General features: G+C 60.1%; 16 protein-coding genes and 2 long non-coding RNA genes across 28 annotated transcripts; 8 read left to right on the top strand and 10 right to left on the bottom strand.

The window, feature by feature from the left end:
• Nucleotides 1-30,681: 30,681 nt before the first annotated feature.
• LCN12 (lipocalin 12) lies at nt 30,682-33,954 on the bottom strand. The gene is made up of 6 exons (XM_058302940.2): nt 33,702-33,954; nt 33,262-33,398; nt 31,619-31,692; nt 31,399-31,515; nt 31,188-31,289; nt 30,682-30,845 (listed from the first exon to the last, which is right to left on the bottom strand). The coding sequence occupies exons 1-6, from the start codon at nt 33,843-33,845 to the stop codon at nt 30,817-30,819; spliced, it is 603 nt and encodes a 200-aa protein (XP_058158923.1). The 5' UTR covers nt 33,846-33,954; the 3' UTR covers nt 30,682-30,816.
• Nucleotides 33,955-42,204: 8,250 nt separating this feature from the next.
• Nucleotides 42,205-44,021, bottom strand: C8G (complement C8 gamma chain). The gene is made up of 7 exons (XM_058302939.2): nt 43,580-44,021; nt 43,380-43,516; nt 43,199-43,269; nt 43,016-43,123; nt 42,779-42,880; nt 42,656-42,694; nt 42,205-42,451 (listed from the first exon to the last, which is right to left on the bottom strand). The coding sequence occupies exons 1-7, from the start codon at nt 43,907-43,909 to the stop codon at nt 42,438-42,440; spliced, it is 801 nt and encodes a 266-aa protein (XP_058158922.1). The 5' UTR covers nt 43,910-44,021; the 3' UTR covers nt 42,205-42,437.
• A 274-nt stretch (nt 44,022-44,295) lies between these two features.
• On the top strand, nt 44,296-48,315 carry FBXW5 (F-box and WD repeat domain containing 5). The gene is made up of 9 exons (XM_058302752.2): nt 44,296-44,388; nt 45,097-45,311; nt 45,448-45,605; nt 45,834-46,008; nt 46,101-46,249; nt 46,338-46,761; nt 47,061-47,208; nt 47,279-47,491; nt 47,578-48,315. The coding sequence occupies exons 2-9, from the start codon at nt 45,119-45,121 to the stop codon at nt 47,813-47,815; spliced, it is 1,698 nt and encodes a 565-aa protein (XP_058158735.1). The 5' UTR covers nt 44,296-44,388; nt 45,097-45,118; the 3' UTR covers nt 47,816-48,315.
• Nucleotides 48,316-57,650: 9,335 nt separating this feature from the next.
• Nucleotides 57,651-90,012, bottom strand: TRAF2 (TNF receptor associated factor 2). The gene is made up of 11 exons (XM_058302753.2): nt 89,937-90,012; nt 83,287-83,489; nt 82,560-82,638; nt 82,191-82,289; nt 76,554-76,715; nt 66,101-66,175; nt 62,779-62,853; nt 60,959-61,285; nt 60,158-60,335; nt 59,203-59,351; nt 57,651-59,101 (listed from the first exon to the last, which is right to left on the bottom strand). The coding sequence occupies exons 2-11, from the start codon at nt 83,472-83,474 to the stop codon at nt 58,883-58,885; spliced, it is 1,551 nt and encodes a 516-aa protein (XP_058158736.1). The 5' UTR covers nt 83,475-83,489; nt 89,937-90,012; the 3' UTR covers nt 57,651-58,882.
• A 330-nt stretch (nt 90,013-90,342) lies between these two features.
• LOC139439531 (uncharacterized) lies at nt 90,343-95,465 on the top strand. Of its 4 annotated transcripts, none has more exons than XR_011649530.1 (4): nt 90,343-90,433; nt 91,861-92,057; nt 92,672-94,499; nt 94,574-95,465. It is a non-coding gene; the product is annotated as an uncharacterized lncRNA (long non-coding RNA). The 4 variants fall into 4 exon arrangements; XR_011649529.1 differs by having other exon boundaries at nt 92,672-94,690; nt 94,874-95,465; XR_011649527.1 differs by having other exon boundaries at nt 92,672-95,465.
• Nucleotides 95,466-112,025: 16,560 nt separating this feature from the next.
• EDF1 (endothelial differentiation related factor 1) lies at nt 112,026-115,224 on the top strand. The gene is made up of 5 exons (XM_058302751.1): nt 112,026-112,223; nt 113,680-113,731; nt 114,087-114,247; nt 114,424-114,517; nt 115,010-115,224. Exons 1-5 carry the CDS (start codon nt 112,041-112,043, stop codon nt 115,069-115,071), a joined length of 552 nt encoding a protein of 183 aa, XP_058158734.1. The 5' UTR covers nt 112,026-112,040; the 3' UTR covers nt 115,072-115,224.
• Nucleotides 115,225-115,880: 656 nt separating this feature from the next.
• Nucleotides 115,881-124,165, bottom strand: MAMDC4 (MAM domain containing 4). 5 transcript variants are annotated; one of them, XM_058302743.2, is made up of 29 exons: nt 122,882-124,165; nt 122,426-122,530; nt 122,187-122,360; nt 121,981-122,106; nt 121,741-121,871; nt 121,568-121,652; nt 121,355-121,480; nt 121,084-121,221; nt 120,882-120,970; nt 120,623-120,796; nt 120,449-120,533; nt 120,199-120,363; nt 119,988-120,110; nt 119,750-119,881; nt 119,546-119,670; nt 119,355-119,466; nt 119,155-119,271; nt 118,952-119,086; nt 118,724-118,860; nt 118,430-118,646; nt 118,224-118,361; nt 118,022-118,140; nt 117,842-117,932; nt 117,529-117,675; nt 117,255-117,389; nt 116,999-117,126; nt 116,795-116,903; nt 116,369-116,547; nt 115,881-116,232 (listed from the first exon to the last, which is right to left on the bottom strand). In XM_058302743.2, the coding sequence occupies exons 1-29, from the start codon at nt 123,087-123,089 to the stop codon at nt 116,191-116,193; spliced, it is 3,792 nt and encodes a 1,263-aa protein (XP_058158726.1). In that variant the 5' UTR covers nt 123,090-124,165; the 3' UTR covers nt 115,881-116,190. The 5 variants fall into 5 exon arrangements, 3 of the variants coding, with proteins under 3 accessions (XP_058158726.1, XP_058158728.1, XP_058158727.1); XM_058302745.2 differs by lacking the exon at nt 116,369-116,547; XR_009186974.2 differs by lacking the exon at nt 115,881-116,232 and having other exon boundaries at nt 116,524-116,547; nt 116,999-117,133.
• A 120-nt stretch (nt 124,166-124,285) lies between these two features.
• On the bottom strand, nt 124,286-125,764 carry PHPT1 (phosphohistidine phosphatase 1). The gene is made up of 3 exons (XM_071217121.1): nt 125,512-125,764; nt 124,989-125,113; nt 124,286-124,529 (listed from the first exon to the last, which is right to left on the bottom strand). Exons 1-3 carry the CDS (start codon nt 125,669-125,671, stop codon nt 124,437-124,439), a joined length of 378 nt encoding a protein of 125 aa, XP_071073222.1. The 5' UTR covers nt 125,672-125,764; the 3' UTR covers nt 124,286-124,436.
• A 1,563-nt stretch (nt 125,765-127,327) lies between these two features.
• AJM1 (apical junction component 1 homolog) lies at nt 127,328-131,444 on the bottom strand. Its single transcript, XM_058302750.2, has 2 exons — nt 130,491-131,444; nt 127,328-130,420 (listed from the first exon to the last, which is right to left on the bottom strand). The coding sequence occupies exon 2, from the start codon at nt 130,359-130,361 to the stop codon at nt 127,413-127,415; it is 2,949 nt and encodes a 982-aa protein (XP_058158733.1). The 5' UTR covers nt 130,362-130,420; nt 130,491-131,444; the 3' UTR covers nt 127,328-127,412.
• Nucleotides 131,445-133,330: 1,886 nt separating this feature from the next.
• RABL6 (RAB, member RAS oncogene family like 6) lies at nt 133,331-165,748 on the bottom strand. The gene is made up of 15 exons (XM_004465212.4): nt 165,374-165,748; nt 148,788-148,922; nt 148,388-148,435; nt 146,177-146,229; nt 144,803-144,894; nt 142,391-142,531; nt 141,668-141,773; nt 138,280-138,383; nt 137,197-137,507; nt 136,795-136,939; nt 135,980-136,195; nt 135,648-135,888; nt 134,912-135,083; nt 134,274-134,338; nt 133,331-134,190 (listed from the first exon to the last, which is right to left on the bottom strand). The coding sequence occupies exons 1-15, from the start codon at nt 165,501-165,503 to the stop codon at nt 134,011-134,013; spliced, it is 2,139 nt and encodes a 712-aa protein (XP_004465269.2). The 5' UTR covers nt 165,504-165,748; the 3' UTR covers nt 133,331-134,010.
• On the top strand, nt 164,595-191,886 carry LCN15 (lipocalin 15). 2 transcript variants are annotated; one of them, XM_071217120.1, is made up of 7 exons: nt 164,595-164,898; nt 187,992-188,131; nt 188,215-188,285; nt 188,465-188,575; nt 189,536-189,637; nt 189,799-189,864; nt 191,773-191,886. In XM_071217120.1, the coding sequence occupies exons 2-6, from the start codon at nt 188,019-188,021 to the stop codon at nt 189,831-189,833; spliced, it is 432 nt and encodes a 143-aa protein (XP_071073221.1). In that variant the 5' UTR covers nt 164,595-164,898; nt 187,992-188,018; the 3' UTR covers nt 189,834-189,864; nt 191,773-191,886. The 2 variants fall into 2 exon arrangements, with proteins under 2 accessions (XP_071073221.1, XP_058158725.1); XM_058302742.1 differs by lacking the exon at nt 164,595-164,898 and adding an exon at nt 186,703-187,596.
• Nucleotides 166,066-179,238, bottom strand: CCDC183 (coiled-coil domain containing 183). The gene is made up of 14 exons (XM_004465213.5): nt 179,079-179,238; nt 177,615-177,736; nt 177,187-177,264; nt 176,867-177,034; nt 176,652-176,756; nt 174,647-174,769; nt 173,111-173,236; nt 172,966-173,020; nt 172,627-172,727; nt 167,395-167,555; nt 167,065-167,233; nt 166,880-166,990; nt 166,692-166,788; nt 166,066-166,255 (listed from the first exon to the last, which is right to left on the bottom strand). Exons 1-14 carry the CDS (start codon nt 179,155-179,157, stop codon nt 166,137-166,139), a joined length of 1,614 nt encoding a protein of 537 aa, XP_004465270.2. The 5' UTR covers nt 179,158-179,238; the 3' UTR covers nt 166,066-166,136.
• Nucleotides 182,480-185,028, bottom strand: TMEM141 (transmembrane protein 141). The gene is made up of 5 exons (XM_058301392.2): nt 185,009-185,028; nt 183,585-183,991; nt 183,421-183,504; nt 183,091-183,198; nt 182,480-182,764 (listed from the first exon to the last, which is right to left on the bottom strand). Exons 1-5 carry the CDS (start codon nt 185,026-185,028, stop codon nt 182,751-182,753), a joined length of 633 nt encoding a protein of 210 aa, XP_058157375.1. The 3' UTR covers nt 182,480-182,750.
• On the bottom strand, nt 185,885-194,214 carry LOC131279547 (uncharacterized). The gene is made up of 4 exons (XR_009186973.1): nt 193,878-194,214; nt 193,477-193,658; nt 189,143-189,294; nt 185,885-186,213 (listed from the first exon to the last, which is right to left on the bottom strand). It is a non-coding gene; the product is annotated as an uncharacterized lncRNA (long non-coding RNA).
• A 13,823-nt stretch (nt 194,215-208,037) lies between these two features.
• LCN8 (lipocalin 8) lies at nt 208,038-210,673 on the top strand. Of its 3 annotated transcripts, XM_023590763.3 has the most exons (6): nt 208,038-209,235; nt 209,690-209,760; nt 209,970-210,074; nt 210,157-210,246; nt 210,327-210,352; nt 210,569-210,673. In XM_023590763.3, the coding sequence occupies exons 1-6, from the start codon at nt 208,733-208,735 to the stop codon at nt 210,578-210,580; spliced, it is 807 nt and encodes a 268-aa protein (XP_023446531.1). In that variant the 5' UTR covers nt 208,038-208,732; the 3' UTR covers nt 210,581-210,673. The 3 variants fall into 3 exon arrangements, with proteins under 3 accessions (XP_023446531.1, XP_023446529.1, XP_023446530.1); XM_023590761.3 differs by lacking the exon at nt 210,327-210,352 and having other exon boundaries at nt 210,569-210,668; XM_023590762.3 differs by having other exon boundaries at nt 210,327-210,666.
• Nucleotides 210,674-212,297: 1,624 nt separating this feature from the next.
• LOC139439396 (epididymal-specific lipocalin-5-like) lies at nt 212,298-231,368 on the top strand. The gene is made up of 6 exons (XM_071216550.1): nt 212,298-212,393; nt 212,552-212,688; nt 213,194-213,276; nt 213,885-213,989; nt 214,102-214,203; nt 231,181-231,368. The coding sequence occupies exons 1-6, from the start codon at nt 212,298-212,300 to the stop codon at nt 231,366-231,368; spliced, it is 711 nt and encodes a 236-aa protein (XP_071072651.1).
• A 1,842-nt stretch (nt 231,369-233,210) lies between these two features.
• Nucleotides 233,211-239,527, top strand: LCN6 (lipocalin 6). Its single transcript, XM_071216549.1, has 7 exons — nt 233,211-233,300; nt 233,439-233,578; nt 235,279-235,349; nt 236,864-236,974; nt 237,904-238,005; nt 238,158-238,183; nt 239,237-239,527. The coding sequence occupies exons 1-7, from the start codon at nt 233,211-233,213 to the stop codon at nt 239,525-239,527; spliced, it is 831 nt and encodes a 276-aa protein (XP_071072650.1).
• A 793-nt stretch (nt 239,528-240,320) lies between these two features.
• LCN10 (lipocalin 10) lies at nt 240,321-243,806 on the top strand. The gene is made up of 6 exons (XM_058301391.2): nt 240,321-240,499; nt 241,060-241,199; nt 241,586-241,656; nt 242,269-242,376; nt 242,953-243,057; nt 243,314-243,806. Exons 1-6 carry the CDS (start codon nt 240,389-240,391, stop codon nt 243,340-243,342), a joined length of 564 nt encoding a protein of 187 aa, XP_058157374.1. The 5' UTR covers nt 240,321-240,388; the 3' UTR covers nt 243,343-243,806.
• Nucleotides 243,807-254,705: the final 10,899 nt, after the last annotated feature.

Genomic DNA, 254,705 nt, shown 5'->3' with positions numbered 1-254,705 from the left:
AGTTAAACATAGAATTTGCATGTGCCCTGGCCACCTAACGCCCAGGTATATATGCACGTATGCATCAACCGAGAAGCAAGGCTCTGCCCGCCACCTGCTGTTTTCATGTACACTTGTACACAAGGGGAGTGCAGTGAGAAACTCACCCCTTGGGAAGCGGGGTGGGGTGGGGTGAACTCCAAAACGCTCTGGCTGGTGCATTCCACCAGGCGGGAAGGGTGAGGACCACCAGGCAGGAAAGCAAGTGCTCACCTGGCCCACCTAGCCCACCTGGCCACCTGGCTGCAGCCCAGGCTCCCTCCCATGTACAGGCCTCTGTGATAGGTCTGCTGAGGTCACCCACAGTCCAGCTCCCAGGAGGGTCCAGAGCCAAGCAGGGGCCCAGGCCTTTGCTTGGGACCACCCACTCTTTTACAGGTGGATCTGCTTCCTCGTGGCCATAGCTCCACCCCCCCCAAAGACCGGACCCCTCCCTCCCAGCCCTCCCATGTAACCAGGGTTTTGGTGGTGACACTCTGGCCCCCCCCGACCCCACAGCAGCTCGTGGCCCCACACACCCCTCCCTTGTCCAGGCCGCAGGCCAGGTGGGCTGAGGAGGCAGGGGCGGTGGTGGTGGAGGGGCTCCCTGGGAAACAGCAGGGGCCCAGCGACGAGCCGCTCTGGCGGGTGCGGAGGGGACACTCCGTGGAGCCCCGCCTGGCGAGGGTCAAGGGCTGAGCTGGAGCTGAGCTGCCAGGTGAGGAAGGGGCCGGTTCAAACCCTCCCTAAGAAGGCTTGGGGCTGGGAAGCAGATTTGACCCAAGGATAGGGCGTCTGCTTACCACATGGGGGGTCCAGGGTTCAAACCCAGGCCTCCTGACCTGTGTGGAGCTGGCCCATGTGCAGTGCTGCTGTGTGCAAGGAGTGCTGTGCCATGCAGGAGTGTCCCTGCATAGGGAAGCCCCACGCACAAGGAGTGCACCTGCAAGGGGAGCCGCCCCGCGTGGAAAAAGCGCAGCCGGCCCAGGAGTGGTGCCGCGCACACGGAGAGCTGACGCAGCAAGACGACGCAACAAAAAGAGACACAGATTCCTGGTGTTGCCGAGAATACAAGCAGAAACAGAAGAACACACAGTAAATGGACACAAGAGAGCAGACAATGGCGGGGGAGGGGGTGAGAAATAAATAAAAATAAATCTTAAAAAAAAAAAGAATGCTTGTGGCATTCTAGAGGGGGCAGCCGGCCCCTGCCCGGGGTGAGGGGGTGAGGGCTGGGGTCACAGGAGGCAAAGAGGCTGGTGGGACGGCCGGGCCCTCCCAGGGCCACCGAGGAGACAGTGAAAAAAAGCAGCAGAAGAGGAGAAAGTGGTGACGATGGAGGTTGGGTGGCTGTGCTGCAGGGGGGCACCTGCTGCCCCGAGCTGACGGCCAGCCAGGCCTGGCGTCGGGAAGGGCTGACCCAGAACCCTGGCCAGGACCTGCAGGACGCAGAGGGGGGTCCCAGGGGCCCCTGGGGGTGCGGACGGCTGGGAGGAGGGTCATGGGAGAAGAGGGAGACAGGAGGGCTGGGATCACAGACCCATGAGGCACATGTCCACGAGGAGCCCAGAGCGCAAGGCCGGTCCCGGGAGGTGCGGCCGGAACAGGGCCCGTGGGAGGGCGCAGGCCCCGCCCACTGCCGAACGGAGGCCCATCGCCCCCCAGCTGCCCCCCAGCACCTGGGACGGTGCATTCTGCCCCTTGACCTGGCCGTGGGGGGTGTGTGCCCACCTGCCCAGCCTCCAGGTGAGGCCGCAGGCCAAGGAGGGGCCAGGACACCGGGAGAGGGGCCGGGGCTGCCAGGCGGCAGGGCTGGGGTCTCACCACCCAGGCTGGGCCCGGGGACCCCCTGAGGGCCCCTGGGATTTGCCCAGCTCAGACCTGGGTCCAGGGCTCCATCCAGTGCCGCGCCGGCTGGTTCCTTGGCCCTGGGTCCCCGGGGGCCAGGCAGGGCCGCTCAGTGCTGGCTGCAGGTAGAGGGAGGCGTCTGGCTTCAGGCCAAAGGCCGTGTGTGATCGTCCAGGCCCGACCAGGCACTCCGCGGCTCTGCCCGCCGCGCGGCCCCCACTTTCCCCTCCCACCGCCCCTTCCCCTCCCCCAGCCCCAGTCCCCCGAATGGCAGGGGCTTTTGTTTGGGGTTCCGCGGGTGAGAGGAGATGCCCCGTCTGCGCTGGCACATCTGTGCCAGGACCGGCCTCGCTGGCTCTCCGAGGCTTCCCTGCCTTTGGCCTCTGGTCTGAAGTGGCCAGTCCACACCTGGCGGCTCTGCACGCGGGGGCCTGGCCGGATGGGGCCGTGCGGGGGCAGAGCCCACCTGGGCCAGTGGGCCGCCAGCCGGGGGGGGCTGCTCTCCGGCCCTGCCCGAGCGTGGCCAGCGGCCGGGGGAGGGGCTTTGGCTTAGAGGCTGGCCGCACATAAGGAGGGGGCCCCCGCGACAGGCCCAGTGCTGTCGGGCATGGGGCCGCTGGGTGCCCTGTGGGCGGCGCTGACCTGGCTGGGGGCTCTGGCCACCCGGGCCCAGCCAGACCCCAAGCGCCTGAATGGTCTCCGACCGCAGCCGGACTTCCAGGAGGGCCGGGTAGGCGGGTGCCCGGGAGGGCCAGGGCTGGGCTCCCAGAGGGCCCCGGGCAGCCGCTGGCGAGGGGCGCTGCCCGCGCGTGCCACCCAGGATGCGCCTGGAGTGGCCTGGTCCCTTGCCCCTTAGCCCTCCCTGGCTGGGCGGCCTCCGGCTCCCGGGACAGGGCGGGGGTGCCCAGTGCCAGGGCAGGGGGCCACGGGGACCTCCCTGGCTCTGCCCTGCCAGCCCTGCCCTCAGTTCCAGGGCACATGGAACGTCCTGGGCCTGGCGGGGACCTCCTTCAGGATGGAGGACAGGGGCCGGCTGCGGATGTCAGCGAGCACCTATGCGCTGGACGGGGACCGTGGCTACCAGGTCACCACCGCCATGCGCAGGTGAGGGGCGCCGGGGGTCTCCACCCCGGAGCCTGAGGTCCCCCCGGTGGTGGCAGAAAGGTGGGCAGTTGGGGGGGGGAAGGAAGGGTGGACACAGGCGCTGGGGCCCCCCATCCTCCCAGCCCCCCACGTGCTGCCCCCTCGGAGGGGCTCTGACAGCCCCCCACCCCCACCCATGCCCTCCCCTTCCCTGCACGGCCCCCCAACCCACCCCATGGTCCAGGGGCTTCTGCTGGCCCTCAGACCCCGGCCCCTGGACCCCCATCCTCTGTCCCCCCAAGCCCAGCCCCGGAGCCCACCTGCCTCCCCCCGTTCCCGCCCTGTCGCCTCCGGCTTCGGCTCGGACGTGCTTCCGGGCAGGCCCGGGTTCCAGCCAGCTTCCCAGGCCGCTGTCCCCCCTCACCCAGGGAAGAGGGCTGTGACACCTGGACCGTTCCTTGGATCCGGAAGCTTCTGCCTGGCCAGTACATCGTGGGCAACGTCAGGGGTGAGGCTATGGCGGGGAAGGGGCTGGGCCCCGGGACGTCCCCTGCCCGGGCTCTGACTGGCACTCCGGGGGCAGAGTTCGGCGCACACAACCTCGTGGCCACGGTGGTGGAGACGGACTACGCGCGCTGGGCCCTGGTGCTGCACCGGCAGGCGGAGGGCGGCACGCACACCTTCAAGGCCAGCGCGCTTGGTGGGCCCCTCCCCGCCAGCCAGCCACAGGGCCCCGGGACCCCCCCCCCGGCTCTGCCTAGGGTCCCACCGGTGGGTGGGGGGTGGGGGCCAGGACCGGGAGGAGGGGCTCCATCGGGGGGCTCAGGTGGGGGCTGCGTCACCCCAACCCAGGCAGGTCCAAGAAGCTGAGTCCTGACCAGAAACTGAGGTTCTTTCGCTTTGCCCAGTCCCTGGGCGTCCCTGGCAACCTTATCGTCCTGCTGCCCGAAACAGGTGACGGGACCCAGGGCTGGGGAGGGCCCTGTGGGCACCTGGGAAGGGGGCCCGAGCCTGGGGCCCCGGGTGGGGAGGGCCCAGCCGGGGCAGGGTCTTCTCCTGGGGGCAGTGCTGCCTGTGCCCACGGGGGCACGTTTCCATGGTGCCCCTCCCCTCCTTCTTGGCCCCTTTCCACACGTGCACACACACCTGCACGCACACCTGTAAGCCCACCTACGTGCACATTGCATGCACACCTGTACACACACCTGCATGCACACCTGTGTGCACACCTGTGTGCACACTGCATACACACCTGCATGCACACCTATATACACACCTGCATGCACACCTGTATGCCAACCTGTATGCACACCGCATGCCCACCTGTACACACACCTGCATGCACACCTGCATGCCCACCTGCATGCATAACTGCACGCACACCTGCATGCCCACCTGCATGTGGGACCTGCTCACCACCACTATCTCTTACAGAGGACTGTGCCGGCGCCTCCTGAGTCTGCTGTGAGTCTCGCAGCCCGTGGGGACCAGGCGGGGGCCGGGCAGGGGCTTCCCGAGGGCCTGGCCTTTAGTGCCCCCTCCTCCCGGCCCCCCCTCCTCTGGAACGGCTGCTGCTGCCCCCTCCCACCTGCCCGTCTCCTGAAGCTGCTCACCGGCCTCTGTTGGTCTCCCCTGGCTGAGCCCCAGCCCCAAGTCCCCCCCGTCCTCCCGCCAGACCTGCCCGATCAGGCGCCTGCCCCAGTGAAAGAGGAAGTGACAACCCCCCACCGGCCGGGCAGGGGCAATGTGGGGGGGTCCTCCCTGCCTCTGCTTCACCTCGGTTGGAGTCAGGGGCCTCCTTGCTTCATCTGTGCCCCCCCAAGTCCCCCAAATAAACTGTTCTCCCCGGAATCAGGACTCTGAGCTGCTCTGAGTGCAAATCCAGCTCGCAGGGGTGTCGTCGCCCCCGGCCCCGTGCCGAGCCCTCAGCCCTGCCTGAGGCCCCCCGCTGGCCCTGGGCTGAGCTGGCCCCCTGCCCTGCCCTCAGGGAGGCCCAGTGGCCATGGGGAAAGCCGAGGATGGCCTGCCGGTCCCCCCAGCGGCCCTCCCAAGTGGGGGCCTGAGGCCACCCCCACGGCGCCGCTTGGACCCCAAAGTGGCCGCGGGGCGAGGCTCATGCCAGTCTGGCTTGTGGGGGGCAGCGGCTTCACGAGCCCCCTGGCTAGTCCAGGTGTCTCTCATCCCCACCACAACTCGGCCCCCCGGGAAGTGTGGTTCTCGCCGGCCCCTCGCGGCCCCTCACGGTGGGGCAGGTGGGGCACGTGTGCAGGCACGTCTGCCCAGGCCCCTACTGCCCCCACCCCAGCTCTGAAAAGGCCTGAGGGGGGCTGGCACCCCACCCTTTATGTGGCTCAGGAACCCAGACCGGTGAGGGGGCAGGGCGCGCTCTCGCAGAGACCACCAGGTTGGAAGGAGACCCCCAGTGCTGGCCCAGCGCAGAGCCTTCCTGCCACCCGACAGGGTGGGTGCTGTGCCCACCGGGTCCCCAGGGGAGTGCCCAGCCAACCTCCCACGGGCGCGGCCCCTCGCTGCGGTCCCAGCTCCCGCCCCGAGAGCGGCTGAAGGTGCACGAGGGCCGCGTGGGAGCAGCTGTCCAGGCCACAGCTGGGGTCCGACTGGGTGGAAAACCCACTGCGGGTTTCCCCAGAGCAGGAGCCAACGGCCTCCCGCCCGCCCCCTGCTCCCGCCGGGCGGTGCTCTCAGATGCACAGACAAGCCGGGCAGAGCGGGGCGTGCAACGTGTACGGGTCGTGGGTTCGGGTGCGGGGGTGTCCTGGGGGTGGGCGTGGCTCTGCCCCCTCCCCCCAGGCCCAGACCCTCCTGCTGCCTCAGGACAGGGAGCCCATCCCCCCAGGCCATTCCCGGAGCCCTTCCCTGTCCTGGCTCAACGGCCCCCGCCCCAGCCCACCCCTGTTGCCAGCGTGCCCCTCCTGCCCGCCCTCCACCTCTCCCCACAGGCAGTGGGGTCTCAGCCTGCACCCCTTTGTCTGTGACTGCGTGGTCCTGGACGTGCCCCGCTGCCCCCGCAGGCCCCACCTCCTCCCTGTGCTCTGCACCCCTTTGTCTGTGACTGCGTGGTCCTGGACGTGCCCCGCTGCCCCCGCAGGCCCCACCTCCTCCCTGTGCTCTGGGGACCCGCGCGCACCCTCGCCTGGCGCCTGCGGCCCTCGTCCCCTGCCCCGCTTAGCCATGAGCCTCCTGAGTGCAGGGGCAGCATCTCTCGCACCCGCCGCTCCGTGGGGTACTCGGCCCGTGGCAGTGAATGCCAGCTCCTCTTGCTTTCATCCCCTCTTCCTCTTTGAGGAAGACACCCATGGTTTAGCAGGTTCATGGCCACTGGCAGAGGACCATGTCCCAGCCTTCCATGGAGTGTGACAAAGGTCTGGCCAAGGGGATGCAAGGGCTGGCGCAGCGGCAGCCTGCACGGGGCAGCTGGGAGGCCCCAGGGCCTTGGTGAGGGGCGCCTCCAGCTGGCCTGGGCTTTTCCGTGAGCGAGAAACAGGCTTCTCTATTGTGCGCTGCTGCTTCCGGGCCTCTTTAGTGCGCAGATGCGTATATCCCGCCTCGCCTGGGGGTGTCCCTTCCCGTGGCAGAACCTCCAGGATGGGAAGAGGCCGGCCGACCCAAGGGCCTCGAGGGGCCAGGTGAGCCCAGGAAGGTGCGCAGGGCCCGGACGCGGCCAGGTGCCGCTCACACAGACGTCAGTGCGCGCAGAGCCCAGGCGTGCCCGGCTCCCATGGGCTCCCCGCAGGGTCGCAAGGGGCGAGAGGGAGGGGTTCCCGGTGCAGCCGAGGCTCAAGGGGCCATCGGCCCCTCCCCAGAGCAGGCCGGGCAGGGGCCAGGCTTAGCGGGAAGGAGGTGGGCGGGCACGGGCCTCTGCCCCGCTGAGCCCTGCGAGGATTCCCGCCCTGTGGATGCCGAGATGGTGAGGAGGGAGGCCACGGCCGTGCGTGTGCACCTGCGCCTCCCTGCGCGCCCGCCTGCGGGGGCTTGAGGACAGAGGCCGCATGGCCAGGACAGTGGACAGAGCCCCCCGGCCGCCTGGCACAGGCAGGCTCGAGGCTCAGACACCCAGACTCTGGCTCAAGGCATTTATTTGGGGGAGGAGGACGGGGGTCCCAGGTGCGCGCAGGCAGGTCGCCGGCTCCACAGGGAGGGGGCCGGGGGCCACAGGCGCCGCACAGCGTCCTGGCACACTAGGAGCAGATCACGGAGGAGGGGCTGCGCTCTGAGGGCGGCTGGGATGCTGCGGGGAGGAAGACAGAGCAGGCGAGCGTGGGGGCCCAGGCGGGGGCCGGAAGGCCGAGAAATGGGGGAGAGGAGGAGCGGGGGTCCAGAGGGAGGACTAGGGAGAAGGCCGGCTGTCCCCCAGATGCCTGGGGAGAAGGGGGGCCCCTTCAGGATGGGGCGCTGGTGGGGGCAGGAGGAAGGAAAGGAGGGTGAGAATGGGAGAAGGGCCGACAGGGGGCTCGTGAGCAGTCACCCGTCCCAGGTGGGTGGCAGGGTCCAGGCCCTGAGCTGCTTCCCAGGACAGAGCCAGCCCCGGGGTCACTTGGCCCAGGGGGCCCAGGCCTCTCTGGGTGGGCAGCCGGGGCTACCCTGGCCAGGCCGCCTGAGGCCTGGGTCCCCGGCAAGATGAGTCCAAGGCCCTCGTGAACTGGGCTGGGGTGTGGGAGCTGGCGGCGCCGGACGGGCACCCCGGCTGAGAGCAGACTAGGAGAGCCTCACCCCAATGGACCCCCCCCCCCGGGAGGGACGCCCAGGGCCCGCTCCCTGCCCCCAGCCCCCTCCCTGCCCCCGGCCCCTTACTGTCTTGCAGGATGAAGGTGACGTTGCCATGGGGCAGGCCCAGAGCGCGGACGAACTGCAGGAACCTGTCCTTCAGCTCCGGCGTCAGCTGCTTTTCTCTCCCTGGGCGGGGCAGGGGCTCCGTGACCCGAGTGTCCCCGGCCACCCCGAGGCGCCCCGCCCTGCCCTCTGGAGGGCCGAGAACCTACCGTAGAGGGAGGCCATAGCCCTCTGCCCAGCGCCCCAGGTGCTGACGTGGGCCACCAGGGCGAAGCCGCGGTAGTCTGTCTCCACCACCCGCAGCTCGTACCGCCTCAGCCCCAGGCCTGGGGACGTAGCAGTCAGCTCCTCCTTCCCGGGACCCTGCAGGAGCCCCTGGACCCCCCGGCCTTTCCCAGGGGAGGGGCTGCGCCCAGGCCCCGGCGGGCTCACCCGAGAGGTTGTCCAGGGTGAACAGCCCCAGGTTCCCGTGCTGGACCAGGTTTCGGCTCCAGCTCTCACAGCTGGTGTTCCTGGGAGGAGGGGCACGGCCGGTCAGGAGCCCCCAGTCCTGGGGGCAGGCTGAGTGGGTAACCCCCAGGTGGCGAGCGCCAGGGAGCCCCCAGCTGCACCCCCAGCTGCAGCACACCCCCTCTTTCTGGGCCTCCTTGGCCTCCCTCTGAGCTCCATAAGGGGCCAGTGTGGCCCCAGGCCCCAGCCCGCAGCAGCGCCCTGACCCGGCGTCCTGGGGCAGCCCCCGCCCCGCCCCTCCCTCCTTGGGGGCACGCGCCCTGGTCCAGCCCCGCCAGCCCCCCTGCACCCCCAGCCTGCCCAGCTTGGTCCCCAGCCTGCCCCGACACCCCCTCCACTAACCCCTGGCCACCCCCCACCTGCCAGGGTGCCCCCCAGCACTGTACCCACGGCACCTGGGGGTCTCTGGCTGCACCTGGCTCACCTGTCTGCGTACCTGGCTCCTGCCCCAAACACGGGCTCCAAGAGCTGGCAGAGCTGGGCCATAAGCGTGAGCTTGGGTGTGCACACACACACACCTGCACTCACACACCCACGCTCACACACCTGTGCTCACACACCCCCACACTCACACACACCTGCACACATCTGTGCTCACACAACCCACGCTCACACACACCCACACACGCGCTCACACACACCTGCGCACACCATGCTCACTAATACACACCTGTGCCCATGTGTACTCACACACACCTGCGCTCACACATACCTGCACCCACCTGTGCTTACACATGCCCGTGCTCACACACACCTGTGCACACCCGCACTGTGCGTGGGACCTGGGCGGCGACAGGCCTGGGGCCTGGGCGCGGGGAGGGGGCGCCGGCCGGGCTCTGCGCGGGGCCTCACCTCTTCTGGAACGAGTACACTTTGAAGACGTGTTCTTTCACCAGCTTGAAGGAGATTGTGTAATACAGCACGGCGCCCCCCGAGCTGCTCGTCTCACTGAGGACGTACCACTTCCCCTGGAACTGCAGGGCAGGGCGGTGGGCCAGCCCTGGACCCCCTGCCCGCGCCCCACTGGCACCCTGGGCAGCCCAGCTGGCGCCAGGCACCCTTCATGGGACCGCCAGGCCGGGCAGGTACGTCAGGCAGGGACAGGCGGCCCCCCAGCCTCGGCTCCACGCCCGAGAGGCGGACGGCACGCCCGGGCCCCCCAGCTGCCAGGTGAGGCCCCTCCTCTGTCTCCTCATGATCCCCCCAGGGCCTCGGGGCCCTTACCTGCTTCTGCTGGAAGTCGGGCTGTGGGGGTGCCCTGAGCAGAAACGGGGCCCAGGTGGGCGCGGGGCCCCGGACCGGGGTCTGCAGAGCCCCCAGCAGGGCGAGGCTGAGGCACAGGGCACCCAGAGGCATGGTGCCGGCGGCCGAGGACGCGGGCGCGGGCGGCTGCTGGGCCCGGTGGGAGGCCAGAGGCACAGCGGGTGCGCCGGCCCCCAGGGGTGTTCTTGTGGCCGCCGGGTGGCAGGGTCATCGTGTGCCGGGCCCAGCAAGCGGGGAGCAAGGGCCGGCCCCGCCTGCCCACAGAGCCAGCCGGGGTCAGCCCCTCGGTGGGCGCGGCCCGAGGCAGGTGGGGTGCTGGGGGCCTGGGGTGGGCAGGGCAGGGCGGGCGGTTCAGCCAAGTGAAGGGTGAGGCCCCCTGCCAGCACCCCTGCGTCCACTCCTGCGTCCCGCCCAGGAGATGGGTGAGGAGAGGGCTGGGGTGGGGGCCCTGCTGGGAACACCGACCCCCTGGGAGGTCCCCGAGCCCGGCCTCTGGCTTCGAAAGCCCGGCTCTTTCCCGTGTGCCCCCAGCTCTGCCACCCTGCCTCCCCCCCAGGCTGTGTCACCTGCACCCCACGCCCGGGCATCGGGGACCCCTGGGCCCAGAGCCCCCGGAAGGAGTTCCTGCCACCGCGTCTGGGCAGGACCCAGACAGTGAGGGGACAATGCCACCTGCGTGGGCCACCGTGGGGAGGGGCCCAGCACCCCTTGTGCCGTGTGGGGGCCCTGACTGTCCCCAGGCCTGAGCCCCAGCCAGTCCCAGCAGTGTCCCCCGCGGCCTCCCGGAAGGACGTCCCGCCGCGGGGACCGCGAGGGGACAGGCTGGGACCCCTCCGGGGCCCCTCCACGGCGGCCTCCGCTGCTGCGACTGCATTCTCTCCTCCCAGAGCCAAGCTTGATTTTATGGACCCGCGTGGTGGCCGCCCACTCCTGGAGGATGTGATTCATCCTTTGCCAAATCTGGGGAGGGTGAGGCCATCACCTCCCGCCGCTGAGGCTGGAGGGGAGGGGTGGGTGGGTGCTGCAGGGGAAGGCCTGGGGGTCCGGCGCTGGGAAAGCTGGGCGTGCTCGCCTGCCCCCGCCAGCGTCCAAGAGGGCCCAGACGGAGCCCCCACCGCGTCCGAGAAAGGCTCCCGCCCTGGAAGGCTTGGCGCTGCTCTCCCAGGGGGCTGGGTGTGCCTGTCAGGGGCCGTCCTGGAGGACGTGGGGGTCCCGGGGTGGCAGAGCCCACGTGGCAGCCCCCAAAGATGAGGCAGACGCAGGCCTCCTCGGGGAGGGCCGCGGGGACACCCGGGCATCGGAGCACCGCAGCCCAGGGGGTTGTGGGCTGGGCTGACTGCCAAGCGGCTGGACTGGCGGGCAACAGATCTCGGGGGTCCCCAAGGCCCACTAGGCCTCGCAGGACCCCAAGGAGCTGCTCCACTCATGACAGGGAAACAGATGGGTTAAAGTCAGCAGAGGAGACGATGCCAGGATGGCCCAGGTGAGACCAGGTGAGACCAGGTGAGGCCAGGTGAGGCCAGGTGAGGCCAGGTCAGACCAGGTGAGGCCAGGTCAGACCAGGTGAGGTCAGGTCAGACCAGGTCAGACCAGGTGTGGGCTTGCACCTTCACTGCCGTGTGTCAGCGGACCTGGAGCACTGCCGGCTGAGGAAGCAGCCCCATGCCCCAACATCCGGGGTTTCACAGCAGTCGGCCCCGTGGCCCCCACTCTTCATGGGATGGCGTTCCAGGCACCTAGGGCTCGTGCCCCAGGAGCAGCCAGGGTCCAGGTCCCTCTGGGACATCCCAGACCTGCTGGGTTAACCCTTTCCTGTGGCTGGTCCCAGTTCCTGGCTGTGTGACTGCAGTATGGCATGGGGGCGGATATTACGGCAGGAAGGGCTAAGCCAAGCGCTGGGAACCCCGCCCTGCCAAGGTGGAGAACGAGAAGCAGGTGCGCTGACACTGAGCGCTCCCCACCTAACTCGCCCCTTTGGGGCAGCAGGCAGATGGGTTTGGAGGATGACCATGGACTGCCGTGAAGCGAATCAGGAGACTCCTGTGTCGCCCCAGACGCTGCGTCTCTCCTGGACCCTGCACCTGGTACGGGGCGGCTGACTCCGGCTGCATTTTTCTCCAGACCCATTGTCGAGGTGCCTTGGGTTGCCCCACGCGGCAGGTCCAACGCCACCACCGCCCCGGAAGCCCGGCTGGGGTGAGCGCAGTGCTTTGACTCATCTACAGGGACCCTCGAGGCTGCCCGTCTTGAGTGGGGACGACAGAGGGTGCTGCACAGCGTCCAGGCAGACGCGCATCCCTGCTCGGCCTGCGACCTGCAGGCCCAGGGGTCCCGAAGGGCCCGTGGAGAACGGGGCTGCTGCATGGAGGCCTCGGCAGGCACAGGTGGGAGAATCAACCCTCTGGTTGGGGAGCCTTCTTATGCCTTCTGTGGGCAACGCTTCTTGGAAGGAACAGCCTCTGGTTTGCCCCTGGGCATGGGACACTGGGCACCGTGTGGCCGGAGCTCCTGGCCCAACCCAGCAGGACCCTGTCGCCAGGTGGAAACCCCCACCGAGGCCCAGCCCGGGCGTGAGGAAGCGGCAGGGACGTGGCGTAAGCCGGTCTCAGGGCCGGCACCGCGGCCACCTCTCTGGTTGCCTCCTCCGCGCCGCCCCTGCCCGTGGCCTCCTGGGACTGGCGGTGGTTTTCTGTTTTTGTTCCTTTTTTTGGCCAGCCCTCTTAGGAAGAAGTCGAGCCTGGCTGGTGGGCTGGGGGCTCACGCTCTCCGGGCACCCACCTCCCCGGAGCCAGCTCCAAGCCCTGCGCAGGATGAAGCTGGAGGCGTGCTGAGGTGCGCCGAGGGCACCCCTGGGAGAGGCCGCCGGAAGCGTGGCTCTGTACGGCCTCGCGGGCGGCGGCCAAAGGCTGCTCCGGCCTGGGGGCCTGGCCCGGGCGTGTGCCTGGCCTCTTAGGCCAGCCCAGCTGGACAGCTATTTGTGTCTCGTGTCACTGCCCACAAAGCGGGGGCTCTTACCCAGGTGAGCAAAACGACCCTGCTGTGGGGGCAGGTGGACTCTTGTCCCCCCTCCCCAGTGCTGGCTCGAAGCCCCCGGATGAGGTAGCCGTGGGTTGGGGCTGGACACGGGCATGGGCTCCCCAGGAATGCCCCTTCCTGAGGCTGTCCTGGCGGCCACGGCCACCAGCCCCTCGCTGTCGGCAGGAGAGGTCCCGCGGCCCTTCCCCGCAGCTCGGGGACGTTAGCCCTCACCCGCTGAAGGGGGAGGGGCGGTCTCCCCTCCTGAACACGTTCTGGGGGGTCAGCGCCCCACTCGCCCTGCTGGAGTGCCCTGTCCACGTGCTGCCGTCACGCAGCCTTGCTTCTGAGGGAGGAACTTACCCCACTGCGAGAGCAGCCGCGGGCTCTCAGCCCTGGGGTTTACTGACTGACCGCTCAGGCCAGCCCTGGGAAGGGGGGTGGCTCCTGGAGATGCAGTCAGGGGCTGAGTCGGAGATCACTCTACGGTGCCGCGTCCCCACAGCCGGAGTCACCTGGGCACGCAGGTGTGAAGTGTGAGGGTGCTCTCACCAAGAAACCCAACGGCCCCTGTGCAGAGAGCTGACTTCCTGAACAGGTAGCCTCCAGCTCTGCTGCCAGGAGACAGCCAGGGGCAGCCAGGGCACAGCCAGGGACAGCCAGGGGCAGCCAGGGACAGCCAGGGACAGCCAGGGGGCAGCCAGGGGGCAGCCAGGGGACAGCCAGGGGGCAGCCAGGGACAGCCAGGGGCAGCCAGGGGCAGCCAGGGGGCAGCCAGGGGGCAGCCAGGGGGCAGCCAGGGTGCAGCCAGGGACAGCCAGAGGCAGCCAGGGACAGCCAGGGGGTAGCCAGGGGACAGCCAGGGGGCAGCCAGGGACAGCCAGGAGACAGCTAGGGGACAGCTAGGGGGATTCAGGGGGCAGCCAGGGACAGCCAGGGGGTAGCCAGGGGGCAGCTAGGGGACAGCTAGGGGGATCCAGGGGGCAGCCAGGGACAGCCAGGGGCAGCCAGGGGGCAGCTAGAGGACAGCTAGGGGGATCCAGGGGGCAGCCAGGGACAGCCAGGGGCAGCCAGGGGGCAGCTAGGGGACAGCTAGGGGGATCCAGGGGACAGCCAGGGACAGCCAGGGGCAGCCAGGGGGCAGCTAGGGGACAGCTAGGGGGATCCAGGGGACAGCCAGGGACAGCCAGGGGCAGCCAGGGGGCAGCTAGGGGACAGCTAGGGGGATCCAGGGGGCAGCCAGGGGGCAGCCGGGGGCAGCCAGGGACCCAGGGATGCCCTGGTGGCCTCCTGCCGCTTCCCTGCCCACAAGCAGATCCATAGGCGCGTGGGCTCCACCCGGAGCGAAGGCTGCTCCGAGGCACAGACCTTTTGGGAACGAAGGTCCGGGAGACCCCCTCGGGCTCACTTGGCTCTTCTTCTAACTTCTTGAGCTGGATAATTAACTCTCTTTGCTAAGACATGCATTTCCAGGCATGTCTTCACCACCAGGTCCTGCTTTAGGTATATTTCACACGTTTTAATGTGAAGTATTTTGGTTTTGTTTAGTTCAAAATATTTTCTAATTTGGCTCATCCACTGTTTAGAGGAGACTTTCTTAATTTCCAGATAGATGGGGATCTTCATTTAACATTTGATTTTTTTTTAAGATTTTTTCTCTCTCTCCTCAACGCCCCCACCCCCACCCCAGTTTTCTGCTCTCTGTGTCCATTCACTGTGTGTTTTTCTTTGTCCACTTGCATTCCTGTCAGTGGCACCAGGAATCTTTGTCTCTTTTTTGTTGCGTCATCTTGCTGCATCAGCTCTCCGTGTGTGCGGCGCCACTCCTGGGCAGGCTGTGCTTTCGCACGTGGCAGCTCTCCTTGTGGGGCGCACCCCTTGCATGTGGGGCTCCCTTACATGGGGACACCCCTGTGTGGCATGGCACTCCTTGCGCACATCAGCACTGCGCGTGGGCCAGCTCACCACATGCGTCAGGAGGCCCTGGGTTTGAATCCTGGACCTCCCATGTGGTAGGCGGACGCTCTATCCGTTGAGCCAAATCCGCTTCCCTGCATTTGATTTTTAATAGAGTTGTTTTGTGGTTAGAGAACATACTCTTTTTCATTTTAATCCTTCTATTTGTTGAGACTTCGTTTATGATCTAGTATTTGGTCAATTTTTGTAACTATCTGTGTGTGCTGGCTTTATTTGTAATGGCCAAAAACTGGAAATCACCAAAATGTCCATTAACAGGTGAAAGGAAGAAAAAAATTGCAGTATGTCCATACAGCAGATACTGGCTCAGGGCTTGGAGCCCTGAAGTCCAAGCGGCTAGACAGGTACATCGGGAGACCGTTGTTTCTGAGTGAAAAAAGCCAGACAAAAAAGCGTACACACGTGGGATTCCATGTACGGAAAGCAAGCTGCACCGTAGTGACAGGAGCACTGGGGTGGAGTGCGGGGAGTGGGACGATGGGGGGCACGGAAGCTTTAGGGCGGTGTACGTGTTTGCTCCCCAGTGGGTGCCGGTTCCAAGCACATGAGTAAACCAAAAGCTTTATTTTTTTATTTTTTATTTTTTTAAAGATTTATTTATTTTATTTATTTCTCTCCCCTTCCCCCCCTCCCCCAGTTGTCTGTTCTCTGTGTCTTTTGCTGCATTTTCTTCTTTGTCCACTTCTGTTGTTGTCAGTGGCACAGGAATCTGTGTTTCTTTTTGTTGCATCATCTTGTTGTGTCAGCTCTCCGTGTGTGTGGCGCCATTCCTGGGCAGGCTGCACTTTCTTTCCCACTGGGTGGCTCTCCTTACGGGGCGCACTCCTTGAGTGTGGGGCTCCCCTACACAGGGACACCCCTGCATGGCACAGAATTCCTTGCGCGCATCAGCACTGCACATGGGCCAGCTCCACACGGGTCAGGAGGCCCGGGGTTTGAACCGTGGACCTCCCATATGGTAGACGGACGCCCTAACCACTGGGCCAAAGTCCGTTTCCCTCAACCATACGCTTTAAATGTGTGCCGCTTACCGTATGTGCATTACGCCTCAGGAAAGCTGTCGACAAAGGCCCCTGCATGGGTCCTGCAGCCGCGCCGGGCAGCGCCCTCCCTGTGTCCTTACCCGCTAACCGCTCTTTATCCTCGTTGAGTTTTTTGGCTTGTATGTTATTTCCTGAAGTTGGTGTATAAAATTTTCCCACAGTAGTGGTAGATTTGTCAATTTCTCCTTGGGGTTCTGTTAATTTTTGCTTTCACTATTTTGAGGCCAAATTATTAGGTGCATACAAAGTGAAAGTTCTTGTATGTTCCTGGTGGGCTGGGAAGGGACCTTCATCTCTGGCAATCCTTCGCCAGTGGTTGCTAAAGCCCTTTTGGGTTGAAAGCTCACCCGGTGCACCTTTCCCTGCATTCAGCCCCCGATCTTGCTGTACCCCTTACTTTGTCTCTTGTAAACAGCATATAATAGACTTTTTTTTTTTTTAAAGATTTACTTATTTATTTCTCTCCCCTTCCCCCCCCACCCTGGTTGTCTGTTCTGTGTCTATTTGCTGTGTCTTCTTCTTTGTCCACTTCTGTTGTCAGCGGCACAGGAATCTGTGTTTCTTTTTGTAGCTTCATCTTGTTGTCAGCTCTCCGTGTGTGCGGTGCCATTCCTGGGCAGGCTGCACTTTCTTTCGCGCTGGGCGGCTCTCCTTAGGGGGTGCACTCCTTGCACGTGGGGCCCCCCTACGTGGGGGACACCCCTGCATGACAAGGCACTCCTTGTGAGCATCAGCACTGCGCATGGGCCAGCTCCACACGGGTCAAGGAGGCCCGGGGTTTGAACCGCAGACCTCCCATGTGGTAGACGGATGCCCTAACCACTGGGCCAAGTCCGCCGCTGATAATAGACTTTTTTAGGAAGTACTGGGTATTGAACCTGGGACCTTGTGCGTGGGAAGCAGGCGCTCAAACCACTGAGCCACATCCGCCCCCCAATATAATAGGTTTTTAAAATCCTGTCTTACCAGCTTTTTCTTTTAAGAGGTATATTTACTCAGTTTATTTAATGCTATATATAATACTTGAGGGTCTAAATATACCATTTTGTTTTGTGCATTTAATTTTGCCCGTCTGTTCTCTCCTCAACCTTTTTTTTTTTTTTTTAAGATTTATTTATTTATACGTGTCCATTCTTCTGTGTCTGCTTGTCTTCTCTTTAGGCAGCACCGGGAACTGATCCCAGGTCCTTCTGGAGTGGGAAAGAGGTGCTCAGTCTCTTGTGCCACCTAGCTCCCTGGTTTGCTAAGTCTCATATTGTCTCTCCTCTGTGTCTCTTTTTGTTGCATCCTCTTGCTGCACCAGCTCTCTGCGTGGGCCAGCTCGCCTTCACCAGGAGGCCCTGGGAATCGAACCCTGGCCCTCCCCTGTGGTAGACAGGAGCCCAATCGCTTTAGCCACATCCGCTTCCCTGGATTGACTCTTTTTCTTCATTTCATTATTTCCTTTCTACTAGTGGTGTGTAAATGTTTATCTCGTGTGTGTGTGTTTCTGTTCTCTTAGCGTCTGTTGTCGCCGTTACGAGGTGCAGCTCCAGCTGAGAGAGGCAGGCCCCTCTTCTCCCTCCTTCCAAGCAGCACAAGGACTTCGGCCCGAGCCCCCGTGGCCCATGTCCTTGGCCGTGCTTTAAAATCAGGTACTTTGGTCCCTTAAACGTTAGGGGACTGTTGTTTCGCACAGACACCAGTGGCCTAGAGTCGGCTGCCCTGCCCCTGCTCCTTCGCCCCCGTCCCCAGCGGCGACCTGGCCCTGCCCGGGGGTCTTCTCCCGCCTTTGGAATGTTACTTAGAGGGGGTGTCGTGGCAGTTGCTCGTGGCTTTTTGCTTCGTTTTGATTTTGGGCCTGACGATGCTTTTACTTGGTGCTCCTCGGTGAGAGGTTTCTTTGAATAGAGAACCCGGGCTGGGCTGTCACGTCTCCAGCAGCTTGAGGTGCCCTCCCTGCTCGGCCTCCACGGCCGTGGGGAGCCTGCCGGCCGGTCCGTTTCCTTAACAACCTGTTTGTGGACGTCTAACTTAGGTCAGCACAACGTGCAAACCAGATGTGATGGCTGCGTGAGGCCACCAGCTCCGGAGACAGACGGACGCCAGGTCCAAAGACAGACAGATGCCAGGTCCAGAGACAGACAGACGCCCAGGTACTGCCCTATCGTTTGATGCACGTTTGGGTTGTTTCCACTTTGGGGCGATGAAAATAACACAGCCGTGCGCCTCCAATCACAGGTGCACCCCTCTCCGCCAGCTGTACCCCGAGGGTGGCGCCGCTGGCCGCTGGGAAATCCGCATGTCCAGCTTTGGCGGACACTGCCCGGCCGTTGTCCCAGGGCTCGTTTCCGCTTACCTCGGCCGGCAGCGCGCACCCATTGCCGTTCCCTTGGTGGCGTGAGGCAGGAGCACACGCGTGTAGGTCGGGGTCTGGGGAGGGGGTGCTTATCCTCCTTGTGGCACCCAAGGATGAGACCGTGCTCCTTCGAGGACGAGCTTCTGAACCACAGTGTCCCTTCTGCGGAGATCCCAGCCGCCTGAACGCTGGGGGTGGAGCCTCGTCGGTGGGCACCGGGGGCTCCCGGGGGCTCTGCCAAGGCCAGGCTGCCCGGACGTCGCGGCCTTGCCGCGTGGGGCGTGGCGCGTCCTGGTGTGCTCTGGGTGCACCTCTCACTGCGGCCTTCTTTTCCCGCCTGCTCCGGCTTCCTCCCTCCTTCCTTTTTTTTTTTTTTTTTTTGATTTTTCTCCCCATTGCCCTCCCCCCAGTTGTCTGCTCTCTGTGTCCATTTGCTGTGTGTTCTTCTGTGACCACTTGTATTCTTGTCAGTGGCACCAGGAATCTGTGTCTCGTTTGTTGCGTCATCTTGCTGCATCAGCTCTCTGTGTATGTGCAGTGCCATTTCTGGGCAGGCTGCACTTTATTTCATGCTGGGCGGCTCTCCTTACAGGGCACCCTCCTTGCTCGTGGGGCTCCCCTACATGGGGGACACCCCTGCATGGCGCGGCACTCCCTGTGCGCATCAGCACTGCTCATGGGCCAGCTCCACATGGGTCAGGAGGCCCGGGGTTTGAACCGTGGACTCCCATGTGGTAGGCAGACGCTCTATCCGTTGAGCCAAATCTGCTTCCTCCTCCCTCTTTTCTTGCCTCCTTCTGGATTAATAATTTCTTGATGATATCCTTGTCCCTCTTTATTAGTTTAATCTTTTTACTCTCCTTTTAGTAGAGTAGAGAACCTGGGGGTTCCAAAGTCACCTCCGAATTCTCGGTGGCTAATACAAACGCGCTCTTTTCCCGTCTCCAGGGTGGGCCTAAAACCCTCCAGCTCTACTTCTGTCCTGGAGTCTGCTCGATTTTGGCCTGTGTTTTAATTCTAAGTATATTTTACACCCTGGTCTGGTCATACAATCCCAGGTGCTTAGGGCCCCGCCCCGACTTTCCTGGGTCCCTCGTTCCTTCCTGGGCCTCGGAGCTTCCACTGACACCACTTCCCTTCCGGCCGAAGGCGCCCTTTACCTGTTTTCTTTATGGAAAGCCTGATGATGACGAATTCCTACTGCTTTTGCTTGTCTGAGAAAAGTCTTTCACCTCCGTTTCTAAAACGTGCACTTCACTGCGTTTTATTACACTTTAAAATGCACACCATTTAACTGTGCGATTCCGAGAGTTTTGACCACTGTGTCCACCTGTGTAAACACAACCCTGATCAGGACGTAGAACATTCCACCGCCCAGAAGCCTCCTGCCGCCGTTTGTGCTCGCCGCACACCTCCCTTCGCCCCCTGCCGCCAGGCATCTGCTTCCGTCCGCCCTGGCGTGGTTTGGGTCGCTGTGGAGCTCGTGTACAAATCGCACGGCCGTGGCCTCCTGTGCCTGCTCCTTTCCCCAGCGCCCCCCCCCCGCAGGGACAGCTGCGCCCACCTCCTGGCCAGGCCACCTGCTCCGGTCAGGGCGTCCGCCCCGTGGCGGCAGGGCCTCCGGACCCCAGGCAGACAGCTCTGCTCTCACAGGCCGCGGCGCAGGCCCGGCTCTCGGTCGGCAGCTGGCCGGCATGGCGAGTGCTTTGCCGTGTGCCTCAGTTTCCTGGCCTGTACTCAGGGCTGTCCCTGGGGGATGGGAAGGCCGGGGGAGGCGGCTGGAAGGTGGCAGTGTGGGCAGTCAGGGCCGGGTGGACCGGCAGACCCCCGAGACCCTCGCACCATCCACGGTCAGCCAAGGGGGGCCCCTCGAGTTGGGGAGCAGGGAGGGGGCCGGGGCGGGGCACGATGAGGCCCGCACAGTCCCAGCCCTGGCGGGAACCCCTTACCCCCCACCATGCAGGCCGGCGGGTCCCAGGACAGCCGCGCAGGGCCAGGGGGCCTGAGGCCTGGGTGAGACGTGACCTGCCAGGCGCCGGCTCCCGCTGCACAGCCGGGCTCCCGACCCCACACAGCAGGGCAGTGCCTGCCCCATGGCCACGTGTAAGAAAGAAATCTTCTGGGAGAAAATAAAGCTCACCCGATCGTGGAGAAGAAAAGAATTTATTCTCAATCTTGCAATAAGTGGCGCACAACCAGAAAACATGGCTGGCACCCTGAACCAAGAAAAATGACACAATTTATCCCCCTAAGCCTAGCACGCAAGCCCTTCCTGTTTCTCCATAGATTGGATACTTCAGAGGTTACAGCCTATTTGATAAGATCTTACTTTCCTACGCAAAAGTTTGTGATTAGGGAAGCGGACTTGGCCCAGTGGTTAGGGTGTCCGTCTACCACATGGGAGGCCTCCTTGACCCGTGTGGAGCTGGCCCATGCACAGTGCTCATGTGCGCAAGGAGTGCCCTGCCACGCAGGGGTGTCCCCCGCATAGGGGAGCCCCACATGCAAGGAGTGCGCCTCGCAAGGAGAGCCGCCCGGCACGAAAGAAAGTGCAGCCTGCCCAGGAATGGTGCCACACACACAGAGAGCTGACACAGCAAGGTGACGCAACAAAAAGAAACACAGATTCCCGTGCCACTGACAAGAATGCAAGTGGTCACAGAAGAACACACAGAGACCAGACAATGGGGTGGGGAGAAAGAAATAAATAAAAAATAAATCTTTAAAAAATAAAAATAAAACAAATGGGGTTTATTATCTTGCGAGCTTAGTTTTGAGGCTGAGGCCCAGGAAAACGTCCAAATCGAGGCGTCAGCAGGTGAAGTTTCCTCCCTGAACGCCGACTGAGCCTCTCGGCACGTGGCGGCACTGCTGCTCGCCCCCTTCCCTTCCAGGTTTCCTTGCTCTCAGCTCTGGCTCCCGTGGCTCTCTCTTCTCTCCTCCTAAACTCATTCTCTTAGAAAGGACTCCACAAAGAGGAGTAAGGCCCACCCTGGGCCACCCGCAACGAAGTCACCTCATCTGAAGGTCCTGCTCACGGGTGCACCCACGGGGACGGATTAGCTCTAAGGTCGATTTTCTGGCCCACACACTTCACACTACCACAGGCTGTGTCCACTTTCTGGCTGTTGTGAACACGCTGCTATGGCCATTTGGATACAATGCTTCTTTTTGACCCAAAACCGGGGGTCCCCGAGGCCCACAAGCCCCTGAGGGCCCTTCCCGGCCCCTCCAGCCGGCACTCTCACGGCCGAGAAGGCCAGAGCCGACCGAGGCGGAGGTGGTGGGGAGCAGCACAGAGGGCGAGTGCGCGTGTGCGTGTGCGTGTGGGATTGAGAGTCCGTGTGCACATGTGGGACTGTGCGTACATCCACGTGAGTGTGCATGTGCACGTGTGAGTTCACGTGTGTGCACACAGGCGCAGGTGTGTGAGTACACGTGTGCATTGTGTGCGCATGCATACGTGTGGTGTGTGAGCACACATGTACACAACGTGCATGCAGGCATGTGTGCACACGTGTGCATCGTGGGCATTTCTTTGTGCGCACATGCAGGTGTGTGTGCTGTGAGCACACGTGTGCATCGGGTGTGTCTTTGTGTGTGCATGCACATGCAGGTATGTGTGCTGTGTGAGCACACGTGTGCATTGTGTGCGTGCATGCATACGCATGTGTGTGCATGTGTGAGCACATGTGCACATCATATGCATGTGTCTGTTGTTGGGGGCACAGGTCTAGGGCAGAGGAGAATGGAGACGTCCCAACCCCCTCCTCCCACCCTGCACCCCCTCACAGGGGAAGGGGCCCCGGTGCTGAGACACCGCCTCTTGCCCTGGGGGTGCTGTGGCCCCCCTCTCTGCCCCCAGCCCTGGCCTTTCCCGGCCACGGGTGTCCAGCCCCAGCTGGCTCAGACACAGACATCAGCCCCAAGGCCCGGCCACCTGTGACGCCCACCCCGGCTCTCAAGCCACCCAGCCACGGTGGGGCAGAGCCCTTGGCGCCGCCTCGGGGTCTGCTCCCCCCATCGGCTTGCACTGGTGTCCTCTCCACTGTTCTGGGGGCGGCCAGAGCCCACCCGGCTTGGCCCACAGGCATCCACCTGGCCCAGGTGTGACACACGTCCAAAGGGCAGACCCGTTGCTACCTGCAGTCCCTGGTCTGCAGGAGGGAACAAGCCGGCCAAGGCGGGCCAGGCCCCTCGAGGCCGCTCCCGAGAGGCCCAGGGCCGGCGGCTCAGAGCTGGGGCGGGGGCCTGGGCGTCAGCATCGAGGCTGGGCTGCACCAGGGGCAGCGCGACGCTGAGCCCTCAACACGCAGGACTGCCCTGGCGAGAGCGAGGCAGGAGGCCGTGCTTCCAGGCGGTCACCGACCCGTCCGAGGACAGGCCGTGCCCGTGCCCGCCGAGAGGACGGGGAGGGACGGGGAGCTGCTGGGCGCTGGCCCCGATCCTCTGACGCCCTGCGGGGCCGGGAAGCCCCCGGGGGCAGTGGCTCCGGCAGGTGGTGGGGGGCGTCCTGGGCCGCGGGCCGGCCAGCCAGCTGTCACAACACGGCCGGGACCAGCCCGGCTCTGCTCCCTCCACGAGGCTCTTGACTTTGGCCGGGGTTGAGCCACCTGGGGCTGCTGACTCAGGGGCCGCCCGCCCGGCTGGGAGGTGGGCTTCCCGCAGAGGGCCGAGGGTGGCAGGGCCGGAGCGCAGGGGCCACCCGCCGGCTGACACCGAGGGGCTCAGGGCCTCACGCTCTGGGAGGGCCCGGCCAGAGCACCCCCTCACGCCCCTGAGCAGGGGCAGGAGGGGCTCAGGCCGAGGGCTGCTGCGGGCGGATGCGCCTGCCCTGCGGGCTGGACCGCTCCTCGGCCGCACTGCGTGAGCCGCGCAGGGGCTGGGCCCGCTGCGACCTGGGATTTGGGGGCGCACAGACTGTGCCCTGGGGGACCGAGTCCCCTCTGCCCCCTGCCAGAGCGAGGGGCCGGCTGGCATGGAAGCCCCTGGAGGCTGCCTGGCCCTCTCCAGCCCGCACCCTGGCTCGCTTGGCCCCCGTCCCCCTGCTGGACGTGCGCCAGGCCCGGCAACCCCAGGGGCACTTGCCGCTGCCCGATGGCTTCCCGGCCCCGAGGTCTTAGACACGCCTCTCAGCTCAGAGCTCCAGGCACCTGCTCCCCAAATCCCCAAACAGCTGCCCCCCTGCTACCCGGGTCCCTGCCGCCACGTCCACCTGCCCAGAGCGGGTCCTGCTTCATCAGGTCCCACCTGCTCTTGCTACTATCTGGAAAGGCGGGAACCGAAGTAAGAGGCAGGGATCGTGCAATGGAGGCAAAACTACCGTGGTTTTAGGTAATATCTATAAACACCTCAATCTCAAAACAAAACGTTTTAACATGAGAAAGTCCAAAGAGGCGGCCCCTCTGCTTCTCACCGTCACTGAGCAGCAAGAACTGGACCTGTCCTTCTGCACAAGCAGCGAGGAAGCAGGACAAGAGACGGGGCCACCGCCGGGATCCCCGGGAGAAGACGCACACCCGGGCCGGCCGTGTGCTGGACGTGCTTCCCTGAGCGCAGGGCACAGCGCAGGGCAGAGCGCAGGGGCTCATGGAGGTACGGTGTGGAGGTCAGCGTTTGGGAAGGCCGAGGCGCTGGAAGCCGCGGGCAGCGTTCCCGGGAGAAGGAGCGGCACAGGAGGGGCCACGAGCACCCATTAGGCACCCACGCTCGATCCCCATGGGTGCGGCAGCTTGACCAGCACCGGCCGGGAGCCCGAAGTCTGCGGTCAGTCTCCCCGGGCAGACAGCCCCGCGTGGGCAGGGGCTGAGCTCCCTCTGCAGAGCTCCTTGCCCTCTCTGCTCTCCCAGCCTTCCTCCGCCCGGGGCCCCCTTCTCCAAAGCAAAGCCGTTGTGGAGCGCCTCGCCCGGTGCCCCGTGGCTGTGTTCCACGGCCAGACCCGGCCATATTTTTATTTTTATTTTTATTTAGACACGGCATTTAGAGCCCACCTGGCCAGCCACCCCCACAAGGGCACTTTCGCCATGTAAGGCCGAAGCCGCGAGGTCCAGGGACGAGGGCCTCAAGGCTCCAGGGGGGGATCATCTCTCAGGGGACCCCGGTCCCTGGCGGCTGAGAGCTGCGTGGCACATGCTTAGGGTGGACTCCACGCCTGGGGAGGCTCTCACGGGCGAGCCTCGGTCTGTGCCCGGTGGACGCTGCCCAGGGCCTCGTGGAGCAGCCTGGCTGCGGAGGCTCCGGCCTGAGTCCCTCCTGGAGATTCTGTGAGGCCCCCTTCCCCGGCGGGAGTGACCCAGGTCAGGGCTCCACGCTCACAGTCCTGGTGAATACAAGAGGCTGTTGAAAGAATTGGACGGAAGCCACGGCGCTCATCATCTGACACGGTGGAGAATCCTCGGAGGAGCCCACAGCCGAGGGGAGGCACGGCGGCTGGGAATCTCCTGAAAGTTCCAAGAGACCCTCTCATTTTAAAAGCAGATTTGCATGGCCCATAAATTCTCCGTGGCCTGCAGAGGCCGCAGCCTACCTCGGACCCTGTGGGGTAAGGAACCCTCTTCGTGGAAGCCCACTTTGTCCCCCCTGGGAAGTGGGGCCGTGGGAAGATGACCAGGACGCCCTCCGTGGGCGGGTGGCTTCCCAAGGGGCACTCCCCGGCAGGCTGGCCGCTGGCTTGGGAGCCAGAGAGAGTTGGTCTCTAAGGTTGGATGGGATTGCGTCAATTAGAGAAAGAATCTAGCATCAGCGAGTTTTCGATTGGATCCTTTATTTGCCTAAGCAACATGTACATTGTTTTTGTTTCATTTCCTGTTTTATCTCCAGCAGAAAAGAAAATAAGACCAAAACAAGGCCTCCGGCGGCGCTGAGATGAGAAGCGGTCACACTGGAAATCCCACCTGCCGGCCTGGCCCCACCGTGACCTCTGCCCTGGGGAGCCTTCCCAGCCTCCGGGCATGCTGGGGGCAGCTGCGAGAGGGCCTTGGCCTCGGAGGGGGTCTCCATGCTGCCTGGTGGCTCGGGCGGGGGTCTCTGCAGGGCAGGAAGACCCCTTCCCTCTTTTTTCCGGGTGCTCCTTCGCTCTGCTTGGAGGAGGGTGCAAGGAGCAGAAGCGTCTCCGAGAGACTGCGGCCGCAGAGGGGACCCTAGAGGCTTGTGGCCAGGTGGAGGGGCCGCCTGCGGGGAGAGGGGCTGGGAAGGGGCCCCCAGGAAAGCCAGGCCCAGCCCGCCTTGGACTCCACCCCCGCTCTGCCCTCGGGCTGCCTGCCGCAGCTCGGCCTGGATGGGCCGCCAGCTCCCTGGACCGGGCGCAGGAGGCCTGGGGAGGCTGAAGGCTGGCAGTGCTGGTGTGTATCCGGCCCAAGCAAGCTGCTCTTTTTTAAAGATTCATTTTATTTATTTCTCCCCTCCCCCCCAGTCTGCTCTCTCTGTCCCCTCGCTGTGTGTTCTTCTGTGTCTGCTTGTATTCTTGACAGCGGCACTGGGAATCTGTGTCCCTTTTTGTTGCGTCATCTTGTGGCAGCCCTCCGTGTGTGCGGCGCCACTTCTGGGCAGTGTGAGCACTTTTTTCACATGGGCGGCTCTCCTTGCAGGGAGCACTCCTTGCTTGTGGGGCTCCCCTACGTGGAGACACCCCCGCGTGGCAGGCACTCTGTGCGCATCAGCACTGCGCATGGGCCAGCTGCACACGGGTCAGGAGGCCGTGGTTTTGAACCCTGGACCTCCCATGTGGTAGACGGATGCTCTATCCGTTGAGCCACGTCCGCTTCCCAAGCAAGCTTCTCAAAGCACCAGAGCCTTCAAGCTGACCCTAAAATGCACATGGAAGTACAAAGGGCCTCAAGTGGCCAAAGCAGCCTCGTGACGTCTGTGTGGGGACTCCAGCTCCTGCTCCGAGGCGTCTCAGCCCAGTGGCCGCCACGTGGAGCTAGGGGAGGCTGGCTGCAGCCCACGGGGACGACGGGGAGTCCAGCAGCAAGTCCACTCCCATGGCCACGCGAGTCCTCACAGACGTGCCGAAGGATCACCTTCAACGAACGGTGCTGGGAGAACCGGAAATCACGTCCCCACGACCCCACCTCACACCAAGCACAAAAGAGCTGAGTGCTGGGAAATGGACGTGGCTCCACCAACTGGGCTCCCGTCTACCATACAGGAGGTCCAGGGTTCCATGCCCAGGGCCTCCTGGTGAGGGCAAGCTGGCCCACGCAGAGCGCCGGCTCACGCTGGAATGCAGCCCTATGCAGGAGCGCCGGCCGATGCGGAGAGCTGGTGCAGCAAGATGACGCAGCAAGAGACAGAGGAGAGAAAACAAGACGTAGCAGAACAGGGAGCTGAGGTGGCGCAAGAGAGTAATCGCCTCTCTCCCACTCCAGAAGTTCCCAGGATCAGAAGAACACAGTGAATAGACACAGAGAGCAGATGAAGGGAGCGAGTGGGATCAGGGGAGAAATAAATAAAATAAATCTTAAAAAAAAAAAAAGCTGAGCCCTGCCCTGATCAAGGCAGCGGGGAGCCCTCCAGGGCCCCGGAAGCTCTGAACAACCAGCAAGACACAGAAATCTTTCTCAAAGCTCCAGAAAGCAGCTGAAGGCCTGCACTGACAGGTGAGTGGCTCTGGAAACGGGCGCTCATGGCCCCTGGCTGGCACCCCCACCCCTCCCAGCCCGTGCTCCCAGGCGGGGCCCCTGGCTGTGGTTCTGGAGGGGGTGGTTCGTCCAGCCCACTCCGTCTGGGGGTGGTCTCGGGTTCTTGCGGCCCACTGCGCCGTCCTCCAGACACCTGTGCTGCCTAAGCCACCCCAGGGCTGTGCCCGCGGGGGTCTCCAGGGCCACACGCACACGCCCAAGACGAGGTGCGTGTGCGGAACGGGCCAGGGGCCCCGCCGGTGGAACGCTGCTGGGAGGGGCAGCCACAGGGGCAGGGGCTCAGGGGGGACGCCCAGAGCACGAACGGGGATGGGAGAATCGCAGCACGCCTGCCAGCTTACGTCACAGCTGAACTCCCCGAACGAGGCCACTGCGCTTCCGGCGGCTCGTAAGCAGCTATCTCCCGAAATGCACTGGGCAGTTTTACGTGCTCAAGGAGCACCAGGGGGAAGCAGACTTGGCCCAGTGGTCAGGGCGTCCGCCTACCACATGGGAGTCCACAGTTCAAACCCCCGGCCTCCTGACCCCTGTGGAGCTGGCCCATGTGCAGTGCTGATGCTCGCAAGGAGTGCCCTGCCATGCAGGGGTGTCCCCGTGTAGGGAAGCCCCACGCGCAAGGAGTGCACCCCGTAAGGAGAGCTGCCCAGCATGAAAGAAAGTGCAGCCTGCCCAGGAATGGTGCCGCACACACAGAGAGCTGATACAGGAAGATGACGCAACAAAAAGAAAAACAGATTCCCATGCTGCTGACAACAGAAGCGGACAAAGAAGAACACGCAGCAAACAGATACAGAGAACAGACAACCGGGGGTGGGGGGAGAGAAATAAATAAATAAATAAATAAATCTTTAAAAAATAAATAAAGGCCCTTTAAAAAGGGAGGGGAGAAGCGGCTGTGGCTCAATCAGCTGGGCTCCCGTCTACCATGTGGGAGGCCCTGGGTTCACGCCCCGGGGCCTCCTTGTGAAGGCAGGCTGGCCCGCACACCGCGGAGAGCCGCTGGCCTGGGCACCGCGGAGCGCCAACTCAGCAAGGTGACACAACAAAAAAGAAAGGAGACAAGTGAGAACACAGAAGAGCCCGCAGCAAATGGACACAGAGGACAGCACGCAAAAAGCCGCAAGCAGGGGGGATAAAAAAAGGGGGGGGAGGGGAGCTGAGACCCTGGACACCCACCCAAGGCCTTTCCGTGGGTCACTTCATCCGTCGCAGGCCCAGTGCCAGGGCAGGGCATCCTGGGGTGAAGCGGCCGGAACACCCCGGCTCTCATGGGCTTGGGGTCTGGGGGGCAGACGTGCCAAGGGGACGCACGGGCTGAGAGGGCCTCGGGGCTGAGTGCGGGCTCGGGGCAGGCTCAGGTGGCGGCGTGGGGGCGGGACGCGCACGGTGGAAAGCCGGGGTGGGGTCCGCGATGCAGAGCTGGCTGTGAGGGGCCGGGAGGGAGGGACAGGACAGGCGCCGTGGGTCCAGGCCGCTGGCACGTGGGGTACCTGGGAGGTGTTGGGGGCTGCAGGCAGGAGGCCCCTGCCTCCACCGCCCTCAGGACCCCGGGCCCTGCCGGCCCTGCCCTGCTCGGCGGCGGGCCCTGAAGCAGGCGGCAGCCGGGGAGTAGAGCCCCCTTCCTCCTGCCTGAGGAACAGCCGCGCGGCCACGCCATGGGCACGCCGGGGGTCCGCTCCGGGGCTGCTGCCCTGGGAGCAGCGGCCGGGCCAGGACGGGGCCCCGTGGACAGGGGCTGGCTGGAGGGGGCCTGCGGGCCTGGGCGAGGCCACGCCTGACCCGCCCACGCCCTCGCGCCCCACCGCCAGGACCCCACGAGGCCGCTCGCCACCTCCTGTGCCCAGGTCCAGGTGCACCAAGATGCAGGGACCCGCTGGCCTAGAGGGCGCGGGTCAGCTCAGGACGTGGCCCTCCCACCACGGCAGCTGGCACTAGAGGACGGGTGGGCAAGGGCCCAGGGCCAGCCCCCAGGCCACCTGCTCCTGCCCTGCCTCTGCTGGCCCTTCTCTCTGGGGGACTGGGGGTGCAGGGGGAGGGCTGGGGCCCGAGGGCTGGCTGCGCTCAGGGCCGGGGTCCAGGGGCCACTGTACTGCCGCCAGCTCGGCCTGCCTGGCACGGCCCCCGTCTGGGCCCTCTTCCCAGGGTGGGAGGACGTGCTTGGACCTGGCTTGACCACGCGTCCCTCTGCCATGGCCGTGGGAACGGGGACAGCGCAGGCTGCGGGGGTGAGGCCGCCGGATTGAGCTGCGGGAGGAGACCCGGGGCCTCGGGCCGCCTCCCCCCTAGGAGGCCAGTGGGTGCTCGTGGCTGTACAGAGGGCGGCCGGCGGGGGGGCCTGCCCAGCTCCTGGGGCCCCAGCACCCCACTGTGTGAGAGCCGGGTCCCCCGCAGATCCCCTGGGCTGCAGGCAGGGCTGCCTGGGTGCCTCCCCGAGCCGTGGTCCCTCCTCCATGCAGACTGAAGACCCTGCGCGGGGGTCCCCTGGCAGGTGTGGGGAGCAGGTGGGCCCGCGAAGCCCCTCAGGCAGGGATGGGCCCCAGGCCACGTCTCCCTCAGCCCCTCCCCCTTCTCTCCCTGGGTCTGGACCCCACCCAGTCACTGTCCCCTGCCTGGCTCAAGGCCCTCCTGGAGCCCCTCCAGAAGTCTAGCCTGGAAAGAACATTCCGTGGAGGCCCGTCCAGTCTGGTACTGAGGCTTCGAATGGGGCAGCAACTGGGCCAGTGGAAGAGAGGAGCGGGGCGCAAGCAGCACGAGGGAGGGGTCCCGTCCTTGGCGCAAGCAGGATGGACGACTGGGCACGACATGGCCATGACCCCCCAGCCGGGGACCGCTAACCTCCAGGCCGTGCCAGGGCAGGCCACAGGCTATGGCCAGCACTGAGCCCTGTCCTACCAGGTGCCCAGGGTCTCAGGGCTGAGGAACTGGCTGTGGCTGCACTGGACGGAGCCTGGACCCAGACCTGCAAACCCCAGGAGCCAGCCTGGGGGTCCCCGAGCCCAGCCGGGGCTGTGAGGCCCCGACCCTGCCACCTGGTGGCTCCAGCCCCTCCCCCACCTGTCCTGCCCCCGCCTCTGCCCCAGTCCTCCCCCAACCCGCCCATCACTGCCCTGCCCCTGGTCCCAGCATGCCCCATCGCAAGAACAGCTGGGCCAGTTCCTCCTGCTGTGGGGACAGTGAGGGTGGGAGGGGGCAGGCTGAGGCCCAGGGTCCTCACGTGCCAAGACAACTGGCTTCTGTCCAGGAGTGGGCAGAGCCTGATTCCGCCAGCCCACAGTCCACCAACCCACCCATCCGTCCATCCATCCGTCCATCCATCCGTCCATCCATCCACCCATCCATCCATCCATCCCTCCCTCCATTCACCCACCCACCCCTTCCTCCACCCATCCATCCCTCCCTCCATCCCTCCCTCCATCTGTCCATCCATCCACCCACCCATCCACTCATCCGTCCATCCATCCATCCATCCGCCCCTCCATCCACCCCTCCATCCATCCCTCCATCCATCCACCCACCCATCCATCCATCCACCCATCCATCCATCCATCCATCCCTCCATCCATCCACCCGTCCATCCATCCATCCACCCATCCATCCACCCACCCACCCATTCATCCATCCATCCCTCCACCCATCCCTCCCTCCACCCACCCATCCACCCACCCATCTACCCATCCACCATCCATCCCTCCATCCATCCACTCACCCACCACACCACCACCCATTTATCTTTGTATCCACTCTCCCACCTATCCACATGTCCCCCCACATAACCATCCATCCATCCCCCCACTCGACCCCCAGCCATCCCCTGGCTCAGCAGGCAGGCGTCCCCAGCCGCTGCCCCGCAGTCAGGCTCTTGTGTCCAGGCGACAGGCTGCTCCCCGGGAAGCTCGCAGGGCTGGGTGTGTCGACTGTGTGCTCCACACCCGCGCCCTGGAGGGCAGCCCCCGGGCTCTGGCCGGCAGAGAGCAGGCTCTGGTGTGCGCCACTGGGGGCGGGGCTGAGGGGGAGGGGCCTGCCCTGCGCCGGAACGACCCCGCACGACCTTCACCCTTCCCCGTCGCACCCCACCGCCCCTCACCACGCAGAGCGCGGGCATGGCGACGTGGCGGCGTGGCGGGCAGGTGCGGGAGCTCCCGGGGGAGCTGCTTGGTCCTGCCGGGGCCGCCACCACCCAAGGTCAAGCTGCCCAGGACACAAAGCCTTTATTTCAGGGTGAGAACCGGAGGGGGAGGCGGAGCTGGGGTCTGAGCGACGGGCAGGGAGGCGGCGGCCAGCACACACGCCTTCAGCAGGAGTTCGGAGCAGGAATCCAAACTGGTCAGAGGGAGAGATGTGGCCGGAGGACGGGGGAGAGACGGGGCGTGGGGGTGGGGGGGCCAAGATGGGAGTGAGGGAGGGGAGGGGGCCCAGGATGAGAGGGGAGGGGCGCAGGACGGGAGTAAGGGGAGGGGAGCGGGCCCAGGATGGGGAGGGAGGGGGCCCGGGACCCGGGGGGTGGGGGGCGGAAGACGGGGGCGCAGAGCCAGAGCCAGGGTCGCCCCGCCCAGCTCAGGCTGAGCTCCCGCCTCGGGCCGCTGGGGCTCTCGGGGGCCGCGCCACCCTGCGCCTGGGCCTTGGGCACCCACGCCCGCCGCCCGCGCCGCCCGCGCCGCGCACCGATCACTTCGGGAAAGACAATGTTGTCGTTGGACAGGTGGTGAGCTCTGGCCAGGCAGATGAACTTGTCCATCGCCTCCGGGCGCAGCGTCCACGTTCTGCCTGTGGCGCGGGACACACGTGGCCTCAGCGTGGCGCCGAGGGCAGAGGCCCGGCCGGGACCCTCCTCCTCCCGGCCCCAGGGGCCCGGCTGGCCGCGGGCGGGGCGCACCCAGCAGGCTGACCCTGAGGACCTCGCGGCCGTGGGACACCTTGCGGGAGAGCAGCACGGCAAAGGTGCGGTAGTCGCTGTCGAACACCAGGACGTCCTCGCGCTGGCCGCCGGTCCCTGGGTGTGCGGGCGGCCGTCAGTGTGCCCCCCCGGGCCTGCCCTCCCCCCGCCCGGGCTCTGGGGGGCCAGGCCAGGCCGTCGGCACGTGGAGGACACCTACCAGTGTCCACCGTGAAGTGGCCAGGCCGGCTGGACGCCAGCAGCCGGTACGACCAGGTGCGGCAGTTCGGGCCCCTGGTGAAGAGGTGGGAGAGCGGAGCAGAAGGTCCCCGAAGCCAGGAGCCCGGGGCCTTAGGAGACCCCTGCAGGTCGAGCCTGGGCAGGGACCCACCCACCCTTCCTGAAGCAAACCTCCTGGGGGTCCGACAGGGCGGCTTTGTGGGGTTTAGCTCAGGATCGCACCCCTCCAGGCAGCCCCGGGACCCTCCTAGACGAGCCAAGGCGCTCCCCAGCCCCCACCCCAACAGCTGGCCTGGAAAGGACCTGAGAACGCTCGAAGGACGCCACTGGGCAGGGCGTGTGCTCTGGCAGCAGCGTCGCCCTCCGGGGGCACTGGGCTGTGCTGAGTGCAGCAAGAGCAGAGGCCCTGGCTCGGGGCGCGTGGGTGCAGGCTCGGGGCCCGGCGCCGCCTGCCACGCAGTGCGCTGACCCTTCTCTCTGCCACCCACCCCCTGGATGTCTGGCCCGAGGGGGGGCTGCCTGGAGGACATCACGGCCAAGCTGCGCTCCTGCTGGATGCGCTGCCCCCACTGCGCCCCCCCAAGCATGAAGCCCCTGCCCCAAGCTGGGCAAGTTGGGTCTTCCCAGGAACCAGGTGTCCCCAGGGAGGGGGTTCTGGGCTTGGTCGAGCCTGCACCGGTGACTCCAGCAGGCGCAGGCGACTGTGCTCACCGCAGGTTTGCAAGAAGTACCCTGGAGGCCCTGCGCGGCCCCTTCCTCAAGCAGAGAGCGGGCGCCGCATCCGGGCTGGCGGATCAGAGGGCACCCCGAGCACGGGGACTCGTCCAGCAAGGGCACACGACGGAAGGGCCGCTCAGAGCCCATTCCCAGGCTTGCCCGGGCGCTCCCCGGCTCTGGCACGGGGCCCGGGGATGATGGGGGCGCAGGGTGCCCCTTGCTGTCTCGCGGCCACGAGGCGAGGGCCTGCCCGGACACAGCAGGGCCTGGGCCTGATCACAGCGGCCGAACCCCTGGGTCCAGCTGTGCCTGGAACCCCGCGGCCCTCAACCTCCGAAGCTGTGATCCAGCAGAGCCGGGCCCCGTTGCCTCCGGCTTCTGCGCATGCTGCTCGGAGCCTGGCTTGGGCACTGGCGGTCTGTGCGGGCTCTGTATCGGGAGGCCCCTGGGGGCCGCCGGCTCCTCGGGACACAGGCCCAGGGTCCTCTACCACTCAGAAGGGCTCGGATGGGAAACGGACTTTGGCCCAGTGGTTAGGGCGTCCGTCTACCATATGGGAGGTCCGCGGTTCAAACCCCGGGCCTCCTTGACCCGTGTGGAGCTGGCCATGCGCAGTGCTGATGCGCGCAAGGAGTGCCTTGCCACGCAAGGGTGTCCCCCGCGTGCGGGAGCCCCACGCGCAAGGAGTGCGCCCGTGAGGAGAGCTGCCCAGCGTGAAAAGAAAGTGCAGCCTGCCCAGGAATGGCGCCGCCCACACTTCCCGTGCCGCTGACGACAACAGAAGCGGACAAAGAAACAAGACGCAGCAAATAGACACCAAGAACAGACAGCCAGGGGAGGGGGGAAATTAAATAAATAAATAAATCTTTAAAAAAAAAAAAAAGAACGGCTCGGATGGCCACTCACCGGTTCATGGAGTATGATACTTGGAAACTGTTGTCGGGATTCAGCTCAAAAGTAGCAGTGTAGGGGTTCAGCAGCCTCCTGTCCTCCTTTCGGAAGGAGTTCCCGGCCAGGCCCAGCACGTACCACTCCCCCTGGAACTGCACGGGGAGGGGCCGCGACGCTACGTCCGCCCCAGGGCTCAGCCGGGAGCTGGAGGCCCCCCCGGGGGGTGGGGAGGACGCCCTGAGTCTGCAGGAAAGGGGGGGGACCTCCAGGTGGGCCCCCTTACGGGGAGGGTGAAGCTCCTTCCCCTTGCGGGAAGGGTGCGGCTGGCGGTGGGAGCGCGGTGGCAGGTGCTTCACAGCTGGGGGCCCTGCCCAGCGCCAGGGCCTGCGCCTCCGTGCTCCCCTCCCCCACCCCGCCTGCCGCCCTTCCCCCACAGGGCAGCCCCCCCCCAGTACCTGCTCTTGATGGAAGGCCACCAGCCAGGGCGTGACCCTGGTCCTGGCCCTGGTCACGTAGCTGACCGGGATGGGCCTCGGGGTCTGGCTCTGGAGGGCTCTGAGCAGGGCGAGCAGCACCCAGAGGGATCGCCAGGGCCCCATCGGAGCGGCTGCGGCCCGGCCCGGCCCGGACACTCTTCTTTATGGACACACCCCGCCCCCAGGGCAGTGCCCCTTTGCCCTCTGATTGGCAGGGCGGCACCAGAGCAGAGGGGGGCCTGGGCTCCTCGGGCTCCTCCCGGCAAGGATCAGGGCTTCTCACGCCCGCCCGCCCCCACTGGGGCCTCAAGGGTCCAGCACAAGGGCGGGGGAGGGAGGGAATGCGGGGGGTGGGGGGCACCTGCTGCAGCCACAGCTCCCTGGGAGGGCCCCAGCCTCGCCCTCGGACTCCCCCACCCCGGACTGAGGCGCTGCCGTGGCCCTGCCCCTCCCGGCCAGGTGGCGGGCAGAAGGCGCCGTCCCAGGCAGGGAGCGTGACCTCCCCTGCCCAAGGGTCCGGCGCAGAGCCCAGGCCTGCAGCTCCCAGGCCCCTCTCCAGGAGCCAACTGGGGCAGGAGGGGCGAGGCGGAGGGGAAAGGGAAGCAGAGGGGGGGACAGAACAGGGAGGGGGAGATTAGGCGGGTGCAGGGGAGCAGAGGGCAAGAGTTAGACGGGGTTTGGGGGGGACAGGAGGGGGTGCATCGGGCCAGCGGGAGGCACAGACCCACCCCTGGGTGACGGGGAGCCCCCAGGGACTGAGCAATGGGTGGGGGTGTGTGCAGCAGGGGGTGGCCAGGGACAGGGAGCGTGTAATGCGAGTGGGACCCCTTCTACCAGGGCAGTGGGTGCCAGAACAGGCAGAGGCGCAGGTGGGGGTGGCTCAGGCAGGCTTGGGGTTCCAGCCACCACGGGGGGGGGGGGGTGATCCCCCCTCCATCCCTGGCCCCGCTGATACTCCTCACTGGCCACTGGAGGGCGCGCGCTGGCCGCAGCGTGAGGAGGAGGCTGGGGAGGGAGGGACCAGCAGCCGGGGAGCCCCAGCACCCGGCCCTGCCGCCTCCTCCCTCATTCCAGTCCTGCTCACAAGGGACTCGGGGTCACCCAGGAGTGCCCTGGGTCTCCCCCTCCTGGAAGAGGGAAGCTGCCTGAGCCCTCCTCTGGGAATCCCGGGGCTGGGTGGAGCAGGCAGAGGGCAGCCCCCGTGGGTGGGCAGAGCGGGGGCCCAGGCTGGCCTCCGGGGTGGGGGTCCCTGAGCTCTGGCGCCTGCCCCCCGCTGGCGTCACCGCGCGCTGGCCGCCGGCACCAGAGGAGGTGAAGACAAACCAGATCCCCGATGCTGGAGCGGGGTGGGCCCCGGGCCGCCAGCGCCCGCCCCCGCCGAGACTGGGGGGGGGGTTGCGGGCGGGGCCTCCGGGTGGCCGCGGGCGCGGGGGCTGATAGGGAAGGGGCGCCCGCGTGCCTTTCCCAGCGAGGGCTTGAGCGGTGAGCGAGGGCCAAGGCCAGGGGAGTGGGCAGTGACCGTCCTGGCGCCCGGTGCCGGGGACTGCGCGGGGGCTGCGCGCCTGCGGCCCCGCCCTCACGGGGCCTCGGCCTACACTGTAAAGGGTCAGCTCTAGAAGCTTCCTGACCGGCGCGCAGAGCCGGGCCCAGGATTTCCTAGGAGCCGGCCAGGGGGCGCCCCTGGGGAGGGGGCTGCGGGGGGGCTGGGGGGCGGGTGGGGGCCTGGCGCGGGGAGGCTGTTCTAGGGGCCTGCAGGCTCCCGTGGGGGCAGGGGTGGGGGCCAGGGCTGCAGCCCGAGGGCAGGAGTCTCGGGACGGCTGTTGCCCTGAAGTGGGAAGACCCGGGGAGCAGGGGGCGCGTCGAGGGGCCGGGGCGAGGGGAGGCCGACTCAGAGGGGGGCGGTAGCTGCCCAGGGGCTGGGCGATGCCCTCGGCTGGGGCGCGGGGGGCGGCCAGGGGCGGGGTCTCCAGGAGGGGGCTGCTCCCCAGGAGCTGGGGAAGGCCTGGTGGGGAGGGGCCGGCAGCGTGTCCAGAGGGGGCACAGCCGTGGCCGGAGGTCCCCGGGGGACAGGGGCTCCGCGTCGCAGGGAGTCACGTGGTACAGTCCACCGTCCTAAAGGGCGTGGCCTGGCGAGGGCACCCACGGGTGGCGTGGAAGGGGCGGGGCTGCCTGGAGCCGGGGGGGGGGGGGTTGGGGGGCGGGGGGCGGGGCTGGAGGGCTGAGCGGCCTCGGGCGGCGCGGGGGTCCCGGCAGAGGAGGGTGGGGGCGGCATTTAGACCGGCCGCGGCGTGACTGGCCCGCGCGCGGCCTGGAGCGGCAGCGCCACGCCGGCCTCCCACGGCGACGCCCCGAGCACGCGCGTCCCTCGAAACCCCTCCCCGCGCCGTCGGGCCTGCCACTGAGACCCCCGCCCCTCCCAGCAACTCGCCCTTCTCCTTCCAGGGGCCCCCTCCCCAACCGAGTCTCCACCAGCGACGGTGCCCCCCAGGTCTCCGGAGACAACCCACCTCCACTCCCACCCCACACTCCACCCCCCACCGCACACACCCCGCCGAGAGCAACCCCCCCAGGAGCTGCTGACCTCGCTGACCCGGAGAAAACAAGCCCCTTCCGGTCCCCCACCCGCGCCCACCGCCCTGGGCGTCCCTCCCTGGGCTCACGGGAAAACTCCTGCCCCCTATCGAGGCCCCCAGTGGCCTGTGGGGCTGCCCCGTCCTGTCCCCTCCCTATGGGCCTCCACCTCAGCACCCCAGAACAGCAGAAAGCAAGAAAGAGTTGCGCCACGCCCCCCCCGGCCTGCTCAGCTGGGCCTGTCCTGCTCCCCCCGTCCCCCCACCTCGTCTCCTGGCCCCACGGCACCTGCAGTGTGTTCCGTGCCCCCCACCCCTGCACCCTGGAAGCTGTTTCCGGAGCCTCTGATCTGGGGCAAGGGGACCCCCCGGGGTGGGGGGCACATGGCCAGCTTAAGGGGAACGGTGCTGGGCTGGAGGCCGGGGCACGAGGGGGCGGCCGAGGCCACCGAGTGGGAAGGGGGCTGCGGAGGGCGGCCCTGTCCCCTCCGCCACCAGGTCCCCCGCCGGTGGCACAGCCTCGGGCATCACTGTCTCAGGACCGCGTTGTGGGTGTGGCCGCCCCGGGGCCACTCACTGTGTGTAGGGGGGAGCGGGATCCGGGACTCCTCAAATAGTGTCCTGCTGCCCTCGCGGCCGCCGGACCCCCACCGGGCCCCCGCCACCCGAGGGACTCTGGCAAGACTGCAAATTAAACCTTCCTTTTCACAGATTTTTAAAGCTGCTCTTTCCTTCTAAAATATTCAAAATAACCAAGTAGAATTAAAAGGCAAGTGTGTATATAACACTGAGTGTTTTAAGTAATTTATGTAAGTTGTGGTGAGATGCGCACAGCCTAATCATTTAGGCATTTTTTTTTAAGATTTATTTATTTCTCTCCCCTCCCTACCTCACCTTACCCCCCCCCCCCCGGTTGTCTGTTCTGTGTCCATTTGCTACATCTTCTTGGTCCGCTTCTGTTGTTGTCAGCGGCACGGGAATCTGTGTTTCTTTTTGTTGTGTCATCTTGCTGTGTCAGCTCTCCGTGTGTGCGGCACCATTCCTGGGCAGGCTGCACTTTCTTTCGCCCTGGGCAGCTCTCCTTATGGAGCGCACTCCTTGTGCGTGGGGCTCTCCTACGCGGGGGACACCCCTACGTGGCATGACACTCCTTGCATGCATCAGCGCTGCGCGTGGGCCAACTCCACACCGGTCAAGGAGGCCTGGGGTTTGAACCGCAGACCTCCCATGTGGTAGACGGACGCCCTAACCACTGGGCCAAGTCCACCGCCCTCATTTAGGCATTTTACTGGACAAGTCTTTGACTTGAAGCACATGGCAAGGCTCCCTGACTCACCACCTTTCCCACTGTTCTCATCACCCTAAAGCAGAATTCAGGCTTGGGGGATGTGATGTGGCTCAACTGATAGAGCATCCGCCTACCACATGGGAGGTCCAGGGTTCAAACCCAGGGCCTCCAGGCCTGTGTGAGGAGCTGGCATGCACAGTGCTGATGTGTTGAAAACTGAGGCACAGTGGTCTTGCAAGGAGAGACGTGCTGTCTCCATGGCTACGCTTGCAACAGAAGGAATGCAAAGGTTGAATGCTTGATGGCTATCAGGATGATGCCACAGGCAAAGAGAAAAATGAGCACATATATTTCTAGTAAATAGAACACTTTGGACTTTGCACCTTGAAATAAGATTTCTTTTTAAATTCCTTAGATCATGAGTAATGCTGATAGTTAACTGCATGTTGCTGCTTGTTCTCACATAGTCTGGGGTATACAGAGAGCCCCTTGTAAAAAATAAAGTTGTCTGATGCGTCTCTACTCGAAGACCCCCTGATCCCAACTCTCTCTTTCTCTTTCTTTCATTCTCCTTTTTCTCTTTCTTTCATTCCTGATACCCTTCGGGCCCAAATCGCCAACACTGATGCACGCAAGGAGTGCCCTGCCACGCAGGGGTGTCCCCCGTGTAGGGGAGCCCCACACGCAAGGAGTGTGCCCTGCAAGGAGAGCCGCCCTGCGCGAAAAAAAGCACAGCCCACCCAGGAGTGGTGCCGCACACACGGAGGGCTGACGCAGCAAGATGACACAATAAAAAAAAAAGAGAGACACAGTTTCCAGGTGCCGCTGACAAGAATACAAGCGGACACAGAAGAACACACAGCGAATGGACACAGAGAGCAGACAACTGTGGGGGGGGGGCGGGAAATAAACAAAAATAAATCTTGAAAAAAGAAGAATGCAGGTTCACCCGGAGCTCCGCTTCCCGGCCGGTTGCCACTATTCAGCTTTGTGTCTCTGGATTTGTCCACTCGAAGTCTTTAATGTAAGAGAGCCATACACAGGGGCCTTGTCTGGCTTCTTCACTCGACACGATGTCTCCGAGGTGCGCCGTAGCGTGTCCCAGCACCCCACTTCATCCTGCTGCGGAGTGTTTCTCCGTCACCTGCTGGACGGCGGGTGCACGGCAGGTGAACGGCGGGTGGCGCCTCCTCTTGGCTCCTGCGGATGATGCCGCTGGGAACGTTGGTGTGGAACTCCCTGTCTGAGTCCTGCTGCCACTTCTTTGGGGAATATGCCCAGGAGGGGCATTGCTGGGCATGTGGTCATTCTAGGTTTAGCCTGAGGAACCACCAAACTGTTTCCCCCAGCAAAGCACGAGGGTTCCTATTTCTCCACATCCTCATCATCACTGACTGACTTTTCTTTTCCGCTCTCTAATTTGCATTTCCCTAATGACTACTGATGTTGAGCATCTTTTCACACACTCACTGGCTGTTTGAATAGTCTTTGGAAGAATGTCTGTTCAAGTCTTTTGTCCATTTTTAAATTGGGTTTTCTTTTCGCTGTTGAGTTGTTCTTTATATATTCTGGATGTAAAATTCTTATCAGGTATATAATTTCCAAATATGTTCTTCCATTCTGTGGGTTGTATTTTCATTTTCTTGAATACTATTTTTAAATAAAATTATTCAAATAGCCTTACCTAATTTTTGAAAATTTATTTAGGTCTTATTAGTTCTTTTTATAAAAATCAAGTGCATTCCAATCCAGGCATCCCGTGTCACCTGGTCTCTGTATAAGAGCAAACTGGTGGGAAGCGGACTTGGCCCAGTGGATAGGGCATCCGTCTACCATATGCGAGCTCCGCGGTTCAAACCTCGGGCCTCCTTGATCCGTGTGGAGGTGGCCCACGTGCAGTGCTGATGCGCACAAGGAGTGCCATGCCATGCAGGGGTGTCCCCCGCGTAGGGGTGCCCCACGTGCAGGGAGTGCACCCTGTAAGGAGAGCCGCCCCGTGGGAAAGAAAGTGCAGCCTGCCCAGGAATGGTGCCGCATACACGGATAGCTGACACAAGATGATGCAACAAAAAGAAACACAGATTCCCGTGCCGCTGACAAGAACAGAAGCGGACAAAGAAGAACACGCAGCAAATAGACACAGAGAACAGACAACCGGGGTGGGGGTGGGGGTGGGGGTGGGGGGGATAAAATAAAATAAATAATAAATAAATCTTTTTTAAAAAAAAGCAAACTGGTGATCTAGTTCACACGCATTTCTCAAGAATGACAAGTCTGAGACTGGCTTATTTCTGCAACTGGCATGTGATTTCTCAGGCACCCTGGCGCTGTGCTGTGGACGCTTGCCCCCAGGAGGTAGTGCTCCCTCACCTCAACAGCCGAGTTCTGCCCCTGCACAGACCCCCCCCAGCTCCCCCCAGCACCCTCCCCAGCCCCCCCCCAGCACCCTCCCCAGCTCCCCCCCCAGCTCCCCCCAGCATCGCCCAGCATCCTTCACCATCCTGCCGCCAACATCCTGCCCCAACCTCCCCACCCCTGAGCTCAGGGATCTTGGGGTTCTCTTGTACTGACTGTGCCCATCACTTCACACCCTGGAGACGTTGGTGCCGATGCCAGCACTTCCTTTGGGGGCTGAGGCCCCCCACGCGGAGGAGACCTCTGGGGCCAGGGCGGTGCTGGCCGTGGGGGGGTGTCTGAGCCCAGCCCAGCACCCAGGAGCCTGCTGGTCTCTGTCGCTACGTTCTGAGGGTCTCTTGTCCCTGACTGGGGGTTAGGGTCCCGTCGAAGCCCCTGGAGCCTGGCCCCCGCCTTCCCCTCTCCCTGCTCCGCCCTATTTCACAGCCTACCCAGTGGAGACACTGAGCCGCCCGCGCGGCTGCTGGGCCCTCCTGGCAACCGCCCACCCCAAGCCGGTGACCCCTCTGCCCCTCCCGGCCCAGGGGGCGAGTGGGCGATGCAGCGGCAGAGGGACCAGGCCAGCCTAGCCTGTAACTCCCCGCAGTCCAGCTGGAGGCGGGAGGCAGCTCGGCAGCGTCCCCTGACTCACCCGTGGACCCCCAGCTATCTGCCCTCACCCACAGGGCTGCGCACCTTCACCCGTCCCTGGGGTGGCGCTCCCAGGGCCTGGCGCCTGCCCACCGCGTCCGCTGACTTACGAGGTGGACGTGGGAGGGCCGCAGGTCAGGCCCCGCGTGCCCTGTTCCTCCTTCCTCAGCCTGGCCCTGCCCCTCCCCAAGTCCTCCCATCCCTGGTTCCCCTGGGCGGCGCCAGCCCACCCCCCGCAGCACCCCTGGGGAACGGCCAGTGGGTCACACCAGCCAGGCCTGGCCAGAGACAAAGCGAGTGGGCGAGGTCCAGTGGCAGGAAGGAGGCCTGGGGAGGGGGCCTCGGAGAGAGGCTGGAGCGGCCCGAGGCACCCACCATTGCGGGGAGGCAGGTGTGTGTGGGTGAGGGGCACCCCTCAAAGCCCCTGCAGCAGCCACGTGGGTCCCTGGACCTCCAGCAAACGGAGAACAGCCTTGTGCTTGCGCAGTGGGGCAGGGTGTGGGGGCGTGGGGGGGAGCCTGCTCAGTGTGTGGGGGCTAGGCTCCCGGTGGGGGGCGGGGCGGTGCCTGCGGGGAGTGGGATCGCTGTGGGGGGTCGTGTTGTGGGAGCGGGCAGGGCCTGGGGGCTGGGCTTCTTGTGGGGGGGCGGGGCAGGGTCTGGGGGGCGTGGGCTCACCGTGGGGCCTGGGTCCAGAGCCTGCCACACAGAACCCCACTTGGCCCCGAGTTTGGGGTGGCCCCTGCCCTCCTGCCCGTCTGTCCCCCCCGCAGGCGCTGGAATCCGAGTCTCTGCCTGAGCGCCTCCGGCCCTGGACCAGCTGTCTCTCCACCCCTCAGCCTCCTTTTTGGCAGGTCTTCTCCACTGTCCCGTGACCCCTGGGGCCGGGTGGCAGCGGGGACCCCGATGTGTGGATGGGGGGGGCTGGCAGGGAGAACAGTGAACCCCCGATTCAGCCCAGAGCCGGCTCCCCCGCCCTCCCCGCTCCCCGCCCCTCCATGTGGGGTCCCGAGGGGCCGTCCAGGCCGGGTCAGGGGGCTCTGCTGCGTGTGTCTGGAAACCCTTGCTCACCCCAATCCCGGCGGCGAGGCGGCTGAGCTGGGCCCCCGGCCGGAGCTGCTACCCCCGCCACCCGCTCCTTCCTTGGTGCCGACACTCGACCACGCCCCTTCTCTCTGGGCACAGGCCCCACCAGCCCGGCACTGTCACCGGCCAGGCCAGCCTCCGGGATGCCAGAGAGCCGTCCCCAGGTCTGGGGACCGAGGAGGGGTCTCCGCCCCCCACCTGATCCGAGGTCACGTGTGCTTTGCCCCCGCAGGGAAGGAGGCGGGCCTCCGTCTCAGCCCGGCCCCGGAGCCCAGCGGGACCGCAGGGGGTGCTCAGGGGCAGGGGCAGAGCAGGGGGCAGAGGGGAAACCGAGGCCCGGGAGTGCAGGGCGCCCCGCGTCCCCACCCCCTCACGTAAGGGGCACACGCGCGTCCCCTCCGGTCCGCGCGGCGCAGCAGCTCTGTCCCAAGCGCCGGGAGCGACGAGGGCCGCCCGGGGAGGGCAGAGGCCCAGGCGGAAAGGAAGGAGTCGGGGCGCCGGAAGGACTTTTAATGAGAAGGGCCCCCCCGCCCCGGCCGGACGGCGCCCTGAAGCTCCGCGGAGGACGGACAGCTCGGGGTGGGGGCTCGGGCGGGGCAGTGCCCCCGGCGGGGGCGGCAGGAACCAGGTGCCCGCGTGCCTGAGCCGCGCGAGGGGTCCACGGGGCTCGCCGAGGGGCTTCTCTCCAGGGCACGCCCGCGCGGCCGCCTCCTGCCCGTCCCGGCGGCCTCAGCCCCTCGTCTCTGCGGCACAGACGCGCGCTCGCCCCGGCCCCGGCCCGCAGGCCGCCCCCACCGGAGGCCACCCCCGCCCCCCCCCTGGGCCCCGCAGACCTACCCCGCCCCCGCCCCAGGCCCCGCCCCGCAGGTGTCCCCCCCTCCACCCCGCAAGCCCCCTCCCGCCCCAGGCCCCGCCCCCCGGCCCCGCAGGGCCCCCCCCCCACCTACCGTCCAGGGTGTGGAACTGGTCGGCGGAGTCGCAGAAGCCTGGGGGCGCAGGGGCAGTCAGCGGGGTGGGCGCGGCCGTGGGCTCGGGCCGCGCGGGGGCCGCGCGGGGCGGGGCGCGCTCACCGTATTTGGGGAAGAACAGGACGTGGTCCTCGGTCAGGTTGGCCGCGTGGACCCGCCGCTCGAAGGCGCTCAGGGCCGAGTCAGTGACCGGGAGCGAGCGCGCTGCGGGGACAGGCCGGGCTGGGACGCGGGAGCCGAGGGCGGGGCCGCCGCCCCTCCTCCCCCGCCCCCGCCGCCCCTCCCCCGCCGCCCCCCGCCGCCCCCCGCCCCTCCACGCCGCGGCCGAGGGGCGCGCACCGTACAGCTTCACCGACAGCTGCCGCGCGCTCTGCAGGTGCAGGACGGCGAAGCCCCGGTAGTCCGTCTCGCCGACCACCACGTGCACGGGCCCCCGGGCGCCGCGGGCTGCGGGGGGGGGCCGCGTCAGCACCGCCGCCCGCGCCCCCGCGCCCCCCGCGCCCCCCGCCCCGCCCTCCTCACCTGGGAGCAGGAAGCGGCCCGCGGCCCCGGCGTGTTCGTAGAGCTGCCGCACCTGCCAGCAGACCCCGTCCCTGGAGCGGGGAGGGAGGGGAGCAAGCGCGCGGAGACCTCAGCCCCCGGGCGGCCCGGGCCGGGTGGGGGCGGGGGCTTGGGGGCGGGGGGCGCGGCCGCCGGGGCTCACAGCTTGAGGAGGGTGCTGGCGGTCCAGGCCGCGCCCCGGGGTTCCGCACGCAGCGCGGTGGCCTCGGCGCGGTGGCCCTGCTCCCGCAGGAAGCGGCACTCGGAGGCCACGGCCGCGAGGAGCCACGTCCCTGCGAACTGCGGGCGGCGGGTGAGGCTGGGGGCCGGGGGGCGCCCGCCCAGCGTCTGCCCAGCTGCTACCTGCTCGACGTCGAAGCGGGCCTGCGGGGCCACGGCGCTGATGGGGGACGGCCACCGCGGGGGGCCCCGCGCCCTCCAGCCCAGGGAGCCCGGGGCCAGCAGCAGGGCCGCGAGGAGCGCAGCCTGGGCGGGCAGCATGGTGGCGGCGGCGGCGGCTGGGAGCGACTGGGGGAGGCTGGGGACAGGACGGGCCGTTCCCGGGTCAGAGTCCATTGTCCAGTGCCGCCCAGTCCCTGCCCTGGCCGTCTGGCCTCCATCCCCCACTTCCCGACAGGGTCGCGCGCCCATGTCTTGTGAACAGAGTCCTAGGCGACCCTGGCCCCTCCACATCCACGGGGGCCAGTGCTCAACCTTTTATCCGTGGGTCTCCCAAAATCCCCCGTGAGGCAGAAATAGTCTTAGCCCACTGCCAAGTCCACTGGGCTACAGAAGCCTCCGTGCTCGGAGCCCGACGGCCCGCACCGGGGCCAAGTCTCGAACCCGCGCAGCAGAGTCCTCGCCCCGCCCACGGCCCCGGTCGCGACCACGCCCCCTCCCAGCAGCAGCGGGCCGCGAGTCGGAAAAAGGGCCGCAAGCGCGCATGCGCACGAAGAAGCGCCGCCTGGGGCCCGAGGCGCAGGCGCTGAAACAGCGGGCGCGGACGGCCCTCCGCAGCCATCGATGCCTCCGGGTTCGTGGCGTCGGGCCTGGCGGGCCTCATCATAGAGACGCAGGGGGGCGGCGGGAGCGGCGCCGCGGGCCGGAAGTGGGTCCGTGCGGGCAGGCCGGGGCGGCGGCGGGGACAGCGCAGCCGGGCGGAGGCGGCCGCGGTGAGTGCGCCCGCGCCCCGCCGCCCTGCGCTTGGGGGCCGCCCCCGGCCCCGCGGCCTCGGCGCGCCCCTCGTCTCTGCCCCCGTCGGCGCCCGCGCGAGGGCGGAGTGGCCGGGGCTGCCCTGCGGGGCCGGGGCGCCGTACGCGGGCCGAGGCCGCCGGGCGGCGAGCCGCCCCGGGGAGGGGGAGACGCGCCCCTGCCCCCGGAGCCCCGAGGCCCGTCGCCCGCCTCTGTCCCCGGCTGGCTGAAGCCGCGGGGCAAGGCCGGTCACGCGCTCGTCCACGGGCCCGAGGGTCAGCGCGGCCCTGACGCACCCGCCTGGCGGCCCGAGCGCCCCCGTGGGGGCGGGGCAGGGGCCCCCGGGGTGTGTCCTCGAGGCCGAGACCCTTCGGGGCGAGGGGCCCGCGCGGCCCCATGCCTGTCCTCCGAGTCTCCGGAGTGCGCAGGAGGGTCCCCTGCCAGCGGCCAGAGGCCTGCGGTGCCGCGGGGGCCCGTGGAGCCACGGCGTCCTGGGCCGGTGGGCGGTGACGGCCTGCCGCCCCCCACGCGCAGCCGGGGAGGGGGGTTCCCAGCAGGAGCTGGTGGTGGTGCTGGAGGGGCGGCCGGCAGCCCCGCTGGCAGCTCAGGCCCCCCCCCCCCCCGCGCCGCGGACCTGGTGGCACCGAGCCCCGCGCTGGCCTCGGCTGAGGGGGCTGTGCGGCTTCCAGGGCCGCCTGGGACAATGTCGCGATGGACGAGGGGGGCACGCCCCTGCTCCCCGACAGCCTCGTCTACCAGATCTTCCTGAGCCTGGGCCCCGCGGACGTGCTGGCCGCCGGGCTGGTGTGCCGCCAGTGGCAGGCGGTGTCCCGGGACGAGTTCCTGTGGAGGGAGCAGTTCTACCGCTACTTCCAGGTGGCCCGCGACGTGCCGCGGCACCCAGGTCAGCAGTGGGGCAGGCCGCGGACGCCCCGTGCTCCGGGCAGACCTGCCAGCAGGGGCTTCGCAGAGGGGCTCGCGGCCACGAAGGGAAGGGGGGCTCCGCAGGCGCGGGTGACGCGGCCCCGCCCACCCCGCAGCGGCCACCTCCTGGTATGAGGAGTTCCAGCGGCTCTACGACCGGGTGCCCTGCGTGGAGATGCAGACGCTGAGGGAGCACACGGACCAGGTCCTGCACCTCAGCTTCGCCCACTCAGGCCACCAGTTTGCTTCCTGCTCCAAGGACTGCACGGTGAAGGTGAGTGCAGGCCGCCACACCCCGCCCGGGTCAGGCCTGCGGCCTGGGCAGCCAGCCAGCACATGGGCCCCTGGCCTGCTTGGGGGGACCCCCAACAGCCCTCAGAGAAGCGGTCCCTGGGGCTGGCAGGAAGGAGCTGTCCATGGTGGGCTCTGGGCCTCGTGGAGGCGGCAGGGAGCGCCAGGCCTCTGCTCGGCAGGCTGCGCTGACCCTGCGGCGGCTGCACAGATCTGGAACAACGACCTGGCAGTGTCGCTGCTGCACAGTGCCGACATGCGGCCCTACAACTGGAGCTACACCCAGTTCTCCCAGTTCAACCCCGACGACTCACTGCTGCTGGTGTCGGGCGTCTTCCTGGGACCCCACAACTCCTCGTCCGGCGAGATCGCCGTCATCAGCCTAGGTGAGCCCGGGCTGCACTGTGCCCCCCCTCGAGGCAGCACCCTAGGACCCCTGTTCTCTACCCTCCTCGACAGCCTGCCTCCCTCCCCGCAGACAGGTTTGCGCTGCTCTCGCGCGTGCGGAACAAGCCCTACGACGTCTTTGGCTGCTGGCTCACGGAGACCAGCCTCATTTCAGGGAACCTGCACCGCATCGGGGACATCACCTCCTGCTCCGTGCTCTGGCTCAATAACGCCTTCCAGGTGGGACGGGGGCGCCCGCGTGTCCTGTGCCCCTCTGCTGCTGGCACATCCTGGCCGGGTGCCCACTGCAGCCCCTGCTCGCCCCTAGGACGTGGAGTCCGAGAACGTGAACGTGGTGAAGCGGCTCTTCAAGATTCAGAACCTCAACGCCAGCACCGTCCGCACCGTGATGGTGGCCGACTGCAGCCGCTTCGACAGCCCAGACCTGCTGCTGGAGGCCGGCGGCCCTGCCCCGCCCCCCTGCCGAGTCTTTGACCTGGGCGGCGGCAGGGAGGGCGCTGAGGGGGCTGGCCCAGGCCCGACCCGGGCCAAGGAGGGCCTGCGGCACTTCCTGGACGCCATCCTGGAGGGGCGGGCCCCAGCCCAGCTGTCTGAGAACGTGCTGGAGACCAAGGTGGCCAAGCTGCTGGCCCAGAGCCACACCCGGCCGCCCGAGCACAGCGAGGCGGGAGCCAGGCGGAAGTACCTCATTTTCACCACCGGCTGCCTCACCTACTCGCCCCATCAGATCGGTAACGCGTGGGGCGGGGCGCCTGCCGCCTCCCTGTGGACTGGGGGCCCTGCGCAGCTGGTGCCCACCAGCCCCTTGGCACCCCTGGAGCCCTTGGGCAGGGGATGGGGGTTCCTGAGGTGGCAGCGAGTCTTAGGGCCCTGCCTCCGTTTACCCATGTGCTCCTGGGGCGAATGGGGCGCGCAGTCCACGGAGGAGTAGTGCGAGTCAGGGACCAGCTCGCGTTCCAGGATTCCGCGAACGGGCAGGCCGAGGGCGGGCTTCGGGGCGGGGGCTGTCCTCACCGCCCCTCCCCTGCAGGCATCAAGCAGATCCTGCCTCACCAGATGACCACGGCGGGCCCTGTGCTGGGCGAGGAACGCGGCTCGGATGAGTTCTTCGACGCGCTGGACCACGTCATCGACATTCATGGCCACGTCATCGGGATGGGCCTGTCGCCAGATAACAGGTGAGTGCCCCGCGCAGCGCCTGTGAGCCCTGCGCCCAGGGCGGCCTGCCAGCTGGTGTTCCTGGCGCAGGTACCTGTACGTCAACAGCCGCTCGTGGCCCAGCGGCTCGGTTGTGGCCGACCCCATGCAGCCACCACCCATCGCTGAGGAGATCGACCTGCACGTGTTTGACCTCAAGACCATGCAGGAGGTAAAGCGCGCCCTGCGCGCCCACCGCGCCTACACGCCCAATGATGAGTGCTTCTTCATCTTCCTCGATGTCAGCCGGGACTTTGTGGCCAGGTGCGGCTCGGGGCAGGGGCCGGGGCCGGGACGCAGCCGGCGGTATGAGGGGTCTGGCAGGGGCCTCACTCTGCACCCACCCGCAGCGGGGCCGAGGACCGGCACGGCTACATCTGGGACCGCCACTACAACATCTGCCTGGCCCGGCTGCGGCATGAGGACGTGGTCAACTCTGTGGTCTTCAGCCCCCTGGAGCAGGAGCTGCTGCTGACCGCCAGCGACGATGCCACCATCAAAGCCTGGCGCTCACCCCGCACTGCGCGTGCTCACCAGGCCTTGCGCCCACGCCCCTTCTTCTCCTGGTTCGCCAGCCACAGGCGCTGAGGGACACGTGGGCCTTGGTGGCCGGAGCATCCTGCGTGTCCTTGAGTCACTTGGACGCCATGGAGGACGCCACGGGTCTCTGCCCTGAGCCGGGGGCACAGCTCGGCGGGCAGGCTTGGCAGGGGCTGGGAGGGGTGGCACGACTCCCACCACGCTCGCAGCGTGCACAGCCCGCACCGCCACGGCCCTCAGTGTGGGGGCTGACATGGACGGGGCTGCGGCCCCCCAGCCCCAGGTGCACAGCCACGGCAGGCCCTGGTCTCACCCACCCTCCCACAGGGCCACGGCCTCGGAGGGGGTCCGGCACCACCCCCACGCCTGGTGGCAGCCTGCTGGGTGGCAGTGTCTCCCAGGCCCCTCCCCTCCCAAAGCCGTGGTCTGTGAACCAGCAGTGGCTGGGACGAGGGTCAGGCTGGCCGGGTACAGGCCCCAGCACACACCAGGCTCCACTGCGTCACCGTCACCTGTGCAGGGCCCTGAATAAACAGCTGGCAGCAGCCCTTCCTGTCTCTGTGCTGTCTGCAGGGAGGGGGGGAAGTATCCAGGGTAACCCGCATCACCCCCAACCTTTGGTTGTCCTCCAGGTTGTGAGGGGGCGGCCTGGGTCAGCCCGGGGCGGTGGTGGGGTCTGCGTGCCTAAGCGCTGCCCGTTCAGTGCCCTGTGAGGCACCAGGCAGCGCTGGGCCCGTGTGAAATGCGGAGCCATGGGGCTGCAGGGCCCCCGGCCTGGGAAGAGCTCCTGCTAGTCGCCAGTGCCCAGGGAGCCCCCGGGCAGCAGCTGCAACAGCCACCAGCATGGGCCGCACAGCCCAGAAGGCTGCTGCTCTCCTGGGAAGCCCTGAGGCGGCTGGAGTTAATCCTGAAGGCAGCAGATGTGAGCAAGAGCAAGGCAAAGAGCCGCGGAACCCCAAGAAGGTCCACAGCTGGTGAGCTGCCAACAGCCCAGCCTGCACTGGCTCGGACCTAAGAGCTGACAAACTCAGCAGATGCAAATACACTCTTGAAAAAAGCAGAAAACGCTAGTGATTTTGTGTAAAGAACTTCAAAAACGTGGAGATAGGACTCAAGAACATGTAAAAAGTTAAAATAAGGGAGCCAATTAGAAACTGGAAAATTAACACGTAGACCCTTGACCTTAAAAGGCTCAATATGTGCAAGAATGGGCTGGACACAGCTGGTGTGAGGATGAGGAAGCAGAAGAGGAGTGGAGACAAACCTGAATGTAATGCAGAGAACGATGAGGAATGAAGAGGGACAAGGCGAGACACCCCGACAAGCCTGCAAGGCTCCCAGGGAGCTCGTGGGCAGCGGTGGGGGTTGTGTTCACAGAAGGGGCTGAATTGCAGAAAGACGTTTCTCGAACACGTGCTGACGCCTGAACCCGTGACTGCAGACCATGGAGGACACAGGCCCTGGAAGCCACAGCAGCGGTGCTGCCCGAGGGTGCTGCGCAGATGTCAGGCCCGCCTCCTGTGGTGGCAGCTGTTTGGAACTGAGGTGCGCACAGCAGAAGGCTGCGGAGCCAGTGCAGTCTCAGCAGCGTTGGGACCCCCAGGCTGACCTCTCCAGAGCCGCTCATGGGGAGTGAGCGGAGCTGGCAGCCATGGGAGCCCACCTGAGCCCAACTGAGACGGGACCTTCGTCACTGTCCAGTGCAGCTGTGGTTCCAGCTCTGGTTCCAAGAGGTGAGACCGAGCACACGGACTTGCTCTCTGCCCTCTCACTGTGTGGGTCCGGATGTGGCCTAATCAAAGAAGGGCGTGGCAGAGGGGGGTAATGAGAACCCCAAGTTCCTGCTGAAGGAACAAACGGGGGTGTCCCAGGGAACCAGAAACTACCAGGAGATCACGGGGAGAGGCAGCTGTTCTGAACTCTAAGGCTCTTCCTCAAACTGCTTGGTGCTGATCCTAATGATCACACCCAAGATCTTGGGAACTGGCTGACGGGGACCCAGGTCCCACTGATGACACGTGAAGCCGGTTGGGGGTACAAGCCATGAACAAATGAGTTGACAAAGGATCATGGCCCCAGAGGGCAGGTGGGAGCCCTGAACACAGCAAGACAAGTGCCCGCTGAAAGAAACACATCAACATTTCCCACAGGATTTGAACAGCACCAGTCTCATAAAGTAATACTCAAAATGTCTAGGTATAATCTAAAACTAACCGGCAGGCAGAAAGCCACGAACACTTCAACTGTCAGGAAAAAAACCTGACAGGCACGAAAAATGAGACAGCACACAGATGTTGGAATCCCCAATGGATGCTGAAGTAACGATTATAAGTATTTGAGCAAGCAATCACAGACATTGAAAAATGGAGGTAAAGTACAAAAGTCTCAGCAAAGATAGAACTGGAAAGCACAATACTTAAAATTTAAAAACTCATGCGATGGACTCAATAGCAGAAAGGAAATGGCAGTGGACAGGGCAAGTGGACTTGACTGAAAGTAGATCAACTGAAATGATCCAATGTGAACAACAGGAAGAGAAAAGACTAAAAAACAAAACAAAGCCTCAGGGATCTGTGGCCTAATATTTGTGTCATTGGAAGCCCAAAAGGAAAAGAATGGTTTGCATAAATAATGGCTAACAATTGCCCAAATATGGTGGAAGGTGTAAACATACAGATTCAACAGCAAACCCAAACCAGGATAAACCCTAAAAAATCCACACCCAGACACATCCTCTCAAACTGCTGAAAACCAAAGAAGTCTTGAAGGCACCCACGGGAGAAGGACGCCTTACCTCCAGGGGAGCAAAGGCTGGAACTGCAGATTTCTCCTCAAGCTGCACGGCATTTTAAAAGTACTGAAAATAAAAAACTATCAACCCAGAATTCTATGTCAAGCGAAAATGTCCTTCATGAATGAAGGTGAAATGAAGTCTCAGATAAAACAAAACTAAAAGAATGTTGCAGCCAGCCTGCCTGCTTTAAAAGAACTGCTAAAGGAGGCTCTTTAGACAAAAGGGAAACAATGCCAGAAAGATACTTGGCACATAAGGAGTGAAGGGAGAACAATAGAAACCAGAAATACAGAATGTTCTCCTGAGTTCTTTTAAAATGCCTGACAGGTGAAAGAAAAATTATAATATTGTCTGGTGGGGTTTCCAGTATAGAAAGATGTAAGAGATGTAATATGGCATGGTAAAGAGACCTAGAGTGGTGAGGTTTCTACAGGCCAACTAAAATACAAAATACTAATTCTAAAAAATAAGTATGTATTTTGTGGTCCTTGGAACAACCATTAAAAACACTATACAGGGAAACGGACTTGGCCCAGTGGTTAGGGCGTCCGTCTACCACATGGGAGGTCCGCGGTTCAAACCCCGGGCCTCCTTGACCCGTGTGGAGCTGGCCCATGCGCAGCGCTGATGCGCGCAAGGAGTGCCGCGCCACGCAGGGGTGTCCCCGCGTAGGGGAGCCCCACGCGCAAGGAGTGCACCCCGTAAGGAGAGCAAAAGAAAGTGCAGCCTGCCCAGGAATGGCACCGCACACACTTCCCGTGCCGCTGACAACAACAGAAGCAGACAAAGAAACAAGACGCAGCAAATAGACACAGAGAACAGACAACTTGGGGGGGGGAATTAAATAAATAAATAAATCTTTAAAAAAAAAAAACACTATACAAAGAGACAGTCAAAATCACAAGAGATATGCTAAAATGGATATTTTAAAATGTTCAGATAACCCTATGTCATTAAAGACAGGAAAGAAAACAGTAAGACAGTGAACTTAAACATAATATCAAAATTATATTATGCTCAAAATAGGTAAAAAAAAAAAAAAATGACCCAAGTATATGCCATCTCTAAGAAACTAACTTCAAATATGATATAGGTTAACAGCAAAAGGAGAAAAGATACACCACGAACATACTGATCAAAAGAAAGCAGGAGTGGCTATACTACTATCAAAGTAAAGCATTTCAGAATAAAAAATACTATCCAGGATGCAGAGGGACATTTCATAGTGATAAGAGGGTAAATTCACCAATAAGACAATCCATGCACCTTACAACAAAGTCTCAAAATACAGGAGGCAAAATGTGACTGGACTGAGAGGAGAAATGGAGAAATCCACAATTGTAATTGGAGACTCTCATGATAAATAAAAAGTCAGCAAGAAGTCAGCAAGGACACAGAGCAAGACATAAACTGTGTTTAATTGATATGGACAGGAAATCCCACCCAATGGCAGAACGCACAGTCCTTTCAAGTGCACATGGAATATCTTGGGTCAAAAAACAGACTTCAAGTTTAAATATTCTCAGACCATAGAAGAATTAAATTAGAAATTAATACAGAAAGATAGCAGGAAAATCTCCAAACACTTGGAAATTAAACAACACATTTGTAAGTAATCCTTGTGAGAAAGTCTCAAGGGAAAACAGAAATCATTCATTCATTCACACTCTATGCCCACCAAGCAAAAACTCACCCTTTCTCTGAAGATATTTATTTTGAACTGAATGAAAAATGTGTGTACAATGTATCACACTTGTGGGACAAAGCAAAAGCAAGTGCTGGGAGGGAAGCTTATAGAATTATAAGAAAAGAAAAGCATGTTAGGAAAAAAGATCTCAATTATTCAAATTTCTACCTTAAGAAACTTCTAGAGCAAAACAAGCCTGTTATATGAAAGAAAGTGTAAAAAGAAATCAATGAATTTGATTGAAAATACAAAAGCAATAGAGAAAAATCAGTGAAACCCAAAACTGGTTCTTTGGAAAGAAAAATAACATTTATAAATCTACAAAGGGAAAAAAAAAAGTTGACATAAATTTCCAGTATCAGGAATTAAAGAGGGGAATATCACTACAGTACCTGTAAAGAGTTAAAAGATAATGCAATACTGCAAATGACTCTACACATGTGATTTCAATAACTCAAACAAAATGGATAAATTCTGCAAAAACTACAAACTATCAAAACTTGACCAAGAAGAAAAAGACACCCCAAATAGTCCTATAATAAACAAACCAGGTGGTTTAACTGGCAAATTCTATCAAACATTTAAGAATGAAGTAGCACCAATCCTACACATGGAACGAACACTTCCAGACTCTTTATAAGGCCAAAACTACCCTGATACCAAACTCAGACAGAGACAACCCAAAAAAGAAAACTACAGACCAATGTCTCTCATGAATATAGAGGGAAAACACTTAACAAAATATTAGAAATCAAATTCAGCAATATATATAAAATAATACACCATGATCACATGGGGTCTACTCAAGGAAAGCAAATCTGATTCAATATTTGGAAATCAATGGAAAGCCTCTATATTAACAGTATAGAAAGAAACACTAATCATGTAACTTGATGCAGGCAAAGCAGTCATGAAAAATGCTCTCAGAAAAGTAGGAGAAGAGGGAGCAGAGGCGGCTTGGGCGCCTGGACCACTCCCGCCCACAGGGAGGCCCTGGGTTTGGTTCCTGATGCCTCCTCAAAAGAAAATGAGCAGACAGCAAGCACAAACAACGAGAAGGGGAAAAATAAGTAAGTAAATAAATCTAAAAAAAAAAAAGAGTAGGATAACCTAAAAAGGGCATTTTGACAATGGACAGCTAACACTGTATCTAATGGTGAAAGAGGGAATGTTTCCCCCCATGACTGGGAGCAAGGCAAGGATATCCACTTGTAATATTCCTGTTCAACTCATACAGAAGGTCTTAGCCAGAGAAATAAGGCAAGAAAAAAAGGAAAAAAGGGCACACATATTGGAAAAGAAGAAATAAAACTGTCCCTGTTTATACCTGACATAACCATAAAAAACCCTCCATACAATATTACTCCTAGAACTGACAGCTGAGTTTCTGAAGATTAGATAAAAGGTCAACACACAAAAGTCCTTTCACTTTTCTTTTTTTTTCCCAACTTGGATGCTTTTTAATTTTTTTAATTATCTTTTTTTTCTTTTTTAAAGATACATAGATCACACAAAATCACTTTCACACTAGGAATATTCAATCAGAAGGAAAAAAAACAAAAAAGCAAACAAAAAACCACCTTACAATAGTTTAGGGAAAAAAAATAAGCATAACTCTAACAAAACAAGTATAGGTTATGTAGGCTGCATACAACAAAATGCTGATGAAAGATATCAAGACCTAAATAGAGACATCCATCTTTGTGGATTGGAAGACACAAACATAGATGGTAATTCTTAAATTGAGCGACAGATTTATTACAATGCCAATCAAAAAGCCAGCAAGATTTTTCGTAGATAGGGACAAGCTGATTCTAAAATTAAATACTGGCATAGAAACAAGACTAACTAAAACAATTTTGAAAAAAAGAAAATTTTGAAAACAAGCTTCAAGTTGGAGGAATCACAATAATTTAAGAATTATAAGCGGATGTGGCTCAAGTAATTGGGCTCCCGTCTACCATATGGGAGGTCCTGGTTCCTGGGGCCTCCTGATGAAGGCAGCTGGCCTGCTCAGCAAGCTGACACAAGATGACACTAGAAAAAGACACAAGGAAAGACAATGAGACACCAAACCAGGGAGCTCAGGTGGCTCAAGCAATCGAGCACCTCTCCCCCACACAGGAAGGCCCTGGGATCGGTTCCTGATGCCTCCTGCAGAGAAGACAAACAGATGCAGAAGAATGTGCAGCGAATGGACACAGAAAGCAGACAGCGCAAGCAGCAAGGGGAGGGAAATAAATAAACCTTGGGAAGCGGATGTGGCTCAACTGACAGAGCATCTGCCTACCATATAGGGGGTCCAGGGCTCAAACCCAGGGCCTCCTGACCCATGTGGAGCTGGCCCATGCGCAGTGCTGATGCCCACAAGGAATGCTGTGTCATGTGGGGGTGTCCCCTGCGTAGGGGAGCCCCATGCGCAAGGAGTGTGCCCCGCAAGGAGAGCTGCCCCACGAATAAAAAAGTGCAGCCCGCCCAGGAGTGGCACTGCATACACGGAGGGCTGATGCAAGATGACACAACAAAAAAAGACACAGATTCCCGGTGCCGCCTGACAAGAATACAAGCAGACACAGAAGAACACACAGTGAATGGATACAGAGAGCAGACAACGGGGGGGGAGGGGTATATAAAAATAAATCATTAAAAAAAACAGTGTGGTATAAGTAAATGATAGGTCAGTAGAATAGACTAGAGGGCCCAAAATAGATCATAAAATAAGGCAAACTAACGTTTTACAAAAGTAGTTCAATGGTAAAAGTAAAGTCTCCAATGAAGAAATAAGTATAACTCCAGAAAGTATCCACATATAAAGAACTAAATGAAACTCATCTAACATTATCTGGACAAAATAAAAACAAGGAAATATAAAAAGATGGAAATTATAAAAAGGATCCAAACAAACTTTGGTGTTACACACTAAAGTGAAATGCAATACCCATTAGATCTATTCAACAGCAGATCTGAACAGGCAGAAAAAAAGATCAGCAAACTTGAAGAGGAGACCATAGAAATTACCCAGTATGAGGAACACAAAGAAAAAATAATGAAAAAAATTAACGCACAGAGTCTGCAAGACCTGTGAGACATCATCAGGCATAGCAAGAGACTTGAGGTCCTGGGGTGGGGAAGAGGGAAAGAAAGGTAGAAAAAGAATTTGAAGAAATAATGGCAAAAACTTCCCAATACTAAAAGACATGAATATACATATCCAGGCAAGGGAGAGAAATAAAAGGCATCAAAATTGGAAAAGAAGAATTCAAATTATCCCTATTCACAGATGACACAGTCGTATACATCCAAAGAATGCACAAGAAAGCTCCTAGAGCTAGTACATTCAGCAAGTTACAGGACACAAGGTGTACTAGTCTGCCAAATGGCTGCTGATGCAAAGTACCAGAAATCTGTTGGCTTTTATAAGGGTATTTATTTGGAGTAAAAGCTTACAGTCCTAAGGCAGTGAAAAGTCCAACTCAAGGTACCGTAAGAGGTACTTCCTCACCAAAGTCAGCTGCCGTATTTTTTTTTCTTTTTTCTTTATTTTTTTAATTCTTTTTTAAAAAATATTACATTAAAAAAATATGAGGTGGCCATGTACCCCCCACCCCCCTCACCCAACTGCCATATGCTGAAGCAAGATGTGGACAATCTCTGCCTGGGCTCTCAGGGCTTCCTCTGTCAGTCTCTGGCATAGGGCTCGGTTTCCTCTGGGCCTGCTCAGGGGCTCAGCTGCTCTGTTTTCTTGAGCCGAGAACTATCAGGCAAATGGCTCATCTCTCCCTGGGCTTTAGCTATTTGAGCCTCCTTTCTGTCACATGACAACATTCTCTCTCCCCTTTGGCACCTATGGCGCTCTCTCTTCCGTGTGTCTTCTTGAGTGAGTACCCATTTAGATCAGCCCACCAAGGGGGGGGACTCTCCCTGAGTCATGCCCTGCTGATGTGGTCCAATCAAAAGCCCTAAACTGGGAAGCGGATGTGGCTCAACCGATAGAGCATCTGCCATATGGGAGGTCCAGGGTTCAAACCCAGGGCCTCCTGGCCCACGTGGTGAGCTGGCCCACATGCGGCAGAGCCCCGCACAAGGAGTGCTGTGCCACACAGGGGTGAGATAAATAACATAAATCTTAAAAAAAAACAAAACAAAACACCCTAAATTGATTTTATCAAGTAAACTTAAAACCTACAAATTTAATACAACGGGTATTAATAGAGGAATAGATTAGTTTACAATCTTCCTCTTTTTGGGATTCATAATCTCAAACTGCCACATAAGGTACACACAGAAGTCTGTTGGGTTCCACTTACACCAGTAACGAACAAACTGAAAAGGAAACTAAAAAAAAAAAATTCGATTTCTAACAACATGTAAAAGAAAAAGATACCAAGAAATAAATTTAACCAAGATGAAAGACTTGTACACTGGTAACTATAAAATACTGCTGAAATTAAAGATGACACAAATAAATGGAAATACATCCCGTGTTCATGGAGTAAAAGACTTGATACTGTTAAGATGGGAATACCACCTACAGAGATCCACAAATCCAAAGCAATCCCTACCAACACTGCAGCAGCCTTTTTTGCAGAGATGGGTAAGCTGATCCTCCAATTCATATGGAACTGTATTGGGCCCTGAATAGCCAAGATAATCTTGAACAAAGTTGGAGGACTTGGACTTCCTGATTTTAAAATTTACTACCTAACTATAGAAATTAAAACAGAGCAGTACTGGCATAAGGACACAGAGAAATAGGAACCCTCATACATCGTGGTGGGGATGTAAAATGGTGTAGCTACTTGGAAAACAGGCTGGCAGTTCCTCAGAAAGTTAAATATAGAACTACATATCCCGGCAGTCCATTCTAGGACCATGGAGTCCCAGGGAGACGCCAGTCAGCGGGAGGGCCCCCTTGCCACACTCCCAGGCTGCGGACGGCAGGCTCATCCAGTCCGGGAGGGCCCGGCGGCCGGGAGCCTCAGCACTGGAGGGCAGGGTGGCCACGCAGGGTCAACTGGCAACAGCTGCCAATGCAGCAGCTCATCACCCACAGGTTCTCCTCCGCTGACTGGAGAGGGGAGACCTGGCACCATTCACAGGCGCCCCAAGCTGGGAGACACGGGCGTCACCCACAAGAGAGGCAATGCTGGATGCGTCTGCAGCGACGCCACGCGCTGGGGCCGCGATCAGCACGCAGAGGCCTGGAAACAAGCTGCCTTGGGAGGCTCGGCACGGGGTGCACACCATCTCCGAAACGTATTTTAGACACAGCATCCTTGCTTATGGACACAGAACTACAGAAACCAACTTTAAAACAAACTAGAGAAAAGAACAACCTAGGAAAGGCTCCCCCGATCCCGGCACCTGCTTTGGAGAGGATAAGGGAACAAGGAGACGCCAACTTTTCTGCAACACTTTACCTTTTTAATGAAAACATATAAATAGCACAACACGTGAGCACCTTGACTCGGGGGTAGTGCTCTCTGCTTTTCTGTGTGGGGTATGGACTTCTCAAAACACAGACGCAAACAACGCCCCCGGGGAAGGCGGCAGTCTACCCCGAGACTGGGACCCGCTGCACCCTGCGTTTGTGCTTCCTGGCGCTGCCCTTTCCTGTGGCAGGAGCCCGGGCCCGCGTGCCACTCACATGGCTCAAAAAAGCGATCGGGCCACGGTGCAGCGGGGCCTTCGCCTGAGCGCACGCGCCCCTCCCGAGGGCTGCATCTGCACAGCATTAGGAAGGCCTGAGCTGCACAGGCGCTGCTGTGCGGCGGACCTGGCAGCCGAGCTCAGGCAGATGTGGCGGCCAGGCCCAGCGCCAGGGGAGCAGCTTCCGGCTCAGGCAGGGCTGTGCTCCCCGCAGCCCCTCGGATGCCTGCATGCAGCGGGGGTCCCGCGACCCCCTAGTCACCCTGTGAAGACACGCTGCGCCCCCACCTGGCCAGGCCAGGACACTTCGGCCCTGCCCTCTAGGAAGGCCCCCGTGAGGACAAGCAGGGGTCCTAGAGGGTCTCTGGGCACACTGGAGGGGGTCCTGAACCCTGAGCCCTCCCCCAGGATGGGCAGCCAAGGGCTCCCCAGAGGCCACCACTGCCAAGGCCAAAGTCACGCTCAGAGCCGGGGAGTAGTCCACTCACCAGAGGTTTCCAAGGTTTAATGACCATCTCCTCTCAGCTCGGTGTACGGCCAGCTGCCCCCGCCCGCCCTGCTGCCCGCCCCACCGGCCAGGCTCTGCCCACAGGCTCAGGCCGAGGATGCTCCCTTCTCTCCAGGGCAAAGGGCAGACAGGCGTGAGCCGCACGGGGCTTGAGTCTGAGGGGCAGCTCGACTCGTGCACTGGGTGTCCCCACTCCTCCGGACCTGAAGACCAGAGAATGGGGTGCACCCGTGCAGAGCCACGCCCTATCCCCCCCAAAACCCCACAAATGCCTCCACTGGAGGACCCGCACCGGCTGCTGTCAAGGCGGCCGCCACCTTCCAGGCCCTCCCGGCACGAGCCCCGCCCTGGGTGCTGCTGGAGCGCCCGGCAGAGGGGGCCAAGCCCACGTGAGCGCCTGGACCAGCGGGTGAGCTCCACGGAGCTGCCTCTGGCTCGGCTGGCTGCCCACTCACGGGGCAGCACTCACGGGCCGTGCTAGAGCCCTGTCAGGTCCACGATGGCTTTGATGAAGATGGCATCATCACGCACGTACGAGTTCTTGGCCTCCGTCTTGGAGACGGGGCAGAAGAGCGGGCAGCCGCTGGCCACGTTCATGTCGCTGACGGGCCTCTGGAAGGAGGACGAGGTCACGTCGGGCCTGAAGGCATCGATGATGTGCTCGCGGTTGTTCTGATCCAGCAGCATCAGTGTGACCTGGGGGAAGAGCGCGCAGGGGCCGGCACGGTCAGCGACAGCACCACGGACACTGGCCACCACTGGCGCCTGCCCTGGACCCCTCGCCATGTGGTGCCCACCTTCTGGGTGAAGGGCCAGCGCAGCAAGGCGTCGTTGGGGCCTCTCATCACCACGAAGAAGAGGGACAGGTGGGTTCCCCGCCCGGTGCCGTCGCCGTTCAGGTAAATGCGCAGACACATCTTGTAGCCGTACCTGCTCGTGTAGAAGGCTGCGGGAGGCGAGGGCACAGGTGAGGGCCTGGCGTGGCTCGGGGCTCACGTCCAGGCCCTCTGGTTCGCCCACCAGGCCATCTTCAGCCTGAGCCGTTCGCTGCCTCTCCTAAAGACCCAACCACGCAGGGGCTCTGGCCGGGCTGCACGCAGCGGCTGGGGCCAGGCAGCCGAGGGACAGCCCCCGAAGAACAAGGTGCCGGCGCCTCACGAGCCGCTTCACCGGAGTCCACGCTGTGGATGGGCACCGATGGCCGCTTCGGCCAGTCCCTTTCCAAGCATGTCGGGGTCAGTCCTAGACTGCGGGGCTCACGAGGAATCTGCACCCTCGCAGATTACCATCTGCCCCGTTTCAAGAACCCAAGCTAACCTCTCCTCGCCCTCCCTGGCTCAGAGAAGACACGCGGCGGCTGTGGGCAGTGCTGAGGGGGTGGCACAGGCACCGTGTGTGGCACACGGGAGAGCGGGCAGCAGCAGCAGCTCTCCCCAGGGAGGGCCAGGGCTTGGCACGGCACAGGAGGGCCGGTGTTCTGCTTCTAGCTGCACCACCGTAGCCTCACCAGGAGTCAGCAGAGCCACCAATCATGCATCCAGGGGGGACCTGCCCACGGGGGCCCACACAGGGCAAGGGGGACCCTCCTGCAGTGGCGAGCCAGGGGCCACGGGACAGAAAGCAGGATGAGGGAGCCAGGGGCTGCCAGCACGCCTCGGGATCAAAAGCTGGCCTTCCCAGCCTGACCTCGGCCACCGCCGCAGCCTTGGGGCCCAGGGGCAGCTCCTGGTGGGAGGGGCACTGGCACAGTACCTGGAGAGAAGATGGCGGGGGTGCGGCCAGACACAGCTTCCTGGCGCTTGCGGGCAAAGTCTGTGATCTTCCAGATGAAGACGCCGTCGTAGGTGGAAGCCTCCATCTCACGCATCTTCTGCTCCAGGTCCGCCATCGCCAGGTCCTTCAGCCCGATGCTCCGCTCCAGCTGCTGCACCTGCGTGGGCACGAGGCAGCCGTCACCACGCTGCACCTGTTCATAAAACCGAGCACCCTGGCCCCGCGCCACAGCCCCCACTCTCCTGCAGGGCAGGGTTTTCGGGGTGCCACTAAGGAACCCAAGGATCAGGGTTAAGTCCAGAGTCCTAAGGCTCCAAAACTACACAGAGGGTTAGGGGTCAGGGCCAGGGTGGGCCTGGGGTCCTAAAGTAACAAAACCACACAGAGGGGCTCCAAGGCAGAAAAAAGGCATCTGGCCCGTTCCCGAGGCAGAGCATCCGTTCTCCTGCCTCTAACTCCTCCTGGAGCCTGGCCCACCCGTGGACAAGAAGGAAGGACGGCCTTTTGTTCAGAAACATGGGACAGCACCAGGAAAGGGGATGTGAGCTGGCTGGGACCTAAAGCCTGCGCTTCTGGGCTGGCAGAGCAGCTGCACTCACGGGACACTGAGGGGCTGCCACAGAGAAGGGGCCCTAAAACCTGTGGCCCCCCGGGCACCCTGTGGTGGGAACCACACAGGAAGGGCCAGGAACCCAAAGGGTGCACACCCCCCTCTCTGCCACCACGCAGAGACGCACGCCCGCGCAGCACAGGGCGCACGCGCGTGCCCGGGCCACACACCTTGCTGCTCAAGGCCTCGATCTTCTCCTGGTCGAGCCGGTGCTGCCGGCTGCAGGCCTCGGCCGTCACGGCCACCCGCTCCACCTCGCGGTTCAGGACACACACGATGTTCTCGAACGTGGCGGTTTTCCTCTCCAGGCTCTCGCACCTGTCCAGGAGCTCCGCGGGCGGGGAGGGCCCAGGCCCCGAGGCTGGCGCGCGGCCCCCCCAGTCCCCCGCCTCAAGCTGGCCCGGGCGGCGGTGCTCCTCCAGGACGAAGCTCAGCAGCAGGCCCAGGTGCCCCTGCAGCTCCCGGGCCTCGTGCTCCTGCTGCCGCTCGCCGTCTACCTGCAGGGAGAGCGGAGGAGCCACGTGTGTCGACGCACATGCGCAACGCACGTGGAGGCTTTCTACCCATTTTTTTGTATGTTGTTTTCCTCTTTTTTTCTGCATGCATTTTTAAGAGAAAGAAAATGCCATTAAAACAGTTACCCGTGGGAAAGAGGGGGAATGGTAAGAGAAGGGTAGAAGCCAGGCTTCTTTGAAGATGCTCTCTTTTACACACTGTTCTTTAAAGCTAAGCTTTCAGATGACACTATACGGAAAACTGAAAGGGGCTCTCACAACACGAGTGAAAAGAACCAAGTGAGCGCCACGTGTACCCAATGGGAGGCCCAGCCCGGGAGAAGCTCGTGCGCACCGGAGGGAAAACGCCCCGGCAGTGCTGCGCCCCGGGGGCTGCGCTGACTCCCTCACTGGGAGGCTGCTCTGGGCAAGACGAGACAGGGTGCCAGCGTGGCGAGGGAGGCCCGTGGGGCCACGGGGGTGTGACGATCTGCACAGGCTCCTGACAGGGCCCACCTGCACCTCCCGGCCTCTGGCCGCTGGAAGGCCGCGGTGCAGTGTGTGCACTGCACGCCCAGGGCCCACTGTGAGCCCCACGCTGTCTCCTACGAAGCGACCGGGGCTCCGAGGGCAGATGGCGCCGGGCTGAACAGGAAGTGTGGAAGAGCCCGGCTGCTCGCAGCCGTCCAAAAGCAAGACAGCACCCGAGGCGCGAGGCGAGGCGCCCACCACTCCTGGCCCCCTGGAAAGGGTGCACAGGAGAGGCCGAGGAGCAGGGCACCCGACGAGCCCTGGGTGGGGTCTGCACTGCCTGCCTGGCCCCCACGGGAACCCCCCACCCCATCATGCACACACGTGAGGGACTGGGACAGAGCTCCCCGAGGAGCACTCCTCCAGGGCTGGGGGCACCAGGGGAGGGTGGAGCGGGGCTTCTGCGAGGGATAGGAACAGGGGCCTCAGGGCCAAGCCCGGGGGTCGCCCTCCCCAGCAGCACAGCCAGCCTGAGCACGCGAGGGAGGGCTGCTGCGCGGGGTCCAGGCTCCATGGGCCCAGGGGCCCTTGGACCATGTCTCAAGGTCATGAGGACTGTGGAGGTGCTCCAGCCCTGCGCCCGCCACTCGGCTGCCCGTGGAGGGAGCCCACCTGCAGGAACCACGGGGACCACGTGCAGGACCAGGGGGTGATGAGGGCAGCTGGATCCAGGGGGTGGGCCTAGTGGGAGTCGGGGAGGGCCTAGACCAATGTGGTGTGTGGACGGGGGGGGGGGGGGGGTGGGGGGGTGGGCGGGGGTGTGCTCGGGAGCCGGGAGGCGCGGCCGAGTAGGCGGGTGGTCTCCAAAGGTCACCACAAGGTGAGCAGGGTGCAGCAGAGTGGACTGAGCTGACACCCCCACGGGGGACACGGGGCTCTGCCAAGGGGCCTGGGAGGCAGGTGGGGGCGCAGGGATGGGACACCCCAGGAGCAGACCCAGGTCCATGCACGCTGACACAACTCACCGTCTTGGCACAACCGATGGCATGGAATCTGCACGGGGATCTGCGCCGGCCGCACGTCTTGACGTGGTCCTGAAACTGAGCGGAGACCTCACAGCGCTGTGCCTTCTCCCCGCCACACCAGACTGGACGGCACGCCCCCCGTGCCACCTGCTGGAGCCCCTCGCCCGCCTCTCCACAGCGTGGGCACGCATGCACACACACACGCCCTTGCACATGTACACACACCTGCGCGCACACACGCCCTCACACATGTACACACCTGCGCACGCACATGCCCTCGCACATGTACACACACCCGCACACACGCCACACCCTCGCACATGTACACACACCTGTGCACACACGCACCCTCGCACATGTACACCTGTGCACACACGCACCCTCGCACATGTACACCCACCTGAGCACACGCCACGCCCTTGCATGTGCATGCTTGCCACGCTCACCCATGCTCTGCCAAGGACACTGGCAGTGGAGGCAGCCTGCAGGGCCGCGCACGGCTCACCAGGTCCAGGCACCCAGGGACCCATCTGGTGCCCATGGGAGGTCAGCATGGCGCAGAGGGCAGTCCTCGCCACCTGCCCCGGCCTGGTAGACGCGGGCCTGGAGTCGGGCGCCGGGTCCTAAGCCAAGGCCTGGCTGAGGCCAGCCGCTGACCATGACCTAGGGTGGGCTGGCCACACGCCCAGAGCCAGGCCAAGCGCGCCGCGAGGCACGACATGAGGCAGCGTCGTGTCCCCAGGCAGATGCACTTTTAGTTGGGCCATGAGGATGGGGTCGCCGTGAGAGAGCGCTCAGGTCAGGCCTGCTCTGCTCCACCAGGTCTTAAAGGTGAGCCCGCAGGCCCCGCCAACGCCAGAAGCAGCGCCAGCCCCATGACGCCCACAGAAACACCAGAGCCAAGGGGCTCGAGGCCCCCACAGAGAGAGGTCCCAGGACAGAGAGGGGAACCTCCCAGCCCAGAAATGCCCAAGAGCTCAGCAGAGCTGCCCCGTGAGAGGATGCACAGCAGGGCTTCTGTCCCCCGCACTGTGGAGCGGCAGGGAGAACACACCGCCCTGCGCCGTGAGCACCGCCCTTGGCGCCGTCCAGAAAGTGCATTTCCCCCTGGCTTCTCAGAGGCAGCCTTCTGCAGATTCACTCTGGAACCAGTTTACAAAACTACAAAACAAGGTTTTAAAAGCACTATCTTTAAAATTCAAAAGCAGAACCAAGGCCAAGGCCAAGCTGTGCGCTGACCTGGCAGCCCTGGCTCAGGGCCAGGACCCCGCGGACCTAAAAGGCGCCGCCTGGCTGCACCCAAGACCTGTCGCGCCCTGTCGGCCACACACGGGGGGAAACCCACCACTCGCGAACCGTGTTAGGAACTAAGGCTTTCTGCAGAAAGAAGAGACACAAATGTGGAAATCAGGAAAGACTCCTGTAAACCAGAACCTGAAATGGAAATACCCACATGAATTCATGACGTATTTTCTCATACCAAAAGGAAAAGGGTTCCTTGTGACTGAGCAATTTTCAAATGAGATGCTCAATGTAAACCACCTGGGCGAGGGGTGAGTCGGAAGGTGGGACTCCTACACCCCGACGCCTGCCGCCCGGGGAACAGGCACCGGCAGCTCACGGGGGGCTTTCTCCGGTTCTGTGCTGGCTTGGGAATTCCATCACAGAAAGTGCAACAAGGCCAGAAAACGGGTGCTTGATGGCACGCTGGGGACGCCCCAGTGGGAGACGTATGGAAACAGACACTGCAGGAGCACAAGGGGCACGTGTCCCCAAGTCCCCATGGGCCCGGCAGTGCTGACACACAGGGAGGTAGCGGGGCTCTCGAAGCACCTGTTCCTGCCAGGACCGAAGGACAAACCTCCAGAGTCGAACCTCAACCCTGGCCTGTGGCTGTCACTGTCATCACGAGGCAGCAGAGAGGGAGGCAGGGATGGGGACGGGCCAAGGTCGGCCCCTGCCTGGGTTCCTTGGCCATCAGGCTGCTGTAGCCCCCAGGCCCCAGGCCCCAGGCCCCAGCCCCCAGGCCCACACACAGCACCCAGCTCTTCTGGCCAGGGTGGCCAGCAGCTCCAGGGCTCACAAGAACCTGCTCCCAACACACAACATGCACACTCAGCTCCACCCTGCCTGCTTCCAGGCAAATGGTGTTGGGAGAGAGCAGGCCCAGGTCTGCGAGGAAGGGCCACCAGGAACTCATCCAGATGGGAGCAGGGGCGGAGAGGAAGGGAGCGGAACAGAAGTCAGACTTCCCGAAGGACCCTCGTTACAGAGGATAGACTGTGAAATTACACAGACCTCTTATGTAAAGAGCCAACGTCAATCAATCCCTAAAATTTAATGTGAAACAGAAACTAACGAAGTAACCGCACATCAAGTTAGTGACAGAAAAAGGACCATGCCCACTGGTCGCAGGACAGAATCTGCACCAAGCTTCCTAAGTAATTCGTAAGACAAAGGGACACCAGAGCTCCCGGGTTCGTTCAATGGACTCCCTATCGCTGCCGGGAAGAAGATGGCTGCTTTCTCTGGGCGCCAGGGCAGGGCCCGTGAGCCCCTTGCTTGCAGGACCGGGACTGAGAGCGGCCCCTAGCCTGGCTCAGGGGACACCTCGGGAAAGGGCTGGGCTGAGCCCGGGGCGGGGCGCTCTCCAGGACCTCTGGCTCTCCAACACGGGAACGCGTGCTGGACAGAGAGTCCTCCCGCCCTTCCCCGCCCCGAGGAGCCTGTCTGAGGACGCAGTCAGCATGTGCCCCAGCAGGCAGCCCCGATTCCCACCAAGAAGAACGCAGCCCTGCCGCGCAGGAGCGCGCACCCCCAGACAGGCTGAGGGCCCCCACTTCCCGGGGCTGAAACACCTCTGCTCGTATTGCCCCTCACACACAGCCTGACAAAAGACCAAGGTTTACGGAAAGTTCTGCTCCCAGGCGCTCTCAACTCGATGGGCCTCAGTGCAAGCTGCGGCTTTCCTTAACTGGGGCGGGAGCTGGTAGAACTCGCATTCCCCTGTCCTGAGGCGCTGTGGTCCACGGTGTGCTGGGACAGATGACAAGGCTCTCCTCCCCCAAGGACACCCAAGGCCTTTGCCAAAGGTCACCGGCAGGGGCGACCTCGGCAGTTAACTTCAGAACAGTTTCTTGCGCTAAGTAACAAACGCATGTCAGGACACTCAAGGCACAGGGGCCCGGCACGCTGAGCGAGTCCCCAGGACCCCTGCACACCTGTGGCCTCTGGCTGCAGTTCCACCAGCACCACACAGCACCAGCTCCCAACCACCAACACTCGGCTCCGACCTCGCCAGTCCCCGGGACCCCCAACTCACCTTCTCTCGCAGGATCTTCTTCTTGCCGCAGGCTTCACAGGTCAAGGGGGCCTTCGGGCAGACTTCCCAGTGTGCCTTAGAGAGAAGCAGGGAGAGTGTGACCTGTGGGTGCTGGAGCAGGAGCAGGATGAAGGGCCAGGGTGCGCACGAAGGCCTGGAGGGTCAGCCGCTAACCCTCCCATCCTCAGCTCCGTTCACTGGCCTCTGGGAACCCTGGCGGGTTCACTGCTGGAGAGCCCTGTGGGGATTTCAAAGGAAATCGCAAACACTTCTCCTTTATCCTGAGCCTCCAGAGCAAGGCAGGCAGAAAAGCTACGGAAATCAACCGTAAGTGACGCCGTGGCTGTGCGGTGCCCGCGGCAGCTGCTCCAGCAGGGAGGCTGCCACCTGGGCTTGCGAGCCACCGACAGTCGGGACGTCGGAGAGAGCCCCGCGAGGGCGCAGGGACACAGCGCGGCTGCACGAGCTCTGGGGCGACACTGCTCCGGGGTCTTGGCCATGGCCGGGGCCAACAACAATGCAGAGAACCAGAGCAGAGAGAGGGCAGTGCAGGGACACCGCGGGTGCAGACAGAGCCCGGAAGGCAGAAAAATCGGAAGGAAAGAAGGCCTGGCTTCTCAGCAAGCAGGTGGTGAGAAAGAAAGATGCTGACGGGGAAACCCCTAAAGACACGGAGACTTAGGACACCAACGACGACAACAAGGCAACTAGGGCTAACACACAAGGTCCACACAGATCAGCCCCATTCCGATGGGTTAGGACCAAGCACGCTGAGCAGGAAGTCAGGACAAAACTTCCTTTTAGAATAGCACTAAAAGAACAAATACCTAGGGATAAATGGAACCGAGGGCATAAAGGGCTTGTACCCAGCAACTACACAGCACTGCGGAAGGGAACCAGAGCATGTCAAAACAAATGGAAGGACATTCCGTGCTCATGGACTGGAAAACCAAGTATCGTTAAGATGTCAATTCTACCCAAATCTATTTACAGATTCAATGCGATCCCAATAAAAATTCCATCAGCCTTTTTTGCAGAAATGGAAAACCCAATTTGGAAGGGTAAGGAGCCCTGAATAGCCAAAAATGTCTTTATTTATTTTTTTTAAAGATTTATTTATTTATTTAATTTCCCCCCCTCCCCCGGTTGTCTGTTCTTGGTGTCTATTTGCTGCGTCTTGTTTCTTTGTCCGCTTCTGTTGTCGTCAGCGGCACGGGAAGTGTGGGCGGCGCCATTCCTGGGCAGGCTGCTCTTTCTTTTCACGCTGGGCGGCTTTCCTCACGGGCGCACTCCTTGCGCGCGGGGCTCCCCACGCCGGGGACACCCTTGCGTGGCACGGCACTCCTTGCGCACATCAGCACTGCGCATGGCCAGCTCCACACGGGTCAAGGAGGCCCGGGGTTTGAACCGCGGACCTCCCATATGGTAGACGGACGCCCTAACCACTGGGCCAAAGTCCGTTTCCCCAAAAATGTCTTTAAAAAGAACTATAAAGTTGGAGGACTCACACAGTCTGATTTTAAATATTACAGGCCTAGAAAAAGATCTTCTAGGGTTTAGGACACCATGCGAAGGCTGGACACTACCCAGAGAGAGGGAAAAAAGAGGGGAATCACGAGGGCAGAACTGTGAGCTGAAACCAGCGGCTGCTGCAGCCGGCACCCTTCCCACACTTGAGACACTTCAGAATTCTCGGGCCTCCGGGCCTGCGGCTACAGGCAGAAGGGGTTCCAGGGATCCACCACCCCCAGAAAGGGGACACAGCTCCAGACCCACAGTCGGTCTGCTGCGTCCCAGGAGCCCTTCCAGGTGGGATGGGCTGCACCACTGTTTGCCTTGGAGCCAGCAAGGGGCTAAAGACAGATGACCGTCCCAATCTCCTCCTCTACTAACAGGGACTGATTGGTGAAGACTCAGAGGAGAGTGAAAATATTTCTGACTGGGGAAAAGGGAGGGGGCTGCCAGTAAAGGCTGGAGAACTCCAGGCAAGATCCTCTATCACACTGATCCCACCTGGGTTGCAACAAACACACTTAACCAGGCACTGAGATGACAGGGCTGCCAAAGTTCGCCATCAGCTGGCAGACAAAGGAAATGCATGTGTGAAAATTAAAAGTTTTTTTCAGGCCTTTATAGTCTCCCAACCCAAGACCCTACGGAAGTAGGTCTCCAACCAATAACTGGGTCCAGAGCCCAGTTTTGAGCAACTAGCAGGGACAAAGCTACTTGAGTGAATAAATGAGGTCAGCAAAGTGGCAGGATACAAGATCAACACGCAAAAGTCAGTAACGTTTTTATACACTAGTACTGAACAATCTGAGGAGGAAACCAAGGGGAAAATACCATTTTCAAGAGCAACAAAAGGACTCAAATACCTAGGAATTAATTTAACCAAAGAAGTACAAGACCTATAGCAGAAAACTACAAAACAATGTTAAAAGAAATTTTAAAAGGCCTATACAAATGGAAAGACAGTCCGTGTTCATGGACTGGAAGAATAAATATCATGGACATGTCAATCTTACCCAAACTGACTTATAGATTCAATTCAATACCAATCAAACTCCCAACAGCTTACTTTACAGAATTAGAAAAGGCAATTACTAAATTCATTTGGAAGGGACAGTGCAGCCAAATAGCCAAAACTTTTCTAAAAATGAAGAACAACGTGAGAGGTATTTCACTGCCTGACCTTGAAACATATTACAAAGCTACAGTGGTCAAAACAGCATGGTACTGGCATAAAGAGAGACACATCGATCATTCAAATAAAATTGAGAACCCAGAAATAAACCCTCACCTAAACAGTCAACTGGTTTTTGACAAACCTAACAAGTTAATGTTAAGAGGACAAAACAGTCTCTTCAACAAATGGTGCTGGGACAGCTGGATATCTATAATCAAAAAAAATGAAAGAGGCCCTCCATCTCACTCCCTATGCAAGGATCAACGCAAAATGGATCAAAGACCTAAATATAAAAGCCAGGACCATAAAACTACTAGAAGAAAATGTAGGGAAACATCTTCAAGGCCTTATAGTAGGTGGTGGTTTCTTGGACCTTCCACCCAAAGCATGTGCAACAGAAGAAAAAATAGATAAATGGGACCTCCTCAAAATTCAACACTTTTGCACCTCCCAGGACTTTGTCAAGAGTGAAAAGGCAGCCAACTCAATGGGAGAAAATATTTGGAAATCACGTATCTGATAAGGGTTTAAGATCCAGGATATATAGAGATGTTAGCATTCAATAATAAAAAGACAAATAGCCCAATTAAAAAATGGGTGAAAGACTTAAACAGACATTTGTCCAAAGAAGAAATACAAATGGCAAAAAGACACATGAAGAAATGCTCAACATCACTAATGATTAGGGAAATGCAAATGAAAACTATAATGAGATATATTTAACACCTGTCAGAATGGCCACTATTAAAAAGACAGAGAACTACAAGTGCTGGAGAGGATGTGGAGAGACAGAACACTTATCCACTGTGGGTGGGAATGCAGAATGGCACAGCCACTGTGGAGGACTGTTTGGCAATCCATAAAGAAGTTGAATATTGACTTGCTACGTGACCCTGCAATACCACTACTGGGTGTAAACCCAGAAGAACTGAGAGCAGTGACAAAAACAGACATCTGCACACTGATGTTCACAGCAGCATTATTCATGATTGCCAAAAGTTGTAAACAACCCAGGTGTCCATCAACAGATGAATGAATAAACAAACTGTGATGTATTAACATGATGGAATATGCAGCTGTAAGAAGAAATCAAGTCATAGGCATATGACAACATGGATGAACCTGGAGAACATGATCTTGAGCAAAGAAGCCAACACAAAAGGACAAATACTGTTTAATTGCACTACTATGAACAAACATATTGTATAACATATGATTAAAACATTTTTATAGGTATCCAAAACGTTTGAGAAATATATGTTTTTATTCAACTGTTTTCTTTTTACTTTTTAATTATTGTTTATATTTTCAATTATTAAATGTACAAAATTAAGTTAAAAAGTTAAGAAAAAAGATCCTACAACTCAACAGTAAACGACCTGAATAGACATTTTTCCAAAGAAGATATACAAATGGCTAAAAAGCATATGAAAAAGAGAAGTGGATGTGGCTCAGGCGACTGAGCTCCTGCCTACCACACGGGAAGTCAATGGTTCGGTTCCCGGTGCCTCCTGAAGAAGACAGCAAGCTGGTGCGAGGGGTAAGTGCAACCAACAGGCACACAAGCTGACAACAATATGATGCAACAAGAGCCACAAGAAGGAAAACCATGATGAGAGATATAACAAAGAGGAATGGAGGTGTCTCCAGCAGTTAGGCGCCTCCCTCCCACATGGAGGTCCTGGATGCCTCCTGAAGACACAGCGCACAGGAAGTGCAAACGAAGGGTTGGGGAGAAATACATAAAGTCTTAAAACAGACAACTTTTGTGCCATCTATATATCTTTAAAAAAGAGAGAAGAAAAAAATTTTAAATGAAAAAAAAACAAACAAACAGAAAACTACAATTGATGGAGAGACGTGGAGAAATAGGAACACTCCTTCACCTGCTGGTAGGAATGTAGAATGGAGCAGCCTCTGTGGAAGAGTGTGGCGGCTCCCCAGGAAGCTAAATACTGAATTTCCATTTGAGCCCACAACCCCACAACTAGGCACATACCCCAGAACTGAGAGCAGGGACATAAACAGATCATGTGAGAAGCAGATTTGGCCCAAGGATAGCGCGTCCGCCTACCACATGGGAGGTCCGAGGTTCAAACCCAGGACCTCCTGACCCGTGTGGAGCTGGCCCATGCGCAGTGCTGATGCACACAAGGGGTGCCCTGCCATGCAGGGGTGTCCCCCGTGTAGGGGAGCCCCACGCACAAGGAGTGAGCCCCACAAGGAGAGCCGCCCAGCATGAAAAAAGTGCAGCCTGCCCAGGAGTGGCACCGCACACACAGAGAGCTGACGCAGCAAGATGACAGAACAAAAAGAGACACAGATTCCGGGTTCCGCTGACAAGAATACAAGTGGACACAGAAGAACACACAGTGAATGGACACACAGAGCAGACAACTGGGAAGGGGGGGGGGGGAAGGGGAAGAAATAAAAAAAAACTTAAAAAAAAAACAACAGATATGTGGCTTCTGATATCCAGTGTCATTGTTCACAGTGGTCCAGACAGAAGCAACTCAAGTGTCCATTAAACAAAGAATGGATAAACAGGATGTGGTGTATCTATACAATGGAATATTATTCAGCCACAAGAAGGAATGAAGTACTGACACCAGCAACAACACAGACGAACCTCAAGGACTGTATGTTGAGTGAAATAAGTCAATCGCTATATGTCGTATGATCTCACTAGCATGAACTAATAAGCAAATGCATAAGGGTAATCTAGAAGATAGGTTACCAGGAGGTAGAATGGGGAACGAGAGGGCAGCGCTCATGCGTATTCTGAGCATTTATCCTGAGCATTTATAATTAGGTTGATTTTAATGGTTAGGAGATGGACAGAGGTGATGGGATTGTGATAGTGAGTGCAGCTGGCAGCGCTGAGGTACGAGTGCGTGTGTGGTTGAAGGGGGAGGTTGTGGGTCATGTATGTTACTAGAAGGAAATTTAGAGGATAAAACATGGACTGGGGAACACAGTGAACCCTGAGGTGGACGAGGACCACGGTTAACAATACAAATCTAGGAACGTTCTTTCAGGATCTAAACAAAAGTGTGTCACTAGTACAGTAAGAGGGTGGTTTATAGGGAAAAAAAGCACAGAGCAAAATATGGACTATAGTTAATATAACCTTTTTTTTTGGGGGGGGGGAGAGGTAGTGGATATCAAATCCAGGACGTCATACAGGAGAAGGAGGCACTCAACCATTAAGCTACACCATCTCCCAACAGTAATATGTTAACATTCTTAAAGGTATGTAACAAAGGTACCACAGCAATGTTAAGTGTCAACACGGGGGGATGGGGGGATGGGAATGCTCCATATTCAATTACCAGAAAAATGTTTTGTGTCACAGAAACAACCACATTTCCCTGTAAAATACAGTTTCACACAGTCAGTTATACAGACAGGGCCTTTTGAACAACTTGAACGTTATGTAACTATATGCTTCTTTTTTTCAAGATTTATTTATTCCCCCTCCCACCCCCGTTGCTTTGTACTTGTGGTGGGATCTCTGTGTCCATTCACTGTGTGTTCTTCTGTGTCTTCTCTTTAGGTGGTACCAGGTACCGATCCTGGGACCTTCTGGAGTAGGAGAAAGGCACTCATTCTCTTGTGCCATCTCAGCTACCTGGTCTGCTACATCTCTTACTGTCTCTCCTGTGTCCCTTTCTGTTGCATCATCTTGCTGCGCCAGCACTCCTGTGTGGGCCAGCACTCCATGCAGGCCAGCTCGCTACACAGGCCAGTTTGCTTTCACCAGGAGGCCCCAGGAATCAAACCCTGGACCTCCTATATGGTAGACAGGGGCCCAATTGCTTGAGCCACATCACTTCCCTAGCTATACACTTCTTTGGGATATAAATGCATCCCTGCTGCCATACATATATTTTCTGGATAGAGGCCTGCACAATAGCTAGCAAAACATTAAACTTTCCTTCTGGGAAAGTCTGCTACTTTTTCAAATAAGATGGCCAAAAGCTCTGGAATATATAAGCCTTGCCTAACAAAGGAAAAAGCCTTAGATTTTATTAATTGTGCTTATGAACCTTATTCCTATAATCATGAAACTAAGCCTAATTATAATCAATGCCTAGGAGTTGCCTCCTGAAAACCTCCTTGTTGCTCAAATGTGGCCTTTCTCTAAGTCAAACCCTGCAAATAAACTCACTACCTTTTCCTGACATGGGACATGACTCTCAGGGATGAGCCTCCCTGGCACTGAGGAATTATTACCAAGCATTAATCAACAATGTACTTGAAGAAAAGACCTTAATCAAAAGGGGGAAATATTTCAAATAGTTTTTTGGGTTGTTTGTTTGAAATGGAGTTTTAATGGCTAAGAGATTTCCAAGTCAATTGAGAGGATGTTCTAGAGGTTACAGTTATATGCATCTCAGTTGCACTTAACACAATGCCACAGTAAATAAAGCCTCAAACAAAAGTGATCCTGAGGGCCCTATGGATGTAAGTACACCAAAAGAAAGCCACTTGGTGACATGAAATCAACATCCTCCCAGTAGGCCCTACCTGTGAATATATGAAAAGCTATTTACCCAATATGCCATAATCGTACTCATTTGTAGGTCCCTTAATCATAATTCTTCCTCTTCTTTTATTTGAACCTATAATTTTCAATAAAGAGTATTTCTCAGTGAGTTCAAGTCTTTGGATTGTTCCAGTGCTGGTTGAGCCCTAAAACTCAGCAGAGGGGAGTGGATATAGATCAATGGTTGTGCACCTGCTTCCCATGTACAAGGTCCTGGGTTCAATCTCTGGTACCTCCTAAAAAAAGAAATCCTACCAACCTAAAACCCAGCAGATATATGGCCAACTCCCACTCTCTAGCTCTGCAGCCCTGCCCTGGACAACTAATAAAATGATGATGACTGACTGACCAACCCCATCCAAAAAGGGAGAAGTCTCTTCAAACTGCAAGTGCAACAATTCCTTTCCTCTACCCCATAATATCTACGTCCCTTCTCAGACTGAAGCAGAGAGGACATCGTCCCAAATTCAAGACTGAGGAATGAAGAGTAATAAAGGGGGAGTGGAAATGCTGACTAAACTGATTTCAAGGAACTTCTAACAGTGATATTAAAAAAAAATTAGGTGGCAGACTTGGCCCAGTGGTTAGGGTGTCCGTCTACTACATGGGAGGTCCGCGGTTCAAACCCCGGGCCTCCTTGAAACATGTGGAGCTGGCCCACGCGCAGTGCTGATGCAGGCAAGGAGTGCCGTGCCACATAGGGGTGTCCCCCGCGTAGGGGAGCCTTGCGCGCAAGGAGGGTGCCCTGTAAGGAGAGCCATCCAGCGCGAAAGAAAGTGCAGCCCACACAGGAGTGGCGCCGCACACACGGAGAGCTGACACAAGATGACGCAACCAAAAGAAACACAGATTCCCAAACCACTGATAACAACAGAAGCGGACAAAGACGACGCAGCAAATAGACACAGAGAACAGACAACCTGGGTGGGGGAGAGGGGAGAAAAATCAATCAATCAATCAAAGGGGAAAATACTTTTAAAAAAATTAAGGGAAGCGGATGTGGCTCAAGCAATTGGGCACTTCCCTTGCACGTGGGAGGCCCCGGGGTCAGTTCCCAGGGCCTCCTAAAAAGAAGACGAGCAGATATAGAGCACACAACTAACAGACAGAGAGAACAGACAGTAAGCACAAACAACAAGGTGGGGCAAAAATAAAAAAAATAAGTATTAAAAAAAAAAAAGCCAGGAGGAGTGTGAAGAGGCAAGAATGACCCCTGGACTGACCAAAGGCTGTGAGCCACCCCATCCTGGTGTCCAATGCCCATGTCCCACCCGGCCACCATGCCCAAGAGGAAGGCTGCATGGGATACCAAAGGAGATAACGCCTAGGTCGAAGATAAACCACAGAGAAGTTCTGCAAGGTTATCTGGTAAACCTGCTCCTCCACAGCCAGAACCCAAGCTGAAAAGGCCCCTGCAAAGAAGGGAGCACAGATGCCCAAAGGGCAACGGGCGAGCAGGTGCCGGCATGGACGGGAAACCCTGCAGAAAAGGAGGCGCCCAGACAGACCAGGCCCAGAAAGCTGAAGGTGCTGGAGCCGCCACGGGCAGTGTGTACATTTTTGATAACTGTACTTCTGGTGATTGCACAGTCTGAAATGCCTTTTTTATCAAGTTTTATAAAAATGCAGAATTGTGCTTTTATTTTTTAAGCTATGTATTAACAAAAAACACTTCATTGTTGACTTCAGGGGAGGGGCAAATGTCACTAATACGATGTCTCTGAAGCTAGACTGATGTAGGGAAAAAACACCGTTACCCTCTAGTTATGAAGAACTTACACTTTCCTCCCAGGAAAAGGGCATCCTGTCGTTGACACAAATGCCTCGTGGTGTGGAAAGGTTAAAATCTGTTTTATGTCCTCTGGCCTCTTCTCCCTCTTTGCCTTCAGCATACTCTCGACTCCCTTAAACCCAGACACCTTTTGGGGCCTGACCCCCCAAAACTGGTTGCCAGGATTCAGGCAATCCGGACTTCCCTCAAAAGAGCAATGAGTCCTTGTTCAGACTGTGGATCTTCAAAGTGGTCATTCTGCCGTTTTCACTTCATTTCCTGAAAGTAGGGTTGGCTCGTGAAGAGCTGTTAAACAACATGCTAAATGTGAAATGTCAACTCTCACTAAAGTTTGCCTGTTCAGGCATTCAAATGAAGACGTCACTGGGTTTTTGTTTTGTTTTAGGAAGTATCAGGATCAAACCCACAACCTCGTACATGGGAATTAGGTGCTCAGCCACTGAGCAGTACCTGCTCCCCAACTGGGTTTTTTTTTTCTTTCTAAAGTTCTAGGCTGGGAATTGAAGCCGGGACCTTGTATGTGGGAAGTTGGTGCTCAAGCACTAAGCTACACTGGCTTCCCTGAGTCAGTTTTTTCATGTTTTGCTTGTCGTTTGTTTTTTTAGGAGGCAGGGGGAACCAAACCTAGGACCGTCCATGACAGGGGGTGGGTGCTCAACCCTTTGCACCCCATTCCCTCCCCCACTGACTGTTACAGTGGTTTTCTGATTTTGGTAGTCCACTGAAGAAGGAGGCCTGAAAATTGTTGTATACTATTAACAATTATCTGCCCATGTCATCCCTGAAACACCAAGACTGTTCATGAAAAGTATCTAATAAAGCTAGATACAACTTGGCTTAGAAAATAAATGAATAAAGAAGCTGACCAGTCAGGCACTACATGAGACCTTGTCCTAACCCTAAGGAGGTCCCTAAGGAGGTGTTGCAGCAGTGAAAAGCACTTAAAGACACGGGGATCTGGACACCCAGCGGACTTGATGACATGGAGCTACCATTCGGTGTTTGGATTTGATGACTCCGTGTGGTTCTGTAAAAGGGCACCCTTCCTCTTAAAATACATGACGGATAGTTTTCCAGTGCAAAGCCTAGTGGTCTGGGGAACGCAGAACCTGGCGAAAGCTTACCACTTCCCCACATTTGTTTGAAATTGGCTAAAATAGAAATATTTCCTTTAAAAAATGACTTGATATTGACTTTGTGCCCAAATACTGCTTTCCCACCAGAACCTTATCTTCCCAACAGCTACATGGAAAGAGCTGTGGTCACACAGAGCAAAGAAGCCAGCCCAGCCCTGGGGGAGGCCCAACTCCCAAGCAGGTGGCTCTGGCCTCTGGCCAGGCCCAGCGCGTGCCCTGCAGAGCAGCCCGAGGCTGCCACTCTCTGAGCGGCCTCAGTGCATGCTGGTTGCCTGCAGCCGCAGCCTCACCTGGATGTCTGCCCAACAGCAGGGGGCTTTGCAGTGCCTGCAGCTGAGGCTCCTCTCCGGGCACTCTCGCTCAGCGTGGCGCTCCTTCTCGCCCAGGCGCACGATGCCCTTGCACGCGGGGCACTCAGTCAGTGTGAACGGGCACCGCCCCTCGTGGCAGCTCTGTGGCAAGAGAAGGAAAAAGAGCCAGCTGGGTCCCGGGAGTCTGGCAGCCAGCATCCACCCCAGGCAAGCCCCCCGGGCCTGGGGCTGCTCACTCGCACCCTGGATTCCAGCCAGCCCCTCCGGAAGTCAGAGTGAAAGAGGAGTCGGTGCAGCTCTCTCCTGTCCACGGACTGTCCTGGCAGAGGCCCCTCGCCCCAGCTCAGGGACACAGGCCCCTCCGGGTCCCCTGCTTGTTTCATGAACTGCCCCCTCCACAGTGCTACCTCCCCCAGCGGCCTCCCTTGACCAGGCGCCTAAAGCCCAGATGAACATGCACCTGCAGAGTAGCCTCCCTCTGGGGACATGCAGCCCCGTCCAACAGCTGCACTGGCCTCTTCAGGCCCCATGGAAACACCACCTGGGCCAGGTCCCAGCTGGCTTTCAGGGCCACAGCCCTGCAGGGCCTGGTCGTTCCCTCAGTGCAGGCGCTGAGTCTGCACAAGCTCAGAGGCCACTGTCCAGTTCTGGCTGCCAGGCCTGCAGACGTGGTCTCAAGGAGGAGAGGCAGTGGATGAGCCAGGCCCACCGGTCCCCAGCGGCAGGAGCAGAGGCATCAGGTGGTCCCAGTGCACCTACCCCAGGGCCCGGCATTCAGCACGACCAAGACCTGCCCGGGAACGAGCTCTGCAGAGCACAAGTGGGGCGCTAGAAGGTTCCTGAGATGCCTCAGTCCAAGTCTGAAGAGCAAGGTGGGGCCTGGGGCTGAGGGGAGGGGGCAGGCCAGAGCCTGGGGCAGGAGTGAGCGGAGTTGGCACAAGAGGTTGATGAGGGAAAGGACTGGGCGCAGCAGAGCTCGCAGGCCGCCACACGGGCTATGTCCTGAGAGGAGAGGCCTGCATGGGCTGGGGGTGTGCTGAGAAGGGCAGCCCAGTGACGCATGAAGGGGACGGGGCTGAGCGAAGAGGCCATGCAAGAGTCCACACGTCTGCTCGAGCCTGGAGTGAGGCCCCTACCGGCACCGAGACAGTGAGAACAGGACGCAGTAGACAAGTGCCCTCCTGCCTGGAGCCACCAGCAGCAGAGATGACCACAGCCAGCCAACGAGCAACACGGTGCTGTCGACGGGCAGGGTGTGCGCAGGGACAGATGGGGGAGACAGGTGGAGGCCGGCCAGGACAGGGGAGACAGGTGGAGGCCGGCCAGAGAACCCCAGGAAGTGCCCAGCAGTGGGAGGAGGGCGCAAGGGGTGCACGTCCTGCTGAGCCACCCACCCTTTGCAATGGAGAGGACATCAAAGAGCAAGAGGACAGGCCAGCAAGAGCCTTGCCAAGGTCTTGAGGACTCTGCTCTCACCCCGCAAGGAGAGAAACGGGATGCGTCAGACTGCGTCATCCTGGGACCCACTACCCAGCAGCCACCTGGTGAGCAGGGGAAACCTCTGCAATGGCAGGAGGAGGGGTGCACCAGGACAGGTCAAGGAGTGGCAGGTGGGGTGCACAAGGACGGGGAGGGCAGCAGGGCTGGCTCTGGACACATCTCGCAGGGTAGGCTGCGCAGCTGTACGGGAAAGGAGAGCTGCAGGAAGGGGGGACATGGTGGGGTCTGAGAAGCAGGCAGGGGAACAGGACAGAAAGGTCAGGGGTGCAAGGAGCACAGGGCTGAACGAGCCCCGGCTGCTCTCAGGAGCTGAGGAGTGTGTGCCTGCGTGTCGCTGGGACCGTCCTGGAGAAAGGGGGCACTGTCAAGGGGAGACGGCAGCCCTGCAGGAGCGAGCCATCCGCAGAGCACAGGATGAGCCAGGCCTCGCCGGGAGGGCCCAGCGCCCCTGGGAAGGCACCTCGACGAGATGCAGGTGGCAGCTCTGCTGGTATGAGGGCCTCTCAGGCCCAGGGGGAGGGTGGGATTCCAGCAAAGGTGGTGCCAGCACCTCGAAGGGCAGAGCCCGCTGAGGGCAGGCCAGGCACGCGGGCCCCTCCCCATCACTGATGTAGACTGCACAGGCCGTGACGGCCCCGAGAAGCACCAGAGCAGAGACGGGCTGTGGTTTCGGGGCTTCTCCAGAAGGCGCTAGCTCAAGAGCACGATTCACTTTCTTCCACACTGCCAGCAGCTCCCAGGGGCACACGGACCCACTGCCGGGTTGCTGAGCTGTGCGGGGACTCAGCTGTGGCACCTGAGTGGGTCAACGCTCCTGCCCCAATCCCCCGGGGGCACCGCCTGCCCAGCCTCCCAAGGCAGGACGAGGGCAAGTTCCTGAGGCAACGGAGCGAGCAGCCCAGAGACGCCACCAGGGCGCGGGGGACCCTCTGCCCACCACGCCGACCTCCCAGGCACTGGGAGTGCACGCGCACAGCGGGCGCCCAGCACGGCTGGCCTGGCACAGCCTCCTCCCAGCCACCCACAGCCCTGCCCGTGCCCTGCCTCTCCACAAGGCCCCCGCACTCTGCGCCTGCCACACGATCCTGGGCCCACAGAGCTTGTGCGCGCCCTGCACCCCGGCGCCGCTCCTCCAGCCCACCCACACTCACCCGCAGCAGGACCTTCTAAAGGGACCACTCTCCCTCAGCCTGTGCCACACCACTGCCCTGGTTTCAGTGATGCTGCCTCGTTAGCCAAACATCACCCCACTGGGCTGGAGACCACGGGAAACAGGATGGAACCCTGGGCGGGGCCACGCGGGCTGGTCAGGAAACAATTATCCAACCGACTGAGGAGCCTTAGAGGAGAGTGCGGCTTGTTAAAAATAAAAATACAGGGCCAAGTACTTATGGTGCACTGATTTAATCAAGCTATTTCCACAGCACAATAAAATATTTACGGGTGAAACTACATTTCATTTTCACTTTAATGCAGACAACAAAAAACGGGTGGGAAGCGGCCATGGGTCAATCAGTCTACCATGTGGGAGGCCCTGGGTTCACGCCCCGGGGCCTCCTCGAGAAGGCAGGCTCGCCTGCATGCTGCGGAGAGCCACTGGCCCGGGCACTGCAGAGTGCCGCCTGGCCCGCAAGCGCAGCGAGCCCACAAGTGCCACGGAGAACCGACTCAGCAAGTAATGCAACAAAAAGGAAGACAGGTAAAAACACAGAAGAGTGTGCAGCCAATGAACACAGAGACAAAGGCAAGCGGCAAGGGGGGAGAATAAAAAAAACTTACAAAAATGGGGAGAGGGCAGCCTGGCAGTACATGCTGGTACCTCCTAAAGCTGGGAAGGTAGGGCCGCACGACTCACTGCTTAAACCTCAGTATCAGCAGGAAGGCGCAGCGGGCCGAGCCCCACATTGCGCTGCACAGTGAGGAGACATCCCACTGGCCCCCAACCAGAGCCACACTCATCCCCCCCCACCCCCTCACCCAGCCACGTGAGAAGAGGGGAGTCAGGATTTGCTCCATCAGAACCTGAATGATACATTCTAAGCCACCGCCATCATGACTCTGCCCGCTGGGCCGTGGGCGGAGACCGTGTGTCCAGGGCTGCCCACCACCTGTTAACGCAGTGGCATCTCCAATTCTACCCTTCCCACACCTGTGCCTCGCACGCCTTCTCGGGACCAGCCCCCGAGCCAGTCCTCACAGCCCACTCGCCCAAGGGCCTCACTCCCTGCAGGGCTCCGCTCCACCAGCCTGGCCTGACTTGCCCACCCATCAACGCAGTGTCGAGCTCGAGGGCTGAATCCAGCTGCACTGCCCACATTTAGCAGGCCTTGACAAACAGCTTTCAGCTAAACTGCAGTTTTAAAATCATTATTCTTGTAAAACACTAGGCATCACTGCACAGGGAAAAACATTTCGAAGGCTAAACAGGGTTTTCCCCCACCCATCCAGACTTAACCCTGGACGCTGACCCTCAGAAATCCCACCCATGGTGAGGCGGACTGCGAGCAGCCTGGGGAGGACGCAGAGGCTGGCGCCGAGATGAAGGCCGCTGCGCGAGGTGGCCTTTCCGCTGCACACAAGGACCTGCTCTTTGTCCCTGGGCCCAGGACACTCAGGGCCAGGGAGAGTCTGTCAATAACGCCAGAGGCTGGCCGGCTGCCCAAGGCAGCTCCACCCCCACATGGCTGCACGGTGACTCCCCCTGGGGACTTTCCAAAGCAGCCCAATGGCACAGCCAGGGACTTTCCACCCCGCATGCCTGCGGGGGCTGCCCGGCAGCCTATGCCCACGGCCCCGGAAGCCCTCACTGCCTGGAGAGCCAGCTGATGCCACAGCCCGGCCTCCAGGCCTACTGTGCGCCCAGGACAGGCAGAAGTCCTGGAGAGCGCTGGCTGCTCTGCCTTCCACCTCCCCTGCCATGGTCTCTCTGTCCCCACTTGCCGCCCCCCAAACCCCCACTCCTGTTCTGGGCTCACATCCATCCCGGGGACCCTGCCCTGCGCCCAGCCAGACGTGGCCAGAGCACCCCTCACAGATCTCTGCTGTGAGCAGGAGAAGCACCGGCAGCCTGTGCAGCAGCAGCACCAGCCCTGCAGCCGAGGCTTGGGGTCGCCAAGGCTTAGCCGCATGGTGCTGCCTCGGGGCAAAGGGCCTCCTCCCGAAAGAGCAGCACATCTGCACGCCCACCTGAGGTCCCCAGAGAGCGCCAAAGCTGCTCTTCTGGCAAACACCTCCTTAGAACTTAAAGACCCCAGATCAGAATCTGTCATGAGAGGAGACGGGGCAGAGCACCGGTGTGGTGAAGCCAGCGACACCAACTCCACCTCCGAGCTAGGCGGGCAAGTATCGGCCAGAGGCCCCAGACACCTCGGCTCTGGCCCTGCCACCAGGAGGAAAGCCCGAACTCCCAGGAAACCATGCATCACACGGGCCGGGCTAGATGGCACCGAGGTCCTCCCCACTTCTGCAACTCAGCCTCTCGTAGCTCTCTTAAAAGGCGCCAGTTAGGAAGAAAAGAACAGCTGAGCTGGCCCCGCCTCCGCCCGACGCCGGCAAGGACACATTCAGGGGACCAGGGTGAACGGGTGGCCCCGTCTCCAAAGTCAGCATCACACAAAGCAAGGAGCACCCTTGTCGGGAGACGGGTCACACACAGTCAGAAAGCCACGCTCCTCCCCTTCCCGGGTGACACGGCTGGGGCGGGTGGGAGGCCATGAGGACTCCGTGGCCCTGCCAGGCAGGGGCTGCTCGGCATCCTTGCACACGCCAACACGCCCTCCCCCCACTACCCTGCAACGGGCCCCCCCACCGCCCCATCTCACAGCCCGGGAACAGGCGCAGACAGGCCGGGGCCTCACGCGAGGCCATGCAGCAGGCACCGGCAGAGCTGGGATCTGAGCCGGGCAGCAGGCTGTGTTGCACGCCACGCAACAGATGAGCCTGAACGGTGTGTGGTCAGACGGCATCCACCTCCTAGATTTCACACAGGCTTGAGATCCAAGAAGCGCGACGCGCAGGGCCTGCTTGTTACTGTTCTGGAGCACGGGAGCCTGACTGCGAGAGCTCTGCTCGTGCAGCCCAGGCGGGCCGGGCGCCACGGCGGCCACGCGGCTTTACCTCATAGTCTTTGATGGTGCCCTTCCAGGTGCATCCGTCGTTGGGGCAGACGGCGGGCAGGCCCTCCACCTCCCTCCGGGCGGCGTTATCTGGGAAGGCCTGGGGAGAGAAACAGCCTCCGCTCAGGTCTCCTCCAAACACTGCTTCTGGCAGAAGACCCGCAGCTCACGGCGACGTGGCCCCTCGGTGCCTGCCGGGCCCACCCAAGACCAGAGGACGACGCTCAGCTCACAACGCTGACCTTCCACCACGAGCAGGACCTGCGTCAGCAGCAAGGGGCAAGTCCAGCTCCTGAAGTTTCATTCCCCATCTGTGCCACTAAAGGAAACGTCAAAACATTTCCCAACCTCTTTCAACATTTCCACTCACCGAGCTGCTTTCTAAAATAGAAACGCCTTCCTCGTATATGCCCTCGTGAATGCAGGCAGCACAGTTCTGTGGCCCAGAGCTGATGGGGAGAAAGGGAAACAAGAAAACCGTACTGAGAAGCCAACTCGAGGAGTAAACAAGCACCGTGTCCCTCACCCCAAAAGCACAACCTCCGCACAATTTCTTCAAGCTTTCTCATCTTTACCTTTAACCAACAACACATATAATTGTACTGCTTTTTAAAGACTTAAGAGATAAAGAGCTGATTCAAATCTTGAAACGGGTTCAACCCTTTGCTGATGAATCGTTTTCCGGGGCCCTGTGAGCAGAGCCCTCTCTGCAGGGGCCATCGCCCTCGAGCCGGGAGCTGCCTGTGGACCCCAAGGGCTCAGCCAGGGCCACTTCACGAGCGTCTAGGACGATGCCATCCGGCACAGACAGAACAGAGCCAAAAGGTAACTCTGAATTTTCTAGAACCCACATTACAAACAATGGAAGCACTGGGTAAAATTAATTTCAATGATACGTTCCAACGAACATAATACATTCAAAATGTTGTTTCAATCCCTAGCCCGTGCTCATGCTCCCTTCTTTGTACTAAGTCTCTGGACCCAGCAAGCGTTCAGACGCCCCAGCCCGTGTCATCTGAACGCCCACGTTCCGCGAGTTCCCCGGCGGCACGGCGACAGAACGGCTCTAGGCACCCAGCCCCCATCGGCCAGCGCACCTCAGAATGCTGGCCAGGCAGGACGAGCAGTAGCGGTGCCCGCACTGCGCCTGGAAGGGCCTCCGCAGGACGTTCTTGCAGGCAGAGCACAGGTACTTGTCCTCTAACTTGGTCCCCAGGAGCGTCCTGGAGAAGCCGGGCTGCAGCAGGTCGAGCGAGCTGGGAGGGGTCACGCCAGCGGCTGCCATGGGAGCCGCAAAGCCCTGAAAGAGAAAGCAGAGCAAGTCACAGCTGTCCTGGGGCCACCTCGACCCCAGAGAACCCCCAGCAGCAGGACGGGATGGCTACAGCAAGTGGGGACACATGAACAGAGAAGGGACGGGCCAATGGACCGACCAACTGCAGCGTCTCAGGATCACAGCTGCCCGGGGCACTCTGGAGACGGGCCCGGCAAGGGCAGTGGTGTGCCCGGGCCACAGGGCAGGGGCTGCGTGCCACCCGATCACTGGCCAGCCCTCCCCGACAGAGGCCTGGGCCACCACCAAAGCCAGTGGGCACCTGCCAGGACGAGCCCACGAAGAGGCCCCTCACCACATTCCCCCACCTCAGGTCTGAGACCTGGCGCCAGACAACCCTGCTGCCATCCTGCAGAGCACCCACGTGGAGGCCACTGCTGCCTTCACCTGACCTGCAGCCCGGACGCGCCACACAGGCATGGCCTGTGGACACAGGCGCAAAGCCCTCACCCGGTGGGGATGGTCTCCAGCCGCTGGGAGCCAGCCAGTCGCCCTCCAAGCCATCAATTCTTTGGGCTTTTGGGTGGCACCCAAAGTTCCCACAGTAAGCACGTTCCTTGGAGCGGCAATGGCTTTGGGCATGTATCTTATCAAACCAGCCTGGGAGCAGACCCCCGCTATCAGCCACGGGCCCGGGACCACACAGTGGGTGGGCTGTGCCTGCAGGCCAGGTTCTCACCCTTCACCCCTGCTCTGGGGCTTCCCTGCAGACCCCAGGAGCTGTCTGTGGGGATGCCCTGATGCCCCATTGTCACGCTGACCAAGCACCCCGCCCCAGAGCCTCCCACGGCACCACCCACGGGCCCCTGGCTGATGCCCTCTGCGCCAGGGGCATGGTCTGCCCCGCTCCCTGCTCCTTTCTCCTGCTGGGCACCCCCCAGCGGCACCTGCACGGAGGTGCCATCCCACTGGACCCCGGCTTGTCCCTCACCCTCAACCACAGCAGCTCTGCTCGGCTCCCACCCCTCCACCCCTCCCTCTAGCACAGAGCCCTCCACGAGCAGGAACCAAAGAAAGAGATGGGGCAGACACCAACAACAGAAAGCAAATGAGGAGGGCGCCAGGAACCTCAGGGCAGGCAGCAGTCACCAGGCAGCCCAAGTGTGCTCCCACCAGGCGCTCTGGCCACCCAGATGCCACCCTAGCTCCACCTGGCTCCCAGCAAAACCACAACCCCTTTCAGCAGGAAAACAGAAGAGCAATCCCCTTAAAGCGCCAAACCACACCCTCTCTTCTGCCAGCTTTTACAAGAGAGATGAGCAAAACGAGGGACACTCCACATGCCCCCCGCCAGCCACCCAGGGCTGTAAGCAACTTGGTAAAGTTTGAGTAGGAAGAAATTCCAAACTCCAGACGCCCTGAGAGGCTGCGCACGTACAGCGTGCCCAGGCAGGCACAGGGGGTCTAAACTCCCAAGGCCAATCAGATCAGAGCCAGGGCCGAGGCGTGGCTGCGCGGCAGCCCCAGGCAGCCCGTGCTGAGATGCAGGTGCACCCGTTGCTCCGCTGGGACCTCCAGCCACCCTTTCACCTGCCCTCTCCACTGCTGTCACCCGTCCCTGCTCCCCTCCAAACAGAGAGGGCCCAGAAGGCACAGGTGGTCTAACCCACTTCGTTTCACCCCAGCCCAGAGTCTGGTCAGTGCCTGTGAAGCAGAGTCCTGACCTGCCCGGAGTGAGGGACACCAGACAGGTCTGGAGAGGGGTCTCAGGATAAGGAAGCAGCCAGGGGGCAGATACCCTGGGGACATGCCACCCTCGGGACAGGTGTCTGGCAGCCCTGGGCATCCTGGGAGAGGTGGGCCCCGGGCGCCCACCAGGACAATCCTAGCTCCAGGGCTAGGCACGGGGGTCCACATGGCACAACAAAAGAAGGTGGTCTCCACTCTCATCTCAGAATAACCAAAGTTTATCCGATAAACACATTTCCTCCACCTTCTACAGTGATGACTGCTAAGGCTGGCCGCTGCACACGAGGGCCTTGCTCCCTCCCACCAGTCTTACAACAGACGGCCCCTGCCCCTAGGTATGGCTGGGAGCCAGGCGCGAGGTGCTGCCCTCCCCAGGTCTCGAGCACAGCTGGCCGCAGCCCACTGTGCGCTGTGTCCACCGTCCTGAGGACCCGAAGCACTGAGGCTAGGCCAGCAGGGACTGGAACCACCAGCAGCCAGGGACACGGCCCGCCTGCCACCCGGTCTGGAGACCCCACTTGAGCCGCTGACCCCTGGTGCAGGCCTGGCCACTCAGCACCACAGGGGTCTCCCCTCCTCTCCTCCCTAGCTCGGCTCGCCACCACCCCCATCCCGGCAGGGCCTTCCCCGCCTCGGCAGAGGCCCTGCCCACAGGGCACCAGGCCAAACCCAGGGGCTTTTTCAACTGCTCTGTCCACACACCGCCAGGCTGACCGCAGCACCACCTCAACCTACCCCAGGACCCAACCCCTTCCGGGCCCTGCGCTCGGGTCCAGGTGGCGGCCCCTGCTGAGCCCAGGGCCCCACAACAGCTCCCGCCCACCGAGATAACGCCCACCCCATGAGTCCCCGCCTCCTGCCAGGCCTGGGAGCCCCTGCCACCTGCTCGCCCAAATGGAACGCCCCCGCCCATGTCACTTGTGCCTGCTCCCCATCCCCCTCCAGAGGGGTCCCCAAGCCTCCTGCTCGACGGCACCCCCTTCCCAGAGGTATCCTGTTCGTCTGCCCCTCACGCCCACCTAGACGGGCATACCGGACGGTGCTCACTGAGCATGTCCGGACAACCAAGCACCCATGGGCTCCTGACAAGAAGACCGGCAGATGATGGCAACAGCCCCCTGAACCGCAAGCAGGGTCACAAGGGCTCCCGCACTCTGGACTGGCTGCTGGCGGCCTGCCAGGGTGCCGGGCAGGGCCCTGCAGGGCCAAGGTCAGCTGGTGGGGCACACTGCCCTCTCCGTCCCTTGTCCACCATTCGGCAAACGACCCGGCCCTATTGACAGACATTTGTGCGCAGGAAGGGTCACGTATGGAGCACTCCCAGAGACAGATCTGGAACCAACATCCAGGAAGAAGCGCCCACAGGCACCTGGCGCCAGTGCTGGATAAGGGGATGGCGGGGAGGCCTGTCCTCTGGCCGAGACAGGACATGCCTTTGGCCTGCGATTCCAATCTCACGGTGATTTGCTATATGCACATGCATGACTTGCCAAAGCTCGGGAAAGTGCCCACCCCCCACCCGAGGGGCGCCCTGAGCTCGCAAACTGCTGGTGCCTTGGTGGGCCAGCTCCAGACCTCTCCGGGCACAGCAGTTTTCCCTCTTACGTGTCACGAGAGAAAGTGAAACTTTCTTTGGTTCACAGTTTTACTTTATTAAAAGATGCTATAAACCAGGCAAAACACAAAACAAAGAGCTCAATGATCGCAGCTGTATTTGCACATTGAGGACAAGAACAAAGCAGACAAATCCGTGCAGGGCAAGAAGGTAACAGAAATGACCCCTCCCCCACAACGTCACATAATCACTTCTAGCAGCATCTTTCAAACAGCGCATTCTTCTTCTTCACGACACCTTCCTGGGCAGAGCAAGGCTTGGGGGACAAGCGCCCCTTGGCCAGAACAACCACATCTGAGGTAGATTGAACCCATTTTATGATTCCATTGATTCCTCTTCTCAGACAGAAAAGAACCACAAAAACATGAAAGCGGTGTTTTTTGAGTGATAAAAGACAGAAGTAGTCACAAGCCCAGCAGGGTGGTTGATCTCTGGCAGCTGTCCTGGTTCGTCCTTGCTTCCCAAAGCGACTTCCCACATGGCCTCGCCTAAGTGGCAAAAAACCTCACGTGCTGGAGCACACGTGCCATCTGTCCTACCTTAACTACAAAGGTGTGAGCCCTTAGTGCCAGCACCGACACACACAGCCATGGCGGCTCGGACACACCTGCGGGGGCCACAGGGCTTACAGGACTCAAACACTCAAACCAAGTCTCATTTTTAAATATTTTAAATTTAAGCACTCCAATAACAACCAGCACAAGGCTGCACCCCGCCAGCTCACGTCCACCTATCCCTGTCCACCCGTGACACCCTCTGCTGCTGGCCTGGCTCCCTCAGGTCTCCGCAGGCCCCCGACACCCCTCAGCCCCTTCCCCATCATGCTCTCCTCCATGGCACTTACCACCTGACAGCAACATCTCCTATTCACTCTTCTGATGCTGCCTGCCCACGCCCTTTAGAACATAAGTGTGGGGAGGGCAGGGGTGAGGAAGGGGCTCCCAGGTGTATCCTGGAGCCCAGTGCTCAGCACACACTGCTGAAGGAGTGGCAGCAGGAACCCCAGTCCCCCAGGCTCCCACCCCTGCCCACCAGACTTGTTCTGCACCCCTGCCCTCAACCATATGGCAGTGCCAGAGCCAGCTCCACCCCTGCCAGCACAGCCACGCAGCCTCTCCTCACCTCTAGGGACTTTCCTTCTACCTGAAGCACTTTCCCTACCCCACCCCCTCTACCCACCCATCCCTGTTCCTCAGGACCACCCACAGCCTGCCCTGGGCTCTCCCTGCTGAGCCACACAGTGCTCACTCACAGGGCTCTTGGGGACAACTCTGCGCTCCCAGCAGGAGCCCTCCCTGTGCCACCTGCCCCCCTCTGTCGGCAAGCAGCATCCACCCCAGGCCTCGCACTCGAGGACGTGCAGGTGGGATGGGTGGATGCTTTCTGGACGGAATTGGAGTCCCCTGGGACGTCCATGCCCAGGCCCCAGACCGAGGCAGCGCAGCAAGAGCCAGAACAGAGGCCACTGACTGACCAGACGCAAGACGACGACAAGCGGGGAGTGCCTTCTCCGGGAGAAAGCACTTTCTCCAGCAGCACCTTCCCGCTCTCCTGTCCAGGCTCCAGCCGAAGCCGCAGCTGTTCCAGAAACAGTATAGCTCTTGGGGTCCCGAGGGAAATGACGTGAAGTTTATTTTACACTAAGTGCCAACATTCCTTAAGAAAGGGAGGATCCCTCCAGCTAAAAACCTGCTCCCCTTTGCACCCCACAGTGTGCCTGCCCCTGGCCTGGCGCTGGCAAGGCAGAGGGGTACAGAAATGCCCGAGCAGGTGGGGGGGGCCAGGGTCACAGTCTGCAGGAAGGCCACCCACGCCTCCTGGAACTGAGGGGTTGCCCAGGCAAAAGTCCCAAACACTACAGAACTCGACACCTTCCCCTGGGGCTGAAGGCCTGCCAGCGGCCTGGGCTTTATTCCAGGGCCACGGGGAGCCACAGGTGCCGGAAGGGGGGCCGGAGGTGCCTGGAAGTGCTGGGAGCTCCAGACATCCAGAGCGCCGCTCACCTCTGGGCCTCCCAAAGGCAAAGGGCCCAGCAGGCTTCTGCTCGACAAATGTGTTAAAACACTTGCTGAAAGCCACCGGCTTTCCACTGCTTAGAAAATTTTAAAAAAAGCAATTTCAGAGTTTTTTTGTTTTTTTTTTTAACATTTAGAATTCAAGCAACAGCGAACTCATGATGTGTAAACCGTGGGTGGGGGCTCCACCGGAACGTGGGAACCTCCAGGCCGCATGCCCACTGTCCCGGCGCCCCTGCCCTCTGCACCGAGGCCCCCGCGGCTGCCCCCACTGCACTTCACTGCCTCAAACGTGGGCTGGGAGAGCCAGGCACAGCCCCCACCCCAACCTGGGCAATAACCCTGTGGCTCTCTCCCAGCCCCGGACCCGAGAGGCCCCGCCCCGCCGCCCGGCTCCCCAGGCCACCTGCGCTCCAGCAAGGGCTTCCCCGGCCCCCGCCACCCGGCGGGTCTTTCAGGCTCGACAAACCCAGACAAGGGGCCCCCAGGGCGCCCCCGGGGAGTGAGTGGGCTGAAGGGGCGGCGGGGAAGCTCGGGACCAGGGGCCCCTCCATATACTCAACCGGTCAAGAACCAAGGCTGGGAGACAGCGGGGGCAGGAGGCCGGGGGGGGGGGGCGACACTCTGAAGGACGGCGGGGGCCGGGCGCGCCTCTGCTGGGAGGCGGGGAGGGGGCGGTGCGCGGGGCCGGCAAAGTCCAGGAGTGCGGGTGCGGGGTGCGCAAGGCGGGCAGGAGACGCCCCCAGGCCTAGCCCCGCCACACCTGAGATGCGGGGCCGAGGAGGGGGCTCGGGGCGCGAGCGGAAGCCGGGAGGCCCCGCCGCCCCCGCCCGAGCACGCGGCCCGGGGCCCGGGAGCTGCCCCGCGCCCCGCGGGCGTTCGCGAACTTTCCCAGCCAGCGCGCTCGGTTTCAGTTTCCGGCTCGCCAGCTCCCGAGAAATCCCCTCAGGCCCGGCGCGCGGGCGGCCCTCCTCCCGCCCGCCGCGGCCCCGGAGCGGCCACGCCGACCCCCGACCCCCGACCCCGGGCCCCGGACCCCCACCCCCGATCCCCGCCCCCGGCTCCCCGCCCGAAGCCGCGGCCCGCGCGACTCACCCCGACGGTCGCCGCGCGCCCGGAACTGTGCGCCCGCCGCGCCGCCGCTGCCGCCGCCGAGGGCCCGCCCCCGAAGCCGCCTGACGGACATCCGACGCGGCCTCCCGCGAGCGCTCAGGGAGCCGCAGCGGGCGCCGATTGGCCAGAACCGCTCCCACCGAAGGCCCGCCCCCGGGCCCTCCTGACGGACAGCCACCGCGGCCCACCGCGAGCGCTCAGGGAGCCGCAGCGGGCGCCGATTGGCCAGACCCGCTCCCACCGAAGGCCCGCCCCCGAGTCCGACTGACGGACAGCCACCGCGGCCCACCACGAGCGGGCACTTAACCGCAGCGCGCGCCGATTGGTTGGCGCGACCCCGGCGCAGGTATTTAAGCCACCGTCAGGCATTTTCCAGAGTGCTCGGTGCCTGCAGGGTCCAGTTGCTTCGTGCTCCCGCGTAGAGAGCCAGGAAACCTGAGGTCTCCTCGCCAGCCGGGACAGAAGTGGACGGGGAGACGGTAACACGGAGCCCCGGTGCAGTAAAGGAGGGCTTCGGCTTGGGTTACATTTATGAGAAAAAGTAAAAAAACAAAAAAACTCACAGGGGGAGGGCTTCCCTTTGGGGCGAAGGCAGCCATGGTAGTTGCGGGCATTGTGGCTTGAGTAACTGCCACTGAATTGTGCGCTTTAAAATGGTGGGTTTCGTGTGATGTGAGTTTTTCCACATTTGACCAAACAATGCACAACTGGCGGCCTCTAGAGAAGGGCGGGGGTCTTGGCCAGCGAAGGGGGCAATTCTGGAACTGGGGCAGCGGAGGGATGACGGTCACCCCCCCAAGTCTGCGTGGCCAGAGGCACCGAGTCTTCACCTGCCTGAGGAGATGATCGGGGCAGGCCCCAAGTGAGGGGGCCGTGGGCCAGGAATGGGCAAACCCCCTTGTTTCAGAACTGCATCCCTTGAGCTGGGAGCTGCGGTCCCCGTGTTGCAGAAGGAGGTGACACAGTGCCCCAGGGTCCTGCACCTCCACGGCGACGGGCCGCGCGTCCAGCGCCAGGGCCCAGGACCTGGCGAGGGGCCGGGGCGGGCTCACTGGCTGGGCAATGCAGAGCAGAGCCACCAAGCGGGGCTGGCCGGCAGGAGACCCGGGATGTGCTCTCACACCAGCCTCCCCGTTGAGGGTTTTTCTCTCAGTTTTTATACTGGTTGAAACAAAGTTAATCATTAGAGTGATGTTTCTGAAAAAGGTCTGGAAAAATGACTTTTTGCTTTCTCAGTTAAACTTTTTTTTTGAGATTTATTTTTTATTTCTCTCCCCTTCCCCGCCACGCCCCCCAGTTGTCTGCTCTCTGTGTCCATTCACTGTGTGTTCTTCCGTGTCCACTTGCATTCCTGTCAGCAGCACCAGGAATCTTGTCTTTTTTTGTTGCATCATCTTGCTGCGTCAGCTCTCTGTGTGTGCGGTGCCATTCCTGGGCAGGCTGCACTTTTTCATGCTGGGCGGCTCTCCTTAAGGGGCGCACTCCTTGCGCGTGGGGCTTCCCCACGCAGGGAACACCCCTATGTGGCAGGGCACTCCTTGCGCACATCAGCACTTCAAATGGGTCAGCTCCACACAGGTCAGGAGGCCCTGAGTTTGAACCTTGGACCTCCCATGTGGTAGGTGGACGCCCTATCCATTGGGCCAAGTCCGCTTCCCTCTCAGTTAATCTTGAAACATGCAGGGTACTTGGGTCAGATAACCTTGGGGGGTAAAGCTGTGAAGGTGCAGATAACAGATGGAGCAGACACCGGTCAGGGAGGGAGTGCGTAGTTACATGTTTTTGGCGGAGCTAAATCTGGTTGACATTAAAGGTGAGCAAGAGGTACGTTGAGTTTTTCTAACGTTACAAGGCACGGTGCCATGCTTTTGTCTTTAGGCCCTTCTGGGTTTTTCTGGTACTACAGACCGTGACGTGGCTCTGAGTCGGAAGGCCCTAACCAACACGCCGCATCCTTGAGGTGACAGCAAGACCTTCTTGCCTCTGGCAGAACTCAGGCAACGACCGTGCTCCGGGAGCTTCAGCTTGCCGCCCGCAGCCTGGAAGGCTTCCCATTCCCACCGGCGGGCTCCTGAGGTTTCGTTCAAGCCGGGTCGTAACTCGGTGAGCTCCCAGATGTGCCCAGTCTCCTCCTGGCCTGGTGTCCATGCGGGCTGCGGCCGCCCGGCTATGACAGCCCCCCGGAACGTCAGGCCTCGCTTGCCCGCGAGCTGGGACCACCGAGGACAGGGCACAGGCCGCTTCACCCCACCCATGCCTCCTGATGGCCCCCCCGCCAGAGAGGGGCTGGCGGTCCCGGCGGCCCTCTGACGCGCCTGGGGAGGACTTCCTGGATGGCCGCCAGCCAGCTGCCCAGCCCCCACGGGCACCCCCTTGGCCCCGCCAGCTGTGCCTCCCGCCGCGCAGCCCCTGCTGCTGCCCCATCCGCCCCTTTCCCAGCCTCACCTCACCTGTCCCAGGACACCTGTCCCTTCCAAGCCCCCCCCAGCAGCCTTTCCAATGACACACATCACTGTTCCCTGCGGTCAGGGAGAAGCAGCTCCACAGAGAGACGGCAGAACGTGCCGGAAGCACACATCTCTGTGGCCAGGCCTTGAGCCAGGACCAGGGCACTTTGCTGGCTCAGATCCCCTCCTTTGCCATCCATTCCTTGCAGGGTGGGTTAGGAGATTTTATCTGTATTTACATATAAAAGTTCTCAAACAAGTATTTTATAGATTACCCAGGAGACCGTGGCAGCGTGTGGAAGCACTGAGGATGTGGCTCCACAGATGCCGACGTGCCTGGCTGGACCTGGTGGGCACCAGGCTGTGGCGGCAGGTGCCAGGGACTGTCCCTCAGGGTTCCCGGCACGGGCAGACTTGCCGCAGCCACCCCAGAGGCCCCTGTGGGGGGCTGGTACCTGCCTCCACCCTCCCCATGGCTCCTGGGCCCTGGTGATGTCAGCCCAGGAGGGGCAGCCCACTGACTGGCTTGGAAGGGGGTGGCGCCCCCGTCCTGGGGCCCCCGCTCTGCTCGCTGGCTTGGAAAGGGGGTAACACCCCTGTCCTGGGGCCCCGCCTGCTCGCTGGCTCGGAAAGGGGGTGACTCATCAGGGCTGCGGCAGCCCAGGGGATTCCCACGCAGTCTCCTTCCTGCCAAAAAGAGTAAACCTGGCGTAGCAGCAGCAGTGCCGGCAGCGAGGGTCCAGGAGGCGGTGCCTGGCCCCCACCCCCACTGAGCGGACCCAGGAGCCCCTGGGGGAACCCCCAAGCAGGCCTGGGAGTGGAGCCGGGCCTCTGGGCCCTCACGCCAAGGACCCTGCAGGGCCCCACATCTCCCACTCCCCCAGGAGTTGGGCCTGGGTCAGGAGCCCGCATGCCTATCCCGAGTTCCCAGGCTCGGGGCTCCCAGAGGCGGCAGCCCACCTGAGCGCCTTCGACAGAGGACCTCAGGGGGGCCATCCCTGGGTCAGACAGAGCACTGGGAGGCCCACCCGCCACCCGCTGTGCCCAAAGCCTCCTGGACCCCACCCAGCCCCCTTCACTTTGCTTTCTTCCCACCTGGCTGTGCCACGTGGGGCCGCACGGAGGCCCGGGGACTTTTCAGAATGCTCCACGGCCCACCCCACAACTTTTGCTCCCTCATTCCTGGGGGCCTACGGGGAGCAGCTCAAGAAGGGCAGAGGTGGGAGGCAGGCCTGGCTGCCGCCCAGCTCCGGAGCCCCAGGGCCAGGCGCTGCGGATGTGAATGCACCCCAACACACCCGCGCGCCCAGCGGCTCCGCCCGCGCACCCAGAGCGCCCAGCAGCTTCCCCCACGCACCCCGCTGCTCCCCCCATGCACCCGGAGCACCCCAAGCGCCCAGTTGCTCCCCCACGCACCTGCCACGCCAACGCGCCCCGCTGCTCACCCCCATGCCCAGCACAGCCCCACACGCCCTGCGGCTCTGCCCACGTGTCCAGCTGCTCACCACGCCCCAGCTGCTCCACCCACGCGCGCGGCTGGCCCAGGGGCTGGCCTCTTGCCTCTTCCCCGCGTCCTATCCCGCGCCTCGCGCTGCAGCTTCTGAACAAGGTGGTTCACTCTCACCCTGCGGCCAGTCAACGGAGTGTTCCAGAAAGGCCGCCCCCTGGCTCTCGGCCAGAGATCCCCAGAGGGGCCGCGCCGAGGGCAAGGCTAGGGAGACCGGCCCAGCTGCGGACAGGGACACCCTCTCTGGCTCCCCAGGTTCGCCCGGGCTGCCTGGCCAAGTACCCAAGGCGAGCTCCAGCCCGGGCATTTAGGGTGTGGGGTTCTGGGGCTGGAAGTCTGAAATCCAGGGCCATGCTCCCTCTAAGGGGAGACCCGCCCATCCTCTGCCCTGCCTGCTGGAGGTGGCTGGCAGCCCGCCGCACCCCTTGCTGTGCGTCAGCGCTCGGGCTGCGCCCCATCCCATGTCGCGGGTCTCCACCTCCAGGGAGCAAGTCTCTAGTGCCGGGGCACGGGTCACATGGGACCGCAGCCCGCCTCATTTTAAGGCATCACGTCTTCAAGTTGCCAGTAAGGCCGCATTTGCGGGACAGGGTGAGGACTGGAACACGTCTTTTTGGGGGACAAAATGCAACTCATAACACCTGCTTCAGAGTTTCTAATTACAGGAGAAGGACCTCGGGGTGCTGTGGCCAGAGGCGTGAGCTCCGGAGACCAGCAGGCCAGCCGCTCGGCCCTCACGGCTGCACCCCAGAACCGCTGTGAAGACGAGGACCCCTCTGCAGGTGACGGGGCAGCAGTGCCCGGGGGAGCGTGGAGGTGGGCCGTGTGGGCACGGGTGGGCAGGAAGGATGGGTTTTCATGTCTGCACATCCCATAAAGAAACAGGGGGATTCACGAGAAAGTAGAAAAGGGGGTGGCAAGGGGGATGGGAAGGCGCTTGTGGTGCTTTAAGATTATATTTACAGGGAAGCGGACTTGGCCCAGTGGTTAGGCATCCATCTACCACATGGGAGGTCCGCGGTTCAAACCCCGGGCCTCCTTGACCCGTGTGGAGCTGGCCCATGCGCAGTGCTGATGCGCGCAAGGAGTGCCGCGCCACGCAGGGTGTCCCCGCGTAGGGGAGCCCCACGCTCAGGGAGTGCACCCCATAAGGAGAGCCACCCAGCATGAAAGAAAGTGCAGCCTGCCCAGGAATGGCGCTGCACACACGGAGAGATGACACAACAAGATGACGCAACAACAAAGAGACACAGATTCCCGTGCTGCTGACAACAACAGAAGTGGACAAAGAAGACGACGCAGCAAACAGACACAGAGAACAGACGACTGGGGTGGGGGACGGGGGGGAGGGGAGAGAAATAAATAATCTTAAAAAAAAAAAAGATTATATTAACGAATCCCAGAAAAAGAAAAAAATGTTTGTAAACTGGTCTGTCCCTCTGGGTGTGACACTCTTTGGTTGTATTAAATTCAAGGCTTTGGGAAGTGGATTTAACTCGATGGATAGAGCGTCCCCTACCACATGGGAGGTCCAGGGTTCAAACCCCGGGCCTCCTGACCCATGTGCAGCTGGCCCACGCGCAGTGCTGATGCGCACAAGGAGTGCCGTGCCACACAGGGGTGTCCCCGCATAGGGGAGCCTATGCACAAGGAGTGTGCCCCATAAGGAGAGCCGCCCAGCACGAAAAAAGCGCAACCTGCCTAAGAATGGCACCGCACACACGGAGAGCTGACGCAGGAAGAAGGCGCAACAAAAAAAGAAACACAGGTTCCTGGTGCTGCTGACAAGAATATAAGCAGACACAGAACACACAGTGAATAGACGCAGAGAGCAGACAACCTGGGAGGGTGGGGGAAAAGGTGAGAGAAATATATAAAAAATTAATTAAGTCTTAAAGAAAAATTCAAAGGCTTCACGTGTACTTGATTAAATCAAGACCCGGGCTTTGATTCCACCACGCCAGCAGGGCGTGGCTCGGGGGAGTCCCCTCCCCCTGGTGGCTCACCTGGAAGAGAGCCGAGCCTTCGCCTCGTGGTTTGTAGTGGACACAGGAGGCCCTGAGAGACGAGCCCCTGCCAGCCCACAGCTGCGAGCCGGAGCAGCTGGGCCCGCGGGCCGGCAGAGGAGCCCAGGCAGAGACCCGCCATCTTGCTCCAACACGTGGCAACAGACTGTGGTGAGGACCTAACCTTGGGGCGGACTCTTTAGGGCCTGTTAACTGTAAGCTTCTACCCCAAACAAATGCCTTTTGTTAAAGCCAACAGATTTCTGGTACTTGGCATCAGCATCCCTTTGGCTGACTAATACGGCACTTTTCATCAAACCTTTTCCACTTTTTTAAACCTTATGATATTACTGCTTCAAAAAGTCTGTGTTTTAAGCAACATAAGGTAACCTCGAAAACTCTGGGAAACACAGAAAAGTACAAAGAAGAAAACAAGGAGCACCCCAAATCTTCCCACCTGGAAACAGGCGCTGACTGCTTTGGAATCCCAACTCACTTTATTATTATTATTATTTAAAGATTTATTTTATTTATTTCTCTCCCCTCCCTTCCCTGTCCCCCCCTCCCCCATCTGCTTTCTGTGTTCTGCTCTCCGTGTGTGCGGCGCCACTCCTGGGCAGGCTGTACTTTTTTCACGCGGGGTGGCTCTCCTTGCAGAGCGCACTCCTTGTGCGTGGGGCACCCCTACGCCGGGGACGCCCCTGCGTGGCACGGCACTCCTTGCGCGCATCAGCACTGCGCGTGGGCCAGCTCCACACGGGTCAAGGAGGCCCTGGGGATCGAACCCTGGACCCTCCATATGGTAGGTGGATGCTCTATCAGTTGAGCCACGTCCGCTTCCCCCAACTCACTTTAAAACCTCCATTTAGCCTCCTTTGGATACAAATGCCACCCCCCATCCCCAAGCCAGAGGGCCCAGGTAACCAGCTCATGTCAGATACCCAAAGGCCCAGCTGCCCGGCCTCCCCCGGCTCCCTCCCCCTGCTGGCCCCAGGGCCTTTGCACCAGCCCCCCCCTCACCTGGATTATGTGCCTCCCAGCCCCCTTCAGGTCTTCTGGTCTCAGATGAAGACGGCCCCTGTCCTGGTGGTCCTGTCTCAGGGTGGTCCCCCCAACCTTGTTATCTGGGGGCAAGCCACCTTCACCCCACTTTTTGCATCCTGCCCTCCTCTGGATGCGAGTCCCTGGAGATGAGCCCCTCCACTGGAGCACAGCTCGTAGCTCAGTGGGACCCCCCCCCAGGAGGGGGACTGGTTTGCCATGGAACATTCCAGTTCCTGCCGACCACGTGGGAGGTCCTGGGTTCAGTTCCTGGTGCCTTCTAAAGAAGACAAGCAAGACAGTGAGCTGACGCAACAAGGTGATGTAACAAGCGAGGAGTGGAGGCGGCTCGAGCAGTTGGGCACCTCCCTCCACGTGGGAGGTTCCAGGTTTGGTCCCTGGTGCCTCCTGAAAAGCAGACGAGCAGACAATGAACAGACACAGAGAGCAGATAGGGAGCGCAAACAACGGGTGGGGAATAAATTCGAAAAATCTCAAAAATAAATGAAGTCAATGAAAGCCCCAAATGGCCCGGAACAATCAGAGAACAGGGGCCACTCGGGTTCCAGCCCTCAGTCTTCACGGCGGCCTCGCTGCTGTCGACTCGCTGTGCAAATGCAGAACGTGTGGTTCCACCGGCATCTGGTCCACCTGCAGGCAGCTGGGGCGAGGCCGAGCTCCGCCAACCGGCTCTAGAAACGTCTGTGGCCGGTGTCCACGTGGACTGCGACGTCTGCTAAAGGGTCAGCTGCCTCTGTTAAAAGCAGTGGTAACTGCCCTAGGTGTTTGCAACTTAACCCAGCAAAAGGCGCTTTCCAGCAGCCCGGTTTTATCTCGAGGCCACCCAGGACGGCAGCGCGGTGGCCACAGGAAGCGGACGGAGGTTTGTTTAGGTCTTCGCGCAACATTAAAGCGCCCCACAGGTGGCGGCCCCCTCACCCTGGCCGTGCCCGCGGGGGCAGCTGGCGGGAGCAGCCTCCTCTGGCCAGGCCGCGCCTGCCCGCACCTGTACACCTGCCCAGGGCCCCGTCCTCCCGCCGCCCTCCGCCTGGGGGGCTGCCTGCTCCACCGAGGCCGTGCGGCAGCTGCCTCTGCCCCCTCCCACGGCAGGAGCCTGTGGGGAAGAGGACCCCCGGCATTTCAAAGGGTCTCAGTCCCGCTGCTGGAGGGACTATGAGGAAAACGCTGCGGGGGGGGGGGGGGGGGGGGGGAAGGAGCTGGAGCCCAGAAGGGCGCGGAAGGGCTCTGGGCCAGATAGCCCCCAGCACGCCCGGCCGGAGGAAGCCAGCCCCCCAGCCTCCGAGGCCGCCTCAGCCTGGACCCCCACCCTTTCTCTCCCTTCCCGGCGACCCCTCCCCGGGCATCGTTCCGCCTCTGCTGGATGGCTCCCGCAGCTCCCAAACGTGCTCGCCTCCCGCCAGTTCCAAGGGCAGAAGCCGAAGCAGAAGCAAGCTCAACCACATCCGTAATTCCTCAGAGCCCCCCGGCCCGCGGACCCCCAGTCTGCTCTGGCGGGCATCACCCAGCGTCCTCGGCGCTCACCCGCACGTCACTGGACCCAAGGGAGCCCTCGCTGCCCCACCACGCCACCTTCCCTCGGCCTTCCCCGAAGCCCCCTCTCCCGGCTGCCCCTTCCCCGGCCTTGCCAGCCTCCGCCCTTTGCCCCTTCCCTGTCCCGTAGCCCCCCAGCTGTGGAGGGATCAGGCCCCAGGCCCCATCAGCTCGGGCCTCCCCCCACCCACCGACTGACCTCACCCGGGCTCAGGGCCTCAGACCTCCCAAAGGCGCCCGCCCCCGCTCCCTTCTCCAAGGCCCGGCGACAGCCCCCCCGGCACCTCTCCCGGGCGTCTGGACACCCCTCTCCAACGCCCAGGTGCTCTGCTTCCCCCAGACGTGCCCCGCCCAGGTCCTCCCCCCCAGCCTTCCGGAGCGCGGGTTGCACACCTTGCAGGTGCCCCTTCCGGCCACACCACATGCACCTGCTCTACCTGCACGCGGTGTGCAGAACCCACCCGCCTCCAGTGGCCCCCGCTGCCCTCCATCACCGCTCGCCTGGAAGTCTGTATTTTATAGCAGCTTATTGAGACTTAGTTTACAAACCTAAAATCCACCCGTTTAAAGCCTGGAGTTCAGAGGGTTCTCACATGTTCTGACTTGCGCAGCGATCACCTCTACCTAATTTCAGCCCTGGAAGAAAAGCTGCGCCCCATGGCCAGCCATCCCCAGACATCCCTTAGCCCTGGAAACCACAAATCCACTTTCTGCCTCGGTGGAATGACATGATAAACAGCCTTTTGTGTCTGGCAAAATGTTTTCCAAAGTGGCGGCACTATTTTTCAATCCCACCAGTAATGCAGGAGGGTTTCAATTTCCCTGCATCCTCCCCAATGCTTGTTACTGTCTTATTTTATTTTTTTACACACATCTCAAATTTATTCATGCTAGAATTTTACAGTGACATTATATTTACTAGGTTCTCACCTTTACCAAATTAATAGGTTGTGACTCTAGGGTAGTGTCAGCAGAAAAGGTTTGAATTTTATCTACTTATTAATCTGCATAAGGTTGTTTCATTATCCATTTTCAAAATAAAAAAATCAATGTCTTAATAAAAACAGGTCACGTGTATATGTTTCCTTTCCATGTCTGTATAATGAAGGGCTTTTTCTGGTTGATTTTTGTTGCCAGTCTTTTAAAGTTAACCTCTTGGCATGAACCCTCAGGAAGGAACTTCACAGCCAGCTGGCCTCAAAAGACAGCTCTGCCTCGTTCACAGCGAGGCTGCTGTTTAGGATCATCAACATCCTCATTAGGCTTCAATCAACCCCAAGGGTGCTTTCAAAAATGTCGCGTCTTTACTAATTTTCATCAAGTATCCTTTCTCATTCTGCAACTTTGTTAGTATCTTCCCATAAAGCTTTGGCGTGGCATTGGTAGATGAGCCATTGTATCCACAGATATCTGCCAGCCACCAACTTTCACATCCCGCAGTAGAAGCTGACTTATTTTAGCCATGCTAGTAGGTGTGAAGTGGTAACTCATTGTAGCTTTTATTTGCATTTCCCTAATGAGTAATGACAGTGAGCATCTTTTCCTGTGCTTACTGGTCATTTGCATATCTTCTTTGGAGAAATGGCTTTTCAAATTTGGAAGTTGACAAACGTGGCAATTCACCAACACACTCCTACATAACCAATTGGTCAAGAAATTACGAGAGATGTTAGAAAATACTTGGAGATGAGAAAATGAAAAACAAAACATGCAAATCTTATGGGAACCAGGGAATGCAGTGCTCAGAGGGAAATGTATAGCTGCAGATGCTTCCATGGAAAAAGAAGGCTATCTAATCAATAACCTACCTGTTCACTTTAAGGAACTAAAAAAAGATGAGCAAACTGAACCGAAAGCTAGCAGAAGGAAGGAAATAACTGATTCCAGCAGAGATAAACAAAACAGAGGCTAGAAAAACAGTAAAGAAAATCCACGAAACCAAAGTTTGGTTCTTGGAAAAGATCAAGAAAATTGACAAACTTTTAGCTAGACAAAGAAAATTCAAATGACTAAAATAAAAAATGAAGGGGGATATTACTAACCGTTTTACAGAAATAAAAAAGACTTTAAGAGAATATGAGGAGCATTGTACCCTAACAAATAGGAAAACCTGAATGGAATGAGCAAATTCCTAGAAATGCATGAACTACCCAAACTGGCCAAGAAGAAAAAGAAAATCCGCCTCGCGCTGGAGGCGGTGGTGGTGGTCTCTGCGGGCCGGGCCTGAGCCACGCCAGGCGAGGGACGATGGGGGGGCCGGGTCGCGCCCCTTTCTCTGCCGGGGCCCTTGCCCTCTCCCCACCCCTCGGAGGTGCGGGGTGAGCAGGGGGCGCCCAGGCCCTGCGGCCGCATGTCCAGGCTGCTTCCGCGCTGGCCCTGTCCACGCGGGAGGGGCCTTGTGGCTGTTGCGCCCGTGTGCCTCGCCGGCCCGCGCTGCCCTGGGGGCTCTGGGCTGCGCCCCAGGTGCCCGAGGCCAAGCTCGCGACTTGCCGTCCCCGCATCCCCTCTGGCCCCTGCAAGTGCTCTTGCCGTGCGTGGGGAGCAGCGGGGTCCAGGGTGGAGAGGAGTGCTCCTCGGCGGGCAGGTGCCTGCGGGCGTCCAGTGGCAACCCCGGCCAGCTCTTGGCCGCCGCGAGGGCTCTCCAGGCCGCCCCCGGTGCCTGAGGGGGCCTGTCGCCCGCCCCGCGCCTGGTGTTTGCTTAGTGTCGCGCCTTCCCCAAGACGGTGAGCGAGGGGGCCGGGATCTGAGGGTGCGGTGTCGGGTGCCAGGGGCACCCTCGGGGTTCCTGTCGCCGTCCAGCCCGCCGCCTCGGTGCAAGGACAGGGGCCCTCGGTGGTCCCCGCGAGGCGCCGCTGGAGGAGGAAGCGGGGGCTCCCTGGGCCCGTGACGCCGCAGGGCCCCGCGCTCCCCTGCCAGGCTTAGTTTAAGAAACTAGCCCCGTGCGGCGGGGAAGGCAGACAGGCAGAGGCCGAAGAACACGCTAAGAAAAGGAACAGACAGAAGAAATAGAAGGTCTGAACAGACCTGTAACTCAGAAGGAGGCCGAATCAGTCATCGAAATTCCAACAACGGAAGTGCGGGTGAGGCCGGCTGGTTAGGCAGGGAATCACAGGTGGATCTGGAACCCGGCAGAGTCCCCCTGGCTGCTGACACCCCAAGATGCCTGAGGAAAGGCCCTCCCCAAGATGCTGCCACTCAGAACAAAGACTTCCTCCAGAAGCCAGGAGAAGCCCCGGATACTCCCCAAGGACTGATGGGTGGGGGGGGTCAACAGAGCAAACAGCCGGAAGCCCTCCCTGCCATCAGCAAAGGGGCAGAATGATGAATGGTTCAAAAAGCAGGCGCAAGGCCTGAATTCTCTCTCTCGCCTTTGGACCTGTTCCTGCCCTCTGCGCCCTGCTCTCGCCGTTTTTCCTCTACCATGATGGCCACACAGGTAAAACCTGGGCATTTATAATCTACAATGGGAATCGTAGTCTGTAAAGCAGCCCTCTTTTTCACTCTTCAGCCCCTTCCTCTTCACCTGGGACTCAGAGTCTGTTATTTTCTCTCAGTTCTCGTCCATCCCTGCCTGAATAAATTACTGGCCTAACTCACCTGACGTGCTCTTGAAATTCATTTCTGCAACCTAGTCAAGAACCTAGATGAAAGACAGTAACACCAGGACCAGATGGCGTCACTGGTGAATCCTACCGAACACCACAGAAGAATCAACACCAGTCCTTCTCAAACTCTTTAAAAAAAAATTGAAAACATGTGGCTGTATAGCACAGCGAGCCCTCGTGAACAATTAGTATGGCTAATAGTGCATGTATAAGAATGTCTTTCTCAGAAACAGAACACATGTACATTCATGTTACAAGATGTTAAGATAAGGGTGCTATCTGGGCAAAAATAACACCAAAGCAGTCTATGGACAGTTATGTACAGTGATATACTCATCACGGTCTGCAGCAGTTTGATATTATTGATGAATTCCAAAAAGAAATATTGGATTATGTTTGTAAACTGGTCTTTTCCTCTGGGCATATTAGATTACATTGGATTCAGAGGTTTACTTGATTAAGTAATTAGGTAAACCTCTTGTGCCAGTAGGGCATTGAGTCCCCACCCTTTGGTGGGTGGGGACTCACAGATAAAAGGCATGGCAAAGGACAGAGTTAGGGGTTTTTGATGTTGGAGTTTGATGCTAAGCCTTAAGCTAGAACCCCAGGAAGAGAGGAACCCTGAACCCAGAGAGAAGCAAGACCCTGGAAGGGAGGAACCCAGGAAGCCTGAACTCTTGCAGAAGTCTGCAGCCATCTTGCTCCAACATGTGAAAATAGACTTTGGTGAGGGAAGTAATTTATGCTTTATGGCCTGGTATCTGTAAGCTTCTGCCCCAAATAAATACCCTTTATAAAAACCAACCATCTCATGATGATGGAGGAGAGTGTTGCTATGGGGGGAGGAGTGGGGTGAAGGTGGTGGGGGGTATATGGGGACCTAATATTTTTTGAATGTAATATTAAAAAAATAAATAAAGACCAAAAAAAAGTATATTAAAAAAACCAACCAATTTTTGGTATTTTGCATCAGTACCCCTTTGTGTGACTAATATACCCTCCATCAATGTTTAAAAGAAAAGGAAGTATGCTAAGTAAAAGAAACTATACAAAAAGTATTACAGACTGACTCCAGCTCTACAAAATGTAAATACAAATAAATTATAGAGATAGATCAATTAGCAGTCATGTATGGCAGGAGAAGGAGAGAGACTGAGGGTAGCTACTAGATGGTAGGGGCTTTTTGTTTGCTTGTTTTTGTTTTTTTAATTGTTGTTCTTTTCTTTTTTGGAGTAATGAAAATGCTCTAATATTGAATGAAGTGATGAATGTACAACTCTAATTATACTACATGTCATTGATTTTATACTTTAGATGGAATGTGTTGTTTATGAGTACATTTCAATAAAACTGATTTTACAAAATTGAAGAACAGGGACTACTTCCTAACTCTTTCTATGAGGTCAGCATTACGCAGATATCAAAGCCAGAAAAAGGCACTGGAAGAAAAGAAAACTAGGAAGTGGATGTGGCTCAACTGGTAGAGTGTCCACCTACCATACAGGAGGTCCAGGGTTCAAATCCAGGACCTCCTGGCCCGTGTGGTGAGCTGGCCCATGCACAGTGCTGCTGCAGCAAAGAGTGCCATGTCACACAGGGGTGTCCCCCATGTAGGGGTGCCCCACATGCCAGGAGAGCACCCCGCAACTGAGAGCCATCCCATGTGAATGAAAGCAGACCCTGCCCGGGAGTGGTGCTGCACGCACGGTGAGCTGACACAGCAAGATGATGCCACAAAAAGAGACACAGATTCCCTGTGATGCTGACAAGAATACAAGCAGACACAGAAGACACAGAGAGCAGACAATGGGGGGGGAGGGGAGAAATAAATAAAAAAGAAATCTTTTAAAAAAAGAGAAAAAAACACAGGCCAATATCTTTTTTTTTTTTAATTTTTTATTTTTTAATATCCTTATAAATATGGTGCAAACCCCCCAACAAAATACTTGCAAGCCAGGTTCAGCAGCCTATTAAAAGGAAACAGCATGGCCAAATGGGGTTTACCTGCTTGGTAAAAGCAAGGATGACCCAACAGATGCAGCCAACCGCACGGTCCACCACATTCATTCACAGAACAAAGGGAAAACCAGCAGGGTCATCCCAATTGACTCAGAAAAATAATCTGACAAAATCCAACAGCCTATCATGGTAAAACACTCAGTAAATGAGGATCTGAAGGGAATTTCTTTAACATGATAAAGGCCATATATAAAAAACCTGTAGCTAACACCATACTCAAAGGTGAAGGAATGAAAATCAGGAGCAAGGAGGCCTGCTTTCTTCACTTTTCTCTAACATAGTGCTGGAACTTCTACCAGAGGAATTGGGCAAGAAAAAGAAATAAAAGTAATCCAAATTCAAAGGAAAGAAGCAAAACTATCTCTGCAGACAGCATGACCTTTAGTATAGAAAACCCTATAGAATCCACAAAAAATACTGTTGCAGCTATTAATAATAAATGAGTTCAGCAAAGTTGAGGACACAAATCAACACTCAAACTATCAGTTTTGTTTCTCTACACCAGCAATGAACAATCCCAAAAAGAAATTAAGTAGGCAATTCCACTTACAATAACATCAAAAAGAATAAAATACTTAGGAATAAAGTTAACCAAGGAAGTGAAAGACTTGTACAGTGAAAATTATGAAACATTGTTAAAGGAATTAAAGAAGATCTAAATCAATGCAAAGACCTCCCATGTTCAAGGATTGAGAGACTTAATTTTTTTTTAAAGATTTATTTATTTCTCTCCCCTTCCCCACTATTGTCTGCTCTCTGTGTCCATTTGCTGTGTGTTCTTCTGCGTCCACTTGCATTATCCTACAGCACTGGGAAACTGAGTCCCTTTTTTTGTGTCACCTTGCTGCATCAGCTCTCTGTATGTGCACCATCACTCCTGGGTGGGCTGTGCTTTTCTCATGTCGGGTGACTCTCCTTATAGGGCACACTCCTTGTGCGTGGAGCACCCCTGTGTGGCACGGCACTCCTTGCACACGGCAGCACTGTGCATGGGCCAGCTCACCACATGGGTCAGGAGGTCCTGGGGATCAAACCCTGGACCCTCCACATGGTAGACGGACGCTCTGTCAGTTGAGCCACATCTGCTTCCTGAGAGACTTAATATTAAGACAACAATACTACCCAAAGTGATGTATAGATTTCATTGATAAAGCCCAGTGACATTTTTTTTTTGCAGAAATAGAAAAACCTATTCTAAAATTCATATGGAATTTCAAAGGACCTGGAATAATCAAAACGGTCTTGAAAAAGAACAAAATTGGGGGACTCCCAAGTCTTGATTTCAAAACTTGCTACAAAGCTAGAGTAGTTTTTATGTAACACGTAATCTACATATCCTTTTTAAAAAATAAAAAACTACTTTAAAAAACAGCTACCATAGTCAAAACAATGTAAGGTTGGCACAAGGATAAACACTTAGGCCAAAAGAATAGAGACTCCAGAAATGAGCCCTAACGCTTAGGGTCAGTTGACTTTGCACAAGGACGCCAAGTCCACGCGAGGAGGAAGGGCAGTTCCTTCAACCAGCGTTGCTGGGAAATCTGAATATTCACGTGCAAAAGAAGGAAGTCAGACCCTTACCTTACACATGTATAAAAATGACCTGAAAATGGATCAGAGACCTAAATTTAAGAGCTAAAGACATAAGGGGACTATATTATGACCTTGGATTTGGCAACAGTTTCTTGAGTTTTATACCAAACACATAGGCACCTAAAGAAAAAAAATTGATAAATTTGTAAATCATGTATCTTATAAGGGATTACTATCCAGAATATATAAAGAGCTCCTAAACTCAACAACAGATAAACAAACAAACCAATTTAAAAATGGGTGAAGGAGAAGAGTTCAGCAATTCCTCAAAATGTCAAATTTTCACAATTTCATGTGCTCAGTGATTCCTCTCCGACATACATGCCCAAAAGGATGGGAAGCCAGCACCCAGCAATATGGCACAGCGTCACCCACAAGAGCCGAAGGTGGCTGCAGCCCAAGTGTCCATCAAAGATGATGGGGGAACAAGAGTGGTCCAGCCACAGCGGCAGGTCGTCCAGCCGTGAGGGGGAATGAAGTTCCGTACCTGCGGCAGCGTGGGTGAACCGTGAAGAAGCATCACGTGTAGGACGCCTGGCATCCGGAGACCCTGGAGGCGGAAAGTCGGTGGAGGTCACCAGGGCCGGGGGTACGGGAGGGTGGGTGGTCACTGCTTAATGGATACAGAGCTTCTGTTTCGAGTGATGAAAACGTTCTGGAGAAAGGGGTAAAAGTTACACAGCATTGTAAACGTACTTAATGAATTATGCACTTAAAATGGTAAATTTTAAGTTGGGTACATTTTACAGCAAAGGAGGGAGGAAGTAGGGAAGGAAAAGAAATGAGCTATCAAGCCATGAAAAGACAGCCTAGAGGAAGCTTAAATGCATATTTCTCTGTGAAAGAAGCCAGCTTGAAAAGGCTGCACACGGTGTGGTTCCAACCAGACGACGTCCTGGGAAAGGCAAAACTAGAGACAGTAAAAACTCAGCGGTCCCGGGAGCTGGGGTGGGCACGGAGGGGGCGCCCAGGTGCTCTGGAGGGTGGCAATGACACGCCCCTGCGGGAGGCTGCAGTGGGGGACACGTGAGACTGGGCACCTGTCAAACCCCGCGGAACTGCGCCAGCGGCAGAAAGCAGGGACTTCAGCGAGCAGCAGTGTGTGGACGTCGCTGTAACGAGAGCTCCACCAGACGGGAGGGCGTAGCAGGAGGGGAAGGCGCCAGCGCGAGCGGGAGCCAGGGCCCCGGGATCATCTGCTACGCCCGGCAGATCTCAGACTGCTCTGAAGAGTAAAGCCGGCCCGTCGACCAGCCCAGGCCCCGCAGCCGCGCCTGCACCGACCGCCCGGCCTTGGCGCGCACAGCACCCCACCGCCTGGCCCCGAAGCACCTGCCCCTCGGGGCGGCTTCTCCCCAGACCCCGTCCCCATTGCCCACGGAGCCCGCGTCAGCGCCCGTGACCCTCTCCAGGGCCCCTGCTGTGCCCTCAGCCCCGCCTGGCCCCTCTCCCTGGTGGCAGTGGTGGCCAGGTGGCAGTGGACTGAGCTTTCCTGCGTGCTCGGCCACCTGACACCGCAGGACGAGGCCTCCCGCCCCTGCCCGGCACCTGCCCCGGCCCCGGGGCTGAGCGTGGCTGAACAGGTGGTGGGCGGCCGGCTGGTCCTGCCACCGCAGAGGCCTGGGCGGGTGGCGCATCCCAAAGACCCTGACCCGGGGGCTCCCCCCCAAAACGAAAGTCAGGTTTCCCCTTCAAAACCCGCCATTCCGCGAGCGTGGCCCCCAGCCTAGCCCCTGGAGCTGGCATCGGCCTCGGGCGGCGGGTGCTGCTGGACAGGGCCTGCGGGACCGTCGCCCGTGGGCCAGGCCGCCGGGGAGGGGAGCTGGACTCGGGATGGTGAGACGGCGGGAACCCGCGGGCGCGCGTGGGCGTCTCCCCACCCCTGCTCTCGCGCTGGGCAGCCAAGCCCACGCCCGACCCGGGGCCTGGACGCGCCGAGGGAGGCTCCCGGGCAGCTGACGCTGGGAGCCCTGTTGCTGGCCCCTCCCACGCGGCGGCCCGCGGAGAAGCAAGGCTGCGCGCCCCCCAGCCTGCCCTTCGGAGCAGAGAAACGACACGGCGGCGCCTTCTCTTCTGCCTCCAAATCGCCTGCGAAGTGTTTCTTGTGACTCAGCCATTAACATGCGTGGAAGGGATTCTGGGACACGCAGTGCGGCCCAGCCAGGTTTCCACAGTACAGAGCTACACATCACCAGAAGAGAGGAGAGAAACCAGACGACCATTCAGGCAATGCAGAAGAAGGAGCTGACAGCACTCAGCACCTCTCGTGGGAAAATCTCTCGGCAAACCAGAGGAAGGGCAACTCACAGCGTGCTCATGGTCACAGAAAAACCTCCAGAGCTGATGGAATCCTAGCAGGTGGTCTGTTCCACAGGTTCTCTCCAAGAGCTGGGCCAAGGCTCTCGTACCTTGTACTCCATGACCAGTAAGCCCACAGGAGATGTTCTCCATCATTAGGCATCGGAGAAATGCAAATTAAAACTAAAAGGAGACCCTCTCCCCTGCCCTCCACGTAGTGAGGCTGGGGGCCCCTGGTCACCCCTACCTGCTGGTGGGAGTGCCACATGGCACAGCCGCTCTGGAAGACAGTTTGGCAGTTTCTTCTAAAGTTACTATGCCCTTACACACGGCCCAGTAATTCCGTTCCTCGGTGTTTAAGAGAAGTCAAAGCATGTTTCCACAAAGACGCGCACACAAACGCCCGTGGCAGCCTGGTTTATAACAGCAAAAAGTGGACACAACCCAAACGTCTGTCGGTGGGCGCCTGGAAAAGCAGATTGTGCTATTTGTACACAACACAATGCTAGCGCTAAAATAATCCAACTGCGGATACAAGGACACGGATGAAACTCACAGATGCCAGATCGAGCAGAGGACAACACAAAGAACCGTACCAATGCCCTTTATGTCAAGTTTTAAAGCAGATCAAACAATCCATGCTGACAGATGTCAAATCAGTAGTTGCCTGGGGATGGGGGGAGGCAGTTGACTGCAAAGGTGAGTGAGAGAACTTTCTGGGGTGATGAAAATGTTCTATATCATGCCCAGGATGTGGTTTACATGGGGGCACGCATTCGTCAATATTCACGGCCCTGCACATTTAATATCTGTGTCTTTTACGTTATTTAAATCATACCTCCATAACGTAACAAAATCCGATCCTGTTTTACATGTTAGTCATTGTGTTGGTTTTCTATCGCCATGAAACAAATGACCGCAAACTTAGTGACTTAAAAGAGCACCCCGGGAAGTGGGTGTGGCGCAAGCGATTGGCCTCTCGGCTACCATAGAGGAGGTCCAGGGTTCGATGCCCAGGGCCTCCTGCTGAAAGCGAGCTGGCCCATGTGGCGAGCTGGCCCACGCGGAGAGCTGGCGCAGCAAGAGGACGCAACAAAAAGAGACACAGGGAAGAGATAATAAGAAATGCAGCAGATTAGGGAGCTGAGGTGGCGCAAGAGAATGACAGCCTCTCTCCCACTCCAGAAGGTCCCAGGATCAGTTCCCAGAGCCGCCTAATGAGAAGGCAACACACACAGAAGAACACACAGTGAATGGACACAGAGAGCAGACAATGGCGGGGGGGACTTAAAAAAAAAAGAGCGCCTGGTGGGAAGTGGATGTGGCTCGGGCAACTGGGCTCCCACCTACCACATGGGAGGTCCCTGGTTTGGATCTGTGCCTCCTAAAGAAGACAGTGAGCTGGTGTGACAGGCAGGTGTGGCAAGCTGACACAAGAGACACAAGAAGAAAAAACACAATGAGAGACACAACATATCAGGGAGCAGAGGTTCCTCATGCCTCCTAAAGAAGACAGCGAGCTGATGCAACAAGAGGCATGGAGGAAAAACATAATGAGAGACTCAACAAAAGCAGGGAGCCGAGATGGCTCAGCTGAGTAGGCACCTCCTTCCCACATCAGAGGTTCTGGGTTCAGCTCCCAGTGCCTCCTAAAGAAACAAGGAAGATGAACAGACTCAGCAAGTGAAAAACAACAAGGCGGTAGGGAAAAATAAATAAAAGAAATTAAAAAAAAAAAAAGAGCATCCAGTTACCGTGGCTCTGGAGTCCACCTGAGCTGGCGCTGGGCTGCAGGCTGCACCCTCAGCCGTTCGGCTGACAAGAGTCAGCGCCAGGCCCTCGAGTGTGTTGGCAACACCAAGCTCCTGTTGCTCCCGTCTTCAGAGCCAGCAAGAATGGAGCAGCCGCAGCGTGGCCACCGGGGAGGTACCACCCAAGTGTCATCAGGTGCCCATCCCACCCTCAGGGACAAGTCACAGCCCTGCCCACCCTCGAGGGCAGGGACAGAGCCTGAAATCTGTCCTTCAACGTGTGTGGCCTTCCTCGGGAGTTATCCCCTCCCTCACTTTTACGAGATTTTACTGGATGGCTTTTAGTTGACAACTCAATGTTAACTTTTCATTGTGGCCACATTGTTCAAAATCAAGCCTTCATCTCAGAAATAGCCATTTCTCTTTGTTTCCCGGAAGGCATCCGAGTTGCCTTCTTCCTCTCTTCCTGCATAAAGGTAATGGGTGGCACCGGGAGATGCTGATTTTAAACCCCAGAGATGGGGGACTCTCGGGCACCCCTGCAGAGTCCTGGCTGTGAGCCGGCCGCCCCAACGGGCCAGGAGGCTGCTGCAGTTTCACCCCCAAGTCAAGCAAGCAGCCCAGAGGGGGCACGGCCAGGGGGCGGGGAGGCCTCACAGCAGGACAGCAGGTGCGGCAGGGCTGCGGGAAGGGGCCTGGGCTCCCAGCCAGGTGGGACCTGCTCTCGGGCAGAGGTTGTCTATGTCTAAGTGCCCCTCCCCTGGGACCACAGGGCTGATGCCCCAGGGAGCAGATACAGCGTTACCACAGCTCTGGAGGGGGCCTCACAGCTGGGCCTCGTGGCTGGGGGTTTGTAGGGTGTTTGACTTGGAATTGATTAGGACCACGTCCTGTGTCACTCCCACCCCTCCTGCCCTGGGATCCGGGATATCCCACTGGGGCCCAATGAAGGGAAACCGCGTGGTATCTGGGATCTTTCCATGGGCCTGCCGACAGCGCCTGCCCGGGAGTTGGCGGGGAGTGCAGGAGAATCAGGTATGCGCGCGCCAAGCCAGGCCGCTGCTCGAGGCTCTTCCCATATCCGAGGTATAAAAGTGGGTGAAAGCGCCAGCAGAGGCTTGGGGTCTCCTGCCGCTCTGGGGAGGAAAGCTGTCTGCTCGCGGGATGTATTTGATAATGCAGCACATACAATTCAATACACCGTACTTATTTTTTCTTTTTGGACGGAGAACCCGCATACCAGCACAAGCCTGCTGGAATGCTCCGGTGGCGAGGCCGCTGGGGTGAGAGTCCGTGTTTTGTGAAAACCAAGGTCAGCGCTAGCAATTAGACTCAGATTCGATCTAACAGGCTAGAGAAATGTCTGGATTACCTTCCTATAAAATAATTTGACCAAATCCTGATGAGGCAATCGAAGAACCTGCAGCTAACAAAATGCAAGTGAGGCATAAAAAAGATGCATCAAAGCTGTTATAAAAATGGTCATGTTCTGCATTTTGTGATGCTTGTCAGTTTTTGAAAATTTGCGATTTGTGGTGACTTTTCTCTTTATTCAAAGTATTATATACGTTATACAAACCTATAATTGCAAAATACTACAAAACCACTGTAAAATAAGGATACGTTATACAAAGCATACACTACACAAAGCACTCGTATTTGTAACAAGTTCTGCTCCCACAGTTTTGCATTCTTAGATGCAGACGAGAGTCCCCAGGTGTACGCATCTCGGGCCCCACAAAACCCGCGTCCACCCTGCCCTCGGCGCGTCGTCCTCACGGGGCCCAGCTCCAGGCACGCGGGAGAAGCCAGTCCGCGCGCGGCGGCCAGGTGAGGGCAGGGCGGAAACCGAGCGCTCGGCCTCCGGGGCTCGGCCCCTCCGCCCCGCGCGCTCCCCGCCCTCCCGCTCCGCTGGCGGGGCCCCGCGGCTGCCCTCTCCCCTCCGCCGGGCCTCCCCGCCTTCTCTCCCCCGTCCCCTCCCCTCGCCGGGCCTCCCCGCCTTCTCTCCCCCCTCCCCTCCCCTCGCCGGGCCTCCCTCTCTCTCCCGGGGCCTGCCCCTGCACCCCGCCCCGGGCCTCCCCCTCGGGTACCCCCCTCACCTCCCTCGGCCCCCCCCCCCAAACCCCGGGTTTCCCCCCCACCTTCCCGGGCCTCCCCCGCCCCGCCCCGCGCCCCGCCCCGCGCCCCGCCCCGGCGCTACCTCAAACGAGCCGCGCCCCGATTGGCCGCGGGCCGCGGGAAGTGCCCGCCCCCCCGAGGCGCCGACCAATGGGCGCCGGGGGCGGGGCGGGCGCCGGAAGCGGGGCCCAGGACGTCGACGCCGCGCGGGGCCTCGAGCAGCTGCCGCGGAGCCGCCGCCGGAGCTCGAGCGCCATGGCCGAGAGCGACTGGGACACGGTGACGGTGCTGCGCAAGAAAGGCCCCACGGCGGCCCAGGCCAAGTCCAAGCAGGTGCGGCGGGAGGGGAGGGGGCCGGGGCCGGGCAGAGGAGACGGGGGCGCCAGGCTGAGGGCGGGGGGGCGACGGGGTGGGGGACGACGGGAAGACGGGGGACGCGGCCCAGAGGACAGGGCTGGGGAGGGAGAGGCAGGGCTGGGGAGGGGGCCAGGGGACGCCCGGGGACGGGGCCAGGGGTCTGGGTCTCGGCGCAGGGGCAGACTGGACTGGAAAGGAGATGGGGCCAGAGCAGCGGCAGGGCCGAGGGGCCGGGACCCACAGGACAGGAGTAGGGGCGGGGAGAAGGGAAGGCGCCGGGCCCGCTGCTGGGGTGGCGCAGCTGGGGGCGAGGCTGCAGGAAGACACAGGGTCTGGGGAGTGTGGGACTAGGGAGGGGTGGGGCTGGGGTCAGAGCGGGAGTGGGGAGGTGGACAAGGCGTGGGTGCGGGCAGCAGAGCCAAAGCTGGCGTGAGGGGGGGTCAGGAGGGGCGTGGGGGCAGGGATGGGGTCGCTCGGCACCCTCAGGAGCATCTGGACCCCTGGGCCCCGCTGGCCTCTTGCGAAGCTCTGTGCGCCGGCTGGGACCGCCGATGTGGGCTGGGGTCACCGTGGGCTTGGGCTGCTACCAGCTGGGACCGCCACCATGGGCCAGGGTGCGGTTGGCTGCTGCTTGCCAGTGTTGAGTGGAAGGTGGGGGTCCTCTGGGCAGGTGTGTCCCCAGGAGCCTGTGAGGGCAGGGTCCCGAGGAGGGGGCTTCCCTGTCCACCTCCTTCCTTTCCACACCCGGCGCGGCATCGGCCTAGGGGGACGTGGCTGTGGTCGACCTGCCCAGTGTGTTGCAGTCATGCCGTGAAAACCAAGTCTCTCTGCTTTCCTTGTAGAGCAAGTTAAATAGCCAGCGTTTTAGAAGTCCTGTAAGTTGTCTAGAAAGCGTCTTTAAGCATATCACGCTGTGTTTACATTTACCTTCAGTCAGTTTTCTGAAGCGTTGAAAGCTTCAAGAGAAAAGAGCATATTAATATTCAACAACCGGCTGGTCAAAGGGCACCATCTTTACTGATGACATCTCCAAGGAGATTGCCAGCCCTGGGCGCGTCAAGCGCTATTTGACTGGGGCCGAGCCGGATGCACCGAGTCAGTCGGTCAGAGGCGCCTGGGCTGCCCTGACTCCAGCGGGAGAGCCCGCGGGATGAGGAGAGAGGTCTGAACCCGGACTTCTACGAAGAACCTTTACCTTCTTTTTCTCAACCCAAGAAGCAAGGCGCGTCTCTCTTCCTTAGTGACGTGGATGGGGAGCCCCTGGACGCGGGGTGGTGGAGGGTTTCCGCCCCGAGCCCGGCCGTAGGCCTGCACTCCTGTCCTTCAGAAAGCCCCATGGTTTGCGGGTGCTGCTCGCACAGAGCAGGTTAGGCCGGTGGATGCCACGCTCCTAATGCTGGTTTTGACCGAAACCCGTCCCCCTTGTTTCCAGGCCATCTTAGCAGCTCAGAGGCGAGGAGAAGATGTGGAGACTTCCAAGAAATGTAGGTGCTCACGGTTGCGGTCACGGAGGGGCTTTGCTGTCGGGCTCCTCTGCGTGCGTGTGTGGGCCTCGGGGTGTGCTTGGGGTGAGCGGGGCCAACACCTGGCTGCACCTGGTCATTAGGACGGTGGCTGCCTGGCGGCCTCCGCTTGCTAGGAGCTGGGAAGTCAGGAGCTGAGAGAAGATTCTGGAAGCCACATGTTCTAGATCAGTGATGGTTCCCGTTCGGTGGCCGTCCTGGGCTGGGGACAGGCCTTTTGACAGCCCGGCCCCCTGCACGCACGTGACCAGGCGTGGGGAATGTCGTCCCCCGGGCTCCCTCCAAGCCATCTGCTCGTGCCTTGTGCCTGCTGCAGGGGCAGCTGGCCAGAACAAGCAGCATTCCATCACCAAGAACACGGCCAAGCTGGACCGGGAGACGGAGGAGCTGCACCACGACAGGGTGCCCCTGGAGGTGGGCAAGGTCATCCAGCAGGGCCGGCAGACCAAGGGGCTGACGCAGAAGGACCTGGCCACGGTGAGACCCCGGCACCGCCCCGGCAGGCCCAGCATCCGCCCTCTGTGCCATGGGGCTGCGGAGCTGCGCGGAGCTGCCACCGCCCCGGGCTGGCCTGTGCTGCCCGCCAGGCGGCTGCCCCATGGCACCTTCCTTCAGGGCGTTTCCACATTCAGCCGAGGTGTGTATCTTTTCAGAAAATCAACGAGAAGCCGCAGGTCATTGCCGACTATGAAAGTGGACGGGCCATTCCCAATAACCAGGTCTTGGGCAAAATCGAGAGAGCCATCGGTGAGTGGCTGTGTTTGGGCACGGAGGCGGCCTGCCCTCCCCCAGGTTGGGCTGGGGAGGACACGTCTCGGTGTCGAGACGCCACTGGGCCCTGGACCTTGGGAGTGGCCAGTTCTCCCGAGAGCATTGCTTCGCGGGGGAGGGGAACAGCTCGAGGACACTCCTGGGGGCCGAGGCCTCACCCCCCCACAGCCCCCTGCGCTCTCCATGGGCGTTGACCCCATTGGCACCCTGCCCCCTGCGCTTTCCCGGGGCCACCGTGGCACCCAGGACACTGTGCTCCGAGGACTCACGCTGGCCTGGTCTGTCTGAGAAGGGACGTCTGTCCCCCACCCCAGGATCGTGTCAGAGTAAATTAGATGCGGAAACTCCCTCGTGGTGCCCCACATGGGGTGTGCTCCCCCCACGGACAGCCCTCCGGGGGATCTAAGCAGTGGCTGGTCTCTGGGGAGACCCCGAGGGGCCGGAGCTCAGGGGCTCCTCTGGTTCCAGGCCTCAAGCTCCGGGGGAAGGACGTTGGGAAGCCCATCGAGAAGGGCCCCAGGGCCAAGTGAACACAAAGCCTCGAATCGTGGGTTCCGGCTGATTCGGCCTGGCTGGCGGCTCCCGCCAGGGCCAGCGCGGCGTCCTGGCGGCTCAGCACACGGGCTGAGACGCCCGGGGCCCTCGACACTGCTGCTCGCAGACAAACAAAGCCTTGCAAAGTGCTCTGCTCCCGATGTCTTTTCTCCCCACCCCCGGTGCGTTCGTCCAGGAGCAGCTGTGGCTTTGGAGGCGGGTCCCTGAAGAGGGACCACCTCGCCAGAGAGCCTGGGAGGGTGGCCGCCAGGGTGGGGCCAGCACGGGCCATGGCCAGGGGGCCTGGCTCGTGTCCCTGGGCCCTGCCTCCTCCAGGGCTGCTCCCTGCTCGAGGTGGCCGTGCTAAGCCTCGCCCTGCCCTCTCCTGCAGGGGTGCGGGGAAAGGCGCTGTGCGTCTTTTTTTGGGCCCCAGGCAGTGCTCTGGGGACCTCTGTCCAGTCTCTGCCATCAGCACGGGGCTCCAGGACAGCAGCCAGCCCCCTGCCCCTCTCCCACGAGGAGACCAGTCCCTTCAGGCCTGTGTGTCCCCGGCCGTAGATGGAGCCTGTAGCTTGGCCGTGCGCTCAGGTGCCCCAGGGAGCAGGTGGGGTGTCTCCAAGGCCCCATGCCCCCAAGGCCTGCCTTCACGGAGGAGCAGAGCGGGGGCCTGGGGACCTCCGGGGCGGGCATACCCAACCGCGAGAGAAACGGATCTGTGCGGTGCGTTGGGCCTGGGGCCAGAAAGCCGGAGCAGGGACAAGGGCCAGTGCACGGCTTGGCCTTATGGGGAGATGCGGCACGCGGACACAGTGGGGGAACCTTTATTGTAGATATGTGGATATTCCCCCCACCCCGTGGCCTGATGGGACGTGGGTGCACCGAGGTCAGCCGTGGCCCAGGATGGCTGTCCCAGCGGGTCTGCGTTCCCGGGGCAGAGTCGATGGCTGGCAGTGGCCGTGGAGGGACAGCCCAAGCCCCTCGGGGCCCCGCCCAGCCCAAGTCAGGCAGTCGCCTCGCCCGCAGGCTGCCGGGAGGGTGGAGGGCGCAGTTTCCCTGGAGTCCGGCCACGTCCTGGGAGGCTGTTCATGTGAAGAGCTTGCCCTGGCCAGGGCTGTCTACTGGTCACTGGGGACAGGCTCCGGGATGGTCACGTGGTCCTGGGGGACGGGGACCCGTGACGGTGGGAGTGGCCGGGCCATGAGGTGGCAAGGGTTCTGAGGGGGGTGCCCCTTCTCCCTGGAGGCTGTTCCGCATCACCCGCCTGCACCCCACACCCACCTCCCTGGTTCCTACCGAATTGAAAAGAATGTTGTCGAAGCCAGGAGGCGCGGCTGCCTGGTCCTTCTGGAAGGGGAAGCCCCTTCCCCTCCAGAGCCAGCACCGCGCAGCAGAGCCCAGCGCCACCAGTAGCGCGAGGACAAGCAGGGCGCCGCCCACCACGGCTGGCACCGACACGGGCACGGCCAGCTCCCCTGTGGGCCACGGGACAGGAACTGGCCTGAGCTCCCAGGCCTGAGGCCAGGTGGTGCAGCCTCCTTGTGAAGCCAGCCGGGGCAGCCGGAGCTGCCCGAGGCCATGGGGCGGAGACGTGGCCCTGCGGCAGGCAGGGCCGAGGAGCAGGGGGAGCGGCCGGCGCTGCCTGGGGCTTCCCTGGCCTTGGGCCAGGCACGGGCTGAGCCTGCTGGACCGGGAGCTGTGGGGCCTGGCCCGGGTGCTCACCCTGACTGGTCGCAGGCCGCGGACAGTGCTGCCCGGGGAGGTACTCCACGTCATCCAGTGCGATGGGCCCCAGGGCCGGCTGGCCGCCCAGGGTGGCTTCAAACACGATCTGGCCGGGAGGGCAGAGGCTGAGTGGACCCCGAGGGGGAGAGAGCGCCCCACGCTGAGGCCCCTGGGGTCTCATGCCACATGGCCCAGCCTCACCTGGAACTCCTCGGAGCTGGCCACCTCCACCTGGCCCTCCAGCCACTGGTGCCGCTGGTGGGCACCCGCGCCCCACACGGCCAGCTGGCCCCGTGCACTGCTCAGCAGCACCCTCAGCTCGCCCTTGTCTGTGGGCTTGAGGCGGGTCAGGCTCCTTGTGCCCCCTGCCTGTTCCCCACTGCCCCCACTGCTCCCTCCCTGTGCCCCCTGCCCCCTCCCCGGCCCCACCGTCTCCACCACAAGGCCACCCACTCACAGAAGTGCTCAGGGAAGCCCATGTGGTACCAGAAGTGGAGGCAGGCAGCCGTGGTGGCTGGCAGAGGCTCGCTGCGCAGCCAGGCCGCCCGGCCCCCAGGGCCCAGCACGCCAGTTTCGAAGAAGGCAAAGTGACCTGGGAGCAAGAGGAGCGGCGGTGCCCCCGGGCCCCGGCCAAGTGGGCCACCTGCATCAGCCCCTTGAGCTTGGGACCTCCAACCCAGACCTGGACCCCCACGCGGGGGCGGCCCCCTCCACTCCTGGCAGGTGCTTACCTGCCTCCGTGCCCAGCGTGTGGTCCACAGAGGGCTGGGGGTACCGGGAGGGCGTGGCCCCGCTGCTCCAGTCCCAGCTGTACCCACCCAGGCCCGGCCAGGGCATGTGGCTCCAGCCACACAGGCCGGACTCAAAGGCACAGGAGCCTGCAGGGAGCACGGGCCGAAGGCACTGCCCCACCCCTCCCTGCCCACTTCCCGCCGCCAGCCCCCTTCCGCACCACCACAGCCAGTGAAGGCCAGGCAGCAGGGCCGGGGCCCCCCGGGTTTGCACACTTCTGGTCTCCCCTGGGGGCTGAGGCCCGCTGCCCACCTGGCTGGGTGCAGGGCCTGTCCTGCAGGAGCAGGTCGTCCACAGCCACGTACGAGTGTTCCACGCCAGTGGCCTCAGCCTCGAACACCACCTGGCAGGCAGCAGGATGGGGAGCACTCAGCTCCCACCAGCCTGGCCACGAGGAAGGGGCGCCTTCCCCGGGGCCCCCAGCCCACTCACCCTCCAGGCCTGCTCGGCCTGCACATCCACGCTGGCCAGGCGCCAGGCCAGCCCGCCGTGCGCACGGATACTGAGCAGCTGGCGCCGCGCGCCTTCCTCCATGTGGACCCGCAGGACACCTGCCTCAAGGCGTGGCGCCGTCAGCACCTTGGTCCCCTGGTGGCTGGTCTGAACCCGCCCCCTCCCCCCGCAGCCTCCTCACCGGGCTGGCGGAGGCTCAGGTGGTACCAGAAGGTCAGGCAGCTGGGCTGGGCCAGGGGCCTGTGTTCCTCTGAGGTCAGGGTGGCCACGTGGCCAGGGGGCAAGGCCTCGGGGCTCGTGTCCACCACCATGTAGTGCCCTGGGGGGGGTGGCCATCAGCTCCGTGATCCCAGCAGCCCCATCCCTCCGCCCTCTGCTGGGTGTTACCCTGAGCCGTCTCTGTGGTGTGGTCTGTCCGGGGGCCCTGGGAAGCCTGGCTGCCAGCGCTGGCACGGTGCCACACACTCTGCCCTCCCGCGGTGAAGCCACAGGACGAGTCCTCGAAGGAGCAGCGCCTGGGGGCCCAGCAGGGCCCAGGCCGCACTGCAATGTCGTCCAGCGCCATGGTGCCGTGGTACCCGTCCCGGAGGCCCTCGAACAGCAGCTGGGGGGGGGGGGGGCAGCGGTGGGGAGGGCCAGCATGCTGGGGGCAGCCCCCGGCACGCCCAGCTGCTGTCTTACCTGGTACTTGCCGCTGGAGTCCGGCCGGTGGTGCAGGGTGGCCCAGGCCTGATGCCAGCGGTTGCCGTGCGTGCCCGACCGCGCCCACAGCTGCACGTCCCCCTCCCCTTGCCGCCTCATCACCAGGCGCAACGTCCCTAGGGAGGGTGGGGGTGGGAGGGGGGCCCACTTCCTTGGCAGCCCCTCAATCGCGGCCAGAGGACCCTGGGCTGGACTGTGGTCACTTACCGATCTGGGGCCCGTAGAGGTGGTACCAGAAGGACAGACACTCGGTGGGGGCGGCTGGCACTTGGGCTCTGGAGAGCAGCTGGGCAGCAGGGCCCCGCGCCTGGGGCTCGGTGGGGTTCAGGAGCACAAAGTGGCCTGAGAGTGCAAGGTGGAGCTGCAGGGCCGCAGGGCCAGGGGGCCCGGGCTGCGTGGGCCGCACCTACCTCGGCCGGTGGTGTGGTCGTAGAGGGGCCCGAGGCTCTGGACCCGGCGCCAGCGGGTGTCTGCGAGGTGCCCAGCGAACCAGCCGCATGTGTCCCGCTCGAAGTTACAGGAGACCTCTGGGGGGCAGCGGCGGGTCAGCCCGGGCTGGCGCAAGGTGGGGAGACACGGGTGGAAACGGGGCGGGGTCGGGCAGGAGAACCTCCGTCCTTCTCTGTGGTCACCGCGGGGCTGCAGTCCCTCAGGGCCAGGCTGTCCACGCCGGCGGCCTGCTGGCCCGGGCCGTCCAGGTCCACGAGGCCGACGAGCTCCAGCTTTGCGGGGGAGCGGGGTACACAGGGCCGTCAGGCAGGGCTGCACCGAGCCCCCCACCCCCCAGGCTGCCCCCCTCACCCGGAAGGGCCGGCGACGCGCCCCGAGGGCGACCTTGTCTGTCGTCCAGCGCCCGGCGCTGCTGCTCGGGGCCTCCCACACCAGTTCCCGGGAGCCGCCCTCTGTCACGGCCAGGGCCAGGAAGCCTGCCGAAGGGGCGTCAGCGGGCGCCCCCACCCCCACCGCCACCCCCACTGCCACCCCCCCCCAGGGGCCACGTGGTACCTCGGGGCCGGCTCTGCAAGTAGTAGCTCAGGTGCAGCTCGCAGCGCGGGCCGGAGGGGCCCAGCGGGGGCGTCAGGGCGCGGGCCGCGGCCGCCAGCTGCCCCCAGGCCCTCTGGAGGGACAGGAAGTGACCTGGGAGAGCAGGAGGCGCTCAGAGGCCTGCCCTTTCCGAAGCCCTTGGGGACCCCGGCTCGGAGGCCCTGCCTCCTCCGAGGGAAAGTGGGGCGCCCCGCCTCACCTGCAGCGACCCTGCCGGCGTTCGAGCCCGGCCGCCCGCTCTTCTGGCGCGCGAGCCGCCACTGCAGCCGCCCCACGCTGGCGTCCTCCCAGCCCCCGGCCGTGGCCTCGAAGTCCGTGGAGCCTGCAGGGGCCTGAGCTGAAGGCGTGCCGCCCCGGCCCCGCCACCCCGGCCCCGCCACCCCGGCCCCGCCGCCCCGGCCGCCCCCTACCGCACTGCCGCTCGTCCTCGCCGCCGTCGCACTGCCGCTGGAAGTCGCACAGCTGCTCGGGGGGCACGCAGGCGTCCCCGCAGGAGAGGTGTCCGGGTGCACACGCGCCCCGGGGCGGCAGCGGCCGCGGGGGCGCGGGGGGAAGCACGCGCTGGGCCGGGGCCTCTGCGGGGGGCGGGGCTGGGTCAGGCCGGGTGCGTGCCCGCGCGTGGGCGCACACACGTCCTGGGAGGGGGCTCGGGCGGCTCACCCGGGACAAGCGCGCAGTGGTCCGACAGGATGAGGTCGTCCAGGCCCACCACGCCCCCCGGGCCCGTGTGCCCGGCCAGTAGGATCTGAGGGCGGAGGGTGCTCAGGACCGCGGAGAGTGCGGCGCCCAGGCCTCCTGACGGCCGCCCGCGCCCGCCGCCTCCCCGGCCCTCACCCGGAAGGGGTGCGCGCTCTGGACGTCCACCCGGTCCCGGACCCAGGCGGCCCCCAGCTCCCCGCGGCGGCTCCTCAGCAGGACGGGGGCCTGGGGGGCGCCGGGGCTCTGGGGTTGCAGGAACAGCTGCAGGCTGCCGGCCTCGGACCCGTGCAGGTAGTGGTAGAAGACGAGCTGGGGGGCAGGGGGCGTGGTTGTGGGGAGGGGGGGCTCACTGCGCGCGCCCCAGGAGGGGCCACCCATGCCACCCCCCCCTCACCGAGCAGTTGTGGGGGCCTGAGGCTCGGAGCTCGGGGCTGGAGAGGATGGCTGGGGCACTGGGCTCAGCCACGGAGATCAGGAAGGCGCCTGGGGAGAGGAGCAGGCTGGGTGGGCGTGGGTAGGTGGCGGGTGGGCGTGGCTGGGCATTTTTGGGCGCAGGCGGGTGTGGGCAGCCGGGCAGAGTCGCCGGCGGCATTCACCGTGGGCGCTGTTCCGGCTGTGGTCACGGCGAGGCCAGGCGGAGCGCTGGGGGGCGCCCCGGCTGTGGTTCCAGGCCCAGCCCTCCGAATGGTCCCACGGACCTGGGCCGGACTCAAAGTCGGTGACAGTGAGGTGGCCTGTGGGGGCGGGGAGGGCAGCGGAGCTCAGGGGTTGCCTGTCCCTCCCCCCGGCCCCACCATCAGGGCAGAAACCGGTTACCCCCAGACCCTTGGGCTCTTGCCCCGCGCCACCGCCCAGCTGCAGCCTCACCGCAGGTGAGTGGGCCCTCGTCCGAGCTGTCGCCACAGTTGTCCTCGCCGTCACACACCTGGTGTGGCTCCACGCACGCCTGGTTGTGGCACTGGTGCTTCCCCAGGGCGCAGCTGGCCTGGGGGGCTGGAGGGGAGGGACCCATTACCCTGGCCCCGAGACCTTGCCCAAGGCGGACGCCCCTCCCAGGGCTGGAGGCGGGGGGTGTCTTACTGGGTAGCCCACAGTCCCAAAATGCCACATCGTCTAAGGCCATGGCACCCCTATGGGTGGCGTTTCGGATGGCAGAGAAGGTCACCTGAAGAGGGTAGAGGCTTTAGGGCTTTGGCCTAATCCCAGGGCCCTCTGCCCAGGAGGGCGCCCCCGGCCAGAGTGCACCAGCTCACCCAGAAGGGCCCCCGGATGCGGCCGGTGGCCACCGCCAGCTCCTGCCAGCCGGGGCCCCAGGGCCCTGGGCTCTGCCACAGCGTCAGCGTCTCAGCCCCGTGGGTCAGCTCCAGCCGCAGCTCGGCCACGTCTGCAGCGGGAGGGGCCCAGGGCGACTGTGTCCCCCGTTCCGGTGCCTCCCCCGGGACCCTCCCCCAGCTCTTCAGCGGCCCCTCGCCCGACCCCCGGCGCCAGCGCACCTGCGGAGCCTGTATGGTACCAGAGCCGGATCTCACAGGAGGGGGCGGCCTCGCGCAGGTCGGGGGAGCGCAGCACGGCCCTGGACGCCTCCTTCCCACGGTGGGCGCCGACCGCCACGTACCAGCCTGGCCGGGCGGGGAGTCAGGGGTGAGCGGGGTGGCGCGAGCCAGGGGGACACCCGTGGAGACCCCTGCCTGGGCCTCACCCAGGTCCGTGCCGCGCGTGTGGTCTGCGCGGGGCCCGGAACCCTCCGGGGCGGCCCCTGCCCGGTCCCGGAGCCAGCTGTAGCCAGAGGTGCTGATGTCTCGCCAGCCACAGAGGTCCCACTCGAAGTCGCAGGCAAAGGGGGCACCCGGAGCTGGGGCGGCCGCGCGGTAACCTGGGGGCAGGAGCGGTCAGCACCGTGCTGCCCCTGGGGGCGCCCCGCCCCGGCCCCACGCTCACCGCACTGGGCTTCATCCGAGCAGTCTGCGCAGTCACACACGAAGTCGCACTCAGCCTCCCGGGGGCGCCTGCAGCGGCCGGGGACCCAGGCCCCGCCCAGGGACCCTGCCGGCAGACAGGCTCGGGCCAGGGTGCTCTCCACCCAGTCTGCTCCTGAAAGGCCGTGTCCCCGGAGCCCCTGTGGCCGCCCTCCATGGGGGGCCAGCCTGGGAGGGAGGGCAGGTGGGGCCACAGAGCAGTGGGTGTGCCCCCAAGCCCCCAAGAGGCTGGTGGGGGGCAGGGGTGTCTGGGACACGTCCTGGGGAAGGGAGCAGGAGCCCTCTGCACCCAGCGAGGAACTCGAGGGGCCCGTGGGGGCTCAGGGAGCTGGCACCGACCCGGTGCCCCCCCCCCGCCACCCCAACAGCAGAGCTGCAGCCCAGGAGCCCGGCCCGGGACTGGGCACCAACTCCTCACCGGCGAGCAGGGCCAGGGTGGGCAGCAGGGCGGGCAGGTGCATGGCCGGGCAGAGGCAGGCTGGGGTGCGCGGCCGAGTGGCGGAGGTCCCAGGTGCAGGGAACTTTGGCCTGTTATCAGTGTGCTGTGGCCCCAGGGGCTGGCGCGGCCCCAGGCACCCCCTCAGCCCCGCCCCGCGCCCCCGGGCAGGACGTGGCTGTAAAGGCATCACTGGAGGGCCAGGGGCTGAGTCAGCGCCCACTCTGCCCGCTCCCCATGTGGAGACCGTGGCTGGCCACGGCCCCTGGCAGGGACCCTCCGACTCTGAGCAACCGCGGAGGGGGGTGGCAGAGGCGGCGGTAGCTGCTCCCTCAGCCCCGTTTCTCACCCAGGACCCGGCCAAGGAGGCTGAGCCGTGGCCGGGGCCCCCTGGAGCCGGCTTTGCTCCCTGCCTGGGGGAAAGCCCCGCGTCTTTCCCTCACCCTGACACGCAATTTGCCCAGTCTGTGGGTTCCCGTTTTTCTGTTTACTGATCAGGCAGCAGCTGTTGGGGGCGGGGGCAGGCACAGGGGACACCTTGCCAGAAGGTTCTGGTTCTCACTGGCACAGACCCACGGCCCAGAAGACAGCTGCTTTGGTGCGGTAGGCACGTGGCATCAGAAACCAGGCTCTGCCAGCAGTTCCCTGCTGTGCGGCCTCGGGGAGCTGGCGGCACCCTGAGCCCGTTTCCTCCCCTGCAGGGTGCTGGTGGTCCTACCCGCCGGGAAGGGGCCTGTTCACCCACAGTGGCCCAGAGATGCCCCTCCACCAGGCCTCCACCCACCCGCGTGCGCCGATGTCTTCCAGTGAACCCCCCAGCCGGTAGGGGCTTGGGCTGAGTGGGGGAGAGACAGGGCTCCCAGCGTGAGGGAGGGCCCCGGGGGAGTAGGCACAGACTGGGCCCCGGGGGCCCCTGCTTGGTGGGATGAAGCCCTGGCCTCCTGCTGGGTGGGCAGAGGTCAAGGGGGCTCGCTTCACGGGGCCCCAGGGGCGCTAAGGCCTCCAGGCTGGGCGTGGGGCAGGTTCGCCCGGGCTGGTGCCCTCCCTGCCCCCACAAGGCGAGGACGCCCCAGGTCCCCAGCTGGCCCCAAGGACCAGGCACTGAGCCCCTGTGCAGGCCTCCCTGGGGAGGGCATCTACGTGGCCGTAAACCGGGGCAGTGGAGGGGGCCCCCTTATCAGACCCCAAAGGGCTGAGTGTGCACTGATGCTCCCTGGGCCTCGGGGTAGAGCTGGGTGGGGGTCAGGACCGACCTGCTACCCCAGGTCACCTCCACCCTCGCCACCCGCCTGATTGGCCTAGGCCTGGAGGGTGAGCCGGGCCGAGGGCTGGGGCCCTGCGCAGATGTTGACACAGAGTCAGGGATGGCACGATTCAGAGTCCAGGGACGGGCAGGGTGGCAACACTTTAATTCCTTTGGCCCAGGCTGGCTGGCGCCTCCCAGGCCTGGCTGTGCCAGCAGAGGGCGAGGGGCTGCAGCAGGAGAGGGCGGCCTTGGGGTCCTCGGGGGCAGGGTCCTGGCTCTGGTGTGGGTGGCTCAGTAGCCGTCGTCAGCCCAGGTAACCTCATAGTCGGGGTACTTGGCTTGGATCTTCGCGGTGGAGATGGAATGCTGGGCGCGGCCGTAACCCTGGGTGGAGAGGACAGTGACCTGCACCGCCGGGGCCCTTCCAGGCCCCACCTGCTCTGGGGCCCCAAGCAGCTGGGCGGGAGGGGGGCCCCCGTTGTGGAGCCTGACACCGCTGTCCCCAGCCACCCAGCTGGAGCTCTCAGAGGTGGGCACGTCTTGAGGGCGGAGCCTGCCACCTTTTAGCCAAGGTCACCCTGGGGTCCCGAGAGACCTGGGGGCGCCTGCGTGTTTGTGGCGGGAGAGGCGTTCCCGCCGCGTGGAGCAGCCCCGAGACCCAGCCAGGCCCCTCGGCGCAGGAAGAGGCCCGCCGAGCTGAAGGGCCACGTGTGCTGCACCCCCCTCCCCCCCCCCCCCCCCCCCCCCCGTGGCAGCAGGGCCCCTGAGCGGGGTTTCTGCAGCAGGGAACCCCGGAGACCCGCCGGGGCAGCGCGGGTGGAGGCCGAGGCTGCAGCGGCTCACCATGGAGTAGCCGTACACGTGCACCTTCCTGTCCCGGCTCTGGTGGGAGATGCGCCCGCCGCCCAGGCACTCGCACCCGAAGCCCCTCTTCTGCAGCTCGCCTGCGACCTTGTCGTAGATGTCGGCTGGGGCGGGGACGGCGGCGCCGGGTGACCGGGGGCCAGGAGTCCGAGCCCCGGCTCCAAGCAGACCCTTCCCCAGCTAAGGGGAGGCCCCTCCCGGCCGGGGCAGGGGCGCGGGGAGGAGGGGGCACGCACCCGGGTTGGGGGCCTGGAACTAGGACAAAGCGCTCAGGCCATGGTATCCCTCCCCGTCCCCGCACAGGACCCCCGGCTGCTCCAGCCCAGGAGCAGACCCTCCGCGGCCCGGGCTCCCGCCAGGGCCCCGCCCCCTCGCGCCCGGCCCCGCCCCGCCCCTCGCGGCCCCGCCCCGGGCCCCGCCCCTCGCGCCCGGCCCCGCCCCGCCCCTCGCGGCCCCGCCCCTCGCGCCGGCCCCGCCCCGCCCCTCGCGGCCCCGCCCTCACCGTGGTACTCGGCCCACTTGTAGCCGCGCACGATCTCCTTGCTCTCCCCGACCCCGGCGCCGGAGGGCGGCTCCAAGTGGACTCGAATCAGCACATACTTGAAGACTCCGTCCGGGTCGATGTCCACATCGGGAATCTGAGCCAAGCCCGTCCCCGCCATGTTCCCTCAGCGCGCACCGCAGCCCTCGCGGCCCCTTCCCCGGCGAGCTGCGCCCCCGTGCGCCGGGCGGGCTCCGGTAGAGGCCTGGCCAATCCCGCGCGGGGATGCTGCCGGGGTCCGTCGCCTCAGCCAATGGCACTGCCGGCCCCAGCGCGGCCGGGCCAATGGCAGCCCGGCTCCTTACAGCCTTGGGCCCGCGCCGGCCGCCCTTAAAGGGGAACGCGGAGCGCGCAGGAGGTGGGGATTGAATTCAGCTGACACAGCATGTTTCTTCCTTGCTGGGTCGAGGGCGCGGCGCGCACGCGGGAGCGGAAGGCACGCACCTGCGGGAGGGCCAGGCGGCGGCCCCGGGCGCGGAGCCGCGCGCAGGACCCGCTCCTCCCGCGGCAGCCCCGCCCCGCCCCCTCTGCCCGCACCCCCGGCCCGGCCCGAGGAGGCGACCACGGCCACGTCCACGTTCTAGTGTACCGCGTGGAAAGCGCTCGCCCTCTGGCGCAATTCCGGACCAGGCTCGCTCCTACCTGGCCCTCGAGCGTGGGGGCCGAATGCGGGAGGTCCCGGGCCAGGCGCACGGCGGCCAGGACTCGGGGGGCTGCGGAGGCGGGCGGGGGCCGGCGGGGCGCCGTGGCCGGGGCAAGGGAGCTGGCGGTGGGGACGCGCGGGGCCGGCGGCGCGCAGGGATCAGGAGACGCGCGGAGAAGGCACGGTGGGGGCCGGGGGCCACGGGGGGGGGGCCTCGCCGTTGGCGTCACTCGATGCACCTGCCCCCGCCCTGGCGCCCCACCCACTCCGGGTCACTCAGGCTCCCCGTGGGCCGCGGCCCGGATGGCGGGCACACCTCGGGGGAGAGGTCCGAGCCCCACCGACCGCGAGCTCCCAAGGGCGGCGACCGGGCCCCCGGGCTCGCCTCGGGCTCCCAGCACAGGACCCGGTCCTGCGGTGGACCCCCACCCTGGCCAAGGAGAGCGCCCCGCAGCTGCCCTCACCCACCGGAGGGGCACCTCCTGATGGGTCCTATTTGAGCCGTCACTCCATCGCCACTTCCCGCCTCGCTCCTCGCCCAATGACCGTTCTGATGCGGCCCCTCCTGCCCTTCCCGTGCCGAGGGGCGGCCCTGTCGGTAGAGGGCACGCACTCCGAGTCCCCCAGCCAGGCAGGCCCCCGCTCCAGCCGCGGCCCTCCGGGTGGGGGTCCGAGGAAGGCTGGAGGGGAGGCCGGCGGGGGCGGGGCTGCCGAGGTGGACGTGGGCTCAGGTTTGGGGTCTGCTCCTCACCACTCGCAGGGCTGGGGCCGGTCGACAGGCCCCGCCGCCGCAGACGCAGACACCCGAGGCCACCTCGGGCGTTCTCCCGAGGGAGACGCCCCCAGGCCGAAGAAGGGGCGCGTCTTCCCCAAAGGGCCCCGCGTGGTGCCGCGGCGGCGGGGCGGAGGGGGCCTGGGTAGGGATCGACCGGAGGCTTTGGTCGACGCGGGGCTCCTGGGTGGCGGGGCCCAGGGCGGGCCAGCTGCGGAGGCACGGGGGTGGGCTCCCTGCTCGGGCGATCCTCAGGACCTGCCCGGCCGGTCCTCAGGCTCACCCCGCCTCCCAGCGGGGAGCACCAAGCGGCTGAGGACCGGCCTCCGCGCAGCACGGGCGGCGGCTTGGGCGCGCCCGGGGTGGGGCAGGTGGTGGGCAGAGGGAGGCAGGGGCGGCGGAGCCAGCAAGCGGCGCCTGCGGAGCGCGGCGCGGGGACCCGGCGCGTCACATGAGGTCGTCGAGCAGGTTGGCGCTGGCCACCCAGTCGAGCGCGCGCGGCTCGGACGCGGCCATGATCATGCACATGAAGGGGCGGCCGGTGCGCCGGTCCGTGGGGTAGATGGTGGTGGGCGTGAAGCGCCGGTTCGCCTCCACGAACTCGCAGAGCTGTTCGTAGACGCGCGGGAACTCGCGGCGCAGGAAGACGCCGCGCAGGCGCAGCTCGCGCTGGATGTGGATGAAGGCCACCTCGCGCGCGCGCCGGCCCGCCTCGCCCTCCTGGTCCAGGCCGGCCGTGCCGGGCGGCGGCGTCAGGATCAGCGTCTCCATGTCGGGCTCGCGGCCCCGCGACGGCGGCGGACGCGCGGGGCTGCCGGCCGCCAGCGCCACCTTGGCGAACTTGCGCACGGTGGGGCCGGGGCTGCGCGGCGCGGGCGCGGGCCGGGCCGGGGCGCCGGGGGGCGCGGCGCCGGGGCCCACGGCCACCGACACGCTGAGCAGGAAGCACTCGGCCGGCTCGTAGAGGCGCCCGGCGGCCGCCAGCTCGCGCGCGTAGCTGCCCAGGGGCGCCGCGTGCGTGGCCAGCTCGCGCAGCGACAGGTAGGTGGGCGACAGCAGCAGCCCCTCGAGGCCGAAGCGCAGGAAGTTGTCGGCAGAGCCAGGGCTCGGGAAGCCCAGGAAGAGCACACCGCGGCCGCGCGACAGGAAGCCCACGCGCGCGATGCGCGAGAAGGCGCGGTGCACCGGGCCGCTGTCCCGGCAGAACTGCAGCACGTGGCGGCACACGCTGCCCACGCGGCCGTACACGCAGCGCGCCTTGTGCGCGTCCCAGTCCTCGCGGCGGCACAGGCGCGAGCAGTAGTAGGTGTAGCAGCTGTGGCACGACTTGAAGTAGAGGCAGGCGTTGAACAGGGTCTCCGTGCGCCGGCAGCGCGCGTTGGAGCACGTCATCAGGTCGTCCTCGTCGGCGCTGGGCTCGGGCGACGCCTCGGCCGGCTCCCCCGGGCCCGCGGGCTCCTCGGCGCTGCCGGCCGAGGCGGGCGGCGAGCGCGCGGGCGCGAGCGCGGGGGCGCCGGGGCCCGCGGCGCGCGAGTCCAGCAGGCGCCGCAGTTGGCGGCCCAGGCTGTCGGCCGTGGGCTCGGGGGCCGGACCGGCCGGAGGCCGCGAGTCGATGACCAGGTCGGTGATGAGCTCGTCCAGCTGCTCGAGGCTGCGCTGGCGGCCCGGCGCGGGGCCGTCCGTGGGCGCGGGCGGCGGCGGCCGGGGGCGGAGCCCGGGCGCCTCCCAGCCCCGGGCGGCCTGGCGCTCCCCGGCCCGCAGGTCGTTGTCGGTGATGGTGATTTCGGGCGTGACGTACCAGGCGCGGCCCGGGCCCTCGGCCCCCCGGCCCTTCTCGGACAGCGACGTCTCGGACAGCGACAGCGCCGCGTAGCGTCGGGGCGAGGTGGACAGGTTCACGACGACGGGCGCGCGCCGGCCCTCGGGGGACGCGCCTCTCGGCTCCCGCGCCTCCCGCGCCAGCAGGTTCTCGTAGCTGCGGCCGTGGCCCAGGGGGTCCTCCCGGCGCGGCCCGGGCGCCAGAATGTTGTCCCAGGAGCGCGAGTAGTGGCGACTGTCGGTGACCAGCCGCGGGGGGCTGGTGCCCGTGCCGCCGTGCCACGAGGCGAGCAACGGCCCGGGGTTGGGGGGCGCGGCCACCTGCAGGGTGCGGTACGGCCGCGGGCCCCAGTCGCCCCAGGCCGGGCTGCCGCGCGGGTGAGGGTAAGTCCGAGCCAGGGCGTCGCGCTCGCGGTACCACCCGACGTCCTCCCCGTAGAAGGGGCGGTCGGCGGGGTGGGCCCGGGGCTCCTCGGGGGCGTAGCGCGGGCCGTAGGGCGCGCCGTAGGCTCGGGCGGCCTCGCCATAGTAGGAGCGGGAGGGCGGCTCCAGCACCGGGAAGGTGCGGGCGTCTCCTGCGTAGTAGCCGCCTCCGCGCGGAGGGCTGGGCCCCGGCGGCTCCTCCGACGGGTAGGGTCTGGGGCAGTAGCCGTCGAAGGGAGGCCCGGGGCTGGCAGGAAAGACCCCGGGGTAGCTGTCCGGCTCCTCGGTGTAGAAGAACTGGGTAGGGCCGGGCGGCGCGGTGAAGGGCAGGCCGCGGCGCTCCGCAGGGTCCCGGGGCCCCGGCAGGGCCCCATCGCAGTACAGCGCCCGGGGGTCCGCGCAGTACGAGTCGCTAGGGGTGGGTGTGCGCGACAGCGCCACGTGGCGAGGCCCGGGCACTGTGAGGGCGTGCAGCTGCGGCGCGGCGCGGGCCCAGGACGTGGCCTCGGCAGGTCCGAAGGGCCGCGAGCCCCGGGCGGCGTGCTGCAGCACCGCGTCGTCGGGCTTGATGTCCAGGCGGCAGCGGACGTGGGGGGCGGGCCCCGGGGGCGGCGCCGGCGGTGGGCAGCGGCCGGCGGCGGCGCACAGGGGCGCCATGCGGCCTGGTCCGCCTCGCTGCGGCTGCAGCTTGATGGGGTGCAGCTCGTTGGCCAGCGCGCGCAGCGCGGGGTACGCAGGCTCCCGGCGCGGCGACCCTTCAGCCCGCGGCGCCCGCTGGCCTTCCCGGCCTCGGCGCGGCAGCACCGGGGGCGAGGCGGGGGCGACGGGCGCCAGGCCCGGGGGTGCGCGGGGCGCGCTCTTGGAGCGGGCGCGGCGCCGGGCCTCACCGTCCCGGGGCCGGAAGCGCGGCGCCGCGGGCTCCGGGGCTGGGGGCTCCGCGCGGGCGGGCTCCACGCGCGCCTCCATGGGCGGCCCGTCCAGCGCCTCTAGGAAGTCGAAGCTGCGGCAGTGGCGCTTGTTGAACGGCGCGGGCGCGGCAGGCCGGGCCATGGCGCGCTCACATGGCGGGCGCCGCGCCGCGGGGCCCGGGGCCGCCACCTTGATGTCCTGGTACACGGTTGACACCAGCAGGTCGGGCGGATCCGTGCGGGTCATCTTAAACGAGGTCCCCAGGCTGGCGGCTGCAGCTCACTCGGCCTGGTGGGGGCCTCGCCCTAGGCAGAGGAGGCAGGTCAGGGCAGCTGTTTGGCCAGGCCCCGCCACCCCGGCGCTGGCCCGGCTTACCTGGGGCGCCGCGGGCGCAGTGGCCCTGGCTGCGGGCCGTGGCTGAGGCCGCGGGCGCCTGCTCCATGCCGGCGGCAGAAGCACCTGCAGAAGGAACCCAGCGGTCCAGCTAACCTGGTGCCTGTGCCCCCACCTCCTCTCAGGTCCCCTGCATGGCTTGGTTCTCGTGCTCATGACCCCAAGCCAAAGCTTCTGGGTGCCCTCAGCCCCCCACTAGGGACCTCGGACAGGCCCCAGGAGACTACCTTTCCCTGTGCCAGGCCTAGACAGCGGGGTGGGCGGTTGGGGGCGTGCTCCCAGGAGCCCCTCCCTCCCCACGCCGGTGCCCACCGTTGGAATGAGCAGGGGCTGATTTCTGGGCCTTCTTTACCAACTCCAGGAGGGAGCAGCCTTTCTGCCAGTTCACAGCCCGGGCTGGCCGCCCGAACCGTCCTGGCTCAGAGGCGCTGCTGTCCCCTGCCCCACGTGCTGACCTGCTGTGCGTGGAACTCCGCCCCCCGGGCTGAAAGGGCATTGCCGCTGAGCTCAGGCCTGTCCTGAGTTCTGAATGGGCTGCCCCAAAGCAGGCCCCCAGCCCCTCCTCCTCCGGGCCAGAAAAATGCCTACAGAGCAGAGCTGGGGCCTGCTGCGGAGACCTCCTGTGACCCCAGCTATCTCGGGGTGGTGCAGAGCCGCGGGAATGGCGGGGACTGACAAGGGAACACTCTCCGTGCAGCTTGCGTCGGGTGCCCTCTGTGCGCCCCAGCCTGGCAGCCAGGAACCCAGGCCCAGTGACCGCGTGGGTGACAGCCCCGCTCCCCCGAGCACCCAGCTCGGCCACCTGGGCCACCGGTGGGGGAGACAGGGTGCAAGGCCTGGTACCCACATTGCCTCGCGGGGGAGGGCCCTCCCCAGCAGCGCCCGAAGTCTCCGTGGAAACCTGCGGTTCTGTGGCCCCGTGCTGCCCCTGGGCTGTGGGCTCCCTTGTGCCCCCCAGAGCTGGGGACGGCAGGGGTGGGGGGAGGGGAGGGCAAGGATGCGCAGGAAGCCTGCGGGTGCCTCCACCTCCTGCAGGGACCCGGCGGCCCAGCACCCAGCCTGGGGGAGGGGCTGGTGTGTGCTGCCCCAGCCTGCCAGGTGAGGTGGGGAAACCGGGGTCTGCCAGCCCCCTCCCCTGGCAGGACCGCAGCGGGACAGAGTGCTTCCCGGCCTGAGCTCCATCCCCCGTGCGGCAGCTGAGGAGGCGGCTTCCCGTCAGCGGAGCCGGCTTTCTGGGTCATGGTCGCCCCCTTCCCCATCCCAGCCGCCTGCCGGAGTTGGGGCCCGGCGGCAGGCGCGAGGCCCCGCCCGGGGAAGTGACAGCCCGGCCCTGGCCGGCCGCTGGCGGAGCTGGCCTGGGTGACAGCCCCCACACGGGATGGGCAGCCGCCCCCTCCGGGGTCCGGGGCCGCCCCGAGCCCGCGGGGTAGCCCAGCTGCCCCCTCCGAGCAGCCCAGCCCCCAGGCCCCGCCCCGAGCAGCCTGGCGAGGACCCCGCCGGGGTCACCGGGGCGGTGCTGTCCGTGCTCCTGGCCCGCAGGCGCCCCGGCCGCGACCGCTGGCGCTGGGCTCCCGCCCCTACCTGGGCGCCGCTCCCCGGCCCGCCCCGGTGGGCTGCGCATCCTCCGCGCCCCGGCTCCGCCGCGTCCCCGCTCCGGCAGAAGCTTCCAGGCAGCGGCGGCTCGCCGGCCCCGGCTCAGTGCTGCCCCCGCCGGCGGCCGAGGGGACTGCGCTTAAAGGGGCCGCGCGGTGGCGGGGGCGGCTGGGCTCAGGTGGCGAGCCTCACCTGGCTGGCCTGCCAGGCCCCACCCCCGGACGCCTGCCAGGGAGGGCAGCTGGTGCCCGGAGGGGGGCCCGGAGCCGGGCCCTGGAGGAGCCCCAAGCCCTGGCCGGTGCTCCGGGTGCTGGCCCCGTAGCAGGAGCAGATGGGCCTGCCCCGGGTCCTGTGCACGGCAGGGCCGAGGTGCCAGTATCTCGGTGGTGCTCGCGACCCCCAACCCCCGTGGGCCCGGGGTGGCCAGGCGCCCTCTGCTGCTGTCCGTGCCCTGGGCAGGTCGGCTGGGGACATGGTCCTGCCAGCCCGCCCCCAGCCCTCCCCTGGCCCTCTGTACCTGCAGTCTAATGTTCTCGCTTCGCAGGCCCCAGCCCTATCCCAGCCCCGGTGCTGGGCGTGTGGTCTTAGGCAGCTCATTCTGCATGGACCTGTCCCCACACCCACGGCACAGGACAGGGTGGGGTCAGTGGGCGCCCTGGAGCAGTGGGCTCCGTAACCACCAGTGGTCCTGTGGCCTCTGGTGTAGGTGGCTCTGGGGGCCCAGGAGCTGGAGCTGCAAGTTGTCTGGTTTGGGGGTGGGGCCGCCTCCACAGCTCAGCCTTCCCTGCAAGGAGGGGCGGTTCTAGCATGAACTGTTCCCATGGTAACAGTGGAGGTGGTGGGAGGGGGCTGGGAGCTGCTGGCAGCAGGAGGGGGCAGGGGCTTCAAGGGGAGAGGCTGGAGGCCCTGCAGAGCCTGGCACACAGCTGCCCTCGGGGCTGCGCCCTGTCCTCCTGGGGGAGCAGCCCTCCCGGTGGCCATGCCAGCACACTTGTGCTGCCCCTGCCCCGTGCTCAGCGCTGAGCACATCCCTGCTTGGCCCTGGGAGGTGGGCTAAGCCACGAGGCTCTCCACTGAGGCTGGAGGTGGCCTCCTGTCCCCCGCCGGCCCACAGGCAGGGTGTCGGGGCTGTCTGCCCATCCACAGCTACTGGGGCAGAAGAGCAGTGGCCTGAGGGTCGGGCGTATGCCAAGCCGGTCCACAGGGAAAAGAAAACACGGACTCGGGGGTAAAACAGGAGAGCTTTATGGTCTGACTGGAGCATCCAAAGGAAAACCAAAGGGAACAACCGTCTGCAGAGCCTGCCGCGGAGGCGCACCTGTGCCAGGTGCAGTGCAGCCACAGGCAGCCAGGTGGGAAGTGCCCCTCTTCCACCAGCTGCTGTCCCCTGTCGGCCTTGCCCCATGGGGGCCGGGCCACCCTGGAGGGTCAGCCCTGGTCCTGAGGGCAGGACACACTTGGCCTTGGGGTCCATGTCAAGGGGTGTGCGGGGGCCCTGGCCGTGCAGGCAGGAAGCGGGAACCACATGCTGTGGCTGCTGGGCAGGGGTTGTGAGGGCCCCTGCTGGCCAAGGGCATCGGAGAGGCCAGCGCCTGCCCCTGCCCACGGGGCCCGCCGCGGCCTCAGCCACATCCCTGAGAAACGCTGAGGGCCGGTCACGGCAGGCTGGGCGGGGCCAGTGAGTGTTAGCAGGAGGCACACCACTGCCAAGGCCACTGGCCCCGCGCAGGTCCCCATCCCTTCCCTGCTGCGTGGGCCCAGGACTGTCCAGCGAGGAGCCTGCGGCACAGGTGGTCCCAGTGCCCGGATGCAGGGCAGGTGGGGCCTCCGTCCTGGCCCCAGCTCGGCCCCTGGCCCACCAGGAGAGGCAGGCTCAAGCCCCCTGCGCCCGCACGGGAGCCAGCGCGGCCTAGAGTGCCTCGTAGTCGCCGCCCCCACGGTGCAGGCTGCCCGGGGCCGCACCCCCCAGGAAGGCCTCCAGCTCGTCCACCGCCTCCTCCTCCTTGCTCCGAGGCGGCTTCTTCCTCTTCCGCTTCTCGTCCTTGCCCTTCTTGTGCTTGCCCTTCTTCTTGGCCGCCTTGTCTTCCTCCTGGGATGAGGGAGGGGGCAGTGCCGTCACGGGGGGCTGCGATAACCAAGACAGCCCTGCCCTCGGGGATGGAGAGGCTGTACCTCTTTGCCCTCCTTCTTCTTTTTCTTTTTCTTCTTCTCTTTAGAGGGAGGCTTGCCTTCCTTATCTGCAGATAAGATGCACGTTAGCAGCCTGCTCCCAGCGTCCCTGCCTGGGCAGCCTGCGTGCGGCCACTCTGAGGAGCTTGCCGGGGGAAGGGAAGGGGTTCGGGGCAAGAAAGCAGGCAGGCTGGGCCTGCTTCCTGCCCCTCCCCGTGCTGCTGAATCACACCAGACGCTCCCGGGCAGGGGCTGCCGACTACCACCCCTTCCACCGCAGGGAGGCATTCCCAGCACTTCCCGCAGATGCCCGTCAGAAACCCCTGCTCCAGCACCCCTGCAACTCAGACGCTCCAAGGCCACACGGTGGCTTGGGGTCAGCACGAGGGCCAGAGCAAGGGTGGGGCCCGGGCCTGGCACAGCCACCCAATAGGGTGGCCAGCAGTGCCAACGCTCTGAGCTAAATTGGCCACTGGGGAAGCTGCACAGGGTGGCCGGAGCCCCAGGTCTGGAGGCCAGGCCAGGAAGCCCCTGGAGAAGCGCCCCACGCCGGGCTGGCCCCCGGGGGCAGGCCCCGGCCGTGCACGGCCCAGGTGCTGCCCGCTCCGCCCGCCAAGGCTGGCTCCCGTGAGGCGCGCTACCGTCGTCGCTGCTGTCCCTGGGCCCTGGGTCTTCCGGGCCCAGTCCGAAGAGATCAGCGTCGTCTTTTGGTCTGAAGGAGTGCACAGGGGCCTTTGCGGGTGGAGGCAGCGGTGCAGGGACGGCGTCCTCCTCGCTTGTGTCTGAGGGGTCCTCCCGCACCGGAAACTCTTCCTGGGGGTGAGTGGGGGCGGCAGTCACACTCATGGCCCGCTCCCCGCTCTCCATCCCCCCAGGCCCTCCCAGGGCCCAAGTGCTGTCGCCTCACCCAGGGGTGGCCTGGGGGCCACAGTCACAGCCCCCTGCCCACTGCCCGGGGTCTGCTCAGAGACCGGTGCTGAAGCCAAGACAAGGGGTGCTTCTACAGGCTGGGGACCACCTGGCCTCTCCTAGTGGCCCTGAAGGCCCTGGAGTCCCCTTGTCCTGCCCAGCTGCCCCCACCTCAGGAAAGGGGCAATGGGGCCTCCTGCGGGGTGCTGCAGCCCACCCGGGGGGCCAGCGCTGCTTCCACCAGCCTGGGGGATGGCCACAGCCTCCCCGGGCTCTTGGCAGCTCCTGGCATGTTGGGGGATGAAGGGGGTAAGGGGAGGAGGAGCCTAGTGGATCCACGTGGCCCCAGGCCCACGGCCTCGTCCTTCCAGCCGTCTGCCTGGGGCTCCCCCCGCCCCAGGCTCGCCCGCCTGCTTCTGTTCCAGCCGCTGGTCCCAGAGGCCTCACGGGAGCACAGGGGCATCTTACCGCCTTCCGAGGAGCGTCTGACTCTTCGCTCTCGAAGTCGGGGTCGTCCATGACGAAGGACAGCATCTGGGCGGCGATGGGCCCCTCGGGGTCACTGTCCGTCGATGCCCGCTCCTCCGTACCCTCGCCACGCAGGAGAGATGGGCCCTTGGGGTGTGGAGCGGCTCTGGGTGCCTTGACGGGCGGCTGGGGCTCCGAGGCTTTTGTGGGGGCCGCTTGGGCCTGGGACTTGGGGGTCCTTCTGCAGGCCGTCAAGGAGGGGAGACAGTGAGACTCCCTCAAACACCACGGCAGGTGGTCCTGGCGGCCCGCGGGGCGTCTCCCCCACATACCGTTTAGTTTCCGGCTCGGAGCCCGGCTGGGAGGCCAGGCCTGTGGCTTTGGGGTGCGGGGCCCCCTCCCCTGCGTCTTCCTCGCTGGAGAGCGAGATGTTTCTACTGGGCACGGGGCTTGCTGGAGGCAGGCGCCTGCCGCAGGGCTCCTCTGTGGGGTCCAGGTCGTCCTGGAGACCTGCCACCATGGGGTTGCCCCCCAGCGCCTCCCCATCGCTGTGGGCAGGAATGAGGCCGAGGTCAAGCGCTGGCCCAGGGCCACGCCGGCCCTGCTGCCCCGGCTCCCTCCAGCACCCACACGCCCACGCAGGCGGCCCCTCGGCACCAGGGCCCTGAGCGTGGCCCTGCACAGGCCTCTGCAGAGGAGCAGGATCACCAGGCCAGTGCGGCTGCTGTCCCCGAGGGCAAGGGGCTGCGAGGCAGGGCGAGACGCGGGTCTCGGACTCGGTGGGCCGTGGGGGTGGGGCTTGGTGTCAGCGGGGGAGGTGCTGGCAGGGTTCTAAGGAGCATCCTCTGGGGCCTCTGCGGCCAAAGGGGTGAAGCTGCCCAGGGACCCCGTGGGTGCCAAGGGGTGGAGGGGAGTGCTGTTACCCACGGCTGCCTGGCACTGTTTGGGGGGTTGCTGCTCAGAGGAGCAGAAGTGCTGGGTGGGCACTGCGTGGGCACTGGGTGGGGAGGGCGGGAGGGCGTGCCCTCAAGGGAGAGCACAGGGGACAGCTGTCGGGCCCCAGCCGCCTGTGCCCAGGGCCTGGCAGTGCTGCAGAGGGCGCTGCCCCGCAGTGCCCGGCACCGCAGGGCTGACGAGCCCGCCCCACCTGTCGCTGTCCTGCCGTGAGGCCTTGGCACCGGCCCCTGGCGTGGCCTCTGGGGCGGCCGCGTCCTCCAGGAAGCCACGGTCCACGCTGTCTTCAGGAACAAAGTCCTCGGCGCTCTGGGCGCTGGCCGCGCCCGTGGTGGGCTCTGTGGACAGCACAGGTGCCAGGCCCTCCTCAGCTGGGCCCTGGTCCCAGGGCGTGCCTGGGATGGCCCATCCCCGGGGCCGGCGTGCACCCTGAGGGGTGTCAGGGCTGTCCCACTCATGGGAATGTCATGGACCGAGAAGAGGCACGGCCGAAAGGAGCGGGTGGCCTGGAGATGGCGGGCTGCAGTGAGAGACACCCGCTGGCTCACCAGGGGCTGCTCAAGGGGTCTCCTGCACGGAGGGGCTCAGGGCCTACCTGGAGGTGAAGGGGCTGCCTCGGCAGCAGGCGAGGTCCCGAAGAGGCGTGCGATGATGCCGCGCCGCGGGGCGGGGGGGGCGGGCAGCGGGGCCTCGGCCGGGGGTGCGGAGGACAGCGGGGAGGGGCAGGCGGAGGGGCCGGCGAGCAGCTGCTGTGGGGGCGGCTGGGGCGTGCTGGGGCTGGAGCTCCCGGTGGACGCGCTGCTGGGGGGCACGACTGGCGACTGGGAGCCCGAGGGCGGGCTCTGCCCATTGGCCACTGGCGGGCCCGCGTGGCCGCGGCTGCGGGCCTCCATCGCCTCGAGGAAGCTGGGGAGCAGGGCGGGTGTGAGCGCCAGGACCCCGGGGGAGCCTCCCTGCAGCTCAGCGCTCTGGAGGGATCTCAGCAGGAGATACCAAGAGGGCAACGGGCCCAGAAGCTGCTGCCCTCAGGCAGTGCTATGCGCCCCAGAAGCTCCCGCAGAGGCGGGGCCACCTGTACTGAGGTGCCGTCAGCCACGCAGGCAGAAAGAGCCTGTGCTGGGGCCAGTGGGGCCAGAGCCTGCCAGCTCCCCGTTGCCACGGAATGAGGCCCGATGGAGCCTCGGGATGACCCTGGAAGATGCCCCTGGGGTGGGTTCCGCCTGACTTCCCAGGCCTGCCGAGGCCAGGCCGTGGGCACCGAGTTGAGGCACCTGGGCAGGGCCTGCGCTCCATGTCTTCTTAGGGGACGGGAGGAGGCAGGGCGGGTGGGGGTGGGATTCAACGTCTCCAGCCCAAAGCCTTTGGCAAGAGCCCCCATTTTCCCCCTGGGGTGCTGCAGGGTTGTGTGGGCACCGTGGGGTGCCTGCCCCAACTGCTACTACTTCCCAGGATGAGGCACTCACAGCACATCCCCAGTGCTCCAGGGACACCTAGAAGCAGCCGGTCAGTGCTGGGATAGGGCCAGAGTGCGGGCATGGCACTCAGGCCCCTCCTGCCCCGCCACCTGCCGGCCCATTTCTGCAGCATCCGGAACCCATGGCCCTCTCTTTGGGGGACCCAGCGGGGGCTGCGCCTGCCCACCCGGCCCCACCCCAGCCCTGCCCTCTGGGCTACGCACATCTCGTAGTTCTGGTCCTCGGTTTCCTGCTGCACTGATAGCTCCTCCAGGGTGGCGTCGATGTCCAGCTGGTTGGTCTCCAGCTGCCGCAGCAGCGTCTCCCTCTGAGGAGGCGGAGAGGCCACTCAGGGGGCTCTGCACCTCCCCCCCCCCCGGAGCGCAGCTGCTCTGACGGTGCTTACGGCGGGCAGCAGAGTGCAGAGGGGGGCGGGAGCTGGGAGACGGTGCAGTGTGTGGGCCAGCAGGATGCCGCTGGACGGGGCAGCGGCCCACTCCCGCCCGGTCCAAGGACCAGCAGCAGCCAGCGCACACTCCAGTCTACAGGGTCATGCCCTGGTGGGCAGCGCAACCCAAACCCTGGTAGTGGACGGCCGAGCGGACACAGCAGCACGAGCTGAGCACACCCAGTGCAAAGCTCTGTGCTCCTGGGGGCGTCAGGAGCCCGAGTGCCATCTCGAGAACGGACGCTCAGCCTGCTCAGGTGCCAGCCGAGTGCTACGCACCTTGGCCCCAGTGGCCACAGCCCCTGCTGTGCCCGGCCTCGATGCCTGCACATGCTGTCAACCAGAACAGCTCCCTTTGTGCAGGCTGGGGTGGCCGACAAACAGCGCCTGCGCTTGTCCCCTGCAGCAGCCCAGGAGGTGTGCCCTGAGCACACACCCCCGCCCCGCTTGACCGCTGCGGGGACTGGCCCTTAGTCGCCACACCATCACCAGCTGATGCCTGAGCAAACCCTGTGCTTTCCTGGCCTAACAAGCAAACTGGGCCGTACCCCCAGTCCTGCCCGCTGCACAGCAGCCCCTGCTCCCCACAGCAGGGCACACCCCACATGGCAGGTTCTAGGGGACATGTGGCTCATGGGGAATGGGGCCAGGGGACAGCTGCCTTGGCAGGCTGCCAAGCCCAGAAAGGGGCCGCGCAGGTGGGGCCCACAGTGCAGGCGGCTGCACAGGAAGCCCCGAGTCTGAAGGGAAAGAACCGCGGGAACAAGATGCAGAGCAGGGTCCTGTCATTTAGGAACTGTGATTTAAGCAAAAGAAACCTGGAGAAATATCAACCAAATGCAATGTATGGGCACTGCCTAGATCCCATGCAAACAAACCAACTGGGGAAAGAACACTTAAGTGACCAATGGGGGCAGCGGGGGTAGCTCAGTGGCCAAGTGCCTGCTCCCACATGCAAGGTCCTGGGTTCAATCACCAGTACCTCCTGAAATTAAGAGACAGCAAGGGGCTGTCCACCAAAAGTGCTGCTGGCCCCACGGGCAATGGAGTTGCTGCATGGAACACTGGCGGCACCCAGCGAGGAGCAGGGAGACGTGCTGGTGAGCAGGCGCCAGCACGCCGACCTGCACTCGCAGGCGCCAGCACGCTGACCTGCACTCGCAGCAGCCGCCCCAGCCCCAGCCCAGGGCAGGGCAGGCAGCAGCAGGGCTGCACCGGGCCTCGGGTGCACGGGCTGACTGCTGACCCCTGCTGCTGCTCAGCCACCTTCCAGGCCGCCTCAGGTAAAGGCAGCAGAGGGGAGCAAAGAGACAGCGCTTTTTAACATTTTTCTCCTTGACATTTCCATTCCCTGTGTAGCAGTTTGATGTTATTTATGAATTCCAAAAACAGACACTGACTATGTTTGTAAAGCCGTCTATTCCCCTGGGCATACCCTTAGATTGGCTTGGACTCAACCACTCATTAGGACGTACAGGGTTGAGTCCCGCCTCCCTGGTGGGCTGTGTAAACAGACACTTGCACAGAAGATACACAGAGGTACAGCGAGAGCTCCAGACATGCAAGAGAAGAGAACTTGATCCTGCGGTCCCGGGAAGAGAGATGAGCATTCACCGACAGTCGGCAGCTGACTTTGAAGAGGACGGCAGCTGGGCCAGAGCCTCAAGGGAGAAGAGGAAGGCTGGACCCTCACAGCAGCCATCTCGCCTCACACGTGCACCAGACGTCTGGTGAGGAAGTGCTTCTTACAGTACCTGCCGCTGGCCTCTTTAGGGTCCTACAAGAAAGACCCTTTATAAAAGCCAACAGAGGTCTGGTATTTTGCATCAACACCCCTTTGGCTGACTAATAAACTGTTCAGAAGCAAAAATAGTTGAGAAAAGTCAGTGTGATGGCACCAGCCCTCCACGACAACCACCCGCTGGCAATCCCCAAGGAGTGGGAGAACTAGATTTCCAGAGGAACAACACAATACTTAAAATGTCCTGTTCTCAACAAAAAATGTAAAAACACATGAAGAAGAAGAATCTATGGCCCATTTGCAGGAAAGAATTTATCAGGCACCATCCCTGAGGAAGCTCATATACTGAAACTATTAGCCAAAGATTTAAAATCAAGTGTTCTAAATATGTCAACGAACTGAAATACAAAAATTAGGAAACTGAACAAATAAAGAGATGGGAATTATAAAAATGAGCCAAACTGAAAACTCGGAGCTGCAGAATATAGTTAGCTGAAATGGAAAACTCATTAGATGGACTCAAAAGCAGATCTGAACAGGGAGAAGAAAGGATCAGGGAACTTGAAGAAAAGACAAGCGAAGCTATCCAGGATGAGGGGGGAAAGGAAAAATTAATGGAGAGAGAGCAGCCTGAGGACCTGTGGGACTTGTTCAATACCAACAGGCACAGAAGGAAGAAGGAGAGAAAGGGACAGAGAAAGAACCTGAGAAGAAATGTCCCCAAATCATCACCGACACAATGAAAGGCACGAAGAGACATGTCCCGGATTGTGACGGCCTCCGGCAGGACACACCTGAGCGCACCAGGCACAGCAGGGCAAGCGCCGACACCCAGGCCCAGCAGGAGAGAAGCGGCCGGCCGTGCACAAAGGGCCCGGTTAGGTTATCGGCGGTGTTCTCGTCAGGACGCAGGGAGCCAACCCCGCCTCCCCGGCACCGCGGCTCCCCCAGACCCTGCTCAGCATGGCGCCTCCCGCACGCCGTCTTGGCAATTCAGAAACGCCGACCATGCAGGGCAGGAAGGACGGCACGGGGCCTGGTTTAGAGCCAGAGAAGACGGACGCAGGCGCGCTGGGCCCTGAGAGGCAGATGTGTCCTAGGAGCAGGACGGCCGCACCGAGCAGGCCCTTCTGAGGGGCCTCCCCGGGGAGGCGGCCGGCACCGCTGGGGCTGCAGGCAGCGCACCTCAGCCGTGCCGCCGCAGGGCCCATTGCTGCTGCGAGCCGTGCTCCTCCCAAGAACCACGACCCCCATGTAACCAGGGGCAACACATCAGACAAGCCGAGACGGGGTCAGTCTACGAGGCGCCTGACCAGTCCTCAAAACCAGCAAGGTCCAGTGGGCCCCAGGCCGGGCCATCCTCACACCACAGGGAGCCCTGGAGGACCGCATGCCATGCCCAGAGCGCCTGGCGGGGGCTCACCTGCAGCTGCAGAAATGGAATATTGAAGAATTTATGGAGGTACTTTAAGCCAAAGCTGTTCTTCATGGAAGACTCAGCATAGCGAAAATAGGAGGAACCTGGAGGCCTGTTTTAAAAAAAAGACAAAGACATGAGATGGGAGGTGGGCAGCAGGAAGCCATCGTGCTGTGCGAGCACCCCGCCTGCCGCAGCCTGGGGCTGGCAGACCCCTCGGCCTCCCACCCAGGCTCTGCGGGGACCTGAGGAAGATCACGTGTGGCTGCTGGACTCTCCTGGGGACCGTGGCCTCACCGCAGAGACCCTACGAGACGGTGCACAGGCCATGAAGATCCAGGACCTGCAGCCCCGAGCCTTGGCTGAGAGCCCATGGCTCGCCTCCCGGCCTGCCCCAGGCACCCCTCCACCTCTGTCCACATCCCCTCTAAACCAGAGTCCCCCACGCCTCACCACTGCCGCCTCCTGCCCTCAGCCAGGACCTGCCTCACCAGCCCACCTCCTCGGCTTCGTCCCCTCCAGGGCGGCTTCTGCGGAGCAGCCTGTGCCAGCAGCCGCGGGCCCTGGGGCACGGACGGGGGGGCATGGCGGGGCCGAGCCCAGCTCCGCGCCTCCTCTGGGCCCACGTCAGCCGTTGACAACCCTGTGGGCGGGGACTGCCCCCGCCAGCAGCTTGCGAGAAGCAGGAGCAGTTTCTGCCCTGGGCTGCCGGCGCAGGCCAGCACCCACCTGTCCAGGCGCTCGATGCAGTCGCGCACATCCTCCGGCAGGATGACCCGGTGCTCCCCCATGTCCCGGTAGTTGCCCAGCACGCACACAGGGACGTGGGTCGGCACCTTGGGGAGCTCTCGGAGGATGTAATTGAAGGTCCTGTGGAGACACAAGCCCCGGGAGACCCCGCCTCAGACGCGGCCCAGGACACGCCCACACACTCCCTGGGGATGCACAGCAGGATGGCAGTTGGGGCTCTCGTTGCACGGGCCACTCCACACAGACAGGCACCCCCCTTGTGAGGCGGCACTCACCACGAGCAGGAGTGGCGGTGCAGCGCGTACAAGGAAGGGCGCGCCTGGGAACCGCAACGCCAGCTGCCTCGCCGGCCCCCCAGGTCAGGGCCTCTGCCCCTGCCTTCCCTTGCGGTCACCAGGGCGTGCGCCCCAAGGCGCCGTGCCCGTCCTTCCCCTGCTGCACAGGCGCCTGCTCCAGCCCTGCTCTCAGGTCCTCGGGGTCGACACCCAGGAGGGGACAGCTGGCTGCAGGGTCACCCAGCTCCGCGGAGCCCGGCAGAGCCCCGGCAGAGCCCCAGGGTCCCCCTTCTCCACGTTGCCACCGACACCTTTCACTTTGTTTCATAGATAGGAGCCATTTTAGCGGCTGTGAAGTGCCATCTCTATGGTTTTAAAGGGCCTTTCCCCAATGGCTGATGATAAGCAGCTATTCATGTATGTTTTGGCCATTTGTATATTTCCTTTAGAGAAATGTCTATTCAAATTCTTTATTTTTTTATTCATTTTTAAAAAAATCTTTATCCATTTTTAAAGTAAGTTGTTTATCTTTTTGTTGTTAAGATGTAGGAGTTCTTTATGTATACTATCAGTTATACGGTTTCCAAATGCTTAGCCATAGTGCTTTACATATATGATCAGTTACAGTTTCCAAATACTTCCTCCTGTTCTACTTTGTTTTGTTCACCTTCTTGGTAGAGTCCACTGATGCACATACTGTTTTAATTCTGACGAATCCAGGTTATCCTTCCTCTGCCGTTTCCACCTGCACACGCTTGGCCTCTGTGCTGGCCTCGCGTCTGCCCGTTCCGTCTGCTGCTCTTCTCGCCCCGGCTGGGATCCCTTTTACGGCCATCACAGGGCCTCATCCACTCACAAGCCCTCCGACCACAGCCCCTATCGACCACCACAAAGCCGCTACTTGCCGTCTGGCCTCTCTACTCCGGCTGAGCTGCTGATCTTGCTCAGGGTAAAGCGGAACGGCTGGGAGGAGAGTGCCTCGGAGCTCACCTGGAAGGAGCCCCAGGACATCTATGTGATAGGACTGGCCAAGTGGCCACTCAGTGTCTAGACCAGATCTGGTATAGGGCTGATGTAGAATATGGCTCACCAGGCCAAACAGACCACTGGCGGTCACACTGTAGGAAATGCTAGCCTTCTGTTTTGTGCCTGAAGAGAGGGAAGCCGTAGCCTTGTCGAGACAGGTGTGTCACGGGGTGGATGCAGACCTGCTACGCAGATGAGACCCCACTTTTGTAAAATAAAAGGACTTTTACAAGTGCATGTATAAGACGCATAAAAACCCTGGACGATTCACAAAATGTTAGCAGTAGTAGTCTCTGAGTATTGTTTCCCTCCGCTTCTTCCTAACTTTTAATAATGAACATGGATTATGTTTGCAATAATATTAATCATCTAAAATCCAGCGGCAGTAAACAGGCAGGGCCTAAACCCCAAGCGGCTGTCGGGCCACGTGGACGTTTCTGAAGTTTGGCTGGGGCTGAGCAGGACCCGCTCCCGTGGGGCCTCCACCGCTGTCCTTGGCGGCGCTGCCCGGGTGGCCCTTGGCAGGCGCCTGGCCCCGCGGCTCGGGCCCTCCCAGGCCTGGGCTGCTGGCACAGCTGCTTCTGGCTGGACATGAGGTTTCCTTCAGAGCCTGGAACGCAGGTCCGTGCCAGGCAGATGCCCACGTGACCAGACGCCAACACAAGCCCAGGGGTCCCTGGGGTCCCTGGGAGCGGCCTCTCCCATCGTCACGACCAGCTGTGTGGGGAGGACTCACGGGACCAGGGCGGCGTGGGGACCCCACGAGGGCCGCGCATCCACCCAGCGCCTCGGGTGGTGTTTCAGGAGCACGTGGTGCTAAGTCAGGCGTGCGCCCCAGCCCAGAGGCTCCTCTAGCGGCCCCGCCGGTCCCCCACTCTGGGTGGGGACACCTGTGCCCCACGAACACAAGGCACAGCCGCCCCAAGACCTCCAGGCCACAGCGTTCCATCTGCGCACCTCCCACAGGCGCTCGGTGCACAGCTGGCTCCAGCACGCACAGCCCTTGCCCAGCCTTCCCCTACCGCGTCACCTGGGGCGGTGCCCGGCAGGTGAGCGGCCCTGCACCCCCCCGGCCCCCTGTGCCCCTCACCACTGCTTGGTGATGTCAAACATCATGACTACCCCGTTGCAGTTCTTGTACACGTCCAGGAACTCAGCGTCCAGGGCCATCTCGGACTCCGCCTGGAGGAGGAGGGAAGACAGGGCTAAGTGGCTGTGCCAAGGCAGGAACTGGCAGGCCCCAGGCGTCCCCCCATGAGGGGCTGGCCAGGACCCGAAGGAGCTCAAATGCTAACGGAGCTGTTTCTGCTTTGGAGAAAACGATGCTGACAGACGTGGCTGCCAGGCAAGCTCAAACAGACCCCGAGGGGCCAAGAGCCTCCCCGAAGGCCCCGACGGGAGGCGCTTCAGGCTCTTGCAGCCCTGAACTTGCTGTCATGCTACAGGTGACACTGCCTTGGGCTCGCTGATGCCTAGAAGTGCAGGCGCATACTGGGGGGGGGTCAGCCCCACAGAACTGAGGACACACTGCCTGCAGAACTTTCCAGAGCACCCAGCTTGGGGCAGCCAGACGGACATGCAATCCCACTTCTAGCAAGCGGCACTAGCAGCTGCTCCCCTACCCCCCCGCTCCAATGCCATGAGGACCAAGTGGGGGTAGGGATAGAGAGGCTCCCTGAGGAGGGGTGGCAGGTCAGCTGGGAACTGGGCCACCAGCCAGTACACCCACATTCCCTGGGGAGGGACCCTGGTGGCTGGCGCTTGACCCTATGCTCCTAGGCTGTGGCCCCTGTGGGTGCAAAGCCCCTTGGTTCAGCCCACCTGACACCCGCAGGCCAAGCAAAGCAGGGATGGGGGAAGTGGACTTGGCCCAATGGTTAGAGCATTCGCCTACCACATGGAAGATCCACGGTTCAAACCTTGGGCCTCCTTGACCCGTGTGGAGCTGGCCCATGTGCAGTGCTGATGCACGCAAGGAGTGCCCTGCCATGCAGGGGTGTCCCCACGTGGGCAGCCCCACACGCAAGGAGTGAGCCCCGTAAGGAGAGCCACCCAGTGCGAAAGAAAGTGCAGCCTGCCCAGGAATGGTGCCGCACACACAGAAAGCTGATACAAGATGAAGCTACAAAAAGAAACACAGATTCCTGGTGCCGCTGATAAGGATAGAAGCGGTCACAGAAGAACACACAGTGAATGGACACAGAGAGCAGACAATTGGGGGGTGGGAGAGAGAAACAAAAAAATAAATCTTTAAAAAAAAAACAAAAAACAAAAAAAAAAAACAGGGACGGATGTCACTGGCATGTGGCTGGGGCCTCGGTGACCTGACCACTCCAGAACCTCAGCTGCAGGCGGCAGGCCCCGAGCACGGACCCCGGGCCCCTGGACAGGAGGGATGGCCCAGGGCCACATGCCGCCGGGTGGGTGAGGCTGGCCCTGGGCACGTGGGGAACTGCCCACTTACCTCCTGAGGGTCGTTCTCCATTTTGAGGCCATCGCCGCGCTTTTTGCATTTCCCTTATGGAAAGACAAACATGAGTCACGGGGTAGTGTGGCCGGGCCAAGGACGGCCCAAGGGAGGCGCGGCCCCATCCTCCCCCATCCACGCCAGCCCCCTCCTGCCCCAGCCGGGCACAGGGTCGGGCCCTGACAAGGTCTTGACAGGGGCTGCCCAGCGGCAGGCACAGAGCTGGCCCTCGCGGCAAGCTGCACCTGGGTGGCGCCGGCTCATGGGTGCTGCCCGTGGAGGGTTTGCCAGGCTGCAGGGAGGGGAGGCCTTGACGGAGGCTGCGGCCATTTCACCTGGACCCTGTCCCTGCGCCTACGGGGCCAGAGGTGTGGGGCATGGCTGGGGCCGGTCTTGGTCTGCTCCAAGAGAGTTTGGAAGGGCCGCTGCCAAGGAGAGATGGGGCTGCGTCTCCCTGAGAAACAGCTTCCAGGGAGGATGTGGTAAGGCCAGCAGGAAGGTGAGGGCCTGTGGTTGGGGCACCTGAGCTGCTGTGGACTCTGAGACCTCGTTGCTCCACATGATCATCAGACTCTCGCAGGGAGGGAAGATGGAAGGCGCATGGCGGCCATCACGCCCCACGGGGTGGGACGTGCTGCACCAGGGAAAGGCCACGGGGGCTGGGCCATGGCCAGCAGAGAAGGGACGCTCTGCCATGAGCCAGCACTCGGGCTCCCATGACAGCCCCCTGCCCGTGATTCCTCAGTCCTCTTTAACTGACAGCACAGGGCGGTGACGGCCAGGAGATGCCGGCATTTTCTGGTCTCAGTGGCCAGGGCTGGGGCCAAGCACACGCACTCCTGTGCCCTTACATACAGACACGCACACACACGTTCACAACGCACTCCCATGTGCTTCCACACTCGCCTCCCGGGTTGGTTCCCCTGCTGCTGCCCAGCCCTGGGGCCTCCAAGGCCCCAGCCCCCTGCTCCTCTCACCAGCCGGCACGGGTGGGCACCCAGGAGTCACTCCCACTCTCAAGCGAGCTCTGAGGCTCTCCAGGAGCTGGACTTGGTGCCTCCCCCAAAAGAGCGGGGGGGCTGTGTACATCCTCGGCCCTGAGGTGAGGTGACGAGAAGGGTGCGCACCTCTGGCCCCCCTCCCCTAACTCTGTTCTACCTGTGAGAAAACCCAGCCAGCACTCCATAAAACCGAGGGCGCCAGGGGTGACCTCTCCAGGCTGCAGGGACACCTGTGATGCACGCGCGCCACACTGTTGGGAGGCAGAGTGTCCGCAGCTGGACCGGCCTCCCGGCCGACCGTTGTGGGCAGTGGCGGGAAGGCACTCCTGCCGCGCAGAGGGTCCCTGGGGCCCACGAAGGGGCCTGCTGCACCTGGGTGCTTGCCCCGGCAGGAAGCCCCGTCCACCCCAAAGCTGAGCCCTGAGAAGCGAGAGCCGGGGCAGGGGAGGGCGCGATCTAAGAAGAGAGAGAAGGCTCAGGAAAGACTGGGTGCAGCCACCCAGAATGGCCAGGGACAAGCCCCTGCCCCCAGGCCACAGCGCTCCCCGGCCCCGTAGCCCCCTGACTCTGCACACCTGGCCCCTGCAGACGGGGCCTGTTGCAGGGTCGAGGCCCCACTGGTGGCTCCCTGCTGGGGAGGAGGTGGGGTCAGAGCCCTGACGTGCCCTTTCTCTACTGATGCGCCAGTTCAGGAGAAGCGGGTGCACGGCCCGACCCAGACTCACCCGCTTCCCCGGCAGCCGGGGAAGTGCAGCAGAGCGCGTAGGAGATGGGAGTGCAGCGGCCCGCGCAGAGGCAGAGGTGGCTCACAGCCTCCCCCGCCCCTAGCACCAGGGGCCTCAGCGGCCCTCTCCGAGCTGGCCCTGCGGCCTGGGGCTGTGCTGTGCCAAAGGCCTGGGCGCTGAGGGGAAGGAGCTGGAGCTGGGCCTGGCGCTAGGGCTCAGCCTCGACAAGTGCTCCCCGCAGGAGGCCCTGCCGGGGTTCAGCACGTCTAGGTCCAGCTCCCATCCCAGCTGGCAGACGCGCAAGCCTCCTGCGCCCATCTCTGCGGCAGCAGCTACTCTGCATGCCTCTGGCTCACATCCTGACTGGAGTTAAAGAGAGCTGGGAGGTGGCCCGGAGGTTGTGGGTGGGAGGGCCGGAGGGTGCTTCTCCCCAACAGTGAATGAAGCAGAGGAGAAAGAACTCTTAGAAAGGTGCAACCTACCTTTGTCCACTACGTCCCAGACTTCAACTTTGACGATATCGTCAGTGGCTAAAAAGGCAAATGGTAAGATTAACGTCTAGTATTAACTTTGGACTCCACGGAGTCAGGCTTTTAGGGTCCCCTGCTGCTGTGAAGCCTCGCGGCCAGGCCCTCTCCAAGCAAGGCGCCTGCGCCCGCTGCAGGGCAGGAGCCCTCCTGCAGGCAGCTTCCTCGCGCCCACGCGCCCCTCCTGACGCGACGCACAGCGTGCGGTGGCTGACACGGTCTGTTCTCAGGCCACAGCCGATGCCTGGGGCTTGCGCCTCCACGAGAGGGGGGCTCTGTGAACTCCAGTCCAGAGCAGCAGGGGAGCCCCAGCACCGCTCCCCAGGAGCCCAGGGACCCCGGGGCCAGCCCTTACTCTTGTAGTTCCAGTGGATGCTGGTGACCTGGATCTCCTGGGTGGGGATGTACTCCTCCACAAACCTCTTCCCCTGCAGCCGGTGCCACAGGGCACTCTTGCCCGTGTTCCTGTCGCCGCGGATCACGATCTTCACTGGGGGCGAGAGACACACGTCAGGGCACACGGCACGACAGCTGTCGCCACGGGCGACTTTCAAAGGTACAGTCTGTGCTTCTATTTACGCCGCGGACACAGATTAGGGCGCGGGTAACTGGTAAGCAGGGAAACGCGGGGCGCGTGGTGCGCACCTTCCCACTGCGACCAGGGCGAGCTTTCTCATCAGCTGGGAGGGCCCTGCACACGTGTGGGCCACTGGAGACCCCAGCTCAGCAGCCCAGGGGAGCACGTGGGGCTCCTCCTCCCTCTCTTCAGCAAATGAGAGCCCCAAGAAGGTGTCTCCCCGGCGCTGATGAAGCACCCGGGCCACACCTGCCTGAGGACAGGGTCTGCCGTGGGGCTGAGCACCCGCGGCCCAGGAGGCGGCCCTGAACCCTGCCTGCCTGACAAGCGCTGAGGGGTCTGGCCGGGTCGCTCCTTCCAGGCCCCTGGGTGCTAAGTGCGTGCTCTTAGCCCACTTCCTCCATGCGCCCGCTATTCTGAGCACCTGATTTTGCAGAAGGCCTTTCTCGATCACACACAGGGCCCAGAGGGAGCCTGTGCTGCACTCCCCTCATCGCTCCAGTGCTCACGGAGCTGGGGATGGCGCTGCGGCTGGGAGCAGGTCTGAGGCTCATGTCCTCAAGAATCCCCCTCACGCAGGGTAGGGCAGGCAAGAACAGGCAGCGCGTGTGTGGGCTTCAGGGCGGTGGGCGGGGCCCTGGAGCCACCAGACACGGGGAGGACAGAGATGGGCCCAGCACTACGGGGGGCCCGCGGGGCCAGTCCCAGCAGCCCCGGCAGGAGCCTGGACCCCTTCTGCTCTAATGAGAGGAGCTGCGGGCCAACTCGTGTTTTCAGCAGGCCTCGGAGGAGGCCAGTGGGAGGCCCCGGAGCAGGCTTCCAGGGAGGACAGAGCCGGGTGGAGAGGGCAGGAGGGACCCGCTGAGGGCGAGGAGGGAGCTCCGCGACTCTTGGGGGTTCAGCTGCAGAGACTGCCTGGGAGTGGGGCCACCTCCTGACAGGGACCCACAGGAGGAGTTAGCGTTGGGGTCACATCAGGCTTGGGATGCTCGCAGGTGCAGAGGTTGGGAGGCTCTTCTCCAAAGCCTGTCCTGTCCCCAAGTCCTGAAGCAGCGTGGCCCCGCCAGTGTGCGGGGCACCCAACTCGTGAACCCCTGCTCCCTCCAGTCCACGCTTCCCCAGAGCCCCAGGTGCAGCCACGGGGAAGGAGTGGTGTTCCCAAGCTCCAGTGTGCGAGCCCTGCCCCAGCTCTCCTTCTCTGCCTCCCCCCGCCATGGGCTCGAGAGAGCAGCCGTGCGACTGCAACTTCCACAGGTTCAGGAGGCGATGGGTTCCTGCTCCTGTCAGCACCACTGCAAGGAGGGCCCTGGGGGCGACGCAGACCGGGGCTGGCACACAGGAAGCCAAGAGGGCGCAGCAGACAGGGCCTCCGTCTCGCCCTCTTTCGGGGGACAGCCCTCGGCTCCACCGGCTGCCGGTCCCGGTGTGGGTCTCAGCCGTGGAGCTCCCGGGGCCGAGCGCGCGGAGCACCTGTCCACCATGCCTGGCTCAAGGCGCGGAGGCCGAGCACACTAGCACCTCTGGCCCGAGTCTCACAGACCTCGGTCTTGAACCACGGCCCCCCAGCTGCCGTGCGGTGGGGCCCCCGCTGCCGCCCTGCCCCCCAAGGAGTACACTTGAGGCCAGTCACGGGCTTCTTGCTTCTCCCATAGGGTTCTTTTCATTTTCTGTGGTTTTAAAGTAAATTTTAGGTTATACTTTCCTTTGCCCTGTGTAGTTGCCTAGGCTTTTAAAATTTTGGGGGGGAGATGGTGGTGGGGAGGGGCCTCAACAATATGAAGAGTAGAAACACTACTGTAAGGCACAATGATAAAAAAGCGCTTTCATCAGTGGTAACAAACGTCCCACACCAATGGTGCTGATAACGGTGCTTTACGGGAACACTGTATTTATGCATGAGAGCTCTCTAAGTCCACAGCTTCTCTCATAAAAAACAAGCGAAAGAGAGAGGGTAAGTAATGGCACACTGTGATATCTGGATGAATCTGCTTCTGAGCGTTGTGTCTTTAAAGAAAAATCACTTCGCTTTGTGAAAAATGACATGTGCTCTTTGTAAAGAATTTAAACAAGGCAGAGAAGTACAAAGATAAGTATTAAAAAACTTCCCAAACACAAGGGCCCAAACGAGTCATCGTTACCACCACCAGATGCCCAGCTTCCAGGTGGCTTTCCATGCACGCATCCAGGGGGACAGAAGTGCCTTCATAACCGCAGCACAGGACCTAGCTGATGCTACTTTTCAACAAAAAAACCCGTTTTACTTGATGGTACACATAAACATTTCTTTACCGCAGGAGATGAAAAAACAAACTCTTTCAATTTAAGAAAGAGCATCAGCGAGAGCACGGAGGTGGAGTCGTTTCTCTCCGTCGCGTGGCCGTGTGTGGTGGCTGCGTGGCGGGCTCGCGGGCTGCGAGTGGACGGGCACTGCCCCTGTGTGGCCCCCACGCTCGTGGTGGCAGTCCGCGGAGGTGCTGCCGCAGCTGCCCTCGCTCCCACTGCTGTTCTGGCCTCTGCCGCAGGAAGCGACCAGTCTACTCGTCTGTCCTGCTGCTGATGCACCGTGGGGTTGCTTCCAGGTTTTCACTTCCTGCCAGGACCTGCCTTGTGCAGGTTTAAACGTGCGCCTAGGAGCAGGACTACGCGGCACGCGGCTGTGAGCCAGTGAGTCGCAGAGTGACCTGGAGCTGCGGGTGTGAGAACCGTCAGCTGTGACAGACTGTCCACGACAGTTTCTTCCTTTCTAATCCTCCCACTTTCATTTTTCTTGTCTCAAGGTACCAAGACAATATGAGACTATAAATGAAAGCAAGTACTCTCCTCTTGTTCCCGACCCTGAGGAGAGCCTCACAGCTCTTTCACCGGTAAGTTAAAGTTTGCTGTAGGGATTTTGGAGGTGTCTTTCAGACTTTTGTCACATCAAGGAAGTCCTGTCTACTCGATCAGCTAGAAGTGTTCTGTCGTAATCACAAAAGGATATGAAGTAACCCTGTAACCCCCTTCCCAACCTTTTGAAGTAAATTATATTAACAGATTTTCTGATGTTAAACTAACCTTGTATGCTTGGGAGAAAGCAATCTGGTAATGCTACTGGACTCAAGGTGCTCAGATTTTATTATTTTGCCTCTGACTTTACAGGTGAGAATGGCCGGTGATTTTCCCTTCCAGTTTACCCCCATTCCTGCTTGCTTTATTTTTTAAAAAAGATTTATTTTATTTATCTCTCCCTATTCCCCTCCCACCCCGCCCCCTGCCATTGTCTGGTCTCGTTTCCATTTGCTGTGTGTTGTGTTCGCTTGCATTCTTGGAGGCACCAGGAATCTGTGTCCCTTTTTGTTGCATCATCTTGCTGCGTCAGCTCTCCATGTGTGCAGCCTCACTCCTGCACGGACTGCACTGTTTTCACGCAGGGCGGCCCTCTATGTGGGGGACACCCCTGCGTGGCACAGCACTCCTTGCACACAGCAGCACTGTGTGTGGGCCCGCTCACCACACAGGTTAGGAGGCCCTGGGTTTGAACCCTGTACCTTCTGTATGGTAGGTAGACGCTCTATCAGTTCAACCACAGCCGCTTCCCCCTGCTTGCTTTAGTATCCAGGTAATACCTGTTCTTCTGTTTTCCTTAAGGATTTGTTAAGATATAATTTTTTGATTCTTTAAATGTTCGGTAAAACCTGCCAAAGAAACCACCTGGTGTTTCCTTTGTGAGAAGATTTTTACTTACTGATTCAATGTATTTAATGGCTATAGGACTTTAGGTTTTCTTGTGTCAGCTTTGGCTAGTTTTATTTTTCTTAGAATGTATCCATTACATCTAATTTTTCTAAGCTTACTGGCATGAAGTTGTCTTACCTTTTTGATTTTTGTCGCAACTATAATTATGTCCATTTAAAATCTTTTAAAAAGTTTATTTGCACTTATCTCTGCATGACCTCTTTTGCCAGATATGTCAACTTTACTAGTCTTTTCAAAGTCATCTCTTGGCTTCATTAATCCTATTTATTGTATATTTGTATTCTACTTTACAAGTAACTATTTTTGTCTTTAGAATAACTTTCTATTTTCTTTGGATTTACTTTACTGCTCTTTTAAAAAATTTCTTATATCGTCTCTATTATTTCCCATCTTTGCTTCTTTATTAATGTAAGCATTCGATAGCTATAAATTTTCTTCCAGCATTGCTTTGGCAATATCCTACAAGTTTTCACACATGTACTTCGGTTTTCCAATTCTAAATACTTTCCCACTTCCTTTATTTCTCATTTGTTTAAAGGTGTGTTTTACTTTAATAACCAAATGAAAGATTTAAAAATTTTGATCGTCTATTTTTTGCTGATGTAGAGAAAGTAGGATACCAGTTCTTTGGAGTTAATTGAAACATGCTTTATGTCAGTTTTGTTAATTTTTCATATGAGGTTGAAGACTATTTTTGAATGATACAAACTTTTCTCTATATAAATCAAGTTCTTAAATTGTGTTAGTCAAATCTTCTTTTTCCAGGATGATTTCTCAGCTACTTTTTTTTTTTAAAGATCTATTTTTTATTTATTTCTCTCCCCCCCCATCTGCTCTTTGGGTCCATTCACTATGTGTCCTTCTGTGTCCACTTGCATTCTTATCAGCAGCACCAGGAATGTGTGTCTCTTTTTGTTGTGTCATCTTGCTGAGTCAGCTCTCTGTGTGTGCGGCACCACTTCTGCGCAGGCTAAGCTTTTTTGCGTGGGGTGGCTCTCCTTATGGGGCGCACTCCTTGTGCATAAAGCTCCCCTATGCGGAGGATGCCCCTGCGTGACACAGCACTCCTTGTGAACATCAGAATTGCGTGTGGGCCAGCTCACCACGTGGGTCAGGAAGCCCTGGGTTTGAACCGTGGACCTCCCATATGGTAGACGGATGCTCTATCAATTGAGCCAAATTCGCTTCCCTCTCAGATACTTAATCATCAGCTACTGCAAGAGATGGGTTGAAATTTTTACAATGGTACCACTTTTAGTTTCTTTAAAGATGTGTTATTTTTCCTATGCATATATCAAAATGTATTAAGTGCAATACGTTTAGAATTACCTTCCTAGTGAGAAGTTAAATTTATTTTATTTTAGTTAGTGTTTTCCCAGTATACATTTGTTAAACAGTTTATTTTCAACCTTTTTTCCAGTCCTTTGTTATAAGTGGGTCTTTTGTAAATAGTCTGACAAGCTCAGTCTTTGATAAAGCACTTAGTCCACTTACGTTTATTGTATTGTCAATTTATGAGAATGCGTTTCACTATCTTACTTGTGTTTGTCTCATATTTCTTGCCTACCCATCCCCTGCCGTATCTTCTTTTGAAATGATTTTTCTCTGGTCTGTTTTTCCCCCTATTATTAATGCTTATGTTCTTTTAGTGGTCTAGGACAGGAATGCTTAATGTCTTCTTTCCAAATAATAGAAACCCTTTAAATTCTATCAGTTCTATTTTGCTTTTATTTTTTATTCACACAGATTAGATGTTATCCTAATTTTGTATTGACTGCACCTGTTTAAACAAATAGTGACCAGTATATTTTCTCACTATTCTTGCTTGCATTTCACACCTTCCCTGAAGTGGTGTGAAAGTGAAGACATTTCACCTTCCACTCTCCTGAAGTACTTCCTTTTGTAAGGATCTGCGAAATACAAACTTTTTTTCCTATCTGAAAAATTTCCATTCTCAAAAGCCCTAATTCTAGATTGACAGTTTTTAAAAGTTTTCGTGGTTGTCTAAAGTTCTAGCTATAACTTATTCAAACAGATCTGTAAGGTTTGTCAAATAAAACAAATCCTCTGTGCCCCTTCATTGTACCCTCCTACCCCACTGTCACTTCTTTCATTAATTACTTTGGCATTTGTTCTCATATCTCTAAATAAAATTCTTACATTGCTTCTTCTCAATTTTTCCAGTTTTAGGCATTGTTTACTGCTGCCCTCCTCCCAAGGATGAGAGAGCATCGAGCTCTGTCATCTTTGGGCCTGTCTGCACACACTCATTCTTCCCTACCCTGCCCCACCAGTGTATTCATATTGTAATTAAGGTGAGATCAATAATCAATGCATACATTTTTAGGACTTTGTAGTGCTACTCAGTATTGAGCTATGTTATAATCTATGAATATTCTTCCTTTCCTACACAATTTTTAAATTTCCCTGTAGGTAATACGTGTCTTTCTTTACCATGAATCCAACCCCAACTCTATGACAATTGTCTAAATCAATCCCTGCTAATGTTAAGAAGCACCAGTTTTCCTACTTACTCATCTTTCTGAAGAGGCCTCTTCTGGAGCCTTCTCCCTTGCTGATGTGGCTGGCAGCCTCCCTGCCTGGCCCCGGGCTGGGGTCCCTGTCAACATCAGTCCGAGAGCCCCTTCACACTTCCCTGAGGCTGGATCCAACCCACCTACTCCTTAATTTTTCCCCAGCATCTTGCCAAGCAAACCCGTCATTATCTTATATGAAGGGGACACCTGAAGCAAACATTCTGAGACCTTGCAATCTAAAAATGTTTATATTACTCTCAGACCTGATGGAGTTTGGCTGACCTGGCTTTCAGGTTGGAAACAATTTTCCCTTAGATTTTGCAGGCACTCCCTTTTCATCTGCAGCACCACTGCTGAGAAGCAATCTGATGCTCTGGACACATGCCACCACGGCCCCTTGGTGTATGCCGTTACTATCCACCTGCTGGGTTCCCTAGGGAGCTCTTTCACTAGAAAGGTGGATCCTTTCATTCTGGACTTTTTTTTCTTTCTTTCTTTCTTGAATTCTCATGGACATTTTTCTGTTTTCTTTCTTTCTAGAGCATCTATTATTTGGATATTGGACCATCCTCTAATTTTTTTCTCATCTTTCCACCTGCTACTTGAGATTTTCCCTCAATTTTATGTTTTTTTTTTTAAATTCTTATTTCATTTTCTTAATTTCTAAGAACTCTTTAAATTCTTGGAATATTATTTTCTATAGTACCATATTCTTATTTCATCATTGCAGTTTCTTTTCACTTTTTTCTTAACTTTTGAGTGGCAGGTTCTTTTTCAAACCTATTTGGTCTATTCTTATAGCCTCTAGATGCCTGCTTATATTGTCAAGCTTCTTTCATTTCTTCAATATTAAACATTGTGGTTTTATGCTCCATGAATGACAGTTCCACAAAATCTGAAGTCTTTAAAGATCAGATTCTATAAAGAGTCCGAGTCCAATATTTGTTGTAGCTGCTGGCTCCCTTGTGCAGTTTGCTTCCTGTGTACGTTCAGACTTTTTACTGGGAGCTCACCTGTGTTGGAACTTTATCTGTGAGAACTCTGAGGCACGGGCCAAAGTCGCCTTCAATAGAGTGTATTTGTGTTTGCTAATGCCAACTGCCTGGAACACTAGAACCTGGGAACTCTTTTAAAAAATTCTCCACTTGAGGTTTTTTGGACAACATAGATGATTCTGAGGACAAACCCACTTGCAGGTCAATTTTTGCTTAAAACTACTAGGAGAGATAGCCCCCCTCCACCCAGCACTGAGTTCAAGACAGACTCCTGTTCGGTGGATTTGTTTCTGGTTTACTCTTATGTTGAGGTATGGCCAGGGCTCCCAGCTGAAACAGCACTGCTTTTTTAAAATTTTTAAAAAAATCCCCCCCCCCCAGTTGTCTGTTCTCTGTGTCTATTTTGCTGCATGTTCTTCTTTGTCTGCTTCTGTTGTTGTGAGCAGCATGGGAATCTGTGTTTCTTTTTTTGTTGCGTCATCTTGTTGTGTCAGCTCTCCGTGTGTACGGCGCCATTCCTGGGCACGCTGCATTTTCTTTTGCGCTGGGCAGCTCTCCTTATGGGGTGCACTCCTTGCGCATGGGGCTCCCTTACGCGGGGACACCCGTGTGGCACAGCACTCCTTGCACGCATCAGCACTGCGCGTGGGCCAGCTCCACATGGGTCAAGGAGGCCTGGGATTTGAACTGCGGACCTCCCATGTGGCAGACAGATGCCCTAACCACTGGGCCAAGTCCGCTTCTCAGACTGCTTCTTAGACGCCCCTTCTTAAGTGGGCTCGGGTTCTCCCTCCCATCCCACCCACCAACACCAAAGCCATCCAGGTTGAAGCTCACCCCTCAGGGGTCTGCAAATACCTTCAGGGAGAAAGGCGGCTTTGCCCAGGACCCGATTTGTGCTTTGGTTTTGGTCCCGTGGTTATCTTAATTTCAGGCCAGCTTAGCCGTGCATTTATTCTTCCCACCACCCCAAACTGTTCATTTTGAGAAATTTCAAACGTACAGAAGACATGTGAGGGTAGTAAACTGAACAGCTGGATACTCAGCACCTTAATTCACTAACTGAGTGGTGCATCACTAGTTTTCTAAATGTTTAATTTTTTAGTCATTTTTAGAGGAAGGGCCGATCAGATTACCTAAATTATCATACTGCCAGAAACCAGACGGTGAATGCTACTATTTAAAAAGTGACTTTTAGCCCATCATTCTGTTTCTTACATATAAAATCATTCTGATATAAGAGAAAAAGCACATTTCTGACTTTAGGTTAATTTGATCCCTAAAAAGGAGCTTATACACCCGCCCCCCCCCCCCCCAGCAATATACTTTTATTTTCCTTACCTTACTATGTTGGCTAGGACCTAGTAATGAAAAGCTCAAAGAAAGTAAAGAATCCTTTCCTTGTTCTATATTTTAAAAAGAATGCTTATGTTTCACTATTGACACATAAGAAATTCCCTTCTATTTATACTTCGCTAAGGAATTTTGTTTTTGCTTTTTAAATCATTAATGAATATTGAATGTAGATCTGTTTATGCACCTACTGAGATAAGGTTTTTTTTCCTTTAACCTATTGATAAAATAATATAAATATATTTTCTGTTAAACAATCTTTGCATTCTTGGGGTAATCCTACCAAGTCCCATTGTAATTGGTTCGATTCACTTTATCAACCTTTTATTAAGTTTTTACATCTGTACTCACAGATGAGACTAGACTGCTCCTTCCCTTTCCTGCAGGGTCCTTCTGCTTTGGGACCAAGGCTTACTAATCCCATTAAGCACAAGTTGGGCAGCTTTCCTACCTTTTGTATTCTGAGATCTATTTAGATTTTCTACTTCTTGTCAATTTTAGCAAATCATGTTTTTCTAGGACATTATCCAGTCTAAGTTTTCTATTTATTGGCATAAAGTTATTCATTACATTTTTGTATTAAAAACCCCGTAGTTGTAGTTTTGTGTCTTTATCACTCATATTTATTTGTTTTGTCCTCCTCTTCCCAGGTTTGTCTACTTTATTGTTTACACACACCCCGTAAGTTTTGTTGGGCACAATTGCCTCTTTTTAAAATCACTGATTTCTGCTCTTCCCATTATTTGCTCCCTTCTACATTCTTGGGGTTTATTCTGTTGTTCTTTTATTAGGGTTTTAAATTGTAGTCTTAGGTTGATTATTTTCAGACTTTCTTCTTTCCTTACATATGCATCAAAAAGTACTAACTTCTCTTCAAGTATGACTCCCACAGGTTTTGGTATGTTGTGTTTTCAGTATCACTGAATTATAAATACTTTCCAATTTCCATACAATTTCTTCATTGACCCATAAATTATTTAGAAGTGTTTTTAAGTTTCAAAAAAAAAAAAAAAAAAGAAAAGCAAACCCGAAGTTATTTGTTACTTTTCTGAAATTCATGCCCAATTTTGACTGTGGCCACTGAATAGGGTCTTTATGGTACATATTCTTAGATACTGGTTGAGACTGTCACTTTCTATGGATGTTCCTCGATTTGAAAAGGGTTAGATGCAGGTGATTTATTTCTTTTAATATTCTAAAGTCACCCTTCTTATTCTTAACCATTCTTTCTACTTGAAATGTATTTTGTCTTGACATTAACACAGTTATACTACAGTTATAATAGTTTTCTTATGGCTACTACTTAACAAATACTTAAAAAAAAAAATCTTCTTTCCAACGCTTTACTTTCAATCTTTCTATGCTGTTTTGTTTTGGATGTGTCTCATATGCTACTTAGCCTAAGTGTAAAAAAAAAAAAAAAAAAAAAAAATCGACTCTCAGATTTTAACTTAATGAGTTTTGCTTGTTCACCTTTATTATGATTATTGCTATATAGATTTCTGCCACTTCATTTTATAATTTTTAGTTATTGTTTCCTCTGCCCCCATTTTTTGTGTGCCCCCAACTTTTTATTAAGAAAGGTTTATTCTTCCTTTTGCCCAGTGTTTATCTGGAAGATGTTCAATCTATTTCTATTCTTCTTACCTTTATTTTTTTTCATATTTTTCTTAATAAAGTCAAATTAATATATTTCTCTGTCCTTCTTTTATTAGTCAAAGGAGTGCTGATGCAAAATACCAGATATTGGTTGGTTTTTTATAAAGGGTATTTATTTGGGGTAGAAGCCCACAGTTACCAGGCCATAAATCATTAAGTTACTTCCCTCACCAAAGTCTTTTGCCAAGTGTTGGAGCAAGATGGCTGCTGATGGCTGCCAGGGTTCAGGCTTCCTCTTGCCAGGGTTCATTTCTCTTCAGGCTTAGCTCCTCTATATTCTCCACAAGGTCAGCTGTTGAATTTCAGGCAAACAGCTTCTCTTCCCAGGGCCTTCTCTCTTTTCTCATGACCAAGCTCCTCTGTGTGCTTACTTCCTGGGGCTCCAGCTCAAGACTCCAGCACCAAAACTCCAACTAACTCTGCTCTGCTGTGTAGTTTTATCCTATTGACATGGCCCAAACAAAACCCTAATCATAATTTAATCATGCCCAGGTACAGACCAGTTTACAAACACAATCCAGTATCTATTTTTGGAATTCATGAACCATATCAAACTGCTACATCTCTTAAATAACCTAAGGAGTTTAGGATGCTCTAACTCTGACCTGCTCCATCTGAGGTATGTGCTGACTTCTGGTATTTTAGTTTATCTTTTCACTCGCCCATGGTTATCACAGCAACACATACATCCAATGTTTATTAGACCTTGCCACATATTTACTCATTTCTTTGCTCACTTTTGCTTTTTGAAACTTATCCATCTTTTAAGCTTAATTTCCATCTTTCTAAAGCATATCTTCAAAATTTATTTCAGCAAAAGTCTTTGCACAGTACATCTTTGACTGGAAACACACACTTCACACTCACTTAGGACAGGTTTCTAGGCCAATGAGAATTCCCCTCTGGCCACTCCTGCTGCTCTAACTTCTGTTGTCAGCAGGAAGCCGTTTCTTTTAAGGTAGTTTTTTTGCTCTGGTTGCTTTTTAAAATCTTTCTTCTTAATTTTGATATTTTGAGCAAATACAATGATGTGTCTAGCTGTGAATTCCTTTTTTTAAACTCTGGACTTAGACTTGGAGTTTCACATATTTCATGAATTCTGGAAAATCCAGTGTTCATATCTTCAAATACTGCCTCTTTCCGATTTTCACTCTTTTTTCCTTCTAAAACATGTATCAAGATGTGTGCCGATGTCCTCATTCCATCCCCACGTCCCTTCTTTCACACCTGCTGTCTCTGTGCCACACTGGGTCCTTTTCCGTGTCTCTCCTCAGCTGAGTTATTGCGCTGCTTCTCCTGTCTGGACTTTGTAATTTTAATGACTGTGACTCATTTCCAGGCACTCTTCTAGGTTCTTTTCCAAATATGACTTGCTTGTTCATAGTCCTGCATTTAGTCTTAGGGCTGTTTTCCTCTTTTACATTTTTATCAGTTTTTAACATATTTGGGGTTCTCTTTCAGATTATGGACTAAAAATCTAGCTTTCTTTCCCCTAAACTGAAATTTAGTACTTTTAAAAATTAATTAACCTGCACAACTAACAAAACAATGGAGATGGACCAGGCCCATCCCAAAAGTGAGGAGTGTCTTCAAATGCAAGCAAAACAATTCCATTCCTCTATCCCGTAATAAGTGCATCCCTCCCCATCCTGAAGCGGTCAGACACTGTCCCAAACCCCTCAGGACTGAGACGCGAACAATAAGGGGGGGGGCAGTGTAACTACTGAATAAAGAAGATTTACTGTTATTGTAGTTACCTTGCATCAAACTAGTAACTTGTAACATTGATATACACTGGAAAAAAAAAGATAATTAAAAGAAACTCTTCTATGTCAAAAATAAAATAAAATGATTAGGTTCATCAGTTAAACAGAAATAATGAGCCTTCACTTTTAAGTCAGGGGTTCTTAATCTTTTTTGTTCCATGGACCCCTTATTAAGTCTACACTATATTGTGCATTACTTAATAATTATATCACACCTGCACCAACACATCCCAACAAAAAAATTGGTTTTGAATTTCAGTTCAAGCTCATGGACCCCTTCTTAGGAACTCCTGCTTTAATTAAAAAAGCCAAATTGATCTCCAAACCTTAGAATTTTGTTCAAATAAGCTGAATGAGCAAATCACCTGGAAGACGTTTGAGAATTGCCCAAGAAGTGTCTTTTTTTTTTCTTTTTAAGATTTATTTTATCAATTTTTCTCCCTCCTTTTATCAAATTTCCCCCCGTTGCCTGCTCTCTGTGTCCATTCATTGCGTGTTCTTCTGTGTCTGCTTGTTTTCTCACTAGGCGGCTCCAGGAACCAATCCTGGGACCTTCTAGAGTGGGAGAGAGGCGATTACTCTCTTGCGTCACCTTAACAACCTGTTTTGCTACGTCTTCTTATTACTTCCTTTGAGTCTCTTGTTGTGTCATCTTGCTGTACCAGCTCTCAGTGTCGGCCAGCACTCCTGGGCAGGGTGGCTTTCCTGTGCTGGGTGGTATTTCCACGCAGGGCGGTACTCCTGCATGGGGCAGCATTCCAGCGTGGCCCAGCACTCCACGTGGGCCAGCTTGCCCTCACTAGGAAGTCCTGGGCATTGAACCCTGGACCTCCTATATGGTAGACGGGAGCCCAATTGGTTGGATCACATCCGTTTCCCAAGAGAAGTCTTTTACTTAAGAAACAAGTCATTTTATTTACTAAGCATGGTTATTACCTCATTTCTACACTAAGCCTTTTCTTTCTTCTAAGTAAAGACAGTGCAGAAAGCACATGGCTCCACTAAAGTACCCATGTGCCTTTTTTACCCTTTGATAGACTATTAATTCATTTATTTTCTTACCGGCTTCCTGCAGAGTATAGAATCATTTTCCTGTGTTTTCAGACCCAACAAAGTACGTGATTTATCTCAGATGCAAACGATGGGATGATTTCTGTAGGAGACGGTTTAAATGCTAACTATGTCCTTCCACTGCACTGCTGTCATCTCTTGTGAGGACGACCTGCCCGTGATGACCATTGGCCTCCCGGCTCCCTGCAGGCAGCATGAGCCAGGCCATGCTGCCCTCTGCTCGGAGCCCTTCAATAGCATCCCCTCTCACTAAGAGCAGAAGCCTCAGCACCCCCACGCCTCACTGGGGACTGGCCTCCGTGCTCCTCTCCCGACCTCACTCTGCTCCAACAAAGCCCTTTCCATGGGCACACCTCACTGCTCCCTGTGCCCTGGACACACTCTGACCAGATACTGCACTGCTCATCTTTGCTAACTGTCACCTTCTTAGCGAGGCCTGCTCTGATCCTTTATTTTAATCACATTCCCACCCCGACCCCTGCACTTGAAAGTCCCCTTAACTGGTGCCATCTGTTTTACATATCACTTAATACCTTTTATATCAGCTGTGAAATTTACTTATTTACTAGGTTTACTGCTTGTTGTCTGTTTTCCACCCAACACTAGAATGTAAGCTCCACAAGGACAGAGATTTCTGGCTATTTTTAAAAACTCATGAACTGTCAAATATTTGCTGAATGAATGAACATTAGAAAAGGAAAACCCATGAAGAAGAATAAGGAATATCAGTGCCAGAGAAGGCACAGGAATTTGCAAATCGGCCCACTGGGGCAGGTCAAATAATTTCCTAAACACAATTACTTATTTCTTAAAGGAAAAGCTGTTTTACCTTGAAATCGACCTTTCAAAAGGTCCCTTGGTGAGAACTGTTTAACTCCTGCTTTTAAATGATAACACTGCGCTCTAACTGGAAAGAACTCTGAATGTCCTGATGTTCGAGTGTGGCTGGACACAGTGTGGCTGCTACTCTGAGCTCCAAAATAACATTTTCCTTCATTCTGGAAGCTGTTCTCACTGAGAACTTCTCCACCAAACACAGATGATAAACTGTACACAATTGTGATGGAAAGGGCCAGACCCATTCAGGTAACACTCCTTCAGTTTATGTGCAAATGATTTCCAAAGTTGGAGTCTGTTCCTAAGCCTATCTCAGATTTTGATTCTAAATTTTAGGGGTGCGCATTTGTGAAATAACTCACTTCTCGTTATTATAGCAAACTGAAAGAAAATGACTTACCCACCTCAGGAGGATAATGTTTTATAAAAGACAAATACCTAATACCTTTGGAAATCATCAGCAGTTAATGGCAACTCTTACCTCTAAGAATCCTGAATCTATAATTACCATATTGGTAGTTTGTTACACTAAGCAAGATATTTAGGGAAATAAATGCTAGAAACTTTCCCTTCTAATAAAGGAAATAAAATTTCAAAATTATATTTTATTCAACTATAGGGGTGACACCTCTCTAAAACATAATTTAGGTCCAAATCCAAATTTCTTCCAATGCCCCTGCTTTTCAGTGAGTGCTAGGAGATCATAACCTATCCCTACCCACTCCATCTGGCCCTCTCCCCTGTAAGAACCCCACCACTCTTTTTAACCCCAGCCCACCAGGGAGTGTTCCTCAGAAGGTGAACAGTTGCTAGGTTTAATTTCTAAGAGACTGAAGTTTAGTTTAAAGTAATACTAAAAAGAATAAAATTACATCAAAAATGTGATCCAAATGTAGATTCTAAAGATTTGTACAAATACGTTACTTTAATATTCTCTTCTTCAAATGTGAAAGAAATGCAGACAAAACTCTGAGTATTACACAGCTAAAAGGAGCTCTTTTAAACCTGCACAAAAGTCTTTCTAATTAGTTTCTTAATATCCTACATTATCACTAAAACACGTTATTGTGGGAACTGGAAGGCTCCCCCTTAAAGTAAGCAAATGGAGGTAAAGCCCCAAATATCTTAACAATATCAGGAGAATACTTGATAGGAAAACAATTTCAAAACAGAGAACAACATAGAAGCCTTTAATAATGCTAGGAAAGAGCAAGCAAAATGGAAAAACTCAAAAAGAGGTCAAGAGAATCGTCAGCATCTAGGAGCTATGCAATTTACATAATTTATCACGGAGGGATGGAAATGTTCTCCCTCTCTGTGCATCTGTAAACTTCCCAGAGGGGAAGGATGTCTCCTCCAATAACAAGTCTCTGCCTTCTGGAGCGTTTCTAAATATATCCTCACAAATGCTTCTTTTAAAAAAGACAAAAACGTGTGTTATAGCTAATAATCTGTCTTCAAATTGAATAGAAGTCAACAAAGAAACACCCCCGTAGGTCAAACTACCACAGTCGGTGGAGCTTTAGAGCACGTCTTCCAGGTTGTCTGTCTCACGGCTCAGTAACGGAGACCCCCATCTCCCCTTCGATACTGCGGTGTCACCGACCGAAAAGCTATTCTTCGCAGTACGTAGTAATCCCTCCCTCTTAAAACAGGGTAACCTGAGCCTCGGAGAACGCCAGCAGGTAGCCTCTGCCGAGACCGAAACCTCCTTCGGCGAGTTTTACTGCTTTACACAACTAAACCAACAGATTGCCTAGCCCGAAAGCATTCTCCAGGACCGACCCACCCTTCGGGGGAGAGTGCCGGGAGAGAGACGGCCACCCTGCCGGCTCGCTCCGGTCCTCCAGGATCCCCGTCTCCGGCAGGGCGCCGCTTCCCGCCCCTAAGACGCGAGTTCATTCCTACAGCACACTCAGAACAATACCTGGCACAGGTAAGGGACCAGTCAGCCTTCAAAACAAACAGGACGTGCCAGCAATTTCCCTGCAGACCGCCGCGGAAGCACGGGGGCTGCATTCCCCACTGCCGCGGGGCCCGAACCCGGGCTCCCTGCGCGGCCCTCGGGCGGGGGCGGGCGACCCGGGCAGGGCAGCCCCTCCACCTTTCCTGAACTAAGCCACCGTGCCTCCTGGTCCTTCCAGCTGCTTCGCGAGACACGGCCCAACAACTTCGCCTCCCTCGAACGTTTTCTACTTTCCCCCCCCCTTTTTCCTAACAGCGACCCTCGAGCGCTCTTCCAACGCCTGCAAAGCGGCGTCTGCACAGCAGATGGGCCAGCAGGCCGGCCGCCGGGCAGCCTCAGCGGCTCGGCGACGGGCGCCCGCGGCGTGCTCGCCCGGCCCCTGCGACCCCGGGTTTTGAAGGCTCGCCGCGGGCGCCGTGGGGCCGGGCCCGGGCCCCGCACTCACTGTTGTACTGCACCCCCTTGGCGAAGCGCCGCTGCAGCGCCTGGTTCATGGACTGCAGCCCGGCGGGGATGTTCTTGTCGCGGGCCGCAGCTTGCTCCGACCCCACCAGCTTCTTGAGCGCGGAAAACATCTTCCCGCTGGGACGTCCGAGCCCGGGCGGCCGGCGAGCTCAGCGGCGTCGGCGGGGCGGCGGGGCGCGCACCATGACGCGAGGCCCGTGGGCCGGGGCTCCGCCGAGGCCAGAGCCGGGGTCCCAGCGGCCCGGGGCGGCGTGAGCGCCTGCCTCGGACGGCAGCTCCGGGACCTCAGGCGCGGCGGCTCCGCTTGGGGCCCCGCGGCCTCCAGCGCGGCCGCTCTCCGCCCGTCAGCGCCGCCATCTTGGCGCCGGCTCGGCGGGGCGCGAGGACGCGGCGGCTACGGAGAGCCGCGAAGGACACGGGGCGCGCGGCGCGCGTGCGCAGGGCCGCGGTAGAGGCCCCGCCTCCCCAGGAGGCTCCGCCGCGCCCCCTGCCGGCCGCCCGCCGCGGGGCCTCAGACCCCTGCGGGCCCTGAGCTGGCTCTCCTCGCCCCGCAGCTGGGCCCGGGCCGGATTCACCGCAGGCACCCCCTCCTGCGCAGACCTTCCCAGCGTACCCCAGGGCCTCCCTCTTCTCCGGGTCGCCTGTCTCACCCCCAGTGACCCCTCGCATCAGTTCTGGAAAAATGTTTATTTGTGTAACAAGGCGCTGGCGTAGGGGTGGCGAGGCGGGCAGCGCGGACAGGGCTACTTCTTCTTCTTCTTGGCCCCCTTGAGCTTCCCTTCTGCCAGCCGCTGCGCCTGCCTCTTGATCTCTGCCCGCGAAGGGACGTAGCTGACGTCCATGTCGGCGAACTGGAAGGTTTCTAGAGGCAGGGCCGGAGCTCTGCAGCCGCTGGCTCCGTGGACCCCCACCTCCCCACTGCTGGGGGCTCCTAGCAGGACATGGCCCGCCCGCCTCCCCACTGCTGGGGGGTCAGGACACAGCCCACCTGCCTCCCCCCTGCTGGGGGGTCAGGACATAGCCCACCTGCCTCCCCCCTGCTGGGGGGTCAGGACATAGCCCACCTGCCTCCCCACTGCTGGGGGGTCAGGACACGGCCTGCCCGCCTCCCCCCTGCTGGGCGCCTCCCCCCTGCTGGGTGCCTCCCCCCTGCTGGGGGTCCTAGCAGGACACAGCCCGCCTGCCTCCCCCCTGCTGGGCGACTCCCCCCTGCTGGGGGTCCTAGCAGGACACAGCCCGCCTGCCTCCCCCCTGCTGGGGGGTCCTGGAGGGACACCGCCACCCTCCAGGGGCTGTACCGATCACATCCTCCTCCAGGTCCTCGAAGCTGATCCTGGTGTTGTGCCTCTCCTTCAGGGTCGAGGACTCCAGCGCCTCCCGCACCTTGGCGCTGACCTGGGGGCAGGGCTCCCTCAGCGCTGCAGGCACTGGCCGGGCCCTAGAGGGAGCGACTGCCTGGGCGCCTCCCTCCTCCCCGGGGCGGTACCTCCTCGGTCTTGGACAGCGCCTGCACCCTGCTGGCCAGGTGCAGGAGCTTCCCCTCGCAGTAGGCCAGCTTGCCGTAGACATCGAGGGCTCTGGAGGGTGCCACTTCTTTCTGTGGGGCGAGAGGATGGTCTGGCCTCCCCCCCGCCCTGCCCGGAGGCCCTGCCCTGGCAGCACTGGGCATACCTGGGCTGAGGGCCCTGGGATGCCCAGAAGGCGTATGTAGAGGTTGTCGATGCCCGTCTGGACAGTCAGCAGCAGCTTCTGGCTCTTGGTCATGTTGGAATACGCCAGCTCAAGTCGCTCTTCCTCCTCTTTCAGCATGTCTTTCATTTTCTTCTCAATGGATCTGAAGCTGTTGAGGACAGTGGGGATGGAGGGAGTCAACGGCGAGGGTGGCATGGACCCGGGGGCCCACGGCGGGCAAAGCGGGGGCCACTATGCTGAATCCAGGTGCACTGGCCCTCAGGCGCGGGGTCCCTGGCCAGGTCCTTGCCCAGACGGCCTCCTGAGTACCTGATGGAGCTGGGTGTCTGGTGGAACTTGAGCACTGCCTGCTCCAGCTCCAGCTTCTTTGTCAGGCTCTCCAGCTGCTTCCGCCGCTCCTCGCAGTCCTCCATCTGCAGCTCCAGGTTTTCCTCTGTGTTCCTCTGAGCCAGGAAGCGGCTGGCGATGTCCTGGCGGGGCCAGCAGGGAGAGAAGCAGGTGTGAACCAGCAAGCTGGGCCCCCAGGGCCGGTTTTGTTGGGTCCCTCTTTGTGGCTTGAGCAGGCCGCAAGGCTCAGGAAAGATGCCGGCTGCCAGGCACGGGGGCCTGCTTGGGGCGGGGTGTCATTGTGTGGGACCCCCAACAATCAGAGGGGAGAGAGTGCTACGGGAGAGGCACGGAGGCTCCTGCTGGGACGTGTCTGAGGATGGGCCGGGTCAGGAGTGGGGCTCAAGGCATCATAATAAATTCAGATATGATACAGGATTAAGCCAAAACACCATAAACACCATAAACAAAAAGCAAAATGGATCAAGGGCCTAAATATAAGAGTTAAAAACCATAAAACTCTTAATAGAAAACATAGGGGGAAAATCTTTATGATTTATGATTTTGGATTTGGCAGTGGTTTCTTACATGACACTAAAAGCACAAGAAGAAAAGAAAAAAATTAGACTATCAAACTTAAAAGCTTTTGTGCATTAAAGGACATTATCAGGAAGCAGACATGGCTCAACTGATAGAGCGTCTGCCTATTATATGGAGGGTCCAGGGTTCGATACCCAGGGCCTCCTGACCCGTGTGGTGGATGTGTGCAAAGAGGGATGTGCTGTGCAGAGGTGCCCCTGTGTAGGGGAGCCTCACACCCAAGGAGTGCGCCCCCCAAGGAGAGCCGCCCTGTGTGAAAAACATGCAGCCCACCCAGGAGTGGCACTGCACACACGGAGAGCTGATGCAGCAAGATGACACAACAAAAAAGAGACACAGTTTCCCGGTACTGTCTGACAATGCAAGCAGACACAGAAGAACACACAGCAAATGGACACAGAGAGCAGACAACGGGGGTAAGGGAATAAAAGTAAATAAAATAAATCTTACAAAAAATAAAATAAAGGACATTACCGAGAAAGTGAAAAGACCAATCTAAGGAATGGGAGAAAATAGTGGCCAATCATATATTTGATAAAGACCTACTATCTAGAAGACATAAAGAACAACAATCCAACAACAAAAAGGGAACCCAGTTAAAAAGTGAGCAATGGATCTGAACAGACATTTTTCCAGGGAAGATATACAAATGGCCAGAAAGCACATGAATCATTGGCAAAATGCAAATCAAAACCAGATTGAGATATCACCTCAAACAGGAAGTGAGGGCCCAGGCAAAGGAGAAGATTAAAGGTTTAGAAAACATCAATGAAAAGAACCAGACCTGGAATATACCAGACAAAGACTTTTAAAATCTGGTCCTAAATTTGCTCTAAGAGCTAAAGGAAAACATGAATAAAGAACTAAAGGAAACCAGGAAAATGAGAGATGAACACAGACTATCAACAGAGAGATGGAAATTATGAAAAGGGACTGAACAGAGATGAAGACCACAGTAACAGAAATTTAAAATTCCCTAGACAGGCTCAGCAGCAGATTGGAGCTGACAGAACAAAGAATTCAGGGAACGTGGAGATAAGACCGTTGAAATCATCCAGTCGGGGAGCAGAAAGAAGAGTGAAGGAAAGTGAACGAGTCTGAGGAACCTGTGGCACCCTCAAAGGACTCAGTACATGTGTCGTGGGAGTCCCAGGAGGAGGAGAGAGAATATTCAAAGAAATAATGGCTGGAAACCTCCCAAATTGAACAAAAGACAGGACTACACACATCCACGATGCTCAACGAACTCCAAACAGGATAAACCCAAATAGAGCCATGCCACAGCATTTTGTAATCAGACTGCTAAATGCCAAAGATAGAGAATTCTGAGAGCCACGAAAGAAAAGCAATTGGGAAGCGGATTTGGCCCAACAGATAAGGCGTCTGCCTACCACATGGGGGTCCAGGGTGGAGCTGGCCTACACGCAGCGCTGATGTGCACAAGGAGTGCTGTGCCATGCAGGGGTGCCCCCCACGTAGGGGAGCCCCACGCGCAAGGAGTGCCATGCCATGTGGGGATGGGAGCTCCACGCGCAAGGAGTGTGCCCTGTAGGGAGAACCGCCCAGCACGAAAAAAGTGCAGCCTGCCCAGGAGTGGCCCCGCACACAGGGAGAGCTGACACAGCAAGATGATGCAACAAAAAGAGAACAGATTCCGGGTGCCACTGACAAGAATACAAGCAGACACAGAAGAACACACAGCGAATGGACAGAGAGAGCAGACGGGGTGGGGCGGGGGGGGGGAGGGGCAGAAGGGGAGAGAAATAAATAAAAAATAAATCTTAAAAAAAAAAGAGAGAAGCAATGCATTACGTACAAAGGAGCCTCAATAAGATTATGTGCTGATTTCTTATCAGAAACCATGGAAGCAAGAAGGCAGTGGGATGACACATTTAAAGGGCTGAAAGCGGGAAACGGACTTTGGCCCAGTGGTTAGGGCGTCCGTCTACCATATGGGAGGTCCGCGGTTCAAACCCCGGGCCTCCTTGACCCGTGTGGAGCTGGCCCATGCGCAGCGCTGATGCGCGCAAGGAGTGCCGTGCCACGCAGGGGTGTCCCCTGCGTGGGGGAGCCCCACGCGCAAGGAGTGCGCCCGTGAGGAGAGCCGCCCAGTGTGAAAAGAAAGTGCAGCCTGCCGAGGAATGGCGCCGCCCACACTTCCCGTGCCGCTGACAACAGAAGTGGACAAAGACACAAGACCCAGCAAATAGACACCAAGAACAGACAACAGGGGAGGGGAGGATATTAAATAAATAAATAAATCTTTAAAAAAATAAATAAATAAAGGGCTGAAAGCAAAAGACTGCCAACCAAGAATTCTATACATCTGGCAACCAAGAATTCTATACATCTGGCAATCCTGTCTTTCAATGAGGGAGAGAGTAAGACATTCCCAGATAAACAAAAACTGAGGGAGCTCATCACCACAAGGCTGGCCCTACTAGACATGCTTAACAGAGTTCTGGAGTGGAAAGGAAAGGACAATAGACGAAAGATAGAAGCTGCTGAAGAAATAAACATCTCCTGCGAAGGTAACAAAATGGGTAAATCTAAATGCCAAATCCATAGAGTCAGTAACTAGAAGAGGTTACTGGGAGTAGGGGGTGGGTTAGGGAACGGAGAGATAATTGTACAGTTTCTCTTGGGTTGATAGAAAAGTTTTGGTAATGGATGGTGGTGATGGTAGCACGGCGTTGTGAACATAATTAACAATACTAAGTTATATATTTGAATCTGGTTAAAAGGAGAAATTTTAGGTTGTATTTATGTTCCTAGAATAAAAAAAATTAAAAAACCAACAAAAGACATAGGACTGTACAACACAGTGAGCCCTATTATAAACAACGGACTATAGTTAATAACACAATTATAAAAATGTTCTACTGTGAATTGTAACAACTGTGCCAAACTAATGCAAGTTGTTAATAATACAGTAGTATATGGGAACTCTGTATTTTATGCATGATTTTTCTATAAACATACAACTTCTCAAATAAAAAGATAGATGTCAGTACTTGTTATTTCTTCCAGGTTCTAAAAGGCAAATGCATGAAGTGCGATGATGAATCAGTGGTTTTGGACTCAATGAGTAAAATGCCATCTGTAGCAAGAATGACATAAAGGTGGGGGGACAGAGGGCATGGGAACACAGTGTGTGTATACTGTTGAAGTTAAGTTGGTACCAAAGCAAACGAGATTGTTACAGATTTAGCCCCCTGGTAACTACAAAGAAAATATTAGATAATATCCAAGCTCATAGAGACAGAAATTGGAGTACAGGTAGCGAGGAGCAGGGGCGGGGGGCAGCGGGAACGGGGAGTTAATGCATCAAGGTGCAGGGTTTCTCTTGGGAGACGGGAAAGTTTCAGTAATGGACTTGGTGAGGGTACTGCAATATTGCAAATGTAATTAATCCCATTGAATGTGTGCTTGGGGTGGTCAAGGCAGGGAAGTCTATGTTGTATGGATGTTCCCACAGTTTAAAAAAAGAAAGAAAGAGCATCTAAAGAGATCATGATAATTAAATGGAATAGACAATCCTGGATGAGATCTAATAAGAGGATTAAAGGTGCAAAGAGACATCGTTAGAGCATGTGAAAAAATGGGAATATAGACGATAAGCTTTATATCAATACTAAATTTCTAGAAGGTGATCACTGCACTTAAGGTGGTTATGTGAGTGAATGTCCTTGTTCTTGGGAAACGTGCATGGCAGTGTTAAGCGTTTAAGGAGCATGGTGTACACAACATACACGCGAGTGCTGGAAAAATGGATTGATACATGGATCGTCAGAATGACATGCAAATAAAATCGGTGGATCTGTGGATCTGGGGAGGGGGGGCAGGAGTATATTGGAGTTCTCTGTAGGGGGTTTGCATTATTTTTGTAATTGTCCTGTAAGTTTGATCAAAATAAAAAAAACAAAATGAAAGCACTAAGCTGGCAATTCCACTCCTAGGCATTGACCCAGAAACCTGAAAACAGGACCCCCACAGCTGCTCAAACGCCAGTGCTCATGGCAGCTTTATTCCCAGGACCGCAAGCTGGAAGCCACCAGGGTGCGTGCCAGATGGACGCATCAACAAAACGGGCTGCATCCACACGACGGGGGTTACTCAGCCACAGGAGGGACCGAAGTTCTCGCAGGTGCCCCAACACCAATGCACCTTGCAAACACGCCCAGTGAAAGTTGCCTGGGCGCAGAAGGACAGCGCCGCACAACTCCACGCCTAAGGAATAGCTGGGACACGCAAATCCACAAGGACGGAAAGCAGATTCCAGAGGCCGGGGAGGGGGGGCCAGGGAGACCGCTCAAGGGCACAGGTTTTCTGCTGGGGGCTGATGAAAGAGCTTTGGTAACGGATGACGGTGATTGCAATTTACGTCACCGAATTCTAAATTCAAAATGGCAACTATTAAGCGTTATATATGTCCCCACCCCAAATTTTAAAAATAAAATGAAAATGAAGGGGCAGGGCCGGTGGAGAGGCAGCCGGCCCTGGAACTCGGGTGGGCGCAGGGGTGTGGCGGGGACGTGCCCCGGCCGGCGCAGCCTTCGCGCCCTCCACCGCCTTCGCGCCCTCCGCCCGCGGGTGGGAGCGCCCAGGCCTTACCCAGAGGTGGGAGCAGCGCACGGCGGTCTTGACGCGCTCCACCAGGGCGGTCACCAGCTCCTGGTACTCGATGTCCGCCTTGAAGGACTCCCTTCTCTTCACTGGGCACAGCGGGGAGGGGGCGGTCAGCGGGGGGCTGCGGGGAGAGGTCCCGGGGCAGACGACCCTGAGCCGCCTCGTGGAGGGGTTGGGGGATCCAGGGACCTGCCCTGGACGACGGGGTTGCAGGCCCAGAGGCCCAGGCCCCCGGGGGTCAGTGCCCGCTGTGGCCGCCCGGCCGGCGGACCCTGGCACTGTCCAGGAGGCGCTGCCTCACGCCGGCGCGGGCCGACCACGTGCCTTTCATGATCTCCTGGGTCATGAGGTTGGAGGAGAAATCCAAGTCCTGCCGCCCCTGCCGGGAGGACAGGGTGTGAGCTGCACCCTTGCACCCAGGGACCCCGGGACGCCCCGCGCCGGCCGCCCCCCGGGGCCCCCGACCCACCCGCCGGTACTTTTCGCTCGTCTCCTTGGTGTGGATCTTGTCGATGAGCTTCTTCTGCTGGTTGAGCCGGTTCTCCCGCGCCCTGCGCTCCTCGATGAAGGTCGCCTCCGCCTGCTTCATGGTCATCTGGGGACAGAGGGGACCATCTCCCGAGGGGCCCGGGCCAGCGGCTGGCGCTCGGGCCTCATCTCGCCGGGTCTGGAACGGTGCCTGCCTTCCGCTGTCCTCAGGGCAGGGCGGCCCCTCCGAGGTGGCCGGTCCCTCTGCCGGCCGGGCCAGGCGGCCTGCCCTTGTCCTCTGCCTTGAGTCACCCCAGCCTCAGGGACCCCCGACTCCCACAGGCAGGCTCTGCGTGGCCCCCCAGGCCCCTCTGCCGGCTCTACCGGGGGCCTGAAGGCACCTCGGAGTCGTGCCTAAGACCCAACTCTGAAGCAGCTCAAGTGTCCACGGATGGACAGGGGGCCGACGCAGCGCGGCACACACAGGAGCAGCCGGCACGAGCCCAGGGACGCGCTGATACGCACGACGACCCCGGCGAGCCTCGGAAACCTGCTGAGTGAGTTAGCCGGGCGCAAAAGGACGGGGACGGCACGACTCCATGGGCACAGTGACCTGGAGCAAGAAAACCCCGAGGCGGAGTGCGGACCGCGGCTCGCGGGGCAGAGGGGGCCCTGCTCAGCGGCCGCGGGGCGAGGAAAGCGTTTTAGTAACGGCACCGTGGGATGCACCCTGCCATCGAGTTGGACACCTGAAAATGGTTAAGACGGCAAACTTCATGCAACGTTAAAGGTAAAAAAAAGCAAAAGGCAAACTCCTCGTCGCCCCCCAAGCCCGATGTCCTCCAGGCCTCCTGCCCGGGCAGCCAAGCCCACTGGTGCCCACTCTTGCATCCCGGACGCTGCCCTCCTCTCACCCCTCTCACCCACCCCCTCGCCCACCCCTCGGACTCCCGCTCTGGCCGCTTCTGCCCACCTGCCCCTGTACCCATGGGTCCTTCCTCCCGGCTCCCTCTGCTCCGGCCACACCCACCGCCCTGGTTCCAGCCTGTCCCCCGTCCCCGTGGCCTCGCTGCCCCTCCTCGCACGGGGCTCCCGCCATCCCCGCCCTTTCGCCGCTGGGTCCTTCGGATCCCAGCTCCAGTGGCCTCTGTGGAAAGCAGCTCCCCAGGCCAGGCCTGCGCAGCCCAGAGGCCAGCGGGCCTGTCCCCAAGGCCACTGGCCAGGGGCGGTCTCCCGAGGCCACCCGCTCCGCGAGGTGGGGAAAGCCCTGCGGCGGCCTGGGTGCAGAGGTGGCGGCTGTGTGGCCCCCGCCAGGCCAGGCTGGGCCCCTCCACACATCGTGGCCTCTTGGAGGCTGTGTCCAGTGGGCTGCTCTGTCCAGGCCATGGTGGGGTGCGCGGGGGGGAGGCAGTGCAGAGCAGGCCCATGGGGCGGGGCTGGGTCTCCCCCCGGGGCTGCAGGCGGTGTGGGTGTGGGGGTGCCTGCCGGGCCCAGGCTGGACAGGCCTGAAAGCACCCTGGAGGGACCCCCGGCGCACCTTGACCTCGTCCGTGATCGTCATGGCGTCTTGGGACATGACCGTCATATCCGACAGCTCCGAGCAGTAGTCGACCACCAGGTTTTGCAGTTTGTCCAGCTGCGTGGGGTACGCTGCCAGCTCCTGCATCGGGGGCACAGGGGTGGCACAGAGGTCCTCGCCTGAGCCTGCCAGCAACACCAGCGCTGCCCCCCTCCCTGTGCTTGCCTGCCTGGCTCCCACGGTGGGAGGCTCACGCCTGCCCTCCTCCCTCCACCCCAGCTGGATGCCCGAGCGACCGAAGTGCAGCCTGGTCTGTGGTCCGGCCAGGGAGGGGACCGCTGGACGCTGTCCCTGCCCTGGGGCCAGCGCCTGGAGGCACTTCCGCAGCGGCCGTGTTGGAACTTCCCGTGGAACGCCCACTCAGGTCCCAGGTGGTCCGTGGGGGGAGCCGCTGCTGCCCGGGGGCGGCCTTGAGGCCAAGCGCAGCCTGACAGCTGAGGGGCCCCCGGGGAGGGTGGCTTAACCTCTCTGAGTGCCCCCTCTGTGAAAGGTGACGATGGTCAAGGCTGTGTGAGGCTCTCACGCGCCCAGGACTGGGCCTGGCAATGCCCAATGAACCTTAGCCACTGGCATTTTGTTAATAACTGTAAATGCAGACTCTACGCTGCTTTTTTTTTTTTTTTTGATGAAGTTCTATTTTTTTAAAAAAAATATTTATTTTTATTTATTTAATTCCCCTCCCCTCCCCCGGTTGTCTGTTTTCTGTGTCTTTTTGCTGCGTGTTTCTTTGTCCGCTTCTGTTGTCGTCAGCGGCACGGGAAGTGTGGGCTGTGGGCGGCGCCATTCCTGGGCAGGCTGCACTTTCTTTCACGCTGGGCGGCTCTCTTTATGGGTGCACTCCTTGCGCGTGGGGCTCCCCTATGCGGGGGACACCCCTGGGTGGCGCGGCACTCCTTGCGCGCATCAGCACTGCGCGTGGGCCAGCTCCACACGGGTCACGGAGGCCCGGGGTTTGAACCTCGGACCTCCCATGTGGTAGACGGACGCCCTAACCACTGGGCCAAAGTCCATTTCCCTACGCTGCTTTTTTAAAATATGGATGACCCTGGGAAATGCTAAAAACCGGAAGTGTGCTTGTTCTGCCACGATAGGAAGGGGCTGCTGGGGTGTGGATGCTGGGGCAGGCTGCGTGCCCAGGGCGCAGCAGGAGGGCGAGGCGAGCGGGAAGGAAGCGGCCCCCAGGCCAGGTGAGCGTGGGCAGACCAGGGGACATGTGGGGGGCAGAGCTGGGTGCCGCCCGGCTCCGGGCAGTGGGAGCTGCAGGGCTCTACCTCCTGCCCTGCCCCCCCATTTTCACCATGTCACCCTCCCCACAGGGCTCTTGGGAGTCTCCTCTGCCCGGCCTTGAGACAGAGTGTTGCAGGGGCTTGCTGCCCCCTCTCCTGGCTCTTGGCTCCACTGGCCGTCGCTTCCCCTGCCCCAGCCTGGCGCCCGTCCTGGACCCGTCCTGCCCTCCTTGCCATCTCTCTGTCCATCCGCCTCCGTCAGGGGCCTCTGCCGGGGGCCCAAGGCGACAAGAGCCTTTAGGGCAGCAGTTCAGCCTCAGGGGCCAGGAGCTGCCCCCTCTTCCTGGTGGCCTCGGAAGGGAACAAGGGGCAGGAGGGGGGCCCCATCGGGTTTCCCGGCAGCGTGGGGAGGGTCGGGGGGCTGCCTGGGGGACAAGGCACTTGCATTCCCACGCCCAGGGCAACCCGCTAGTCCTTTGAGGTCCCAGGTGACAAAAATATCAAGGAAATAAGAACAACAGTGGATCTTACATGCGCCGGTGTGTCCCCCAGTTCTCACGCACCCCACTCCTAACAAGTGCGTTGGCCCACGTGGGCGCCCCCTCTGTGCGCCAGGCAGGGGCTCCCTCTCCCAGGGGTGGCGGCGGCCCGAGGCCATCCTGCCTGTGCCCCGCACAGGGGCTGGGGCACGCACCTCGACTGGCGGGTTTGGGGTTCGGGGCTGGGCAGGGGCTCACTTTCTTCAGGTAGTCCAGCAGGTGCAGGTACAGCAGGCGGATATTCTGGCTCGTGGTGATCTTCACCGTCGTCTTTTCGATGTTGTTCTCCAGCTGGCGGATGACCTGGGGCGGCCGGGGGCACACAGCGGGGCGCTTGGGGAGGCGCCGGGGCCGGCCAGGGGGCCCCATTCCCAGGGACCGCACCGCTCCTGCGCCCCCGCACCCCCCGCCACCTGCTGCAGCCGCAGCTCCTCCCTGGTGGCGTCGGGCTGGCCCAGCAGGTCTCGGAGCTCCAGCCGCAGGCTCTCCAGCTTCTCCCCGCGCCGCCGCACCAGGTGGATCAGCGCGTTGTGAACGTTGATGCGGTCGAAGACGTACTTGCGTAGCCTTTCCCGCGCCACCTGCGGCGGGGCAGACCCGGCCGGCGCGTGGGTGCGCGTGGGGGCCCGGTGGGGCGGCCCCGGGGAGCACGCGGGGCCGGGGTCCCCCAGGGGCCCGGGGTAGCGCCTGCGCCCCTCCCCACCGCGCAGGGGGAGAGGCCCTGCCCCGTTACCTCCATGGTGCTGCGGCCGTGCGCCAGCCGCAGGGTCAGGTTGGTCCCGCAGGCCCTGGAGATGGTCCACTGGTCGAACTGCGGAGCGGCGGCGGCTGAGCCGGGCGCGGCCCTCTGCGCCCTCCCAGGGCCCTCCGGCGGCCTCCCCGGGCCTTTCCTGCGCGTTGCCAGCCCCGTGACAAAATCCCGGCTCCCGGGGCCGCGGGGCGCGGCCGGCACGAGGGCTGATCCCCGCCACCCCAGCGCCGGCGTGACCAAGGACACAAGGGGGCCAGCGCGGACACCAGCCGGGCGCCGCCCTCGGGGCTCCTAGTGGAGGCAGGACCTCTGGGGTGGGGGTGGGGAACCCGCGGCGCCCGAACGGCTGGGGTCCCAGCAGGAAAGGGAGCCGCGACGCCCTCTGCCTGCAGCGGGAGCAGCTCGCGCACCATCTTGGCCAGGGCCCACTCGTGGGCTCCGCGGCGGACGTTGCTGCGCAGGACGGCCAGCGTCGCCTTGTTCTGGACTGTCTTTTCCTTCACCGACTGGACCTGGAGCGCCCGGCACTGCTCTGGGGGCGGGTGGGGGGTGGGGCCCAAGCATCATCGAGGGCCGTGTGGACACCGCCTCCACCCCTGTGCGCTCCCTCCTTTGCACCCTGCTTTCCCGGACACCCGCTCCACTGCTCGGGCCCTCTGTGGACCCGGGCTCTTCCTCTGACTCCTTCCCATCTGCCACAGCAGGTCCTGTTCTGGGGCCTGTGGCAGTTTGATATTATTTATGAATTCCAGAAAGAGGTACCGATTACGTTTGTAAACTGGTCTGTTTTTCCGGGAGTGATTTAAATGGAAAGGTTTCAAGTTTACCTGATTAAATCAAGATTAGGGCTCTGATGGGCCCGTGTCATTTGAGCGTGCAGGGCTGAGCCCCTGCCCCCTCTGGGGCCACATAAACAGGACGCTCAATAGTGAAGACAGAAGTAGGTACACAGAGGAGACAGCTCCGAGGACACGGCAGAGGCCCCGGAAGAGGCGAGCTGTTCGCCTGACAGTCTACAGCTGACCTTGTGAAGAGAACAGAGCAACTGAGGCCAGAAAGAAGATGATGAGTCCCGGGAGAGACGAGCCCAGGAGAGAGACGAGCCCAGGAGAGAGACGTGTCCAGGAGAGATGAGCCCCGGGAGAGATGAGCCCCAGGGAGAGAGATGAGCCTGGGAGAGAAGAGCCCCAGGGACAGAAATGAGCCCAGGGAGAGACGAGCCCAGGGAGAGCCGCGCCCCGTGCCAGCCCTCGCTGAGGCCAGAAAGATGATGATGAGTCCCGGGAGAGACGAGCCCAGGAGAGAGACGAGCCCTGGGAGAGAGATGAGCCCCGGGAGAGAAGAGCCCCAGGGACAGAAATGAGCCCAGGGAGAGACGTGTCCAGGAGAGACGAGCCCCGGGAGAGAGACGAGCCCCAGGGAGAGAGATGAGCCTGGGAGAGCCAAGCCCCGGGAGAGCCGCGCCCCGTGCCAGCCCTCGCTGAGGCCAGAAGCAGCTGGACCACGGAGCCTTCAGAGGAGGAGGAAGGCTGGACCCCGGGCACGGCCGCCATCCTGCTTAAACCTGTGGCCACAGAGTCTTGTAAGGAAGCAGCCCTGAGCTGGCCTCTTTAGGGCCTGTAACCGTACGCTTTTACCCCAAATAGACGCCTTTACAAAAGCCAGCAGAGTTCTGGCCCTTTGCCCCAGCGCCCCTCCGGCCGGCTGCACAGGGCCCTCTGCTCCTGCCACCGCAAGTCTCCCTCACTGCCACCCCTGCTGCCCTCTGCGCGGCACCCCGCAAGCCCTGCCCCCAGCCTGCTTGGGGGGTGGGCCGTGGGGTGCCCCCCTCGCCGTCCTGGTGCGCGGGGACGGCGGGCGCTGCGGCCGCTCACCCTGGAGCCGCGTGATGGTCTTCAGCTCCTGGACCTGCTCCTCCATGTCGCCGTCCTTGCGCGCCCTCATGGTGGCCATGGGGTCCTCCGGGCTCTCTCCGCTTCCTGCCCCACCGGCTCTGCCTCCTCAACAGAGTCCGGCCCATTGTGACGCGGGCGGGGGTCCTCGGCCCCCCGGAACGCCGGGTTCCAGGCCCTCCCCCGCCCCGGCCAGCCCGGCTCCTGCCGCTGGCCCGGCTGCCGCCAGCCTGGGGGCCGCCCTCTGCCAGGGCCGACCCGCGAGGGGGCCGGGCCCTGTGCTGCTGGCGCGGCTCTCCTTCCCCTCCCGCCCCCTCCGGCCCCCTCCGGCTCTCTCTCTCCTCTCCTTCTTCCCCCTTCACAAAGGGCTCCCGTAAGAGGAGTAAGGAGCACCCTGGGCCATGCCTTAGCGGCAGTGACCTCGTCACAACGCTCCGCTTTCCGCAGGCCACACCCACAGGATGGATTCATTTTTTTTAAAATTTTTTATCCCCCATCCTCCCACCCCATTTCCCCCGTTGTCTGCTCTGTGTCCATTCACTGTGTGTTCTTCTGTGTCTGCTTGTATTCTCCTTAGGCGGCTCCGGGAACCGATCCCAGGAACCGATCCTGGGACCTTCTGTAGTGGGAGAGAGGCGCTTACTCTCTTGCGCCACCTCAGCTCCCTGTTCTGCTACGTCTTCTTATTTTCTCTCCTCTGTCTTTTGTTGCATCAGCTTTCCGTGTTGGCCGGCACTCCTGCGTGGGGCGGCTTTCCCGTGAGAAGCAGCATTCCCACACAGGGCGGCACTCCTGCGAGGGGCCGCATTCCCACGCGGGCCAGCTTGCCCCCACCAGGAGGCCCTGGGCATCGAACCCTGGACCTCCTAGATGGTAGACGGGAGCCCAACTGGTTGAGCCACATCTGTTTCCCTGGATTAGTTTTAGGAACACACTTTTCTGTGTACACACAGCTTCAGATCATCATGCTGTCAATGGAGGACGGCCACCACCCGGAGAAAGCGTGGCCTCGCCGACGCCGTAATTATGGACTTTCAGCCTCCAAACCGTGCGCCAATGGATGCTCGGTTTCAGCTGTCCAATGTGTGGCATTTGGCAAACGGAGACAGCCCCCACACCAGGACCCCTGCTGGGACTCCGAAAACCGCTCTCGTGTCCTTGCCCCCCCCCCCCCCCAGTTCTGATGACAAGGCCGAGTGACGTGGCTCTCCTCGGCCTCACCCCTCACTCCATCTCTTCCCAGTCCTCTCCCTGAGGGCTGGGGACGGGCTCCTGTCCCCTCGCTAAAGGCACATCGGGCTCCCCGCGCCCAGTCCTGGGCTGTGGACCCACCTGCAGACAGGCCCTCTGAAGCTGCTGATGGGCAAAGTGTGCACAGAGTGGGGGAGGCCGGCCCGTCCCCCGGCGCGGCCAAACTCCTTACAAGCAAAGGAAACTGGGCCGAGAGAGGCCACCAGATGCTGGAAGGAAAAAGGAGAAGCGCTGCCAGGTGGGGCAGGAGCCAAGGGGCCCCACGGAGGCCGCGGTGGTCAGGGAGGAAGCAGCGGCCCACCACGTGGCGTGTGCTTTGGCGGGGGTGGGGGGTGGCTAGAACGCCGACCCCGGCGGCGCTGCCTGGCGCCTCCTCCCCGTGCTGGCGTCCCTGGGGAGCCCGAGCTCTTGCTCAGGTGCCACGTTACCCGGGAGGGGTCGGCTCCCTGTCCTGGGCACCCCAGCCCGGGCCTCCCCTGGAGCCGGTGCCAGAGTGCTGACCAGCCTGGCGCCTCCTGGGACACGCAGGGTGGGGTTCTTCCCCCTAGGTTCTAGCAGCCGCTCGCACAGACCCCCCACCTTGTTGTTACTTTCAGTGTTTAAAAGTGAGTGCAGGGAAGCGGATTTCACTCAGCGGATAGAGCCTACCACATGGGCGGTCCAGGGTTCAAACCCCACTCTCCTTGACCCGTGTGGAGCTGGCCCACGTGCCGTGCTGATGCGCGCAAGGAGTGCCGTGCCACGCAGGGGTGTCCCCGTGTAGGGGAGCCCCATGCGCAAGGAGTGTGCCCCATAAGGAGAGCCGCCCAGCGCAAAAGTGCAGCCTGCCCAGGAATGGTGCTGCACACATGGAGAGCTGACACAGCTAGATGACCCAACAAAAAGAAACACAGATTCCCGGTGCTGCTGCTAAGGATAGAAACGGTCATAGAAGAACACACAGCGAATGGACACAGAGAGCAGACAACTGGGCAGGTGGGGGTGGGGGACAGATATAAATAAAAAATAAATCTTAAAAAATAAAAAGTGAGTGCAGCCCAAAGCTCGGCGTTCATCCCCTGCCCCCACTCCAAGCGTGGCCTGCTCATCCCCCCGCCCCCCTCCTTGTTCTCCTTGGGCCCAGCTTGGTGTCTGGCTGAGGCAGAGCCTGCTAGCTCTCTCCCCTTCTTCCTAGATATAAACCCCCTGAAATCTAGGGGACCCATGGCTGCCCAGAACAAGGCTGCATTCCCCAGGCTCCCTTGCATTCCATGTGACCATATGACTTAGTGCTGGCCAAGGGAGTGCGAGCAGATGTGGTGGGTGCAACTGCCTTTCTCCTTCCCTTTTCTCTTTTCTGTTGACTGGGATGAAGATGTGCTGGCTGGAGCTGGTGCACCCATCTTGGACCATGAGGTAGATTTAGGCTTGGAAGCCACTCAGCAGAGAACAGTATAAAAGGAGCCTGAATCCCTGACACCATGTCAGCCTTGGTCCACCCACCTGGACTTCTACATGAAGGCAAAATAAATCCGGCTTGATTACGGCCCTGGTATCTTGGGCTTTCAGTTTGCATTCCTACCAGCAGCTTTCCTGGAGCCTGGGAGGTACTCAGTAAATAGCCTTCCGAAGGCCTGGCCGGGCTGTTCAGAAGCTGAGTGCGGGCTGGAGCGGAGGGGACCTGTCCCTCTGAAGCCGATCTAAAGGGTGCTGGATTTGCCAAGGTTTTGTTCAATCTCTGCCTCTTCCTCTTTTTGGGGGCGGGTGAGTGGGGTGCAGCGAGTGCCCACAGGCTAGCTCTGGCCTCTCTGTCCCTCTCTTGGTCTTCCCTGGAGACAAGTGGCTTCGTCTGATTGGCGAGTTTGGGGTGATAAGCAGGTGGGTTACCCAGCCCCTCCCCTCCCTAGTCCGGGGAGCCAGGGGGCTGCCAGGCCACAGTCACCTCGTTTCACAGATGCAGACCCCCTCGCAGAGAGGCCCTGGTGGGCCGACAGGCGTACCCCAGCCAGTAGGGATGCCCCGCTCTGGGGTTCAGTTGGGAAGCCCCTTGCCTGCCTGTCCTCCAGTGCAGCTGTGCTGGTCACAACGGCGCCTGACACCCAGTCTCTCTTCTTATTCTTTTGACTCGTTTCTCAATTAAGTTCGAACTCAAGTTGGAAAAAGAGGCGCTGTTTATTGGCCCCCACCCCCCAGCAAAAGTCACCTCTGAACTTTGGGGACCCAGGGGCCAGAAGGGGTGCAGGGACGGCGGTCTGCACAGGTGTGGGGGGCCGGGCTGCACATATCTACCAGGGACGCTGACGGGGCACCCTCGGGCGAGGAGAGCCGTTGGCTCGGGGAGGGCTGGGTGGGCGTGGGTGAAGGCCCGGAGGCGGTGTCCAGGGCTGCCCCCACCAGCTTGCCGGCAGCCCCCCTGGTGCTCTCCTAGCTGTGCCGATCTGTAAGAGGCAGAGGGAGACAGCTGGGGCCACGCCGACCCAGGCCCTGCTGGGGTCCCTGCACCCACGTTACCATGGCGAAGGCAGGGAGCAGGGCCCAGGCCTGGGACCCACCTGCTTGTGCCCGCCCTGTCCTTGGGGGGCCCTGAGCCGCCTCCACCCAAGGCCCTCCCCCTCCCCGGAGAGTTGCAGGTCTGTCTGCTGTACCCGCTCCCCCTCCAGCCCCTTAGGGAGCAGGGCCCAGAAGACGGCTGCCCTGCTGGCCCAGCCCGCGGGGTCCTGCCTCGGCTCTGGCCCTGGGCACAGGGGACTCAGGCCCCTCTCACCGGTGCTCAGGTCTTTGGGGAGCCGCCCCGTCTCCAGGAAGAGCCAGAGGTCGCTGCATTTCTGGGTCTCCACGCGGGTGACCCCGTAGCTGGCCACGGAGCCTGTGACTAGAGCAGGTGGGTGGTGGGGGCTCAGGTTCTCTGCCCTCCCCAGGAAGAGGGCCCCCGGGGAACAGGCTGCTGCTCGGGCCCCCAGGGCCTGGGGCCCCACCCGGGGTTGCAGGGATCCCCTCAGCCCTCCCCCGGGGGAGCCCACCCGCACCAGAGCCAGAGTTCGCCCCGCACGGGAGTACATTTCAGGGGCCCCAGGCGGCGACCCCGAGGACCCACCCACGGCCACCGGCACGGTCCACTGCACGGGGTAGGGAAGCTTCGTCCGGACCAGCGTCTGCAGGCCGAAGGCGGCGCCCGTGCCTGCGGAGAGCCAAGCCCGCTCGGGTGCCCGCCGCACCTGCCCCCCCGCCGGCCCCGCCCCGGCCACCGGCCCAGCCTACCTGCGACAAGGGTGAAAACGCGCTTCGCGAAGGCGCTCGACTGGCACGCGGCACGCTCCCCCAGGCCCTGGGCGAGGGGCGGCTCAGGGCCTCGCCCGGCGCCCCGCGGCCTGTCCTTCCGCGGGCAGGGGCACAGGCGGCCAGGCGCCCGCACAACCGCCGGGATGCCCGGGCCTCGGGGCCCCCGCCCAGCGCCCGCCCGCTCAGGTCGCCTCCGAGGTCCGCGCCCGCGGCCAGGGCCGGCCGTCTCACCGGGTGCTTGGCGGCCACGCCGTCGTCCACCCTGGACAGGCCCAGGGCCACCACGGCTGGCGCGCGGGAGGGGGGCACGCAGGGCGGCGAGGGGCGGACACGCTGGGTGGGCGGGGCTTGGGCGGGGGCGGAGCCGACGCCTGACTGGGGCGGGCCTGCGCGGGGCCGCGGCGGCCACGCAGGGGCGGAGCCGGAAGTGGGAGCAGGAGCGAGGGGGCGGGGCCAGCAGGGGCGGGGCCAGCAGGGGCGGAGCCAGGCGGGGGGGCGGGCCCGTGCGGGGCAGCGGCGGTCACGCAGGGGCGGATCCGGAAGTGGGAGCAGGAGCGAGGGGGCGGAGCCAGCAGGGGCGGAGCCAGCAGGGGGCGGGCCCGTGCGGGGCAGCGGCGGTCACGCAGGGGCGGAGCCGGAAGTGGGAGCAGGAGCGAGGGGGCGGGGCCAGCAGGGGCGGAGCCGGCAGGGGCGGAGCCAGGCGGGGGCGGAGCCAGGCGGGGGGCGGGCCCGTGCGGGGCAGCGGCGGTCACGCAGGGGCGGATCCGGAAGTGGGAGCAGGAGCGAGGGGGCGGAGCCAGGCGGGGGCGGAGCCAGCCGGGGCGGTGCCAGGCGGGGGCGGAGCCAGCAGGGGCGGAGCCAGCAGGGGGCGGGCCCGTGCGGGGCAGCGGCGGTCACGCAGGGGCGGAGCCGGAAGTGGGAGCAGGAGCGAGGGGGCGGAGCCAGCAGGGGCGGAGTCAGCAGGGGCGGAGCCAGGCGGGGGCGGAGCCAGCCGGGGGACGGGCCTGCGCGGGGCCGCGGCGGATACGCAGGGGCGGAGCCGGAAGTGCAGCGAAGGGGCGGGGGCGGGGCTTGCGCAGTCTGTTCTCGGCACCGGGGACCTGGGGTGGGCCGCGCTGGGGAAGGCCCCCGGGGTCCCTCTGCCGAGCTGCGCTGCGAGGGCTGGGGCGCGCCGGTTCCGACTCCCCAGAGTCGCGCCCCCAGAGCCCCCACGCTGCCCGGGCCGTGCCCCAGCCGGAGGAGCGAGCGCACCCCGCTCTCCAGCAGCCACGCGCGAACCTCTGTCCGAGCCTCCCTGCTCCCCAGGGCTCGGCGGAGGTCCCGCCGAGGAGGCAGGGGGGTGAAACAGGGGAGGGGTTCAGTCTTTTCACCTCCCAGCCTGCCACCTGGCGCGGTCACCTGACCTGGGCGCCTCCAGCGGCATGTCGCGGCCCCTGGGCAGCGTAGGTGGAGAGCCGGGCCCCAGCCCCTGCCCGGTCGCCCATTCGACCCTCCTCGATGCCCCCTCCCTCCGCCGGAGGAAGTGCCTTGGACTGGGTGTGCTCAGGACCAGGGACAGGGGCTGGGAGGGGAGGGTGTCCGCGGCTGTGCGAGGGCGAGGCTGCACCCCCGGTTCATCTGGTGTCAGCCGGGATGAGGGGCTGTGGCTGCCCCGCAATGGCCTCTGACCCGTGCCCTGACCGCAGGGCCTTCCGAGGCCACCAATGGGCAACGGGCTTCGGGTCGCCTTTGAGGCTGAGGAAGAGTTCCGCTCAGCCTGAGGCCCGGGTGTCCCCTGGTGGGGCCTGTGGGGAGGGGCTGGCTCACACCTGGCCTGCAGCATGTGTCCAGCACAAGGCACAGGTGGCCGGTCCCTGGGACCTGGGATCCGAGCAAACCAAGACGTGGGGCTCCAGGTCCCCTCCTGCCGGCCATCAGGTCCTCCCTGCTGTGGGGCACCCCGGCGGCCTGTCCCCTCTGAACCGGTGGGGGGCAGTTGGGACAGCTTCTCGGTTGTCAGTGCTGCAGTGGCGCCTGTCAGGCCTCTCCTCGGAGGTGGTGGCTTCTGTCTCCCTCTCCTAACCCGCCGCTCCCTGGAGATCTGGACGCTGCAGTGGCTGCAGGCCGTCGGTGCACACTGTCCTTCGCCTGGTCCTTCCCTTCCTGTGGACTCGGTGCTCATCTGGGCTCCTTGCCCAGAGCCCTAGGGAGGGCTTTGTGGGGGCAGATTTTATGGTATTTTGTACATAGGCAAAGCTTTTTAAAAAAAACAAGGTTATTACATACAGTAAAATGCACCGTTTTGGGTTGTTTATGAATTGAATTTTGACATGCACGCATGATCATGTGACCATCCCACACTCCAGATGGAGAACAGCTCCATCACCCCTAAAAGCCCCCCGGCGTCCCTCTGAGCCAGTCCCTCCCCCAGGCTGTGGCACCACTGAGCGGCTTTCTGTTCCCAGAGATTCCCAGAGTGTCCCAGAACTGGAACCACGCGGCACGGCGCCTTCCGCGGCCGGCTCCTCTCACTCAGCTTCATCCTGTTGTTGCCTGACCGCAGCTTTGCTCCTTGGTGTCCACCACGACATTCCGTGGCCTGGGAGAGCCAGTTTGTTCATCCGTTCACCTGCGGATGGAAATTCAGCTGGTTTCTAATTTTTAATGATAACGAATAAAGCTGCACTAAACATCAGGTGCAGGCTTTTGTGTAAACCTAAACTTTCTATTAAGTCATTAGAAACGTGATACTGGATCATAGGTTCAGTGAAGAATTAATTTTATGAAACTGCCAAACTGTTTTCCAAGTGTGGTCCCATTTTGCAACCCTCCAAATTCCAGGTCTCCACTTCCTTGCCAGTGTTTGGAATTGGCAGTGTTTCTAAAGATTTAACGGTTCTGATGGGTGTCTGGGTGGGACTCCTGGCGGTTTTGGCTTGCACCGTCTAAAGACTATGACGTGGAGCATCTTTTCATGTGCTAATTTTCCCTCTGTAGCTCGGCTGTGGTGAAGTGTCTTTTTTAATCCCTCTTTTTTAGGAGGTATCAGGGATTGAACCCAGACCTGTACATGGGAAGCTCAACCACTGAGCTACACCTGCTCCCCTTTATTATGGGATCTTGAGAATTCTTTACAGATTCTGGATACAAGTCCCTTATCATTTGTGTTTTGCAAATATTTTCTTGGGGAGGCATTCACTGCATCATCCTTGGGGGCTCTGGGTGACCTCAGCAGGTGGGAGCAGCTGTGGAAGCCTCCGGCTGCTGCCCTCCCTCCCTGCTGGGGGCCCTGGCAGAGGTGCCCTGAGACCCTGTCTGTGCAGAAAAGTGGAGGCTGTGTGGAGAGGCCTGGTGGGCTCGTGCCTCTGCCTGCCCACGCCGCCACCCTGGCGTCGGCCCCTGCCCCCCGCTTATGTAACCGGTGATAAGGCCATAATCCACCCAAGTGCCAGCTCGGCCCCTCCCTGTCCTGGACAGCGCCCAGCTGGTGGCTGCGTGGGGGCTGTGGGAGCTCTGGGGTGAGGGGCCCAGGACCCCCACCTGGTCTGAGCTGTGCCGTCACAGGCTCTGCCCTGGACACATGGGGGTGAGAGGAGGATGCAGTTGCTCGGAGACCCCAGGGCGGGGGCCTGGTGGCCAAAGAGACCGGAGCCCAGTGGCCGGCCACGCTGGCCCCTGATGGGGCCGGGCCGGGCATGTTGGGGCAACACGCTCAGGCAGGCTGAGGTCAGGTGAGAGCCAGGCTGGCGGGCGCCTCCAGGAAAGGACCCGGGCTGAACAATGGACAAAGGGGGCCTCGGCTTCCAGGCCCGGTGCTTGCCAAGCCCCTTGCACACCTGCTCCTCCAGTGAGCCGGCCGGTGGGCTGGCCTATAAAGCCGGGGCGGGCACAGCCAGGGGCCGAGGCAGCCATGGGGGTTCTGTGTTCTCCTCTGGGCCTGGCCCTGGCCCTGCTCTGGACGTCGGTAGCCCTGGCCGAAGTCCTGGTGCAGCCCGACTTTGATGCCCAAAAGGTATGGGGTGGGGCGGGGAGCCCAGCCCCTGCTGGAAACAACCACATTGGCGACCAGCTTCCCGCCTTTTAAAGGAGGTACCAGGGATCGAACCAGGGGCCTCATGAATGGAGAGCAGGTGCTCGGCCACCGAGCTGCCCCTGCGCCCCACCACCCCCTCCGGGGCAGCGCTTGCTCTGTGCCCCGAGCCCGGTGAAGGCTTAGATCCACGCTCTGTTTAGTTCTCAAGCAGCTGGGGGTAGTTATGGACCATTTCATAGTGGGGTGACATAGTGGGGGCCCTGGCGCAGGGCCGCCAGGGTGAGCGACAGAAGGGGGATTCCCGTTTGCGGGGGCTGGGACGGAGAGAGGCCCTCTGGAGACCCCGGTCGTGTGGCCCCGGCTCTGCCCGCCAGTTCTCAGGCCTGTGGTACGTGGTGGCCATGGTGTCCGACTGCAAGGTCTTCCTGGGCTCGAAGGACCACTTCCCGATGTCCACCAGCGAGGTCACGGCCGGAGCGGGCGGCGACCTCCGCATGCACGTGGCCATGCCCGGGTGAGCACCGGGTGGGCCGGGAGGGGCGCGGGGAGGGGCGCGGGGCGCGGGGAGGGGCGCCGGTGACCCGCCGTGTCCCCCAGGCCCAGTGGCTGTAACCAGATGGACGCCGACTACCTGAAGGTGGGCTCCGAGGGGCACTACCGCGCCCCAGGTAGGTCGGGACCCCCGCCCGCTGTCCTGCCCTCTCCCAGCACCCCCAGCCCTCCTCTGCTCTCCCGGGCCGGGCTGAGAGGTGGGCCGCGGGGGCGGGCGCGGGGCGCGGGGCGGGCGCGGGGCAGGCCGCGCCAGCCGCTCCACGACCCCGCGGCGCCCCGCGCTTCTCCTTCCCAGCCCTGGGCTTCCTGGACGTGCGCATTGCGACCACCGACTACCACTCCTTCGGGGTGGTCTACATCTACAAGGAGCTCGACGGAGTGCGCAGCATCCTGGTGCAGCTCTTCAGTGAGTGCCCCCCGCAGGCCCCGCACCGCCCCCCACCCCGCAGGCCCCGCGCCGCCCCCTCACCCCGCAGGCCCCGCGCTGCCCCCCGGCCCGCAGGCCCCGCGCCGCCCCTCTCCCTGCAGGCCCCGCGCCGCCCCCCGGCCCGCAGGCCCCGCGCTGCCCCTCTCCCTGCAGGCCCCGCGCCGCCCCCCGCCCCGCAGGCCCCGCGCCGCCCCTCTCCCTGCAGGCCCCGTCCCGCCCCTCACCCCGCTGATCTCCGCGCCGCCCCCCACCCCGCAGGCCCCGCGCCTCCCCTCGCCCCGCAGGCCCCGCGCCTCCCCTCGCCCCGCTGATCCCCTGTGCTGCCCCCTCTCCCCGCAGGCCCCGCGCCACCCCCCTCCCCGCTGACAACCCCCCCCCCCCGTGCCACCCCTCGCCCCGCTGACCCCCCACTCGCCCCCACTGCCGCCCGCTTGCGGACCCGGCCCCGCCAACCTCCGGAGCCTCCTGCCCCTCTCTAGCCAGATGCCCCAAGCCCAGGCCAGCAGGGACCGGGGCCTCCCTGGCCCCCTGAGGGGGGTTACGTACGTGAAGAAGAGGCTGCGCAGTGGGAGCCTGCCTGCGCCTGGTCCCTTGGCCCGGGGCCGAGTCCTGGGCAGATGATGGCACTCCACTCCGCGGCTTTAATTCTGTCGGGGCTCAAGGTGGACGGGGCAGAGGGGCTGGGACCGGCCTGGGAGCTGCAGGGAAGGAAGGAGGTGGGCCGGGGGCCCTGGCCTCGGGATCGGCGGCCAGGAGGACCAGCCTCCAGGAGGTCGCCGGGGGCGGCTGCCCGTCCACCCGTTGCCCCCGCGGCCTGAGGTGCCTCGCACTGCGTGCCCTGCCCCACCCCGGGGGCCGCCCTGCTGTCAGGCCTCAGGCCCTGGAGCCAGGTCAGCCCCCGCCAGTGCTGGGCTCACCGTGGCCCCTGCTGTGGCCCAGGCCGGACCCAGGATGCCAGCCCCGAGGCCATGGAGGCCTTCCAGGATGTCTACCGGACGGTGGGGCTCTCGGACGACATGATGGCCATGATGCCCAAGTCAGGTACCCGGCCCCCCGCCCCGCACCTGCCCACAGAGCGGGCTGGCAGCCACCCAGGCCCCCTCCCCCAACCGAGCGAAAGGGTCCAGGCGGCCCCGGGGGTTGGGGACCGTGGGCAGCCCCGGGCGGCTCGGCCTCTCACGGGCTCGTCTTCCTCCCCGCAGACGTGTGCCCTGCGGGAGGCCAGGAGGCACCCTGACGACGCCGGCACCCCTCTCGGTCTCTCCCAGGTGGGGCAGGCTGAACCCTCGGGGCCCCTTCCCCTTTCGACTCCCAAGGACCCCCGGGGCTGCCCCTGGCCGGCCTCTTGCCCATCACTGTCCTCCTTGGGACTCCCCTGTACTCGGGCCTCAGCTTGGACACCACCTCTTCCGAGAAGCCTGCCCTGACTGCACTGCCTCGTGGAGTCTGGCGCCGTGTTGCAGGGGCCCGGGGCTGCTGTACAAATGACCCCGGTGGGGTGGTTTACAGCAGCACACCTGGGTCCCCTCGCAGTCCCTGAGGCCAGAAGCCCCTGACCTGTCGAGGAGAACCTTCCTAGCTCGTGGTGGAAGCTGGTGGTCTTGGGAGGACCCCCACCCCGTCCTCGCGGCACCCTCCTGGGGTCTGGGTCAAGCCCGGCTTACACGGACACCAGCCATCAGGCTAGGTCCACCCAGCCCAGGATGGCTTGGTCTCGAGAAGCGTATCTGTTACAACAAGTTCTCGCTCCCAAGGCCCGGGTGGACGTGGATGGCACCCCGTGTTCCCTCTGTCCCCCGAGCCTCTGGGCTCACCCCGCGGGGCATGGGCGCCCCACTTTGGAATCGCCTGGGTCCTCATTCCCTCCCCAAGGGCCCCCAGAGGGCCGGGACGTGCTGTCATGGTCACTGCCCATCCCCAGAGCCCAAGGGCGGCTGGCCCGTGTGGGCGCCAGCGGTGGGCAGTGAGCGGCAGAGCGGGCAGGGCAGCGGCCTGGCACCGTGGCCGTGGCAGGTGCCCCCGCTGTGGGCAACGAGAGGCTTCCCTGAGGCAGGACTGTTTCGGGGTCTGCCAGCCCCTGCACCTGGTCTGAGGGGTCCGGGCCCCTGGGGCAGGGCGGGATCTCGGGGAGCCCTTCCCCGAAAGACAAAGCGGCAGATGAGCCCTGTGGGTCGCCTTTCCTGGGGCGGGGGCTTTAAGAGTTTGCCCTGTAGGACGCGCTCGGTCCGCGGGTGCGCGCGGCTTCATCCCACTGCCACCAGCGTCCCCACGTCCTTGCTTTCCTCGGCTGAGCGGCCAGCCCCCTCCCGCAGGTCATTTAACCAGGTGCGCGCTGGGGACATTTGGGTGGTCTCTGTCTTTGAGGGTGAGGAGCTAGCACTGTGATCCCCTGCACACGGCGATGTTTCTGAAGCATGCGCGGTGGGGTGGGGTGTCCTGGGGTGTCCTGGGACTGCCTGGGAAGTGGGCGCAGGGACCTGGCTGAGGCTGGAAGTCCCTCTTCAAGGCGGGGCAGGGCCTCGCCTCAGGGAGGGTCCGGGGACCCCGGGCGAGCCTTGGGTGTGCCGCCCATCGCTCTCTCCCCGCGGCCTCTCTGCCGGTGGCTCCTGACCCCCGTTACTCCCCTGAGGACACCAGCCGTCTTGGACGTGGGGCCCACCGGGGCCGTATCTTAACCCATCACCTCCCTGCACGGCCACAGTCCCGGGCTCCGGGGGGCCCTGGGTTTGGGGACGCTGGGAGGCCAGGCTCCCGGCACGAGGTGCTCGCCTGCCTGTCGTCAGCTTCTCCTGGCCCTGTGACCGTACCCCCACCCGTGGCCGCCCCAAGGGTTATTGTAAAGAGAAAGGGCAGCTTGCGGGTGACAGGCCTGTCCGGGACCGGATGGCCTCCGGGGTGGGGGGAGCCGAGGCCGCGTCTGCGGCGGGGGCCGCCATCCTGGGCCCCTCATCCTGGCTGACCCAAGTGGGCGGCCCTGGGAGGCCTGGCCCCGGGGGACAGGGCGAGGGGCAGGGGGCGGGTGTGTGTTCAAAACTCACCCGCGCAGCCCTGCGGGTGAAGCGAGTGTGGGGGCTCTGTGCGTGGCGGGGCGGGTGGGGTGAGCCCCCGTCTTGCCCAGGAAGCGTTTGCGGAGTGCATGGTGGGGGCAGCTATGGTGGCCTTTCCTGTCTGCGCAGGGTGAGCTTGGAGCGCCAGGAGAGGGCCCTGAGGACTGGAGACCCCTGCCCCGTGTGTCCGCTGCCCCCCGGGCTCCCCTCAGGACCCCCCCTCTGCCCAATAAACCTTCTGCAGCCACGAGGCTCCTCTCTTCTGTGGCGACGCCCCGAGAGGGCACTGCGGCCCCGTCTTGGCCCCAGATGCTGTTCCCGGCCTCCCGGGGAGACTGAGGCACGGGAGTGGCTGGGGCGGGGGGAGGTAGCGAGTAGCACCAAGTGCCTGGGGAGGTGGGCCCACCTCCTGGGGCGACCATTGCTGTGGGCCCCCCCCTCCCGAGAGCCCGGAGCGCGTGCTTCAAAGGGCGGCGCGTGGGTGCAGCAGGAAGGCGCGGGAGGCCTTGGCTCGGAGCCGCAGCGTCCCGGCGGGGGCGGCCGGACGTCCTCAGCCGGCCTCGCCCCGGCACCAGTGCCCCCCCACTTCCCGGGCCTCGCCTGCCTGGGAGCCTGGGAGCCCTGGCTGCCTCCTCTCCTGGGCGCGCCCCTTCGCTCCTCCCCTTTGGTGGCCCCGCATGGCCGCCTGCCCCCGCCCCGGCCACCCCCGAGGGCAGGGCTCAGGGAGACCCGCGCACCAGGCGGGCAGCCCGACCAGGGCTTCCTCTCTTGCTAAGCAAGCCTCAAGCTTTCTGGGGGTGGGCGAGTCTCTGGAAAGCCCGCCCCCCACCAGGAGGCAGGTGCTGATCTCTAGGGTGGGGTGCTTTTTGCACACATCCCCTCTCCCTACCCGGGGCCTCCCCACTGCTGCTCTGCGGACCCCAGCCCTACCTGGCCGCCGCACACGCCCTCCCCGGCCCTGGTGGGAGGACAGCATCCTGGCTGGGACCCCTCCCTGGGGATGGGTGGGGGCTTGCTGCGGGGGTGGGGGAGGCTGGGGACAGACAGGGGGCTTGCTGCGGGGGTGGGGGAGGCTGGGGACAGACAGGGGGCTTGCAGCAGGGGTGGGGGGCTGAGGGGAGGCCCAAGCGGGCAGGACAGGCCTGTGGGGAAGGTCACCGTTGTCCCGGGACGCGTGGCCCTGCGTTTTCATTTGGCCCCACTAACCGGCCGCTCCTGGGTCTGCAGAAACTGCCCTGGGTGGGGGGCGCGGCGAGGTGGTCTTGCATGAAAGGGGAAGAGTCCAGGTGCCAGATGCCGCTGGGGTGGGATGGAGGCAGGGGGCTGGGAGGCTGCAGCTCCTGTTTCCACGGTGGCGGGGGGTTCAGAGCTCAGGGAGGCGCGGGGCGCCTGGCAGCTTAGTGGGCCCCCCCCCGCCCCGCAGCACTCCCAGGCTGAATGACCCTCTCAGCCTCTGTGCCTCTGCACATGTGGTTCCATCTCTGTGCACTTCCTTTCCACCTCGCTCACCTTTCAGGAGCAGCCGGAGCCTCCACGGAGCCCCTCATTCCTTCCCCCGCCTCCGAGTGGGGAGGGGTCCCCACTCCACTCCGTGCTGCCTTGGCCAGGGCCCCCATAATGATTGCTCGGGGGGAGCCTGCAAACCGCGACGTGCTCCGTGGGGAGTGCCTACCTTCCGCCCGCCGGCCCCCCATGTGCCGGTCGGGGTCTGCGTGCCCGGCAAGCCACGCTGGCCGTGGGGTCGAGGGACATTTGTTGAGCGGGTGTGCGCTGCAGGATGTGCCAGGAATACGCAGGAGAATCGACACAACTGCAACTTAATTTTTTTCCTACCTGGTTGCCTCACTGTCTTTTCGGCGCATCACTTTGCTGTGCGGGGGCCTGCGCCTCGCTGCGCAGGTCTGGGCGCCTTTTTTCTTTTCTACCAGGAGGTCCCAGGGCTGGAACTCGGGTCCTCCACATGGTAAATGGGAGCTCAAGTGTTTGAGCGACAGCCACTTCCCCGTAGTTTATTTCTAACCGTGGTAAAATACACATAACATAAAACCATTTTAACCGGGTTCTTTGACATCGATAAGGCTCTGCGACTCTCACCACGGTCTAGTTCCAGGCTCTTTTCATCATCCCAACCCAAAACACTCAGTCAGCGACAACGCTCCTTCCCTTCCCCTCCTCTACCCCGCTCTGTCCACGAACTTATGCATTCCAAGTATTTCCTGGGAGAGAAATCCTACCTTAGCTGTCCTTTTCTGTCTGGCTTATTTTGCTCAGTGCATCTTTATACGTTGTCTTCATTAACACAAACGTATCTGTACAGATCCTGGATCCCGGGCTCTTAGCTGTGGTTTCTTTTTATTTCTTAAGGTTTATTTGTTTCGCCCCCACGCCTCTCATTGTATGCACTGGCTGGCTGCTTTCTCTGTCCCCCTTCTTTTTAGGAGGCACCAGGGAGGAACCCAGGCCCTCCGATGTGGGGGGGGAGCGCCCAATGGCTTGAGCCCCCTCCACCCCCTTGGATGTGTTTTGCAAATATTTTCTTGGGGAGGCGGTCCCTGCATCCTATGGGTGCGGGAGGGTGGAAAAGCAGGGGGAGGTAGGGTGCAGCCGGGGCCCCAAGGTCCCCACAGGGCGCCTCCCGAGTCCCTGAGGGCGCTGGTCCAGCGGCCCAGCTGCCCAGCGCCCCCGCCCCGCGCCCGAGGCGGCTCCTTCCGGTCCCGAGCAACAGCCCGGGCGGACTAGGCCCCAGCGCACCCGCCCCCACGAGCTCCGCGCTGCCGGCGGCTCCTCGGCGCCCAGGCCCTCGGCACGGCCCCGCCCCCGCCCCCGGGCCCCCCACGGCGCAGCCCCCAGAGCGCAGGGCCAGCGCAGGGAGGGGCGCCGAGGCCCCTGGTGCTGGGGGGGGGGAGGCTGTGAGCCGCCTCGGCCTCTGCGCGGCCGCTGCACTCCTGCCTCCTGCCGCTCCGCTGCACTTCCTCGACTGCTGGGCGAGCGGGCGGGTCTGGGTCAAGCCGCGCACCCCCCTTCTCCTGAACTGGGGGGTCAGTAGACAAAGGGCACATCCGGGCTCTGAGCCCGCCTCCTCCCCAGCAGGGAGCCGCCAGCAGGGCCTTGACCCTGCAACGAGCCGGGTGCGCGGGTGGCGCGTGGCGCTGGGGCTGGGGGGTGCTGGGGCTGGGCGCGGGGCCGCTCACCCGCCGGGCACCGCCCCAGGTGACGCGGTAGGGGAAGGCTGGGCAAGGGCTGTGCGTGCTGGAGCCAGCTGTGCGCCGAGCGCCCGTGGGAGCTGCGCAGATGGAACGCTGCGGCCTGGAGGTCTCGGGGCGGCTGTGCCTTGTGTTCGTGGCGCACACGTGTCCCCACCCAGAGTGGGGGACCGGCGGGGCCGCTAGAGGAGCCTCTGGGCTGGGGCGCACGCCTGACTTAGCACCACGTGCTCCTGAAGCACCACCCGGGGCGCTGGGGGGATGTGCGGGCGTCATGTGGGGTCCCCACGCCGCCCTGGTCCCGTGAGTCCTCCCCCCACAGCTGGTCGTGACGATGGGAGAAGCCGCTCCCAGGGACCCCAGGGACCCCTGGGCTTGTGTTGGCGTCTGGTCACGTGGGCACCTGCCTGGCACGGACCTGCGTTCCAGGCTCTGAAGGAAACCTCATGTCCAGCCAGAAGCAGCTGTGCCAGCAGCCCAGGCCTGGGAGGGCCCGAGCCGCGGGGCCAGGCGCCTGCCAAGGGCCTCCCGGGCAGCGCCGCCGAGGACAGCGGTGGAGGCCCCACGGGAGCGGGTCCTGCTCAGCCCCAGCCAAACTTCAGAAACGTCCACGTGGCCCGACAGCCGCTTGGGGTTTAGGCCCTGCCTGTTTACTGCCGCTGGATTTTAGATGATGATTATTGCAGATTGTTAGAGGCTTACAATAATTAACAAGCTGTAGCTCAGTTTCCCCTGATGTGCACTGGGGAAAGGCTAACCCCATCCCCCATAAGCCTACTGTCTCAGGGCACGGCACTTCCCCACGGCTTAAACCAAGAGACCACGTAGAGACGGGAGTAAAGGGAAGTGGAGACTTTCCCTACCTGTGTATCAGAGGGAGATAAAGAAATCCTTTAATCCCTACAGATGAAAGAAGCATCTGCTCCTGCTCCGTTCCAAGAAACCATCACTCCCTAACCCACTATCCTCTAGTCACTGTCAGGGAAAGTTTTCACCTCTGGGCTTCCTATTGGCCCCTGCCCCTCACTCAGACCCTCAACCCCTCCCACCAACTCTCATTTCCCTGCCTAGGAAAGTTCTGTATAAATTCAAATGTCCCCCTTCCAGGGATGGGTTGAAGTCTCTCTTCAGACCCCCGCCATGCTGGTCGGGGGGCTGAAGTCTGTTCTTCACCCGCTCTGTTGGGAGAGCTGCTCAAACTCTGTCTCTGCCTGTGGCCATATGAGTCTCTGTGTCCCAGGAAGCGCCATTTTTCTCCAACACAGAAGTAACTCGTGTTCATTGTTAGAAATTAGGCTTAAAAAGGGCCATCGATGTTGATGGTATTGATGGTATTTCCTTATGTTTTCTGTTAGGAGTTTTACTTATTAGTTCTTATGTTTAGGTCTTTGGCCCATTTTGAATTAATTGTGTCCATGGTGAGAGATAGGCATCCAGTTTTTTTTTTTGCAGGTGGATTTCCAGTTGTCTCGGCACCATTTGTTGACGAGATTACAGGTTTACCTCGGAGACGTGGTGTTTGGCTCCAGACCACTGAAATAAAGCAAAGTTTGCAATAAAATGAGTCACACGAATTTTCTTCTTTCCCACTCCATATAAAAGTTATGTTTATACCCTACTGTGGTCTGTTAAGGGTACAATAGCATTATGTCTGAAAAAACATGGTACATATCTTAATTAAACAATACTTTATTGATGGGAGCAGATGTAGGTCGAGTGGTTCAGCACCTGCTTCCCATGTATGAGGACCTGGGCTCAATCCCCGGTATCTCCTAAAAAATACTTTATTGCTAAAATTCCTAACCATCACCTGAGCCTTCAGCTAGTCATCTTTTTGCTGGAAGGTCTTGCTTCAATGTTGATGGCTGCTGCTGGTCAGGGTGGTAGTTGCTGAAGGCTGGGTGACTGTGCCAGTTTCTTAAAATAAGACAACACATAAATTTGCTGCATCAACGGTTCTCCCTTTCAGGAAAGAGTTCTCTGTACCATGCAACACTGTTTGATAGCATTGTACCCACTGTAGAACTTCTTTCAAAATTGGAGTCAATCCTCTCAAACCCTGCAGCTGCTCTATCAACTCAGTTGATGTGATAGTCTACATTCTTTATTGTTATTTCAACAATGCTCACACATCTTCACCAGTAGATTCCAGCTCAAGAAATTACTTTCTTTGCTCATCCATAAGAAGCATCTCTTCATCCATTAAAATTTTATTATGAGATTTCAGCAATTCAGTCATGTCTTCAGGCTCCATGTCTACTTCTAATTCTCTTGCTGTTTCTATCACATCAGCAGTTACTTCCTCCTCTGGAGTCTTGAACCCTTTGAAGTTATCCATGAGGGTTGGGATCAACTTCTTCCAAACTCCTGTTAAAGTTGATATTTTGACCTCCTTCCACATACCGCGGATATTCATAATGGCACCCAGAAAGATAAATCCTTTCCAGAAGGTTTGCACTTTCCTTTGCTTGGATCCATCAGAGGAGTCACTATCTATGGCAGCTAAAGCCTTATGAAATATATTTCTGAAATAATAAGATTTGAAAGTCAAAGTTACTCCTTGATCCATGGGTTGCAGTATGGATGTTGTGTTAGCAGGCATGAAAAAACATGCATCTTGTTGTACGTCTCCACCAGAGCTCTTGGGTGACCAGGTGCATTGTCAATGAGCGCTAACATTTTGAAAGAAATCTTTTTTTCTTTCAGTAGTTCAGAAAGAATCAGTAGTTCTGAACAGTGGGCTTAAAATATTGTCAACCATGTTGTAACAAATGTGCTGGTATCAGGTTTTGCTGTTCCATTTATAGAGCACAGGCAGAGTAGATTTAATATAATTTTTAAAGGCCCTAGCATTTTTAGAATGATAAATGAGCACTGGCTTCATCTTAAAATCTCCAGCTGTATTAGCTCCTTACAAGTGAGTCAGCCTGTCTTTTGAAACTTTGAAGCTAGGCATTGACTTCTCCTCTCTAGCAACAGAAGTTCTAGATGGCATTTTCTTCCAATATATGGCTTTTTTTTTTTTTTAAGGAAATGTTTCTTCAGCATTTACATTTATTGCTTCTTAAATATACAGAGCGCTATTTTTTTTTTTTTTTTTACCAAGGAAAAGAGAAAGGAAAAAGAAAACCCAATGGTTGGCTTTGAGTATAATTTTTTTGTTCCAAGTAGTATGACAATAAAAAATCAACATAAAATAATGAAAAATAATGAAAGATTATCAGAAAATTGGGACCATTCCCCTACCTGCAGACTGACAGGTATCACGAGATTCCCTTGCTAAATAAAGTTTTCCTGGGGTGGCTAGAATGTTTTATGGGCACTTTCATCCCTCAAAGCGTAAATGCAAATTACTTGCTACATTATCTGCAAAGACTTGACAGATGCATTTACCACCCTGAAGAATGCAAGAATTTCTTCATTAGTCCAATATATGGCTTTTTGGTCTACATTGAAAATCTGTTGTTTAATGTAGCCATCTACATTGATGAAGTGGGCATCTTTGTCTTGTTCCTGTTCGTAGGGGGGAAGCTTTCAGTCTTTCACCATTAAGTATGCTATTTGCTTTGGGGTTGTCATGGATGCCCTTTATCATGTTGAGAAAGTTCCCTTCTATTCCCAGTTTTCTGGGTGTTTTCATTATGAAAGGATGTTGGATTTTGTCAAGTGTCTGTTCTGAATCAATTGAAATGATCATATATATTTTTTCCCCTTCATTCTATGAATATGATGTATTACATTGATTTTCTTATGTTGAACCATCCTTGCATTCCTGGCGTAAATTCCACTTGGTCATGGTATATAATTCTTTTAATATACTGTTGGATTCAGTTTGCTAGTATATTGTTGAGGATTTTTGCATCTATATTCATATGGAATGTTGGTCTTTATCTGTACTTTGATATAAGGGTAATGCTGGCCTCATACAATGAGTTAGGAAGCATCCCCTTCTCTTCGATTTTTTGGGAAGAATTTAAGAATTGGTGTTAAATCTTTAAATGTTTTGTAGAACTCAATATTAAAGCCATCTGGCCCTGGACTTTTTTTTGTAGTTAGGAGGTTTTTGATTACTGATTCAATCTCTCTACCTTATATAGGTCAATTGAGCTTTTCTATTTCTTCTTTTATCAGATTAGGTACTTTGTATGTTTCTAGGAATTTGTCAATCTCATCTAGGTTTTCTGATTTGTTGGCATATAATCGTTTATAGTACCATCTTTTTATCCTTTTCATTTTTATAAGTTTGGTGGTAATACCCCCACTTTCATTTCTGATTATAGTCATTTATATCCTCTCTCTCTCTTTTTCTTTATTAGTCTGGCTAAAGATTTGTTGATTTTATTGATCTTTTCAAGAAACCAACTTTTGGTTTCCTTGATTCTTCCTATTGTTTTTCTATTCTCTATTTCATTGATCTCTGGTCTAATTTTACTATTTCCTTCTACTAAAGTTGGGTTTATTTTGTGCCACTTTTCCTCATTTCTTTAGTTGTGAAGCTAGGTTGTTGATTAGTGATCTTTCTTTTTAAATGTAGGTATTTAGAGTTATACATTTCCCTCTGAGCACTACCTTCACTACATCCCAGAAGTTTATATATATATATATATATATATATATAAGATTTATATATATATAAAAGATTTATTTTATTCTTTCTCCCCATCCCCTTATTGTTTGCACTTGCTGTGTGTTGTCTTTTTTTGTTTTTAAGGTTTATTTATTTCTCTCGCCTTCACCCCCCACCCCAGTTGTCTGTTCTCCGTGTCTATTTGCTGTGTCTTCTTCTTTATCCGCTTCTGTTGTTGTCAGCGGCACGGGAATCTGTGTTTCTTTTTGTTGCATCATCTTGTTGTGTCAGCTCTCCATGTGGGCAGCACCATTCCTGGGCAGGCTGCACTTTCTTTCATGCTGGGCATCTCTCCTTACAGGGCTCACTCCTTGCAGATGGGGCTCCCCTACGCAGGGGACACCCCTGCATGGCATGGCACTTGTTGCGCGCATCAGCACTGCGCATGGGCCAGCTCCACACGGATCAAGGAGGCCCGGGGTTTGAACCGCGGACCTCCCATGTGGTAGACGGACGCTCTAACTGCTGGGTCAAGTCTGCCGCCTGTGCTTTGTCTTTAGGAGGTGCCTGGAACTGAATCTGGGACCTCCGATATGGGAGAGAGACACCTAATCACTTGAACCACCTCTGTTTCCTGCTTTGTTGTGTCTCTCATTGTTTCTTCTTCTTATGTCTCTTGTTGCATCATCTTGTTGTGCCTGCCCATCGTGTCAGCTCACTGTCTTGCTCATTTTCTTTAGGAGGCACCAGGAACCTCTGCTCCCTGCTTTGTTGTGTCTCTCATTATGTTTTTCTTGTTTCTCTTGTTGCAACATCTTGCTGTGTCAGCTTGCCATGCCTGCCCATCATGCCAGCTTGCTGTCTTCTTTAGGAGGCACCAGGAACTGAACCACAGACCTCCCATGTGGTAGGCGGGAGTTCAGTCACCTGAGCCACATCCACCTCTAAGATATGCTGTATTTTTGTTTTCATTCATCTCAAGATATTTTCTAGTTTCCCTTTTGATTTCTTCATTGATCCATTAGTTGTTTAATAGTGTGTTGTTTAATTTCCACATATTTGTAAATTTTCCAGTTTCCATCCATTGTTGATTTCTAGCTTTATTCCACTTGGTCTGATAAGATACTTTATATGATTTCAATATTTTCAAGTTTACTAAGATTTGATTTATGGCCTAATATACTCTATCCTGGAAAATGTTCCACATATACTTGAGAAGAACATGTATTCTGCTCTTGTTGGGTGTTCTGTATAGATCCATTGGGTCTAACTGGTTAATAGTTGTGGCAGTTTGATATTATTTATGAATTCCAAAAAGAGATAATGATTATGTTTATAACTGGTCTGTTCCTCTGGGCAGGATATCCTTTGATTGATTTAAATTCAGAGGCTTTTTTTTTTTTTAAGATTTATTTATTTATTTATTTATTTATTTCTCTCCCTTCCCCTCCCAACCCCGGTTGTCTGTTCTCTGTGTCTATTTGCTGCGTCTTCTTTGTCTGCTTCGGCTGTCGTCAGCGGCACGGAAATCTGTGTTTCTTTTTGTTGCCTCATCTTGTGCCAGCTCTCTGTGTGTGTGGCACCATTCCTGGGCAGGCTGCACTTGCTTTCACGCTGGGAGTCTCTCCTTGCACGTGGGGCTCCCCTACATGGGGACACCCCTGCGTGGCAGGGCACTCTTTGCGTGCATCAGCACTGCACATGGGCCAGCTGCACACAGGTCAAGGAGGCCCAGGGTTTGAACCGCAGACCTTCCATGTGGTAGACGGATGCCCTAACCACTGGGCCAAGTCCGCTGCCCTAAATTCAGAGGTTTTATGTTTACTTGATTATATTAAGGTTAGGGCTTTGATTCGACCACATCATTAGGGCATGCAGGGTTGAGTCCTGGCCCCCTTGGTGAGCTACATAAACGGACATTCAATCAAGAACACAGAGAAGGAGATACACAGAAAAAGACACAGCAGAGGAGAGAATTTGGGTTTGATGTGGGAGCCCCAGGGAGAGATGAGCCATTCACCTTATACTTTATAGCTGACCTTGTGAAGAAACCAGAGCAGCTAAGAAGTCCTGAGAGACGAGCCCAGCCTACAGCTGAGATTGGAAGAAGCTGGGTCCATGGAGCCTTAAGAGGAAAGAGGAAGGCTGCACCCTCACAAGCATCATCTGCCATCTTGCTTCAACTATGGCAACAGACTTTGGGTGATAAAATACCTCTTATGATACTTTGAATTGGACTCTTCAGGGCCTGGTAACTGTAAGCTTCTACCGTAAATAAATACCCTTTATAAATGCCAACAGATTTCTGATAGTTTGCATCAGCACCCCTTTGACTGACTAACACAACTGTGTTGTTCAAGTCTTCTGTTTCCTTACTGATCACCTATGTAGATGTTCTATCAATCATCATATTTAAGCCTCCAATTATTATTGTAGAACTGTCTATTTCTCCCCCAGGTCTGTCAATCTCTGCTTCATGTATTTTGGGGCTCTGTTATGAGATTCATGTGCATTTCTTTTTTTTTTTTATTTTTTTTATTGACTTTGTAATAATATTACATTAAAAATATATATGTGAGGTCCCATTCAACCCCACCCCCCCGCCCCCCCCTCTCCCCCCCCAACAACACTCGTTCCCATCGTCATGACACATCCATTGGATTTGGTAAGCATGTGCATTTCTTGAGATACTGAACCTTTTATCAATATGTAATAGTCTTCATCTTGTCATCTTTGTTGCCCTATTTTGTCTGACAATAACATTGCCACTCTCTCTTTTAATGACTGTTTACCTAGACTATCTTTTCCACCCTTTTGTTTTCAACCTTTTTGTGTCTTTGTACCTAAAGTGTGGCTCTTGCCAACGAATTAAAAAAGGGTAATAAAGAAAAGCAAATAAAAAAGGTATGGCTCTTATAGACAGCATGTAGATGGACAATGATTTTGCATACAATCTACCAATCTCTGCCTTTTTATAGGAAGCTTAATGCATTGATACTTAGGTTAACTGAGAATCAAGCAATTACTTTTGACATGTCACTATTTGTTTTCTGTATGTCATGCACATTTTTATCTTCCTCAGCTACTCAATTACTGTGTTTTTTAAATAACTTTTTTTTTTTTTGAGGTACTGGGGCTGGGGATTAAAACTGAGACCTTGTATGTGGAAAGTGGGCACTCAACCACTGAGCCACATTGGCAATCCCTGACTTGGTTTTTTTCTTTCTTTTTAAAAAAGATTTATTTGTTTATTTACCCCTCCCTCCCTTGTTTGTACTTGCTGTCTGCTCTCTGTCTCCATTCGCTGTGTGTTCTTCTGTGTCTGCTTGTCTTCTCTTTGGGCAGCACTGAGAACTGATCCTGAGACCTTCTGGAGTGGAAGAGAGGTGCTCAATCTCATGTGCCACCTCAGCTCCCTGGTCTGCTGTGTCTCTTATTGTCTCTCCTCTGGGTCTCTTCTTCTGTTGCATCATCTTGCTGTGCCAGCTCTCCTGCGTGGGCCACACCCTGCATGGGCCAACTCTCTGTTCAAGCCGGTTTGCCTGTGGGCTGGCTCGCCCTCACCGGGCAGGAATTGAACCCTGGACCTCCTGTGTGGTAGATGGGAGCCCAGTCACTTGAGCCACATCTGCTTACCTGGTTTTTTCAGTTGTTTGCTTGTTGCTTGTTTTTTTATTTTTAAGGCGGCTCAGGGAACTGAACAGGGACCTCCCAACTGGGAAGCAGGCACTCAACTGCTTGAGCCACATCTGCTCCCTGGAGTGTACCATTTTGAGACCCTTCTTTCTGCACTTTGTCAATATTTTTCTTAGTGTTTATCTTTGTATATACAATGAACATCTTAAGCTAACAACAATCTAGTTCGACAAGTACCAACCTAGTTTCAGAAGTACAGAAGCCATTTACTCCTATATATATCCTTCCCTCCCCCATTATAGTGTTGTCTCAGATGACATCTTTATAAGTTTTCTTCCCATCAATATAAATTTATATTATTTTATACATTTTTGTGGTAAGTCATATAGAGGGGAAAGCAGTTACAAATAGAAAATACAATAATGCAAGATTTTATTTTATATTTACTTATGTAGTTACCATTATGCATGTTCTTTATTCTCTTATAGATTTGAATTACTGTCTACAGTACTTTTATTTCAGCCTGAAAGACTCCTTTTAGCATTCCTTGTGGGGCAGGTGTTCTGGTAATGAAAATACTCAACTTTTGTTTATCTGTAAATGTTTAATTTTCCTTTCAGTTTTGAAAGGTATTTTTTCTGGATATAATATTCTTGGTGACAGTTTTTTTTTTCTCTTCCTGTAAGAACTTTAAATATGCCATCCATCCATGCCATTCATGGTTTCTGATGAGAAATCTGCTGTTAATCTTATTGGGGATCCCTTGTAAGTGACAAATCACTTCTCTCTTGCTGCTTTCAGAACCCTCTCTTTGTATTGGGATTTTGACAGTTTGCTATAATGTGTCTTGGTGTAGCTCTCTTAGCGTCTATCCTGCTTGGAGTTTGTTGAACTTCCTGAATGTGTATTTATGTCTTTCATCAGATTTGGGAATATTTTGGCCATTATTTCTTCAAATACTTTTTCTGCTCCTTTCTCTCTCTCATCCTTCTGAGACACTAATATGTATGTTAGAATGTTTGGTGGTCTCCCACAGGCTCTGTTCATTTTTCTTCATCATTTTTCCTTTCTGCTTGTATTAGTCAGCCACAGGGGTGCTGATGCAAAATACCAGAAATTGGTTGGTTTTTTATAAAGAGTGTTTATTTGGGGTAGGAGCTTATAGATAACAGGCCATAAAGCATAAGTTACTTCCCTCATTAAAATCTATTTGGAGCAAAATGGCTGCCAATGTCTGCCAGCATTCGAGCTTCCTGGGTTCCTATGTTCCTGGGGCTTGCTTTTCTCTGGGTTCAAGGCTCCTTCCTTCCTGGGGCTGGCTTCTCTTTCCTCTGCGTGCTGACTTCCCAGGCTCCAGCTTAAGTCTTCAGCCTCAAACTCCAGCATCAAAACTCCAACATCAGAAATCCTCAACTCTGTTCTTCGCCATGCCTTTTATCTGTAAGTCCCCACCCACCAAGGGGTGGGGACTCAATATCCTAATCATAACTCAATCATGCCCAGGTACAGATCAGATTACAAACATAATCCAATATTTTGTTTTGGAATTCAGCAATAATATCAAACTGCTACACTGCTCCTCACACTACTTCTTGTATTCAAGTTAACTGATCCTTTATTGTCTGTTCACATCTGCTGTTAAATCTGTCTAATGAGTGTTTTCATTTTGATTACTATAATTTTCAGCTCCAAAATTTGTTTGGTTCTTTTTAAAAAATAATTCCTATTTCTTTATTTTATTCAGACACTGTTTCTCTAATTTCCTTTAGTTCTTTATAAATGGATTCCTGTAGCTTACCAAACATATTTAGGACAGTTGATTTAAAGTCTTTGTCTAATATTTCCAATATATGAGCTTCCTCAGGGATGGTTTCCAGAAAAATTTTTTTTCTTGTGAATAGTTCATACTTACCTGTCTGTGCATTTTTTTAAAAAATTTTTATTTTGGTGAGAACTGGGCTTTCTGAATATAACATTGCCATTTCTCTGGAAATCTAGTTCTTCAATTCTTCTGGGATTGCAAAAAATTTTTTTCTTTTATTTTTGTTGAGAGCTGTAGTCATCAATTTGTGACTTTTCCAAACTATTTTTGCTTCCAAATAGGGAATGAAAAGCGTCAAGAGAAAAAAAATATGTACTTCCTCTTTAAAATTCCTCTGCCCCTTTTGCCTGAGGGTTGGAACAGTGGCTGCTCTCAGAGCCCCCCCCCGCCCCCCCCCGCCCCCCGCCCTCTGGAGTGGCTGACCGCGAGTGGTCGGCAACAGACCGCCCCTGGGGTTGGGAGGACCAGGTCCTGAGAGCCGCCCTGGCCCCTGCCAGCTGCACCGGGAGCCTGGGCTGCAGCCCCCGCTGCTGCCCCCTGCATGGTCGGGGGGTGGGGGGGCAGTCGCTGCACGGAGGGTGAAATTCAGGGGGTATTTACTGCATTTGCTAGTGTCTTCCTCCCACTCCTTCCTCGATGCTGCACAGTGCTCCACTAGATGCCAGGGTTCCAAAAGAGCTGATTCTGATGGTTCCTGGAGTTTCCTACTCCATCACCTTTAAAAATTAAAATTTTTTTAGGAAGTACCAAGGATTGAACTTGGGATCTTGTACATGTAAAACACTTGCTCAACTGCTGAGCTACACCCACTTCAAAACTTTAACTTTTAATAGGCTGTAATGAGTGAATTTATTTAATTTTTAAAAGATTTATTTTTTATTTCTCTCCCCTTCTCCCCCATTGTCTTCTCTCTGTGTCTAGTCGGCTGTGTGTTCTTCTGCGTCCACTTGCATTATCAGACAGCACCACGAAACTGTGTCTCTTTTTGTTGTGTAATTTTGCTGTGTCAGCTCTCCATGTGTGCGGCACCACTCCTGTGCAGGCTGCGCTTTTTTCACATGGGGCAGCTCTCCTTGCAGGGCACATTCCTTATGCATGGGGTACCCCTATGCGGGGACATCCCTGCACGGCACGGCACTCCTTGCACACAGCATCACTGAGCGTGGGCCAGGTCACCACATGGGCCAGGAGGCTCTGGGGATTGAACCCTGGACCCTCCACATGGTAGGCAGATGCTCTATCAGTTGAGCCATGTCCGCTTCCCAGGTGAATTTAATATCTATTGGAAGCCTGATGCACTGTTTTGTGTCCTCTTGACCCACTGCAGTGGTAAAATATGTGAAAATGGCACCACAACGTCACTTACTGAGTGTGTGTTCCTGAGTGTGCTACGTGAGTGTTCTGAACATGCATATCTGCCTGTGTGCATGAGTGTGCATGTCTGTGTATGTCCTTTTGTATTTTTAAAACTGGAGGGCATCCTGGCATTGGACCACGGTTTGCACGTGGTGGATGGTAAATGGCGATTCCAGCCTTTAATGACTGAGGAGGGATGCTGTCAGAGTGCATCTACTGTGCAAGGGCAGGTGCTGGCCGCTTGTGTCAGCTGTACCTGCACGGACAGGTGCACGGGCCCTGAGCTGGCATGTAAAGTTTTTGTGACTGGGTGGTTGTCAAAACAGGTGGAAAAACCCTGTGTCTGTGGGTGGGATTCTTCTTATGTGTGAGGATGTGGGAGGGTGAGTGTATGTGTAAGAGCACATGGCTCTGTGTGTGCACGTGTGTGTGAGCACGTGGGAGTGCATGGCTCTGTGTGTGTGCAGGACAGCGTGCGCTCTGGGTGTGCTGGTGAGGGCGCCCGGGCGTGGCAGCCACGCTGTGCCAGTCCCTGTGGCTTCAGCAAGGAACAGCCAAACCCAGCCCTCCTGGTCTGCGGCTGCCCTCCCGGGAGGGGCCAGGCTCGCAAACGGGCAGGTGGGTGGAAAGCTGCGGAGAGGGGAGGGGGATCCCCGAGCTTTGCTGTTTCACCAACGGAGGCCGGGGGCGGGGGGCGCGGGGCTCTCCTGGCCTTTCTGACGGCGGTGGGCAACACTTGCTCTCCTCGAGTTCTGCTCCCTCTCCTCTCCCAGTTTGTGTTCTTTTCTTCACGCTTCCTCTTGGACTTTCCTGCCGAGGCTGAGGTCCTCGGCCGTGCAGGTCTTTCAAGCAAGGATCATCTGCCGGAAGCTTCTTGGAAGGGCAGCTTCCGGGGTGGCCCCTGCAGGCCCTTCCCTGGGGGATTCTCTCCCCATTGGGGTGGCTGGCCGGCCCTCGTGAGCTGGGGCGCGTGAGCGGGGTGGGCTGCACCCTGTGTGCACGCTCGTCCAGTCCTGGTGGGCTGGCGTCCCCGGGCCCACCTGAAGACACCTGGGCGCACCTGCAGGCCCCTGGGCGCACCTGCAGACCCCTGGGCCAGCCCCAGCAGAGCAGCGGGCGGCACTTCCCACACTCCCTTCCCAGCCCTGGATGCCCCTGCTCTTGGTTTCCTGCTGTGGGCGAGTCTATCATCGCAGGTCCGGCTCCAGTTTCTGGAATTTTCTGGACTGTGCTTGCCTTCCGGGTCTGTGCCTCTGTTCCTGTTTTGACACGGTTTGAGCCTTTTAGAGTCGCTGGCATATACACAGGGCTAGGATTAACAGGAAGTCTTTATTCATGTTTTACAAATGGGGACACTGAGGCAGAGCCACCGCCCTGGGACACAGCCCTGGAGATGCAGGACAGGTGCCCGGGAAACCTGATGTGCTCACGCCTTGTTCGCCGTCGCGTCTCCCCTGGAACGTGAGCCCCCGGGGGCCACGCCTGGTCCTTGCGCTGTGTCTGGGCACCTGGCACCTGCCGGCCACACAGGGAGTGCTCAGCCCGTGAGCTTGTGGGCCGGGGAGGGAATGGAGCGGAGTGGGAGAGGAGAAGAGGAGGGAGAGGAAGGGGGGCAGGAGGAGGGAGGGGAGGGGAAGGGGAGGGGAGAAGGGAGAGGAAGAGGGGCAGGAGGAGGGGGGAGGGGAAGGGGAGGGGACGAGGGGACGAGGGGGAGGGGCAGGAGGAGGGAGGGGGACGGAGGGAGAGGAGGAGGGGGTCAGGATGTGTGGAGGAGGCATGGAGGGAAGGGGCGCGGCCAGAGCTGGATGCCCACGGTGCCCGGCATCGCCCTGGTCCTGCCTGGCGCTCCTCCTGCTCGCACCCCCCAGGCCTCCGCCCCCCGCCGGGCGCAGGCCCTCCCGGTCTGGGCCGGGGCGTGTGGGTGCACAGGAACCAAGTGACCTCTCTTCGGAAATGCCGAGTCTCCTACCGGGCAGTGATTGCGCAACGCACTCTCCCTCCAAAATATAAGGCCAGTGCTGCCGGGGCACGGAGCACCGCCCAGACCCCCGCCCGCGGCGCCGCCCCCATGGAGGCCAGGCTGCTGCGTGCCGTGCTGGGCGTCCTCGTGGTGGCACAGGTGGGCTCGGCCACCCTGCCGGGCCTGGACCCCCAGAAGGTAGCGCCAGCGCTGGCCTGCTCCCTGCGCCCCGGACCCCATCAGTGCTGGAAGGCCCTGGGGGGGCCCAGGCCGGGGCGCGAGCTCGCCCTCTGGTTCCTCTCCTCCCTGCACCGAGGGTCTCCGGGTGGAATACGTCAGGGGCCAGTGGCTGCTGTCCACGGCCAGCTGGTCCTCCGGGGTGGGGGGCTCCCCCTGCACCCCAGGTCTGCCCTGGGACTCCCTTCCCCTGGTTGGTCCTTCGGCCCCTTCCCTCTGCAAGTGCCTGTGCTGGCTGCCGGCGAGGGGCACTTAGGCTTGGGGGGACACCGGTCTGGGGCACGTGGCCCTTTCCTCTTGTCAAAGGGATGTTCCCAAGTCTCAGGCAGCAGCTCGGGCCGGATGGTCCAGGCAGGCTGGGCTCTTCCGTGGCTGGGTGGAGGCTGCCGGGGGCCCTGCCGCTGAGCCGGGGGCTCCCTGGCTTATTTCACCTCCACGGCCCCTTTCGTGTCCTGCGCCCCGGGACCCTCTGGCCCCATTGCCTCCCCCCACCATCCTTACCCCCACACCCTGCTGGGCTGCGGGCAGAGACCGGTTCTTCCGGTCGATTGGGCGCCCCGGGGGTCCTGGGCGGGGAGGGGCAGAGCCACGGGCATCCCCAGGTGAGCTGGGCGGGGCCTCCACGGGAGGACACCCTGCGTGGACGACGGGGTCCGGCCGGCCGCAGCCCCTCTCTCCAGATCGCAGGGTTCTGGCGGGAGGTGGGCGTGGCCTCCGACCGCGACCTGGTGCTCAAGACGCCGCGGCGGCTGGAGGCCTTGTTCCTCTCCCTGAGCGGGGGCAACCTGACCGTGAAGGTCGTGTACAACAGGTAAGCGGCGGGGGGCTCCCGCCCGATGCGAAGCCCCGGGGACCGAGCAGCAGGCGCGGGCGCCGGCCGCACGCCCTCCGTGCTCGGGACGGGCTGGGGGTCGCGGCGGCCGGCCGTCCCCGCCGGTCATCACCGTGCTGGGCGAGCTCACGCCTTTGGAGACCAGAGTGGGGACCAGCCCTTCCCGGCCCGCCACGCGCCACCCCGACCTCGGGGGGCCAAGCACCCTGCTCCCCGTGCTCGAAAAACCCCCCGCGGAGTGTGGGCCCAGCCCCAGCTTCCTGTAAGCGCAGTGTGGGCGCAGGAGCAGGTGGGCACCCCAGGCAACAGCCCTGCGGAGAGGCGGGCGCGAGCCCTGCCGGCCCCCCGCGCCTCCCGGAACTGGGGCGCTGCCGGGGTGGGGGGGCCAGCTGCCCCACAGCCCTTTCCTAAAGAGCCCCTGCCGCCCTTTCAGCTCCGGAAGCTGCGAGACGGAAAACATGGTGGGCCTGGAAGAGGGCGTCCCGGGCAGGTTTGCTTTTCCGGGTAAGAGCGGGCTGCCACTCCCTCCCCGCACGCCGGCAGCGCCTTGCGTCCCCTGCGCAGAGCCCCCCTTCTCCCGCCAGCACACCGACGTCCCGCTCTGGGCGTCCTGGGAGAGGTGGGTGCCGGGGGCTGCGGGCGAGCCAGGCCACTGTCCACCCGGCCTCTGGGGTCCGTTGGTCCTCCAGGCCGCTCTGTGCCCCCGCCCGCAGGCCACAGGGAGATCCACGTGCTGGACACGGACTACGAGCGCTACGCTATCCTGAGGGTGTCCCTGAAGTGGCAGGGCAGGGACTTCGGGGTGCTCAAGTACTTCAGTGAGCTCGGCCGGGCCGGGGAGGGGCGCCCCGCTGCCCGCCGCCCGGGGACGCCCGCCAGCCCCCTCTGCTTCCCCCACAGGCCGCAGCCTTGAGGACGAGGACGAGCCCGGCTTCTGGAAGTTCCGGGAGCTGACGGCAGACACGGGGCTTTACCTGGTGGCCCGCCAAGGTGGGGGCTCTGCGGGCCCCGGGGCGGCAGGGCGGGGCACCCTGTCCGGCCAGCGCCTCACGCTGTCCCCTCTCCCGCAGGGAGGTGCGCCAGGCTCCTGAAGGAGGTGAGCCTCCGGCCAGGCCTGCACCGAAGCCCCCTGGGCCCGGCAGGCTGAGCCCCCCGCCCAGCCTAAACCCTGCCCTGGGGCGGGAGGGCCCCCTCATCCCTTCCTCCAAGTGGGACAAGCGCAGGCCCCCCCCAGGCCATACAAGCCCCCCGAGGCAGGCTCAGGACCCCTGGGCCCCCGCGCAGGCCCTGAGCCCCGCCCCCTGTGCCCCAGGCGCTGATCTGAGGAGGCGCTGCCCGGCCCCGATGCCCGCAGCCCCGCTGCCCGCCCCGCGCTGGACCCTCCTTGGCCCTCGGCCCTGAATAAATCCCTGTGGCCAAACTGGCCTCTGCGTCTTTCCTGGGGGCGGCCCACCCCGGGAGTGGGGGGCAGTGACAGCCGTCATGGAGACCCCCCGTCTGCCCCACAAGTCCAGCCCCTGGGGTCCCCCCCACCTGACCTTCCCCAGGCCCAGACCCACTGGGGGCGGAGGGCAGTGTCTTCACAAAGCACAAGTTCAAAGACAAAATTGTTAAGACTTTCGGGGCGAGGGGCAGGCGGGAGTGCCGGCACCGAGCAGGTGTTTGGGCCGGGGGTGGGGGGGAGGCAGGGCCAGGGAGGGGCTGGGGTCCAGGGAGAGACTGGCAGGGCCAGGTGCCCTGCCCCCGCCCCCCCCCAGCCTCCATCAGTGGCCCTGTCTGCTTGAGATCTGCCTGGGGGCCTGGCCCTGTGGCCCCCCAGCAGTGCAAACCCCTCTTCGGGCAGTGGCCCCTGCTGCACTGCTGTTGGCACAGCTCATCCGCCCCCCCCTCCCTGCCCCCTTCCCTCTCCCTGTCCCCTCTCCCCTCCCCTCTCCCCTCCCTGCCCCCCTGCCTCCTCCCCTTCCCTCTCTCCTCTCTGCCTCTGGCTCTCACCCTCTTCCCTCTTCCTCTCCCCCGCCCTGTCCCTCTCCCTCCCTGCCCTCAATCTCCCCCCACCACAACCCGGAGCACTATCCACCTGTGTGCTGGAAAGACCCCCTCCCTGTCTCCCGCCCCCGCCCCCGGTGAGGACACGGCATTATCGTGGGTCGCGGGCGCGGGCTCGGCCGATGGACTGGCCTGCGGCTCGTGCCGGGCACTGCCCCGTGCTGTGGGGACCTGGGCGAGTGTCTGAACCCCCGACCCCGTCTTCCACCCGGAGGTGGAGAGCAGCACCCGGCCCAGGGCGCTGTGGGCGCAGCGAGGCGGCCGGAGGGGCGGCCGCCTTCAGGCATCCCGGTGGCGGTGGCCAGCTGCCAGCCTGTCCATGTGCTGGCCACCGGGCCGTTACGGCCTCTTCAAAGGACTCAGATGTCAGCAGGCAGGAAGGGCCAGGACGTCCCAGCCCACTGCCCGCTGCCCACGGGTGGTCAGTGGTGTGTGGCCCCGCGCCGCCCATCCTCGCCCACTGGTGCCTGTGCCTCCTGCCCCAGGGAGGCTGGGGGGGCCGTGCCTGTCCCCCATGTCCCGGCCTGCAGGGGCACCAGTGCTTGGCCGGGCACAGCCAGGGGCCTCTCGGTGGACACTGCCGTCCACCACCCACTGGGCTGCACAGTTGGGTGGGCCTGACGCCCACAGTGGCCGCGGGGGCCCTGCTCGGGGCTCCTGCACTTCCTGCCCACCTTGTGGCCCACTCCTAGCCGCGGCAGGGCCCCTCCCCGAGATCCCAGGTGTCCTCACTCTGCTCGGCCGGCTCGGGGCCCCCACGCCCCCCGGCCAGCCTGGAGCACCGGGCACTGCCGCCCGTGTCACAGGGCCCAGCTGGCATTGAGCGGACGCGTGGCCGGCCTGCCGACCTGCCCACGGTGGGCGGGCGAGGGCCCGCGCAGGTGGCGACGTGCTGCCAAGTCTGCCTAATGGGCGCAGCGCGTGCCTCTTCCCGGGCGCGGGGAGGATATAACCCGGGGCGCCGCCGCGCTGCCCGTCCCAGCTGCGCACACGCCATGGACGGCAGGCTGCTGGCGACCCTGCTGGGGCTCTGCGCGGTGCTGGCGGCCCACGCCCAGGAGGCCGCACGCAAGGAGTTTGACTTCCTCAAGGTGCCGCGGCTGCCCGCTCCGAAGCCTCGCGCCCCTGCAGAGGGGTGGGCTCCATGGGGGGCTCTGGGGCCTGCCGTCCCACTCGGGGTGGACTCGGGGCCCTGCTCCCGGGCACGGGCGGGACAGGACAGCCCCGCACCAGCTCCCCGTCCCCCCAGTTTTCAGGCCTCTGGTTTGAGATCGCCTTTGCCTCCGACGTGAAGCCCCCCTCCCTGCCCGCCAGGCCCCGGCGGATGGGGGCCGTGATGGTCAAGCTGGACGACGGGAACCTGGTCCTGACCTCTGTCTATGACGGGTGGGGACGCGCCGGCCTGGCCGGGCCCCGGGAGCCTCGTGCCCTCACTGCTGGGCGGGCCCTGCCCCGGCGTTGCCCACCAGGCTTCCTCAGGGCAGGGCGTGCGGGGGCTGAAGCCCTCTCCAGACGAGGGCAGGCCCGGGTCCCCCCGCCCCGGGGCACCCCCGCTGCGCCCTCCGTGCACCCCCACCCTCTCACGCATGTGCCCTGCTGGGTGGGCTTTGGGCTGCGGCCCCCAGGGGAGAGGGAGGGGTCCGCGTGCCCCCCAGAGGACCTCAGGTAGTGCGCCGAGGTGGGCACACTTTCAGAGGCAGAGGGGACCCCCCCCCCCTTTCCTCTGTCCTTCCCCAGAAGGGGCCCTTCTCCGGCCCGGGCAGGCACAGGGGCCGGGCAGGGGTCCCGCTGCCTGGGGCGTCCGCTGAGGGGTCTCAGGCCGCCCCTCTTCTGGAAGTCTGGGCGTGGTGGGACAAAGGTCAGCTAGGGCTGGGGCTCTCGGTCTTTCTAGCTCGGAAGACTGCGTGAAGGAGACTGACCACGCCCTGTACGAGGAGGACGTGCCTGGGAGGTTCATGGTGCCCCTGCCGAAGGGTGAGCGCCGCGCGGGCGGGCAGGGCCCCGCGCCCGTTCCCAGCAGGCCCGGGACTGGCCAGCCTCCCCCTCCCCTGCCCCTCTCGGAGTAGCCGCCTCCAGGCCCCCCGCCCCAGGCAGGCCCCCTGCCCCCTCAAGCCCCCCAGCCCCCACCAGGCTCCCCGCCCCCAGGCAGGCCCCCCACCCCTTCCAGGCCCTCTGCCCCCAGGCAGGACCCTTGCCCCCTCCAGGCCCCCCAGCCCCCTCCAGGCTCCCCGCCCCCAGGCTGGTCCCCCGCCCCCTCCAGGCCCCCCGCCCCTGGGCAGGTCCCCTGGTGGAGTGTGGCTGCTCAGGCTGGGTGAGGGGCAGCTTCCTCTGGAAACGCTTGGAAACGCCCCTGAGGCCTCCTTCTTCCTTGTCGCCCATCCCCAGGGGGACTTTCGAGGAGTCCAGAAAGTTCCCTGAGACCCTGGGAGGGCGTGCTTGTGCGTGTGCGCACCGGGCGCGTGTGTGAGCGGGCGCTGGCCGTGCGGGGGGCTGGGGTCTGAGCGCAGCCCCGCGGCCCGGGGCCCACTGGGGGCGAAGCGCACCTCCCCGGGAGCCGCTCAGCGCCTCCGCTTCCCTTCCAGGGAGCAAAGAGGTGTTGGTGCAGGCCACCAACTACCAGAGCTACGCCATCCTGAACGTCACCGTGCGCCAGGACCGGGGCATTGAGATGGCCTTGAAGCTGTACAGTGAGCTCCGGGCCCCGCCCTGGGAAGAGCCGCCGGGCAGTGCAAGGGCCCCGGTGCGCGGTGGGGAGGCAGGGTGCGGGCCAGGGCCAGCGTCCCTGCTGTCCACTCACAGGCCGGAAAGCGGAGAACAACGCAGAGGCCATCGAGAAGTTCCGGAAGATGGCGGCCAAGCAGGGGTTCCAGGATGAAGACGTGCACCTGCTCACCCCTGACAGTGAGCCCCTGCGCCGCACCGCTGCCCCCAGCACACGGCCCCCCGCCCCCCGCCCCCGGCACTGCACCGCTGCCCCCAGCACAGGACCCCCCGCCCCCCGCCCCCGGCACCGCACCGCTGCCCCTAGCACACGGCCCCCCTCCTGCCCCCGGTACTGCACCGCTGCCCCAGAGCACACGGCCCCCCCGCTCTCCAGCACTGCTGCCCCCCAGAGCACATGGTCCCCCGCCCCCCAGCACTGCTGCCCCAGAGCACACGGCCCCCCGCCCCCCAGCACCGCTGCCCCCAGCACACGGCCTCCCCCCGCCCCCGGCACCGCACCGCTGCCCCAGAGCACACGGCCCCCTGCCCCCCAGCACCGCTGCCCCCCAGAGCACACGGCCCCCCGCCCCCAGCACTGCTGCCCCAGAGCACACGGCCCCCTGCCCCCCAGCACCGCTGCCCCCCAGAGCACACGGCCCCCCCCATCCAGGAGCACACGGCCCCCGCCTCCCAGCTGCCCCCCAGGAGCACAGAACACCGTGCCTCGCCCTGGGCCCTGCTCCTCCCGCATCACCCCCTTTCCTCCTTGCCCACAGAGACGTGCGTGAATTTATTGCAGTCGGTGAGTTCCTGCCTCCTGGGACCCACCCCGCTTTCTGGGTCTGGGGCCACGCTGAGCATTAGGGGCGCTGGGCGCTGTCCCTCCTCCCTCACGCTCGGGGACAGCCGAGCACGGGGCGTGGGGGCTGTGCCGTGGGACCCTGCCTGGGCTGAGCGCACTCCGGGGGTGTCTGGAGCTGGCTCTTGCCCCGGCCACAGCAGCTTGGCTGGGGGCTGCCCAGGTGGGTCTGGGGGACATCACGCCAGCCAGGGAGAGGCGCCCCCTCATTTGGGGCATCCTGTGCTCGCTTAGGGCGGCTGGAGCGGGCCCACTCCCCACGCCGGGCCCAGCAAGGGGTGCTCCCCAGGGACCCCAGCCCCGGAACCGCCTCGAGGGGTGGCTCGGGGCTTTCCCAGCAGGCTCCAGGCTCCCAGGAGCTCAGAGATGGGGGGGTCCCGGGGGTGCCCTGCGGACCCCTAGAGGCAGGCTTGGGAGACAGGTGGGTCTGCTTTGTCTCTGGGCGGAGCGGGGCTGGGGGCCGAGTCGGGGGTCCCGAGGTCAGGGGCTGGGAGGCGGGGGGCTGATGGCAGCGCGCAGTACCCCGGGGGAGCCGGCCCGTGGAGGGCCTGGGGGTGGAGCCCCCCCAGACGCTGTGCGCCGCCGTGACCCCTGCAGCCAGCTCACCTGCCCTCCCGCCGCCGCAGTGAGGAGTGACGCCCGAGCCCGCCTGCCGCAGCTCCAGTGCCCGCCCTGCCCAGGGCCTCCTGCCGCGCCCGGCGCCCAATAAATGCCGCTGCCCAGCCCGCCGTGTGTCTGTTTTTCCTGGGAGGGCTGGAGGGGGGCACTGGAGGGCGTGCAGGAGGGGCTTTTCCGTAGAGGTGCCCGGGCCTGCTGCTCCACAGCGGCCAAGCGTCAGCGCCCTCGGGGCCAAGCCGCCTTGGGCCGAGTCCCCGGGGGCCTGGGTGCTGGGGACCCCGCAGCCAGGCTGGCTCCCTCCCCGCCCTCAAGGGGCCGGCTGTCCGCAGCTCCCAGGCGTGTGGGCGCAGGCACCGCTGCCCTCCCCCGTGCCCGGCCCCCGGGAGCGGCCGGAGCTGGCCTTGGCTGGGCCCTGGAGGGAAGTGACCACACCCCAGGCCCGGTGTGGTTCCCTGCGGCCCCCAGCCCACTCCACGCTCAGGCGAGGTCCAGTGAGGAGCAGAGGGCGCTCTGTTGATGTTTTTTAAAAATTTCCTGTTGAAACCTTGTTGCTGCCACTTAAAGAAAACAGCTTTGCCTGCGATGCCTGCGCCATGGACTCGTGATACCATTGGGGGTGGACGGTTGGGAGCAGGCCCCAGGCCTTGCGCTTTTCTTAGGGGCATTCAGTTGACAAATGGCACCTGGTGGGTGATTTCACTCCTACAACCTTCAACAAGAACCCAGAGAAGTTGCGCTGATTATGCCCTAAGATAGGAGGGGCTGAGTGGGGTTCAGATGGGCCCCTCTGAAAAGGTTTGCCAGTTTCCTGTCCCGTGCTAGCCAGATTTTTTTGAAAACCTTGGGGAAAGACTGAAATTTCCCACCAATCTTGAGACTACATGGGAGGTTTTACATGAAGTGGGAAAAGTAAGACGTGACACAGCCCCCGATGGCCCTCCACAGGTAGAATCCTTGACGGATGAGCACCGAGAGTCGCCGAAGCAGGCAGATTCTCCTTAAAGAGCCCTCACCCCTGCGAGGCCGTTCCTGGACCCACTGTAGAAAAGAACGGCACCAAGCCTACGAAATGCTCTCCAGTTCCCTGGGATTTCAGTGCCCCGAAAGCTGGAGGTGTGTCTGTAAATTGGTCTTGAAGCAGTGTTGACTGGAGTGACAACTGCTCCTGCTGTCCCTGCAGGCGCAGCTGCCGTGCTCCGCGTCACAAACTCTGGAGTGCTGCGTGCTTACGGGGAAGGCAAGCGACTCCTCAGGCGGCCAGAGGAGCGGTGCTCCGCGTGGAGGGGCACGGATCCTGCCATGCACGTTTCAGGGTCCATCGCTCCTTAACCGGGAATGCGCCCACTGCATCGTGGGAGGCGGCACAGCAGCCCTCCGGTACGGCCTCGTGCCCCGAGCCTCTGTGCAGGTGCTTGGGCTGGCAGCCTCGTGCACGAGCTCCGAGGTCCATCGTGCCGCTTAAGGACTTCCTTCTTACAAGAGATCTTTCTTTTTTTTAACCTGCAACACGTCTGGGCTGGATGGCAGCCTTTCGATTCCTTTCCCAATTTCACCCTTTGTTAACGTCTTCTGAAGACAAGTGCGGCGGCTGAAGTCCCCACCACCGCCCCCCGCCCGGCCACGCCGGGGCCGCCCACCTCCCCTGTGGGTTCAGCAGAGAGGATTTCCCGTCGGGGGTCAGGAAGCAGGCGCTGGAGGCGGGAAAATGCGCAGGGAGCCAGGAAGCAGCCTCCAACCCAGGCCTGGTGCCCGGAGGGGTGGGCCGCCTGGCCGAGCCCTGCTCTAGCCCCCGCAGGGCCCCCACCGGCCCCAGACGCAGCTCTGTGCTGGAGATGCAGGCTCGTCTGCTCCAGCCTCCCGGGTGAGCAAGCAGGTGCCGGGGTGATGGCGAGGGCAGGCGGAGGCCCCAGCGCTAAGTGAGCGCAGCGGATGATGGGTGCTCCAGACAGGCCACCTGCCGCCCCGGCTGTGCCTTCTTAGAAACCGAGGTCTTTGCAGGTGTGGTTCCTTCCAGGCCCTCCAGGGGAGGGCGAGGCCATCCGTATTACCCGGGGTAAGGGGGTAAGTCCCGTGTCCAGTGTCCTTGCGAGAGACACCCAGAGCCAAGAGGGGTGCCCAGGGGTGCCGCGATGTGCTGGGAGAATAAATGCTTGCTGGAAGCCACCGGTTTGTGGTAACTTAGGGCGGCCCCCGCAAGTGAAGGCAGTGTTCCGCCGAGGTCCCCTCACTCGGCTGGAGAGTGGGGGGCTGCAGACCTGGCCAAGGACACGGGGTGGCAGCCCCGGCCGGGGTTTGGAGTGTCCAGCTGGACTCTGCTCTGACTCCTGGAAGTTCCTCCTGGAGTCGGCCGTGAAGAGGAGAGTAGGAGAGCGTGCATGGCCAGCCAGTGCCCTGCCGGAGGGGGCTCTGGGTGGACAAGGCAGCACAGGGCGCGCCAAAGCATAGCCGCTATGGAAAGTTCCACCTGTCATCTCCTCAGGTATCGCCTCTTCCCCATTTCCCACCGATGAAACACAGGTTAAATCTTCTCAACGGATGTCTAACGTCTCTTCTCTCTTAGGAGTTTTTCATCTTTTGCCATTCTGTGCTTCATTCTAGATCATTCCCCCCCGTCCCAGTCCATTAATTCTCTCTTTTGTGGTTGTCTATTCTACTACTCACCCATTCATTGAATTTTTGATATTAGTTATTGCACTTTTCAATTCTATAAACTCTGTTTGGGTCTTTTAAAAATCTGCTATGTAAATAAATTTCAGAACAACAGTGTATTAAGAAAAGCATATGGGAAACGGACTTGGCCCAGTGGTTAGGGCGTCCGTCTACCACATGGGAGGTCCGCGGTTCAAACCCCGGGCCTCCTTGACCCGTGTGGAGCTGGCCCATGTGCAGTGCTGATGCGCGCAAGGAGTGCCGTGCCACATAGGGGTGTCCCCCACGTAGGGGAGCCCCACGCGCAAGTAGTGCACCCGTAAGGAAAGCCGCCCAGCGCGAAAGAAAGTGCAGCCTGCCCAGGAATGGCGCCGCCCACACTTCCTGTGCCGCTGACGACAACAGAAGCGGACAAAGAAACAAGACGCAGCAAAAAGACACAGAGAACAGACAACCGGGGGAGGGGGGGATTTAAATAAATAAATAAATCTAAAAAAAAAAAGAAAGAAAAGCATAAATGAGCTGAATTATTTAATTGTAGGACTTGGAGTTGATATTCTTTTTTAAAAAATTTATTTCTCTCTCCTTCTCCCCGCCCCCCCCCCCATTCTCTGCTCTCTGTGTCCATTCATTGCATGTTCTTCTATGTCCACCTGTGTTCTTGTCAGTGGCACCAAGAATCTATGTCTCATTTTGTTGCATCATCTTGTGTCAGTTCTCTGTTTGTGCAGCGCCACTCTTGGGCAGGCTGCACTTTTTTTCGCCGGGTGGCTCAATGTGGGGTGCACTCCTTGCGCATGGAGCTCCCCTATGCGGGGGACACCCCTGCGTGGCAGGGCACTCCTTGCGCACATCAGCACTGCACATGGGCCAGCTGCACACAGGTCAAGGAGGCCCTGGGTTTGAACCTGGACCTCCTGTGTGGTAGGTGGATGCTCTATCAGTTGAGCCAAATCCCCTTCCCTGGAGTCAATACTCTTTTGATTTTTCTCTTCTGTATGTTCAGATGCTAGGCTAAATATCGCTGAACCATGAAAGTAGGTATGTGGGTTCATTTACCAACCTATTAATAAGGCTTAACTCTTTTATGCATAATATGCAATAAGATTATTTGACCACTGGATGGCAGTAGAATGAGAGCTTTGGGCATTTTATATTTTTTCACTCCCTCTCTTGGTGGAGAATATAAACTAGGAACTTCCATATTTTCCAAAAGCACTGAAAACATAAATTAAGAATAAATGTAGGGGACTTCCGGCAAGATGGTGGCTGAGTGAGCTTGCCTTGCCGTCTCTCCTGGGAAGAGGCAGCTGGGCACCGCTGGAGGTTCTCCGGGACCAGGCTTTTTCAGGATTTTTTCAGGGCAGGAAGTGTCTGGACATCGATTTGGTGGGAAGGTAACGGAAAGGACTGGTCTATAAGATATAATTTGGGACTTTTCAGGAGGGGGAGGCAAGATGGCGGCTGAGTGAACTTCCCGGTTACTAGCTCCTGGGGGGAATCGGCTGGGAGGCGTCGGAGACTCTTTGGGACCGGCTGTTTCGGGATTTTTCCTGGTCCGGAGGTGTCTGGACATCGATTTGGAGGGAAGGTAACAGAGAGGATCCATCTGTGAAATATACACGGAGATCCCAGCTACGTGTGGAGGACTCCCTCCTTGGGTAGGCGGAGCCAAGGCAGCTAGCACCGCGGCGGGTGGCGGGCGGGAGAGCCGAGCCGCGCTGTGCCGCGGCGGGCGGCGGGCGAAGGAGCCAAGCCCAGCCGAGCCTAGCCGTGCCGCAGAGGGCGGCGGGCGGGAGAGCTGAGCCGCGCTGTGCTGCGGCGGCGGGCGGTGGGCGGGGAAGCCGAGTCCGGCCGAGCCCGGCCGAGCCCGGCTGAGCCGCGGCGGGCGGGGAGGCCGAGCCCAGCCACGCCGCGCCGGGCGGCGGGCGGGAAAGCCGAGCCCAGCCGAGCCCAGCCGAGCCGCGGCGGGCGGCGGGCGGGGGACCGGAGCCCAGCTGAGCCCAGCCGAGCCTGGTGGCGGGGTTTCTGTTCTTTGTTTTTTTTTATTTTTATTTTTTTTAATTTTTTTTATTTTTTTTTTTTGTTGTTGTTCTTGTTGTTCTTTTTTTTTTTAATCCTCTCTTTCTTGTCCCCAATATTCTTCTTATACTATTTTACCTTAACAATACAATTGGTCCTACAGGAAATACCTCACATTTGCTGGGTTTCCTCACCCTCCACTGCCTCATTTCTCTGTGAATAGATTTAGCCTATCTACACTATCCCCTTTCCCCTACAACTTGATATCCTCCACCATCTGCTATCTCTCCTATATTCCATCTCCCTTTCTTTGATCCACAAAGTGTCTAACTCTTAATTTCTAATACCTTTGTTTAGTTTTCCATCTGGCATTCGTCCCTGAAACTATTACCTTTCTTTTCTCTTTCCCTCTCTCACGAAAACAATAGCCTCTTAGTACGTACCACATTCCTCCCATATTCAGTCGTCTACCTCATTATAGGTACTTTCCTACTACTATAACTCTACACAATTTACATGATCTAACCTCCATCCTCCCAGAACTCATATTGTTGCTTTGTAAACATATATCACCAATACTACTTCACACTTTTTCCTTCCTTACACAATTGACTTTCCCCAGCACTAATACTTTCCTTTAAAGTGAGCTTAACTAGCAATAAGAAATTGGAATAAGAAGAACAAAGTGACAAAGGGAAGATATAACACTTACTCAAAAACAACAGCTAATTAATCTCCAAGACTAGACAAAGAAGCTAAGGAACTGATTAAACCCGTCAAGAAAAAATGTTGACAAGACAGCAACAAAAATCTACAAACCAAACCAGTAATCAGGAAAACATGGCTGAATCCAATCAACAAACTGAAAATCAGGAAGGGGGGCAGGACTTCGCACAAGCAATGAAAGATCTCAGAACATTTATCACCGACAAATTTGATGAAGTAATGAAAGAGGTTAACAGCGTGAAGACAACACTTGGAGGGGAAATTGCAGACATGCGCAAAAAAATAACAGATATGATGGAAATGAACACCACAATTCAAGAAATCAAAAATACACTTGCAGCAAATATCAGCAGACTAGAAGAGGCAGAGCAGAGAATTAGTGATGTGGAAGACAGTGCATTGGAAATCAAACAGATAGTAGAAGTGGTCAATAAAAAGGTAGAAAAAATCCAGATAGGACTTAGGGACCTGAATGATAACGCAAAACGCTCAAACATATGTATTATAGGCATTCCAGAAGGAGAAGAGAAGGGAAAGGGTTCAGAAGGAGTGTTGCAGGAAATAATGAATGAAAACTTCCCAAATCTACTGAAAGAGACAGATGTACATATCCAAGAAGCACAGCGCACTCCACTGGTCATAAACCCCAACAGGCCCACCCCAAGACATATACTTGTCAAATTATCCAATGCTCAAGACAAAGAAAAAATTCTAAAAGCAGCAAGAGAAAAGAAAACCATCACATACAAGGGAAACTCCATAAGATTAAGTGCTTATTTCTCATGAAACGATGGAGGCAAGAAGGCAGTGGTATGATATAGTCAAGGTACTAAAGGAAAAAAATCTCCAACCAAGAATACTCTATCCAGCTAAACTAGCATTCAAAAATGATGGAGAGTTCAAAATATTCACAGATAAACAGAAACTGAAAGAGTATATCAACAAGAAACCTCCCCTTCAAGAAATTCTTAAGGGAATTCTGCAGGAAGAAAGGAAAAAACAGGACAGTCAGAGATGGAGGAGAGTGTAAAAGCAACAAGAAAGACAAAAATAGAAGGGGAAAATAAAATAATACAAACAAAATATAACAAACACAAATCCAACCAAAATATGGCTACCATAAATAACTCTCTAAATGTAATAACACTGAATGTCAACGGATTAAACTCACCTATCAAAAGATTCAGACTGGGACACTGGATAAGGAAATACGACCCATCTATATGCTGCCTACAAGAGACACATCTTAGACCCAGAGACTCATGGAGGTTGAAAGTGAATGGCTGGAAAACAATCATACAAGCAAACAACAACCAAAAAAAGGCAGGAGTAGCTATATTAATATCAGACAAAATAGACTTTAAATGCGAAACAATTGTGAGAGACAAAGAAGGATACTATATTTTAGTGAAAGGGACAATTTGTCAAGAAGATCGAACAATCATAAATATTTATGCTCCTAACAAGGGCGCCTCTAAATATGTGAGGCAAACGCTGGAAAAACTAAGTGAAAGAATAGATGCATCTACAATTATAGTGGGGGATTTTAATACACCACTATCAACTCTGGACAGAACATCTCAAAAGAGAATCACTAAAGAAACAAAACATTTGAACAGTATATTAGAAGAGCTGGATCTAATAGACATATATAGATCATTACACCCAAACACAGCAGGATATACATTTTTCTCAAGCGCACATGGAACATTCTCCAAGATTGACCATATGCTAGGCCACAAAGAAAGGCTTAATGAATTCAGAAAGATCGAAATCATACAAAACAATATCTCTGACCACAGTGGAGTCAAGCTGGAAATTTGCAAGGGACAGAGACCCAGACTTCACACGACAATTTGGAAATTAAACAGCACACTCTTAGAAAAACAGTGGGTCAAAGAGGAAATCTCAAAAGAAATCAATGACTACCTTGAAACAAATGATAATGATAACACAACATACCAAAATTTATGGGATGCAGCAAAAGCGGTACTGAGAGGGAAATTTATAGCCATAATTCATATATCAAAAAAGAAGAAAGAGCAGAAATTGAAGAATTAACTGCACATTTGAAGGAATTAGAAAAACAACAACAAAGTAACCCAACAGGAAGAAGAAGGAAGGAAATAACAAAGATAAGAGCAGAACTAAATGAAATAGAAAATAAGAAAGCACTTGAAAAAATAAACAAGACCAAGAGCTGGTTTTTTGAGAAGATCAACAAAATTGACAAACCTTTAGCGAGACTAACAAAGAAAAAAAGTGAAAAGATGCAAATACACAAAATAAGAAATGAGAAAGGTGATATCACCACTGACCCCACAGAAATAAAGACTATCATAAGAGGATACTTTGAAAAACTATATTCCAACAAAAATGACAATTTAGAGGAAATGGACAAATTCCTAGAAATACATAAGCAGCCCATACTGACGAAAGAAGAAATTGATGATCTTAACAAACCAATCACAAGCAAAGAGATAGAATCAGTCATTAAAAATCTCCCAACTAAGAAGAGCCCAGGGCCAGACGGCTTCACAGGGGAATTCTACAAAACATTCCGGAAAGAACTAACACCAATCCTGTTGAAACTATTCCAAAAAATCGAAACAGAAGGAACACTGCCTAATTCCTTCTATGATGCCAACATTACCCTAGTACCAAAGCCAAACAAAGACACCACAAGAAAGGAAAATTACAGACCAATTTCTCTAATGAACCTAGACGCAAAAATACTTAACAAAATACTTGCTAATTGTATTCAACAACACATTAAACGAATTATACACCATGACCAAGTGGGATTTATCCCAGGTATGCAAGGATGGTTCAACATAAGAAAATCAATCAATGTAATACACCATATAAACAGATTGAGAGAAAAAACCCACATGATTATATCTATAGATGCAGAAAAGGCATTTGACAAAATACAGCACCCCTTCCTGATAAAAACACTCCAAAAGATCGGAATACAAGGAAACTTTTTGAACATGATAAAGAGTATATATGAAAAACCTAAAGCCAACATTGTTTACAATGGCGAAGTCCTGAAATCCTTCCCTCTAAAATCAGGAACAAGACAAGGATGCCCATTGTCCCCGCTCCTATTTAACATTGTCTTGGAAGTACTGGCTCGAGCACTGAGACAAGAACCAGATATAAAAGGCATTCAAATTGGAAGGGAAGAAGTCAAAATTTCATTATTTGCAGATAACATGATCCTATATATAGAAAACCCTGAGAGATCTTCAACAAAGCTCCTAGAACTCATAAATGAGTTTAGCAAAGTCGCAGGTTATAAGATCAATGCGCAAAAATCAGTAGCATTTCTATACACCAATAATGAGCAAGATCAGGAGGAAATCAAGAAACAAATACCATTCACAATAGTAAATAAAAAAATCAAATACTTAGGAATAAATTTAACTAAAGAGGTAAAAAACTTATACATCGAGAACTATACAAGATTGTTCAAGGAAATCAAAGAAGACCTAAATAAATGGAAGAATATTCCCTGTTCATGGATAGGAAGACTGAATATTATTAAGATGTCTATCCTACCAAAACTGATCTACACATTCAATGCAATCCCAATAAAAATCAACACAGCCTTCTTTAAGGAACTAGAAAAACTAACTATGAAATTTATTTGGAAAGGAAAGAGGCCCCGAATAGCCAAAGACATATTGAAAAAGAAAAACGAAATTGGAGGAATCACACTTCCTGACTTCAAAACATACTACAAAGCTACAGTAGTGAAAACAGCATGGTACTGGCATAAGGAGAGACACACAGACCAATGGAATCGAATTGAAAGTTCAGATATAGAACCTCCTGTATATAGCCATATAATATTCGATAAAGCCACCAAACCCTCTCAACTGGGAGAGAATGGCCTATTCAACAAATGGTGCCTGGAGAACTGGATAGCCATATGTAGAAGAATGAAAGAGGATTACCATCTCACACCTTATACAAAGATCAACTCTAGATGGATCAAAGACCTAAATATAAGAGCCAATACCATAAAGACCTTAGAAAGCAGTGTAGGGAAACATCTACAGGACCTTGTAATAGGAAATGGCTTCATGAATCACACCAAAAGCACGAGCAGCAAAAGAACAAATAGATAAATGGGACTTCCTCAAAATTAAAGCCTTCTGCACCTCAAAGGAGTTTGTCAAGAAAGTAAAAAGGGAACCCACACAATGGGAGAAAATATTTGGCAACCATATATCTGATAAGAGACTTATAACTTGCATATATAAAGAACTCATATATCTCGAAAACAAAAAGATAAACAACCCATTTAAAAAATGGGAAAAAGATTTAAACAGACACTTCTCCAAAGAAGAAATACAAATGGCTAAAAAGCACATGAAAAAATGCTCCAAATCCCTAGCTATCAGGGAAATGCAAATCAAAACTACAATGGGATACCATCTCACTCCCATAAGATTGGCAGCCATAAAAAAAACAGTAGAATACAAATGCTGGAGAGGATGTGAAGAAAGGGGAACACTCATCCATTGCTGGTGGGAATGCAGAAGGATCCAACCATTCTGGAGGACAGTTTGGCAGTTTCTCAAAAAATTATCCATAGATTTGCCATATGACCCAGCAATACCACTGCTGGGTATATACCCATCAGATCTGAAAACAAGGACACAAACCGATATATGTACACCAATGTTCATAGCAGCATTGTTCACCATCGCCAAAAGTTGGAATCAATCCAAAAGTCCATCAACAGATGAGTGGATCAATAAAATGTGGTATATACACACAATGGAATACTACTCAGCTGTAAGAACCAATACACTACAATCGCACGTGATAACATGGATGAACCTTGAGAATCTTATGTTAAGTGAAGCAACCCAGGCATTGAAGGACAAATACTATATGACCTCAATGATATGAAATAAGTTAACTGCCTCAGAGAGCTGGAGTCTGGAAAAGTGGCTTACTGGAAATCGGGGGGTGGAGGAAGGATGTGAGTTAATGTCTGTAGGGGTGGAATCTGTGATGAGCTGGGGGTAAGTATGAGCACAAAGAAGGGACAAAATGGGGGCAAGGGGTTACCTTCGGGTGGGGTTTTCTGGGTTTGAGGGGGGCTGGGGATGGGAAGAGGGGTAATATGGTCCAAGAAATAGGTGGGAGGGAGGGGCAACATACAAACATGGGAGAGTGCCAGAAGTTCGTTGAGAACTAAATGTTGAGTAAAACGTATCAAAGTATAAATAGGAGGGTCACCTGGTTAGGACGCTCAGGGAGTATGGTCTGATGCGGGACGGACTCCGGAGGGAATAGCTGAAGGCTCATTTTGCCAAGGTGGGTTCTACCATTGGGTGGGGTGGACCCATATCCTGGGGAAGACTAATGCCGTCGAATAGAGAGAACTGTATCTCTCGTGAGAAAGGACGGCTCCCAGGGCATTAGATTGGCAGGCATTGTGGGCCCTAAGGGGAGGGGAAAATGGACGTGCAATGGATAGAACAAAGGTAAATAAGGGGGCAAAAGAGGAGTTATGTGAGAGTACACGAGGATGAATATAAAACAGCTAATATTACACCAAAAACATATAGGGGACGACAGACTAATAATGAAAACCATAAGACAAAACATAGGATAACTAAAAAATTTAGAAAACTGTACAACCTAAAGTATGGACCACATAGTAAGCACAAATGTTACCTTGTTTGAAAACTATAGTTTCGGAATCTGTACATCAGTTTCAGGAAATATGATATGAATAAGTTAAAAGATTATTGCTGTGGAAGGGAAAAGGTTTAATGGTGGATCTGGGGAAATACTGTATATTGTATATATGAATTTTGGTGATCTAAGACTCTTCTGAAGCTGACATTATGTTGGGATTCACTTTACGGGAAGTTTTGGATCACAGAGTGGTTCAACAATGGCAGCGGAGGAATACTGATATGGGATGTTATTGACAGGATATATATGGTTGACAGGGAGTTATACAGGGCATATGCCCAGGGTATATGGTAATGTCTATATATACTCATAGTGGAAATAATTAAAAACAACAGCTGGGGGGGTACTGGGCTCCTGGCCGGGGGGTCACTGTTGTGGGCCCTGGGAGAGCAGCGGCAATCCTCCAGGTGCAACGGCAAGAACCAGGAAGGAAGGAGGGCCCAACAGTGGGCTCTTGATACTAATGGCTACACTTTTGAGCCTATGCACCTGCAATAAGAACAAGGCCTAGAGTAGCATTGTGCCTGGGGGTTTCCTCCTGACAGCCTTCATGTTACTCAAATGTGGCCACTCTCACAGCCAAACTCAGCGTGTAGATGTGATGCATTCCCCCCAGCGTGGGACACGACACCCGGGGATGAGCCTCCCTGGCACCAAGGGAGCACTACCACATACCAGCTGAAGAAGCAACTAGAAAATGACCTTGAATTAAAGATTCAATGCGGAACAGCAGAATATACCTGTCTACATATAATAACATGACTTCGGGAAGCGGTTTGACCTAATGTAAGGGGGAAATGGAAAGGAGAAATGAGATTATAAGGCTGTGAGTCTCTAAAAAAGAGTCTGGAGGTTGTCAGAAGGAATACCCCTATGTACAACTGAACAGAGTCTAAGAGACAGATAAGGTAGATACAACCCCAGGTATTGGTTCTTTTGAGGGATAAAGAGACCCATGGGTTCTATGGTCATGGCAGAAGGGGTTCACTGCCATGACAGATGGCCCTTCTTTGGAGCTGGTGTTTCTGCGTGATGGAAATGGACTCAGAGGGGATCTCTTTTCATAAGACTTGCATGCTACTTTATTGGAATTGTAGTTGGTGCTGAGTTTAAGATATATGTAGGGGATTTGAATCTCTGGACTGATAATATGACACCCAGGCCCAGAGCCTCAACAGACTTCAGCTCCTACACTTTGACTTATTGGACTTACTCCACTCAGCTAACATGGAGTTGAAGAAGGTCAACCACCACAACATGGAGCCTAGAGTGTCTACAACTATAAGCGGGAAGAGTGCATCTAGTACCCATGTGGAATCTAAGCCCTCACTTGACATAGGTGTGCAATGGACACAACCAATCCAATGTCCACAGAGGAAATGTGAAATGGGTGTGGGAACGGTAGCCATGGGGGCTGCTGGGTGTGGGGAACAGGAGGAAGAGATGAGATGTGGAGGCGTTTTCGGGACGTGGAGTTGTCCTGGATAGTGCTTCACGGACAATTACGGGACACTGTAGATCCCCCCAGGGCCCACTGGATGGAACGTGAGAGAGTCTGGGCTATGATGTGGACCATTGACTATGGGGTGCAGTGATGCTCAGAGATGAACTTACCAGGTGCAATGGATGTATCACGATGATGGGAGAGAGTGTTGCTGTGGGGGGAGAGGGGGGCGGGGGCGGTGGGGTTGAATGGGACCTCATATATATTTTTTAATGTAATTAAAAAATAATAATAATAAATAAATATTAAAAAAAAAGAATAAATGTATTCTGTCATTGTAAAAAAACGAGCTGAATTTGTGGACTTTGTCCCATGTCATCTTTTAAGCGATTATGATAAATCCAAAGAAAGTACTCCTTTTTCTGTACTTTTATTTTGATATGGTTTCAAATGTAAAGAAATAGTACAAAGGAATCCTTATACCCTTTACTTAGATTCCCTGTTACTATGTTTTGTCACATTGGCTTCACCATTTGCTCTCCCTTTGTATATTTACCTCCATTTCTTTCTGAAACATTTGAGAGGTAGGATGTTGGTATTATGCACTTTTACACTGAAATTCATCAGTATATATTTCACCCTGAAAACTCAGTCTATGTTTCCTAATACAAAGCACATTCTCTTCAAAACTGCAGCACTATGATCAATATCAGAAAATTCAAGATTAGTTCTAAGCCTATCAACTAATCCATTGTCCACTTTTAAAATTGTCCCAATAATGTCCTTTAGAGCTTCCCCCCATTCCATTGTCATGCTGTATATTTTGCTGTCATGTCTCTTTGCTTTCCTTTAACAAGAAACAGTTTCTCAGACTTTCTTTGTCTTTCTTGACCTTGAAAATGTAAATATCTTTTGGTATCCATTGATTTTTTTTTCACCTGAATTAATTATTCCTAAGGTTGTAAATGGCAGTTTTCTCACTCCATATTCTATTTTTTCTTTTTTTTAAGACAAGGAAGTAAAGAGTTTACTAAGGAACGAGTAAACCAGAGAAGTACAAGGTCTGAGTCGTGGGCGGTGGGTGTGCGGCAGGGCGGGACGCGGGCGTGGAACCCCAGGTCTTTTTAGAGCCCCCCTTCGTGATGCGGGCGGGGCCCCAGCTGTTTGCTGTTCTTTCTGGTTGCCCCACCTGTCAGTTCTCAGGGGCTAATGTTGAGGCCTTTTGAGGGCATCCTGGGCTTTCTCTTAACCCCAAAAGGGATTCTTCTTGTGGGCAGGGTCCCACAGGATCCCTCAGGAGGCTTCTGGGAGGGGTCTCACGGCCATGTTGTCTGTCCGCCATGTTGTCTGTCCGCCATGTTGTCTGCTGGGCCAGCCACCTTCCCCCTTCCACTATACTAACTTGCCTCAATTTCCCCCTCAGAGAGTTCACTCTTTTACGTAAGGGGTTGCTGAGGGGCGGTGGTCACTCTTCTGTAGCTGCTTCCTGCTGGGTAGGGCAGTAGGCCCTGCCTGACAGGGTGTATATCCTCTGGCTACTCTGTCTTGTAAGGGAAGATGGGTTTGGCACCCTGGTTGGAACTGGATGGAATTCCCGTGTGGCTAATAAGGTATTGATTCTGTAAGAAAATTAAAATTTAAGGCACATGTTCCCACTAACAGGATAAAGAATATGGTCCAAAAAGGTGCACCATGAGAGTCTCACTCCATGTTCTGTCTACATTTAATAATTGGCAAAAAGCCCCATTTATGGCTATATTAGTCAGACAAAGGGGTGTGGATACAAAATACCAGAAATCACTTAGTTTTTATAATGGGTATTTATTTGGGGTTGAAGCTTACGGTTAACAGGCCATGAAGCTTAAGTTACTTTCCTCACCAAAGTCTTTTGCCACAGTTGGAGAAGGATGGCTCCCGATGTCTGTGAGGGCTCAGGCTTCTGGGTTCCTCTTCCCAGTGCTTGCTTCTCTCTAGGCTCAGGGTTCCTCTCTTTCTGGGGCTTGCTTCTTTCTGGGCTCAGCATCTCTGTTATCTCCACAAGGCCAGCTGAAGACTGTCAGGCAAACAGCTCGTTTCTCTTCCCTGGGCCTTTTCTCTTTCCTCACCACCAAGCTCCTGTGTGTGCTTACTTCCCAGGGCTCCAGCTCAGAAACTCCAACTAACTTCTGCCGTGTCATTTTCTCTGAGTTCCTGCCCACCAAGGGGGTGGGATGCAATGTCCTACTGATGTGGCCCAATCAAAGCCTTAATCATTACTTAATCAAGTAAACCTCGGAATCCAATATAATCTAATATGCCCAGAGGAAAGACAAGTTTACAAACATAACCCAATATTTCTTTTTGGAATTCATCAATGATATCCAACTACTACAATGGCTCTGTTGGAATAACTGGTATGGACTGGACCTCTAACAAGCAGTCATAAGTCTGGACAGGTATGTACTTGACCTCTTCTCAGGCCCTGGGCAGCTGGCCATGAAGCCTGGAATCCTGGGGTGCAGGGAAACCCCAGGTGAGCTCCACCTGCCGAGGAGGCAGAAACCAGGGTCTGGGAGGCTGAAGTGGTTGGACCCCCGGGCACCCAAGAGGGTGGGCTGTGAGGAGGGTCCCGGGAGCCTGCAAGTGGGTTTCTTGTGTATCCTTGGCCAAGACACCCCCAGAGCAGCTGCTCTTTGGCCCAGGCAGAAGAGAGGCCCTTGGAGCCAAGCAGAGCTGGAGAGGGTGGGAGAGCAGCTCGGCCGGGGCAGAGGGCCGTGTCCGTGCTCAGGAATCCCGCCAGCCCCGAAGGCCCTGGCCACCCTGAGCAGGGCCGTCCGAGGTGCCAGGCCCGCCGTGTCAACGTGCCGCAGATGGGGTTGACGATGACAGGAACACGGGGCGCAGCTCTGCAGGCCTGGGGGCGCGCCTTCCTGCCTCTTCCGGCTCCCGTGCCGGCCGTTGTCCTCTTTGTCCCCTGGGTAGACGCAGCGCTCCGGGCTCTGCCTCCTCCGTCGTCCTGCAGCCCCCGTCCCCCGCCGAATGCCCCTGGGTCCACGTTTCGTCTTGTAAGGGCCCCATCCAGGCTGGACCACCCACCTCCAGTGGGCGTCGACTGCTCCCTTCTTCAGAGCCCCTGTTCTGGGTGTGGACTCAGGCGCGTCTTCGGGGGACACACGCAGCCACGGCCGGGGCCGCCCCTCGGCTCACACCAACGAAGCCCGAAGCCAGGCCCCGGAACACCTGCGGGGCGGAGCGCGGCGGCGCCGGGAGCAGCGTGCGTTCCCAGGATCTGGCTGCTGCGGCGCGCCAGCTCGCAACAAGTTCAAGGCTGTCGGCCAGTGACTGACCTTCCTGCGTGGCCACGCAGCAGCAACGGCAGAGCCGAGGGTCCCCACGGCGCGTCAGCACTGCCCAGCACAGAAATCTCCTCGACGAAGACCCGAAAAACAGAAGGTACAGCAAGAAGCAGAGACTCAGAAGGGGTCCGGGGAAGACCGGGGAAATCGGGCCCAAAGCAGCTCGTTAGAAACACGTTGAAAGGACTGAAGGGAAACAGGAACATGACGACACGACAGCAGCAGGGGACGGTTAGGCAGGAGGCGGCTCACTGGGGAACCAGAAAGCCCAGAAGCGAGCGCTTAAGGCGTCTCCAGAGGCGTCAGCAGGAAGCCGCCGCCTCCCCAGGCCGAGGGGAGAGCCTGGACCGTGAAGACTCAGAGCCCCGAGGGGCGGCGGGCGCTGGGCTCGGGCAGGAGGGGCGCTGCCGGCTCAGCTGGGTCTTGGGGACCCGCTGGGCTGTTCCTGCCAGCGAGGGAGCGGCAAGCTGCCCTGCCCTGGACGGAACACCTGGGGCCGCTTCTGAGGAGAGGCCGGCGCCCCGGCTGCCCGAGGGGCCCCGCCCCAGGCCCACGGCCGCTTTTGTTAAACCTGCCAAGACCGCTCTGCGGCCGCTGCCTGATCCTGCGTGGAGCTGACCCCGAGTGGGGCCCAGGGCGACAACGGGCGAGACTGAGAACCCGCTGGAACGGCCTGCTGGGGGCCGGCAGGTGAGCCGCACAGGGAGCAGCTTTGTGCCCAGGTGGAGCCCACCTGCCCAGGGCAGTGTCAGCTCAGGACATACTTAGCGATGAGTGAATGAATGAATGAATGAGTGGGTGAACGAATGAGAGAATAAAGGAATGAGTGAATGAATGAACTTATGAGTGAATGAATTAGTGAGCGGGTGAATGAATGTGTGGGTGAATGAATGAGTGAATAAACTAATGAGTGAATGAATGAACTAATGAGTGAATGAACTGATGAATGGGCGAACGAATGAGTGGGTGAACAAATGAGTGAATTAATGAGCAGTGACGAATGTGTGGGTGAATGAATGAGTGTGTGAACAAATAAGTGGGTGAACTAACGAGTGGGCGAATGAGTGCGTGAACAAATGAGTAGGTGAACGAATGAATGTATGAGTGAGTGGGTGAAGGGCTCTCAGCAGGGCAGGGGACGGGCTGGGACCCCCCCGGCAGGCCTTGACCTTGGCCTTGCAGATCCAAGACGCCTGGGCTGCCCCTGCGTGTCCTCTGCTCTGGCCGAGGCTCGGTCCCGGGGTGGGAAGACCCAGGCCCTCAGAGCATCCCGAGGGTCTCGGAGCAGCCCCCCCCCCCCCCGGGGTCCAGGCCGGAGAGCGGAGCGGCGGCTGGAGCAGGCCCAGGTGTGGGCAGGTCTGGCTGAGCAAGAGAGGGGGCGGGAACAGGACGTCCCGGCGGCACCAAGCGGTGGGCAGAGGCCGCAGCAGGGGGCGGGCAGGAGCAGAGCTGGGGGTCATCCCTCCCTCCTCCCCGGAGTGGCGCGCGAGAGCCTGGGTCTCTGGGGGGGTCCCGGGTCTCACTCCTGTGCCTGGGGACCCTGAGGGGGAGGCAGCTCAGAGCAGCCCGCCCTGCAGGGGCTCTGCACACTCCACCCCCCACCCCTTCCCAGGGCCTGCGTCTCGGTTCTGTGGCATCAGGCCGGGCCGTGGTCACCGCAAACTGCCTCCGTTGTGGTTTCAGCCCTTGCCAGAGAGACTCCCCGGGGCCGATGGCCATCAGTGGCCACCCACGGCGAGGTGCGCAGGGCCATATTAGCGGGCCTCCCGGGGCGGAGCCCACACGACCTCGGGCCCTGCAGGTGTGCGCCGTGGGGATCCCTGGAAGCATGAGGGCTGCGCTGCTGACTGTCCTGCTGGCTGTGGCTGTGGTGTCCGGGGTCCGGGCGGTGTGGCTGGGACGGCTGGACCCCAAGCAGGTACCGCCTGCAGCACGGCCCAGACCTGCGTGGCCGTGGGGGCCGGGGGGTGGCCCAGGACCCCAGGGACCCTGGGCCGTGGCCGTCGGGGGTGCCCAGGGAGCCGGGCAGCCCTGCCCTCACCTCCGCCCCTGCCAGCTTCTTGGGCCCTGGTATGTGCTCGCCGTGGCGTCCCGTGAAAAGGGCTTTGTGGTGGAGAAGGCCACGAAGAGCGTTCAGGGGGTCCTGGTGACCCTCACCCCAGAAAACAACTTGAAAGTGCTGTCCTCGCGGAGCGGGTGAGTGTGGGCGGGCGGGGCGGGGGGCGTGGGTTCCCGCGCCAGGGGAGTGCGTCACCGGCCCAGGCCAGGGGCCCCGCGGAGGCCGCACAGGCTCCCGGGCTGGGCTCGGGGCCCCATGCCCGCTGCCGGCCCTCGGCTCGGGCCCCGCCTCCCGGCGCCGCGTCCACCCCCCTCGGCCCCCGGCTGGGCGTCGGGCCCTGGTCGGCTGGAAGCGGAGAGCCCCTCCTCTGCGCGCGTCTCCCTGGTGTCCAGTGTTGAAGCGAGGCCTCCGGCCAGCGTGGCCGGTTCCTCGGGAGGCAGACCCCGAGGCTGCGGCCGCGGGCAGCTTGTCCACCCGCCCCACATGGTGTCGGCGGCCTGGACCCGCGAGCAGCCTGTGCGGGCGCCACAGCACACCCCGGGGGACTGCCTGGGGCTTCCTGTGGGGGCTTCCTGTGGGGGGCTTCCTGCCTGGGGGCTTCCTGTGGGGGCTTCCTGCCTGGGGGCTTCCTGTGGGGCTTCCTGCCTGGGGGGCTTCCTGTGGGGGCTTCCTGTGGGGTCTTCTTGTGGGGGGCTTCCTGCCTGGGGGCTTCCTGTGAGGGGCTTCCTGTGGGGCTTCCTGCCTGGGGGCTTCCTGTGGGGGCTTCCTGCCTGGGGGCTTCCTGTGGGGCTTCCTGCCTGGGGGGCTTCCTGTGGGGGCTTCCTGTGGGGTCTTCTTGTGGGGGGCTTCCTGCCTGGGGGCTTCCTGTGAGGGGCTTCCTGTGGGGCTTCCTGCCTGGGGGCTTCCTGTGGGGGCTTCCTGCCTGGGGGGCTTCCTGCCTGGGGGCTTCCTGCCTGGGGGCTTCCTGTGGGGGCTTCCTGTGGGGGCTTCCTGCCTGGGGGCTTCCTGTGGGGGAATTCCTGCCTGGGGGCTTCTTGTGGGGGCTTCCTGTGGGGTCTTCTTGTGGGGGGCTTCCTGCCTGGGGGCTTCCTGCCTGGGGGCTTCCTGCCTGGGGACTTCCTGTGGGGGCTTCCTGCCTGGGGGCTTCCTGTGGGGGACTTCTTCTTGTGGGGGGCTTCCTGCCTGGGGACTTCCTATGGGGGCTTTCTGTGGGAGGCTTCCTGGGGGGGCTTCCTGTGCGGGCTTCCTGTGGGGGCTTCCTGTGGGGGCTTCCTGCCTGGGGGGCTTCCTGCCTGGGGGCTTCCTGTGGGGGCTCCCTGTGGGGGCTTCCTGCCTGGGGGCTTCCTGTGGGGGCTTCCTGTGGGGGGCTTCCTGTGGGGGCTTCCTGCCTGGGGGGCTTCCTGTGGGGGCTTCCTGTGGGGGGCTTCCTGTGGGGGCTTCCTGCCTGGGGGGCTTCCTGTGGGGGCTTCCTGTGGGGGCTTCCTGCCTTGGGGCTTCCTGTGGGGCTTCCTGTGGGGGCTTCCTGCCTGGGGGCTTCCTGCCTGGGGGCTTCCTGTGCGGGCTTCCTGTGGGGGCTTCCTGTGCGGGCTTCCTGTGGGGGCTTCCTGTGGGGGCTTCCTGCCTGGGGGCTTCCTGTGAGGGGCTTCCTGCCTGGGGGGCTTCCTGCCTGGGGGCTTCCTGCCAGGCTGCCAGGACCCTGGGGGCTGCTTGTCTCAACTGCCGGCAGCTGCCAGCCCCCCGGGTCCCGCGCTGGGGACCTCGTCCCACCCCGACGCCTGGGGAGGAGGCCGCGCTCCCCCAGCAGGCCGGCCCTCCGAGTGACGCCTCCCCTCCCCAGGCTGGAGGGGTGCAGCCAGACGGTTGTGGAGCTGCTGAAGCAAAACTCCAGATGGGTCTTCGAGAATCCCTGTGAGTGGGACGCCTGGGAGCCCAGGCAGGGCCGTCGGCGCCGTCCCCCGCACTGCCCGGAGGCCTGGGCGCCCCCTGAGGCCTGGGCGTCCCCCGCACTGCCCGGAGGCCTGGGCGTCCCCTGAGGCCTGGGCGTCCCCCGCACTGCCCGGAGGCCTGGGCGCCCCCTGAGGCCTGGGTGTCCCCCGCACTGCCCGGAGGCCTGGGCGCCCCCTGAGGCCTGGGTGTCCCCCGCACTGCCTGGAGGCCTGGGCGCCCCCTGAGGCCTGGGCGCCCCCGCACTGCCCGGAGGCCTGGGCGCTCCCTGAGGCCTGGGTGTCCCCCGCACTGCCTGGAGGCCTGGGCGTCCCCTGAGGCCTGGGTGTCCCCCGCACTGCCTGGAGGCCTGGGCGTCCCCTGAGGCCTGGGTGTCCCCCGCACTGCCTGGAGGCCTGGGCGTCCCCTGAGGCCTGGGTGTCCCCCGCACTGCCTGGAGGCCTGGGCGCCCCCTGAGGCCTGGGCGCCCCCTGAGGCCTGGGTGTCCCCCGCACTGCCTGGAGGCCTGGGCGTCCCCTGAGGCCTGGGTGTCCCCCGCACTGCCTGGAGGCCTGGGCGCCCCCTGAGGCCTGGGCGCCCCCGCACTGCCCGGAGGCCTGGGCGCCCCCTGAGGCCTGGGCGCCCCCGCACTGCCCGGAGGCCTGGGTGCCCCCCCCGCTGCCCGGAGGCCTGGGCGCCCCTGCACTGTCCGGAGACCTGGGTGCCCCTCCACTGCCCGGAGGCCTGGGTGCCCCCTGCGCTGCCCGGAGGCCTGGGCGCCCCCCCCGCTGCCCGGAGGCCTGGGCGCCCCCGCACTGCCCGGAGGCCTGGGCGCCCCCCCCGACTGCCCGGAGGCCTGGGCGCCCCCGCACTGCCTGGAGGCCTGGGTGTCCCCGCACTGCCCGGAGGCCTGGGCGTCCCCTGAGGCCTGGGCGCCCCCCGCACTGCCCGGAGGCCTGGGCGTCCCCTGCACTGCCCGGAGGCCTGGGCCCGGCACCGGACGCCCTGGCCCTCTGTCCCTGGTGGTGCCCCCAGGCCCTGCGGGCGGGGCCAGGGCCAGCGGGAGGTGTGGGCTGCCCATGCCCGGCACTTCGGCGCAGCTCTCCATGAGGTCAGAGGTCTGCTGCCCAACCTGGGCAGAGCGTGCAGCGCCGAGCCCCAAGCCCTGGGCGCCGGCCTTGCCCCGGCTCTGAGGCTGGCGGCCCGCCAGGTCCCCGGCTCTGGGTGTCCCCGACGTCGACTGAGGGCGGGCACCCGGCCAGAGCTGTCTGCTCCCCCGGGGCGAGTCGGGGAAGAGCAGCCAGCTCTCCCGGGCTCCCCAGGATGATCAGGCAGGCCCGTCTGTCGGTCCATCCGTTCTTCTGCCCCGTCCGTTGTTGGCCAAGCACCTGCTTCGCAGCAGCTCTGGGGGCCAGGGACGGGGGACAGGCCCGGGGCTCGCAGGCTCCCGCCCCGAGACAGCCCCGTGCTCCCCGGGGCTCCAGCTGTCGGTCTTGCAGCCCTGGGCGTGCTGGAGTTCCGGGTGCTGGGCACCAACTTCCAGGACTACGCCATCGTCTTCACCCAGCTGGAGCTGGGCGGCGAGCCCTTCAACACCGTGGAGCTGTACAGTGCGTGGGCCGCGGGCGGGCGGGCGCGCGGCCACGGGACCCCTGGTGCCCGGCTCCGGGGGGGCCGTGGGGTGGGCCGCGGGCGGGCGCGGGGCCACGGGACCCCTGGTGCCCGGCTCCGGGGGGGCCGTGGGGTGGGCCGCGGGCGGGCAGGGGCCACGGGACCCCTGGTGCCTGGCTCCGGGGCGCCACAGGGTGGGCTGCAGGCAGGCGGGGGGCCACATGGGACCCCTGGTGCCCAGCTCTGGGGGAGCCGCGGGGTGGGCCACGGGTGGGCACAGGGCCACGGGACCCCTGGTGCCTGGCTCCGGGGAAGCCGCGGGGTGGGCCGTGGGCCGGCAGGGGGCCACGGGACCCCTGGTGCCCGGCTCCGGGGGGCCGCAGGGTGGGCTGCAGGCAGGCGGGGGGCCACATGGGACCCCTGGTGCCCGGCTCTGGGGGAGCCGCGGGGTGGGCCACGGGCGGGCAGGGGGCCACGGGACCCCTGGTGCCTGGCTCTGGGCGGGGCTGTGGGGTGGACTGCAGGCGGGCGCGGGGCCATGGGACCCCTGGTGACCGGGGACCAGGGGCTGCCCTCCCTGCCAGCTGCAGCCAGGCCGTGGTGCAGTGTCTTCAGAAAGTCTGGGGCCAGCCAGGGCTCGGGGCAGTGGCCTCCTGGAGCCCCAAGGGGCAGGACTGAGCGGGGAGGGCCCGGCAGGTGGTCTCCTGCTCCCGCCTCCCACTTCCCACGGACCCTGTCCCCGCACAGGATCACACAGAGCGCCCCTGCCTCCCTCCCACCCCTGCCCTCCCTGAGGAGAGGAGGCCCTGCGGGGGGGCCGGTGGGGGCCGTGGGGGGCCGCAGGAGGACGAAGCCCCTCCTGCTGTCCGTGGCGGGCCCTGGGGCTGTCGGGAGCCGCTCTCATCGGCCCCCTGCTCCCTGCACACAGGCCGGACGCACGTGGCCAGCCCGGAGGCCGTGCGCCTCTTCTCCAGGTGGAGCAAGGCCCTGGGCTACCGGTCCCAGCAGCAGGCCAGGCTGCAGAAGGACCGTGAGTGCGCAGCCACCACGTGGGGCCCCAGAGGCGGGGGCTGTGGCGGGGCACCCAGCGGGGGGTCCTGGCTGCTGCTGGTCCCGGCAACCCCCCCCCACCAGGCCTGCAGGCACTGGGCCCAGGGCTGACGCGGCCCCTTCCCCTTCTAGTCACCTGTGCACACCGGGTCCTCCAGGTAAGCCACCTCCGCACACAGCCGGGTGGGGCTGGGGAGACCCCTGCTCTCCGGTGGGCAGGAGGCTGCGCCCCTCCCCATGGGCCGTTGTGCGGAGTCCCGGGCAGATCCTCCCTGGGCTCGGGGAGAGCGCCAGGCCCCTCATGCTCATCTGGGTTTCAGTGACCGCAGCGTGGCCGCCTGCCTGGCCGGGACCCCCTCCCTCGGCTGCGAGCACTGGGCCTGCAGCTCCCGGGGCTGGCGCTTGGACTCTGAATAAAGCGACTCCACTGCCGTGTCTGAGTAGCTTGACCGTGTGCCAGCCGGGCCCGGGAGGGCAGTGGGCAGGGACGGACGGGCGGGCGCACCTTCTCAGGGCCAGCGCGGGGCGGGCGGTGCTCTCCCGGGCTGGAGGGAGGCTGGTGGGAGGGCTGGGCGCTTTTTGGGCAGAGGTTGGCTGAGAAGGTGGGCGCCAGTGCCAACCGGGTCCCTGGTTTTGCCTGGGCTGGACTCTTGTGGCCACAGGGCAGGGGCGGCCTTGACCAGCTCCAGAGGGCCCGCTCTGTTTACGCCCTTGTGTTCTGGGAGCCCCAGTGAGGTCCAGGAAGAAAGTGGGGTGCAGCTGCTGCTGGCTTGCGGGGAGGTGAGGGCACGCCTGCCCACATGTACACCCACAGCTCTCAGGTGTGTGCCCACACGGGCCCTAGGCTCAGCGGCCCCGAGGCTGTGGGTTCCCTGTGGGTGTGGGGGGGTGGCCCTGTGTCGGGGGACGCTGCAGCTTAGCGGGGGGTGGTGGGGGAGGACCCCGAGCCTGCGCCCCCCTAGGTCTAGCTTCCACCTGCAGCTGATGCTTCGGCCAACTTCAGCCAGGCCTGGGCGTCCTGCGGCGCGCAGCACGCTGCATGGATGCTCTGGCCACTCACTCCACGCGGGCAGTCCCGGGGTCGGGCGTCGGGGAGGCCTGCTGGGCAGAGGGCTGGGCCCCCCTTCCCGCCCCGAGCCTCTGAGCTCTTCCCGCTCGGCCCACGGGGGAGGCCCGAGTTCCACGGGCGGTGGCGCCACGGCTCGCCCTAGTGCCGCGCTGCAGGCGTCCCACCGTCGGGGGACACGGGCTGCTCCTCGGCCCACCCTCGGGCCACGATGCAGAGGGCACCCCCGCCCCCGCTCCGCCCAGCCATCCCAGAGGAGCCGAGAAGGCGAGAGGGGCCATGGACAGCGGGCGGCCTTCCCACCAGCAGCCCCACTTTGTTCGTGGCCCTTTGGCCGGCAGTTCTGCGGCCAGGGGTGTACCCGAGAGGACATCGCGTGTTCAGAGATGCGCACGAGAATGTTCCCAGCAAGGCCTGGGAGCAGAGTGCCAGCTAACGGGCGGCAGGGCAGGTAAACCGAGGCACCACCACACAACAAGAGCACAAAGCCATTAAAATGATTACACCGCAGCGGCCTGTGAGCCCGTGCGTGACTCTCAGCGATGCCATGGGGAAAGCCAGTCCCCAAGGCCGCGGACGACACTCGCCCTTCTATAAAGTCCCCAGAGGGACCCTGAAAACAGGGTCGGGGGAGCACGACCACGCAAGGACCTGGGCGGTGGGCGGCCTCTCCTGGCCTCGACTGCAGTTCCGGGGGTGGCTCGGGGGTTCTCCTGCCAAGCGTTTGAACCTTTTTATTTTGTTTGGCCTCCAAACAGCGTCCGGGTTGTTCCCGAGCCGGCGGAGGCGGCGGCTGTGACCGCGCACTTTAAAAGGGCTGACACGGCTGGTTTCATGTTACGCACGTTTCGCCACAATAGAAGCAGCATCTATTGAGCACCACTGTGCGCCAGGTCCCCGCAGGTGGTTTCCACCCTCCCGCACCCCAGGGCCAGGGAGCGTCCCAGTTCCGTGCGTGGGGCAGGCGAGGCTCACGCGGGCTGTGTCCAGGATCCCATTGTGCCTCTCTCCAGAAGGTTCCAGGACAGGGAGCTGCCTGGAGAGGGTGGGCCCGAGGGGCTTCGGACCCCGCGCCCCCGCGGCTGGCGGGAGAGCTCAGCGGGGCGTCCACCCCTGCGGTGGCCTCACCCTCCAGGGTCCGGGGCCAGAGCCCAGGCCAGCGCCCCCGGCACCCCACCCCCACCCCCCGGCCGGACGTGGGCGCCCGGGGATTGGCCGACGCCCACGGCAGGGCGGGCGCAGGAAGACTTAAGCGCGGCGTCCCGGCTCTGGGACTCGGCGCCTGCGAGGGGTGAGCATGAGGCCCGGGCCGCTGCTCCCCCTCCTGGCCTTTGCCCTGGTGCCGGCAGCCGTGCCGGAGCCTAACGACCAGTTCCCCGAGGAGTCCCACAACCTCAACTGGGACAAGGTAAGGCCCGGGCGGGGGACGCAGAGGGCCAGCGCGGCGCGGGGAGGGCGGAGGCCCGCCGGCTCGTCTCCAGACAGCTTTCCAGGAACAGCGGCGCCCGAGGCCCCGAGACTGGGGTGCCGTGGGGTCCTGCCGGGCCTGGGGGGCTGCCCGCCGGTCCCCGGCCCCGGGCTCTGCTGCAGGCCCTGACCGCCTCCTCGGGGCAGCTCGTAGGGGCAGCGACCGTGGGCCACAGGGGCTGGGGCCAGGCAGGGCTGAGCCCCCAAACAGGTGCAGCCCGAGAGGGGGCCTGGAGGTACTCGGGGGCAGGGAGAGGCCTGAAGGCACAGCACGTTCTGGAATAATGAGGGGACGGCCTGGCTGGACAGAGGGTTCCCGTGGGAGTGGACGTGGGCACCTGGCCGGCTGGCCAGACTGCGGAGGCTGCACCTAGCCGCAGCCTGGGGCTGGCGGCGGGAGGGCCCTGGGGAGGGGAGCGGGGCAGCCGGCGCAGGGGCAGCCGGCGCAGGGGCGGCAGCGCGCTGGCAGCCCCCGCCCACCGGCCCAGGCCCTCCCTGCAGTTTTCAGGGTTCTGGTACATCCTGGGGATCGCCACCAACGCCCGCGGCCTCCTGCCCGGCAGGAGCAAGAGGAAGCTGGGGGCGTCCCTGGTGCAGGTGCACAAGGCCGGTCAGCTGAAGCTGGTCATTGCCTTTAGCAGGTGAGCGGGTGTGGGCGGGGTCCCGGAGACCCTCGCGGGCCCTTCCCGGAGGCGGCCCCTGCCAGCAGTGGGGGGTTCCGCTCCAGGAGGTCACAGCTGGCCCCCGGGGGGCTCCCGGCTGGGGGAAGGGGTGTGGGGGGGAGCCTGGAAGTTCCGCAGGCACCGCCCCGCCCCGCGTCCTCGCCCCAAATCCAGAGGTTTCAGGACGGGGGGCTTAGCGGCGGGGGGGGGCCCGCCGGGGGGGGGGCAGGAGAATTTGGGGCGGGAGGGCCTGAGTTGAGGCGAGCGCGGCGAGGCGAGGCGAGGCGAGGCGAGGCGAGGCGGAGGCGCGGCTGCAGCACCGGCCCCTGCGCGGCCCGGCGGCCTCAGGTGGCGCTCGCCCGCAGGTCGCACGGCTGCCAGTCGCACGCGGTCATCCTCAAGAAGGACAAGAAGAAGGCTGTGTTCCGGAACCCGCGTGCGTAGGGCGGCCGCGGCTGGACGGGCAGCCTGAGTCGTGGGGCGGGGCTCAGGCGCGGCCGCGGTGGGGCAGGCTGCCTCCCTTTCCTTTAAATGCCGCGGTCAAGTGCGTCCGCCTAAACGCCGCTAGCCTTTTCTGTGGACAGAGCTGCGGCATCTGAGCCCCGCAGTGCCGCGGCGCAGCCTGCGCAGCAGCGCCCGCCCCTCCCCGCGCGGCCCCGGGGTCTCTGGGCTCCCGGCTGGCTTCGACGCGTCTGTCCCCAGGACGTCCTTGCCCGTCTTGTCGCTCAGCGGGTGTCTTCCCTCGGGGCTCCCGGGGCTGCAGCGTGGCCCCCGCCGCTCAGCCGGCTGTCGGGATGCTGGACGGACCCCGAGGTGGCCTGGGCCCGGGGAGGACCCTCGGCTCTCGGCGGACGTTGCTGTCCGAGCCCCGGTGGGTCGGGATTGGGGTGGCCTTGGCCCCTGGAGCAGGTCCACGCACCCACGTGGGCGTGGGACCCGGCGGGTGGGGCCGGGGGTAGCACGCCCGCCTCCTGCTGTGCTGCGGGGCCCGGAGCTGGGCAGGGGCAGCGCCCCAGCGCCCACGGAGCCGCGCTGCCCTCTCTTCCAGTGAGGGGAGTCAAGGACTTCCGCGTGCTGTCCACCGACTACAGCCACGGCGTGGTCTTCCTGCATGTGGGCCGGATGGGCAAGAGCTACAAGAACCTGCTGCTCTTCAGTGAGTGGCGCGGCCTGTCGGGGGGGCGTGGGCAGTGGCTGTCGGGGAGGGCCCTGGCAGGGGCCGTGGGGGGGCTGGAGGAGAAGGAAGGTCGCCGACGAGGGAGGGCCAGGAAGGTGAGAGGATGGACAGGGCCTCCCGTCCCCGGTGGGGAGGGGCAGGGGGCAGTCGTCCACAGTGGGGGGAGGGCAGGGCCGGCCTGTCCACGGGGGCACGGGCGGCCCTGAGGGTGGCAGGACCAGGGGGGCAGGGAGGGTCCAGGTGCCAAGCCCTCCTGACAGGGCCTGAGGGGCAGCCGGGCCTGGGCAGGGGGCGGTGGAAGGCGCCCAGCAGGGAGGAGGCCCGGCCTTGGAGGGAGGGGGTGGTCCGGGCAGATGACAGCGAGTGGGGAGTGGGCGCAGACCACCGTCCCCTTTGTGCTGCTCTGGCCCTGAGCCCCGGCCCGGGCGGTGACGTCGTTCCCTGTCCCCCGGGGCCGCCCAGCAGCTTCTGTTCCTCCCCTGCCCGCGGCGCTCGGGGCTGTGGGATGTGGGGGGCCGGGGCAGCCCTCGCTGAGAACCTGGCTCCCGCGCACAGGCAGGGACCAGCAGGCGGTCTTCTGGCACCTGAAGGAGTTCGTCGATGCGGCTGAGGCCCTGGGGCTCACGGAGGGCGACGGCACGGCCCTTCTTCCCAAAGACGGTGCGGCCGCGAGGGCTCGACCCCGGGGATCTGGCACCCCCAGAGCGTGTCTACGGGGCGGAGGGAGGGACGCTGCGAGCCTTCTAAGCCTCCGTCCCCACCCCTGGCCTCAGGCCCACAGAGCGGGCGCGGGCGGCCACAGAGTGCCCACTCTGTCTCACTGGGGACCCTGGGTGGGGAGGGGGCAAGGATGAAGCCAGGCCTGGGCCCCGGGGAGCAGCCCCTGCCTCCTCAGCGTCCCTCTCCTCCCCCGCAGCCTCCTGTGCGGACACCATTCGGCCATGAGCGGCAGCGCTGCCCTCCTGCCCTGCCCTTTGGAACTTGACTTGTGGTCCTCCCAGACCCCGGGACCACGGCTCCCCACGGCAGGTCCTCACCCTGAGGCCACGGCAGTGTGGAAGCCTGGGCCTAGGCTCTGGCCACGACAGGGATTTTTGATGATCACAGGGACAGGGGAAAGGGGGAACAGGCTGACCGGGTGGGGAGACCCCAAACCAGTCCCCCCCCCGTGTCCTCCCCGTGACACTGTGGGCAGGGGCTCCCCTTCCTTCCCTGCTGTCAAATAGGCCACATGAGGCAGGTGCAGGTTGAGTGAGGCTGCTTAACGCGAGGAGCACCCTGGGTGGAAGCCAGGCCAGAGGCGTGGAGCGGCCGCCCCTCACGAGGAAGCGCGGCCTGCTGACCACACAGACTGGACAGCTGGTCTCCATAACCAAGAGACAATAAATTTCTGTCATTTAAGCCAGTGAGACCATGGTGGTTTTTTTTAATTATCTTTTTTTTTTTAAGATACATAGATCACACAAAATGTTACATTAAAAAATGAAAGAGGTCCCCACATACGCCCCCCACCCCCCTCACCCCACTCCTCCCACATCGACAACCTCCCTCATCATTGTGACACAGTCATTGCATTTGGTGAATACATTTTGGAGCCCTGCTGCACCGCATGGGTTATAGTTTACATTGTAATTTACTCTCCCCCAGTACATTTAAAGGGTCATGGCAGGATATATAATGTCCAGCATCCGCCCGCGGTGTTTTGTTACAGCAGCTCTGGTAAACTAAGACAAAACATCCCATAACAGAATGGTGGGATGCAGCTAAGGTGGCGAGAAGAGGGGTGTTTATAGCGCTAAAACCGCTCATCTTAGAAAAGGAAACAAGTCAATTACATAAACTTCAGTCTGAAGAAACTGGGAAATGAAGGGTAAATTAGACCCAAAGTAAGCAGCAGAAAGAGAATAATAAAGAGCAGAAAGCAAATGACTGGAAAGCAAAAATAAAAATAGACGGAAAAGTTCCTGCAGGGACAAGCTCTTGACGCAGGTGAACGAACCTCGAGGGCAGCTCTGCCTGGCGTGCCGTGAGCGCCCCTTAGCGGTCACTGCCGGCAGGTGACTCAGCGGCTGAGAAGGTGACCCTCAGAATGACACACCGCTGGCTTCTGTCCCCACCGTCATGTCGAGGCTCTGCCCTTCCCCTTCCTGGGCGGGAAGCCACCGCCCTGGGTGGGCTTCACGGACGCAGCGGCATGAGGGCACGCTGCCCACGCTGGGTGGGCCGGGGGTCGCTGGCTGCCCCTGCCCCGGCTCAGCCCCTTCCTCCCCTGGATCCCCAAGACAGCCGGCCTGGCCGCTGGTGAGCAGTGGTGGACCCCACGCTGCAAGGCGGCCAGGTGGCCAGCAGTTTGGGGGCTTCAGGAGAGGCGTGGCAGGCGGCCCTGGGGCGGGCGGTGAGAGCCATGTCTCTCCACTTACCGGGACCCCAGGCCTGTCTGGACGAGCGCCCACCCTCCTCCAGTGGCCTCATCTCAGCAAATCCCACCTTCAGTGACCCTACTTCAAATAAGGCCACGCTCCCTGGCCGGCGCTCAGGGCTGAGCCACGTCTCCTGCGGGACACAGCTCAGCCCATCCCAGTTTAAATCTCCGTTCCGTTCCAATACCGTGGGGTTTGTCTTGGACCTGCGGGCTACCAGAGGTGCTTTGCTTATTCCCCAAATGTGGAGATTTTACTATTTCATTGAACAATTCTGTTTCGGTCCAGAACACGCTTTGTGTGATTTGGCTCTTTTGCGTTTACTGAGACTGTTTTAAGGCCCTGCTGCGGTCTATCTCGGACAGCGTGCCCCGAGCGCTTCCAAACCCTGCCGCTCTTGGGCGGAGCATTCCACAAACGGCAATTAGGGCAAAGCGTTTGCTGGCATTTTTCAAATGCCCTGTGCCCTGTCTTATTTTCTAACTGTGTGTTTCGTCAATTTTTAAAACATATTTATTTTATTTACCCCCCTCCCCCTTGCCCCATCATTTGCACTTGCCGTCTGCTCTCTGTCTGCTCATCTTCTCTTTAGGAGGAAATGGGAACCAAACCTGGGACCTCACGTGTGGGAGAGAGGCGCTCAGTTGCTTGAGCCACTTCAGCTCCCTGCTTTTTTGGGTATCTCATTGTGTTTCCTCTTTGTTGCGTCATCTTGTTGTGTCAGCTCATCGTGCCTGCCCATCGCACCAACTTATTATCTTGCTCCTCTTCTCTAGGAAGCACCGGAAACCGAACCCGGGACCTCCCAAGTGGTTGACAGGGGCTCAATTGCTTGAGCCACATCTGCTTTCCTAATGATGATTCTTGACTGAATAAGTTTTTAGATAGTGATTAAAAATTGGTGGTTAAAAATTTGTATCACTTCTACATGCATTGAGTAGCATTCTACCACTAAGAAGTTCCTTCCGAAAAATTATTCATTGTGTTAGAATGAAGTCACTGTCATTTACTTTGCTTCTCCAATTGCCCGAGAGTAGGCCAGGATATTTAGGATGCTATTTCTGTGTAATAAAGGCAAACTACACACAATCGCACACACCATGCACACACACTCACATAGGCAAAAAGGCGTGCAGGAAGGAGGAAACCGGTGGACCGGCTGGTGGGGCGGGAGCTGGGGGCCCGGGGAAGGGCCATGGAGGGGTGGGGCTCCAGCGCGGACTCCTAACACTGTGTCCTGGAGACAGCGCTGCTCCAGCTCGGAGAGACCGTTGAATTTTCTCTCTCACAGTGCTTGGCCTGCACTGGCGGGTGGAGAGCGGCTTTCCAGGGGGAGGCTGTGGGCTTCTTGCTCCCACCGGGAAGCGGCGGTGCCGGAAAGCTTTGTTTCCCGAGAGCTGCTGCAGCCCCCTCGGAAGGACCACGCAGGCCAGGGCGGGACGCGCGGCAGGGACCGGCCCTCGGCGGCGGAGCTGGGTGGGCCCAGCACGGCTTGCTGCGTTTTGACAGAGAAGGAGCGTCTCTTCTGGGAACTCGCCTGCCCACCCCGGCCCCGAGGTCCATCCTCGGGAAAGCCGCGAGCCCGGCGCGGTCTCGGCGCTGGTGGAAGGGCTGCTCCTCGGGGGCCCCCTCGGTTCCTGGCTGCCGTGGCCAACACCCCCCAGTGGGTGCCGAGCGACAGCAGTTTCCCGGCCCAGGAACGCGGGGGCCGGCGGCTGGCCTGGTGTCTGACTGCCCGAGGCCGTGGGTCCCTGGGCCTCCGGCTGCCTGGGGATGTCCTCGTTGCTCGTCTGCGGTGCCCTGACGTCCAGCTCCTGCCCCTCCCGGCTTCCTCTCCAGAGGCCTCCGGGGGCGGGTCGGAGCCCATCCCGGGTTGGGTGTGCCCCCCTCCGCTGACATCCGCACCTCCCCAAGGCCCCCCTCCCGTGGGGTCGCACCTGCGGGAGCTCGGGGGCCCCAGGGGGCCACTGCCGGCGGGGGAGGTGCCAGGCCGGTCCCCAGGGCTGGGGGAAGACAGCCCTGCCGCCCTGCGAGGGCCAGGGCCGGGGCCGGGGCCGGGGCCAGGCCGCCCCACCACACACGTCTTCCTCGGGCTCCTGCTGTACCTGGGAGTTCCCCTCAATGCTGGGACCAAAACGTCCCCCCCAAGACGTCCCGGGACCCGTGACCATGTCGCCTGCGGGCAAAGGGGACGTGGCAGGCAGATCACGTCAAGGGCCTCGAGAGGGGGCGACTGTCCCCTTAGGGGATCCTTCCTGCTGGGTCGAGGGAGACGTGAGGACGGAAGCGGGGCCATCAGGGAGCGACGCTGACCGCTGTGAAGATGCAGGGCGCGGAAGCCTCTAGAAGCCGGAGCGGGGACGGCGGGCATCTCCCCGCAGCTCCAGAGGGAACCTGGACTTCAGTGCAGTGAGCTCCATCCCACAGCTGTGAGCTGACGCGTTCCTGCTGCTGCGAGCTGCTAAGATGCAGGTGTGTGTCTCAGCGGCGCTTCCTGCAGGATGGGGCTCGCGCTCTGCGGGCCGGAGGGTCTTGGTGCTCCCCCGTGGACTGGGCTGCTCAGCTCGGGCCGCAGGCTCTCCCGTCCGGGCACCGTCTCGTGCGGCTCCTCTGTGCACTGACCCGGGCTCCTGTGTTTGTGCCGGGAGCGGGGAGCGGGTGCCGAGCCGGCGCTCCTCCCTCCCGTTGGTGTCCCCTGCCGGCCTCACGCCGTGGCCTGGACGGCTCTGCCGCCCTTTGAGCCTCGGGGCTCGGGCACAGCCGTGGGTGGGACCAGAACCCCAGGGGATGGGTCCTGGCGGCTCAGGGGGGAAATCCCAGCCCCGGCGCGGTGTGGACGAGGTGCGGGAGCAGGCTCACTGCCCCCAGGTGGGACTGGAGGCTGGGCCTTTCCTCCAGCCTTGGGGACTGGCTGCAGAGCCCGGGCAGGGCCAGCCCCTCTGTCAGGGGCCTCCAGGGGTCCAGGCCTGTGTGGACAGCATGTCATCCCGCCCGGGCCTCAGCTCCGTGGGCTCACGCGTCCACCCGGGACCTCTCCTGGGCAGCAGCTTGGGCTCCACAGCCGCTCCAGCCGGCCCGCAAGAGACAAGCTGGGGTGCAGGAGTCTCTGGAGGACGGAGTGGGGGAGAGGACGTTGGGGCGGGGAGTGGGACCCGCGGGTGCGCCCACAGGGGGCTTGCGAGGGGGCCGGAGCGGTAGCCCTTCCCCCGCCCAGCCCCAGGACGTTCTGTTCCTGCTGGGCCGCTCTGGGCTGCGGGGGAGCAAGGAGGGGGAAGGCAGTGCCGCCCGTCCTGTCCCGAGGCCAGGGCCACCCACTGGCCATCAGCGCCTCAGCCTCTGGGCTGGTGGCACTGCACCCGGGGGCCGTCCCTTGGCTGCACATCACACTCGCCTGCCTGTGAGAGGCTGACCGCCCAGGCTCCCGACATTCCACAGACCCCGGCCGCTTCCCCAGGTGGGTGCCTGAGCCGTTCTCGCCTCACCCAGCTCTCCAGGTGAGACCCACGGACACAGTGCTCGGACCTTGGAGCGACAGGCAGGGGCAGGGCCGGACGGCTTTGTTCTCTGAAAGCAGCTCTAACTGTGGGCGCCCACAGGCAGCTCACGGGCGGGGGTGGGCACAGGCACACGCGCGTGCATGCACACACATGCACACAGGGCTCTCACACCATGCAAGGCAACATGACCACACGTGCACGCATGCACTCCCCATGCAACCATGCGTACACATGCACCTCACACGCATGCATGCACACCTCCTCACGCCTGGGCTCCTGCTGGAAGGGGAGCAGCCTTGCCCGCTGGCGCACGGAGGAGGGCCGGTTGGAGAATCTGGGCCGTTTCCGTCTTTGAAGTCTTTGACGTCCAGTCCCGGCTCAGCTGGGGGTCCTGGTCAGGGGGCGAGTGGGCAGCGGGGAGGGGCTGGGAGGTGTCCAGAGGAGCAGGGTGGGGCCGAGGCCCTTGGGGCTGAGCCCGCACGTCCCACAGATGCGGGTGTGGGGACAGTCCCCGCGGCGGGACAGGGCATTGATGACGCACAGCTGGGGAGCCGGAAGGGCCTCCTGCCGCTGCTGCAACAAACGGCCACCAACTGGGGGGCCTAAGACCAGGGGGATTTAACGCCCACCCCTGGAGGCCGGTATGGGCAGGGCCGCGCCCTGTCCAGGGCAGCCCCCTGCCCCTCCGTGGAGCCCCTCTGCGCCCCGGCTGCTCCCTGTGCCTCGTGGTGCCTCGAGCCTCCCTCTCCTTAGAGGACGCCAGTCACCGCACTAGCTCGATGTCATCCTCACGCCGTGACGCCTTCGCACCCCCAGCCCAAGGGGGTCCACCCTCCCCGTGTGCCCTGCTAGGCCCTGACCCTTCCTGGGGACACAGGTCAGCCTACAGTAGGTGCCTTGCTTCTTCTCGTCACACAAAAGCCCTAACACGCTTGCCTAGGTAGAGCTGAACTGCTCTGTCCACTGCTACGAGATGAGGAAAGCAGGAGCGGCCGTCATGTCTCGCCCGGCGGCTTCTATGGCCCCGGCTCAGACCCGCGCAGCTGCCTTGCTTGCCGCCTCAGGTCTCCTGCGCCCACGCTCTCCTTCTCCCCCAGGGGGGCCGATGCCCTCCGACAGCCGAGGAGCCCTGGGGTGACGGGGTGCAGGGGACAGGCTCAGGGCGCGCTGCGGGTTCAGTGACCCTTTCCTGCAGCCCCGGCGCGGCCGCGGCGTTGACTTTGCCCTGGGTTTTCTCTCTGACTTCTGTGACACGACCGGGCACAGGGGCTGTGGATTTACGTTCAGGCCCTCCACGGGAAGGCTTTATGCCTGGACTTCCTTGTATGGGCCGAGAAGCCCTTGAATTTTCTCCAGGATCACGTCCCAGCCCGAGGTCAGACCCGCGCAAGCCTTCGGGTGAAGGGCGTCCCGGGCCGTCCTAAGCCCTCCCCGCAGCTGTGGTTCTTCCCGGTGGCGCCAACCCGTGGAGGGGTTCCAGCGCTTGCCCGCCCACGGGCATGTGCCCCGGGCCAGGGACGGGGCGGAGCGGCGGTGTGGACGCTGGCGTGCCCCGCGACAGAGCGCCCGGAAGGCTGGTGGCACCTGCAGTGGGGCTCGGGGAGGGGCTCTCCGAGTGGTCACTGTGAGCCTTGGTGCCTGGACCACGAGCTGCAGTGACCCAAAGCCGGGGCCTGTCTGTTCTGGCAGCCGCCTTCATGGCAAGCCGAGGGCAAGGTCCACGTGGCTGCTGCCTGAGGCCGGGACCCTGGCTGGGGCCCAGATGCAGCCAGAACATCAGCAGGGAGGTCTAGGAAACAGGACGGCGACGGTGACCTGGATGCACCTCCCGTAACCCGGGGCTGCGAGGTTCAAGCGTGAGCAAGGCCCAGCCTCTCAGGCGAGCCCACGGGGGTCCCGCCGCCCCCTCACCTTGGCCGAGTGCGGGCCTCGTACACACGCAGGGGAGTCTCAAAACCCCAGGCAGACGTTCTGACTGCTGGAACTTGGAAGGTGCCACCAACCCACCCACAGATCTGCGGGTAAGGAGCGGAGGCCTCCAGACTCCAGGGTCCTGGGCTGGCTGCTGAGCTCTGCCAACCTGGCTGGGAGCCCAGAATTCAAAACCCTCCCAAGAGAAAACCGAGCATGAGCAGAGGCAGCAGAGGCACAAATCAGACATTTTAGACAATACATTGTTGTGCCTCTGGGTACAGCCCAACGATATATTGTCTAAAATGTCTAATGTTCAACTGAAAATTACAAGACATGCTGAGACACAGGAATGTGGGACCTGTGCACAGGGAGAAAAGCTGTCTCTAGAGATGGTCCCTGAGGGGCCCAGAGGACTGACTTTAAAGCAGATTTGTGGAAGTGTTCCAAGAACTGAAATAAACCACGTTTAAAGAATGAGTGTATGATGGCAATGATGCATCCAATGGAAAATATAAATAAAGAGATAGAAATGACAAAAAAGAACAAAATGGAAGTTCTGGAGTTGAAAAGTAAAATAACTGAAATGAAAAAAAATCACTAGAAAGGCTCAAAAGCAAGCTCGACCTGGCAGAGGAAAGAGTCAGTGAACTTTGAAGATAGATCAATGAAAATGTTCCAATCTGAAGAACAGGGCAAAAAAGAATGAAGAAAAACGAACAGGTCCTTAGACTTGTGCAACACATTTGGGAATATCAACATTGACATCGTTTCAGAGTGAGAAGGAGAGGAGGGAGAAAGAGGCAGAAAAGATATTAAAAAAAAAGAAAAGAAAAGAGGGAAGCAGATTTGGCCCAATGGATAGAGCGTCTGCCTACCACATGGGAGGTCCAGGGTTCAAACCCAGGGCCTCCTGATCCGGGTGATGAGCTGGCCCACACACAGTGCTGATGCACGTAAGGAGTGCTGTATTACCCAGGGGTGTCCCCGCGTAGGGGAGCCCCATGCGCAAGGAATGCATGCACCCCGTAAGGAGAGCCGCCCAGCATGAAAAAAGCACAGCCCACCCAGGAGTGGCTCTGCTCACTTGGAGCTGATGCAGCAAGATGTCACAACAAAACGAGACACAGATTCCAGGTGTCGCTGACAAGAATACAAGCAGACAAAGAAGAACACACAGTGAATGGATACAGAGACAGACAATGGGGGCGGGGAAGGGGAGAGAAATAAACAAAAAATAAATCTTTTTTTAAAAAAGAAAGGAAATGAAGCCCGAGAATTGTTAAGGGAGCAAGTGAGCTTTCTGTAGCCCTTGGAGGATGACGACTGCCAAGTTGACCCCTGGAAGCTTCTGGCTTTGCCTGGCCCCGCCACCTGGTGGTCACTGCTGGGGCTTGAGGCCAGAAGGTCAGGCCAAGCATCTGCGTCCTTTGTCCCATGGGGCTGCCAAGCCAGGTGAGGCTCGGCCCCCGTGCCGCTTTGCATGCGCTCGGTGGGCTTTGAGGCGCAGAGGCAGGCACGCTTTGCCTCTCGCGTCCTGTGCGTCTTGCTGCTCGCACACCCGCGGTGCGCGCCGGCCCAGTGCTTGCGGCTCTGCGGCCCTCCGCTGCCCGTCGCCCCCGCTGTCCCCCCGCGCCAGCATCCACGCCCGGCCCGGGCTTTGCCTCCTGCTGCTGAATCTCCCTGGCCGTGCGTCTGCGCACAGCGGCGTCTGAGGGCCGGGCTGGCTTCCGAGACGTCGTCGATGGCATCGAGGGCCGGGTGCGCCCCGCGGGCCCGAACGGGGGCTCCCATTGGGGCTCTTGACGCCCTTGGGGTTCATTCCAGAGCAGGCACAGGGGTGGGGGATGTGGCGGCCCCTCAGGCCCCTGGAGCTGGGAGGGCGGCCAGGACCCGCGAAGGCACCTGCCGTGGGGGGAGCAGGTGCCGGGGGCTGGGGAGGGGTGGACGCGGCGGCCCCACCCTCGAGCACAGGCTGCCCCCAGGTGCCTCTGGGACCCCAGGACAAGAAGAAAAAACCTAAGACGGTACAGGGGCGTGGCCGACGGCGCCGGAGGAGGCGAAGGGGCCGCAGACGGAGTGGGGGCGAGCCCCCGGGGGGTGGCCCACGCGGCCCCGGCCAGGCCCTAGAGGGTTTGAGCTGTGAGCTTCCAGGCCATGGACGTGCTTTTCTTAGAAAGGTACAGTCCTCTGGAGGGCAAGCGTCCCGAGTGGTTCTCCCCGCTAACAGCCCTTTCCTGCCTGCTCTGGGCGTTTCGTATGTGGTGGCCACGTGGTGGCTGGCGGTCCACCAGGGAAGCAAGCGCAGGGCCGGGCAGGGCGTCCCTCGGGCTGTGCATTTCCAGCGAGCACCTGGCGTCGGCCGAGGGGGCTCCCCGGTCAGCGTGGAAATTGCGCCCCGCTTTTTGCTCCAGAGCCGCCCGACGGCCGAGGCGCTGGCGGTCAGGGCCCAAGGGCCTCTGCCGCGGACGTCGCAGCGGGTGTGGCCTGCGCGAGGGCTGGCCGCTGGCTGTGGACGGTTGCCACAGGGCCTCTGGGGCCTTGGGCCGGAAAGTCCACGTCTGGCCGTTGTCGTTTCTGAGGCTCCTGCTGCTTGAGCTCAGCGCATGCAGACGGGGTCGTCCAACTCTTGCCGCAGGGATGGCGCGTGTCCACTGCGGACGCCTCGGCCCTGAGCTCGTGGCACGCAGACGTGGTTGACGACAGTGGCAAGGAAGCTGGGGCCCAGGACGTGAGGCACCGCATGTCGGTTGTGCCCCCCGAAGGGCGGCCGGGGAGGGGATTGCAACACCAGAGCCCAGAGAAGCCAAGAGGCTCGCCTTCTTGGTCTCTCTGTCTCTCTGTCTCTGGCTCTCTCTCTCACTGTCTGTCCCTATCTCCATCTGTTTGTCACCTGGAGGGTTGCTGGTGTAAACGACGACGACTCTGCTTTCTGACGGTGTTTGCTGGGGTAGACGCTCACAGTCACGAGGCCTGGAGAGTCCAGCTCAAGGTACCGTAGAGGTGCTTCCTCCCCAAAATCTGAGGCCACGTGATGAAGCGAGACAGAGGGCGGCCTTGCGAGGGGTCCCCTTCCTCCTTCTGCCCGAGACCCCGGGCCGAGCGCCTTCTGATCTCAGCTGAGGGCTGCAGGGCTCAGCCGCTCTGTTGCCTCAGCTGCAAACTGTCAGGAGAAAGGGCTCTTCCCCCGGGCCGCAGCCCAAGCCCTCGTCTGTGTCCATGGAGCTCGCTCTCTCTCTGCTGCCACGTGCAAACATAATCAATAGCTCTTTTTGGAATTCATCAATAATGTCAAACTGCCACACCATTCTCTCCGGCTCTAGCTCACTCTCTCTGTCTCTCCATCTCCCTCTCTCTGCCTCCTCATCTCTCTCTCTCTGCCTCTCTCTCTAGCTCACTCTCTGCCTCTCCACCTCTTTCTCTCTCTCTCTCTAGCTCACTCTCCCTGTCTCCCCGTCTCTCTCTGTCTCTCTCTCTCTGCCTCCCCATCTCTCTGTCTCTTTCTCTGCCTCTCCACCTCTCTCTCTCTGTCTCTCTCTCTCTCTCTGCCTCCCTGTCTCTCTGTCTCTCTCTCTGCCTCTCCATCTCTCTCTCTGTCTCTCTCTCTCTAGCTCATTCTCTGCCTCTCCACCTCTTTCTCTGTCTCTGTCTCTAGCTCACTCTCCCTGCCTCCCCGTCTCTCTCTGTCTCTCTCTCTGCCTCCCCATCTCTCTGTCTCTTTCTCTGCCTCTCCACCTCTCTCTTTCTCTCTCTCTAGCTCTCTCTCTCTGCCTCCCCATCTCTGTCTCTGTCTCTCTCTCTGCCTCTCCAACTCTCTCTCTGCCTCTCCACCTCTCTCTCTCTCTCTACCTCTCTCTCTGCCTCCCCATCTCTCTCTGCCTCTCCATCTCTCTCTTTCTCTCTCTCTGCCTCCCCATCTCTCTCTGTCTCTGTCTCTCTGCTTCTCCACCTCTCTGTCTCTCTCTGTCTCTCTCTACCTCTCTCTCTGCCTCCCCATCTCTCTCTGCCTCTCCATCTCTCTCTTTCTCTTTCTCTGCCTCCCCATCTCTCTCTGTCTCTGTCTCTCTGCCTCTCCACCTCTCTCTCTCTCTCTGTCTCTCTCTAGCGCTCTCTCTCTGCCTCCCCGTCTCTCTCTCCAGTCTGGCGCTACCTATTTCCGGGCTTCTGCAGCAGAAGTCACAGCACACACGACGCCCCTGCCTTCTCCGGCCTTGGCAGTGGCGCTGGTGTCTACTCTACAGCCTCAGGTGGACATGGCCGTTCAAGTGCTGATTTGGAAAGAGCTCGGGGATGTGTCGTTAGGAGACCAAGGCGAGCAAAAGAACAATATATGTTGTAAGATGCTTTTTGAAAACATATTTTTTCCTGTAGTGAAATACACATAACACAAAGTTTGCCATTTTAGCTACTTTCAGGTGCCTTCGTAACGTTGTGTAGTCTTCCCCGCCATCTAGTCCGGAACATTTCCGTGCCCTAAACA

This window comes from Dasypus novemcinctus, chromosome 8, assembly GCF_030445035.2.
Source record: "Dasypus novemcinctus isolate mDasNov1 chromosome 8, mDasNov1.1.hap2, whole genome shotgun sequence".
Classification (NCBI taxonomy): Eukaryota; Metazoa; Chordata; class Mammalia; order Cingulata; family Dasypodidae; genus Dasypus; species Dasypus novemcinctus.
Note: the sequence above shows the minus strand (reverse complement) of the source record. Positions and strands in the feature narration are given on the sequence as shown.

What these genes read in the sequence shown, in the direction of transcription:
- LCN12 (XM_058302940.2), bottom strand. Translation starts at nt 33,845, where the DNA reads ATGGGGCCCTGGCGATCCCTCTGGGTGCTGCTCGCCCTGCTCAGAGCC. An exon ending in GTATCATACTCCATGAACCG is followed by an intron (nt 31,693 to 33,261) that starts GTGAGTGGCCAT and finishes CCTCTTCACCAG; the next exon opens with GGGCCCGAACTGCCGCACCT. An exon ending in CCACTTCACGGTGGACACTG is followed by an intron (nt 31,516 to 31,618) that starts GTAGGTGTCCTC and finishes CCGCACACCCAG; the next exon opens with GGACCGGCGGCCAGCGCGAG.
- C8G (XM_058302939.2), bottom strand. Translation starts at nt 43,909, where the DNA reads ATGTGGAGGGGCCAGGGTCGCCTAGGACTCTGTTCACAAGACATGGGC. An exon ending in GCCAGCACCCTCCTCAAGCT is followed by an intron (nt 43,270 to 43,379) that starts GTGAGCCCCGGC and finishes TCCCCGCTCCAG; the next exon opens with GGACGGGGTCTGCTGGCAGG. An exon ending in GCTGTCGGTGAAGCTGTACG is followed by an intron (nt 42,881 to 43,015) that starts GTGCGCGCCCCT and finishes CTGTCCCCGCAG; the next exon opens with CGCGCTCGCTCCCGGTCACT.
- FBXW5 (XM_058302752.2), top strand. Translation starts at nt 45,119, where the DNA reads ATGGACGAGGGGGGCACGCCCCTGCTCCCCGACAGCCTCGTCTACCAG. An exon ending in CTACTCGCCCCATCAGATCG is followed by an intron (nt 46,762 to 47,060) that starts GTAACGCGTGGG and finishes CCTCCCCTGCAG; the next exon opens with GCATCAAGCAGATCCTGCCT. An exon ending in GGCCTGTCGCCAGATAACAG is followed by an intron (nt 47,209 to 47,278) that starts GTGAGTGCCCCG and finishes TTCCTGGCGCAG; the next exon opens with GTACCTGTACGTCAACAGCC.
- TRAF2 (XM_058302753.2), bottom strand. Translation starts at nt 83,474, where the DNA reads ATGGCAGCCGCTGGCGTGACCCCTCCCAGCTCGCTCGACCTGCTGCAG. An exon ending in CTATTTTAGAAAGCAGCTCG is followed by an intron (nt 82,290 to 82,559) that starts GTGAGTGGAAAT and finishes TTCTCTCCCCAG; the next exon opens with GCCTTCCCAGATAACGCCGC. An exon ending in CCATCGGTTGTGCCAAGACG is followed by an intron (nt 61,286 to 62,778) that starts GTGAGTTGTGTC and finishes CTCTCCCTGCAG; the next exon opens with GTAGACGGCGAGCGGCAGCA.
- EDF1 (XM_058302751.1), top strand. Translation starts at nt 112,041, where the DNA reads ATGGGCGCCGGGGGCGGGGCGGGCGCCGGAAGCGGGGCCCAGGACGTC. An exon ending in CCCAGGCCAAGTCCAAGCAG is followed by an intron (nt 112,224 to 113,679) that starts GTGCGGCGGGAG and finishes CCTTGTTTCCAG; the next exon opens with GCCATCTTAGCAGCTCAGAG. An exon ending in CAAAATCGAGAGAGCCATCG is followed by an intron (nt 114,518 to 115,009) that starts GTGAGTGGCTGT and finishes CTCTGGTTCCAG; the next exon opens with GCCTCAAGCTCCGGGGGAAG.
- MAMDC4 (XM_058302743.2), bottom strand. Translation starts at nt 123,089, where the DNA reads ATGCCTTTACAGCCACGTCCTGCCCGGGGGCGCGGGGCGGGGCTGAGG. An exon ending in CAGGCCCCCACAACTGCTCG is followed by an intron (nt 120,797 to 120,881) that starts GTGAGGGGGGGG and finishes CCTGCCCCCCAG; the next exon opens with CTCGTCTTCTACCACTACCT. An exon ending in CCAGCTCCGAGGAGTTCCAG is followed by an intron (nt 116,904 to 116,998) that starts GTGAGGCTGGGC and finishes CCTCCCGGCCAG; the next exon opens with ATCGTGTTTGAAGCCACCCT.
- PHPT1 (XM_071217121.1), bottom strand. Translation starts at nt 125,671, where the DNA reads ATGGCGGGGACGGGCTTGGCTCAGATTCCCGATGTGGACATCGACCCG. An exon ending in CAAGTGGGCCGAGTACCACG is followed by an intron (nt 125,114 to 125,511) that starts GTGAGGGCGGGG and finishes TCCCCGCCCCAG; the next exon opens with CCGACATCTACGACAAGGTC. An exon ending in ACGTGTACGGCTACTCCATG is followed by an intron (nt 124,530 to 124,988) that starts GTGAGCCGCTGC and finishes CTCTCCACCCAG; the next exon opens with GGTTACGGCCGCGCCCAGCA.
- AJM1 (XM_058302750.2), bottom strand. Translation starts at nt 130,361, where the DNA reads ATGACCCGCACGGATCCGCCCGACCTGCTGGTGTCAACCGTGTACCAG.
- RABL6 (XM_004465212.4), bottom strand. Translation starts at nt 165,503, where the DNA reads ATGTTTTCCGCGCTCAAGAAGCTGGTGGGGTCGGAGCAAGCTGCGGCC. An exon ending in CTGGGACGTAGTGGACAAAG is followed by an intron (nt 146,230 to 148,387) that starts GTAGGTTGCACC and finishes TCTTTCCATAAG; the next exon opens with GGAAATGCAAAAAGCGCGGC. An exon ending in AGAAGAAGGAGGGCAAAGAG is followed by an intron (nt 134,191 to 134,273) that starts GTACAGCCTCTC and finishes CCCTCATCCCAG; the next exon opens with GAGGAAGACAAGGCGGCCAA.
- CCDC183 (XM_004465213.5), bottom strand. Translation starts at nt 179,157, where the DNA reads ATGGCCACCATGAGGGCGCGCAAGGACGGCGACATGGAGGAGCAGGTC. An exon ending in CGCTGTCCAAGACCGAGGAG is followed by an intron (nt 166,789 to 166,879) that starts GTACCGCCCCGG and finishes CCCTGCCCCCAG; the next exon opens with GTCAGCGCCAAGGTGCGGGA. An exon ending in CCTGGAGGAGGATGTGATCG is followed by an intron (nt 166,256 to 166,691) that starts GTACAGCCCCTG and finishes CCCTGCCTCTAG; the next exon opens with AAACCTTCCAGTTCGCCGAC.
- TMEM141 (XM_058301392.2), bottom strand. Translation starts at nt 185,028, where the DNA reads ATGCCGCTGGAGGCGCCCAG. An exon ending in ATGCCGCTGGAGGCGCCCAG is followed by an intron (nt 183,992 to 185,008) that starts GTCAGGTGACCG and finishes GGCCCCGCGCAG; the next exon opens with GCCCGCCCCAGTCAGGCGTC. An exon ending in CGTTTTCACCCTTGTCGCAG is followed by an intron (nt 183,505 to 183,584) that starts GTAGGCTGGGCC and finishes GGCTCTCCGCAG; the next exon opens with GCACGGGCGCCGCCTTCGGC.
- LCN15 (XM_058302742.1), top strand. Translation starts at nt 187,495, where the DNA reads ATGGGGGTTCTGTGTTCTCCTCTGGGCCTGGCCCTGGCCCTGCTCTGG. An exon ending in CCGACTTTGATGCCCAAAAG is followed by an intron (nt 187,597 to 187,991) that starts GTATGGGGTGGG and finishes TCTGCCCGCCAG; the next exon opens with TTCTCAGGCCTGTGGTACGT. An exon ending in GGCCATGATGCCCAAGTCAG is followed by an intron (nt 189,638 to 189,798) that starts GTACCCGGCCCC and finishes TCCTCCCCGCAG; the next exon opens with ACGTGTGCCCTGCGGGAGGC.
- LCN8 (XM_023590761.3), top strand. Translation starts at nt 208,733, where the DNA reads ATGTTCCCAAGTCTCAGGCAGCAGCTCGGGCCGGATGGTCCAGGCAGG. An exon ending in GGGCAGGTTTGCTTTTCCGG is followed by an intron (nt 209,761 to 209,969) that starts GTAAGAGCGGGC and finishes CCCCGCCCGCAG; the next exon opens with GCCACAGGGAGATCCACGTG. An exon ending in TTACCTGGTGGCCCGCCAAG is followed by an intron (nt 210,247 to 210,568) that starts GTGGGGGCTCTG and finishes CCTGTGCCCCAG; the next exon opens with GCGCTGATCTGAGGAGGCGC.
- LOC139439396 (XM_071216550.1), top strand. Translation starts at nt 212,298, where the DNA reads ATGGACGGCAGGCTGCTGGCGACCCTGCTGGGGCTCTGCGCGGTGCTG. An exon ending in CTGACCTCTGTCTATGACGG is followed by an intron (nt 212,689 to 213,193) that starts GTGGGGACGCGC and finishes CGGTCTTTCTAG; the next exon opens with CTCGGAAGACTGCGTGAAGG. An exon ending in GATGGCCTTGAAGCTGTACA is followed by an intron (nt 213,990 to 214,101) that starts GTGAGCTCCGGG and finishes GTCCACTCACAG; the next exon opens with GCCGGAAAGCGGAGAACAAC.
- LCN6 (XM_071216549.1), top strand. Translation starts at nt 233,211, where the DNA reads ATGAGGGCTGCGCTGCTGACTGTCCTGCTGGCTGTGGCTGTGGTGTCC. An exon ending in GACGGCTGGACCCCAAGCAG is followed by an intron (nt 233,301 to 233,438) that starts GTACCGCCTGCA and finishes CGCCCCTGCCAG; the next exon opens with CTTCTTGGGCCCTGGTATGT. An exon ending in GTGCTGTCCTCGCGGAGCGG is followed by an intron (nt 233,579 to 235,278) that starts GTGAGTGTGGGC and finishes TCCCCTCCCCAG; the next exon opens with GCTGGAGGGGTGCAGCCAGA.
- LCN10 (XM_058301391.2), top strand. Translation starts at nt 240,389, where the DNA reads ATGAGGCCCGGGCCGCTGCTCCCCCTCCTGGCCTTTGCCCTGGTGCCG. An exon ending in CAAGAACCTGCTGCTCTTCA is followed by an intron (nt 242,377 to 242,952) that starts GTGAGTGGCGCG and finishes TCCCGCGCACAG; the next exon opens with GCAGGGACCAGCAGGCGGTC. An exon ending in GGCCCTTCTTCCCAAAGACG is followed by an intron (nt 243,058 to 243,313) that starts GTGCGGCCGCGA and finishes CCTCCCCCGCAG; the next exon opens with CCTCCTGTGCGGACACCATT.